The sequence below is a fragment of the Punica granatum genome, chromosome 1 (assembly GCF_007655135.1).
Source record: "Punica granatum isolate Tunisia-2019 chromosome 1, ASM765513v2, whole genome shotgun sequence".
Classification (NCBI taxonomy): Eukaryota; Viridiplantae; Streptophyta; class Magnoliopsida; order Myrtales; family Lythraceae; genus Punica; species Punica granatum.
Window position 1 is genome coordinate 7,174,127 of NC_045127.1, and position 277,579 is coordinate 7,451,705.

The 277,579-nt window shown below is 39.2% G+C and overlaps 38 protein-coding genes and 1 pseudogene across 55 annotated transcripts in view; 19 read left to right on the forward strand and 20 right to left on the reverse strand.

The window, feature by feature from the left end:
* The first annotated feature begins 17,422 nt into the window (after positions 1–17,422).
* On the forward strand, positions 17,423–23,169 carry LOC116192592 (auxin response factor 5). 2 transcript variants are annotated; one of them, XM_031521177.1, is made up of 14 exons: positions 17,431–18,194; positions 18,431–18,543; positions 19,062–19,160; positions 19,249–19,305; positions 19,393–19,545; positions 19,653–19,737; positions 20,131–20,221; positions 20,363–20,527; positions 20,631–20,753; positions 20,843–20,918; positions 21,000–21,123; positions 21,216–22,435; positions 22,520–22,710; positions 22,794–23,169. In XM_031521177.1, exons 1-14 carry the CDS (start codon positions 18,089–18,091, stop codon positions 22,909–22,911), a joined length of 2,721 nt encoding a protein of 906 aa, XP_031377037.1. In that variant the 5' UTR covers positions 17,431–18,088; the 3' UTR covers positions 22,912–23,169. The 2 variants fall into 2 exon arrangements, with proteins under 2 accessions (XP_031377035.1, XP_031377037.1); XM_031521175.1 differs by having other exon boundaries at positions 17,423–18,194; positions 19,249–19,545.
* A 46-nt stretch (positions 23,170–23,215) lies between these two features.
* LOC116192594 (cytochrome P450 71A9-like) lies at positions 23,216–26,068 on the forward strand. 4 transcript variants are annotated; one of them, XM_031521180.1, is made up of 4 exons: positions 23,216–23,349; positions 23,384–24,066; positions 24,320–25,140; positions 25,283–26,068. In XM_031521180.1, the coding sequence occupies exons 2-4, from the start codon at positions 24,018–24,020 to the stop codon at positions 25,919–25,921; spliced, it is 1,509 nt and encodes a 502-aa protein (XP_031377040.1). In that variant the 5' UTR covers positions 23,216–23,349; positions 23,384–24,017; the 3' UTR covers positions 25,922–26,068. The 4 variants fall into 4 exon arrangements, with proteins under 4 accessions (XP_031377040.1, XP_031377039.1, XP_031377041.1 ...); XM_031521181.1 differs by lacking the exons at positions 23,216–23,349; positions 23,384–24,066 and having other exon boundaries at positions 24,104–24,728; positions 24,801–25,140; XM_031521182.1 differs by lacking the exons at positions 23,216–23,349; positions 23,384–24,066 and having other exon boundaries at positions 24,104–24,728; positions 24,813–25,140.
* Positions 26,069–26,250: 182 nt separating this feature from the next.
* Positions 26,251–30,967, reverse strand: LOC116192593 (protein RCC2 homolog). Its single transcript, XM_031521178.1, is given in 17 exon segments — positions 26,251–26,707; positions 26,709–26,872; positions 27,135–27,168; positions 27,256–27,325; positions 27,412–27,465; positions 27,550–27,672; positions 27,876–27,957; positions 28,264–28,388; positions 28,537–28,560; positions 28,656–28,686; positions 28,775–28,892; positions 29,052–29,103; positions 29,202–29,307; positions 29,529–29,650; positions 29,927–29,994; positions 30,103–30,164; positions 30,457–30,967. Coding segments are annotated over 17 exon segments (1,599 nt in total). The 5' UTR covers positions 30,644–30,967; the 3' UTR covers positions 26,251–26,530.
* Positions 30,968–31,812: 845 nt separating this feature from the next.
* On the reverse strand, positions 31,813–34,832 carry LOC116213414 (protein BASIC PENTACYSTEINE6). Of its 4 annotated transcripts, none has more exons than XM_031548336.1 (4): positions 34,672–34,832; positions 33,923–34,160; positions 33,251–33,585; positions 31,813–33,143 (listed from the first exon to the last, which is right to left on the reverse strand). In XM_031548336.1, exons 3-4 carry the CDS (start codon positions 33,317–33,319, stop codon positions 32,220–32,222), a joined length of 993 nt encoding a protein of 330 aa, XP_031404196.1. In that variant the 5' UTR covers positions 33,320–33,585; positions 33,923–34,160; positions 34,672–34,832; the 3' UTR covers positions 31,813–32,219. The 4 variants fall into 4 exon arrangements, with proteins under 4 accessions (XP_031404196.1, XP_031404195.1, XP_031404194.1 ...); XM_031548335.1 differs by lacking the exon at positions 34,672–34,832 and adding an exon at positions 34,299–34,511; XM_031548334.1 differs by lacking the exon at positions 33,923–34,160.
* A 1,209-nt stretch (positions 34,833–36,041) lies between these two features.
* LOC116213430 lies at positions 36,042–38,430 on the reverse strand. The gene is made up of 3 exons (XM_031548356.1): positions 38,230–38,430; positions 37,363–37,533; positions 36,042–36,488 (listed from the first exon to the last, which is right to left on the reverse strand). The coding sequence occupies exons 1-3, from the start codon at positions 38,413–38,415 to the stop codon at positions 36,405–36,407; spliced, it is 441 nt and encodes a 146-aa protein (XP_031404216.1). The 5' UTR covers positions 38,416–38,430; the 3' UTR covers positions 36,042–36,404.
* An 8,651-nt stretch (positions 38,431–47,081) lies between these two features.
* LOC116192758 (aldehyde oxidase GLOX-like) lies at positions 47,082–50,325 on the reverse strand. Its single transcript, XM_031521394.1, has 3 exons — positions 49,748–50,325; positions 48,695–49,012; positions 47,082–48,261 (listed from the first exon to the last, which is right to left on the reverse strand). The coding sequence occupies exons 1-3, from the start codon at positions 50,255–50,257 to the stop codon at positions 47,434–47,436; spliced, it is 1,656 nt and encodes a 551-aa protein (XP_031377254.1). The 5' UTR covers positions 50,258–50,325; the 3' UTR covers positions 47,082–47,433.
* A 3,448-nt stretch (positions 50,326–53,773) lies between these two features.
* Positions 53,774–58,449, reverse strand: LOC116211275 (protein DECREASED SIZE EXCLUSION LIMIT 1). 2 transcript variants are annotated; one of them, XM_031545587.1, is made up of 13 exons: positions 58,170–58,322; positions 58,038–58,100; positions 57,741–57,812; positions 57,593–57,649; positions 56,989–57,188; positions 56,702–56,763; positions 56,513–56,606; positions 55,939–56,005; positions 55,676–55,758; positions 55,483–55,574; positions 54,668–54,774; positions 54,502–54,565; positions 53,774–54,390 (listed from the first exon to the last, which is right to left on the reverse strand). In XM_031545587.1, the coding sequence occupies exons 8-13, from the start codon at positions 56,001–56,003 to the stop codon at positions 54,292–54,294; spliced, it is 510 nt and encodes a 169-aa protein (XP_031401447.1). In that variant the 5' UTR covers positions 56,004–56,005; positions 56,513–56,606; positions 56,702–56,763; positions 56,989–57,188; positions 57,593–57,649; positions 57,741–57,812; positions 58,038–58,100; positions 58,170–58,322; the 3' UTR covers positions 53,774–54,291. The 2 variants fall into 2 exon arrangements, with proteins under 2 accessions (XP_031401447.1, XP_031401437.1); XM_031545577.1 differs by having other exon boundaries at positions 53,806–54,390; positions 58,195–58,449.
* An 84-nt stretch (positions 58,450–58,533) lies between these two features.
* Positions 58,534–62,230, forward strand: LOC116211285 (V-type proton ATPase 16 kDa proteolipid subunit-like). The gene is made up of 3 exons (XM_031545599.1): positions 58,534–58,739; positions 58,843–59,128; positions 61,860–62,230. Exons 1-3 carry the CDS (start codon positions 58,658–58,660, stop codon positions 61,990–61,992), a joined length of 501 nt encoding a protein of 166 aa, XP_031401459.1. The 5' UTR covers positions 58,534–58,657; the 3' UTR covers positions 61,993–62,230.
* A 2,313-nt stretch (positions 62,231–64,543) lies between these two features.
* Positions 64,544–68,395, reverse strand: LOC116196338 (probable LRR receptor-like serine/threonine-protein kinase At4g36180). Its single transcript, XM_031526046.1, has one exon. It carries the CDS (start codon positions 68,046–68,048, stop codon positions 64,650–64,652), a length of 3,399 nt encoding a protein of 1,132 aa, XP_031381906.1. The 5' UTR covers positions 68,049–68,395; the 3' UTR covers positions 64,544–64,649.
* Positions 68,396–71,414: 3,019 nt separating this feature from the next.
* LOC116195298 (kinesin-like protein KIN-7F) lies at positions 71,415–77,136 on the reverse strand. The gene is made up of 13 exons (XM_031524397.1): positions 76,906–77,136; positions 76,067–76,302; positions 75,873–75,962; positions 75,673–75,773; positions 75,460–75,573; positions 75,277–75,358; positions 75,105–75,172; positions 74,934–74,999; positions 74,730–74,854; positions 74,234–74,573; positions 72,974–73,897; positions 72,338–72,618; positions 71,415–72,149 (listed from the first exon to the last, which is right to left on the reverse strand). The coding sequence occupies exons 2-13, from the start codon at positions 76,275–76,277 to the stop codon at positions 71,810–71,812; spliced, it is 2,742 nt and encodes a 913-aa protein (XP_031380257.1). The 5' UTR covers positions 76,278–76,302; positions 76,906–77,136; the 3' UTR covers positions 71,415–71,809.
* A 2,986-nt stretch (positions 77,137–80,122) lies between these two features.
* Positions 80,123–83,092, forward strand: LOC116193955 (protein LTV1 homolog). Of its 2 annotated transcripts, none has more exons than XM_031522704.1 (5): positions 80,123–80,715; positions 81,100–81,507; positions 81,717–82,334; positions 82,484–82,615; positions 82,727–83,092. In XM_031522704.1, exons 1-4 carry the CDS (start codon positions 80,278–80,280, stop codon positions 82,613–82,615), a joined length of 1,596 nt encoding a protein of 531 aa, XP_031378564.1. In that variant the 5' UTR covers positions 80,123–80,277; the 3' UTR covers positions 82,727–83,092. The 2 variants fall into 2 exon arrangements, with proteins under 2 accessions (XP_031378564.1, XP_031378556.1); XM_031522696.1 differs by having other exon boundaries at positions 80,124–80,715; positions 82,730–83,092.
* A 1,523-nt stretch (positions 83,093–84,615) lies between these two features.
* Positions 84,616–85,706, forward strand: LOC116193988 (glycine-rich cell wall structural protein 2-like). Its single transcript, XM_031522732.1, has one exon. The coding sequence runs from the start codon at positions 84,710–84,712 to the stop codon at positions 85,361–85,363; it is 654 nt and encodes a 217-aa protein (XP_031378592.1). The 5' UTR covers positions 84,616–84,709; the 3' UTR covers positions 85,364–85,706.
* A 309-nt stretch (positions 85,707–86,015) lies between these two features.
* On the reverse strand, positions 86,016–87,798 carry LOC116193972 (B-box zinc finger protein 21-like). Of its 2 annotated transcripts, none has more exons than XM_031522720.1 (3): positions 87,399–87,798; positions 86,716–87,132; positions 86,016–86,459 (listed from the first exon to the last, which is right to left on the reverse strand). In XM_031522720.1, the coding sequence occupies exons 1-3, from the start codon at positions 87,600–87,602 to the stop codon at positions 86,427–86,429; spliced, it is 654 nt and encodes a 217-aa protein (XP_031378580.1). In that variant the 5' UTR covers positions 87,603–87,798; the 3' UTR covers positions 86,016–86,426. The 2 variants fall into 2 exon arrangements, with proteins under 2 accessions (XP_031378580.1, XP_031378574.1); XM_031522714.1 differs by having other exon boundaries at positions 86,016–86,431; positions 87,399–87,774.
* Positions 87,799–88,798: 1,000 nt separating this feature from the next.
* LOC116193946 lies at positions 88,799–94,074 on the reverse strand. The gene is made up of 7 exons (XM_031522687.1): positions 93,740–94,074; positions 90,538–92,394; positions 90,385–90,439; positions 90,118–90,266; positions 89,632–89,718; positions 89,373–89,504; positions 88,799–89,192 (listed from the first exon to the last, which is right to left on the reverse strand). The coding sequence occupies exons 1-7, from the start codon at positions 93,806–93,808 to the stop codon at positions 89,100–89,102; spliced, it is 2,442 nt and encodes an 813-aa protein (XP_031378547.1). The 5' UTR covers positions 93,809–94,074; the 3' UTR covers positions 88,799–89,099.
* A 2,415-nt stretch (positions 94,075–96,489) lies between these two features.
* Positions 96,490–99,432, reverse strand: LOC116192422 (agamous-like MADS-box protein AP3). Its single transcript, XM_031520976.1, has 7 exons — positions 99,016–99,432; positions 98,864–98,930; positions 98,395–98,456; positions 97,815–97,914; positions 97,233–97,274; positions 97,067–97,111; positions 96,490–96,949 (listed from the first exon to the last, which is right to left on the reverse strand). The coding sequence occupies exons 1-7, from the start codon at positions 99,201–99,203 to the stop codon at positions 96,779–96,781; spliced, it is 675 nt and encodes a 224-aa protein (XP_031376836.1). The 5' UTR covers positions 99,204–99,432; the 3' UTR covers positions 96,490–96,778.
* A 6,777-nt stretch (positions 99,433–106,209) lies between these two features.
* On the reverse strand, positions 106,210–108,596 carry LOC116196341 (S-type anion channel SLAH4-like). Its single transcript, XM_031526016.1, has 3 exons — positions 107,920–108,596; positions 107,447–107,771; positions 106,210–106,683 (listed from the first exon to the last, which is right to left on the reverse strand). Exons 1-3 carry the CDS (start codon positions 108,555–108,557, stop codon positions 106,405–106,407), a joined length of 1,242 nt encoding a protein of 413 aa, XP_031381876.1. The 5' UTR covers positions 108,558–108,596; the 3' UTR covers positions 106,210–106,404.
* Positions 108,597–119,581: 10,985 nt separating this feature from the next.
* Positions 119,582–121,834, forward strand: LOC116192259 (protein SHI RELATED SEQUENCE 1-like). Its single transcript, XM_031520753.1, has 2 exons — positions 119,582–120,678; positions 121,119–121,834. The coding sequence occupies exons 1-2, from the start codon at positions 120,051–120,053 to the stop codon at positions 121,490–121,492; spliced, it is 1,002 nt and encodes a 333-aa protein (XP_031376613.1). The 5' UTR covers positions 119,582–120,050; the 3' UTR covers positions 121,493–121,834.
* A 5,728-nt stretch (positions 121,835–127,562) lies between these two features.
* Positions 127,563–130,478, forward strand: LOC116192879 (transcription initiation factor IIF subunit beta). 2 transcript variants are annotated; one of them, XM_031521567.1, is made up of 6 exons: positions 127,563–127,927; positions 128,092–128,200; positions 129,182–129,312; positions 129,392–129,466; positions 129,861–130,013; positions 130,143–130,478. In XM_031521567.1, exons 1-6 carry the CDS (start codon positions 127,736–127,738, stop codon positions 130,260–130,262), a joined length of 780 nt encoding a protein of 259 aa, XP_031377427.1. In that variant the 5' UTR covers positions 127,563–127,735; the 3' UTR covers positions 130,263–130,478. The 2 variants fall into 2 exon arrangements, with proteins under 2 accessions (XP_031377427.1, XP_031377428.1); XM_031521568.1 differs by having other exon boundaries at positions 127,566–127,927; positions 129,864–130,013.
* Positions 130,479–141,039: 10,561 nt separating this feature from the next.
* LOC116196254 (protein WALLS ARE THIN 1-like) lies at positions 141,040–144,151 on the forward strand. The gene is made up of 6 exons (XM_031526272.1): positions 141,040–141,350; positions 141,461–141,523; positions 141,631–141,747; positions 142,328–142,739; positions 142,858–143,009; positions 143,646–144,151. Exons 1-6 carry the CDS (start codon positions 141,136–141,138, stop codon positions 143,836–143,838), a joined length of 1,152 nt encoding a protein of 383 aa, XP_031382132.1. The 5' UTR covers positions 141,040–141,135; the 3' UTR covers positions 143,839–144,151.
* Positions 144,152–144,365: 214 nt separating this feature from the next.
* Positions 144,366–147,082, reverse strand: LOC116199555 (protein NRT1/ PTR FAMILY 8.2-like). The gene is made up of 5 exons (XM_031529985.1): positions 146,832–147,082; positions 146,556–146,667; positions 146,189–146,406; positions 145,548–146,107; positions 144,366–145,411 (listed from the first exon to the last, which is right to left on the reverse strand). Exons 1-5 carry the CDS (start codon positions 146,910–146,912, stop codon positions 144,556–144,558), a joined length of 1,827 nt encoding a protein of 608 aa, XP_031385845.1. The 5' UTR covers positions 146,913–147,082; the 3' UTR covers positions 144,366–144,555.
* A 9,535-nt stretch (positions 147,083–156,617) lies between these two features.
* LOC116192971 (purple acid phosphatase 2-like) lies at positions 156,618–159,603 on the forward strand. Its single transcript, XM_031521687.1, has 9 exons — positions 156,618–156,775; positions 156,885–157,080; positions 157,164–157,364; positions 157,503–157,614; positions 158,002–158,231; positions 158,353–158,491; positions 158,582–158,802; positions 158,914–159,035; positions 159,121–159,603. Exons 2-9 carry the CDS (start codon positions 156,889–156,891, stop codon positions 159,356–159,358), a joined length of 1,455 nt encoding a protein of 484 aa, XP_031377547.1. The 5' UTR covers positions 156,618–156,775; positions 156,885–156,888; the 3' UTR covers positions 159,359–159,603.
* A 1,487-nt stretch (positions 159,604–161,090) lies between these two features.
* LOC116192613 (glucose-induced degradation protein 8-A homolog) lies at positions 161,091–165,108 on the reverse strand. The gene is made up of 7 exons (XM_031521209.1): positions 164,818–165,108; positions 164,023–164,164; positions 163,390–163,537; positions 163,239–163,314; positions 163,032–163,143; positions 162,802–162,893; positions 161,091–162,086 (listed from the first exon to the last, which is right to left on the reverse strand). Exons 1-7 carry the CDS (start codon positions 164,848–164,850, stop codon positions 162,042–162,044), a joined length of 648 nt encoding a protein of 215 aa, XP_031377069.1. The 5' UTR covers positions 164,851–165,108; the 3' UTR covers positions 161,091–162,041.
* A 5,909-nt stretch (positions 165,109–171,017) lies between these two features.
* Positions 171,018–175,026, forward strand: LOC116213354 (cysteine proteinase COT44). 2 transcript variants are annotated; one of them, XM_031548249.1, is made up of 6 exons: positions 171,018–171,606; positions 172,319–172,554; positions 172,817–172,957; positions 173,368–173,799; positions 174,189–174,291; positions 174,564–175,026. In XM_031548249.1, exons 1-5 carry the CDS (start codon positions 171,171–171,173, stop codon positions 174,288–174,290), a joined length of 1,347 nt encoding a protein of 448 aa, XP_031404109.1. In that variant the 5' UTR covers positions 171,018–171,170; the 3' UTR covers position 174,291; positions 174,564–175,026. The 2 variants fall into 2 exon arrangements, 1 of the variants encoding a protein (XP_031404109.1); XR_004158072.1 differs by having other exon boundaries at positions 171,019–171,606; positions 174,189–174,370.
* Positions 175,027–175,706: 680 nt separating this feature from the next.
* On the forward strand, positions 175,707–177,881 carry LOC116213367 (lon protease 2-like). Of its 3 annotated transcripts, none has more exons than XR_004158079.1 (2): positions 175,707–176,729; positions 177,496–177,881. XR_004158079.1 is itself a non-coding variant. In XM_031548257.1 (1 exon), the coding sequence occupies exon 1, from the start codon at positions 175,803–175,805 to the stop codon at positions 176,676–176,678; it is 876 nt and encodes a 291-aa protein (XP_031404117.1). In that variant the 5' UTR covers positions 175,707–175,802; the 3' UTR covers positions 176,679–176,904. The 3 variants fall into 3 exon arrangements, 1 of the variants encoding a protein (XP_031404117.1); XR_004158083.1 differs by having other exon boundaries at positions 177,553–177,881; XM_031548257.1 differs by lacking the exon at positions 177,496–177,881 and having other exon boundaries at positions 175,707–176,904.
* Positions 177,882–179,382: 1,501 nt separating this feature from the next.
* On the forward strand, positions 179,383–181,216 carry LOC116213382 (thioredoxin H1). The gene is made up of 3 exons (XM_031548274.1): positions 179,383–179,577; positions 180,463–180,585; positions 180,846–181,216. Exons 1-3 carry the CDS (start codon positions 179,491–179,493, stop codon positions 180,990–180,992), a joined length of 357 nt encoding a protein of 118 aa, XP_031404134.1. The 5' UTR covers positions 179,383–179,490; the 3' UTR covers positions 180,993–181,216.
* A 282-nt stretch (positions 181,217–181,498) lies between these two features.
* Positions 181,499–186,848, reverse strand: LOC116213344 (beta-galactosidase 5-like). The gene is made up of 19 exons (XM_031548235.1): positions 186,549–186,848; positions 186,335–186,430; positions 186,090–186,202; positions 185,887–185,953; positions 185,649–185,741; positions 185,383–185,526; positions 185,067–185,155; positions 184,878–184,983; positions 184,686–184,773; positions 184,333–184,451; positions 184,069–184,233; positions 183,586–183,764; positions 183,369–183,478; positions 183,168–183,277; positions 182,963–183,073; positions 182,752–182,865; positions 182,442–182,644; positions 181,989–182,337; positions 181,499–181,885 (listed from the first exon to the last, which is right to left on the reverse strand). The coding sequence occupies exons 1-19, from the start codon at positions 186,735–186,737 to the stop codon at positions 181,775–181,777; spliced, it is 2,556 nt and encodes an 851-aa protein (XP_031404095.1). The 5' UTR covers positions 186,738–186,848; the 3' UTR covers positions 181,499–181,774.
* Positions 186,849–194,339: 7,491 nt separating this feature from the next.
* On the forward strand, positions 194,340–197,513 carry LOC116187454 (pentatricopeptide repeat-containing protein At1g19720). The gene has a single exon (XM_031516153.1). It carries the CDS (start codon positions 194,504–194,506, stop codon positions 197,165–197,167), a length of 2,664 nt encoding a protein of 887 aa, XP_031372013.1. The 5' UTR covers positions 194,340–194,503; the 3' UTR covers positions 197,168–197,513.
* A 14,224-nt stretch (positions 197,514–211,737) lies between these two features.
* On the forward strand, positions 211,738–218,333 carry LOC116194602 (cytokinin dehydrogenase 5). Its single transcript, XM_031523453.1, has 5 exons — positions 211,738–212,597; positions 213,246–213,373; positions 214,055–214,318; positions 215,670–215,938; positions 217,461–218,333. Exons 1-5 carry the CDS (start codon positions 212,030–212,032, stop codon positions 217,798–217,800), a joined length of 1,569 nt encoding a protein of 522 aa, XP_031379313.1. The 5' UTR covers positions 211,738–212,029; the 3' UTR covers positions 217,801–218,333.
* A 168-nt stretch (positions 218,334–218,501) lies between these two features.
* On the reverse strand, positions 218,502–221,386 carry LOC116194613 (probable ubiquitin-conjugating enzyme E2 18). The gene is made up of 6 exons (XM_031523464.1): positions 221,228–221,386; positions 220,936–221,039; positions 220,728–220,830; positions 220,580–220,643; positions 219,040–219,128; positions 218,502–218,947 (listed from the first exon to the last, which is right to left on the reverse strand). The coding sequence occupies exons 1-6, from the start codon at positions 221,255–221,257 to the stop codon at positions 218,855–218,857; spliced, it is 483 nt and encodes a 160-aa protein (XP_031379324.1). The 5' UTR covers positions 221,258–221,386; the 3' UTR covers positions 218,502–218,854.
* A 1,030-nt stretch (positions 221,387–222,416) lies between these two features.
* Positions 222,417–227,015, forward strand: LOC116192324 (GTPase HflX). The gene is made up of 13 exons (XM_031520856.1): positions 222,417–222,880; positions 222,974–223,116; positions 223,488–223,604; positions 223,734–223,848; positions 224,215–224,352; positions 224,445–224,540; positions 224,625–224,738; positions 224,842–224,910; positions 225,060–225,130; positions 225,218–225,311; positions 225,836–225,964; positions 226,054–226,143; positions 226,648–227,015. Exons 1-13 carry the CDS (start codon positions 222,533–222,535, stop codon positions 226,738–226,740), a joined length of 1,617 nt encoding a protein of 538 aa, XP_031376716.1. The 5' UTR covers positions 222,417–222,532; the 3' UTR covers positions 226,741–227,015.
* A 4,832-nt stretch (positions 227,016–231,847) lies between these two features.
* Positions 231,848–234,167, forward strand: LOC116190141 (TLC domain-containing protein 5-like). 3 transcript variants are annotated; one of them, XM_031519895.1, is made up of 6 exons: positions 231,848–232,425; positions 232,635–232,695; positions 232,779–232,919; positions 233,276–233,395; positions 233,504–233,599; positions 233,794–234,167. In XM_031519895.1, the coding sequence occupies exons 1-6, from the start codon at positions 232,207–232,209 to the stop codon at positions 233,847–233,849; spliced, it is 693 nt and encodes a 230-aa protein (XP_031375755.1). In that variant the 5' UTR covers positions 231,848–232,206; the 3' UTR covers positions 233,850–234,167. The 3 variants fall into 3 exon arrangements, with proteins under 3 accessions (XP_031375755.1, XP_031375692.1, XP_031375833.1); XM_031519832.1 differs by lacking the exon at positions 232,635–232,695 and having other exon boundaries at positions 231,858–232,425; XM_031519973.1 differs by lacking the exon at positions 231,848–232,425.
* A 1,432-nt stretch (positions 234,168–235,599) lies between these two features.
* On the reverse strand, positions 235,600–239,479 carry LOC116209889 (26S proteasome regulatory subunit S10B homolog B). Its single transcript, XM_031543639.1, has 10 exons — positions 239,241–239,479; positions 238,685–238,804; positions 238,196–238,332; positions 237,866–238,027; positions 237,440–237,526; positions 237,225–237,311; positions 237,003–237,140; positions 236,429–236,620; positions 236,244–236,342; positions 235,600–236,098 (listed from the first exon to the last, which is right to left on the reverse strand). The coding sequence occupies exons 1-10, from the start codon at positions 239,338–239,340 to the stop codon at positions 236,024–236,026; spliced, it is 1,197 nt and encodes a 398-aa protein (XP_031399499.1). The 5' UTR covers positions 239,341–239,479; the 3' UTR covers positions 235,600–236,023.
* Positions 239,480–244,263: 4,784 nt separating this feature from the next.
* Positions 244,264–247,121, reverse strand: LOC116209898 (peroxidase 9). The gene is made up of 4 exons (XM_031543651.1): positions 245,963–247,121; positions 245,690–245,881; positions 245,405–245,570; positions 244,264–244,844 (listed from the first exon to the last, which is right to left on the reverse strand). The coding sequence occupies exons 1-4, from the start codon at positions 246,245–246,247 to the stop codon at positions 244,432–244,434; spliced, it is 1,056 nt and encodes a 351-aa protein (XP_031399511.1). The 5' UTR covers positions 246,248–247,121; the 3' UTR covers positions 244,264–244,431.
* A 48-nt stretch (positions 247,122–247,169) lies between these two features.
* Positions 247,170–251,433, reverse strand: LOC116209907 (annotated as a pseudogene).
* A 1,438-nt stretch (positions 251,434–252,871) lies between these two features.
* Positions 252,872–256,375, forward strand: LOC116211704 (protein YeeZ). 2 transcript variants are annotated; one of them, XM_031546189.1, is made up of 8 exons: positions 252,872–253,229; positions 253,316–253,408; positions 253,898–253,976; positions 254,100–254,178; positions 255,086–255,125; positions 255,200–255,334; positions 255,474–255,611; positions 255,977–256,375. In XM_031546189.1, exons 1-8 carry the CDS (start codon positions 252,985–252,987, stop codon positions 256,248–256,250), a joined length of 1,083 nt encoding a protein of 360 aa, XP_031402049.1. In that variant the 5' UTR covers positions 252,872–252,984; the 3' UTR covers positions 256,251–256,375. The 2 variants fall into 2 exon arrangements, with proteins under 2 accessions (XP_031402049.1, XP_031402057.1); XM_031546197.1 differs by having other exon boundaries at positions 255,980–256,375.
* An 18-nt stretch (positions 256,376–256,393) lies between these two features.
* On the reverse strand, positions 256,394–259,652 carry LOC116211695. Its single transcript, XM_031546176.1, has 5 exons — positions 259,462–259,652; positions 258,122–258,542; positions 257,851–257,882; positions 256,858–257,752; positions 256,394–256,733 (listed from the first exon to the last, which is right to left on the reverse strand). Exons 2-4 carry the CDS (start codon positions 258,462–258,464, stop codon positions 256,871–256,873), a joined length of 1,257 nt encoding a protein of 418 aa, XP_031402036.1. The 5' UTR covers positions 258,465–258,542; positions 259,462–259,652; the 3' UTR covers positions 256,394–256,733; positions 256,858–256,870.
* A 1,460-nt stretch (positions 259,653–261,112) lies between these two features.
* LOC116192782 (protein TIC 20-I, chloroplastic-like) lies at positions 261,113–263,604 on the forward strand. The gene is made up of 3 exons (XM_031521424.1): positions 261,113–261,268; positions 262,153–262,343; positions 262,803–263,604. The coding sequence occupies exons 2-3, from the start codon at positions 262,163–262,165 to the stop codon at positions 263,438–263,440; spliced, it is 819 nt and encodes a 272-aa protein (XP_031377284.1). The 5' UTR covers positions 261,113–261,268; positions 262,153–262,162; the 3' UTR covers positions 263,441–263,604.
* Positions 263,605–265,877: 2,273 nt separating this feature from the next.
* Positions 265,878–267,267, reverse strand: LOC116208632 (bZIP transcription factor 44-like). The gene has a single exon (XM_031542166.1). It carries the CDS (start codon positions 266,700–266,702, stop codon positions 266,232–266,234), a length of 471 nt encoding a protein of 156 aa, XP_031398026.1. The 5' UTR covers positions 266,703–267,267; the 3' UTR covers positions 265,878–266,231.
* An 8,454-nt stretch (positions 267,268–275,721) lies between these two features.
* Positions 275,722–277,579, forward strand: part of LOC116193081 (fatty alcohol:caffeoyl-CoA acyltransferase-like) — a 2,987-nt gene continuing 1,129 nt past the window's right edge. The window contains exons 1-2 of the mRNA XM_031521833.1: positions 275,722–276,283; positions 277,416–277,579. The exon at positions 277,416–277,579 is cut by the window's right edge and continues 1,129 nt beyond it. Coding sequence (XP_031377693.1) covers positions 275,831–276,283; positions 277,416–277,579 — 617 coding nt within the window. The 5' untranslated portion in view covers positions 275,722–275,830. The remainder of the gene's footprint in view (positions 276,284–277,415) is intronic.

Sequence of the window (277,579 nt, forward strand, 5' to 3'; positions counted from 1 at the left end):
CTCGTCCGAGGTATCATCAGTGTTGGGTAGCTTTGAGGAGCAGCTGGCCGTGCCTATGGCTTTCTTCAATTGAGATACATGGAACACTGGATGCACCTGCGCCGAACTTGGTAAGTTGAGTTTGTATGCCACCTTTCCAACTTTGTCCATAATCCGATAAGGCCCATAGTATCTGGGAGATAGTTTCTCGGAACTTTTAGCAATGACTGATCCCTGTCTATAAGGTTGCAGTTTTAGGAAAACCATGTCCCCTATAGAGAATTCCTTGTCAGACCTCTTTTTATCTGCTTGAAATTTCATCCTGTCTTGAGCTCTCTGAAGATGATGTTTGATGACCTTGATCATGCCTTCTCTATCCCTCTTATACGTGTCTACTGCTGCTACTGCAGAATCATGGGGAAAATATGGCATATTGAAGGGAGGCTGGAACCCGTACAAGCCTTCAAAAGGAGTCACCCTTGTGGAACTATGATATGTGGTATTATACCACCATTCTGCCATAGAGAGCCATTTGGCCCATGCAGCAGGTTTGTCTCCAGTCATGCATCTCAAGTAAGTCTCTAAGCCTTTATTTACTATTTCTGTCTGTTCATCTGTTTATGGATGATAAGCAGAGGAAGCCAAGAGATCCACTCCTTGTAACTTGAACAGATCCTGCCAGAACCTGCTTAGGAATATAGGATCTCTATCGCTTACAATTGATTCAGGCATTCCATGTAACTTAAAAACATTGTTCATAAAGACTTGAGCCACAGTAGTAGCCGAGTAGGGATGAGAAAGAGCCATAAAATGAGCATACTTTGTGCATCTGTCCACTACCACAAAGATTACCTCTTTTCCCAATGATTTGGGAAGTCCTTCAATGAAATCCATGTTGATATCAGTGAAAACAGCTCTAGGCATAGGTAAAGGTTGAAGAAGACCCGGATAAGCCAATGTTCTGCCTTGTTCCTTTGACATATTTGGCACTCTCTTACAAACTGTCTTACTTGTCTCCACATTCCCTTCCAATATAATAAGCTAGCAATCCTTTTAGTTGTAGCTTGATTTCCCAAGTGTCCCCCTACTGAGCTGGAGTGATACACTGAGATGATTTCCCTCTGCAGTGCAACATCATTACCCACTACTAATTTCCCATTCTTCCTCAGTTGTTCCCCTTGCCAATTATGCTTAGGGTGAATTGATGGATCGGTCTTCAAGTCATTGATGAGTTGTTGTACCTTAGGATCATTTTTCCAACTTTCCTGAATCTTCTCCAAGAAGGTAGTCGAGAGTACAGATACAGCCATGAGTAAGAGTTCCTGACTAGTCACTCGAGAAAGGGCATCAACCACTGCATTCTCTTTTCCCTTTCTGTAGTTGATTTCGCAGTCATACCCCAATAACTTGGCCAGCCATGTGTTTTGCAAGGATGTATTTAGCCTTTGTTCCAACAGATACTTCAGACTTTAGTGGTCTATCTTGATGATGAAGTGTTTTCCCATGAGATAATGACCCCACTTCTTGACTGCATACAATATAGCAAAAAGCTCTCGTTCATAAACTGACAGGGCTTGGTGCTTAGGAGCCAAGACTTTACTTACATAGGCTATTGGGTGTCCTTCCTGCATCAATACTGCTCCAATACCTACCCCTGATGCATCAGTTTCCACCACAAACTCCTTGGAGAAGTCTAGAAGTGCTAGGACAGGAGTAATGGTCATGGCTTCCTTCAATCTGTCAAATGCTTCTTGTGCTACTTCAGTCCACTGAAAAGCATCTTTTTTTAGGAGGTCAGTGAGAGGCCTGCTAATGCTGCCATAATTCTTTACAAATCTTCTATAGTACCCCGTGAGGCCCAAGAATCCTCTAAGCTGCTTAAGAGTTCAGTGGGCAGGCCACTCTTGTACTGTCTGCAACTTCTTAATATCAGTGGATACTCCAGCTGCTGATACATAATGCCCTAGATACTCCACCTTCTCCTCTCCGAAACTACATTTAGATCCCTTAGCAAATAAGGAGTGTTTCCTCAAAGTGGTGAAAACTCTTATCAAGTATAACATGTGTTGCTGCCAATTCTGACTATAGATCATGATATCATCAAAAAAGACCAACACGAACTTCCTGAGATATGGTTTGAATACTTCAGTCATCAATCCTTGAAAAGTTGATGGTGCATTGGTGAGTCCGAAGGGCATCACCAAGAACTCATAATGGCCTTCGTGAGTTCTAAAAGCTATCTTATACACATCGGGTTCATACATCCTGATCTAGTGATATCCAGATCTCAAGTCGACCTTCGAAAAAACTGAGGACCCATATAGCTCTTCTAACAACTCCTCTACCAAAGGAATAGGGAAGTTATCCTTAACAATTAGACTGTTGAGTTCTCTATAGTCCACACATCCTACAAGAGTTGGCTTTCTTCTTCACTAACACCACTGGAGACGAAAAGGGAGTACGGCTAGGTTGAATGATCCATGCTCCATCATCTCTATTGTCATCTTTTCAATGATATTCTTCTATAGAACTGGATACCTGTAAGGTCTAATGTTGACAGGTTGAAACCCTTCCTTCAAGGGAATTTTGTGATCTTGAGCTCTTTTGGGAGGTAGGCATTTTCGTTCCTCGAAAATATCCTCAAATTCCTTTAGTAATGTTGCCAGTTCTGGATCTAAGCTTCTTCCTCCACTGCTAGGGATAGGTACCTTGCATGAGTTAGCTAACTGTAAGCTACACAGTTGGATTGCAGCTAACTGGTCCTTCCTCAGCAATAGTTTCTCCATTTGCTCTCTATCAATAGTCTTCAATTCTTCCATATCACTTCCTTTCAGTAGACTATCTTCCCCCCTTAGCTTAAACCTCATCTGAAGTTCCTTGAAATTCCACAAAATGTCCCCCAAGGTGGATAGCCACTGCACCCCAAATACTATGTCATAGTTGTCCAATGCCAGTAGTAGCATGTCAATCGTGTATTCATTCCCCTGCATCTTCCACCTGAACTTCCTCCATACTTGTTCGCATGATAATTCATTCCCATTAGCTACACACACCTTAACAGCGGGTACCCTTTCAGTGTTACATCCTAATTTCCTTCATGTGTCTGCATTCAAGAAATTGTGGGTACTACCCGAATCTACTAAAATATGTAGCAGCTTCTTGCCTACTGTGCCTACCACTCGCATAGTTTGAAAGCTGCGAGTTCCTAGTAAGGCATTTAAGGATATCTGTGGTGTATTTATCTCATGTACTTCTTCCTCCTCCTGCCCCTTATCACCCTCCTCTTCTACAACCTCTGCTTCAATGAAAAATGCTTGCCTTCGAGAACATTTATGTCCTGGTATGAACTTTTCATCGCACCAAAAACACAATTTCTTTTCCCTTTTCTCATCCATTTCCTTGTGAGTGAGGGTTCTGTGGGATCTGTTTAGGGAAAGATTTGTGGTTCTTTATTGTGGAAAATTGGGTAATGGCAGTATACCATTGCCTACGATTTTAGAAGGTGGAGCTGTAGTAAATTTGGGCACAACTGGGGAGTGTATTATTGTTGGTGTGGTTGTCATAGTTAGGTGATTGATTGAACTGGAAGAAGGAGATAGATTATGTAATTATGGGGAAGGAAGTCTAGGTTTGTGAAGAGCTCCATAAGTCAGTTCTTGGAGCTTAGCTAGTGAATATGCTTGGGCCAAGGAAGTGGGCTGGAACACTCGGACGGGTAATTGAATCTCAGTTTTCAATTCCCCAAGGAAATGGCTGAGAGCATCTATTTCATTAATAACTACCTTGTTGCTTAGTATGTCAAACTCATCCATGTACTCTCTCAGTGACCCTAACTGCCTCAAATTCTTAAGGTCAGCCATGGGATCTTCAAACCCCGTCTCCCCAAAACGGGCTACTACTGCAGCTACATATTCCTCCCACTTCACCTCCTTATTCTCCGCAGCCAGTGATCTCATATATGACTGATGCCACTGCAAAGCCTTCCCTTCCAGGTGGATCACTACAAGCTTCAATTTCAGCTCATCAGCAGTCTTATCTACTTCAAAGAATTGCTCACACCTGTACAACAAATCCTTCACTCCTTCTCTTTCAAACCTCGGAAATTCCAGTTTGCCAATTCTAGTGGTAGCTGAATAATACCCAACATCAGATCCACTAGGTAGATGTGAAGTAGATTTTGACTCACCAACTTGCAGTTGTTGCATCAGTCGACTCTGTTGCAATGTGAGTCCACTGATCATTTCCGCCAGTTGATCGATCTTGTTGTTCGTGTTGCTCATGTTGCTCTGGAGCTCGATGATCGCTTTATCTTGCTCCTCTAAGGTTGCGGCCATCTTGCTAACTTCTTGCGCACGAGTTTCCGTTGCCATAGGTGCCAGGAGTGGCTCTGATACCAATTGTAATAGACTGAACTGACTGGAAATTGAAGAACATATAGCAGGAGTACTGAAGAGGGGAAAAGAAGAAGAACTCAGTAGAATAGGCACAGAAGATAGAAATGAAACTAAAGAGAGTGAGACAATTTTCTGTATTTTTCATAGATGATCACAGCATTCTTACATCAGTAGCTTATATACTTGTAGTCTACTGACAATCACGCTCATAATCCCTTAGTAACTAACTGACCAGACAATTGCCAGTATACCCCCCCCCATATATTTCTATTTTCTATTTCCACCCACAACTTCATTTTATTACAATTTGGTCCTTATACTTATTGACCCATGACACACTTCACTCGTGCAAAACCTTGGTGACCACAGAGGCAGGCAGATTATGCAGCGTTGCAGAGCGGCAATCGCCGACGGAGTAGTAAACAAGCCAGCTGAGGTCCGCGCGAGAGAAGGAGAAATTAGGGTTCGCTTTTGATTTGCGGCACAAAAGAAACCTTTTCTTTTTCTTTTCCTTTTCCTTTTTTTTTTGTTATTAGTTAATTCAGTTAAAGTATCCATGAATTGTTCACACAATTAATGGGCTGGGCCCTGACAATGTTAACGTGGATGAGAATTGAAACAGGCCCATGGAAATCTATATGGGCTTTTAATTAGATGACCAGCCCAACCTTCATGCCAGTATTGCAAGATTCGGGCCAATTCAGCCGATATCGAAAAATTAACGGGGACAGATGGTGATTCTTAGCTCTGGATATTAATAGATATACTTAAATAGATTAGCCTGACATTACCGACTGGATCGACATTGTAAAATGATGGCCGAATCTAGCTGGGTACATAAAAGCGGTGGTTGGTTTCGTGAATTCGGACCCGAAAGATGGTTTCATAATAGGAGCTCTTTGATTGAGAACACCGATGATGGATGAAGTGAGGACTTGCCCTTATGTTTCACCTAATTAGTTGGATTATTGAAAAGATGAAATTACTACGTTTTCCCATAATTCATTTTGTTTTCTCTTTTTGTCTCTCTAGTATTAATGTACATTATATGTTGCAATAAATGCCAAGTGAATGATGGGATAAAGACTTTAATCAACCATCTAATATGATTACCTTCTTTCCATAGCATGCTTATGAGAAGCACTTGCCCACGCAATCCATTACGAAACATCCAAAAGCTGTAAAGTTTCTTTCTTCTATCTTTCCAACATTTTGGTGATGATTTCACTCTCCCTTTTACCCCTTTTGGTTCTCTTTTTGGAGCTTTTAGAGCTTTCCTGCGGGTCATTCCCTTAGATTGACCGGCGAGGTCCGGTGGCACCGTGATGACGACTTGGTTGGGTTGTTTAAGACATCATAAATCCGAGTTTTCTCTTATTTCGCTTCTCCTTCCAAATGCATAAGTTTTATGTGAGGTGCGTCTTATACTTAGTGAGGGAGGCCATGCTTAACTCGGGAAAGTCACATACCCCGTATATGTACCATTGGCGCACCGCCCCGGAAGGGGGTTGCTCATCGTGAAGGTAGCTGTGTCGATTAAAATCTGTCGAGGCCTAAACCCCTTACTTTTAGCGCCAAAAATTAAATAAATTAACGGCGAAAAAGAAAGATGGGCCTCTTCTGTTGCTTTTTGGATCTTTCTTCGTTCATTTCATATCTTAAAAGCCATGGGAGAATTGAAGCGTGCCCTTCACCATCGGCCCACGCAAGGGAACGCCCCGAGCTGTCAATAAAAGTTTTATTGCGTTTATAAAAGAGACATCATTCCTCTCGAACTTTATGTGCAACAAACAAAAACAGAAACAACAATGAAAACAAAATTTGGAATCCAGGAATCTCAGTTTGTAGCTAGTAATGGATCGATATCGACAAATGCTGGGCGCTGGTTCCAGAAAAAAGGGTGTGGGAATGCGATTGCACTAACGAGTTCAAGAGTAATCTTGCATTGTGGTTTCTGTTGATGTTTAACTCGAGCTATTTGTAATAGTGATTTTTGAATAGTTAGCATCGCATTAAGAGCGAGGTCTTGCATCGATAGTTTGATTGTCATTTTATTGAATCCTTTGCAGACTCGCAAGTTCATCGGCGAATTTTCATCTAAGATGCGAGTCATCATTCCCACTAATGAGGAAAAACATGTAATCAATTCAATAGGGTAGGTAAGTTCAAAAGAGAGCTATGACCACTTCACTATTTCATCCTCCGTGTATGTACAAGAAAAAAGACATGCACATATCAATAAGCTGATCATAACTGAGTTTAACTGCACATTTCAAATGAGATTAATCCACAAAAGAATTACACTTAAAACGAGATTCGTCATTGCAAATTCTTATACGTAGATGCACCGAAAGACGAGTTCGAACGGTGGATGCGGGCAAATCTAGCCAGTCAAAGCATATATAGGACAGTTTTGGATCCAACGAGCAGGCTCAATCACCGTCCGAACCGTATGTTTTATTCTCTTATTCTTCTTTTGGAATTTATGTGTGTGTCCTGTCGATCGTATGTGTGTCTGGAGGAGGACAAAGTGGGGAGTTGCAAAGCTAATTAGGGCAGAGGATACGCAGAAGCAAATTGTCCCCTCTCATCCCAACACGTAACACTGTTCCATGTTCCCCCTCATACCCACGCCTACGCTCTCGTCCTCTTTGGTTCTCTCGCTTTCAAGCCTTCCTCCCACCCGTGGGCCCCACATCCCTGCGGTTTTTTTTTGGTTGTATATCTTGATATTTGAAAATTTAATGAATTATCGAGTTGAGTCGATCTACGATAGAGTAAAACTCTTATAATTAAATATTTTCTCCATTCATAAAAATCGAAACTAAAATCTTATTTATCGAAAATAAATGTCGAACTGTTTGAACCAATGATGATCCGTCCAAACCACTCGCAATTGCCACTGCCATTGGTGGTCCTCCAGTCCGTATACACAAAATTCTTCCAAATCAGTCTCAGCCCAAGATTACAATGAATGCCTTTGTCTTTATGTAATTAATTAATTAATTAATTAATCAGTTAATAATTAATAGGGAATAAAGAAAATGGGGTGATGATCTCCATAATAATAATAATCTTAATCATTTGCTTGCTCTCTAAAGCCCATACAGCCCCACCTGACAACCCCACACACATCCATCACTAATGCATCACCATATAGGGAAGGATGTGTTCAAGTGGACTCTTTGACCCCTCTCCTCCCTTACGATGACTATCATTTTTTGGTAGAAATTCTTGCACCCAACCTCACTCTCCTTCTTTTGCGATCAAGATCTATGATGCATGCAATGTTATGAATTTGAGGATTATTGACGATTGCACCTATGTTTACTTAAACGACTAATTCCAATACTAGCTATATCATGATTATTGAGGATACCGTTACCGTGACAGAGACCGTTCTCGAACTCTGAGTATGAGATGCATTTTGACGGGCACCCTTTCAATTGGAGTACGTTTTGCTTGCGCAGCACAGATCAAACAAAGGAAGTTGGAACATAGTCATTATTCCCATTCTTATATAGCTCGTTGAAAGAAAATAGATAGATTTTAGCCTATGAATGTCAGGAGATGACATTTTAGTCGCTCCCCAATTGCGATAATAGGTTCAACTATCTATTGATGGACTGTCTTCATTTTAGGTGCACTAATATACTTTATTATAGGTACATACTCTGAGTGTTTTTGTCCTTTTGTACTAGCTTGTTAATGCTCAAGTGGGTTAGTCTGGGGAAACTCAATATCGAGAACTTAATGGTGTGTTTGATTTTATAATTGAGTAGAGTTAATTTTTTATTTTAATTGATTTGTAATGATTGTGTTATTAAATTATAAGAAAATGTGTGAAACAATAATGAATAATTGAGAGAAAGTAACGATTGTGTTGTTGAATTGTGAAAAAAAGTAATAAATAGTTAAAAGAATTTAGTATTAAAAATTGAATTGAATGGCTAAAAAAATTGAAAAAAAATAAGAAAAGTAATAATTATATTGTTGATTTTTATTGTGTAGTGATTAGAGTTAAAGTTACAGTTAAAATTTTAAAAACATAACTCATAAACCAAATATAGTGTAAGGCGCCCATAGGGATTCCAAACTCCGAGCCCACGACACATATGCATGTCCTAAATACACGAGGTTCATCTATCTCTGCCGTTTGGGCTAGTTGTACTTGAATCGTCGTAGTTACATGCAAAAGTGCAACTACCCTTTAGCTAAAAAAATGAAAGAGGGTTTATCAACAATGCAATACCAGTATATATATATATATATATATATATATATATATATATATAGTAGTTCACATTGGTTTATAATACAAAACTGAGATTTATCCCAGGTTTAAGCCGATGTTTAAGTAGGAATCTGTGTCAATCAATAAGTTGGATACACCGTACCTCATAATTTTACCGGAAAACAAAAAACAAAAATGAGAGACAGGACAAATTAACCCAGTGTCTAATGTCATTGTGCTGCAGGGTAGTTAGAGGTTACATGTCCTCTGATTATTATTGCAAAATCTAGGGGAGTCCAATTAGTCCACGGGACAGCATAATAATTTTACAAAGTTGCAAAGCCCACGCCGAGCAATGATGGGATATTCCCAAGCATGGCTTTACTGTACAACTGAAACACACACACACACACACACACATTCATCCCTCCACTTTGAATTAAAGTTGTGTACGAATAATTGCCCTTTGTCCTACCTTCATTATGATCATATATAACAATAAAAATAATATGGCTCGAGCATATGATCGACTCAGTCCCATATGGGCCTCTTCCAGTCGCAAGACTCGTCGAAAATCCGACAAAGACATAAGCTCCAGTAATTTCTTGCCACTTTTCCTTTGATATGAAGTTTACAACATATAAGGTCAGAAAGTACGTGTAACACCAATATGCATATCTATACATCAATCGGGATAACTGAAATATAATGGTAAGCATGCTATATGTTACCAATTTGAACAAGTACATTGTTTTTATTATTTTTTTTTCATTTTTTAAAAAGAGTGGGCATCAAAAGGGGAAGTAGGTAGGATAGGTGGGACCAAGAAGATAAGATGCGTGATTATGCATGCTAATCTGATGGATGGCAGTTTTAATCCAGACCCACAAGAGATAACGATGAATGTAAATTAAAATGCGTCGAGGTGGTTGAGTCGAGCTGTAGAGCTCATCCAGTTTAATAATTATCGAGTCAATTAAAGAAAAAGCTTTACGGTCCTGATAAACGGGGTTCAATTCAGTAGTATTGTGCATCGATATGAAGCTAAAAAGTTTTATATTTAATTATTATTAATGGGAGACTTCTCGTACCTATTTATTTTTTCTTCTCTATATCTCTTACTAGACTTGCAAGTCCACCTCAAAACCGAAAAGACTTAAAAGTTTTGGGACCTTAATAGATCTATGTAAATTCAGTAAATACCTTTCCTTCCAACTTTTCTCCCTTAAAATCGCCCTTGCTTTCCATATAATCGTAGAACTAGTTGCGCCGGGTTTGCGTTTATAAATTTTAATGAGTATTTTGTAAAATACATTTCAAAAATATTACGGAATGATGATGGTTTGTAATATATTTAATTGATTTTTCATAAATTACATTCAAGAATTTATTACGATTAATTTTGCGTTTTTGGGATTTCTATTTTTATCAATTGGATTTTACAAATTTTATAGTAACTATAGAGTTCATCAAATATATAATAATACTAGATGATAATTTTAAATACTTATTATATATCAAATAGTAACTTATCAAAGACATATATCAAGTAGTGCGTTGATGATGAAAACATTTACGGATGGAATATAGAATAAAATATTTTGCAACCAAATTTTAAAGGATGAGGGAATATTTCAAAATGGAACTTGAAAAAGAATATGAAAAACAAATGATGAAATATAACATTATTAAAATCTAATCTGTTTACTTTTATATTTTCTGATTGCATTAATATACGCTATTTATTGCAGCAATTTGCCTAATAGATTCTTCTTTGTCCGCGATATTTTGGGTGAATAATAATCTCTTTGTATATTAATATAACTATTATAGATTCGGATCAAATAATAAGAAGTAAATAGATCAATGTAATTTAACGACAGCATGGAATCAAAAAGTTGATTAAATAGTATTATATCAATATGTAATACTTAACTCTCTTATAAAAATATTAATACGTAAAAAGAAAAATACTTAACTTCAACTCATAAAGTGTGCCTACTAATATAATAAAAGAAAATTTGGCCAGAAAAATAAATGACATATACAATATTATCTCATTAATGTTTTTTGAATCATCAAGTTGAACTTTTTTTTCCTAATTATCAAGTTGAGTTTTGTGCCACACATATAATAATTAATAATTTTTACAATAATCCATATTTTGAAAATTGTTTGAGTATTTATATAAATCAAAGCAAATATTAATATAGGGAACATGAAAGATCAATCACGAACTGAAGACTTACCCAAAATACCTATATAGAAGGGGAGACTCTCATTGGAGTAATCCGAATTACTTATATATATATATATATAGGTATAAAAATAAAAATAAATATAAATTAGCGTAACAGGCTTTAGAAAGATTGCAGGGATTCCTTTTGAATACTTTTTAAATTACAGCAAACATTCAGAAGAGTTTCATTTCACAAAGCAATGAAAAATGCTATTGAATTAACCGAACAGGCAGAGTCTCATTCAGACATTGCCGAATTGGATGTTGTAGAAACACTCTCTTCAATTGTGTAATAAAAATGATCAATTCTTAGGGGAAAAAAATATCAGTTCTCCTAAAAATTGTGCTTAAAAAGTACAAACTCTTTATGTAATTCAAAGCTAACAAAAATTCTCTCATTAAATCCTATTTTCTGTGAAATTGTTGTGTATACTCCGCATATCGACTAAAGATAATCATTGTTCAGGCACCAAATTGACTCTGACAACAAAAGTATTTTCAGTAAATTTATAATTCGTACATTTTTTGTTTTTGTTTGAAAGGCAATGAGGATCCATTTCATGACAAAAGACTGGTACAAGAGGGAAAATATTCAAGAAAAGCATTACAAGAACATAAAGAAATACGGCGGATTCTCCAAAATAATTTGCAAAGGAAAATACATGTGTTAAATACATCTGATGAGAACAATTCAATTGTGGTGCTCCATCCTAGTGAAAACGAGGAAGGGGATCCTCGGTTCAAGCAAAAATCTATATCAAATTCTACTTCATTGTGGTATTCGGAGGAAACTACAAAGGAGTAGTGCAGTAAATGGTCGTGGGTTGGTAACCGGGCGCAAGAGCCAATCACAAATCACAGAGCCATCCGAACCATAGCTTGTGGTTTATATATAAGCTCAATTTAGTAATTAACCACACCTTGTGGTTTCTATTATAATTATAAATTAGAAGTGTAATAAGCATTATTATTTATTAATGTGAAATGACACATATAATGGGGAAAAGGAGATGAGATGGTGTGTTGCGAATGGGGCCTCAGGCCGAGATTGAAAGTCAATAATAGAGGGCGGGGATTAGGCCGAGAATACGGCAGTTTAAGTTCCGAAGAAGAATCATGGAAGAATGTGCCGTTGTATAATCCTACTCCCTACTCCGCGTGCCACTCGATCTTGGCGCCCAACCAACCACCACCGTCCGATCGCGTACCGCATCCCACACAAGGGCATGCGGTCAGGCCGAGGGCACGTTCCCCCGTGACGCTATCACGTGCGATCTTGGGATTTCCCAGGATAAATATATTATTAAGAACCTTAGGCAAATAATAATCAATCAATTTATATTCATTTAAAAGGCAAACAAAAACAATACAATAATTTTTTTTTTGCTTGAAAATGTGATATAATAAATAAATTATAGACGGAAGCGGTAAATATATATAATAATTTTTTTCTTGTAAGCCTGGTAAATATATAATACAATAGTTAAACCGGTGTTACTCGTTAATTAAAATATAATTTTGATTCTAAAATTATACCTGTACAACAGGTGCAATCTTTACTAAAGTTCTTTTTTTGTATTATGTGCTTATACATTTTAATATATTAATTTATATTACAAAAACACAACTTTGCAATTTTTCTTAAGTATAACACGACCTTTAGAAAATAGCACAGAAATGCAATACTTTTGCATTTTTTCCAAAATATAGCACAACTTTTGGATAGTAACATAGTAAGGTACGACATTTGTATTATTTCTTAAATATAGCACGATCTTTAAAAAATAACATAGAAAAACACCACCTTCATGTTTGACTGAGATTCTACCACGTTGAAAAAAAAGATCATGTTTGAAAATTTATGGTACCTTTTTAAAAGTCGTGTTATATTAAAGAAAAAATATAAAGATTGTACATTTCTATACTATTCTTCAAACGTCGTGCTATATTTAAAAAAAAATATAAAGGTTGTACTTTTTTATGCTATTTTTCACGGATCGTATTATATTTAAAAAAAGTGCAAAGATCATATTTTTTTAAGTGATCAACCCTTTATTATTTAACGTAATATATACCCGTTACATGTAAAATATAGGCTTGGAAATATATACATATGTAGACGTTTTATTTTATTAGAAAGGAGATTCGTCCGTCTAATCGGTAAAGTAGTATAATTGGGGGGGGGGGGGGGGGGGGGGGGGGGGGGGGGTGGGTGTTGGGGGGGAATAGTAACGGGAAGTTGCCCTCATTATAATTGAATCAATACTCTCGGGTTCGTGGGAGTGAATCTCACAATATTGAACCCTTGGTTTTTTAATCCGACCACTTATCAGTGCTGTCTAACTCCCAGCCTAGCTCATCCTCGGGGAACTATGAATTGGTTCTCTAATGGCGATGAAATGTCAATGTTTTCAAGAAGAAAATATAGAGGACATTATCGCGTCATATAAAATCTAGGAAAATTTACAAAAACTTCTCATGTGGTTTGAGCTTGAGATAAATTGAATCGTGTGATTTTTCGAGGGACAAATAACACTCTGTGATCCACTTCTTGAAATATAATGAACCTTACTGTTAATTTTTTGATCACTTTTGCTCCTCAAACTTTATTTTTTATCATTATTACCTTCAAACTTTCAACTTTTTTGCAATTTGATATTAAAATTCAAAAATAAAATAAAATGAAGGGGCTTGGGCTGCCGGTTGGCGACCCTGACCTCACCATCAAGGTTGCCGACGTCCACAGAGGATGCCATAAACCTCAAGGGTGGGGTTGGGTCGTCGATTGGTGGCCTCAACCCTCCGAATCAACTGGGATCTCAAACTTGAGATCTTGGTGGATTCAAGGGCGGAAGCCACCAATCTGCGGCCCCGACCCCACCTCCATGATCGCTGGCATCATTTGTGGGTGCATGCGACTTAGGTGGTGGGGTTGGGGTTGCCAACCGGCGATCTCAGTCCCTTCCCCCTTTTTTCCCTTAATTTTTGGATCAAATTGAATAAAAAAAGTAAAAAGTTTGAGAATAATAATGACAAAAAGAAAAGTTTGAGGAGCAAAAGTGATAACAAAAAAATTAACGGGAATGTTCATTATGCCTCACGAAGTGACCCACATGGTATTATTTGTCTCTCAAAAAATCATATGGTCCAATTTATCTCAAGATCAAACCATATAGGGATTTTTATACTTTTCCCTAATATCTATCGATATGTTGATTTCCGTTGGATGGACTTGGCATCATTTACTTGTGGCCAAGGTATATTATTGTGATATATGTTGTCTATTTATTCAAATGCATGTAGATATGTACAGTAGTTTTTTAAGTTCGTGTCACAACTTTAAAATAAAATTTTAATAGCTAATATAAAGGTATGAGTAGTTCCACTAAGAATTGAATCCAGAATTTCTTGGTTAGCAGGAGATGACGTACGTCATTGCGCTACATCTCCTTTTGATTCAAATTTACTTACTTTCACTTAAAATTTCTCAATGAAAACGCTTGATAAATTTATAGTAGTTATATACGTAAAGAGAAAACTAATCTATTAGTTAGCATACATGAGAATACTCATGGAGAAGATTAAAAGACGTTGGCATGCATAACATCAGCGAGCCCTTCTATGCTAACTCTCCGACGCAAAGTTGATACGGGATAAGGGGCGGACGCGATGATCCGGCTATCGGGGTTACCTTTAGTGCAAAAAATTACCTCAAAAATGTCACCACAAAAGGCATTATATTAAATGGCTTGCGTGACGGTTCTGATAATTTAATGGCACACAATTTCAACCCATGCAACAGTGACCTATGGACATTACATAGGCTTATTAATACAACAGATTATTAAATATATTATATAGTATTACCAACATGAGTTGATTCGAGCAGTTCGAAACTTGTTTGAGTAAGGTCTCGAGTTAGACTGTTTTTTAATGCAGAAAATCTACGATGTGAGAGCTTTACCCTTTAGTAAACTGATCCGATTCGATTGGATTAGTCGGAGTCCAATTAAACTTTTGGATACTAGAATTCACACCGAAAAAAATATATTATATATTATTACCATTATTATTCATGAAAAAAGTATGAGCCTTCCTAACTGGGAAAAGCCCACCTCTTCTTTCCTTCCTCCCCAGTGCCATCTTTTCCTCTCTCTATTTTGGCCCCTCATCTTCAGAAAATCTTTCCATTTCCTGCCATGATATATTATCTCATGAATTCCTAGCTTCCCCCGTAGGCCAATTTGCAAAATTTAACCAATCAAATCTTCTTAATCACAAAAAGCATATCAGTCCGTTTACCTAAAACCAAGATGATATGGAGAAAATCATCGTATACGCGGCGTGTCGATTGCTTGTGCATAAATGAACCAATTCGAATATGAATTGGATATATCATTTATTTTTTCTTAGTACCGTTGTTATAAACTTACGACGTGTTAATGTTTTTATGGAGTGTTCATTTTCATGCCGATCTTTTCATAATCATTCTGCATGCCGATTGCGCTTTGCAAGTTGATGATGCTTTGTTAATTGCGTTACCATAAGTGAAGCTTAGGGCTCTAATTACATTTGTAACTCATTTGAATGGACTTGAATTCGCATTAAAGCATAGTTTAAAGTCAACTTCTCCTTTGTTTTGTCTTTATTTCCTCCGATTTACATTTTCAGCATCGCAAATGAATAAACGGAATGCATCGGCTAAATAAAACTTTTACCTGAAACAATATGGATGAGAATATAAAACATTCTCGACTTATTACCAGAGAACAATTTCAACTCTACTGTTTAATTTGACTTTGATGGAAATGTGCTTGTAGCCAATTTTTGACCCCTTACATTGTAAATAGGTCCATTCATGGAGATACCGAACTTATCAACTGTATATATCTTATTCGCCGACCACAAATTAGGGCAAGTTGAAGCAAAGCAAGTGGAGCTGGAGGGGACGTGGAACCGAGGGAACGGCGCTGAGATGAACTAGGCTGACACGTGGCGCCTACGGTATCGAGCACAACCTCCGATCTGCATTTTTGTCGTGTAGCTCAAGCGTGACAATAAGGTCAAAAATATCAGAAGCAAACGCACAAAAAGAAGTCTTTCCTTTTCCTTTAACACTTTCTATTCTATAGAACAAAAATAATATTATTATTAAAAGAACAATTAATTAATCAAAAAAATTAAAGGAGTTGCCATAAATGATCAGGTGAAAGCGGAAATTCGAAGAAAGCTGGAAGATTATCACCGAAAAATATAAAAGTAATTTAAAGGCTACATTATTTATATTTGATTTTAGCCAAAGAAAAAGAAAGATACATTATCTTTTAAAATAAAATAATTCAAACAGTTTGACACTTATTATTTTTAAATAAGGTTTTGACTCGAGTCTTGTAAATGGAGAAAATCATTAACTGAGAGAGTTTTATAGTTGACCGAATTTGAACTGAATTAATTGAGACATGTTGACCTCGTAATATTTTTAAGCCAAAGAAAAAAGAGAGCCATTACCATTACCATTGATTCAACTCTTCATAATATAAAAGAACCAACGGAAAAATGAAAAAAAACTCTTCATAATTGAGGTAATGTTTTAAGTTTAACCTTTATTTTCATTTTAATTCGCACACTGTAGAAGAGAAGAACCAATGGGGAAAATTGATGCAATTTGTTTTTCTTATTGGGATTATTAAAAGAACGAGTAAAAACAATAATTATATATTAGACCAACGTATACACCTTAAATGTTCAAAAGTTATCAGGCTGACATACAATGCGTTGAACGATCCTTTGGACGTTTTCGCTTCAACAAATTTTGTTTTTTCATGCAGTTGATTCAGTAAGAATTGTGCCACTTACACCCGAAAGAACACAACTAGGAAACGTGCTTCATGTGTGTTTCTTTCCGCGAAAGTGATCTATAATTTCAATTTTTCAATTGAGTACGAATAATATTTCACGATACATCACTAATTTGTGCCTATCAAAAATATAAACATCGGGCAATTTTGTTTTTGATTTTTTTTTTCACCGCGTCAAATCACATAGATTTGCATTTCGATGACTCCGAACAGATTTTTCCACCGCATTAGTGCGCATTAATTCGAGTAAGGTCTCCGGTCTTTTCTCGACTCTTAGTCAAGATTATAAGATCGCGTATCGAACTTTTTTTCATAAATGTAATAGATTATTGTCTCTTCCTAAAAATTCGTAGTCTATCAAGAAAATCTTTTTGGCCGAAAAGCACGAATATATAAACCACGTGCTAAATTCCGACACCCTTGGCATTACCTTTCTTCCTCAAAAAAATGGTTTTGTATTGCAAGACACTGTCCCACTCCCATCGCTTTATTTGAAAAATCTCTTCCTCCCTTACCCCATTGATCTCTTTTTCCATCCCCTTTTCTCTCCATCTCTGTTTCCTTCTCTACTTTGGTATTTATCATAAAGTAAAGAAAAGGAAAAAGAAAAGAAAAGGGAGAAACTCCTCTGTTTCTTTCTCTGTACTGCGGGGGGGGGGAGAGCTTTCGTGTTCTGATGGCATTGCTCTGAATTTTCCCACTTTATAATACGCATTTATTTTTATTTTTTTAAAGTTTTTTCTCTTTTTTGTTTTTGGGTATTTTTCTCCCATCATCACAGTCCAAAGCTGCAACGGAATCGCCATAGATGGCAGCGGGATAAGAGAGCATGCACCTCCCACTCCTTCCCAGTTTCAAGCAAAACTGTGACAGGGGAGAGAGAGAGAGAGAGAGAGAGAGAGGGATCAATGATGATGATGAGTGTTTATGTGGGGGTTCGTTCTTTCATCGAAAGGTCGGTTTCTTTCCATGAAAATGCATGGAGATAAAACCAAGCAACCTTAGATCATAGCAATACATATCCATCGCTCGATCAAAAAAAAAAAAAGCTTTGGGCCGCGTGCTTGGTTTCTTCTCCCTCAGCCCCACACTAGATAGCCAAGGAGGAACTCCTCTCCCTCTCTCCCTCTTTTTGCAGGCTTTGTTCCCCTTTGATTGATTCTTCTTATGCCCCCTCCTCGTCCCGCTCTCTTCCCCACCTCTGCTCCAATGTCTCGTCTTTACTCAGCTGTAAGCTGAGATCCCATGAACGTGAAATGTTATTATTCTCCACCACCACCACCTCCTCCTCCTCCTCCTCTTCGTCCTCTGTTTTTGGTGGATGGTGAAGAAGTAAGGGACTAGTTCCGAGAGGAGCTCGTTCTTGGGGCTTTGTCCAGCTCCAATGATGGGTACCACCGTCGAGGGGAAGATCAAAACTCTTCAGCCGCAGCAGCCCTCTACTCTGCTTGAAGAAATGAAGCTGCTGAAGGAAATGCAGGAGCAATCTGGTACTCTTCTTCCTTGCTCTGTTTCTGCAGATTGAACTTGCAAACAGCACCAGAGCTTCATTGTTGAGCTCATTTGAAGGACCCTTCTTGAATATTCAGCAAAAAAAGAAGGACCCTTCTTGAAATTTTGGATTTTTATCAATCTCAACCGCCAGCGTTAGGGGAAGAACTTTTGATAATCAACATGATCGTGTTTCCAAATCTTATTAAAAAAAAAGAACAACTCTTTTTTTCAGGGTCAAGGAAGTCTATTAACTCGGAGTTATGGCACGCATGCGCCGGTCCTCTTGTGAGCTTGCCTCAGCTGGGCAGTCTAGTCTATTACTTCCCCCAGGGCCATAGCGAACAGGTTTGTCTTTATTGCTCTCTTCCCACTCCGTCAGGACGACTGGTTAATTGTCTGGCATTCTCTTTGTTGTCCGTATGAGGAGGGTTTATGTTTCATGGCCATTCTTGTGTAGAGAAACAGAATAATGAAGCCGTACCGCTGGGGAAAGGAAGGTTGTGTTCAGTTTGGAATGGAAAATGTTGATGTTCATTTAATCAAGAGCATGGGCCGTGTTGCGTTCTCCAATGAAGCTGTCGTAAATGAAAAAGGCTGGAACTTTTCTTTGCATTCTGAAAAACATTAAAAAAGAGACTTCAGATGCAATTTTAAGTAGGAATGCACATGTCTATTATTTTTGTTCAATCCTGATTAGATCTACCTAAATGTATCATTGGGTAATGTTCGAGTTCTGCAGAGAGATATTGCTGTATGATAACTCAAAACAAATTTTATGGATAGGACAGACTATTTTTTTGTGGTTTGGCTCAGTTCTCTCTTTCGCTGTTGGGATTTTTGAGATATAACGTAAGTTCGTGCAGGTTGCAGTTTCGACGAGAAGATCTGCTACCTCACAGATTCCCAATTATCCGAATCTCCCATCTCAGTTGATGTGCCAAGTTCACAATGTGACACTCCATGTACATCCCTTCTCCTATTACTGCTGCTTCCATCTCATGGAAAATTATTATTTGTTGGAGTTTACTGAAGGTGTTCTCTGTTTTGCAGGCAGACAAAGAGACCGATGAAATCTACGCCCAGATGAGCCTTCAACCCGTGACTTCAGTAAGTGAAAATCCCCTGTCTTGCTCTCAAGTCTCAGCAAATGCAAGAGCAATGAAAGATTTGAGTTTGTTTCCATTTTTGCGTCAGGAAAAGGATGTATTTCCTGTTCCCGACTTTGGACTAAAGCCCAGCAAACACCCGAGTGAGTTCTTCTGCAAGACCCTGACTGCAAGTGACACTAGCACACATGGTGGCTTCTCAGTGCCCCGAAGGGCAGCAGAGAAGCTCTTCCCTCCATTGGTGAGTGCGATGCTTCCGTGCTTTCAGAAGCTGCATCTTGTTGTATTACGAAGATGAAAGAAGCTCTATAGGTATGTTTATTTACTTCTTATCTGCATCTATTTCAGGACTACACAATGCAGCCACCAACTCAAGAACTTGTTGTGCGAGACTTGCATGACAATACCTGGACTTTTCGACATATCTACCGTGGTGAGAATCATTTCTTTGCTAGTGTAGATTATATCTTTTTTGAGCTTTTGGTTAACAGGCTGTGACAAATAGGGGGTATATTCTCTCATGGATCTGTTAGCTATGTTGTATTCAGCAAGAAAAACACTTCCTTTTGTTGATTTGTACATGATTGAACATTCTTGGTGCTTTATAATGATTTTCTCTTTTTACATATCCCCGAAAAAAGAAGGTCGCAATTTATGTTGGCCCCCTTATTTCTCGATTTTGAGAAATAGAAAGCTGGCTGATTTACTTGGTTCTTCATCTGCAATATATCTTCCTTTGGAGTCTTTCATTTTACCTTAAAGTCGCTTTTTGCATCGAAAACATTGGTTCTGCTGTATTGAAATTATCCTGTTACTGTCTTCACAGGGCAGCCAAAACGACACCTTCTTACGACTGGCTGGAGTTTGTTTGTTGGTGCAAAACGGCTCAAAGCAGGCGATTCTGTTCTGTTTATTAGGTACAGATCTGCTCTGTCAATGTTCACCTTTCACCTTTTACTCATCTGATATAAGCAAATAGTCTTCTGAACACGAGAGACTTGATAGTGGTGAATTAATGTCTTTTACTGGAATCACATTGCATCTAATCCTTCCATTAGGGACGAAAAGTCACAATTACTAGTAGGTGTGAGGCGAGCAAATCGGCAGCAAGCAACATTACCTTCATCAGTTTTATCTGCTGATAGCATGCACATTGGGATCCTTGCTGCTGCCGCACATGCTGCTGCAAATCGAAGCTCGTTCACCATTTTCTACAATCCAAGGTTTGTCCTTACTTGGATATTTTTTTCTTCTTTTTATGTCCCTTTTTTTTTTAACAAATAAAGATCGTGCTTGATTTTGCTTTTTCTTTTCTGCTTTCTTCAGGGCATGCCCTTCAGAGTTTGTTGTTCCATTGGCCAAGTACCGAAAAGCCATATATGGGACCAGGATTTCAGTTGGCATGAGGTTTGGAATGATGTTCGAGACTGAAGAGTCAGGAAAGCGCCGGTAATCTAATTCTATGAAGGATTTCAACCTCTCTTACATGTTTGATTACTACTCTGACATCCCTTTGTGCTCTTTAAAATCTTCTTTAGATACATGGGTACGATCATTGGTATCAGTGACTTGGACCCGCTAAGGTGGCCAGGGTCTAAGTGGCGTAATCTTCAGGTATGATATCTTGCAGTTATATATGATGAATATTCCTTTACTTGTTTAGTGATTAATGGATTCGCTTGAACAATCAAACAGGTAGAATGGGATGAACCAGGGTGTGTTGACAAGCAGAATCGAGTCAGTCCATGGGAAATAGAGACACCTGAGAGTCTCTTCATCTTTCCTTCTCTGACTTCGGGTCTCAAACGGCCATTCTTGGGTACATTTGTTTCCCTTGACTGTATATGGCCCTTTATTTTTGTGATTATTTCACTTCATTGAAAAAAGCTTAAATCACTTCCATGATTTCAGCTGCAGAAACTGAATGGGGGAATCTGATAAAGAGACCTCTAATGCAGTTTCCTGAGAATGGAAGCGGGACGGTACTTCCGTATCCTTCAGTCTCAAACCTATGTTCGGAACAGCTGATGAAAATGATGATGAAACCTCCTCAGATGGCTTGTTTCCCTCCTATTCCTCGAGATGCTGATTCAAAGATAGTAGTCCCTCTACAAGAGTTAAATAACACCAGATCGGAGACAGTAAATCAGAAACAAGACCAATCTAGAGCAATAAGCTCATCCCCAGAAGTAGATGCAACGGTAAAGGCCGAATCTCTGGCCAAAGCTGAAAACCAAGCATCAGAGGCTGAGAAGTCCAAGTTGGATCCTGACAACAAGATCGGCCCGGCCCCATTGAACCAGGCGCCTCCAGTGGGAGAGAGTAATGAGGGGAATGTACCGACAGGCCTCTGCAATCAGCACAACAACCATATAAGCCCGTTGAATATCCCTAATCAGAACCAAGCTCCGGTCGTGTTACAACCAACTTCATCGCCTGCACTGCAACCAATTGATGCACTGCATACTGATCCAAATGGCCTGCAGGGATCATCTGCGCTGATAACTGCAGATGAATGGATTTTAAACCCTGCCATGGCCCAATCCTTAGCTGGACTTATGAGACCGCAGGGCACATTACCTGTCCTCGGTATGCAAGATCCATCATCAAGCTTTATGGACCCCATTTCGCAGATCCTACCTTCTATGGGTCCTGAGATGTGGGACCCAAGTGGCAACTTTCGGTACTTATCCCAGGTGGACCAGCTGACTCCACTTCCAGAACAAGATCCAGCAAACCTCTGCTGCATATCTAATTCTGTCAGTGTCAGGGATTTATCGGATGAGAGCAATAATCAGAGTGGGATCTATAGTTGTTTCAATGGAGGTAGCTCTGTGGTTGATCCCTCTGTGTCAAGTGCCATTCTGGATGAGTTTTGCGGTATGAAGGATGCCAGGTTCCAGAATCCTTCAGATTGCATGATCGGAACGTTTAGTTCCAGTCAGGATGTTCAGTCCCAGATCACCTCCGCAAGTCTTGTGGATACTAAGCCAATTTCTCGGCATGACTTCCCAGATAATTCCGGAGTCACGTCCTCGAGCAATGTGGACTTTGACGATAGCAATATTCTGAAGAACAGTTGCTCGTGGCAGCAAGTTGCTCCTCCTCCACCTATGCGCACTTACACCAAGGTGCATGTTGAAATTTAGGACAATCACCCAGGTGAAAGTATTGCCAGCAATATATGTCTTACTGATTACAACTTTATTGAGCAGGTTCAGAAGGCGGGATCAGTTGGAAGGTCGATCGATGTCACAAACTTCAAGAACTATGAGGAGCTGTTATCTGCAATAGAGTGCATGTTTGGGCTCGAGGGGCTGCTGAATGATCCAAGGGGATCGGGGTGGAAGCTGGTCTATGTCGACTACGAAAATGATGTTCTTCTTGTCGGAGATGACCCTTGGGAGTGAGTTCCTGCCTCTGAAATATTATATTTGATTCCTCTTCTTGAGGTTCTGATGAAGATTCATGCCATTTTTGCTCGTACAGGGAGTTTGTGGGCTGCGTCCGCTGCATCCGGATTCTCTCCCCTGCAGAAGTACAGCAGATGAGCGAAGAGGGGATGAAGCTTCTTAACAGCGCTACGGCACATGGAATTAATATTTAATATTGCCACATGAAATAGTATATGAGATTGAAAACGAGGCCGAACATGGTATTGAAGATTCTCAACCTCTAGTGACTGTCTTCACGTTAAGTCGCAATGATCAAGGGGCAAGACAGGATCAGGGAAGGCACATTGGCTTGGGTACAGCAGAAGAATTGTGGTCCCATGTAATCCGTATGAATGTTGTAGATTCATTTCTGCAGGTTGTGAAACTTAGCAAATGAATGAAAGTAGTTATCGATTGGATGATTCTCAATATATGGTTAGCTCAAAATTTCTCAAGTGTTGCCTTACTTTGCTCGATGTAGATTGTTCCATATCTCGATGTAATTCGAAAATATGAGATGAGAACATGGATTTTACCACTGCAGATGGAATACAATTCACTTCCAAAAGCAGTTGCCCGTCCCGTAACCCGACTTCATGAAATTGGAAGAGGTTTGCATTACCCGACTTCATGAAATTGGAAGAGGTTTGCATTAAGGCTCGAGCTTCCACGGGCTTTTTTATCGGCAGAGTAAGCTCATCAGTTTCTTCTCTTCTGCAATCATGGGCCTGAGTCGATTTTCGCCTTTCGGTCAGCAACTCTCTGAGGGCATTCGATGAACCGTAACCGGCATAATACGGGCTAATGGAATGTCTAGGCCGGATTGATCTATGTGCTTAATAGAAGGTTTTATTCAGTTCTTTAACAGGGATGCTGTTGAGGAATTCCCGAGAATCCTCGAAGAGTTGCCCAGAATTTGAGAACACCCTTAGCCTGTGCAACGACGACTTTCTCGAACTAGACCGTAGGTTTTTGAGTTCATTTCTCAGCAGATAAAACCTTCAACCGCAATTCAGCTCCCCTCCCCGCTCTGGGCCATGCCTATCCTGTACTACTGCAGACAGACCACACCTGGAAAATTGGCTCCCTTGTCTTTCTCTTGCTTGGAAAATCTCCTTGATGTACGCGGCGAGAATGAACGCATGACAGATGAAGTTTGTTCCAGATTACGATGATCATAAGCGTCAAGTCCCGTTTCGCCTTGATATTGAAGCGCTATGGATAGTTATGCTTTTATGGTGATCGAACTATCAGAGCCCTCCTAGAGACCGACTTTAACATGAAGATATGTGCATTCAGTATTATATTCTTATCCTGCACGCCGCTTGGTAAGTCGTCTAGCCTATTTTAAAAATCCTGAAAAACCATACCTTGCTATAAATAGCTGCGAAACTTCGCTCAATAATTCACTCGATAACATATCTGATTCATCTGAAGTCTCTCCGAATTCGACAGAGCATAAGATACAGAGCTAGTTCGAAACTCCAGGACCTCCTTGAGAAGTAGAGATCATGTGGCTCCTTTCACTCCTTGTATTCTTCTTTCTGTTACTTCTCTTTATCTTCCTTCTGAAACCCATAGGCCAAGCCAAGGATTTGCCGCCAGGCCCGCCCTGCCTTCCGGTGATCGGGAACCTCCACCAGCTCGACTGCTCCGCAGTGCACCGTTCCCTATGGAAGCTCTCCAAGACTTATGGACCCCTCATGTCGTTGAAGATCGGGAGCATCCCATTCCAAGTGGTTTCATCGGCAAGAATGGCAAGGGAGATTATAAAAAACCACGACCCTGAATTCTCCGCTCGTCCCCAGCCCAGAGTGATGCAAAAACTGTCTTATAACGGCCTTGATGTGGCCTTCACGAGCTATCCCGACAAATACTGGAGGGAAATGAGGAGGCTCTATGTCCTTCACGTCTTCAGCCCCAAAAGGGTCCAATCATCTCAGTCCATTCGAGAGGACGAGGTTTCAAAGATGATTATGGACATCTCGAGGTACGCGTCATCCTCGAAAGCAATAAACTTGAGCAAAAGTTTTCTCTCCCTGACAAGCACGATCATCTCTAGGATCGCGTTCAGAAAAGACTACACCTCGAGAAAGTTCACGAATGCCGATTTCTATTGGCTCCTCCATGAGGCCCTAGCCCTCCTTGCTAGCCTCTCTTTTGAAGACTATTTCCCTGTGGTTGGCGGTATGATCGATCACTTCACAGGACTTCCCTCTCGCATACAGAGAGTTTTTGGGGAGTTGGATTCATTCTACGAGACGATAATCAAAGAGCACCTCACTCGGGACAGGGCCGGTTCCGAGGAACAAGACATAATCGACTTCTTACTGCAACTGAGACAGGACAATAAGTCATCCTCGCTTGATATCACCACTGATCGCATCAAAGCAATCATCATGGTACGCACACTATCTGACTACGTTTTCTCACAGAGCATCAGTAGCTGAAAGTATAACCAGAATTAAGTCGAACTGATAAATAAAATATCGAGGTTTGTAACGTATAATAATCAAAACGTCCTCTTCTTTCTTTGTTATTCAGAACATATTCATAGGGGGAACAGACACAAATGCAGCAACCTTGGAATGGGCGATGACAGCATTAAGGAATCATCCTGGAGTTATGACCAGACTCCAAGAGGAAACAAGGGCCCTTTTCGGGCACAAGGATTTCATATCCGAGGACGACCTCCCGAGCCTCCCTTACCTCACTGCAGTGGTCAAGGAGACCCTGAGACTGTATCCTCCTGTTCCGCTGCTACTTCCACGGCAGACAGCCAGTCACTGCACTATCGACTGTTACAACATCAAACCCAAGTCCCGGGTTCTCTTCAACGCGTTTGCGATTGGAATGGACCCCGAGTACTGGGGGTCGGACCCGGAAGCGTTCTTTCCGGAGAGGTTCATGGACAGCTCCGTGGACTTCAAGGGACAGGACTTTGGGCTGATCCCATTTGGGAGTGGAAGAAGAGGCTGCCCTGGTGTGCTCTTAGCAAGCCATGTAGTGGAATTAGCACTTGCTAACTTGGCGAACTCCTTCGACTGGGAACTTCCCCAAGGAATGGAGGGAGAGGCAGTGGATACAGAAGCTGCTCCTGGGACTACTACCCACAGGAAGACTGATCTATGCCTCCTGCCAAAGATGAAAGCTCATTACTCGATCGAACAGGAGCCATCGTAGTGAACAGCATCATCCCCATGATGTGATTTTGTTGACAGGAACTTTGGCTTTGCATTAGCAGAAGTTGTCATGCTCGGTTAATGCTGCTTGATGATTCTAGACGGGTCCGCAACACTTTTGAGATTTGATTGAATGGTCATTCCCTAAGTCCCTATGCATGTCAATAGGTAGTTATCTTAGCAATTAGACCGCTCGTAACTCTTCTCCAGCATAATACGAGAACAAAATCCACACCTCCTGCAAGCATTGCTAAGTTTCTGATCAGCAAAGTTCAACATGATGTACAAAGGATGAAATGTAAACGTTTGTTCCTTAACGAAGAACTGATCTGATGTATAACATTAGTCTCCTTCATTGCAATTAGGTACACCAAGAAGCAGCCAACCAGCCTTCAAGCTCAATCGGCCACACTAGCCCTCAGAATCATTAAAATTGTTCATCGTCAAATAACATCCTCAAATCAAAGTGACGAAAGATCCTGAAGATAATGACATAAAAGACGTAAAATAACACGATTCAATGTTCCAAAAGAATAGTACACACCTCTCTCTTTGAGAGAGAGCCAAAATTCCCAGCTTGCACCAGAGTGGGGATATAACTCCGTCAGAGTTAAGATTTGCGAGGCCTTCCTCTCTTTCCCCGACCACTGCCTCCTCTTCCGGCACTGGCCGTTGCTTTTGCACCCCTTCCTCGGCCTCTGCCAGCAGCTTTCCGACCTCGTTGAGATTTTTTGCCAACCTTGCCGTTGACTTGTTCACTATCATCGGACTCAACATCGCTCTCCTCCCTCTTCCTCTTCCTCTTCCTCTTCCTCATCCTCATCCTCATCCTCATCTTCAGAGGATAATGCTTTTGCTTTCTTCTTCCTTTTGTTGTCAGAGGCTTTTTTGGTAGCCGCCCTCTTAGGAGTTTGCTTAGTAGATGGAGCTTTGCTCTCAGGTTCCTCACTTCCTACAAAGAACCAAGCAACTTGAATTTAACTAACCGCTACAAAAATTGCCCTTCATAGTTCGATATCACAAATTTCCCCTCCAACAAATTCAAATCTCAGAATATTCTGAAGATATAAATAGCTTCAGGCTTCAGTGCAAGAGACATCTATCAGAACCCATCTGGGGACACCAATCAGATGTAAACACCATCGATCATGCTCCCTAGTTGGAGAGAACACAGACAACAATTCTGTAATAAAGAAATATGAAAATTGGTGTACCTTCAAGGGAAGATTTGCCATCATAAACATCAAACTGCCAAGGGAAAGGTCAGAGCTTCAATACATGTTCTTGTACTGCATCAAAAGCTAGATTTAGCAAATAATAGAAACATCCAGATACCTGATCGAGACGCTCACCAACATTTGTTCTATCAATGACAACCAGCGAATGGCCCATGCCACATGCAACTCTACAAATGGAACAGAAGGGAAGCCGCTATCTTCAGATTATGAGTGCAAGTTTTTGCAGAGAGAAACAATAAAAACAACTACCTACCCAATCACATGCATGCCCTCGAGAATATCAACCTTTTTAGGTACTGCAGAAGACCTAAAGAACCAAAGCTCTCTCAGTCAAAAGCAAGGAAAATCACAAAAAGAAAATGGTGTTGTAATTGAAAGTATATAAAGGTACTTTTGTCCTAGGGGACCGTATCCCAGCTCTCCATATTGAGCATGTCCCCAACTGATGCAGGATGAGTCGGCACCGACAAAGTGGTGCATGCTTCCAGAATCCATGCAGCGGATATTCCACCCACTGTGCAAATGAGACGAAATTACTCACTGTGCAATAATACTGTCGCTTAAAGAAGGATAGTGACAACTGAAGTGATGCATGCAAAAGAAATTCAATTTGATCCATATTGGTAAACCTGAGGAGTTAAAACCTCAAACTCAATTAGAAACACCGAATTTAGGCAAAACAAATGTATACATTACTAATATCAGAGAGAGAGAGACCTTAAATCCATGAGTGGCTTAGGATACATCCAGTCGTCACCAGTATTCTTAATCTTTCCCCACATATACAGCTGCCCTCCACCTAGAAAGAAAGCGAGAGACTAATTTAGTTGTACAATCAACTTATGCATGCGGTCAACAAGGTTTTGCCATTAGTTGTTTGAACCATCTAAAAGTTGTAATTTTATGGGATTCCAGGTTATCGAAACTTCCACTTTCTAACAACAAAAATTTAAATGGCATCAAACTTCCTCGTCTTTTGCACCATCGGGATGACAAGAAATTACTTTTAGTAATAAAGTAACTCAGTTTCTTTCCAATGACAAAACCACCTAAGAAAATCAGTATTTTTAAGGCTGTGACTTCAGTGGCCAATCCAATGGAATACCTGCAGTACATGCAGAGTTCACAGAACCAGCTGAAACCACGGCATCGGGTGGTAAAACATTATTGCGCTGAAAGATATCAACACGACGAGGGGCCCACTCATCCTTTTGCTCCCTGTGACCGAGTCTGTAAACCAACAGATACAAGTCATAACGAAATCAAAACAAGACAAGGGCATCATACACTTGATCACATAACCTTCAATGATAGGATCCAGTGCCTAGAACCATCTGATATTTCAATAGAATATAACACGAAGATGGGAGGTACCCACCTCCCATAACCACCAAAGCCCCACCTATCAATTTAAAACCAGAAACTATGATCAGCAGCATAAATATATCAAGTCATAAAAGCAAGGTATGCAGAGAAAGGATCTGAGGAGATTCATACGTGTAAACATAGCCATTTGAGTCTACAGCCACTGAAAGCACATATGGAACAGTTAAGAGATTTGGTAAGTACAGAGAAGACATAAATTGGTTAAGTGAGAGGAGAATATTGTTAAAAACCTGTATGGTTAGCTCCACAAGCAACTTTGACAATAGTCTCCCCTGAAAGAGATGCTATTGCTTTTGGGCGTGGTTGGGCTTCATAAGCTAATCTCACAGAGCTATCTTTAGTATTGTACTATAACGCAGAACCAACATACAGTCAAAATTCAGATTGAAGCATCTCATTTCAAGAGGCACAGGAAGAAGCCTAAAGAAGACTACATTTCAAGTGCAAATTAAAGGCCAACTGCCGTCAACTCCATCTATCTGAATACATGCACATCTTTCAGCATACCTCATTGTCAGTTCCATGTCCAAGTTGACCGTATTGTGGAAGCCCTGCAGTACTAAGATCCAAAGAAAAACATCTCCAATTAAGGCCAACTTATACTATTTTTTCCATAAGGCTGTCCCTTATACAAGTAAAGAATTCAGAAAGACCTACAGTATTGAAGCTCCTTCAACAGAAGTTAGCCAGACAGTGAAGTCAGCCCCACAGGCAGTGGTTTTCACTTCAGATACAAGACAGCGGACGGGGGATGCCTCAATTTCTGCAGTTACGTATAGAAAGAGAAGATCGGTTGTTAGCATTATTTCAACTTGATTTCCAAAACCTTGAAGCTTAATATGGAAAGAACTGTGGTACAGGTCGTGGGCTTTCTGGATATTACATTGCCAAAAACAAATGGATCAATTTAACATTTTCCTTTGAAAAACTCCACATGGATCTGAAGACTAGCAGCGCTCTCAAACATCATGGAGACATGCCTACCATTTCGTACTGAACCTGATCCCAGCTGCCCATGCTTATTCCAGCCAAAGGCGAGTGAGTTTCCATCCTCAGTTACAACCACAGTATGATTCCTCCCTGAACCGGCTTTGACAATTTTATACCTTCACCACAAGCATGGATGACATTTAATACTATGTTTAAAGACAAGGGGAGGTCATTTAACACTATCTTCAAAGACCACAGACTGTACAAAGAACTTCCAGGAGCAAATTTTTATTCCTTCCTTTAGATTGAACACAATAGAGAGACCCTAACAGGTTTTATGGACAAACTAATTACGAATGTAATGCGAAATAACATAAAAAAACCAAGGTCCATCTGATAGCACACTAAATTAGTATGAAATAGACCGACACTAGAAGCAGAACGTTGCCCACTTTTTAAGTTCAGAAACAACTGTGGGTCGATCACGCTGAATGGTATCTCCATGTCCCAGCTGCCCCTTCTGCATAATAGAGCTCACGGTTGAGAAAGACAATCAAGCAATACCACCAGGTATAACACCGAGCACTAAAACTAACAAGAAGAGTCACAGCATTAAGTCCATTCATGCCTCATTACGCCCCCATGTGTAGCATCGCCCCTCAACATCCAACGCCACACAGTGACAAGATGCTATATAAAAAAAAACTCATGTCAGATTTCTTACTCAAACACAGTGTTAACATATAACTATGCTGTGCTACTCACTGGCAGCTTGAGTTTACTAGATAATGCCATTTTGTGGGGGGGGGTGTTGTTGGTCAAGGAAATAACATGGAGCTAGAAGGACCATAGGAAGAAAAGGAAAAGCAACTATTTTTCTTGGGCGAATAAAAAGCTGCCATTTTGAAAACTACAGAGCACCCATATCTGATGCGAAAGCTCAATAGACCCACTAATGTCGTGATGTGATAGCGGAACTCACAGCAACCGGAGGCAACGAAGCGGATGTCGACTCCGACAAGTGGCCGAAGCCGGGTGGGGGAGACCAAGTTCGTGTCCCCAGTGGACCTCTTGCGGCCAACGATGTCCCAACACGTGGCCCCGCAGAAGAGCAGCTCGCCCGCCTTCTCCTCCGCCTCGACCTTCTTCTCTGCCTCCTCTGTCGACATCTCTTTTCCCGCTAAACAGTGTCCGCGGATACCCGGTGGGGGTGGGGGTGGGGGTAGATCTAACGGCTAGTATACAAAAACAGCCGCAATCTACGGCTGGGGGGAGGGTGAAAATGGCGGGAAGGGAGGGGCAACGGCTACTCGGGAGATCGGGCGACTGAGATTACAAAGGACTGTGACGGGGAAGAGGAGAATGAGAAACCCTAATTCAAAACGCCGAAAGTTCAGTTGAAAGAAAAAAGAACAGAAGGAAAGAGCATAAGGAAGGAAGAGAAGAGGAAGAGTGGGATAAAAGCGATCGTTTTTTATTTTTGGGATTTCCTAGAATTGGGGCCTTCCCCTCCCCAGTTTGTAATATTTATTAAGGAAATAAATTTAGTGAGAGAAAATAGATCATTTATTTATTTATTTGTTTATTTATTTCTTTTCTTTTTTTCCTCCTCCCCAACCCCCCCCTCCCCCCCATTAACTTTTCACTTTCTACTCGCTGGCTTCCTTCTTTAGCTTTTTTTCACTTTTACAGTCGTTGTCTTCGGATTTTCTCCTTTCCTCTGTCAATTTATCCAACATTTGATCTTGACGGTTCGCATAATGAAGAAGTGCATATACTTTCATCCACTTCCATCGTAATCACATAATTAAGGAGTGTATATACTTACAGTTACACCTTCACCAGCGATCCTACGACAATAAAAGTTCACTTGTTTTGAAAAGCATTCGTGTCGTATGATAGTGAGACATCATCAAACAGTTGCAACTCACAAGATACTTGACATATCATAAGTCGAAGCCTGTCAATTCCTGGACCGCGGAACTTGTCTCACTGACGAACCTATGCCCGTCTGCATGGTCCGCACGGCGTTCAGAATTCGGATGCAAATTTGACTCAATCCATCGTAATGGAGAAGTATGTGAAATCGTGAATTCCCTGACAGCATTCAAGACTAGTCATATGTTTGGTCTGACTTGCCTGCCTGAGTGAGGCAGAGGTGAGCTCGATGGACCCGGTCTGAGTTTGAGTGACTTGGGGCCTGGCCCGATAGGCCCACTCAAACCCCCACAAAGCCTCAATCTCCTTTCTAGGAATGGCAATTTTGACCCAACCCGAGCGTACCCGCCTTGGCCCGACCTGTTTGTAAGGATATAACGTCTTCTCAGAGAAAAAGAGGTTAGCATAGGAAGGGAAGCTGTGACATTCCGTGATTAGATCAACACGGCTACTCATTACAAAATACAACAGGAACCATACCTCATAACCCCTTTACAATTACAACAATTAGACAGCAATTCCCAACTGAACCGACCAACTAGTGACCGTTGCCGTCAACGACAACTTACCCTGATTCCTATCCCGGAAAAGCAGGTCAAAACAGCCCCTTCCCGTATAACTGCTTTCCATCCCCTAGCCCAACTGCCCGTCATTAACCTACTACGGTTTAACTAACCTCTGAGGCTACATCTTAAGAACGTTTAGCAACTGCACCTGTTCTCATTTCCCGATCTTCCCTTGTCCCCTTGCTCGTGTTTTTTTCTTCCTCCTCACAAAGTCAAGATTCTTCTGGTTCTTCCTTCCACCTCACTTGATCGTGATGTACCGATTGGTCCCATGCTTGGCCCAATGGTCCTTGAGGTCCACCGGGCTCGAGAGGTCATGGCCCTCAGCTGCGAGACGGCTGAGAAGCTTGCCAAAAGCCCCACCGCTCATCTTCCGTCCTCCTACCCGTGCATGCCTCTTGTTTGGCACAGCTGGCAGCGGGTACATAGACATTGTGGTGGTGCAGCAGGAAGATTGCCACCCTCCGCTCCCCCACTTATAGCACTGCCTTGGAACTCCAGTACATGAGCAGACAGGTGGGGGCATTGTGGTCTCATCGAATGCAACCTGATTCAGCCCCAGGTCCTGGGCCTTCCAATCAGATTTTGACATGTCACCACCTCCATTCATCATCTTATTCAGATCCTCATTCTCTCTTTTCACCTTCTTGGACGAGGGCCTTGAGGCCTTCTTTGGGGTTGTGGGCATTGCCTTGGGCTCTCTCGAACGCTTATTACCCTGCCGAGGCTTTGCACCCTCAGACGTAACTGGGGACATTGTTGGGAGGGAATCGCTCGGGTGGGTCCCATAAGGGTTCTCAGCCATATGATGAGATATGTGATTGTGGTGATGCACCTGCTGCTGCTGCTGCTGCTGCTGCGGATGGTGCATGTGCTTCACGCCACGAGAGATTTGGCACCCCGGTGGGCACGAGGTGGGCATGGGGTTGCCACCACTTGATAAGGGGTTCTCACGGTACTGGAGAGTTGCGATCGCATTGTCCCGTTCCAATATCGCATTGTTCCTTTCAGCAATCGCAATATCCCTCTGATGGTATGCGATGTCTCGCTCTGCAATTGCTGCTTTCTTCTCAGAGAGTGCTAAGTTTCTTTCTTGTATGGCTGCATCTCTCTCAGCCATCAGGCCCATTATTTGCTTCATTGATGGCTGAGGCTGCATCAACCACTACAGCAACAAAAGAGAGTTTCAATTAGAAGCAGCACTCTGCAAGACGAATGTTTCACTTCTGCCAATAAATGGAAGTAAGAAAGAAGGGAGATGCTTCGTGGTACCTGACCCTGCGAAGGCTTATACTGATCTGGTTTATGTCTTCCATTTTCCCGATGCCCACTATCATCCATTTTCAGGCTCCTCAATTCAACAACCGAAAGAATTGTTTTCAGTCCAGCAAGGAACTCTGCTGATCAAGGTTGGGCTAAACAGATCTTTGTACTAAGATTCCCAAAATTCAGCACAGCAAGAGACACTGATTATATGTTCACTCGGGTGCATTCTATTAAGATGGTGGCAACCAATCCCTCCATTGAAGAAGCAACTGTTGAGACACGTTCCCAGGGAACAAGATCAGTCATAAGAAGGTGCTATCAGTTGTTTGTTACATCCGAACCTGTAAGGAAAAGGATAAAAGATTAAGACAAGCATGACTAAAGAGGAATTCCCATTTTGTATTATCGTTGACAATCTATCATCATGCTTCTGGCAATCAGTGTACATGCAACCTCTATTTGGCAATACAATTTCAATGGTAAACTTGCAAAATCTCTTTGAAGGTACAAATGTTGATTGGTTTGCAGCAAAACAGCATCTATATCTCAGCAAAACAAGAGTGTAAAGCTTACTCAATCGTGTAAAGGAATAGCCCGTTAGAATGAAATTCAATCAATGAAGACTCTAAATCCTTGCAAATACTCATGAATGCTGCATAAAAGAGACACGACTCAGACCTCAGAGCAATGTTGCGTATTCTCCAAATCCAACCCGCCCCAGTGGACATATGAGGAGAGCAATAGGCACTAATGCACCGACTCAAGACCCGGGAACAACAGACTTGAAATCAAACAAAGCATGCACCAGTCCAAAGAATCAGTCCATGCAATAACAGTAACAGCAAGAGCCCTCCATCCGCTCCAATCACCGGTTGGAGCGGGGCATTTCAGACCACATCATTCGCTGAACTAACACCTGAAAGCAATATGGTCCCATAAATGAGATGAAAAAATTCATTTTGATTTCACAGGGTGAATCCAAAGCTTTATCATAAATTATTTCCCCATCCTGTGACTATTGAATAAGTAGAGAATCAGACTCAGACAGCTATACCATAAATAACACCTCCAAACGAAGAACAATCCTGTCCCAGCCACGCAACTAAACCATCAGGGATCCGTCTCCAAGCAGCTCAACGGAGCCGGTGGTAGTTTGACCACGGAGACTAACAGTCACTTCCCCTGGGACAAGTCAAAATTGCATACAACCACAGACCTAGGAGCCAAACCCCCGACGCGGCTACACCAAAGCGAGCTCCATTCTCGCAAAACCAAACCGATCACCAACCAAAATTAAGCTGCGGGCTCACTTCAAAAAAGCGCAGTAAATGCAGAGATTCCGAGAGACGGGGACAAAATTAAAGGGGCGAAAAGGGCAGAAAGAGCAGCTAGCGAGCAAGGCGAGGGAGAGGGAGTCAAAAGCTTACCCCGGTGAGAAGTCAGCGGGGGGGATGGAGGTGCAGGAACCCTAATCATGGGGGAGATGAGGAAGAGCGTGTGCGTGAGACGAGACGAGAAAGCGGAGGAGGAAGAGGAAGAAGAGTTGTCCAGCCCACTTCCTTTTACCAGTCTCTGTCGTCTCTCTCTCTCTCTCTCTCTCTCTCTCTCAATTTATCGTACTGTATACTGTAGACTATGGACTATACGTTCTTCTATCTACTATTCTTCCTCTTCGTGTAATTTTATATTCTTTTTTTTTTCTTTTTCTGTCATCGTGTAAAATTGTTGCACCGCGACAAAATATCAAATGATCACTCTTTATCATGATATTATGGTAAGAAAAAATTAATAAAATTTTAGCTTTAAGTAAAATCATGGCTCACTTCCCGTGCGCTGAACGTCGTCATCTTTCATATATATATATATATATATATAGCATGCAAGTTCACCCAACAAATTTTCATATCCAATACAGCTTTTATCACGTCCTATGTATGAGATCGGGCCTCTCGCTTGTTATACGGGGATAATGGGCCTCGAGTTTCCTATGTCCTCCTTCGTTTTGCTCGACCTAGGAAATCTCCCCGGCTTGAATTTGATGTTTTCGGGTCGAATCAATCTCGGTCTCCTTTGATTTCTCTTTCTAATGGAAATGGATCAAAAACTAGATGAATTATAAAAACGGGCCAAAACAGATTCATGACTTGTCGACCGAACCAGGTAGGTGACACGGAGAGCCGATGTGCCGAACGAATATACTTTTTGTGGTTTTCCATTTGATCGAATCTTTTCAGAGCCATCTTTTTCCGCACTTTTCCCTTCTTCCCTTTCTGCGGGACTCAGCTCGGATGGGCTCAGAGTTCCAACTTTAGGAAAATACCGGAACAGTTCCTTTTTGTACAGTTGGACTTCGGAGTAGTGTTGACCATTTGAATTTGACCTTTGACTAATACATCCATCCATAGCTACTCCTATTTTCAAATTGATGTTGACGATGAGCCGCTTTGGTTGAAGCCTATCCGTCTCCCCTAATTCCAAGGTCAACAGCTACATGTATACTCATACTAACGAGTCGAGAACACAACATGAATACGAGAATTCCATTCCAGACCGAGCCAACCGCGATTTCTTTCTTTTTGGTAGGTAAGCCGATTGCAATTTCTTTCGAGTATGGGTTTGCAGCAAAGGCCCTATAAACGCTGGATGCTTTTAAGAAGATGCTCATGCTTTTTCTGGTGAAAAGCATATGGCCACCTTCACCCTATTATTTATGGCACATTTTGTCACGTGGATTGCCAATAAGCCCATGTCCTGTCACCTTCGCGGAATTAATGGCATACTTATGATCACCCTTACCTGCGTATGAGACTGAGTATTGTGCCTTTACCAGATTAAGCCAACTTCGTACGGCCGTACAGCTTCCGGATTAATTTTGATTGTCACAGGTAACTAACACCATGTCCAACAAATATCAGTAACAGTTCGGGCTTGCACCTCCAGAGTAATCCTAGTAGCAGACAGAGAGAGACCCAATAAAGCACCCGTAGATATAGACCTCCCCTGATAGCATGTCGACTTTTCGCTGCATTCACCAAGCGAAGATTAGTGTATGGAAGCTTTGCTCTAATGGAAGTACCACCGCTTTTTGTGCACCGTCGGATGGAGAAACAAGAACACCAAGAGGGCTGATGCAGAAATTATCAGTCGAGAGTTGACATTTTCATTCAGTCTTCGACTTACTCTCGATGCTAGACTTGCTTAGGACGACTACACCAATCACTATAAGCAATGCGCCTGCAAACCACTGCAAAGACGAGATGTATTTAAGAAAATATAACATATTATCTAACATAAACAATAGTTTTAATTTAGAATGCTTGCCCCAGAAAACCAGTCTATCTTCTCCCTGGCAAGCTGTATTTGACATATATTTACATTAGCTATCACGTGGTCTAGCTATTTTTCTTCTCATGTTTTTTGGATGCTGAGAAATAAGATTAGTGAATTCAATTATCTTCTTATTTCAGTTAGATAACAAGAAAGGGCAATTCATTTTTCACAATATAAGATTGGACGATAAGAAAACCTATTCCAAATCAAAGACATTCTTACTCATTTTTTATGTTCTGCGCATCTTTCACAATTTGCATAGACCTTTAATTATGGTTGACCCAATCCATATTGATGAAGCATAAGTATAACAAAAATGACTAAGCTGATACTATTGTCCTCAGTAGCTCAGGACATGGTTTGATGCACAGGGTTTGAAGTTAATGCAAGATAAATATTTCGGATCTAGTTTGAAATATCTGGGCATAGTATATCACTTATAGTCAAAGGACGCTACCATTCACCCTCGGGAAAATAGATAACTATAATAAGGTGAGAATCATTCTATCATTTTCCTTGTTTTTGAAATGTTTTAGCTCCTAAATTCAAAGAAGTCATGCAAAAAAGGAGGAGAAAATGTACAGCTTCAAATTAAACCAATTCTTCACAACTCGCAATATTCCAGTAGATTCCCATAATCTTCCTATCGTTGCCAGAGGAGAAGCAGGGAAAAGGATATAATAAACCCCAAGCCGTAGATCACCAACACCGGCATGGATCACAGACACATCAGGTTACTTACAGGGCAAACTGACATTTTGCCTGGGAAAAAGTAAAGTTTGACTTGCCTTTGGTGTTAACAATTCATCGAAAAGGAAGAACCCAGCTAATCCGGAAGTTAGGAAGTTTGTCGCAAAGTTTGTCACCGTAGCTTGGAGAGATGAGAGAGATTTGAGGCTATTGACATAACATCCCCACATTGTCACGTTGAAGAGTATGACGAGCCCATATCTGGTTACCTGTCCAAATAGAGAATGCTCCTCATCATTAAGAGGAAATGACGACGTAGATATATGATTCTAATCCATGTTTATGCTGCATCCTCATGAATTACACAGTTATCGGAACAAAAATGGAAAATAACAACGTAAACACATCCAAACCAAGCAGTTTGGACCACCAAGCTACATAGTTACAACTGAGTGCCCAGATTCAGAATTGCCCAATTCACACAAAATTAGCAATGAAATAAGAGCTTTGTACAAATTCGACCATGAACAAAATGAATACGACATAAGTATGATTCAAAACAACCATTCTAGATAAAATGTAAGCTATGAACAGCTAGTAGGATCTTTGCCTGAAATTCCTCGAGGAATAACTCAAGCTTCAGAAATTTCACCCCTGAGGTTTAGAATATTCTTCATTATTACCTGCCTCTGTTAGGATAATCCACAGAAAACCTAGGTTTAACAGTTGCAACTTCACTCCACCACAAATATGCTGACATCAGGAATCCAACTGAATCTACCATTCATGAATATAGTGCTAAACAGTGACATGGCCTTTATTTTTGATCTCATTCACCAGTGTCCTCAATGGCTTCGACATCAATGGCGGCGATCGGTAGAATAAGGAAAGCACACGAATCACTGAGAGGAACATGGTATAGCAGAAATGCTCAGGAATCATGTATTAAGCCTCGAAAGAGATACCTGAGAGGCGATGAGCTTGGCGGAAACGGCGGCCAGAGCGGCGTTTAGCCCGGCCCCGACGGCCCACGCGTAGCCTCTTCTCCCCGGGGTCTCCATCTCCGGCGTCGACTTCCGACCAGCAGTCTGTCTCTTTGGCAAAAAGCAGTCGAAGCTACCCGGGAGAATCCGCCAGTAATTGGGCCGCATTTGTTTAGCTACCCACAAGTTGGCCCAATTGAATTTCAGTCACGGGCTTTAAACGGCCCATAGGCCGGAGGCACTTTAGTTGTGCTTCTCTCACTCGCGCGCGCGTGCGGGTGTGAGTGTTTTTTTTTTCCCTTCTTTTGGCTCGACTCTCACTCATGTTTTTTGATAGTTATAGCCTCGTAAATAGGATAATGACGAAAGTAATATGAGCCTCCAGGTAGGGGTGATCCCGGTTCAAATTTTCCGGTTTTTGGATAAATTTCCGGGGCACTGATTTTATCGGTTTAAGAATTTCAAAATCCGTCTATGAGAACCAAAATTGAATTTATTTTAAAAAAAAAAAGAAAAACCTCATGGATATTGCTTTTCTCGGGTTGGTTCTTGGATTACCCGAGTGAACATCACAATTAAAAACTGAAATTAATGAGTAAGTTCGAAGAATATGTCAATACCAAAATTACCATTTTCCTTTTTATCAATAAATCAGAACCTCATGCACGCCTCCTCACTCCCTCTCCCTCTCAAATAAACTTCAAATCCTAGATTTCAATATTGTGGATTTACTTAATCAGTATATATTACATAGTTACACAAATTTGATTACACACTTTTTAACTATAAAATTTTATGATATCCTTATTTCAAATATTTAAGATTTATTTTTTATATTACAATAAGTTCATAAATTATGATAAAGAAATGATATGAGATATATAGGTTACTTTAAATTAGCTCCCTTAATTTTTTAGTAAATTATTATAATAATTTTATTTCATTAACGGGAAAGCATTTATTGTAATAGGAGTAAATTTTACTCATATATATACATATATATATATATATATATAATATTATCTCGGTAGGCATGGGTTAAATTGTTACCCCCTCACTATCGAAAAAAATTGTTGTCCCCTCAAATATACTTAATCTACAATTTAAATATCGATTATCATTGGCTAACATTAGACATTGTCGAGTTGAAAGTGACATCGGATACACATAATAAAACTGCTTGTTGTGCTCTTTATCTAATTAAACTGGTCATATGCTTGCGTGTCGCGTGGATTTTGATTGTGTAATTTTTAGCTTCTAGATTTACTATGCATATTAAGATAGCTCACACGTTAGTTTCATTTGGAATTATGACCTCAACTGTTTTTACTTTATTATATATCAATATTTATCAATCTTTGGTTAATTGATTAATCTATTAATTCTAATTAAGGAATTTGAGTTTTTCATTTTAAACTTTTATTACAAATTAATAGACGACTTATCATTATTTTAAAGAAATTAATGCATACTGAGCTTTTGAACTATTATAGGGAGCTGATGAATCCAAAATATGATAGTTCTAACCATTTAAATGAAAAATATATGGATTATCGAGCATGTTGATATGCAAATAAACTTTTCCAACCATAAAGGTAAATGAGAAAAGTGCATTACACGTGCAAAAGGCATTTATGTTTATAATCACATAGACATATTGGCAACAAAAGGCATGTTGTCTTTCTTTTCTTCTCTCTTCTTATACATGGAGATATGTAACAATTTAATTCATCATAGTAATGAATCCTATGTTATGCATATTTTTCTTTTGTTAAAACAGACATTTAATATATAATAATTGCATATTATTAATTAACTTTAACAATTATGAAAGCGCGGGGAGCTTCCATTTTACTGAATGGTGTACGTGGCAAAGTCTTCTTATGGTCTGAGAAATCAATATCATCAATATCATCAATATCAATCAATCAATCAATCATCAAATCAATATCAATATATATAGTAAAGTAGAATTGGCAAATTAAATGCGCATTAATATTAATCCTTATTTTATTATTAAATTAAATATAAAATGTGTATAATATTCTATATAAATAATGACTCATGTAACAATAAATGACCTAGCATTAATGAAATAAAATTATAAAAATAATTTAGTAAAAAGATTAAGAGAGTTGATTTAATCATGCTAATATCATTTTATGAAAAATTAATATCTTGTCGACTTATTAGAAAAAGCACGACTTCAAAAAATAAGTGACAAATAAGTACATTAACAATAGATATTTATTTGAATGTTGACCCAATTTCTATTATAAAATTGTTATTATAATGTATTAAATTACAAACAACAAAACTTAAATACTACTTGAAATCTCAATGTAACAAAACTTTCTATTAAGAAAATGTATCATCAAGTTTGTGCGAGTATTTACAAAAATCTATATAATACAAGCAATTAAATAAGTATATATAATGCATATTAATTGAGACCATTGCGAAATATTCATTGATCTTATTTAGAATTAGTCTAATTTTATTAATTAATATTGTATAAAAATTAAAATTAATCTTTGAAAATATTTAATTTTGTCAAGAGTCAAATATATGCTCCGAAAATTAGAATAATTGCTATAAGAAATGATCTCACTACATTGGGAAAAGTGCCGGAGAATTTCAATCACTTGAGTGCCATGGATTTGAACACTACATTCGTCCCAAACTTTAAGTGAGTGAAGATCATGGAGTGTAATAGGGCCATCGGAGCACATTAGTATATTCGGATCTTTAAAGTGTGCAAGAGGTTGTACTTGACTCGATATTGTGTTTGTTGTGTGCAAATAGTAAAGGTTCATAAGTAAACATAGAATCGGTTATTGGAATCGTTGCTTTCATGGAACAAGGGGAAAAAAAAAAACTTGAAACTTTTAGAAGTCACTATACTACAAAGTGGCTAAAGAGTTCTCTTATGAGATGAAAGATGTGGCCAACTCACTCGGGGGAAGAGGGGGAGAGGGCACCATCAATCAACCTCCTTTCCAGGGAGATCGTCAGAAGCCACAAGCCGCTGGTGTCTCAGGCGACCAACCATTGTGGGAGATAGTCGCGCGGGGGGTGGGGGGTGGCGCCTTCGGTCGACCTTCCTCTCTCCTTGTGCATTATTTTTTTAAAAAAAGTTTTTTAAATTTTTTTTTAGAAATTTAATTGATGTTGTTAAGCAAATTTTAACGGTTCTCTAACAGAGGACCAACTTTTCCAATGGAATGAACATCGCAGGACCATTTTGATGGTAAAATTTTTTGAAAATGTAATTTGTTGATTTTTATTTTTTTGAGGACCAAATCGATAGATTTCTTAAACGAAAAAAAGTATTATAATGACAAATTGCACGATTTTTTTAGACAAATTCTACAATGAAACCTCAAATTATGTTAAAATATATAAATAATGAACGGATTAAATCAAAAGTTAAAAGGATCTAATGGCTGTAATTATTGTTCCATCATGGAACACAAATTAATGACCCGTTGCATAATCTTTTTTTCTTTTTTTTTTAGATAAGAACAAAAACAAACGTCAGTCGTAAAGACAAAATGCAGGATGAGTATAATATATAGAGATGAAAATAACAATATTTTTTTTTTGAATATACAATAAGTGTCAATCATAAATTTTGTTATATAACTTGGTATTTTCTGCTTATATTTGCTCTCTTTTGGCAATAATGGTTTAGCAATAGTCACGAAATACTTCCTGGGTATCATATATTTGACCTCTTTGAATTTTAAAGTTTTTTCTGGGCCGAATTTAGAAGATATTTTTGGGAATTGTTTCTTCCTCATCTCAACGCTGTCTTCCCCCTTGATCTTGTATTTTCTTTCTATCTTCCATTTATACGGTCTTAGGTCAAAATGGAGTCCAGAGGCATGAATGATAATTAACGATCTATTCCATAACACTTTTGTACCTGATTTGTCGCATAACACTGCGAAGCCGCCAATCCATCGCCGGTATCATTTGAATCGCCGCCACCACCACACAGCTCCATTGCCCTGACCTTTTGCCCTCCGTCATTGCACCTGCCAGTCTGGACTAATAGTTCCATGGCGTGACCGAGCCAGAAGAGCACCATGTGTCTGTCGGCACCATAAGCGGACGGAATGTGTTGGTCACCACGTCGTACACACTGAGTGGGCAGGGCAATCGACCTTCAGGGCCTGCTCGTTCGGGTCCCGCCTGCACTTGCCACTGGGCAAGGACGGGCCGGACTTCTCGAAGTAAAACAGTGGTGCTTCAGAAAAATAAGTGAAGATTGTACTATACAGTGTAATTTTTCGTAAAAATATTATATGAGTAATACATAACTGAGTGGTTGTGTAAAAGTCCACCCTCGAATGACACAGGTAGAGTAAGAAAGAGAGAATTATATAATAGAACACTTGTAATTCAGAAGTGAAGTTTTACGCAATCATTTAGTTGTGTATTACTCATTCAATATTTTTTTTTCTTAATTTTTCAATAATTTGATCTGATGGACGCCGTCTAATACTAGACTCAACCTATATAAGAAAGAATTTCATTGTATGATATACATGTTCCAATTCCTTCAAGTTCAGCTCATTTTATCGGCCGAGAACAACTAATATGTAATTATACATATACATAATTATATTCCTTAATCTACAATTATTAATTAATACCGATTATTGCTTGCTAACCACCAGACATGTCGAGTTGAAAGTGACATCGTATATACATGCATAAAATTGCTGCCTGTTGTTCCTTATCTAATTAAATTATGTCTTTAATAATTCCGTAATACTTGCACCAAGCTAGGATAATAAGTGGAACACGGCCAATGAAAGCTGCAATCTTATATAGATTCGTTTAATAGCTTCATATATAGTTTGCCATAAGTAGTGTTGCAAAATATGGAGGTCCGAAGCAATAACTTTGATGCAGCCAACATCGAATTATTTGCAAGAAGTCACGGGAAAGCGACGTGCGAGAGAATCCCAATCGGGTAAGGAAGTGATCGACCCCTCTCGACTTTTATACAATTGCGTGAAATTCATGGACATACAACTGTATGACTTTGTTGGTCTTAAATCGAAATCGGGAAAAAAAAAAGTCGGCACTTTGCTGTGTGCGCATGCAAAATACAGTACGTAAACAATTACTGCATTTCGTGCAAGGCGTAGGGATAAGAATCATGAGATTATTGAATCATTGAGGGAATTAGAGATCACATCTCCAAACATATCACTATCACCTGAGCTGTCCTTTTGGAAAAATAATTCCAGATATATTTAATTAATAATGCAGGAGATTATAGTGAGAAAATAATGATTAATAATTCATTTTATATATGGAGATGAGAGAAGAAAGATGCATGATATGTGATGACGAAATCTCATCATCTATCCAGAGGAAGATAGGCTAAATATTCCAATAGATGAATTTTCATTTCATGAATTGAATTATATCGAGAATAAAGAGATATAAGATAGAAAATAAATATAGGATTTTGTGAAATCTTATCATTTCGAATTAAATTCAAAACGATTTCCTAATAATAAGATGTGTCACTGTATTGCATCTTTTATTCTTTATTAATTTCGATCCTTGATCACTCCAAATATATTTCTTTTTCTCTCCTTCGAGTCATGTCACTCCAAAGAGGATCGCTTCAAGTAACCTTATTAAACTATACATATGATATATATATATATATATAAAAGATTTAGTGATAGAGACAAAAATAATAATCGGTGTTACGAAGAACTTTCGACTAATTGAAAATTGACGAGTATTCGAATTAATTCAAGACTTTAAATTCAATGTCCACATGGAACTTTTTTTTTTGTCCTTTTTCTTTATTATTTATTTTGTTTTAAATCATGCTATCCAAAAGTTCAGATGAATCTCGACTAATCCAGTCAAGCGGGGTCGACCTGTTAAGGAATAAAGCTTTTTCGGTGCAAATTTTCTGCATTTTTTCAAATACTCGAACCTAAAATCTTGTTTAAGCAGAATAAGCACAAAATCGTTTAAGTGAACCTACGTTTGTTACTTTTCTTTATTATTTGGTCCTGAAAGATGGCATATCTTTGTATTAGTCTAAAACTTCATTAATTAAATCATGCAATAATTAAATGTATGTTGAACTTTCTTTTTCTCGTGTCCTAACGGAACCAATACGTAATGTAGTGATCAAATTGCACGCCGGGTCGTTTTATCAAAACCGTTTTGATTCCTTTTTATGTGCTCAGATCAAATTTCATAATCATAATGTGCATTGCAATAGGAAGAATTTATCTATATATAACTATATATATATATAAGCCCTTTGTTTTGCAGTTTCGAGAGATTATTTAATTTATATAATTTTAAATATATTTTTAGAGAAATTATAATATTTCTCGTGATGGAGAAAACCTTTCATTTTGAAAATTTTAACTTTTATTTGTAATTTTATGTAATGTTCAATATCATAACTTTGTTAAGAATTAAATAAATAAAAAAATAAAATTTATCAAAATCAAGCTCCCACATCCATTCGTTTTTCTAATATTTTTCATTTTTTACATGGGTGTAAAATAGAAAATAAGCGTAAGTAATATACGAATGAAATATTTAATTGCAACATTTGAATCATGCAAATAATGGTATTATAGAATAGGATTAATAAAAAAAAACACAAGTTTTTAATGTTTTAACAATTCTAGCACGAACATTTTTCACCAGTGTTATCAGAACTGGACCGGATGATGAACCGGAAGGGGTATGAGTTCATGGGTTTATGGGTCCAACCGAGGGTTCGATGGGTCGGACCGCACGTTTAATTAAAATAAAATAAATATTCATATTATTAAAAAAATTATGATAATTAACATAGAAGTATGATGATTTCAAAGATATATGAGAATAGTGTAAGAAAATATAAATATATTTAATATTTCTTATTTCAAAATAAATATTGAATTTTAATAAGTACTTAAAAGTAGAGTTAAAAGAATAAGAAAGTAATGGTTATTTGGTTAATAGTATACTAGTATAGGAAGTAAGAAGTCATGAGTTCAAATCCTTACACAACCAAATAATTTTTACAATAAATAGTAAACCTATAAAACCCATAGAACCGGCCGGTTCAATGGAATTTTGCTCAAAACCGGCCGATTCTATGGGTCCGGCGGTTCAAATGCACATTTTGGGTTTTCAGGCGAACCGGACCGGATATGATGCCGGTTCTCGCTCCGATCAGTCGAACCGACTGGTCCGATCTGATTCTGATAACAATGTTTTTCACTTAACCTAAAAATGCACAAACTTTCAATTTGATAACAATTCTAGCATGTCGTCAAATTTTTTATTAATTTGGATGGAATCAAGGCTATAGAGAGCGCCGGCGACCCCAATCGAGGAGAGGATGCCAGAAACCTCAATCGAGGGGAAGGGCACCGGCGACCTTACCGAGGGGTTGTAAACATATCATAAATAGAGAAGCAATGGGCCTTGTCGAGCCTTCAGTGGCCACGAACGACCTTACCGAGGAGGTCGTGACTCTTGACCACCATGAAATTATTAAAAAAGTTAATCCAAATACTCCATGAAATATTCTAAAAGTATTACTGGATCTTGATCAAGGGGTGGACTTCCGGCTCTTGCCTCGTCGATGACAACCATCCCCTCACGACGAACATGCCTTATCTTCTATATATTGTTTATTTTTATTTTATATTTATAAAATTTTTTGCAATTGTTAAAAAGAATAACTAGAATATTTCAAGAATATTTTAAATTTGGTCGGTGCTCTTTGAGGGCTCGCCAACCGTAACCCCCTACTTGAAGATCTTATTATTTCTATTATTTGATTTTTTAAAAAATTGTAATAGTCAGAAAAGTTAAAGAAATATTCTACGGAACTTATTAGTTATTACCATTGTTAGTCCACATAGCTAGTTAAATGGGAGAGTGCCAATTTTTCTTGAGAATGGTTTAAGTATCATTTAAGAAAATCTCTAGGGATGAGAATATAATTTACCCAAAAAAATATTAATTAATATCACTTTCGCCGTACATACGAAATGGAAAATTCTACAATACATACACTTGAAATGCATGTATCGCACACACATTTATTTACTTGAAAATTTTTAAGTAATTTATTTATAACTCAAATAAATTGTGTAAAAAACAAGTGAATTACTTGAGATCAAATAATTTGCGGAAAAAATACAAATAATTTATTTACATATACCACACGTACATCTCAAACCCTATGTGTAGTAGACCAACTCGCACGAAACTGGTTTTGCTTGTTTCAAACCCTATGCATGGATATTCTTGGTTAGGCCGAAAATTTGAACGTAACGTATTACCAGGTTATTAGCTTGGTCGATCAAGGGATTCAAAGTTACTGCAATTATTTTCACCCCAAAAACAAAAAATTACATATATTATTTATTTGTCTTTGGATCCATTTATGAACTGGGAAAAGGGGAAAAAAGAAAATAAAAGAATCATTTCATTTGCAGCATGAATTTGAGTCATAATGACACAGTTAGGTGGTATTTGATAAATTAAGTCCTTAAAAATTAAACATTTAATTAATTAAAGAATGAATGTATAGGAGATTGGGAGAAATTATAAGAATGAGAAAAGTTTTGTAAGGAGCAAAGAACACCAATAAGTGAAAAATGAATCAAAATTTTTTACTTATTTCAGTAAGTGCTTTTGTACTTAATGATTAAGTAATTTAGACCATCATCTCTCATCTTTCTATATTTCTTCCATCAACTTTTCATTATAACTAACTTGTAACTAATTTTTAAATACTTAATTAATTAAATTAAAACAAACACACTCTAGTATATCAGTTCATGCATTTATACTGATATATACAGACATTACATCTCCTGATTCACATTTGACAATTACACATCAACATCTTACAATTGTTCTGTAATTTAATTCGAGAACAATTATTCATAGTATAAAATTAATATAGGAGATTCAAACCATCCATCATTCTTACTGGATGGTCTATTCCCTCATAATCTTCCGTATCTTACGGTTACCCTTCTGCCTGAACATAGTTGCTTTTTTATTTTTCTTTTTACACTGACAAATAAAAGGTAACATTTTGACAAGACATCAATGTGATTGGGAAACAACGAATTTAGAAACTTTTTTTTTTTTTTGGGTGAATATGATTAGACCTTTTCAGTCAATCTTTATCCAAATGCCCTCGCTGGGAACCATCTGATGAACCACGAACAGAAGGTAATAACCCGAGGGGGCTAGAGTGGCCGAGGCCGGTGCAACTGCCTCTACGGAGAATGTGTTCTTCCCGGCAGCCGCCGCCACTTTCTTCCCGCCGATCACCAGCAGCCTCTGGTTCATGGAGTATGCGTGTGTCGTGAAAGGTGGCGCAACTATCGTCACCGACACTGCATTCTGTGCCAGCGATCCTGCAACCGTGAACACTACTGCAAACTTCTGCCCATACTTGAGCTGAGCCTGCGAGGCTGGGGCCTGGATCTTAGGGCGGAGGTCAGAGTTCCCTGGGTCCAAGTACGATGGCGAGAACGCCTCCAGGCTAAGCTCCGTCGGGAAGAGAACACCAGAGAAGCTGTAGCCCACGTGCGGGTTGCTCCCGCCCACCAGGACCCTACCGTCTCGGAGGAGAATCGCTGTGGAGTGGTACATTCTCGGTATCGTCGTTGGGTTTTGGAGCTCAAACCGTTTACCTTCTGGCCCTGCCGGGTGATAGACCACCGGATTCAGGACAGGACCCCGGCCAAACTCCCAGCCAGCAGTACCGGCCCCAGCACCATTGATGAGGAGAACGTCGCCGTTGGGGAGCAGCATCATGTCGCCCATGACCCGGCGCTTCGGCATCGTCTCTATGGCCCAGTTAGGGTTTGGGTCGTTTATCTTGATCCGCCCGCAGGTTCCCAGTGCTCCGACAAAGTTGCCTTTGCTTGCAGCTACGTAGGATCCCTTCGGGGCCCCACCACATACCAGCACCTCGACTTCGACCTTTGCCATCTACATTAAACAACGTCACGTCTAGGATTTTAATAATACGAAAAGTTACGAATTTCCAGTGTAATAAAAATAAAAATTAGCAAAAGTAAGAAAAGTAAGAAAAGGATATAACATAATATCACGTCTTTACTCATTGATTAAGAGGTTGTATTTTCGATTTTTATCTTATGAATCATGTTCTTATGTTACTAGCAGTTAAAATTCTATTTCATATTATTGGATCCATATAGACCTCTTTTATAACTGGAAAAAGAATACAGAAAACTATGAAGAAGTTGACTAACATCTTTCTTATACTTTGTTTGGGTACGAAAAAAATGGAGGAATAGAGAGGGGAGGAGAGAGTAAAAGTTGTATGAAAATTTCAGAGATTCCCTTCCCTTTCCTCCATTTTCCCTCCATCCAAATGGATGACAAGCGTTTTGATTATTACCTGTAAGTCCAATGGAAGAAGTACGGATGAACCGCTACTGGGGTAGTTTCTGGGATCACCTCCAAGCGCGGGATAGGTCCGTACGACCTTGTTCCTAACGTAATCGAATAGAATCGCTCGGTTGTTGGCGAACATGAAGAGGTTTCCGTCAACATTGAGATGAACAAACGGGTAGAGGTTGTTCTCTAGGTTGGGGTCGGTGGTTTGGGCCAAGAAGGGCAGGGAATATGCTCCAGGAGCCTTCGTCGACTTTGGGTAGAACTCGTAGTTGAATTGCCTTCTCCCGCCGATCACAATCTGCCGTCCATCTGGTAAAAGCTGACATCAAGCAAATGGTATTAAGACTTTTGCTACTGTTTTTTTCTTTTTGTTTTTTAAACATAAATCTTAATTGGCGAAAAAAATAATCATAAATCTTAATTACAAAAGAACAACGTATGGAAGCAGTCATATTCTTAAGTACTTTTGTTGTAATTATCATACATATATACTGATCATCATGCTCTATATAAAAATGAAAAAAATCTGAAGTCCATGAGCAGTATATTTTTATTATAGCGACAAAATTTCTCTTTACTTGCCAAAAGAAAAGATATTATAACGACAAATTGCACGAATTTTTTTTTTATAGATAAAGACAAAAACAAATGTCAATCATAAAGACAGAAGGCACGATGAGTGCAATATATGGAGATGAATGTGTCAATCATTTTTTTTGCTGAATAGATAATAAATGTCAACCATAAACTTTCTCATATCACTTGGTATTTTCTGTACATATGACCTCTCTCTCTATTGGCAAGAACGGTTTAGCACTAGTCACAAAATATTTCCGTGTACCATACATATGACCTCTTTGAATTTAAGAGTTTTTCCGGAGAAAGATGGGCCGAATTTAAAAGATATTTTTAGGAATTGTTCTTCCTCATCTCAATTGCGTCTTCCCATTGATCTTGTATTTTATATTCCATCTTTCATTTAGACGGTCTTAGGTCATGGAGTATAGAGGTATAAATGATAATTTACAATATATTTCGTAACACTATTTTGTACCTGATTGGTCGCATACCACCGCGGAGCTGCCAATTCATCACCAATTTCATTCCAATCGCACCCACCACCACACGGCTCCATTACCCTCACCTTTTGTCCTCCGTCATTGAACCCGCCAGTCTGGACTAGCCGCCCATCTGGCATGACCGAGCCAGAGGAGCACCACGTGTCTGTCAGCACCATGAGCGGCCGGAACGTGTTGGTCGCCACATCGAACTCCACTGAGTGGGCGGTGCAGTCGACCTTCAGGGCCTGGTCGTTCGGGTCCCGCCTACACTTGCCACCGGGCAAGGACAGGTTGGACTTCCCAAAGTCGGTGCGGTCAAAGATGATGACGCGATCGTTATGGAGGAGCTGCATGTGCATGGCCGAAACACCGATGCTCCTCTGCAAGAGCTGCCATCCACCACCGTCAGCAGCCACCATGAAGGTGTGGCGCTGCGACAGAATTGCCACGGCGAGGAGGCGGAAGAGAAGGAAGGGAAGAGCATCGCGGCTCCAACTGATCATTTTGTGGATGTATATAGTTTAACGAAGTACTTATACTTTTGAGAGAGGAGAGAGCCTTTAATTATATGGAGAGTTTGTAGCTTTGAACTATATATATATACATGAGCAATGTGGACATAGTCTCTAAGGGCTTCCCCACATAAATAAATGAACTTCTCCCAAGTCAAACGATCGATTGAAATGCTAGGAATTATAACGATACACTCAACATGTGTCGTATGACATTGCACACGAGTTTAGAACGATAAGATAATGAACAATAAGCAGAAACACTGTACATGTACGAACTGTCATTTCTTGCTCAACTCACTGCAAGGCCAAACATCTATAGTCGAACTGATTGAATTAAATCGGAAAAAGTATCCACCTAATTAGTGTTCATTTGTTGTCTTAACTGATGCATAATCAATCCATAATTATGAAAATTTTAGATTGATAAAGTGGATCCAACACGCTCAGTATTTTCCTGTCAATGTAATTACTTACAACTATGGCTGGTTTAACTGCAACCTGATCATCAGCATCATATATCGATTACGACATATCATGTAGAGTCTTAGAATTCTGATTGATCTCCACCTTCACGTAATGTCGAATTAATTTGTTCTTTTTCCCCCAATGAACGAGCGTTGATTGGGACGTTTGCAACAGAAACTTTTTGCTAAAATAATTGGAAAAGATCATAACAAATGAACAACTGAATTGTGTCCAATGTCCATGTATCGTTCTTGATGACGAGTGTAAGTTTAGACAAAGGAATAGATATTGAGAAAATGATAGAAAATATTATTATAAGTCACATTCAAATTCTCCCAAAATAACTTATTCCTCTTGATAAAGTCCAGAGGTTAGAAACACGTGCAAGATAGCCAGCTTACGCGAATTTTGTCGAATTATTCATTCATCTTTTGCCCAATACAGGTCAAAGATGGAGATCGTTTCCCCCCCCAACTCTTTGTCTCTCCCTTTTTACCCTTTGTTTACTTCATTTTAATCTTTAACGTGTGCCGCCCGGCATATGTATGATAATTTTAGAAATTAATAGAGAAAATTAGGACTAGAATGTCTGAGCGAGGATAAGTTTCAACCAACAGGTTGGGAATACATCATGTTGCGTTTAGTTTTAGAGTTAAAATAACTTTGATTTTGATTGTGGAAAATGACAAATGATTTGTAGTGTGTTGAGTTAAAGTTAAAGTAAAAAAAAATTTGACCTAGAAAATGTGTATTTTTGTTATGTAATGTGTTGAGTTAAAGTTAAAGTTAAAAATTGTGTGATTTTAACTGCGAAACCAAACGGAGCATCATAATTCACTAAATATTATATGTATATGATTTCACGGGACCATTTTCAGCATGCCCAATTTGTTATTTCAGATACGTTTATTTCCGTCATCTGTCGGAGTCATTGTCGATATAATCCATGGTTGCTCGGGATTATGAGCTCTATGTCAAGATAATCGGCACACAGAAATATATATTCACCCTAGCTCTATAAACTAGGAGGAAAGAGTAAAGAAAGAGGAAAGAAGCGATGTCAGCTCTTTCATCATCGATTGTGAAATTAAAGCTAGCTAATAAAGCACTCTATAGCTACGCTCTCTTTACCTTAGAAATTGGCTGATGACCCAAAGCTGACGGCAAAGATGTATAAGTTTGCTCAGCCAAAACTTATGTGTTTGAAACTATTTCGTACGTCTTGTGCTTACAACTGAATGAAAAGCTCAGTTAGAGAAATTGCGCGACAAATGTATCCATCAAACCCAGGATCCATCTCGAGTTGCCCGATACAAGTGATATGGCTCATAACCAAGTTGAGTCGTTCTATTAATTCCGAGGATCTGTACATATATACACGAGCGCACGGCTGGCCGGTTGATGAGCTGCCCATATTCTGATATTCTTAAACTAGTGAAAAGCAATTTCGAATTGATTTGGATTCAATAGGCGGCTCAAATCTGCATGTACCTATCACAAGGGGTTTAATGAAAGATCGATTGGACGGAGACTGGATAAATTAGTTAGACATATGACATTTCTATCGCAGTTAAATAGGACTAGAAGGTCTAAGGTTAGACGTTGATGAAGAGCTCAAGATAAAAACTGTGACAAAAAATGTCATATTCTTTGCCTCACAGGCCTGTCTTGTTTGAACGTATATGCTTCCTCTCCCTCTCACATCCTCAACGTACATTCCTCCAATATGTCACCTCTTGAGTAAAGCGGCTTCCAATGTCAATTATTGAATCCGCGACATGCTCGATCTGGCTTCCGGTTTTATTAAGAAAGTCTCGATTCTTCACCTTCACGGTACGAATGTGTGTCTCTGCCAATCTCGGTATCCAAAAATTTCATAAAGTGCGTAACGGTTTTGTTTATTTTATTTTATTTTATTTTATTGAGTGCAATCTATGAGCATACATTTTCTTTTCATTTTTTAAGAAAAATTGAAAAAAAGAATTCCTGCTTTCTTTCATAAACAACCCAAGTTATAATTCAGTTGCCAGATTTCATCAACTCGAGAAACTCTACTTTTCTTCCAAATCTTTTAGCAAAACCTTCAAATTTATGATTAGGAGAGTTTAATTCCTTTATGAACCAATACGTTTCGAATTTAAATTAGATGAGACCACTAAATTTTCAAATATGAGGTGATGCGGATCAGAAAAATATTTCTGATAGAGCAACTACTTATCCTTCTCGGTTCTTCTTTATGGGCCTACTAACTCCACAATCTGACAAATGTTCCTCGATTACAATTTACAACTTTCCAGCAACGTAAAAGGGAGATATGGAGCGGTTGGCAAATTCGTCATTTGCGTGTGAATTTTATTTACAGCGTGTGAATTTAAAACTTATTAAGAACAATTTATATTCAAGGATGAATGGATATTCGAACAAAATACAACTAATAAATTAATATTATCTCGTGATCTCATCAGGAAAAAAAAATCCCAACAAACCTTTTTCAGCGGCAGCTTGCTTGTCAACATTGAATGATGTTCAAGTTGTACTTAACCCGATAAGCTTTAATTGACCCGTGTTTGCAATGGGACAATTCAAAGCTTTGAAGCTATAATTACCATGACTTTGTCATGGCTAACCAATCCCAGAATCAAAGCCCGTAAGTATGACAAATTAGGCAAAGCCTGGAAAAATAATCATTCCTCCTAATTCATCAATAGAATTTACCAAAACCGCGTGCCGGAGGTCTGCAGAACTACACAATGCAAAGATTGTTTACAGATTACTCCTGCAGTTATCATAAGATCTAAGACTAGCAACTGGTAATCAATCAATCAATCTCTGGCTCAATTTGATCAATCAATCTCCGGGAAACAGGTCGCACAATGGTGCGTGATAGGTAGAAATCAATACGTAAACCGAAAGACCCGGAAGTCTCTCTTCTTGTGACTTTCTTACACCTTTGTATAGACTTCCCTAGAGGAAAAACATTGGAGCGATGCTTCGAACAGAACTACATTACTGTTCAAAACTAGATGCGATCCACATATCTTGTCGAACTCGGACCCCATTGCACATTCACAGTTACAAGGCAATGCTGTTGTTACATTTGAGTTCAGACCATACAATTCCCAGAGTCGGATCAGGCCCGAGGCCAACGTTAGTGAATTGATGAACACAGGGCAGCAATATGGGTTGAAATAGCCGACAAAAATAGGCCCTTTTCTCTCTTGAACCTCAAACGTAAGACTAATTCTCTCTCTACCTTAAGGGACCGTATTAGAAGCCTGGCATCCATGACAATAGGGCTTATAGGTGATTTGAAATGATAGAGACGGTCGTATTTCATTGCATTGGACTCGGGACGATGATAATCCACATCCAACTACAATACCAAATGGCAACTTCACGATCTCATGGAAGACGCTAGTGAAAAATCTGAAACTTCTGATCTATCATCAGGAACCAAGAGAGTCAAACTGGGTACCAGTAAGCCCATCCAGGAAGTCGTTGACAACAACTTTGCTCATAATACCAAGATTTCATTCCATGAATTGGTGCCAAGAGTTTCATGTTCGAGGAGGATACAGTTCCCACAGTGCAATGGTTTTGTCCTCTGATGCGGAGGCCATTTGCTTACAGTCAGTCGAGAATGACACAGCATTACACTACAAAAGGCATATTGTAATTCACGTTAGCTATGGAAGCTATTGAATCGAGAATAGCATGGAACTATGTTTTGCAAACTGACTCGCTAGTAATTGAGGCCAAACAGTTACCGTAGTATGGTGATACTTCAATATTGCCAGTGGACTTCCTTTGCGATAATTATATACCCGCACCCTGTAATGAAATTTTGATGCAGAGCATTTCGCAATTCTTCTAGACAGAAAGTGAAGAGAAAGAGAAGGGAAGAAAGAAAGTGTGGTAATTTTCCATTAGAACCTGTGATCCCATCCAGCTGTGGCAGCAATTTTGTTATCAGGTCTTATTGATGTACTCGCTATACCTGGACGTTCCAAACTAATTTCCTTCTTCACCAAACATGAGCCCTGCTCAAATCACCAAAAATTACATATAGATGATATTCCACCGTAGAGTGATGAAAGACATGCTATATATATATATATATATATATATATATACACATACACAATTTCATCTGCCATACTTAAAACTCAGCAGAAATATCTACTTTAAATAAAATGCTGATTTGCAAGTCATTTGTAACCAATCGGATAAAGAAAAAGTATGCAATTCAGTTGTAGACCCAGTTATATTGAAAAACACTGCATTGAACAGACAAAAGATAACACTAATTAGCTCACTGGTTTATCGCTCACTCAAGTAATTAGAACTACTTTAAAAAAAAAGAAAAAAAAACTAGAATTGCCAGTTGTGTCATTTGATTAAGTGGCTTTACGATAGAAAATGTTAAATAGCTGAAACTGCAGTCATTTCGGCCTTAGGAGAGACGATATATCAACAGAATGTAATGATCATATATCAGCAAGAGATAAAATAATTAAAAAACACATATCATCCCCAAACAGTAAAAATGATCACTCACATAATGAACTCTACTTCTACACAATCTCACAGCGCTCCATTTTATCTTAATAATATAAGCACTTGATGATCCACACAAATGGTCGTGAACGTGATAAGAAACAGCATAAAGATGCATCTCCACATAGGCCTTATTATCATATTTGCATTGACTGTAACAGAGGTTAACTAAATCAACAAGTATTAGTTACCAGAGAATGATCCAAACTGTATATAAAAATTTTGTCATCTGCACCTCCTGAGATACCTCCATTGCATTGGCCATCTATGCATAAGCTCAGCACTGCATCCAAATTGTCAACCATTTCATGTTAATTCTCCATATCAATTGTATGGATGAGAAATAAGGAGAATAGCTACCCAAAACATATGCAGTGACCTGACCTGGCTCTGAATGAAACTTGACAGAGGCTACAGGAAGCCCTGGATTACGTATGTCCCACCAAAGCATCGAACCATCCTCATAACTGCCATAGAAGTATCAGAGGAGTGTGAAAAGTGTGAGAAAAAAGTAGCAGAAATCTTGAAGAACATGACCACCGAAACAGAACTAGTGTGCATCAGCGTGCATGCCTGCAACCCCACATGCAAGTATACGAGTGAGATATATATACACAGAGAGAGAGAGAGGGAACAGTAGTAGTCACCCAGCCACAATGTTCAGGAACCCCTGAGATGCAGATGGTGAAAAGGCTTGAACTGCCATGCACATGCCTGTCAAGGAATAACAGCATACATGCCATAAAGCAAAATGTTTTACCAACAATTACTTTGGAAAATGATAACTTAGGAAAAGTAAATAGGCGTGAGAATGTGCTATTATACAACAGTTCATTTTTGTATCATGGGTTCATGATAAAACAGCATATTGGAAGTACAAGAGTGGCAATTTTTTTTTTTTAATATGAGTGGCATTTCTTACATTATACAGGCATCAATCTACAGTAACAAATTACTAGCAGCAGGTTAAACCCCAGCCTCACACCCAACAAGAAAGGACCTCAAGAGTGATAAAGCACCCAGTAGCGCATTAGGGTCAAAGAAGACAAATTAAATCACACAAGAAGACTCACACAACATCTCATTGAAAAACATGTGCCATAGTATACAGGCTAGTTAGAAATTATACAGATAAATATACACTAAAACTGGTAATACTGATATGCCTGGAGGGAATTTTGATGTGAATCTAGTTAATAGAATACAATATCAGCAGCATACCTCTTTCTTTGGTAGAGCTACATTGGGAGCCTCCAAGGTTGTTTTGAGGGAATCTTACAGATCTCTCAGTATTTCTCAGATCCCATATCTCAACCTTCTCAATAAACATGAAAATAATAATAATAATAAGTTGAGAGCAAAGAATGTAGAAATAGGTACAATTAGGAAAGAACAAAAAAAAATAACAACCTCAGAGGATGTTTCCCCTGCTATAGCTATGTATTTCAGTCCCTCAGCTGGTGAATCCTCCTCTAACAACAAACAAGGCATCAAAAAGATTAATATGTCAATTTTCTCAACTGCAGCATTTTTATGCTGACCACAAATGTGAATAGTCAAATTGTGATTAATATTCGTGATATCCATGATCAAGCCAATGAAAATCTAAGCCACTATTTATCTTAATAAATACTCAATTGTCATATCTTAAACTGGTAATTTGTGCTTCAATAAATGGTCCAAGTACACCCATGAACCTTCAGAGTTGCGGGAGTCCGCTGTCAGACTCCCCTGAACTTCTCCTTTATCAGTTGATATTTCCACAGCATCTTTTCTAACTTCCACCTCATGGGAAGGCTCAGAGACTTCATTTTGTCTTCCATGGGCAGAAGGTAATTTGACCAAAGAAAGCTTGCAAAAGTGATACGAGTTTGTCTCAATCGTGAGCAAAGGATTTCTGTCAAAGGAAGAAATAGCAGTTCACAATCATATAAATGTGGAGCACGAGAAAATGGAAACAGCAGCCTTATCGGTGGAATAAGTTACATGAAGAGATATAGGCTGCAAAAGCTATAAGCGAGCTTTTCACTGCTAATACTTTCAGCATCTTCACTCTTCACACTACTTAGTGAAACCGCTTCTCATACAAGCCGAAAAGTTACAATACTAGTTCACTCTAATATTTGACAATGACTCCGCTGTTGATATCAATTGTATCAAATGCAATGACATAAGTGAGCTCGAATTATGGCAAAAATCTCACATAAAGGAGAGGGAGAGAAAAATAGAAAACTGAACTTCAAAGGCACTAACAAGGTGTTGGAGCAGAGTTGTCTCAATGTGAACTATACAGGAGAATACCTCAGAAGACCGCCATTCTCAATGTCCCAGCACTTGACAGTTCCGTCCCTTCCCTGGCTACGGCGACATAATAATCGGCAATCAGATGCTCCCATCAACATATACTAAACTATCTTCACAACGGGCATGATAAGACTAAAGAATGCACCTGAGAATTTTGTTGGCTCCAATGACAGGACTACTAGCTACAGAAATAATCCCGTGAGCTGCACTATGAACCCTGCAGAAATAATAAAAAAGCTTTCATTCTGGAAATCATAAATGCTCCAAACTTCCGATGTTCTAAAGGCCCGACTTTTCCATGAAAGATTCAAAATTTTTAACTAGTAATGATTCTAATGAAAAAGCAATAGAGCTCTTATCAGTTGGAGGAGGCCATGGCTGGTTACGTTCAGAATCACGAAGTAAAAGCACAAATGTGACAGAACAGAGTAGGAGCTACTACCATGCTGATGCTACAGTTCGGCGCTGTACTGTGTCCCAAATCCTCAGCTCACCGTCAGCGGCACTGCAGCGACAATGTTGAAGCCATTAAACATACGAAGTGAGAGGGCAAAAATAAGAAAAGGAGACTGACGTTGTGGAAGGAAGCGAATTGGCACCCAGTGAAAAGAACAGGCCGGGAGAAGTGGAAGCAGGCGTCGGTGACGGAAGCGCGATGGCCGCGGAGCACCGCCGCGGGATCAGGCGGCGGCGTTTTGGCCATCTTAGCCTTGGAAGTTTACGAGAAGCTTAATAAGTTGAAGGCAGTGAGAGAGAAGAGTTGGCCGTATCAAATGGAGCAGTAGATTGCGGCCATGGAAGGGAGCTTCTAGCTCGGCTATGGAAGCAGAATCAGCTGCCAAAGCTAATTTCCCAATTTTTTTTCTTTTTTTTTTTTAAAAAAAATCAATGATACATAGATGATAGAACAATATAAAATAAAAATAAAATAAAATATATAAAATACAACAAAGACATAGCGCGAACTCTCTGCGAAGAGGGAGATTAAAGAAAACGCGGGACCGGAGAAATCCTCCGATCGGATCAACTCCCTCTGCAGATTCAAATCAAGGACCGGGAAGGATGTCGTCCTCGACCTTCAGCGGCGATGAAACCGCTCCATTCTTCGGCTTCCTCGGCGCTGCAGCTGCCCTGGTCTTCTCCTGTAACCGCTCCTCCGATCACCTCTCCCATCATCCTGATCTACGGCTTTCCTGTTGTCGCGATCTAATACTATGATTGGGCGATTCGATTGGTTTTGTTCTCAGGTATGGGAGCTGCGTACGGGACTGCAAAGAGCGGCGTCGGCGTGGCGTCTATGGGCGTGATGAGGCCCGAGCTGGTGATGAAGTCGATCGTCCCGGTGGTTATGGCTGGTGTTTTGGGGATTTACGGATTGATTATTGCTGTGATCATCAGTACCGGGATTAACCCCAAAGCCAAGTCTTACTACCTCTTCGACGGATACGCTCATCTCTCATCTGGTCTTGCTTGTGGTCTCGCTGGGCTCTCTGCTGGAATGGCTATTGGAATCGTCGGTGATGCCGGCGTTAGGTAAATTATTCCTCTCCATTATCTCTTTGCAATTCTTTACTTATACCATTTCTGTCGTTTAATCAAAGCAACTATGAAACTGAAGGGAGCCGGTTACTTTCTTAAGCTATATGGATGCAGTTAGATATCGATGCATTGCTGCTTCATGATATAAATATAATTGGCTGATATTGATAACACCTTACTATTTCTTGCGTTCACTTTGCTTTGTGCCACCAGTGGCTAGTTGGAAAATTGCATCATTAAACAACCTCAGTATTGCATGTTGACAAGTGCTTCGGCAAATTAGGATTTTGCAACATGAATAACAGCGACTGATTGAGCATATGCTGCATGTTTATTTGCCGGAAGTGCCTGATAAGTTGCACCCTTGAATGGGAGTCCAGTGAACTCACTGCTAGACATGCATGGTTAGTGTATGTGTACTAGTATGGATTGTTGCTTCTCCAAGTCGCTACAACGTTTTAATGTCAAGTTTGATTGAATATGCTTCTTGTTGGATTCTTGGGCTCGGTTTGTTGTAGTTTAAAAAGTCAAATTCTAGATGACTGAGTTTGTACTGCTTTTTGGATGGCATTTTCAGCTTTATTCTCCTGCATATACAGCTCAACATTGTAAATTTTCCTACGGGAGCAGTTGAACTTTCTTATTATTGCGTTGAAAAATTTCAACTGTATAAGTTGGGAAGCATCGACTTAAGTGTTAGATTTATTTCCCCAAGATGGCCGACTGAATTGCTTGTTGGTTGTTGGAGTCACACATCCTTTTCTGCTTGAATATGTACATCGAAATGTATACATAATAGTTAAAAGTAAATTTAGTTTTGCTTAGGTATCCTAGATATATTGTATTTCTAATTTTTTTATGCCTTCAAAGATTAATTTGAAATATGACATGCCGTAAAGTCTACTTTTAGAATCTTGTCTTGTCTTGGCCATCAAATTATTGATGTACTGTTTGCATCTTAGTGGTAGAGTTGGTGGATGTCTCCTTAGTTTGAGTCATAAGCTCGATTTGATCAACTCATACAGATTACCAAACCACAACTAGACAAGAATTGTATTGTTTTATGAAAATATCGCCTAAAACATGTGCTTAGTGCTTAGGTAGAGTAGTTTCATGAGCTCATGAGTTTGTGGATCAAATCACGTGTTCATGAGCTCATTGATTTATTGTATTATATTATGTTTGCTTTGGAATTTAAAGAGGAAAGAAAAAAACAGAATGTTCGGAAGAAAAAGGACATTTATTTTAGGATTTGAGATAGATATACAAAAGCAAAGAAACAACTACTACTAATTAAAGAATAAGCATGGTTGAGCGTGATCTAAAAGAGAAGAGAACAGAATTCAGAAAAGAGAAGTGAACAATTCTGCCTCCCCTCTTTTATTCCTCATTGGAGAGATTTAGAATGGTCGGATGGGAACTCTATCATAAAAGGAAAATACTTTTTCCTCCTAGTCGGAGGATGCCGAATACCTCATGAATATACATTGCCCATCTTTTGCTGGGAAATTACAGACATGCCATTGTGTCTTGTAGCACTGATTTTCAGCAGATTTAGTCGGCACAAATAGCAGTGCTCATTATAAAATCGTCAAATGTACGTGTGCACCAGTTATCTTTCATTTTCAATTGAGTTGCCCGGCCTGTCATTTATTGGTTATGGCTTTGCATTTAAAGATTTGGACTGGGCCATGTACACGTTTCTCTGAGGAACTGGGTTTTAGTGATTGTATTGGGTTGAGATCAAGTTCAGCCCAACTCCGGAGAGCTGGGAGTAAAAGGAGTGCACTCGCGAGTGAAGAGGTTGTACTGGTTTACCATGACTTACCGGTTTACGAGTCAGGGCTATTTCTCTCAGTTCCAATGAGTCAAGTCATTGCTAGAATGGGGTCACAGCTTGATTGACGAATTCAATAATCTTGGTTTGCATCTCTTCGCTGTTTTCTTAATAGTTCACATTATGCAACGACTGAGCTGATGACCCAGCTAAGATTTCATCCAAGGGGTGAATTCTGTGTATCTGTGTAAAAGTGTGTCGTTCTTTCTTGCTGAACTCAATTTTTGATAACACGAGAATTGATGAAAGCTATATTAGAAAGTTTTTTTCTTTTTGGATAAGTTATATTAGAAAGATAATTGGAATCGTTGTGCTGTTATTTCTCAAAAATGGATTTGTGGGTTCAAACTGCATCATGATCCTTGGTTGAAATGTCTTGGTCTGTCACGGCTGTATCTGAAAGTAATGTGAAGTTGTAGTGACCCTATTTGTCTCTTACTAAGGATCTACTTTCGGAGTGTCTTATTGCAATTAGGATTGCCTGGTGCAGATTGCATCTAGACTACGTGCATTCTTATATCAGGTGGATTTACACTTAAAAAAGGCCACTCATCTTTATTTTGCACTCCGGAATCCGGTCTCAAGGACAACCATTTATTAAACATAGGACAGCATGCAATTGTGCCAGCTATCTATCCAGCATTTATTAAGATACGCATGTCCCATGGCTTGATGGATGGCAGCTGCCTTGAATACTCTTAAGAGCTATGCAGGCTATGCAGGCTTGAACATTAACATTTAAACTGGACTACATATCCTTTTCTTTTTCAGTGTCAGACACTCCATTTTAATAGCAGATGCTGCTTTTAAGCTTAACATCGTCACATGCATGCGTCCTCTTACTTGATCTCTTGGTTCCACTTACATTTTATATGTCCGATTTTGCAGGGCCAATGCACAACAACCAAAGCTCTTTGTTGGTATGATCCTCATCCTCATCTTCGCAGAAGCTCTCGCCCTGTATGGCCTTATTGTTGGCATCATCCTTTCATCCCGAGCTGGCCAGTCCAGAGCAGAGTAATACCGGATGGTGGTTCTGTGGTTCGTCCCGCGTTCTATTTATTTTCCTTTGGCTAGTCCTTTTCTTTACTTACTGGTGATGGGGCTTTGGAAATTAAATTTGATCTCTGGCTGCAATATCGTCGCAGCTAATTCCTTATTATTCTTATTATTCCATATCCTTCATATGCGTAACTCTTGAACTATGGTCTTTGCTGTTTCGCTGAACTACTATGTAATGCGTTGTCCGTTTAGCTCGATCTGCAAGTATCTCATCTACCTAACCAATTTGAGCTCGAAGTTACTGTTTTGTCAATTTTGTGCACGTACTTCATCAACAAGAAATTGAAATCCAAGTAAATTTGGGACAAGTAGTTTGTTGGTCGCAGTAAATAAGGTTTAACTGTTCCAATATATGAATAAACGGAAGGCCTGGCTGCAGTTGCAGAGCTCCCACATGACACTGTCAACATCGCCTGCAAAGCAAAACAGAGGGCTGAGGCAGGGAGTACTGTAAGCCTTTTTTTTTTTTTGGATTGAATGGTAAAATACTGGAAGCATAATTCAGAGCGACCTCTATGACCAAATTTCATATAGATCTCCGGGAAAAATATAAAAACTCCCCTTGTAGTTTAAGGTCGGGATAAATTACATATTGCGTTTTTGTTAGGGATAATTAGTCCTATTGTGGTGTATTTCGTTGGGTTACGACGTTAGTTTTTTTTTTTTTCATTTTGAGACTTCAATCTTTAATTTTTTAATCATTTTGGTTCTAAATTTTTTTTCTTTTAACATTCCTATCCTCAACTTTTCATTTTTTTATTTTAGTCCTAGAAAGAAAATTGAAAGGCGCCGAGGTCGTCGCCGTCCTCCGAGGACACCGGCGACCTCGGTGGGGGGGTTGGGGTGGCCAATTGACGGCCCCAACCCCCGCATTGATTGGGGACTCCGAGTCGGAGTAATGGATTCATAGACTGGGTTTGCCAATCGATAACCTCAGCCCTTGCACAGAGGTCGTTGGTACCCACGGAGGATGCCGGCGACCTCGATGGAGGGGTCAGGCTCGTCGATTGGCCATCCCAGTTCGCGAATCGATCAGGCATTCTGACTCGGAATCCGCGATGATTCGGGGTTGGAGCTGCCAATCGGCGACCCTTACCCCTCCACCGAGGTCGTCGGTACCCACGGAGGATGCCAGCAACCTCAATGGAGGGGTCGTTGATTGGCCACCCCAACCCCTCCGTCCATGTCGATCTTCTTTTTAGGAAATGAAAAAAATAAAAACTCGAGTATATGAATGATAAAAGAAAAAAAGAGTTAGAGTCGAAATGATTAAAAGACTAAAGATTGAAGATTAAAAATGGTAAAAAAAACTAAAGTTGTAACTACTATGGTTAGCGGAGTACACCACGGGAAGATTAATTACCCCTAACAAAGACACGGGATGTAATTTGTTCCGATCGCAAATCATAAAAGGATTTTTTTTGTACTTTTTTCTAGATGTTATCATCTACGGTGAATAGGATGCTTGACGATGAATAGCTCAAGATATTTTGAACGAAGAACGATTAGGGACGAAAACTCTCAAGATGCACAATCATTTACAATACTGAGGTAAGATCATCCCCGTGCTTTAATTATCAGCACTACTGTGCAGTCGACCAGCTTGCGCCGCCTGGGGCCTAAACCTTATATGGAACTGGCCCGATGCAAACGGCTCGAAGTCCTCCCAATGAAGTGAAAGCAACAAGTCATTCTACACGTACTTTGCGCGACATGGGGGCCTTCTTGTTTAGTTAACAAATGACACAGAGAGAGAGTGTAATCGTTTTCTTGAATGAATGGATTTAACCAAGCGGACGGCTCCACGGATTGAATGTTGGAGAAAGTTGATTTAAATGAACCCAATCATGAGTACGTAATTAACCTGAGGCTCATGCTGGGCCCACAAATACTGTGCTCGTAAAGTTGCTGGGGCGGAGAGTGGCCCAGGCCCATTAATCTACAGTCCAAAACCCTCATCGAGGCTCATTGTGAGGCCAGCACCGGTTGCCACGTGGCACACAGTCAGGGCCCCCCCCCCCCCGGGGGAAGAGAATCTCCCGTCGCTTTTCTCCGGGAGCCCCCCCCCACGCCGGTCAGAGGCCCCTTCTGACACCATTCACGGATCCTAAAAGCCTCTCATATTTTATTTTCGTCCGTCTTTTTCGATAAAGACACCCCAGGTTCATCCAGTCAGATTAACGGCTACTTCTCCCCCCACCCCCCCCCCCTCGGGAAAAGACGAAAAGGCCCCTCCCTTGCCCCTCAGGAGCTCCTTTTGGCGGGAGTTCTGGGATGGGGGGCCCACGCCCAAGAAGACACGGACCCGGTTTTGACTCTACCGGCGGGTCCCCTCCCTCTTTGTCCGTCAACGCCGTAAGACCGGCGCCGGTGGGGTCAAAGACACGTCATCTCACCGAGCAAATCAGGGAGGGATTAATGAAATATGATCAACAGGATGACCCATTGGCTCGAAAGTTCGGAGAACTCGTGAAAGCATTTCCGTAAGAATCAATTTCAGCTCGAGATCGGAAGCTTAATCACGGAATTCAAATTTCCTACTTCATGCTGACAAAATCATGAATGAAACAACAATATACATTGAATTGAATGTTACACACATGCAATAAATTTCCTTCAGGCTGGGGAAGGCAACGAGGTGGGATCGGCTGATGAAGGGATGTCCGGCCCAACCCTACACCCCTCGAGCATGAACACGACGTCCGCCATCGCAGGCCTGTCGCCGGGATCGGTTGTCGTGCAGAGCAGCCCCACTTTTACACCCAACAGGAACTCCTCCCACTCCGATGACTCCGGATCTAGCTCGAGCAATCCCGGCTCTATGAGTTCCGATATCTGTCCCCTCTGGAGTTGCCTCTTCACCCACTTGACAATGTCTTCGTCTTGGTTGAACATTACTGGCTTCTTCCCAGTGAGAATCTCCAGCAGCACGATCCCGAAGCTGTACACGTCGGACTCCTTGGTGGCCTGTCCAGTCAGAGCAGCTTCGGGTGAGACGTAGCCCAATGTCCCAACTGGTGCAGTGGATGACGAGGGAGCTTCTTGTGGGGTTGGCCTCACGAGCCGATCGAGGCCAAATTCGGACAGATGGGACTCAAAATCTGCATCGAAGAAGACGTTCTGAGGCTTCACGTCCCCATGGATCACTGGAATTGAATGCAAGAAAGATAGCCCTCGGGCGATTCCAAGGGCAATGAGATGACGCATTGGCCAGTTCAGCATGTGCCCATCTCGGTGTGAAGCTTCTTGCAGCAGAGTGGCCAGGTTCCCGTTCGGCATGTAATCGTAAACTAAGAGACGAACATCTGGCGGACCTGCATAATATCCTCGTAGAACGGTCAAGTTCCTGTGCTTAATCTTTCCCAAGTCTTCAGCTTCTCTGCGGAATGTGGCTTCATCAATAGACCCATTGGGGACTCGCAGAATCGCGAGAACCATCCCATCTTGGAATGAGGCCTTGAAGACTAAACCATATCTTCCTCGGCTCAAAACATTCTCCTCATCGAACTGTCGGGTTGCTTCCAACGTTTCTGCATATGTAATCCTGTTACTGAACATTACAAGCTTCGGCCCTCCTTCATCTCCGCTCCCACGGCCTCTCTCTCCTCCTGAGCTAGTACGTGGGCTCCGTTTCTTTTCCCCATTAGCTCCTCGGAGCCTCCTTCGCCACCGTAAGAGGCTGAAGACATAACCGCAGCAACACATAGCCAGGAAGAAAGCTCCTGCCGCGATAAGAGCAATCAGTATAATCAGCCTCTTCCTCTTCCTGTTTTTCACATTAGGGCATTCTCTTCCCAAAGGCATCCCACATAATTTCCCGTTCATAGCGAATACAGCAGGGTCATTGAACCGAGAGCCCAGTGCTCCAGGAATCTCACCCTCGAGGTTGTTTCTCGAAAGGTTCAGGTACTTCAACTCATGAAGATCGGAAAGATTTGCCGGAATTCTTCCGCTCAAATTGTTCGATGAGAGATTCAGTACAGTCAGATATGATAATCTTGACAGAGATCCAGGTACGCTGCCCGAAAGTTTATTTGAGTCCAGTGACAGCGAAGTCAGAGAGAGGCATTTCGATACCTCCACTGGGATTTCACCTGTCAGATCATTTCCACCCAAATCGAGCTCCGTCAGGCGAGAAAGGCGAGATATGCTGCCCGGAATGTGACCCCTCAAATGATTCGAGCGAAGCTCAATTGCTTCAAGACTTGAGCAGTTACCGAGCTCTGCAGGAATTGGACCAGAGATCTGATTTCTTGACATTGAAAGAACAGATAACGATTGAAGAAACCCGTAAGTCACTGGAATATTCCCAGAAAAAGAATTCGAGCTGAGATTCAGATGGTTCAGAGAAACCAAGCTGCTGAACCCTTCAGGCACATCACCAGAAAATGAGTTCTCTTCAAGCGAGACAACTTGCAAACCCGGTAACCCGAAAAACTCAATCGGCAGCTTCCCAGAGAGATTCTGCTTGCTTAAATCGAAACTTGTCAGTCTCATCAAATTCCCAATACTCGAAGGAACCTCCCCCGAAAAACTGCAACTGCTCAAGTTCAGAACTTGTAAGCTCTTTAAGTTCCCGACATTATAAGGAACTTCGCCGGACAAATTATTGTAGCTCAGATTGAGAGTACTCAAATTTCTCAGCTGCATGATCTCTTCGGGGACATTGCCAGTCAGATTATTACTGCTCAGATTCAACATCTCGAGCCCGGAAAGGTTTCCCAACTCCTGAGGAATCGGTCCCGAGAACAGATTTCTCCCCAGAGAAATCATCCTCAAGCTCCTCAGCTCACTCAAGAAAACCGGAACCTGACCTGAAAACCGATTGCCCTCCAGATCAAGAACCTGCAACAAGCTACAGTTGACGATTTCGCCCGGAAGCTGGCCAGACATCGAATTATTTCCCATCCTCAGCTCCTCTAACTTGTACAGATCGCGAATTTTAACCGGCAGTGTACCGGAAAAGTCATTTCCTGAGAGATCTATTACCCGCAATGTGGAAATGTTGGTCAACCAATTCGGGAACACGCCCTGTATGTTGTTCTCGTGAAGGTCTACTACCTCCAGAGAACTAATGCAGCTCTCCAATGGCGGCTCAGATATCCCCGTGAAGGCATTAAAGCTCAAGTGGATATTTTTCATGGAATTGAAACTCGAAAGCGAAAGGTTACAGAAGAGAGAAGGCGGGACAGAGCCCGCGAGCTCGTTCCGAGAAAGGGAGAGGGCTTCGAGCGTCTGAATGGACCCAATAGTCCCCGGGATTAAACCTCTGAGAGAGTTGTCCTCGGCGCTCAAATGCCGGAGAGAAGAGCAGTTAGATAGAGCCGAAGGGAGAGTTCCGTACAGACGGTTGGAATCGAGCCACAGGTACTCAAGCTGTTGGAGAGCGCCGATGGTGGAAGGTATTTGCCCGAGGAAGCGGTTGAAGGAGAGGTTGATGAGCTGGAGCTGGGATTTCGCCGAGAAGTTGCCAGGAATCTCGCCGGAGAAGGAGTTGGAGGAGAGGTCGAGGTACCGCAAGCTCGGGGAGAGGTCGGCGGGGACATTGCCGGAGAGGAGGTTGTGGGCTGCGTTGAGGACCTGGAGGTTGGTGAGGTTGAGGACGGCGTGGGGAAGGCCGCCGGTGAGGGAGTTGTCCTGGAGGTAGACGGCGCGGAGGAGGGAGCACTGGGAGAGAGAGGAGGGGATGGAGCCATTGAGGCTGTTGGAGTGGAGGCTGAGTTTGCGGAGCTGGAGGAGGCCGCCGAGGTCCTGGGAGAGTGGGCCGGAGAGCTGGAGGCGCGGGAGGCGGAGCTCGCGGACGCGGCCGGAGTAGCAGAGAATGCCGCGCCAGTCGCAGGGGGCGGAGGGGGTGGAGGGGGACCAGCCGTCGAGGGAGCCGAGGGGGTCCCGGAGGCCGCCCCGGAAGGAGAGGAGGGCGGCGATCTCGGAGGAAGAAGTGGCCTGCTGCTGCGAGTGAGTGAGGATGGCGGCAAGCAGAAGGGAGAAGAAGAGAGAAAGAGCCGTTGCAGCCATGGGAGAGAGGGGGAGATGCAATGTGGGTCTGAGGGGGTGGGGGAGAGGGAGAGGTTTAATGGAGTTTTGTGGGTTGTGGGGTTCGAGATCGAGAAGGGGGGAAGGCGTTGGGAGTGGCGGAGGAGGAGGGAGGAGACAGTGGAGAGGGGGAGGGAGCGTCCCTGTTGCTATACAAACTGTTAGCAACAGCAGCAGCAGCAGCCGATGATTGGGACTTGGGAGCAGCAGAAAGTGGGAAGAGAGAGAGAGAGAGAGAGAGAGGAGAGACACAAGGCCACATATATAAGTGCGAGCCCAAGTGCTGTGTCTGCGTGCTTTGTTTTCTGTCGTCTAAAATTCAGGTAGACACATACGAGAAACGGATTCAGTAGAGCAACCGTCGCGATCGAATTTTGAAATTCGAGACATAAACCAATAGATTTCAAGTTCGATATTCGTACACTTCATGCATTCGTATGTTTTCACTTCTCATATCCCTTATAAAGCTCGTGAACCTCTATTGTAATTATAATAAAATCAATGAAATACAACTTACCGAATAAAATTAATAGATATGTTTCATGTTGGAGCCAAAAGTGATTGCATGTATTTTTAGTTATATATACATAGTATTTATTCATTAAAAAGCGTCAGGCCGACATTATTGATCCTGTGAACACATCTCAATGATCCTTATAGTGTGCTACGTTAGTTGTTTTGCATGCCAAATAATATTTCCTCTTTTTCCATGACAGTTCCCTTGAGAGTCCCTAGCTAGGCTCACATGATTGGGATGTACGCATCGATCACATTTTCTTTTTTCTCTACACTTCCTGACATATGAAAGTCTAGTAGGCCTCAATTGATCGATTGAGGTTTAAGCCTAAATCGGTTCATTAAAGGACAAATTTCTCTCAACCGTGAATTTTCATCGATACATGACTTGAATCCTAGAGTTTACATTAGGAGAAGTCAACTCACTCGAATCATCTTACTTAGAAGAAGCTATATCCGGATATCATGGAACTTCATTTCACATATAACTGTATGCTATACCTCATGAGTCATGAGTGCAACGCTAGGGTTAAGCAAAAGTAGCATCCATGTTAAGATTTAAAAACAAAACATGCATAAAGGGAAGTTTTTTTTTCCCTCAAATTAGACTTCTTTTTAAAATTTATGCCCAAACTAGACTTGGTTTGAAAATAATTCACAATCTAGACTTCTTTGTGTGAAATCATTTCAATTCAATCTCTATTCTTTAAACTCTTTTAAAAACACCCTAAAAAAGTATAACCAGATAACCATTATAAAATTATTAGCCGTTTTACAAATTCGGTTAACTAGTTAATCGAGTTTTTTTTAAAATGATGAATTCTATATAGAAATTAACCGGTTCGATTATTCTGGACAAAATTCTTAGGAGTCAAGCATGAATTGAAGCTAATTTCCATACCCCTAAAGATATTCCTATGCTTTATTTACTATACCAGTTTTCATGATTCATTTAACCGAAAATTAGATAAAAATTAATTGATTTCGGCTATGTTGGATGCAATTTTTAAGAGTCAAACGTAAATTGAAGTTAATTTTTGTAGATCTTTTAGTTTTGTTAATTTAGTTTTCAATTATTTTTACTATTTAAATTATTTTAGTTATTTTACTGAATTTTATTTAGTCATTTTAGTATTTTATATTTTTAAAACTATTTATGATTAAATATCAGTGAACTGTCGGTAAACAGATTATAGTAAGTAACTAATCAAATTGGTTGTCGACTACACACTGAATTGAAGTAAAATTAATCCTCAACCTACGTCCTCGTTTTTTTTTTTACTGAACATACCCACCCTTGGGAATTTGTGGATGAGCAAACATTTAAGGATTTACTTAAGGATGAATGATAATGGTGTTTTTATTTTTCACCTATCCTCTATTGGGTTAAGGACTTAAATCAAACAAACTAAATTTTTATTGGGAATATACATTAAAAGAAGAATAATGTTACTTATTTTTTATTGGGCCAAAGAGTTAAATCAAACAAATCAAATGTCTTGGGGGAATGTAAATAAATAAATAAAATAATGTAAGTCTATTATGGAATTAATTTGCAAAAATGTTTATTGTGAAAAACATTTTGGAAAAGAGATTGGACAAAAACTCCATAAAAGGGTGAAAAAGGAGTTCCCTAATCCCATATATATGGCTTTGTTCTTTGAATTCATTTTGGGTTCCAAAAAGGGGTCCAAGTAAGCAAAAAGTTCCTTACGTGGAATTGTGCCCTTCATCCCAAGGGGAGGGAGGGAATGGCAATGGCCCTTTTGCTTTATGGAGTTGGGAGGTGATGGTGATTGATTGGCGATGGGGGGGTTAGAATCATTAACTCTTGTGAATTCTTATCAGCTCTCACGCTTTTGGCTTTACATGCAATAGATGCTTGACAGATGTGTTCCTCTCAATATATACACACACATATATATGTATATATAAATCGTGGAAGGGAGGGGTGGACTGGCTGCTGAGCAGCAGTGATCATGAGTGGATGCACTGCGTGATTAAATTTAAAGTTGGGAGAGGGAACACAAATATATATTTTCCCGCTGGATTCTCATGCATGGCCACACCATGCATATCAATAGATCCTTTGCGTTGGGGGGACTGGACCAGGACCACACAACAGCGTACTATATTAATTAGTGGAATCTAAAATATAAATGTCGTGGGAAAGTTCGTACGCACATCATCGAGTCTGTGATGGAATTAGCTCGGATAGCATGCCTATATCGTCTATCGTTGACCCAGGATGAGTTTTCATGTTATGTTTTTTTGGGCCTGAAAGAGCAGCTTAAAAACAGCACGATCTCTGCCCACTTTAGCTCACAATGCTATCGTAAATGTATGTCTTTCTGTTCCAGCACAATGTTGCGGTCGTGGAAGAGAATTTGTCTTGGAAGGATTATCGGGGTTGTCATGTCCCGCCAATGTGATCTCGACTTGGACAGAAGCTCATCTTCTTGTCAATAGATTCATTTTGAGGAAAAAGTACATCATCTCCTCTTTGGTTGAGCAAAATGGAAACAAAAACTCGATGTTCAAATGGATCCTAGACGTTTGCATCCTAGCCATGTTGCCGCTGCTGCTACCGGTGGCATCTCCGAAATACGGGTCCCACTCGATTGGGCTAGCGAAGATTTATTTCGATATGCCGTCTCTTCCTCCGGTCAATTATGCAAGAAATCTTAGGAATATCTGGCCTCTTGCTGAATCACATCCAGTAAGACCAAATCATCAGGTCGTGAATGAAAGTCATCCTTATCATGCGGTCCATCAGCTGATAATGTTCCCATAAAATCACTGTGGAGGTTTTTTATAATGCTAACGTCAATCTACATGAAGGGTCCCAATTATGTCGGGTTAATCATTCACGGCAATTCACATTAAATCACATTGTCTTCTCAAGGCTCGCATTATTCTCTTATGGATGCGCTACGCTTTTAGCCCTGAGAAAATACGAATTAACTGAGACGAAGATCAATGGAACAATGCATTAGCACTATACTTAGAGTGGAGCTAGGAAGCTCTGTATGTGTCAGATCCTTCTTGACTGGCAATTTCCAAGAACAATTTGAACAGTTTGTGAAGCTCTCAGCCAAATCTGCAGCACACCGAAGATGCCGACCCGGGATGTGGAACTCACGCAGGTTAAGGCTGGGATCAATTCAGTTGTAGAATGTTCCACTTAGAACCGGTCCATGTCAGAATATCCTGATCGATGTCTCCTTTTATACTAGGGATGATGCTGATGACAGGGAGGACATGCTGGACCTCCAGCCAAAGGATCTCCTGCCCAGGGGCTGGGGAGAGAAGCTGAGCCCAAACATCTCCTTCGGTATCCGACCTGTCTCGGACCAGTCAACTAACCTCGCGACTAACCTGGCGCTATCCTCAATGTGGGCCATGTCCCTCGTGTCTGTCCAAAGCCTTCGCGCTAGCTGCTGGCTCCTCTGTTTCGTGTTCAGCCCAATATTCCATGTCTTGTAGAGGCTCTCCCTCTCCCTCTTCCGGAACTTCTTCAGTATTCGTTTCCCCAGCATTTCCCTTTCCTTGTTCAGCGCCTTTTTGCTGTTCACAGAATAGGAAGAGGAGATCAGGATTGTCTAGCTTGAGGATGAATTGTTTAATAACTTTCTTTGTGTTTAGGGAGCGACGATAAATTGTCACTGTGGGTCCAAACCAAACGATCGAGACGCGTTAAGGCCTTCATAATCAAGTTTTCCCAGAATTTTAGAGATGGAGAAGAAGCTCAATACCTGGAAGCTTGTTCGTGACTCGAGCCCTTAAGGAAGGACAATCGGCGGAGCTCAACCTCCAAGTAGACTGCGTCCGAGGGGTCGCCCTTGAAGAGCAAGTAAAAGTAAGTGCGGTGGAGTAGCGGCACATTACATGCCTGCCATAGTTCGACGATCTTTCCCCGCCTGACTTTGAACTCCATCCCCCAATCGGAAGGCTCGGGTTTGGAAAAGGCTCCCAGTGTCTCTGGGCATGCCGCTTGTTGCTTAGAGCTCTTCTCGTCGGCCTTCTGCATTGACCCCTGAAGAACACATTTTATACAGAAATAACAATCCTTAGCTCTTCCGTCTTATGTTCTTTTGCATTCCTTGAAGAGCAAGAATAATGAGATGACAAGTCTTGGATCGGTTTGGCATTCCGGAAATTGTGTTTTTTACCCAATAAAGTATGATAAGTTAATCTCTTGTTCTCTGAATGAATTTGGAGAATAGGATTTCTAATGCATTCCTCAAGCCAGAAAATCGAAAACTCGAACTGTTCTCTGGAGCAAACATATAAAAGCTTGGATGCAAAAGATAATACATCAGACTGTACGTTTTTCCGGATCTGAAAGTATTCACAGAGATTTTCCATATCGAAAACAATGAGTTTCTCACCGTATCATCGACTTGCTTCAACTGGACATTGTCTTCCTCCTTTTTATTTTCCTCAGCTACAAATTTTTTGTTCTCAAGCCGGCTGAGCTCCGTCAAGTCTGGACTTGTCCTTGCGGAAGTCAAGGATTCTTTCCTCCCTGTATTATCAAAATCACAGGAAATGTTCCCCGGGAATCGCTCCAGATTACCCGAGAATCCTGCCTCTGATCCCTCGGAGGTCGAGTAGGGAGGAGCTCCAATTAACAGACTTTTGCAGCTTCTGCTCCGAGTAACCTTCGAGCTTACTGTGCTTGCAGTGTCCATATCTGACGAGGATGAGGGAGAAGATCGCTCTGCGGGGTACAAACTGACCAAACAGTTTATCGTCTTCTGCATGTCCTGAATCTTCTTCTGCAAACTATCATAAGTTACATTGGGATTACTATCTCCAACTTCACCCTCTGTCTTCTTCAGGGAAGTTAGTGGTTCTTCTTTAGTGTGCTTGTTCTCATTTTCTTCGACTTTTCTTTCTGTCTCTTCCTTTTGGTCAATAATGTTCGGTCTTGACTCATCTTCTTCGATGCAGCAAACTTCTTTGCAGGTGACTTCTCTGTCATCGTTGTAACCATTGATACTATTGGGTTCCGGAATTTTAGGAGCGTCGACCTCCCACTCAGAAAGCTGATCAGGTCCCACAAATTTGGGTGACATGCCCATAGAAAGCCTTGGAGATGTCCCATCCAGCAAGAAGTTATCTTCAACATTATCAGCGAAGTCGAGGTTGCTGTTACTGGAGTTCAGCCTCTCATAGTGTTTACCATGATTCGGTTCCTCAACATTTCCCAATTTTGAACCTTGTCTATCTGAGGTCGACCGTAGTAAGTCTTGGATCCGAGATTGGGCAATGTCACGCTGTTGAGTCAGTTCTTTAATCTCCTTATCCATCTGCACGAAAAGCAAAGAGAATCCCAAAACCATTCAAATATGAAGAACATATTGTATGCATAGCTTCCTACTTATTCGAGTACTACTATTGACTGAGGAAAAGATACTATGCGTCTCGGTGTTTGCTGCAGATTCCATGCAGTTTACAGTTAATACTGGGTGATCTTTCATGAAACTTGAAAAATTTAAGCCGTTGTCGACAACAGACACGGCCATATATTGTAAACAACAGGTTTTATTCTAACTTAAAATATATCTTATTTTCGATCTCAACAGAATTCAGAATGCAGGCATGCATGAAAGCCCGGGTTTTTTAGATTCATTTCATCCCATTACCTTTTCAATCTGAAGTTCCTTCTCTTTCAGCAGTGCGCTCGAATCACTATGGACCAAAGAGGAGGAGCTGAAGCTCCTCAACTCGCTCTCCATCCTTGCCAGCTCCCTCTGCAACTGCTTCACCAGTGCCTTGTCGGACATCACCGCATTGACCTGTGCATTAGTTGTGACTTCCTTTGCACAGCTCGCGAACAATAGCGTGTTCCTAGACTGTTCCACGTGATTACGAGCAGGGCTCATTGTGCAAATCATTGCAGTTCGGGCATTGCCTCCCAAGGAATTCTGCAGTATTCGGGTCAACTTCGAGTCTCTGTAAGGTATATGCCCACTTCTTCCTTTGCTGCATCATATTATAACAGCGGGGTCAGTCGAGTCACTCAATTCTACTCCAGTATTTCATACATATAACAAAAGCATGAGAATCTAAGACAAATTCTCCAGTTTCCGTTATGAGAAACCTAGAAAACAGAGAGCAGTTTTTGAAATGAAAACTGACCTTAGCTTGCGAATTACAGTTCCCAGGGTAAGCAAACTTCGATTTATGTGGCACCCTTCTTTGAGTCTCGTCCCTGCCGATAATGTCTGTGAAGCTCGTTCACTCCCAGCAAGATCAACAAAATTCTGTCCAGAAATAAGGAACATTTTTAATTCCTCTACGAGACTCCACAAATATAGAAGGAGAGTGCATTAAGCTCCATACCACACAAGCCGTGAGAGTGCTTGAATTATCGGGGCCTAAGTACTCGCGTGCTGAACTTTCGATTGTCTGCAAGAATTCAATCCGTTATAAAATCGAACTCGTCAAAACTTCTAGAGATTATTTGTTAAAAATAATTTTTAAAAAAAAAAGAAAAAGAAAAAAGATCCGTACAAGTCTAAGTATTTGGTGCGATCTCGAGCTCATTTCATTCAAGGATGTCTCACCAATGTGCCTTTGAGCTGCAACAAAGCATCAGAGAGGACGTAGATTAAAATGTTAACATAACAATGGGAAATGAAATGGCATAAAAAGCTATTTGTAGGAACATTTGGAGTTCTATTACCTTCACAAACAGCAAGGAGCTCCAGGAAGTGATCCCAATCCCGTAATGATTCCTCGGTAAGTCTCTCCACGACCGTTCCTCTCTGCACATTAATGTATATTCTCGTTTAAGAACTTCAGGAACGCTCATAAAATTCACACATAAATACACCAGAAATCAAATAACAAAGTCCTGATATTTCACCTCTGGATCATCAAGGAGCCGCAGTGGAGTAGAGTCTGAGCTTAGGAGGTCCCGAACTGCTTCATTGTAAATCTCCATGGCCGAGAATTTCAACACAAACTCTCTTTCTGGGTGCTATTGAAGTTTACAAAAATATGCAAGTTAATCATAAGTGCTACGATCAATTGACAATCATATTCTGATTGACAGGCCTAGAACGAGTCTCCTTCTCACCTTCTCTATGTAGTCATATATATCTGACACTGCATACTCAGTAATTCCACTCATCGTGAATGTTTTCCCGCTGCTCGTTTGCCCATACGCAAAGATGCTTGCTGAATAAACAGGAGAGTTGTGACTTGTGAGAAACTATGGGGTATGATAAAAGAAATTTGGCAGGGAGTTTTCAATGCCAACAAATCGAAAATTCTCACAGTTAATGCCGCTGACTACGGCAAGCGCGACTTCTTTGGCTCCTTCCTCATAGACCTGCTCCGTTGAGCTTTCGCAACCAAAGACCCGATCTGTCCTCGACATTGAAATCAAAAGAAGATAAGCAAATCCCACAGGGGCACTCAGACTACATTTGCACACGCATGAGAAAAGTCGAGGTTCGGGATTCAATTACCAAATGTGTAGGCGGAAGGGAACATGGCACGTTCCGGGATGCTGCTCCTGAAAATGATGGTGGAGTTGTTGATGCATTCCCAATCTGAGACATCGTTTCTCGATCTCTCCTTGTCATTGAGAGGCCTCAGCCGAACAGAGACTAATATCTTCTCCTTCTGGCCGCCAAAGCTACTCACACTGACTGTATCAAAGTCCTGGGAACCTCCCATTGCCCCAATCTCCTCAAAACTCCCCCTGCAAATTTAAATAATAAAACTATTTACGAATTTCACGAAACTTTCTCACTTACATCACGGGATTTCTGGGAGAACTCCTGACGGAGTTGAGTTATCCACAACCATATTCTATTCTATACTATGAAAAGAACAAAAAAATCCATTTACCAATCATTGACCTGCCCAGTAAAATCAACAGCTATGTATCAGCTGTTTGGTTTTATTGAACCGAAGAAAAAGTTTTCCCTCTCTGTTTTTCTTCTGGAAATAAGAAACACGTTGCTTTATATACTTTGAGAAGACACTTCCGAGTTGGTTCGATCCCGACATGTCTGTCTGCAGTTTTGCACTGAGATTTACCCGTGCAGACATGACCAGTAATTACGCGTAGGAAAAAGAAAATTGCGACGAATGGAAAAACAGGAACCGAGCTGACCGAGGCTTAGGAAGAACCAAAACCATAATCAAAACAAGCGCATAAGCACATCTAAACAACGACATTGCTTAACAGAATGAAAAGGGTTCAGAAAATCGGCTCGAAATGTGGGTTCTGCATCTGCCGGGATCACAAGCGTTGAAGAAAACAAAACAAATGAAGCTGTGACGATGATGTCTCTCTCACCTTGAGGCAGCCTCTTCAATGGCTGGGGAGGGGCAGCTCTGAGAAAAGCTCTTCTTCTTCTTCTTCTTCTTCTTCTTCTTCTTCTTCAATGTGACTGAATGGACATTCTTTCAATGGGAAGATTGAGACTGAGAAAACAGGGAGAATTGGCCAAAGAAATGGAGATTTCTTACCCTTCTGGAGTTAGTTTTTGTCACGAGGGCGTTAGCAGTTTCTCCCGACAGAGAGGAAAAATGGAGGCAACAGCAAATCGTCTCCCCTGCCGTGTCGCCTTCCGGCTGAGTTGGACTCCTTCCAACCGTTGAAATCCAACCGCCTGACCCAACTAAATTAAGAAAATTTTCCTACCCAAATTTAACCATAAAATATCCAAAAACATATATATATATATATATTGACCAAGAGAAAATTATAACAAAATTTAACATTTATTACCTTTAAAAAAGATATCGAATTTGAGTATCGTGAATGAAAAAAAATTATATTTGAAAATCCCTTAATAGTCCGAGTCGATTCGAACTGAATTCATAGAACCCTGTTGGACCTTCAGATATCACGGTAAAAAAAAAATTGATGCTAATTTCTTTAAAGGATTAATTACTAGAAAATTTATTTATACATTTCCAACTAGGGCCGCAACAAGAATTAGTAACAACAGTTCATCGGCATTTCTATGAACGAATTGCCACAATATATTTGCTGGGTCGGCAAAAATCCAAATTATTATTCCGGCTCGAATCGTTGAATATCAGTGAATTCATTCTGTGATTGTCATAGCAGACATGCACTGATTAAAACATTTATACAAAGATCGCTTGAAATAACTAAGCTTGCTTGTTAAGCCTTGTTACTCAGAGAAGTTGCATATGATTATGCGAACCGTTGTCATTGATGTTATAGAATTCGAACTTGTGATAGGAAAAGAAGATGTGATGCATATGTGTTGAACTAAAAGTACATATAAATAATTTATTATTAAAAAATTAATTATAATAATGATTAGAAAAAAAGTATGCGTATGAATTTATTATTAAATTGAAATAGAGTTGAGTGGAATTCGATTCCAAAACCAAATGCTTAGATATTACGTCCCGACTTCAGCCAAGAAAGGAGAATAATTTTGCCCGAAGACGTAGGGCACGGACGGTGGCGTCGGCAACGTGATGGGTTGTCACTGTTTGGCGGAGCCTATAAAGTCAACCGACCGCCGGCGACAGACATGCTGTCTTCTTTTGTTATTCCTTAAGATTACCCGAAAATTCATGTACCATAGCATCCTTTCTCATCCAACAGATTTTATTAATTTGTTTCGTGGGAAATAATTTTGGAATACCACGCGGGAAATGGGGTTCTGGGGCATCTGCAATTTAGTCACACAATCATATAGCATGCATACTTAAAAAAGTGAATGTCTAGTCAAATTAAGATCAATTAAAAGCTTGGTATACATATTTAGTTGGTAGTTTTGTTTTCTCCTTAGTCGGTCAAAAAAAGGTTTTCTTTTCATCTTTTTAATTCGTGGTCAGGTGACGTTCAAATCAGTTTGCGCGCACCTTACTAATTCACTTATTTAGATAAGTCAAAAGCATGTCGTCCACAATCAGTTTGCAGATTCACGAGATTATTTCTAGAGCTTAATGGTTTGTTTGGTTTGTAAATGTGATTTTAAAATCATAACTTTAATTTAATTCTACTCAAGACAAAACAAAATAACTCATATAAAATTAAAGAGTGGGTCCCATTTATATTACTTTTTTCACTACAAAACAAAATAACTCATATAAAGTTAAATGGTGTGATTCATTTATACCACTCATTTTCAAAATCAAAATTTAATTTTAAAATTCTACTTTGAAACCAAACGCAGTATAAGTTTTGATTGGTGTGTAAAAGACCACATCAACAGCCACCGAGCCAAATATATCTTGACATTATTTGGTAGTGTTGACTCTTTGAAATGCCAAGGGCAAAATTGCAGTAGTCATATAATTCAACGAACAATTAACGGCTTTCTTTTCTTTCCTAATAATGGGCCGATTCCAGCCCATTAATACGGTCCATCTCCAAAACTAAAAGAGGAAAAAGAACAAAAGGAACAAAAAAAAAAATTTATAAAAAGAAGAAGAAGAGAAAACATTCAATTTAATCATCAAAAAGATTATTTATCAACAATTTCGTCTCTCAATGAATTTTACTAATAATTTGATTCTCGAAAGATCAGTTGGACAACACTTTGATCCTTGAAAAATTAATTTTGCTGACAATTGGTCCCTCAGTGAATTAATATTTTGGTAGATTAATTGGTCAACAATTTGGTCCTCGAAAGATTAATTTTGCGAACAATTTGGTCCCTCAATATTTTGTCAATAATTTGGTCCTCGAAAGATTAGTTGGTCAATAATTTAGTCCTCAAAATACCGTTCCGCTAGACAATTTGGTCCTGATGTTAACTGACCGTCGACACCGTTGCGATAATCAGACTTGGAAGCTAATGTGACACATCTTTAACTAGTGGCAATTGAAGAATTATTTTTTAATCCCGAAACCTGATATGATATCATTTTGGTCGTCTGTCCCTCCTCTAAAAAAAATAAAACCACAATCCCACTGAAACTGAACGATGTTATTCCATCCCCCACCATATCAAAAAACATTGTTCACATTTTCACTCCCTCAGCTCTATAAATCCCACATTCCTCCTCCCCATTTCAATTCTAACTTCGAAAATCTCTCTGCAAAGTGTGAAGATACAATGAATGAGTAGCGAAATCAACAACTCCATCACGTGTTTCGTGCAGATTGAATCACCTTGGTTGATTTTAGGTTAGTTGAGATTCTCATTTCCGTTCGTAGAAGTGGAGTGTGAAACGACTAAAACGACGTCATAAAGGGTTTTAAGATTGAAAAATCAAATTTTCAATTGCCATTAATTAAAAATGTGCCATATCAACTTTCGGATTAGATTATCGTCACGATGTTGACGGTCAATTAACGTTGGGACTAAATTGTCCGATGAAATGGCCTTTCGAGGATCAAATTGTTAACCAACTAATCTTTTGAAGACCAAATTGTTGGCCAACTAATTTTATGAGGATCAAATTATTGGTAAAATTCATTAGAAAACCAAATTTTTGAAGAACTAAATTATTGACAAAATTCATTGAGGGACTAAATTATTGGCAACTGATCTTTTGACGACCAAATTGAATGTTTTCTCAAAAACAAAAAACCCTCCATTAGGTCGTCTTCTCGGCAGTCCTCGCGGTCGCTCTGCTTTCGTTCGGTGCTGCTCCTCTTCTTCTTCTTCTTCTTCTTCTTCTTCGTGCTATTTCACTGTTCTTCTGCTAAATCCTTCATTGAAGTCGTCTCACTATGGGCCGCAAGACGAAGAAGTTCATCGACAAGAAGAAGGCCGCGACCTTCCAGCTGCTCTCCCGCGACTCCACGGACCCCAACTTCGCCGCCGACGCTCCGGGAGGTGACCGCATCTTCGTCCGCGTCGACAACAGTCCGTACTCCGTAGAAACTCTTGACGGCAACGACGATGGAGACGATGATCCGAACTCGAGATTTGCCGACGCGCCGGAGGACGTCGAGGAAGCTGGGGCCTTCCGGAGCTTGGCCGGGGCATCGAACGGGAAGAAGCAGCAGCTGCCGGAGCACGTTAGAAGGGAGATTCTGGAGCTGGGGTTTCCTGATGATGGGTACAATTACTTGTTGCATCTGAGGGACATTAGGAACACTGGCGGCGGATCAGCTTTCTATCAGAACCCCAAAGCGAGGCTTGACTTGGTCCCGAAAGATGTGAAGGTTGGTCTTTTGTCCAGTTCTAGGCTTAATCTGAGCTCATTGCTTTAATTTATGTGAAAAAATATCACGCAGTTGCACTTGAAAGCTATTACACCGACCTATGCTTTGGTTGGCATTGTTGCTTCCAATGGTTGATTTACAGGTTATCCAATCTGCAGCTTGGAATTAATTAGAGGGTTAATTTTTCGGTCTGTCTCGAGATTTTGGTTGCCGAGTGTATTCTGGGATTGTAGATTAAAGTTTTGCAAGGGTCAGAGTCTTCTTTTTGTGATTGCCTTTACATACATATTCGTGCGACTAGACGAATCAGAGGTTGTAGAGTCCAATATATTTGTTTTAATACCATTCTCTTTTCTGACTGATTTAATTGGTTCTGTCTGCCAGGCATATGATGCATCGAGAGTCATGGTCGGAGGAGTGAATGATGAACCCAATGATGGCTCCATCTACAATGTAGCCTCTCAGTCAGTTAATGTGAAGGTTCAGAAAGTGTTTGATCCTGAAGTTGCTGCCCTGCTCGATGATAATGATCTGTCACGGTTTGGTTCAGATATCGAAGATTTGGAAGAAGATTTTGTGGTTCAGGCCAACTGTCCTGAATCAGGGGGGAATGTTATGGATCAAAAATTGAATTTGTTGAGGATATCGGAGGCTGCTAAAGGAGTTACTGACAATCTAAATACTTCAGTTCATCTAGAGAAACAAACAACTGATGTTTATGAGGATGGGAATAGTGAGTACGTCACGGAGAAACCAAGGGTTCGTCGGCTTCTTGATGAACAATTCGATCTGGTAGGCTCTCAGTGGTATTTTCTTGTCAGAAATTTATACTCTATTCAAGATATATTTCAACAATTTAGATTCATCGGGAAGAAGTTATGCATGTAACCTGCACATAGAAAACTCTGGTGTAATAAACACGATTTTGTTTTCAGCAGTAGCATGCATCACATAATGTCAAATTTCATTCTATGTCTAACGTTTCACTGGATTTTTTGAAGCTTGAACGACAAGAATATGGATCTGATTACGAGGATGAAGATGATTACTACCCGGTCTATGGCGATGAAGAGGAGGAATGCCTTGCTGATAAGCTTAAACATTCTCTAAATGACAAAGTTATGGATGAGCTAGAAATCGAAGGCGATTATAAAGCTCCAGCTGACTTGTTGCGTGAGAAGGATCAATTAAAAAGCAAAAAGCTAGAGGATTCTGCTGCAGATTTGATTGACCGCTGCAGGGAATATGCAGAGAAGTATCAAAAAGAGAATGAAGATGATAGAGAAGTAATGATCGTAGAAGAAAGTAGCGATGAATCGGAGATGTGGGATTGTGAAACAATAGTCTCTACATACTCGAACCTTGATAATCACCCTCAGAAAATCGAAGCACCCGAAGTAGCTCGTAGGAGATTGTTGTCTGCAACTGTTCCTGGAGCTTTAGCTGCAAACAATAAGGTGATCAGCCTTAAAGGGAAAGAAAAACTTCCTGTGGATTTTCTGCCTCGTGGCAGAAAACCTGCTACGGAGAAAGTCAAGGGTGGGAATACCGTGAGACTGGAGCAGCAGAAGGGAAGACAACACGGCCAAGAGTCCAAAGAGGAGAAGAAAGAGCGGAAGGTAGACTTTTGATACTGCTTTAAGATTATTCTCTGTGATTTAGATCTGAATATGGGCATTAAGTAGCCATTTGATCTCAGTTATAATCAACGGAAAATATAAGCACTCTTTTTATCAGATGAATATGATGCTGACTTTCTATAATACAGTCTGTGGTGAAGGAGGAAAGGCGGGAAGCTAGACGCATGAAAAAGGAAACGAAGGGGCTTTACAGGTGTGAAGCACAACGTGCTCAGAGAGTTGCTGCTATTACAGGCCCATCTTCGATTCCTCTCGTGTAGGTAAGTCACAATCTTTTTTCACAGGAGGAGCTATCTATCCTTATATGGATCATTTAATTCTTAGCCTTTTCTGATATTAGCTAGTAGTTAAGCCTGTAACGGTTCTTGAAGCAGGTGAAGTTCTAAATACTTCCACATACTGCGAGAAAAAATTACAAGAGCCTCTCTCGTTTCATCAACTTCACGAGGCTGGAAAATATTGCTGCTAGAGATATATCAAGGAGAGTTGGGCTGTTTATTTTTTCAATGGATCTTTTCTTTCTCTGCAAGAGGTTTGGCTTTGCAGCTTTTCATCGAAGTCATCATGTGTCTTGATGTTGCTCCGTAGAGTGCATTACATGGAGCCTGTGACAAAAACGGTTTTGATGGCATAATACATTCAAAAACATGAGGTGTTGTGTTGAAGGAAAGTTCTTTGTTGATATCATAATTTTGTTGCGAGAAATAAATACTTGCCCTAAATTTTTTCTGCTTGGATATATATTCAATGCCCGACATGGGATTGCTATCTTCAATTATATTGCGTAGAACTCGGTGGGAGACAACACTGCATGATCTTGACTAGAATCAGCAGGAGCATTATGACTTCTTTGACGTGCTGTGAAGTTAAGATGAGATTGTCGGACTCTCGATGTTACCATGCGATATCAGAATCAACTTATGTCTGGTAATCTACTGGTACCCTGAATCAAAACATGTTCAAGAGAGGAAGTCATAGTGAGATGAGAAGTCCATTGCTCATCCTTGGCTTTTGGAAATGGTACCGAAAGTGAGCGCATGAATGTTTCTTTAGCACGTGTATTAGTCCAAATCGAAGATAACATGCCTCCGTCAATGATTTCCCCAGAAAAGATTAGATCGAACATAAATTCTCTTTTTCAAACTCTTAATTGATTTAACAAAAGGTGCTGTCTTTTGTCTGCTTGAACTTTTATCTTCTGATAGTGCTACTCACAGTTTGTTGGGTCAGCTTCTTGGTGAAGTTTTTTTTCATGGACTTGATTGCTCATGATGGTTGTATCGACAGTTCACCTTCCTTCTTGTACTGTGCTATGACTCCAAATGGATTCCGTGAAGTCGAGAATTTTATGAACCTAATATCATCCTTCCATTGCAGTACACATGCAATCACGTGGCAACTCCTCCCTCCTTTCGAACGTTTGATTAGTGTATATATCACAAGCTCGGTTGCGTTTCGATGAACAAAGTTCTACTGACAAATATATCTTCTTTAAACTGTGTGTATATATTAAGTATATGTATTCTGGTGGCGAGTATGATGGATGATTTGGTGAACACAAATGTAATGGGTATATTATATATTTCCGCCCACTTGCAGGAAACATCAGCAGCAACCCAACCTTACTCTCTCCCTCATCTTGAAAGCAATGTATTTGTTGAAGGTTTCATATATTTTCTATTCCTCACATCAATTCAATTTTGCAAAAACTTCACTGCCAAGCTACAAGTACATGTATAACAACAGTCGTGTGGCATGACGATTCTGCGGATGGTGTTATATCACAGTGTGGTATCAATGAATCAAATCATTCATCTCTCTCGGCAAAAAGACATCAATTACATTGGCTTATATCGGATAAATCTCTTCTATCTCTTTTGAAAGAGAGAATAATATCTCAAAATCCGCGTTAGTTACACAATACATTTTTTCATATGCATGTCATCTGAAGTTCTTTTAGAGATAGCAAAACTCTGTCAGCTAGGTTATGCATGCCAAATCGATATTTTATCACGATCTCCTCGCCAAATACGGGATCCGTCCCATGCCTGTTGTATGAACATGACGGACTAACCGATCAACATTATCTTTCTCACCAAAAGAATGATACTGAAGGCCTACGATGGATGTGGGAGCATGCAAGCATTGTCTCAAAGAAACCGTTGGTGGGGACAAAGAGTGTGGCCTAAGTCACCGTCTCCTAGCGGTTTCTTAGAGATGTGGACATATAGCTGTTCCACTCAGTTCAGTGTTGAACACACAATTTTCCCCCCAAACTCCCAACCGGAACTATAAATACAAAACTGGAAATTTTCGATTCCTATTCATCTTCCAGGGTTCAATTAAACTCGAAAATGGCAGCATCGAGCAGTCTCCTATTGGCAGTTTTGATGCTAATCATCTGTCACATGTCAGTTCCTATGCAGGGGAGTGGCAATGAAATCCCAACTAAGGACTCCCTGGGCAATGCCACTTCTTCAGATGTCACGAACATCGTGGATACCAGCAAGAATACTAATGTCGGGTATTACCGAGGTGGTGGTGGAGGCGGAGGCGGAGGAGGAGGAGGAGGAGGAGCAGGTGGTAGCGGTGGTGGAGGTGGAGGTGGAGGTGGAGGCGGAGGCTACTCATGGGGATGGGGTGGTGGAGGTGGTGGTGGTGGTGGTGGTGGAGGAGGAGGAGGAGGAGGTGGTGGCGGCGCGGGTGGGGGCAACGGATGGGGATGGGGAGGTGGAGGAGGGGGAGGTGGGTGGTGGAAGTGGGCATGCGGCAGGCAGCCAAAATCCAGCTCGGAGAGGGCTAGTCGTGATCGTGAGAGGAGGAGGTGGAGGGATAACAAAGGGAATGAGTACGCAATGGGAGAGTATGCGCAGTGCATGGCGAAGAATCGGTGCAGAGGCATGAGACTGAACTGCCCGCTTCACTGCGGCGGCCCTTGCTTCTACGACTGCGTTCACATGTGCAAGGCTCACTGTCTTCATCGTCCTCCTCCCAGACCCCGGAATTGACATGGACCGCCACCCTGAAAACGATTCAAATGGAAATCATTGAGTCGGGATCATATGATTCATTCTTTTACTGTGATTGTTTTTCCAGCACTTGCTGACCAGTATGTGTCTTGGATTTCTAGTTTTGAGTCATTCAACCCAAAATTTCTTGTCACAATAGGATCGATACATTATGGATATCAGTTTTGTGATCACTGCTAATTCTATGTGTTGCTGATTGAGTGTTCCGGTCTCCTGAATCGTCTGATCAACTTTCACTGAGCACTGGCGCCTCCCTTCGACATATAGTCAACAATTATATTTCAATAGGTGTCTGGTATTGTGTGTCAGTAATTTTTCCTTTTGCTAGCTCCTCAAGTCCCACTTCTCTTTTCAGATAATGACCGAGCCCCACCCTAAGGTTCAAATGGGCTCTCTCACCGATTTTTATCTTAGCCTGACTCTCGATTCTTGGTCAGTTCATACTGTTGATAATTACAGATGTCAGATACTTATCCTCTAATAAGTTGGACCAAGAAATGGTTGAACTCAACACTAACTGCAAGCTCCTATTCGATATATAAAAGGAGATTGAACTCGACACTAACTGCAAGCTCCACCTGATATATTTATACAAGCAATCTGCAAAAGAGAGAGAGGAGAGACATGAAAAACTGTGAAAGATCATAACAGGAATTCTTTAGTTTCTATTGAGTGGCAAAGGCTCCTCTGCAGTTTAATTTGGTGCAGTTGGTGCGGTCGTTTCTCATTCCATGTTTGTCAACACTAGATGTGGACCGCAGAGCAGCTAAATCCGTATTTATTAGTTAGTCGTTACAAGAAGGTTGGATCCTGACAAAAAGGGCTAATAACAAGAGGAACTGTGAAACCATCGCCCTTCTTCTGGTTAGGACTCGTCTCCTTGAATGGAACAGCTTGTGTGCCGAGTGGTAGAGAAAGCTGAGTAGGATACTGGAGTTCAAAAGCTGGTGCATCAGGGGCCCGCATTCTCATACTTTCCGGGAAAGGTGGATGCATAGGATGATTTTCAAGCTCGGTATCAGGAGACAGTGTGAAGCCATCATCATTCTGCAAATTGAACCTCAGCAAAAGTAATCTACATAATAAGTTAAAAGTTGATTGGAAGAGAATTCCAATCCGTCTTCGCCCTCACTCCACAGTTGTTCAGTGCAGTAGAACAATGTTATTTGAATGGAAAAGCTAGAAAGCTTTGCAGGACATTACGTCCTTACATCATGAGCATCGGGGCCCATCTCGTACTGAAAACATTGAGGTCGAACAACAGACGGTGGCTTTCACCTATCTGATAGAAAAGAAATGGATAATCTGTAAACATCAATCAGAATGCACACCTTGGTGAAGCTGAAGGATGCAACAGATTCTGAGCAGGAATCAACCATGTCCTCGAAATGCCATGCCCCATGCAGCATCTCCATTGTTAAGACCCCCCTTAATAAGCTACCACTGCCCAGACTCGAACCTCCTCCTCCACCTCTTTCCCCCGCCCAGTGATCACAGTTCACACCGTCCATGTTCGAGCTCATTGGGCTAGATATTGCCTCAGAGATGGGGGCAGGTTTTGGAATCATGTCCTCGGGCTTGAGATGATCAGTAAATAGAAGAGGAGGTGCCGAAGTGGAGAGCTTCACTCTGGTGAGCAAGTACCGGGAGTGGTTCTGGGTGTGATCGTTGGATGTGTGTATCGGAACATCGCAGTCTTTGCAGAGGACTGCTCTGTCCTGTTGGCAGAACAAGACTGCTCTGCGCTCCTACAGACACGCAACCACACACACGGCAGCACACAATAAGACATCGAATGCTGAGGTCTGCCTTTGCTGTATTTCGGATTTCCATATGTTGCGTTTTTTGATTTTTGGACTTCCATAACTACGTTTTCTATTTTTTCAGTTTCCATCCCTACCGTTTCTGCATCATTTCTCATAAACATAGTAAAATGCAGCTAGATTTCCGACAGTTCTCCAGGAACACAAGTAAAACGGCTTCCTAGAAAACATTCCTGATGGCGAGAAGGAACCTGACAAATGTCACAAACTGGGGCATGGGGAGCTTGCTCGGAGCAGTTTGCAGGAGGTTCGAGGAGTGAAAGGCGAGGGTGCCTGAAGGCAAGCTTATTGGCGTGGTGGACGTGGTGATCACAGCCGCTGCAGAGGGCAGCCTCGTCCGCAGCACAGAACACCACCGCAGCTTTTTTGCTGCACACATCGCACTGGATCTTCATCGTCTTGGGGGTCCCTTGACAGGAGCTCAGATGCTCTTGAGATTGAGACAGAGGAAAAAAAAAAGGCAGAAGACTGAGGTTTTTAAGGAGATGGAAACTGGAAATGTTGGTTTTCACTTCCTCTGTCAAAAGCAAAACTTGCAGAGTTTACATATAACGGTCCACGTGAACGTCCTATAAATTCATAAAGGACAGGTAAACCGGCCACAGGCCATGCGGGTGGCCCTGGGGATCCTCGTTGCAATTGAGATTAATGATTAATCATGGTCGATTAGCTTAATATGGGACAATGATTGAGGGGATCTGCAGTAAATCCAACAGTCCAATTAAATTAGAGACTTGCGAGCTAACAATATCCAGATATGGCTCTGGCATTATTTTCCCTTCCAATTACTTCTTCCGGTTCAGGCATATCATTCGACGAATATCATGGTGAATTATACACGAATATGAATGTAGAATATGCCTTAACAATGCCCTCACGATATTTCCAAAATCCATGAACCACTGAGACTTGGTTGTACTGTATACAAATGTATCATTTGAATTTGTCGTGATGGCTGGGCCTGCCTAACACAAGTGAACTTACACTACGAGCAACATTAAATCCGATATCTACAGAACCCCGACGCAATGGGCACTAAGTTTGTCCTTATTAAGGAACAGTATGATCTTTTCCTCTGAACACGGATCCTAGAATTCATATGGACCACACTGCCGACTTGGAAAAGAAGGCAATAGAAGATCCTGGAGACCCCCTTTAATGAGACAACATGGGGCTCCAAAGCTCAACATTATTGGCCTGCTCTGTTTCCATATTTGGCGACCTTATCCCCTCCATAAAACCTCACCTGTCGGGTCGAAGGTCGAATTCAAGATTATATCGTGTTCTGCGTTTCTCCCTCAATAATTCCGTATGTCGAGTTCAACCGATGAAGCATTGTCTGCTCGTTATCAGATCCTGACAGTGACTGGTTTTTTTTTTTTTTTAATCTGACTAGACATCGCAAGAAGAGCCTTACTACCTCTATGTGCTCCAATAATTTGAAGTGATCTAGAAAACTGATGGGGCATAGATACCGAAATGGCAGATAAAGGGTACTTTTATCTACTTGAGCTCCCTAAACAGATAATGCATCATCCACCCAATATCCTTCTCTGGCTCACTTTTCAGCAAAATCTCCAGCACTGATCAGTAAGAGATCAATAACCATTTCTACTCGATTCCCGATTCCGTGTAATTCTCATGCTACAGGTGTTCTGTGCAGTCGTAAGAGTATGCAGGATGGCAAAGAAGGGGAAATTACAAGCATCGACTGTAAAAACTTGTTGCATATGAAAGAAAACCTATCCTCATCATATTGGCAGAAAGACGGGAAGATTGCGCTGACAATAAAGAAATGCAGAACACGCCATAAAAATTGGCGCTTCTCTGGAAATTTTGAGACTTATCACCGAGACCTTTACAACTGGATTATGAAGGACATGATTATACCTCTAGGATTGCTCTTGCTGATTCCCTGAGGTGCTCCCAAGGAATTGCTTCACACAACTCGGGTTTACATCAAATATGAAAGGCGTTCCTCTGATCTGGAGGGAAAAGATAATTGCAACCCATCAGCTTTTGATCTCTAACATGGATAATGGTCTTGATTTCGACTTGAAAATTATGATATGGTGGGAGGTTTGGAGTCAAAGATCCATCAAAGATGTTGAAGATAATAATTGCAGGAAATTTGGAAAACTAGAAACAAGCTATCGCAATGTTACCTCAATCAGACAATTGGGAGTCAGTGTTAGACTCAGCCCAGGCGCCACTGGCTTGTTATTGACAAAGATAGAGAATTTGTTCCCAAGATTCCTCAGAAGGCAAGACCCATTTTTCTCCAACTTTATTGTCGCCTACGAAGTTCAGGGAAGCAAACCACTTACAATCATTTTAAAGCAGATTTGGCAGTGGGGCAGGTACCCTAAAGTAAACTGATAATGAAACAGCGGTTTGGCAGATATCGAAAACTCAAAATCTTACCTGTCGCCTTGAAATTTTGTTAGATCGTCCTTCTGTCCCCAAGTCAATGTCAACTTTAAAACCTTCAGTCCCTCTCCCAAGTAAGACCTTCAAAAATATATGATGTTTCACTAAGCCCAATTCAATGGTAATTTTATATTGATAAGAAACTTTAGAACTTCCATGCCAGAAGCTGATTGAAAGCCAGGGTTTATTTGTTCCTTTGATATATACTGCATTTGCAATATAATGCTAACTGTTTCACATGAAAAATTCAAACCAATTGACAAAATAGAGGCGCATTTTAGACCAAAGAAATGAGTATGAAAAGCTGTTGGTAAAAAAATTTCATTTTTGATGAAAAACCCTTTGACACGGAAACAATTTTCCAGGAAACCAAGAAAGCTGGAAATACCAATAGTATGGGATGAATTGAAATTTCTCATTTGTATAGCTAACAGAACCTGTAGTTCAAACTTCAATCAGAACTCCATCAAACTAATATACCTCTTGTTTTCTTATATAGTGCTTCGAATAGTGACCGTATAGAACAGCAAACGCTTTATGAGATGCGATGGCTCTTTGCATATAAGAATGAGCTCCTTGCTCTAGCCTCACTATTGTCCTCCTCGCCGCCTCATTATTATACCGCGAGACTGCACAAAGAAACAGCCAAAATCATTCACACTATGACGGGATTTACAGACCAAATCATTTATTCATGCATGTTAAATTTGCTTTTCGCATGGACTCCTGATTTATAATAAGTATTACCTTCTTCATTAGAAAAAAAATCCTGGTCATCTGGGTCCAAGTCCATGTCGAGGATCTGTATAAACAACGAAGTTATTGGTAAAAACTTCTTGTGCAGAACAATTCAAAACTTCCAGCGAGTATAACAAGCTATTAGATGATCATAAGCTTTACCATTGCCTCAATATCGGAAAATGAAGCCAGATCATCATCACTTTCAATTTGTTCTGGTGCTGAAGAACAAGGACCCGTTCCTGTCTCCAGGCCAGCAGGATCTATTGTCCCAAGTTCAGAATCTAGAGGGTCTCGAACCTCCGGAGGGGCATCTTGTTGTTGGAACTGAAATTTGTCAGAATCATTAAGGGGCTTCTCCAGAGCACAATCAGTTGAATTACTGGCTAGATGTTTGACCCCTGAAGTTTCCGCCTGCTCCTCCTTCAGTGTCAAAGTTGGCATATTCTCCAACCTAACAGTCAATCGATCACTTATGTCGGCCAAATTGGCATCGACATTGCTATTGGAGACCTCGCATTTAGTCCCGCGAGCAGACCCAACAGTTGGGTTAGCAGAATTCTTTACTGAAACCAGTGGGCCAATTGATTGTGAGAGACCATGATACTGGCCCTGGGAAATCCCTGGGCCCCTTTCAACAGTTCTTGGATTTGCTGACAAATCCTTCCCCAAAGCGGAAGGAATACAATTTTTACTTTCTTGGAACCTGCTCTTCGCCTTCACGAAAGCCGAGGAAGTGCCAAACATCTTTGGAAACACAACATCATCATTGCATGGAATGTCCGGGTCCTCTGTGTTCAATGCACATAACATAAACCCATCGCATGTCTCAGAAAATTGCAGGCCTGAACCCGACACGCTTGATGCCATGCACTCTTCTGATTTGCAGATATCATCAGGAACCAAGTTGGTTTTAGAAGCCACTGCTGCAGAAATAGCTTGGGGCACATCAGTTAAGTCTCCTTCTTGATTAGCATCAATTGGAGAATTCAGAAGGAGTGAGCTCAGGCCATCATAGTAAGACTTATCAAAGGGGTCCTTCGCATCAACATCCATGAAAAGGAGCTCTTCCTCATTTGTGAAGTTCAGCAGAGACTCCGAGAGTTCTGCCAAGTAACCTTTAGTACTATCACCTGAGTGACCCACATTCTTATTTTCATCATCATTGGTTATAGTTAAAGCTTCTTCAATGCAAAGATCCTTCTCTCCTAGGCCGAGATCATCTGGTGTTGACATGCCTTCCACAGCTTTCCAAATAGGCATATCTGGAAGTGGAGACGAACAGTCCAACCCATGAAAGGAGGCACCACAGTCCAAAATTGGGGAGTTGAATACATGGGTTTGTTCCATTTCCTGGCAAGTGTTTTCGCCATTGTGATTTGAAGGAGCAAAAGCAGGCGAAGATTTTGCACCTATATTGTTGGTTTCGAACAACTCCATATGACCAGCATCCCTTTTAAGAGGACTAGGCATTGCTCTACTCAGATCATCTTGCTCCACAGGAAAGCCTTCAGTTGGTTTCTCCACGTCTTTAGCAAAGGCATTATTTGTACTAATCACACCATCCATCAGAAGATTAGGAAAAGCATGCTGCACAATCTCGAGATCAGATTCTTGAAGCTCAAAATGGCTCGAGTTAGGGTCCCCAAGCATGTAATCCCCTGTTAGCGTACCATCTACAGTTCGAATTCCATTACTGGGGCCCACAAGGTAGTCAAAATCCTCAGAGTTAAACGGCTCATTGCATATTCTTTTGCGAAGAGCATAGTAGCAGCTGCGAACGCTCTGGGTTTTTCTCTTTCCAGAGGAATACTTGTTTCCCTTCAAGTCTCCAAACTTAGTGAACTTTGATGTGAGGGTTGGAGCAAGTTGCTCAAATTCAATCATGTGGACTGAAGCTTCAGCGGAAATAACGGGGTCGTAGAGGAGGGAGTACCACCGTTCCTGAATTTCTCGGACAGTGTACCTTCGAGAAAATCGCACTGCACCTTTCGCAAGAGATTCCAAGGAAGCACCAGTCTGGACAAATAATGAAAACATGAAGAGAAAGTCAAAATATAGTTTAAGAAGTTCAACTATTTTGGAAGAATCCATCACAGGAATAAAAGACCATTTCCACTTCATCATCTTTGTATCACAACTCTAGGCTTCATGATCAATAGAATGACAAGGGATGAAAAGCAATTGCCGCGGAAATGGTCCATTGCTGTATTAGTCATTCTGTCCCCGAACAATGGCATTTGAAATCAAAGGCAAACTGATGCTAAGAATAAGATCCAAAAATAAATGAGAGAGCAGATACACCGACATTTGTAGTTTCTCACATTCGTAAATATAAGTTCTGAAAACCACAAAAGCAGAATCCCCCGATAATATAATTACAGATACTTATATGCTTTCAATGCAATCTAATCCTTAATATATACAATATATATATGTGTGTGTGTGTGTGTGTGTGTGTGTGTGTTTCCAATGCGATCCAATCCTTAAAAGAAATTCTGTATCCAAGAAAGCTCAATATCATTCTGGTAACATTGAAAATGACAACCTAGGGAACTCAGACCCGATTTATTACCGTAAACACCATGATGAGAATTTGCCTCCAGCCTCACTGCATATATGGCAGATTAAAAGAAACGAATACCTGACATTGCCAACACCTTCCCAATAGCATAGAGCACATCAATTACTCAGGCAACAATATGAAGACCTTTGCCTCAGTTTAGAGGTTAATCAGCTTGTCAACATTAATAGCCATTGAATTCTTAGACCCGAACAAAGTAACCATCAGTTCTCATTGAAGTGAGATCGGCACACTGCCAAGTCTTTTTGGTGCAAAATTAAAGGTGAGGACCACCGATTGTCCAACAAAGCTCACTATTCAAGAATCCCCAAAGAGACCCAAACGAGCATTCAAGTACGAAAAGCCATAGTAAAACGGCACCTCACTGAGCAATTAGCACACATTGCTAACAGTCAAGAACACGAAGCATCCATTGGCTATAAAGGTGGACGTGCAAGATAGCTGCGAAAACACACTAAAAAAAAATACCACACACCTAACCACTGCCTAGTATGCTCAACATTTCAGACCGAAATATTACACATCATGAACCGGTTGCTTCGATAGATTCGGACAAAGAATCAGAAGCTCGCAATCTATCTCGTCACAGCAATCAAAGAAGTTCCACAGCAAGAACCAAAGCTCAAAGCTACAGGGCTCCCCCACACACATTCATGACTTAGAAAAATTTACCAAACAGCAATTTAATCAGTAGAAAAAAACAAAAACAAAAACAAAAAGGCCCAAATACTAAAAGGGTGTTCAAAACGTAGCCAAATTGTTCAAGAAAAGGGAAGAGACCTCAACGGCGTGTTTCAGCAGGAAATCGTCCTCCGGAATCCAAGGGGCGGCGGGGGCCAGAGCTCCCATCACCGAAAGCTCCTAGCACAACGGAAAAAAATGCTTCCTTTGCGCGTGTTCCTCTCTCCGTACTGACCAGAGCGGTTCTGGGTGAGGTGTTGAAGGTCGGTGGCCGAAGAGCAATGGAGGGGCTTACGGGGCTGAAAGGCTTTGTCGCTCTGATTAACAGTGCCAGTGCTCTGCCTTGAGGGGGCTGAGAAGAGACGGAAGGGAAGGAGGACTAGAAGCAGAATAGAAGGAAGGAGAAAACTCAGAAAAAGGGTTTTTGAAACGGTGCGAAGACTCGAGCGCCGCGGTTGCACAAAAACTCCGTAAATCCGATCCCAGAGATCTCCCGCGCACGACACGTGTCCTCTGTTCGTTGTCGTAATCTTTTTTTTACCCCCAATAATCCTTTTCATCGGTCGTATTTTAATTTTTTCAACTAATTTGATAGAGAAAAATGGTATAATTCATGGTTTTTTAGACTCATTTATTTTTTTTAACTTCGTGTATCTTATATACTCGGTTAACTTCATTTTTTATTCATCCAGAAAAACAATTCATCTTTTACCTTTTTTAACTTCATATATATTTTCATTGAAAATAAATTTGCATATAGAGAGCTCAATATCAATTAATTACCCGTTTATGAGCATTATTTATCGAACAAAACTTTCTTAAGATAAACGCTGATATATTTAAGATATCGTCTAAAAATATGCCATGTAAATAATACAAAAAATATATTTTAATAGGAAATTAGATATTGAAATTATATCATTAGAAATTCCTAAAATATTTTAAAAAAAAATATAAGATGCTGATATGGCGGAACGAGAGGGTTTAGAATTTTGATGACATGATAGCGTAAGAGAAGGCAATTTTAATTTTGATGAGATGCGACATAATATACCGACTCAAGAATTTATTATTTATTATTATTGTTGTTGTTATTGTTATTGTTATTGAGATAATTAAAATTTATTCGCGAATAGAGAAATGTGTTACTTAAATTACACTCATCCATTTAATTTATCAAGAGAATTTATATTTTCCAAGATTTAGAAGTTATTTAATTTTTATCCGGAGAAAGTGGAGAGTTTCTTTAGTTTTGTGATCTAATCTATGGTCAACCTTATGCAATTTAAATGGCTATTACAATATGAGGTAAACTTTTATAATAGATAAGATATATATAAATACATAGTAATTAATTTCCTGACTGTATATATATATATATAAGATATGAATTGGAGAATGTTCGTGGAAAACAACTGGAGAGTTGAATTTGTCCACGGAGCAGCCACCAAAAACTGTCTCTTTTGCTTTGATATAAATTCCTTATAGGAAAAAGGCCAAAAGGGAAAGTAAATTATTATTTAAATTCCCGTTTCGACTGCTCCGACAATTTATTGTCTCCTCAATCTCAATTTTTAAATCAGAAAGAGACACAAATGTTGACTAATAGCACAGGCAATGGTCTTGTTTGTTTGAACAACAGACAATTATTTTGGGTGGCCCCATACGAAATGAAAACAGTTCACTTTCTTTGGATAACATCTTATGAAAGATAATTGAGCGATGGGATGGGGTTAATTAGGGAGGGATTCTTTAATTTCCCATAACTTATATTTGGATAAACTTCATTAAATTATAGGATGGGATGGTGTGATAATTTAAAAAAGATCCTAACTTTTAATTTTTTTGTATAATGTTATTTCTTCATATTCCTCCATAACACTCCAAATTGGTGATATTAAAATATAAAGGTTATGAAGGGTTATGATGGGATTAGTTATCTCCCTTAACCCTCCCTCTCTTAAAAATTTAAAACCAAACATGGATTATTATATCAATCCATGCATAACTCATTCTTTCGTAACCATTCATAACATTCAAATCCCAATAAGTACGTAATGTGCTTCCTGCCATGAGTTAGATTTCTTTCCTTCTTTTTTGTGGCAGAAAGATTTCTTTTCTCTTATATGGAAAATGCACAATAAAATAGTATCTTAATTATAAATAATCTAATGCAAGAAATTTAAGAAAATCATGTGTTAATTACTTATTTTTTCAGTTATACGAAGAGGCCAATGAGTCTAGACGCCTAGTGTCCGCTAATCGTTTATTAGTATAATGAGGTTTGCTCTCAATTCAAAATTAAAAGATTTTGAATTCAATTCTCATTGATAGAATTTCGACATTTCTTTATTTTTCCTTCCTAAGCCGAACACATGATCTCGTTTACAATTAAAAACAAAAACAAGAGAGATAATTTTCAAGTCCCCATGCTAACAATCGATCTCGTCCAGCACTATGGGAGCACCGATAACATTAAATAGCCTGGACCATGCTAATCTACGTTCACGCATGCTTAATGTAGTGTTCTCGAGGCACAACGACTATCCTATATATAGCTAGTCCACTGCTATTATCGGTGTAAGACTATACCGAACTATCCTAACAAAGAGCACGCGATAAACGATATTATGTTGGAATAATTATGCATATTGATCTTTGTGAACTCATGCGCCATGTTGATACTACCGCAAGCTCAACGTTAGAGTAGTACCACTACAAACGGGTTCGACAATAAATAGGGGCCTTCTCTCTCCGTGCATTCGCTCCCAGGTCTCCAACTAGACTTGGACCCGTAATCTAGATCTTGGAATATCAGCGTTACCAATTGAGCTATCGCCTCATTGATAGGTGAGAAAAGAAAAACCATCCTGATCTCTTTACTTTGGTAAGAAATGATATAAGTCTTTTAAGCAATGGCATTGCATCATACCATACTACATATTCTATATAGAGTCATGAGGTACGTACACACTTCTACTGGTGTCAAGCGCATACCATGACACAGAAGTACTGATGTGTTCTAGCACACGAAATCAAGCTACATAATTCATCAGTCCCAAATTTCATGAGATTTATGATATACATCGCAGCATTTGTATGATCTGCCATATGATGTCAGTCGCATAGACTGATTTATTAATCAAGCAGTGGGTAGGTTGTGATGCAGGACCCGCCATCTTGGAGATTAGGCTGGTTCGGTTGCAGGCGAAGAGCAAATAAACGGGAACCTTCATTGAAGTAGCCAATTATGGGATCATCAGTGATATTCCCGCATAACTCGTAACTCAGATCATCCTCTTCTGCATCCTGGTTGACACGAAACAGAAGAGAAAATTAACTATCTAGAAACAAAGGAGAATGTGCATGTATATGTATTGGGGTCGGGGCAATCATCAATTGATCGTGTAAATATTAATTGCTTACAATAGCATGGAGGAGATTCTTGTTGACTTGTATGGAGTTCCTATGCTGCAAACATCAAGTGGCGAAAAGTTTTAAGTTCAAACCTTAAGTTTCGGCAATGGTGAGTTTAGTATTCATCAACAATATGTAAATGCGATTCATGAGTTGTCGAATAACTAAAACTTGCCTTTCTCTTGGTGGTCTCGGTCTGATTGGAGATTGTCTTGTACTGTTTAATGAGAGGATAAAATCAATTATAGGTCAAGCTCGTAATTATAATTTTTCAAACTTAATTATAAGAAGAAATGAAGATATATAATATATATGCGTAGTTTATACACCCTTGCAAACATAATTAACTGAATATACAGTCGTATATTTCCATGCTATAAGCACTACATCGTACAAGACTGATCTGTTGAACCGTTGGATTTCCTTAAAGATAGGTGACAATCAAAATAAAAGGGTATACTCAATTATCTCTAGACTGAGATAATGATCTAGTGGGTGCACTGCCTTTTGTAAGGCGAGAAGCTTGCCAACATCGACATTAACGACGCAAGATATCGATTTCCAATTTACATTTAAAAAGCAAAGGACGTCGCCTATGAAGCATCTCACTCTACATGTTTTGTAACAAATGTCGGAACAATACGCATGCATCCCACCAAACAGCAAGATGAAGTACAGGGAACTTATGAATAAAAATTCATAGCCTAGCTATGAGTGAATTGATAAAACAAGGAAATGACTATAAGTATATATATACCTTGCGTTCACGAATGACATGGGCAGCTGATTCCATTTCTTGCTCAAGACCGCACAATTCCCCGTAGGTCATGTTGTTCAAGCTCTGGCCATGACGCCTCCTATTAATTTTTATCACATTTTCACTCCCAAAGAGTAGGTGGGGAAAAAAAAAAGAAAGAAAGAAAGAACATGCGATATATAAAAACCAATCCTAATTATCTTTAACAATTATATTCAGAATATGAAAAACTAATCCTAATGCAGTATGTTGCTTAGTCAGATTGTTGATCTGGTATGATTTCGAGTCGCATCTCTTCTTAATTTTGCTTTGACAGTTTTGAGCTGCCCTCTTTTATGGTTCGTAATTGGCCTTTGAACTCTTGTACAATAGCTTCTTAATAGCATTTGCAATTATTAGAGGAAGGAAAAAAAAAAAGAGAGAGACAGAGACAGAGCAAACAAATATATATCAGTGACCATCCAAAGCTAAACTTTTTCTCTTTTGATGAAATATGGAGACGAATCCCAAAGAGTAAAAACTTATAAAGAACTTCTAACAATAGATATATGTGTGTCGGGCTTCCCCCTAATATAATTACCTGATCTCCAGACGAATTTTCCTATTTACCTCCTTCAGTTTGTTCAAGGTTTCTTGCATTTTCTGCCCAAAAATATATGCACCCCATTAGACATAAAAAGGATTGATATTGTAAATACGACATAATTTGTAAAAAAGAAATTGGTAATTATAATTTCTTGGATTTAGTAGAGGGACAGATGTCCGATATTTCGTACATATATATATTGTGCATCGTTTTGAAATTAGGAACAGAACAAGAACTTGATTCATTCATTAATAACCAAAGTTTGACAGGAAACATGGATCGATCTACGAGTATATTGAAATTTATATACGAGTCAAGGCATATCTCTATTATCTATTTTTTTTTTTTTTTAATCCGGTGGAAGTCAGCTGAATTCTATTTATGTATATATAAAAAAAAAGAGATTAATTATAGATATATTCCCTAACAATTAATAAATTAAATTACTTAGTGGAAAAAGTACCTCATAGTGAGAGCTCCAAACATCGGTGCCTGATTTTGTCTGATACAGATCGAGCAGCTGTTTTGTTCTATACCCCAATCCAAATAAAAAACAATTAATTAAAAAGAAAAAAAATGTCGGGAAACCTAGGGTTTTGAAACAAGTAAACGTACGAGGAGGAAGGGCTGACGTAGTCGTAGAGCTTCTCAGTGCCGGAGATGATGATGATGGAGACCTTGGCGTCGCAGAGGACGGAGAGCTCGTGAGCCTTCTTGAAGAGGCCGTTGCGCCTCTTCGAGAAGGTCACCTGCCGGTTCGTCGTGTTCTCAATCTTCTTGATCTCGATCTTCCCTCTAGCCATACTAGTCTATAGTTATTGTGTATCTTCTTCTTCTCCTCTCCTCACCTCCTCCTCCTCTTCTTTTTCTTATGCTTGTTTTGTTGTCTTCCCTCTCTAGTTGGTATTATAAGTAGACACAAGGGGGAGGAGATAGATGGAATTTAATTAATAATAATGTGAAGAAGAAGAAGAAGAAAAGGAAAGTGGAAGGGAAGAGGGGACGTGTCGCCGGAAACGGAAAGGGGTTAGGCCTCGAGGTGGAAAGGTGTTGGAGTCAGTAACCCACACAAACACATATATATGGCAACCTCCTTTTTTTTTTGGGATATGTACCCCGATATCTGAGAGTCTAATGGATCTCGACTAATTTAGTTCGAACTGGGTCGACTATTGAATGGGTAAAACTTTCCATGTATAGATTTTCTCAATTCACAATACTAGAATTCAAGACCATGCTCTAGGGAAATAAGCATTGTACTGCTTTAACTAACTTGTATTAGTTTGCAACCTCTTGTTTCATTACTATATGAGGTGCTCTTATGTCCCTATCGGTGGTGACGGAACTCGGATTCTGAAAATCCATTAATAATGACTTCCATCCAAATTGAGCTATGGGTTAAAATGTATAATTAGGAAAGTACACTTGAAGTGTTTTAGTTAGGAAAAAAAAGAAGAAAGAGATGAACAAATAACAAGCTAAGAACATCAAAATAAATGGAGAAAAATTTAGATTAGACCTTATTATAAGTACGTATCCATCATAAGTTATACATGGAATGGGGGGATATATATTATGAACGGTCCTCCTCGCTCATTCCCACCCTCCTCCTTCACATATATATCGAGAGGATGCAATGCACCAATAATGTTATATGCTTTGAGGGTTAGTTTTTCTTCTCTCTTTCTTTTTTTTTTTTTTAATTGGGGAGGAGGGTTTTAGGGTTAGTCAAATCAAGGATGTTCTTACCAATAGAAAGGTACTGAAATAAAATTATTGAAAAATAACTTCTGTTTTTGCAAGAATTTTAGAGTGTTTGGAAAAATTGGTATATAGTAACTAAAATTAAAGGACGGAGTCGACGCGGTATGATATGCATAAGCAGGAGTAGTTTCATAATTGATAGTTGTTAACCTATAGGAGAATATCACATTTGTGTAAAATAAAAATAAAAATAAAAAGTAAAGGATTATCTCTTGGTTTTTTTGAAAGTAGTTACTATACATTGATTTCACTTAAATATACTGATAAATAGAAAAGGCAGCTATAGAGTTTCTCATTTCACTCGCAAGCATAATCGAAGAATCAACATATATATACCACGAATTGATTTCGGCGCTTTTTCCCTTTAGATAAGGTCTCGACTTCGAGTTTTGTGAATGTAGAAAATCCACGTTGATATGATTTTATCTCTTAGTGGGTCGATCCGGCTTGACTGGATTAATCGGGGTCCAATTGGGGTTTCTGATATCAGGATCCACACCGAGAAAAAAGAGGCTTATATGCCTAACAAATTGATAAGGAAAAGAGAAATAAATTTCATGAACGATTCCACTGAAAAAAAAAAGGTTCGATGATGAGAGAATTGAATTTGAAAATAATAGGCTATATCTGAGACATCGAATGTAACTAGAAATTACATTTTGAATGGCGTTGATTTTGTTTTTGGTGGAAATGGTTGATTTTTAAATAAAGAAATTTGCGGTATCTTGATAGAAAACAGAAAATCGATTTTTGAGGCAGTAAAAAATTATACTTTTCTTCTCCAAATCAGGCCGATATTTCTAACAAGGGGAATTTGTACAGCATGGGGCGCGTAGTACTTCATTACTTGCGTTTGCAGGGAGCATTATTTTCCCTTGGGGCCCACCGTTTTGTGATTGATTGGCTTAGGGCTGTCGAGTCGTCTTTTTGTTATGAAGGAATGAATTGCAGAAATCAGGCCGGACGGGGGGAATTCCCCGGGATTTCCTCGACGTGACCCAATTCGAAGCTTGGAGGTCTACAATTTTGGACCCACGCCGAATTTGGGCTAAGTTTTGGACTTAATGGACAAGACGTTTGAAGGAAGAGCTCTAAATAGAGGTCCAGCTGAGAAAAATTTTGCCTTATCAAACGCGCACGAGATCACGGGGCTCTCGCGCATTATATCCCTGTTTGCCGGCAGATGAAGAAGCGCCAACCTGCATCATAAATCCAAACGGGAATCACTTCCGAAAAATGAAAACATATCGAGGCCGAAAAGCGAACAATCATAGTCATACATAGTACATGATATGAGAACGATAGAGATGATCCATCAAAGAAAGGAGAAGGGGAGACAAATCATTATGAGAACCTCAACAATGAGAATTGACCACAAAACCTCATAGTTTTGAATTAAGAATGTTTGTTACCATATCAAACTGTCTTTATAAAAGTTTAGGGGCTGTTTGGATTCAGAGTTAAAGTTACTTTGATTTTGATTTTGATTTTGATTATGGAAAAGGACAAATGAGATGTAATTATAAATTTGACTTGGGAAATGTGTATTTTTGTTATGTAGTGTGTTGAGTTAAAGATAAAGTTAAAGTTAAAATCAAATTTCTTGCAATCCAAACAGGGCCTTAATGTTAACGTTTTGATCTTAATCACAAGATACTTTATGTGAATTTTAAATCTTGTATTACCAGTAAAATTTGCTCACTGTTGATGAAATTTGGCTGCACCACATCTAATTTTTTGTCCTAAATTTCAGAGCCTATGTCTTTGGAGCTTCTTTATTATTATTTTGTTTTTATTTTTTCTCCCCTCCCTCTTGAGAGTAGACGAGGCAAGTTGCAAGAAGTTGGGAGAATTACTGGATCCGAAGGTCATATGGTGGCAGTCATAGGTGTGCCCCAGGGAAGCCCAAATAAATAAATAAATAAATATATATATATACGTATAGATGGGCCTGAGGGTGTATAGCATATGTAGGTCAAGGGCCCTATTTCCTAAGCTCTCAGGCTTCGGCGCCGGCCCCGTACGAGGAGAGAACATTTAAACGTTGTTGGACTAGAAGTCACATCCGTTCACCTCCATCCATCCATCCATCCATCCATCCATCACGAGCTAATCGAGACCTTGAGGATGAACTAGATCCTCAAATTTTGGGGAAGTTCACAGAAGATCTAATGGTCCCCTTCATCATAATTAAAATCCACGAGGATGATTGGTTCGGCATGGAATCCGGTGATCCGGTGATCACCGAGGAGCGCATGAACGATCCGTGAATTGAATTGTATTGAATTTTCGTAATTCGATAGGGTAGAATATGAGTATATTCATATAATCGTTAAAGAGTACAGGACATGCTATCGACTTCTTAGAGTCCTTATTCTTCTTTCATCTTTTTATGCTGGATTGGATAGCATGCCATTCCTAAGCGTCGATTAGTATATCGAGCCGATGCGAATTCGAAAATTAGGCAAGAAAAGTGAGTGAATACATGTCATGAATATCGAATCTCGAAATTGCTAATATCTCATGAATTACGTACACACATGGGGTATTATATGTTTTCATATCAAGAATTGTGGCGCCTATATCTCGAGTAAATATTAATATATATACCGGTCAATTTTGTCTTTGATATGTTTTTGTTGTAGCAGACAACCTTTTTCCGTGACATATTGTCCCAATATTTCTAAGAAGTCCACGGAACGATTTTGACATGGATTCTTATTAAGATTACAGCGATTTCTTAAAAGTTCTGTTCCAGCCCTATCAAGCAACAGGAGAAAAAGCCCTTTTTTTTTTTAACATTTTACGTAACGAGATATTTTATTTTATTTCTTATTTGTTGGCTTTATCAGTAATATCTCCAATTAATATGGACATTAGTGGAATAAAATAGAAGTCCCAAACCTAAATTATCTTCCATAGTCAAAGGCGCCAGCTACACCGAGAAATTAAGAAAATTTCATTGACAAGACATTTCTTCATTTTCTTTTTTTGCGGACACATATAAATTATCAATTAATATTCAATCTCATAATTATTTTAATTTCTGACAGCTAAAGGATCGATTAAAATGTCACCATTCGATGACAGTTCATAGCTAGTTTAACTAGAATCCAAAACTATGATAGTAATTTAAATACGGCCGATCATTCTTTAATCGACGAGGAAAATATCCGACGTACATGCCCATGGCAGGGCCGGTAGGAACTAATTAAAGTCTAAAAGTACATCATATTAATAAAATGACTGTAATATGATTCTTAATTAATGGACGAGAGGGACTTACCCACAGTATACGTGCACATGGGCAGGCTCCCCGTGGGTTTGGAATTTTATATATGGACTGTGTTGAAATTGTACGCCGTGCATGGAGTGCAATGCAATTTTTCCTTAATTGGCAGGATAGTTATAACCAATTACTTAATTCTTACGATTATGAGAAAAACCCATAAGTTTGATATAAGGAAATTAAAAACCTAATTGAAACCGTACAAGTAATACCATCATGAAATTGAACTTGAAATCTTTATGTTATCGAAGAAAAATATGTGTTACCGCACTACACCTAGTTCTCTAATCAATTGCTCATTAAAGGGAAAACTATACATTTGGTCATTTAGATTTCGATACTTCTCTATTTTAGTTCCATTTCTATTTTTTTTATCGTTTAGATCCTATACTTTTGAATGGTTTTCTATTTCAGTCCTTTTCTTTTTTCTTAGTTCATTTTTATCAAATACCTTTGATTACTTTTTTATTTTCGTCATTTAGTCAAATTTTATATTAGAGAAGATTTTAACTTCGGTCTTCCATTTTTTAAAGTTATTTTTTATCCTAATTCTTTTTTATTTAATTTATCTTAATAGTAAACGTTTTGTTTCTTATACTTCGACCCATCAAATTCTCATAAAAATGCCCACACAATATTTTTTTACATTAAAAAGATTATTATTTTAATTTCAAAAGTAAAACAAAATATTCCAAATAATATACAAAAAAATGGTGAACTTATTCGAGAGAATGAGGAGGAGTGAGCCTTTCGGCGGCAGGCAATTTTTGCAATTTGCATTGAGAAACTTCGTACTCAAATGTGCAAGTAAAATAATGTAAAAATCTTATCAAGGGCAATAGATTTGGTAAACACTCGCCCTTACTTGTTATCTTGAGTAGGTTCATCAATTTTCTTTTATTATTTTGATGAATTTTTTTTAAAATTAAAATAATAATTTTTTAATTTTGAAAATGCCATGTGGGCATTTCTATGGGAATTTGAGGGTAGAAGTATAAGAAGCAAAACGTTTAACATTAAAAAAATTGAAAAAAAAGAATTAGAATAATAATAACTTTAAAAGGTTAAGAACAAAAATTAAAATCTTCTCTAATGAAAAATTTGATAAAAAGACGAAAATGAAAATGTAATTAAAGGTAGTTGATGAAAATAAACTGAAAAAAAAAAAGAAAAATGATTAAAACAGAAAATTATTTAAATGTATAAAATTTAAATGATAATTTTTTTTATAAAAAATTATTCAAATAAAAAATTATTCAAATTTAAAAGACCAAATATATAGTTTTGCCCTCTGGTTGATAGGTCTTCCTTCTTAAATGGCATATTGATCTCCGGAGCTTTGTTTTGTCTTATTTCCCTTGAAGTTAGAACACTGGTACGGATATGGTTCTGTCAGATCAATAAGCAAACATCAAGAGATTGTGACGTTTATAATTATAAAAGTTCATGGAAAGTTCGTGGTAGATATGCTCAATATGTAGCTTGATATAATCTGCCCAGCAAAAAAATATATATATACATATATAGCTTGACCTAAACAATTTGAATTCCTCTTCAATTTTTTTTGGAACATATTAACCCGTTTGATTTTATGGTCAATTTTTAAAATTTTTAAAATTTTAACTTTAACTTTAACTCTACTCACTACACAATAATTTAACTCTACTCACTACATAATAAAAGTCAACAACACAATTATTATTTTTTTTATTTTTCTTCAATTTTTTTAATCATTCAATTCAATTTTTAATACTAAATTTTCTCAACTATTTATTATTTTTTTACATTTTTTTTATAATTCAACAACACAATTATTACAACCCAATTAAAATCAAAACTCAACTCTAAAACTAAACACACTATTAATACATCCATAGCTTTCATCGCTTGCTTTTTTTTTTCAATTAATTTAGTTAATTGCATAAAAAAAAAGATCACCGGAAAAATATATGTTTAAAAATTATATCTCAAATTCATCGTAATGAGACATTTCAAGTACTAAATATTATTTGGTCAGAGTTAGTCAAAGTTATATATATATATATATATATATATATACTCGCGATACGACTCTAATTATAATGTGGCCTTCTCATGTTAATCTACGTGATCTTTATTAATGGCCCGCAAAGTGGCTTCTTGATATTAAGTCATTAATTTGAATTCAAGCTTAAAGTGTTAGATGAATATGTGAAATTATGTATACTCGCACACTTTTTACCGTGCAATTTACTTCAATTATCAATCTATGTGAAAGTAATTCTTAGGAAATTACCTGAATATATGTGAATTCAAGCTTAAAGACTCGTCAAAATCCGTGCAACTTATTTCAAATATAAGTAATTTACTAAGAGTTTAAGTAATTTATCCCAATTGATTTCTCAAAATGCGCACAATAATTATTTGCTTGAAATACGTCTAAATTACTTAATATTGAATTACTTTACTACAATTTTATATAATTTACTCGTCTCCATGTACAATCTTTTACGTCGATTGTAAAAGGATTACAGCTTCTCTAGAAGAGGTTGCACTACACAAAGAAAAGGCCGTATGGTAATCCAGCCTTAATTAATGATATAATAAATTATTATTTTTTCCTGAAAGGCAATTCATGATATATATTCTACACATACATAAATATTCTTAATGGATTATGTTAAAAATGAAAAAAATAAAGAGGGTGTAACGCAGTGACGCACGCCCTCGCCTGTTAACCTAGAGGTCGCAGGTTCGATACCTAGTGGGACTACCCGTACCCCTTTATTAGTTATTTAGAATTTCTCTTTTACTGAACTAGGTCATGTGCCTCTTTTGTAACATAAAAAAATAATAAAATAAAATAAAAGGAAGAAGAGCACTTGCGCCGTACTTTCCATAATTTTCATGGCGGCAATTACTAATGTATTAGTTTCGGTATTAACTGTGTAGACGATCACTCAAGAATTCCGTTATCTTGTTGATGGTAGACGCTGTTCCATTTCCGCCAAGACAGGATCATCACTTGGTAGGAGCATTTTGGTGTTGAGCAAAGTGAGAATAGTCAAGATTATCGAGACCAAGACGGAGAGAGTCGAAAGGATGAACATTAGGGCTCGGGGAATGTGGCCTTTAACCTCTCGTGCATACTCTATCGAAGCTAAAGCTAGAAATGTGAGTGTGAAAGAGTAAGCCCACCATGCCACATTGAATTTCCTCATTGATCTCTTGAACAACATTGGCCTGCATAACTGAATAAAAGTACCAAAAAGAAATTTGCATTAGTATGTCAAATTATCCACGAATACACATAGAACTACAACTCAATATAGGATAGCATCACTAGGTCCAATTGCATTATGGCGGCCGAGTCGTCAATTTAGACCGATAAACTAAACCATAGAAATTGATCACTTTGTGTCCATTGAGACTTTATGGATTACGATGTCCCTCAACCTAATTAGCTAGGTCTGAATCAATGTCCCATCGCAAAAAGAAAAAAAAATCAACTTCCCTCTGATTACGAGCATGCATGGGACCCAAGCATGAAGAAAAATGCCGCAAAATCCATGGCCATGAGGAAGCTACCATTTGCCACCGGGCCAAATTGGCCGAAACCGATGTTTACCCAACAAGAGTGGAATTATTCCGTACGTTCGATGGGAGAAGTACATATACATATATAATAGTAATATTACCGTACAAGTTGTCATGACAGCTTGTATGGACCTATTTTATTAATCCATATATTACGGTGGGACTAAATAAAAAAATAAATATAGTATTGCTGCATGAAATCAAACATATGAATTGAATACTTAGAAAACCCGAAGAATTTGAGTCAAAACTCTCTACTTCATTTCCAATTTCCATGCACTTTTTTTGGGTCAACATTTCCATGCACTTGAAGATGTCATTTTCTCCCACCCCAAAAGGAAGAAAAATAAAAAACTAAAAGAAAAAAAGGTCATCTTTTTTACTTCGATTGTGAAAGAAATAGGATCACAGCCGTACCAGAGACGCGAAGAGGAAGAGAGACAGGAAATAGAGCATCTTCGAACCGGTATCGAATTCACTTGCTATGGACTCCCAGGCCAAGCTCGCCATGCTTGGGGCTGCAAACAACAGAAAGAAAGTCGGCCTCAGCATCGGGGGGAGGAATTCGCCGCCCGATAACCGCTGGTAAAGGGTTACGAAGAGCACCAAGTAATGCACCATCCCTAGCGAAAATAGGCACAGTGCGCTTTCCGCCCAGGCCAACCGTGCCGCTGCCCAAGCTGCCACTAGGTTTCCAATCACCGACAGCTGACTCGTCGGATTCGCCACCGTAGACAAAAACCTTTTCACATTCATTGGTATTTTTGCCCAGTTTATGACGAGGGAAATATATCAGTTCGATCACACATACGTATATCTATATTAATTATTACGTGGAAATCGAATCATAAAAATATAAAAAGAATGTAGACGACTAAAGATTGACCAACCTCTTTCCTTTAATGAACCACTGGCCGTAGATCTTCACATCGAGCGCTACGACCGGGGCCACAAAGACCCACCACAGGATGTGGCAGGGCACTGTTCCCGGCTTTACAAACGGGGCAGATTGGAGCAGTAGGAGCCACGAGATCCACGGTGTGAAGAGATAGTTGACCCCTACACGGTTCAAGAACTCCGCCTTCACCAACTCGAACCGAAACACGCAGCGCAAGAAGTAAATAAGAGAGAGAGATGTTAGGGTTGCGAGAGTGAGAGACCAGAGCATGAGGAGGAAAATGGTCGGGTGGACCCTGACGAGGAGGCGGTGCAGAGGATATTCTGCGCCTTTGCCGGTTCCATCGTCGATGGTGGTTTGTGGTTCTGGATGGTCAATCATAGTCTTCAAGAGGAGAGATTGCGCAGCTAGGGATAGGGTTATTCGGAAATAGCCGGCATGAAACCTAGCTAGGACAGAGTTTATGTAGGTCGTCACTGATGACCGGGCCAGTAGGACGATTGAGAGGGGGTGGCTCTGGCGGCTGTGGGTCAAGTAACTCTGGGTGGTGGCTGCGGTGGCAGCAACTACGAGGACAAGTTCAAGATGGGAGTTAGGGACTTGGACTTGAGCCATTTGGACTTGAGCCATCAATGTCTTTGGGGGAGGCTTAATAGTTTGATCTCATACGCAACGGGATTCTAATGACACATGAATACGGATGGTATAATATATATACACATAGGAAACTACTTAATTCACGTGTGATCACGTGAGCATGTACACATTGTGAACTATTAGAATTTATTTATTACTTATTAGTATTAATTTTACTTACTTATAAAAAAATATTATTAATTTCATTAAGACTACTAATATGCCGTGCTGCGAGACATTGTGCAATAAATATATTAGCACTTAGTATAAGGTAATTACTTCAGATAATTATCAAAATTCTATACTTCCATACAACATGGTGTCCTTTTATTTTTATTTATTTTCCCTGATGGTAGAGAATGGCTTGCATTCTTTGGTCTTGGAGTTCAATTTTTTTTATTCTACTCCACTTACCTTTAATTCAACAACACAATTATTACTTTTTTTTTATTTTTCTTCAATTTTTTTTTATTTTAACTACCATTTAATTTAATTTTTAATATTAAATTCTCTCAATTATTCATTACTTTTTTCACTATTTAATAATGCAATAATTACTTTCTCTTAACTATTTATTACTCGCTTTTTTTCACTTTTTTCCATAATTTAACAATACAATCATTACTTTTTTATTCTATCTTTCACTTTATTATTACAATCCTAATTAAATATATATATATACATAGTTGGAATGGAATAGAGTTAGCTCAACTCCATTTCCAGACAACCCCAACTCCAAGGGAAATAACAATTCTTATTTTAGTCGGCAAGCACTAATAGAAGAGTGGACATCTAGAAGGCAATTCGTAACTAACTAATCAGCGTACGAATTCCTTTCGTGATAAAATATGTATTGATATGGAAAAAATCAACCAGGAACTTGAGTTGATATTCTTTTGAATTACGAGCTGCTGAATCTTCTTCTCCGGATATTAATAAGGGACTTGCTGTGGATGATTCTTGGGTTTCAATGTCAGGTTGGACGTGTTGGGCCGATCATGTGGGCCCGGCCAGGCCGAGGATACCGAATAGGAAATCCAGGCCCAAAGTAGCCCACAGATTTTTGGTTGGGCTTGTGCTTATCCATTAGGTAGGCCCATCTTGGGAGACCTTTGGGCCGGGAGATTTGGCCTTTTTGGGTTCATCATTGGAGCACGGTCCTACTCGAATATTATTTAGGGTTTTAGGGTTTTGGCCTTTATTAGTTATATTATTTATTAGGATTTTTATTTTATTGTATTAACTCCATGAACAACTCTTATAATTGAGAGAGAGAAAAAAAAAAAATCCATCCCTACTAATTCTAAAGCTCCCCGTCCCCAAAAACTAATCTCTAGAACATTCCTCTTGATCTATTTTTAGTAATAATATATATAGTCGATGAAGGCCTAGCTAGCTGTACCTTACAAAATAGCACTGCACGAGCCCGCACTTTCTGAGGTTGATTTTTTTTGGGTGAATCCTGAGCACGTACCTTAGAAGGTATAAATTGATTCTCGGGTTTCGTTTCTAATTTAAATAAAATGATTAAATGTAACATAAAATTAAATCAGCTTCTTTCCTTCCTTCCTTTCAAATAAAAGATATAGGATGGGATGAAAAGAGACCAATTTTATTCTCTTCACCCAAAAAAAAAAATCAAGTTTTCTCCTTCCACTTATTTCATTATATAGTTGCATATGTAAAAATTGAAATAGTTGAAATGATCATTCGTGGAATGACAATTTGTCTTCAACATGATGGAATCAGCATTCCTTTTAAAAAATTAAAAGGAATGCTCATTCCGCGAATGAAGATGCATGTTTTTTTATTTAAAATACTATTTTGTTAAATAGGTATATGATTTTAATTATATTCTATCGTGTATACCATATCGATCCTAAATTTATCAATTTTCTTCCATATATATTATATTTCATCATATAAAACTCATTCAATTCCGTTCAACCGTAACAAGTAAGGCGTAAAAGCATATAAACTTTCTGAGCATTATGAGGGAGAGTGCAAAAGCTTTTCATCCTCTTGCAACTTTTTTACTTTTATGTTATTGTAATAACTTAATTTACTATATTTATATATTTTATTTAAACTTTTATTAGATCTGAAAAAGAAAGAAAATTTATTTGTATACATTATGTTGTTAAAGGCAACTCAAAAAAAAAAAAAACAGATTCTTTAGTTCATAAAAGAAGAAACTATCGGTCCCCACCTTATTTTTTTACTCGAGCCCTTCATTACCTTGCTCATCAATATACAAAAATATAAAAAAATGATGAGTACGTCTATTATTTAAGAAAAACTTCCTTTTAGTTAATTTTAATATTATTTTTCATCATCGATTTTGTGGTTGATATTCTAAATCAACTTTATGCTTTATTTTTTATAAAATTATTCTTCGTCCGCCATATTCAATCTACTAAACACATTTTCACAGTAATAACAAATATTTTTCTAGAACTTTTTTTTATTATTATTCTAGCAAACTTAGTTACTAAAATAGCGAGAAAAAAATTGAAAGGATGACCTCTGCAACTTAACTAATAAAATAGCGAGATATATAGGTGGTATAGAAACATTAATTCTGAAGTAGCCCAATACTGAAGGCCCGTCGAGAGTTCGAGATTGAAGTTGAACCAGCTTCTTCTCTCATTGACGGCCCAATAGAAAATATTTACATTGTTGGGCAACTCGGGTTCAGTGTATGAACAGCCCAGCCCATCACAACATTTGCACATGTTATAGAAACACGTACCATTTTCATTTGACAACACCCTTACTACGTACTTCAACCCAAAGAACACGATCTTTGTCTTTATGTTCTGAGTACTGGGATTTCCTCCATGGTTAAATGGGTAAAACTTCGTCCGTGAAACCTATAGTTAAATTTTTTTTGGTACGCCTTGAGACTTAGGATTGCAAGAATTGAGCAACCATGCATTTGATGAGCGCAAGAAAACTATCGTCATGATAACCAGGGATGGACCGAGGAGGAATTAGGAGAGAGCAGTTGCTCTCCCTAAAATTTTGACGTTGTAAAGAAAATTATAATTTAAATTTAGATTTTTTTTTTATAAAATACCTATATTCGCTCCATAAGAACTCGCCCCTTCTCGACCAAAATCCTGCAACTGTCTCTAATGGTAACAGACAAAGGTTGCCTTTACTTTGTTGTTTTCAAGGAAGACAAAATTACCCAGCTATTGGTTGAACTTGAACCACTTCGATGACCCAGTTCAAAGTGGATTCCTTACCATATATGTGCCATATATATCCATCACATAAATGTACCTTTGTTTTTTTGGGGGTATATGCCTGCATATATCTTAGATTTGGCGTAGTTTTCGACACGATCAGGTCCATTATACATAAAAAAAAAAAAAAAACATCGACTCAATCAAACAAATTAGTGGTACTACATCAATTGAAGAACAGGATCAACTCTTGGCTAGGGCAGATCGAAGAAAGAATCCATGCAAAGGTGATGACGCAGAGAGGGAGGGAGGGAGGGAGAGGGAGACAGCTCCAAAGCAGGATGGCTCGATCCTCATTTAAAGAGATTCATGTTTTTCTTATTAATTAATTCAAGAGTAAACTAGCTATTTGGTCCCTGAAATAGTCAAATTGTATCAATCGGATCTCTTAAACGAAATCTGCATTATGTTAGTTCCTACTAACATCAATTGGTCCCTTATAACATCAAATTAGTCCCATGTAACATTAAATTGGTCCTCGTAATATCAAATTAGTCCCTTATAACATCAATTTGATTCCTCATAATTCTAACAACGCTTGATGGAGGGGCCAAAATGAAAAAAGTAAGGGATCCAATTGATATTACGAATGTTCGAATTGAAGTTGCAAAAAGACTAAATTAATGCTCGGACACTAATTTGACGTTATAAGGGACCAATTTGATGTTAGTAATCATTAGCATGCTGTAGATATCATCCAAGGACTCTGATTGATGTAATTTGATTATCTCACAGACCAAATTGCTAGTTTAGTCTTTTGAAAAAGGTCAAAATAACAAAATAATAATAATTGCAGCGATGGAAAAAGGTCGCCGCTTTTGGTCTGGTCAATTGTTGTTTTTATTTATGGGGATGGGGGGAGGGGAAGCGCAAGGCTCGAGACCGGTTATTTTTACAGCGACATAATGATTGGGCCTTCCTATCCTCTTCCCCCAGTAATTCTTAGCCCAATAACCATTATTTGCATATCTCACTCTCCCCTATAAACTCATAATCATAACGTTTCTATCATTTCGATGCAATTTTTTCATAATTATTTTTGCAATGACACGGTGAATCACTTTGTTATGGAGCTTAAACTTTTCCTTTCAAGGAGATTTGTATGCGAGCGCTAGAGATATCGTGTTGAAAGCTACTGTTATATCAGTCCACTTTTAAAAATAATTCGTCGAGTTGAATATAATTTTATAAGACGCTTCGAGAATAATTGGGGCATGAGGTAATTTTAGAGCGCATTGTGATTCCATCCATAATATTGGAATTTCATCTTTTATTATTGTTGAACTGTGCGAAGTTTACTCAGGTCTTCGAATTGGCTGTTTTATTGGTTTTAGGAGCGCTGCGGTTGAGGGTGATTATGAGGTGGTTTGAAAAATGCTTGTAGGAAGTGGCCTTGCAAGGAACATTCACAATCTCCTAAGTCGAGATTGGGATGTACGTGAAGATGCATCATATAATTTTTGAGAGGGACAACTTATGTGTTGACTGGTTTGCTATGCATTTTCTTAAGCTTTCTTTAGGTTTTTCTTTTCTTGATTCTATTTCCAACAGGTTGGACACAGCTATTAATAGAACTCCATACCCCATCTTTATATATTGTTCAATTTTGATAGGTTATGCCCGATTACCGCCAAAAAGGAGCTTAAATGACTTCAACAAGACTTAGTAAATACTCAAATCTACATGTAAATAATCTGTTACATATATCTCACTGGATTCTCGATCAGAATTAATGTTATGTCGGGATGAGACTCCAATCATTATTTCAGAACAGTAATTGCATGTATAAAGTCGATAATAGTCCAAATACTTTACAGTGGTCATATTACTTAGTTTTGGAATAACAAAAAAAAGTGAAAACTCTTTTATTGAGATAATAAAAGGTCGTATTAGACTAATTAATGAATGATATCCAAGAGGTTGGATTTTAATGATTGCTCACACTCAATTTGAGGCTTCTCGATCTCACCATTCCCTAGATTAAATTGTTAAATTGGATTTTGGCTTTTGTCTCGTGTCTAGGAGGATCTTGTAGGAGAGTATACTATGAATTCATCAACCCAGACAATAATGTTGATTTTGTCTTCGGATTAAAACCATGTGATCATTGTAATTGTTGTACCCCACTATCTTTTAATTTATAATATATATATATATATATATATATATATATATACTATAACCTTTATGTAAAAACAAAAGGCAAAAGAAAAAAAAGAAGAGGACGACGAAAAGAGAAAGGAGAACATGAATGAAATTTTCAAAGCAATTTCCCAATACGGAAAAAACAAAAAGAATAGATTTGAAAAGAAAAAGAATAATTCGTTACTCGAAGAAAATGAAAAATTATAGTGGGTTAAATTGGGCTTTATCATAGTCAAGGCTCGATCCAAATCACGACGCCCTAATCGGCCCATAATTTGTCCGAATGGTATGTACCCAGTTGTAGCCTAACGGCCCGTCAGGGTTGTGGTCTAATTTCACGTTGGCCGTTGCCCACGTTACGTTTCTAATCTGCGACCAAGGGGTTCCCGGGTCAGCTTGCTCACACTTCAACTAGTTCACCTTCAAGGCGAGTCAAAAGAATGATTGCTGTGATGTTATGCATTACCGCATTAAACCCCTTTAAAATAATAGAATACTAGTAGGATATCGTTGTAATGCAATGAGATACATGACAAAACATGATAAAAACGTCGTTCAATCTTTCACAATACAAAATGAAGCATAATTATCCAATTCCTCGAAAAGAATACATTAATTAAATTAAATTACACTGACAAATAGCAGTGAATTTCAACAACATTGTAAGCATAATCTCGGGCCTCAAAATGTATATGCAATTTTAATGCCCGAGGGGAACTTGTGTTGGCACAAAATTAGGGGTGAAAATGTCAACGAGAGCAATAAGAAAACTCCCTTGACAGTGATATAATATTCCATGCGAGGGAAGGGACCACACGCTTATAAGCGGCTGAGTAATTAATTAATTAATATGATTTTAATTCAACCAGGACATGCAATGCAGCTCGAGCAATTATTCTTTTTAATTAATTATTTTTATACAAAGAAGGCCTTTTAAGTCTAGTAAAAAAAAAATTGAGTTAAATAAAGGGTCATATAATCTCTATAAATAATATTTTGATTATCAAGTGAGATCGTGTATTACTGCATTATGACTGATTTCTCTTATTAACACGTAATACCACTAACGTGAACTAAACTTATAAGTAATTTATTGATTATCTTGCGGAAGTGTGTGGCGCTGCCATATATATATCTCATTTCTCGTATATTTATTTATTCATTAATATTAAATATTCAATTAATAACCATTTGCCGTGTGCTATGGTCTAGGTAGGGAATGACTTTTTGCCTCGGGCCCCTAATAACGCCTTCCTTTTGATTTATAAATAATATAAATAAATCACCAAAAGAATATTGAATTATCTACTTTTCAACACACACAGACGCTCTCATTTGGTCAGTCAGTCTTTCTAATTATTATCATATTATGTGACATAAGCATGTGATTAGGTGTTAATTAATTGTAATTAGATTTTGACCGGTGCATGCATAAAAAGATTAATAACAATAATTGGATTTGTTGTTTACAAGTGACGAGGGGCTTTTGTGTACGGCGAATTGAGGTGGCTGTGCCCCCAAAATCCGTCCCCTTCTCCCGAGACATTATATGGAAATCCAATTATGATTCTCCCCCCCTTTAATGATATAAACTTTGATCTTATTTATAGATCCTTTCCTTCGCCCAAAATAAATAAAGGAAATAGCTCAAATATTTAACGGTAATGACCTCGAAATAAAGGTCACATAATAACTGAAAACTGAAATTGTCCAAATATGAGAGAAGTCCATATATACCACGATACAATAATCAACTTTCATTTTTTTCATTCTATTTTCTTTTCTATTGATTTAATATTAGAAATTGAATTTTATTAATGAATATTATCATAATTAGGTGAATCGCTACTAGCGTGGTTTCTTTTAAGATGAATCGCTACGGGGTTTCCTAATCCAAAAGGTTTTCCTTTTTCCCTGACTACAAGACCTCACAAGTTTCTTAATTTAAAAGGTTTCCTTTTTTTCTTTTCATAAGAGCTCTCGAATTAATCTTCGTATGTCCAAAATTGTACATAATATGTGAGAAAACATATGTTAGCTTGCTCATAAAGTATGTTCATCCTCGTGGTATAGTATTTATGAGAAAATAAATAAAATGGTATAGTATATATGAGTTAAGATAAATGTATATATATCTTCGTGGTCAGGTCAAGACGATGCCTGAATATAATCAGTCTCAATCAATAGACCGAGAGTAGATGTGTTTGCACAAAAAACATATATTTATGCATATATGTCGAGATAATTTGACAAATTTCGAGATAATATGTACAAATTCTAATAATTTATGCATATTTTTTCTTTTTTATTTTATGCCGAATAATTGATGCTCGCCAATGTTACTTAGACATAAAGAGCATGGAGTCATACTAATATATATATATATATATATATATATATAGGATACATAATACATTAAAAGCTCTCACAAATTCGGCTAATTAAATTGTTTACATGATGTTTTTCCCCCTGAGAATTGGGGGGTGGATAATTTTTTAGAGGTCAATTGGCAAGAAAATACAGTATATTGTTCAATAAATTATTATGCTTCATTATTTTGATGTTGGCCTTACATAGTGATGGAAAAATGATGACTAAGAGTCTTTTCCTTTTATAGGAATAATCATGAAACGAGCTAAGGGACTAAAGGATGAGGAAGAATTATCCCATCAGAAAAGAATTGCAATATATATATATATATATATATATATATTATATAAATTACATATTGTAACTGTTGTGAATGTGGCATAGAGGCAATCTTGTCGAGTCAAACGTGTATCTTTCGCTTTAGATATGAGGATTTATCACGTGGAAATTGAATAAAACACGATAAATCTCAGACGGGAAGAGATTACTGATTTAATTTAAATGCTGTCTCCGTTTTAGATTTCAACAACTAGGACCACACCGCTATAGCTAGATATTGACATATCGACTGGAGCTTATTACGTGAAATTGAGGTAAATGATGAGATGGGAAAGAAAATGCGACATGTCTCCAGGGGAAGATAGATTATACTTTTGACGCGAAATTGTACTACACATCACGTAACGTATTTCCCGGCTCTTGGACCCGATACAACAGTTGGTCAATATGATTGCGTGTAGCTTAGATTCAATGAGATTACTAAATAGCAAAAACAAAAATAAATCTAATTGATCATAAGGAAAACATGTTGTACTTTAATTTAACGAAGTGTGGCGCTCTTTTATTTAAATAAGGTTAATAACGTAGCCCTCAAAATTAATTAGATCTGCCGTCGGATTGCTTGCAACAACAATTAAATTATTACTTGAAATCGTACGTACGTACACCTCAGCAAGCTAGGTTTTTTTTTTAACCTTTTACGTGGGAGATGATTAATTCAATTTGTTAATAACCCTAATTCTTGATGCTTCAGATTAGTTTACGTGTGGAGCGATTTTTTTTTTTTTAATTCAGAGGTGTTGACCTATAAATACATACAAACAACACACATATATATATTGAGACAATGACTGTCACGAAGGGATTCATAATCAGCGGAATGGATTCACGGAACAAAACCGTGACTTGGGTCAACTAGAAAATCGATTACAATAAAGAATTCGAGAGACGGGAAAAGATAACAATTTTCTTGGTTGGAACCCTAATTGTCCAGCACGGGGATGTTCCATCATGTTTCAATATCATGATCTCTTTCATTTTTTTCTTTTTCTTCCACAAAATAAGACAAAAAAACGAGGGAAGCCAATGGAAAGCAGAGAGAGATGCCAGGAGTTTTTACTCCCATCGCGTCGCATCGCACTACGAAAACTATAATAAGACGTTCGTGTTTTCGTATCTATCAATATTCATAATAATTTACCATTCTTTTCATGCAACATCAACTCATTTTCTGACTAGCTAGCTAGACAACAGCTTCGCAATCTATATTCCAAACGGGACAAACATATGTGACAATATAAGAAACGATTATCCCGGTAAAATTTGTTGTTCAAATGCCGAGTGGTTAACTAATTAAGGTTACGGTACGATATTACAGACATATAGATGATACAATCTCGTCTCTCTTGCACTTTCCAAAACCGAAAATCGAAGCCTCTCTTTATCGATTTTGGGTTGGTCACAGTTGGCTTTCGAAGGTCATGTTCTGTATATTAATGCATATGGGTTGAAATATCAAACTTCCTTTTTCTTTTCACTATGGTCGGAAGATGGTAAAAGCGGGGGGAGGAACCCTTAATTGTTTCCAAGGGGGGACGGTCAGAAAAGTATGCGCGGGTTTTCCGGTGCAAGGACGAATATGGATAAAGAACAGACGATGCCCTGACACGTGGCACTCCTCCCACCTTTGGATCAGACTGGAGCCACAACCCGGCTCATGTTCTTAAAATTACCCGGGCACGCTAGCTAGCTAGCTAGCTACCTTGCTTGGATGTGTAATGTAATTGATAAATTGTGTCTCATGTGAAAAAATGGACTAAAAAGTTATTTCCATTATTGAAGTATCGAGATTGAGTCTTGTTGGACCGATTCGACTCGATCCTAGCTAGATTAGTCTGGGCCAATAGAACTTTTGGCTTACTAGGCGATGCAGAAGGGAAAAAAAAATATTCATCTACTTATATAGAATTCTATCAAATATTTATATTTTTTTCGATATTTATCTTGATACCTGAAAATTTAACAGATGCCAACTAATTCAATTCGAGTCGATTCAACCAGCTAAATGAGTAAAACTCTCATAGTATATGAATTTTCTCCCTTCACAAATATTTATATTTTTAGGTATAACTAATTGGCACTTACAAGTATTCACTTAATTCTTTTTATTATTAATAAGTGGTTAAAGATCCCCCAAGTTTTTTTTTAATTAATAATGCATAATGATCTCCTAAGTTGTAGGTATCATTTTCATGATTTATGCATAATAAATCTTTTGATCTTCTGGCTTAATGGGAATCGACAACTTTGAGCTACGATATTTCGCAAACTATAACACCCGGTTGGCGGCAATGGCGTAATATATATGCAAACTCTATCGTAGCATCACTGATAGTCCAAAGCCAACTGCAAGATAACTATTAAGGACCGGTTCAAACAATTTGATGCCTATTCGCATAAAATGAGAGGTCTTGAATTCTGATTTTATAAATGAAAAAAAATTATCGTGAGAATTTTATAAGATCCGACTCGACTCGAACTGGATGATAAAGGACCCGTTAAATTCCCAGATATCAATGCACACATCGAAAAACCAACTCGAGATATATATAGTTTTAATTATATATGTCTTAAGCTCGAGAAGTTATTGAGTGATCGTATATCGCCATGTGACGTGAGAAAACACCAATCAAATTACATGAAACTATGGACTTGATACTAATCACTCAAATAATTATCATAATTATTATTTATTAAAGAATTCTTATTGATTCTTTCTCATCACGTTATTTGATGTATGATCATCTAAAATTTTCCCTTAACCTCACCCGTAGTTAAATTTGTCCCCCTCTGTTCTCTCTCAAGGGTACACAACCAGAGCAAACAAAGTCTTAGTTTTTTTTTTTAAACGTAACAAAAAAAGTCCGAGTTTTTTTATAGAGATAGAAAGAGAGAGAGAGAGAGTTGTTTGTCTTAAATGAGGGAGTCTAGCAGAGAGAGAGAGAGAGAGAAGGTTTATGGCGCAGTGCCCATGGCGGCGTCGCAGGGAGCTCTAATTCCGTGCCATTATTGCATCGAACTCCGATAGAAAGATAAAAACTGCAGCTCAACCCCTCTCACCCCCAACCCGCACCCCCCCCCCCCCGGAAAAAAAAAAAAAAAGAAGATAGTACCTTTCTCTCTCTCTCTCTCTCTCTCACATTCTCTCGTACTACTTTAACTACAGTCAGTCTCTCTCTCTCTCTCTCTCTCTCTCTCTACTCTCACTCTTCTCAATCTCCATCACTAGACCAGACCCTGTTCCTCTTAACCCTAACGCCCATAAAAGAGAAGAGAATCGAGCTGATCCATATCGGCTAGCTGTTGTTGGGACGTTGGGGTGGATCCAGCTTGACATGGATTTGCACCCGAGATCGGGGGGGCTGAGGTGGAGTAGCTGCAAATGGCTGGCTGGTTCTATCTAGGCAGCGCCAGGGACCACCTTAGTAAAGCCGAGGAAGAAGCTGCCGAGGAGCAGGGAGGAGGAGGAGATCATCGAGCCGCGATCTACGGCGCAAACACGACCGGCAACAAGGGTTTCGAGCTATGGCCCCAGTTCTTCCCCTCGTTTGGGGTGGGTCTTAACATTAACGGTGGTGGCGGTGGAAATAACAGCCATAATAATAGTAACAATAGTGGTAGTAGTGCCAGCGGCGTGAGGAGGGCCGCCACCGGGTTGATCGATTTCTCGGATGAGTGTTGGAGATCGTCCACGACGTCGGGTGGGATGAGGCAGGGGGGGCTCGGCGGCGGCGGCATAAACTGCCAGGACTGCGGCAACCAGGCCAAGAAAGACTGCACCCACATGAGGTGCCGGACTTGCTGCAAGAACCGAGGGTTTCAGTGCCAAACCCACGTCAAGAGCACCTGGGTCCCCGCCGCTAAGCGTCGCGAGCGCCAGCAGCAGCTCGCAGCTGCTATGCAGCAGCAGCAGCAACCGCAGCAGTTCCGGCTCATCGAGCACCCGAAGAGGCAGAGGGAGGATCCTAACCATCATCAGACGCAGCAGCTCGCCACTCGACCGTCTTCAGGTAGTGTTGTCGTGTTCTCGTTGTCGATCGCCAGTTGTCTCAAACCTGTTTCTGCTTCCAAAGGCAACGAGCAGAGGAAGTATCGTATATGTATATGTACAAGAAGATTTTTAAAGGAAGAGAGTGTGAAGAAGTCCACTTCCACAGTCATCTTCTCTACCTAACCCTCCATCCCTTTTTCCCTCTCTACCTCAGTCTTTTCTTCTTTGCCAATTAGCTTTTCGTGTCTCTGCCGGCCACTGTTTGCTAGTAAACTGACCAGGAAAAAGGTTTCAGACGCACACATTTGCCAGTTGCCACACTCATTTAAGAAAAAAGCCCTTGCTTTAGCGTCCTTTTACATTTGTTGCCTCTGATTTACTTGGTCTGTGTGTGTGTCTTTCACTTCTTCTTCCCTTGCTCCTCTCTCATGATGAGTGGTCTTGTGAATTTCTCATTAGGGTTGGAGGTCAGACAACAGTTCCCGCCCGAGGTGAGCTCTCCAGCGCTCTTCCGGTGCATGCGGGTGAGCGGGATGGAGGACGCCGACGAGGAGTTCGCGTACCAGACCTCGGTCAACATTGCGGGGCACGTCTTCAAGGGAATTCTCTACGACCACGGTCCGGAGAGCCGGTACACTGGTGTGGGGGGTGGTGAGGGGTCCTCGGGAGGGGGAGGAGCCCAACAGTATCTAATGGCTGGATCTACTGCAGCCACTACCTCGGCAGCAGCTGCCACTGGCAGCAACCCTACCATGATCGACCCTTCACTGTATCCGGCTCCACCCTATGCGCTTATGGCCGGTACGCAATTCTTCCAACCACCGAGGTCCTAAAATTGACAGGATCATCATCGATTCATGGAATTAATTGCCACCTAGCTCGCTAGCTCTTGACCGCATTTGCTCGTAGTTAGCTACTTCCTTAATATTGTCCTTCTAGGGCTCGTAAAGTGAACATCATTTTCTTTCGTTAACACATCGATCAAACTAGCGGGGCAGATTGTTCCTTTTTGTGTCACTGTTGTACGTTGATGTTCTAATTAATTTGGTTTAGCGCATAGGAATTAAGTCGACGACAGACAATCATCTTGAGAGAGGAAGAGGGAATGGGAATTGGTTATCAATTACTATGTGGATGTTTGTCCTTTCTAATTTATGAGAATTTTCTTTCAAGAATTCATGGCTACATATATAATGTATATATATATATATATTTTTCTTTTTGGTTAATTCCATGGCTATATTTTGAAAATCTTGGCTTGGAAGCTGACAAAATCCATATTATTAATATTGCATCTCTCCTCAATTATACCAATCTGCAGGAATTTCAATCTTGCCATCTCACTTATTCTATTATCATCGTCTAATCAATTTGCAATATCTCACGGCTCATTAATTAGGGTAATAACAAAATTATCTATCAAAAAATGGATAATAACGAAATTAATCTTCTTCTTCTTCTTCTTTCTTTCTCCTTTTCTTTAATTGCAGTATGAGTATACTAAATTTATTTTTATCAAGATTAAATTGGAGAAATTGTTTTTCATACTACTAATTAATTAACTCAGAACTTTAAAATCCTTTATAAAAGTGTCGAAGACCTCTCACACACATTCCATGTGGCATATGCATAATTCCTTCTGGATTATTTCTGTTTATTCCATGTTGGTTTTTGTCATATATGTGCAAGCATAAGCGGGCATTGTTCTTCTTCCATTGAGAAACAATATAATGAATTTCCCTTTTGGTTTTATGGAGACGGAATAAGTTCGGTTTATTCTTAGTTGGAGGATGATAATAAGTACACTTTCTGGTTGGTGTAGAACTCGAAGCTGCCTTTTTCCCATTTATCCGTTTGCTTGCCGGTCGAATGAAAATTAAAATGGGAATGTAGCAGGTTTCGTGTTTGGCTATGCAAAGAATTTAAAGCCTACATAAATAATTTTTATTCAATCTCTCTCCCTCTTTCTCTCTCACTGTTCCTTACTTTTCTGATTTCCTTTTTTTCAAATTTGAACTTGCTTGCATGGATTTGCAAGTGACAAACTGATGTTCCCAGCATCGAAGCAACAACTCATAATAATCCAAAATCAATTTATTTCTCTGGGTCTTTCTTTCTTCCCTGTGAAATGCAAATATAAGCCACCGTGTGTAACAAATACATAATTTTCGGATACCCGGATACACGCCAAAAAATATTACTAATGTGTGTACTATTACATATATCTAAATAAGTTTTTCTCTTTTCCTTCAAATACAATAGTTGTTGTAACAAAAATGAAAAATTCTCCAAGCCAACCACTTTTTATATATTTTTCATGGTTCTCAATGATTTTATGATGACAGACAAAGTGGTCATTTCACTACTGTGGCACAGTCTTTGCTATATATCAATAGGATGTGTTTTAAAGTTTTATGTTTGTATATTATTGCTCATGATAACATACTATAGCACTGATAGTTTTCTTCTTGTTTCTGTGATATCGAACATCATTAGTATTCTGTTGGTGACCTAAGAAATGTTCATCCAGCTTTAAAAAGTGATATTTTAATACTATGATATGTCTGCCTTAGTATATATAGCTACATTTGTTCTTGGGTGAAACTTATAGCTCTATATTTCAATTATCACCATTTGTCTTCGGTCACATTCATTTCCTTTTCTTTTTTTGGAATAATACTGGGCACAAGAAAAAAATAAACACCCATTTATTTTGTTTCACATAGCAAAAGAAAATTCCTGTATTTATCAAAAATGAAAAAAAAAATTAACAAAATGTTGGTTGAGTGAGAAGTAGTTTTAACTCTCATAATGAAGAGAATAGAAGTTCGAGTTTTGGGAAGCGTACTTGTTGGGATGGAGAATAACCTTTATTGTTCGATTTCTTGGAATTGCTATAATAATGTTTCTTATAATTTTATAAAAAAAGAACAAAAAAAGGTCTCAACAGTTGCATGTATCAGTAATGAGCTTGTGCATGTAAAAATGGTGATTTTTTCGAAAAAAGGATTTCTTTGTATTAAACAGTTTTTTAATTAATTTTATTATCAAACATTGATCCAGAGATCAAAGAGCTAAAACCATTGTCCTACCATCTCATCTTTATCTTTTCTCACACCATTTAATGGAGATAAATTCTTAAGATTAATACTTTTCATGGGAGCTATGAAATCTATGAATTACAGTGATCTGACTTTGCCCATACTTGCGCATAAATGGTTAAGTATAATTGGCATTTATACCAACTACAACCTGCAAAGCAACAACGTTTAGCAGCCGGAATAGACATATAAAGATGTGACATGCATGCTGCATAATTAATTTATGTATGCATGTATATATATGTATGTGTGTATTTTTGTGTGCGATGTGAGATGTGCATTCATTATATTCAGCTGATAATTGTTAAATGCTCCTGCAAGTATGTGCATGTGATTGCATGTAATGCTATACATATGTCTGTATACCTTGTATGTAAAGACTAGAGAAACTAGTGCGCATATGTAGGCTAATTAGGGGGAGTACGTACGTATGCGATGATAGAAGTTAATGTGGGTTTCCATAGATTGCCTGATTTGGTACTCATGAAAGGAACATAAAAGTCTGTGAAAATTTTCCTTAACTTTGTAATACTGAACCAATACATGTGATCTCGTCTTCCAAATGACTGCGACAAGTCTTTCTCTATATATAATTTATAAACCAATTTTCTAACTTTTTCTGCAATTCTTTTTTTCCCCCCTCCACCGATGGACTGCATGGGAGTTCTATTTATATACTTATATATATATATATATATAGTTTTTTTATAACTTAAATGCTTAATTTTGTATATACTTGAATATTTTTTGTGTTTTTGATGCCTTTGAGGTTGCTTTCCAAAAACCTAAAAGAGATTTCATGGCTGGAAGAAGTCTTGAACCACGTGAGCTATAATGTATGATACAGATAAATTAGGGAGTGATGCAGGCCATAAATTCTGGGAAATTAATTATTAATTTATAAATAAGAGAAAAAGTCACTACCCTTTTCCTTTTGTGGCGAAATATACATATATATCTCTCTCGATGTCTGCTGTCAATCAACATATGCAGCTTTCAGAGCCATGTTGTTTGCTGATTCAGCCAGAAGAAAAAAAGGATAGATTTAAAAAAGAGAGCCATGCTGCAGTTTGATTATATGAAGGAGGAGTTTTTTTTTTTAATTCCCGTTATTGGATTGGATTGGATAGCCTGTGTAATAGTCACTCTCAACACTTTCTAAAAAATCAAAATCTCCTTTTTAAGGTAGTCGGACTTAGTGGACGTTCAAATAAAAATTAACCTTTATTAATAAATTGAGAACATCTCGTGATCTCATTATAAAAGGTCACATTTTTAAGAGAAATATTTATCCAAAATAATTTTGAAGAAGCAGTTGAAGAAAAAGATATTTGGGCAAGCAAGTAAATCATACTGCCCGATGCTTCTGCATGAAACATTCACAATATGTATTATATAATATATGCATGGCAGATGGTTTTTGTTCTTTGAATATCAAATGAAAAGCAAGTTGGTTCAGAATATATGAATTTTAAAAGCTTTTCTGCATGAATTTTTGGAGATCTCCCAAATCATACGTACCAGCAAATCCCTTCATTTCCTCTTCTCTGTCAGTAGAGAGAGATGTCAATGCCTCGAGTGCAGTAAGTAACACAAATTCAGTAATGTACCAAATATTACTCGACTCTTCTCTGCTTGTGTTTCCATGGAAGTTTGATATTGGTTTCTTTGTATAATATCCAATCCACCCGTTACATCAATATTCGTAGACGACCGATATTGATTATAAAGCAAGGGGGCTAAGTTGCATTATCATTGTTTCAGTATTATTTCATAGACAGGATCTGTGAATACGAGAAATACGTACAGTACATGTATATATATATTCATATATAACTTCAAGACCTACTTGTTAGCACGATTCATCAATCACGAGGTGAATTTATTGGTGGGAAGAATAATGTAACATATATGTCGATCGACAAGATCATTTTCTGCATCATTTGTAATAACTTATGGCCAATAAAATAGTTAAATTATGTCCGACTGAAAAAAAAAAGTTAAATAGCTTGCCGATAAGACGTAGATGTATGCAGTTTATTACCTATATAACTCGTCCATAATATATAATTTGATGAAATAACATTTTTTTTTTGTGAGGGTACCACCCATCTTTGACAGCTTGATGAAATAACATATGTATGTATATAGTTCATATATAAAGAAAAATAATGTCAGCTGTATGATTGGGCACTGATCAAATTACACATCGCTATAATTAGCGTGTCCTGGTTCTTCGTTTGAGTATTTGTAAAAGATTCATGATACAAATGAAGAGGAAGTGATGATGCTGCAAATACCAGACATGGACTGCAGGGTATTGCTGTAGAACATTGATGTCTTCATGAAGAGATTAGATGAATCTGATTCTGCATATTACATAGTATATGCAGCACATCAACAACAGAATATATCCGTTTAACTTAAACTCATTGATATCGTCAAGTGGCTCAAGGAGTGAAGGTGATCGTTCAATCCGTAGGGATCAGAGATTCTTCTCCGCACTCTGATCCGTCGAAGGATGCCTGATCATGGAGATTGGAGAGCATGCTTACGCATGCCTAGAGCAGCAGAAAAATATTGATATGAACTCATGGACTTTGGCAACATCCAAGTAAAGTGCATTTGGCTCCAGATGGGTCCCTTTGTTAAATAAACACAAAAGACTTGGCACTCGAATAGGATATATAATGTCAGGAAATGTACTCTGATGCCAATATAGCAACCAATATTTGATTGCCGGAAAGTTACACGCATGATATATTATGGCTAGTGGATTATGATACCTGGACCCAGAGTCCACTGTAGTTCTAATAGGCAGACAGTGTTGTGACTTGTGAGTGCTGAGGAGTGATCGACTAATGTCCAGAGCAGTTAATCTATCGGCTCTTCTTCTGGTGCAAGCAGTTCAAAATTTGCATCCCAGTGCAGTGATGCATGAAGGTAAGACTGAGTGACCGAAAACAGAAATTTTAAGCAGACCAATGCTGCGACATGTACGGAAATAGAAGAAATAGTAGTAGTTATGGAGATCGTTAAAACTTAATGGTCGTACAAAAAAGATTCTAGGCAATAAAAAGGTATCTTGCTGAGTTATTGGTGTGCTTTAGATTGACCGACTCATATTCACCAATGTCATGAAGTTCTTCAAAGGATAATAGAACTGCCCTTGTGATCTGACCTTTGAGTCTACCTACACGGGGCATTGCTCTATCGAGCTTTTGCCTGGTCCGGAAAATTCACCATTGATGTTGCGGGCCACATCTTACTCCCATGCATATGGTGGCCAACCATCTCTTTTTTTTTTTTTTTATTACCCCAACGGCAGATCATCGCCATCATAAGCCAATTGTGTTGCCGACCAGCTAACTGGATTCGAGCCAATCCCCGGGCAAAAAAAGAACTATATATTCTGCCGTTAAGGAGTTGCATCGAAGCAACTCAATGAGGAACCATTCTCAAAATTTTCAATTTTCTTACATTATCAAAAAAAAAAACAATTTTGTAGAGAGTCGTAGAAGGCCCACTAGCCAAAATCTAACGGGACCCAGATGGGCCTCAATTTTAGCTTTAAAATAAAAATCGGCCCAACTATCAAACCCAATAACGAGGCCCATCATGTCCTAGTTCAGGCCCAATAAGTAGAACCCCGTTTAACTCTTCTGGGAAAAAACACGTAGTAAAGGTAAGATCCGTTATAACGGCTCCACTGCGAAGACCAGGAGCATCCGTCTATACACCCGGCGTAGTAGTGACCGGAGTAAGCTCAGCTTGGGCTCTGGTGCACCCGGCCCGCGGTTCTATCGCATTCTCCCGGGGTTCTGTAGTCCTGTTGTCGTCCTCTCTCGTTGATTCTAACGGCGGCTCAGTCTCCCAGCTAAGACCGAACAGAGCAGCTCCTATCGTCAGAGGCGATTCAGCGGAGACCGACGGGAGAAGGAAGGAACCGAGATCACACGCCGCGAGAGATAGAAGATGGATGACGACGAAGGGAGCAGCAGCAGGGTGGAGACCGCGAAGGCGGACAGATCGGTGTGGCTGATGAAGTGCCCGGTGGTTGTGGCCAAGTCGTGGCAGTCCCACCCGCCCTCCGACCCCACCCCCGTCGCCAAGGTCGTCCTCTCCCTCGACCCCCTCCGCCCCCCCGACGACCCGTCCGCTCTCCAGGTAACCCTTTATTCCCTTCGCTTACTTCCCCCCTTCTTGGATTGCTAAAAGTTAGGGGATAGGGCTTATTTGAGCTGTCCCTGTCCGATCGTCAAGCTACGGATCGTTCAGCTGTACAGTCCGCAGCATCCCTGTCTGACTGCTCTTGTTGGGTTCTTTACCAGTTTACGATGGAGATGGCGGGGGCAGAGCCCGGGCATGTTCCGAATAGTTATTCATTGAACATGTCGAAAGACTTCGTTCCGATGTGTATTTTCTCGGAGACGAGCCAAGGTCAGTGCTTTGTACGGTATATTTGCTATTTGAATGGGAAGTGCTTTCCTTTTACCTTAAAATTGATGTTAGATGTCGTGTTCCTTGCCCTCTTCCTTCCATGAATTCATTATCTATTGGTCTGTAACTGCAAGTTGCCCTTACATTGATTAGTAAGCAATCCGAGTTTAGATGGGATGACCAAAGGGTTTCTGCATTTAGTTTCAAGGCTGTATATCTAGCCAGAGACACGTCCTGAAGGTAGAAGAGTTTGATTTCAATGCCATAATCACACCTCTTCTCATAAGTTCATGAGGATGAAAAGGAACCCGGGTGACAAGGATGGATCTGATAAACCGTACAAATATGATTGAGAGGTCTCATCGCGGGCTGGTTTACAGTTTGAATGGTTACGCTGGCATTAAGGTTGGGTGGAGTCCTGTTATGAGTCTTATGACCATACGTGGCAGATGTGGGCAAGATACTAAGAGGCCGTGTTTACTGTTTATCCACGTGTTTGAATGGGGATATGGTCAATTATTTCAACTTGAATGAATATAATTTCAAGCAGGAGAATACTTGATGTAAATGCTAAGAGCAGCGATCTCTTCAATTCCCCGAGTTTTTGACCTATGCCCGCAATTTAATAGGAGATGTTTGGGATAGAGTGCTTCCTGAACAGCTTTTTTGGCATAGTTCTTTGATATACATAGGATGTTCTTGATTCTAACAAGAATATTATGTTTCATCGTGACTCGCCTCAAACAACTAGATTATGTTTTAATAACTTGTATCTTCAGTAATAAGCATCTGTAGCATCTTTCTGGCAGAGTTTCCATGGTAAGAATGTTGCTCTGCACTATAACAACTTAGGATCATACTTGCTCTTCCTTCTCATACAAATAAATGCTTCATGAAAATCTCCTTTTATTAAAGTTGCCGATTATCTTCTGAAAGTCTTGCACTTCTTAAATTATCGATTACTATGGTCATATAATATAGGTAAGGTTGCAGCGGAGGGGAAGGTGGAGCATAAATTTGATATGAAGCCTCACAGTGATAACATCGAGGAGTATGGCAGATTGTGCCGTGAAAGAACTAGCAAATCAATGGTTAAGAATCGACAGATACAGGTAGAAATTTGGACAATTTTGTTGTCATATTTTTGTTTCGCTTCACATGAAAGCTTATCCTTCTTTTTCTATATAACAGGTAATTGATAATGACCGAGGAGTGCACATGAGACCCATGCCTGGAATGCTGGGTATAATATCATCAACTACTAAGGTAATCCACCCCTTTTAGTCCTTTTATTTCTCTGGCTTCAGGATAAAACTAACTTCAGAATCCTTTCTCTGATTGACCCCTTTTGGGAAAACAATGAGTTGCTTTCGATTTTAAATGACCTCATTTGTCATTTCCTCCGAAGAGGTGGCAAAAGTATTGTTTCTAATGGTGACACCACATGGCATTCAGCACCATGATATCATCAATCACTGAATGTATGTGAATCGCTCCCAGTAGCGACTGCTACACATGGGAATACTTATCTATTGGTTGGTGACACACATGGGTCTGCTGCCGCGTGGTGTCACCAGTGCACACAAATGCCTCCTTGGAGCGGTGATAATTTCTTGTTCTTCTGCTCTGATGATGCTAAACGTTGGAATGAATCATGAAGCAGGACAAGAAGAAAACACAGCCTGTGAAGCAATCAGACATGAAACGTACCAGAAGAGACAGAGGGGAATTAGAGGATATAATGTTCAAGCTCTTCGAGAGACAACCTAATTGGGCCTTAAAGCAGCTTGTTCAGGAGACTGATCAGCCTGCGGTATGCTTCCTGTTTCATCATATGCCCGAGAAACGGCCTAATCGGTTTCAACTTTTGATTTCAATGTTCGTTATGCTGCTGCCTTTTTAATGGTTAAAGATACTAAACAATCACTGTTTGGCCCTGCAGCAATTCGTGAAGGAGATACTGAATGACCTCTGCGTGTACAATAAGAGGGGAGCGAACCAAGGAACCTACGAGCTTAAGCCCGAGTATAAGAAGTCCGTCGAGGATACTGGTGCTGAATAGTGTTGGGGGAGCATACTCATTTGTTGGTCAAATGAAGAAAAATCCTAATACCCCTTCTTCAGCGTTTGTATCATTAATATTAGGAAGTGCAAACTTACCTGGAGAGTTACCTTGGGGAGCCATTATGCTTTTGCATTTATGAATTTTACATACACAGTTGAGTGGAAAATCATAATTTGCCGAGCTTCCTTCCCATTTTCAAGGTTGCCTTGAGTACACTTGACAAGCATATGCTTGGAGTTAAAACCGGATGCAGATGATTGGTCGAATTCTTTGTCGACATAATGGAATCCTTCCTCGACTAAACAGAGAAGTTGCTTGACGCTTGTACATGTTAATATCATGAGTATGGTTTTGAGGGTCAAATCAAACTCGACGCTTGTACATGTTAATATCGTAAGGATCGCTTTGAGGGTCGAATCAATATCCGATGTTCTGGACGGCTGAACAACTCAGTGCTAAGCGTGATTTGAACAACTCAGTTCAAAGTGCCGTTAGGACGGCTGTCCACAACAGGAACAGGAATATGCCTAGGAATCTAAAGGAATAATAATGCAACCTTGGATACACGTATCCCCATAATACGAAGTGCCCGTATACTTCTCCAACATCATTACATGCATGTCGTGAACATGTAATAGCTGCTTCGACAGTGACGGTCACTAACCTTACATTTCTATCATATTGTTAGTCCTGCGTACCATATATAATTATATATATTCTTATCACATTCTCATTGGGTCAATATTCCTTTTCAAAATCAATTTAACGGTGAAGATGAAGTTGTTTCCCTTCCGGTGCTTGCCCTAGAAACGAGGAAGGTCTAGTGCAGTTCCTTAAAATGGGGGAATCTTACGAAGTTGTTACCACCTTTTCCCTAACGGTGGACGATGCATGACTCCAAGTCCTAGATAGAGATGCGGGAGGAATAATGAATCTTTCAAGGTCTGTACAAATATTTTCCTTTTTCTGGTTATATGGAAGGTTGGCTGATAGGCTTGATATAAAGAAATAGAAAGCTTAGTTAATAATGAATCGACTATAAAATCTCTTAATTATTAAGTAATGGTGTTTGCCACTGCACTCTTCTTATAAAATATTAAGGAAAAGTACAAAAACCTCTCTTGTAGTTTGGGATCGCGACAAATTGCATCATGTGATTTTGTTATGAATAATTAGTCCCCGTGTAGTGTACTCCGTTAGCCATAAGGAGTTACGATATTAGTTTTTTTTTCTATTTTTAATCCTCAATCTTTAGCTTGTTAATTATTTTGATTCTAAATCTTTTTTTCTTTTATCATTTCTATCATCAACATTTCATTTTTTATTTTAGTCCTAAAAAGAAAATTGAAAGGGAATGAGGGGTCAGGGCTACCAATAGGCGACCTCGACCCCTCCACCAAGGTGCTGGTATCCACAAATGACGTCGGCAACCTCGGTGGAGGGGTCGGAGCCCCCGATTAACGGCCAACCCACGAATCGATCGGGAACTCCAACTCGGAGTCCTCAGTCGATTCGGGGGTAGGAGCCGCCAATCGGCACCTCGACCCCTCTACCGAGGTCGCCGGTACCCACGGAGGACGCCAGCAACCTCGGTGGAGGGGTTGGGATCGCCGATTGGTAGTCCCGACCCCTCCTTCCCTTTCAATTTTCTTTTAGGAGTAAAAAAGAAAAGAAAAGTTGAGGATAGAAATGATAGAAAAAAAAAGATTTAGAATCAAAATGATTAAAATGCTAAAAATTGATGACTAAAAATAGAAAAAAAATTAATGTCGTAACACTCTATAGTTAACGAAGTACACCACGGGAGACTAATTGTCCATAATAAAAGTACAAGATGTAATTTTTTCCGACTCCCAGTCACAGGAGCGTTTTTGTACTTTTCTCTTAATGTTAATGTTGCCAAAGGCATGTTATTTTTCTCCCGGATCTGTTAACCTGCAATTGGTTGACTTGGTCTTCTTGTAATATATAGCTGGATGGATATGCTCTCACACACCCACGTATATATATGTGTGTGTGTGTGTCTTTATGTTTGTATAAGGACAAAAGAAAAAGAATCCTAAAAATCATCAATTCACATTAAAAAGGCATTAATTTGCATTTAAAGCAAAAGAAAAAAAAAATGCATTAGTTCCATCAATTGGTGCCTAGTGGTTCCTTGAATAATGCAAGTTCTTTCATAATCAACTAGTCGTCGTTTCGACGATTGGTCCTTGAATCGTTACTAGCTCCAGTATTGCATCGGGAGTGATGGGGACGTTTCGAGAGTACTCCTAAAATCCCCCTTTTGGGAGGGTGAAATTGACCTTGATTAGGATTCTCTCTTGTTTAATTTCTCATTGGCCGTGAAAAAGATACTTTGAGAACATCGAAGGACAAAGAGGATATATATACATCATATGAACTCGCTTGACCCCAAAAATGGCTTTAGAGAAGTTAAAAAACCGGGTACAATCCTCTATTATCCTCTCTAACTCGCGATCCAAACAAGTCCAAGTTGATATAGGATATAATTGGAATGAAATAAAAACTGAGGAACGGATCACAAGTAGTGTATCTTCCTCAAAGATTACACCGTATATATTGAAAATCAGAAATTATGATTGATCGTATGCGTTTGCTTTTGCGCTTTAATAAAAAGCTTTTTTTTTTTTCTGATAGTAGAAGCTACTAAAGCACTTGGGCTTAGTATATATTTGCACAAACCCATGCAAATCTGGAACTTAGTCAACTTTTTCTGGCCCTTAATGGCACTATAATCCTCTAGTTGAACATTTAATAATGATGGCTCTATCCTTCCGTTCTTTTTGTATCTGAAAATAACATAAACCTATCTCTTGATGATCTTGATCTTATCTTGTCGGGCCTTGCTTTTGCCTAAAACAGGAAAAAGGGCTCTTTCCCTATGAACGGATTATTATACAACCGTTCAACCTAAAGAATATAATGAATTCTAAAAAAAAAAAAGGAACAAATCTATTTATATTTAATGATTTGGAACAGCATATTTGATTCGAATATCGTTTTTAGTCCGCTTTTGAAGAATGGTCGATACTATCATGTTATAGAGGCTGTATATATATTTATATATTGGATCCTTTCTCGTGCCACTAACAAAAATCAATTGTTGATCAGCATCAAAGACAACCTATATATTTTATAAACATATGTGAAATGGAGTTGATATCAACCCCAAATGATGTAAGAGCATGTAGCAAATTGCAATCGTACTTCAAAAAAAAAGAAGGAAAATATTTATTAGTGAGAATTAACTGTACTGAGCTAGTTGATTGGTAGGCAATTGGGATACCACTTAGCCCCACGAAGATTATTTCATGGACAAGCATCGAGGACTCATGATTGGGCATGCTATAGAGAGCTCTCTATGCTTCTATTTCTCGCGGCATGCAAAAACTTATAAAGTTGGAAGATTTTTTGGAAACGGGATCAATATTGACCTTTTCGAAAATGCAAGACATTTATATTTATTCACATAATTTGTGTTTTCAAAAATATATATACATATACTACGATTCTCAAAATAAAACTGTTGCGCACCACGTAATTGTCAAAAGAAACCGGCTAAATAATATTGGCTGAGGAAAGGAAAAATTACGAGGAGAAGAAGAAGAAGAAGAAGAATATATATAGAAGTATAGAATCAATTTACATCCTATAGGGCAAAATATTGTATAATTCCTACCCAAAATTTTTTGTATAATTAGTAACCCAAAAAATAAATATTGTATCGTAAGATTAGGCACTACTCGGAAAAAAATAATAAGTTATACATTGAGAGATAACCCAAGAAGAAAAAAAAATACCAGCAGTGGTGGTTGAGTAGCAGACAGTTTCAATCCCAGTGAGAAGGAGAATGTAAGTTTAAACCTTGAAAAATACATTTGTTGGGGGGAAAAATAACCTTTTATGCTAGATTTCTCATAGTTGCGAGAACAATATCTTTCATTATTTTATTAAGAAAATGAAAAAAAAAAAGATTGCAGGGGATTCCATGTTGGATCCCTTAATTCAACTCGGTGGTGCTCTATATGTGAGATGTTACATTCAACTTCATTAAAGGCAGTAACTCATTTTTCTTCTACAAAAATATAATTTGAAATTGTTGTGGTCATCCTCCAGTCTTCATTAGTTACACGAGTCAATTCTACGATATAATATATATACATATATATATATATAGTATATTATATGCCTATCAAAAATATATATAGTATACATATATATATTTATCGTCCCATGCTGATTAATTACATGTACAAACATTAACTTCAAGAGCACAAAACACATTTTTGGGGTCATAATATTAGAGTGTATAATCAAATGTGCGTGAGTGAATTCGAAGCCTATAAATCACGAGTTCCGTATATCAGTTTTCGACTCAATGGCGGTGACCCATCATGATCAACCATTAACACAGCAGCAAATGTGCTGTCCAACGTTAATCGAAGAGATTTTCCCATGAAAGATTAAAGGCATTGCACGTTTTCCTGAAAGTCGGACATTTTTGTATGAGGCGTGAGGGAACCGAATTTGATTTGTTCCATGTGTTAAGGACCATGATTAACCTTAATCTTTCATAATTACTTTGATTATTGTCTGTGATTTGTTGGATTTTGTCAAGATATTCAAAGGGTCAACTCTCGGATCTGTGAGACATCAATGCTAGGTGGGGTTAATTAAATTAAATAAAAGTGTGTACTAGGATATCATCACTTCGGAACATCCAGCAATTAATCAGTTGGGAAATAAATTGCAACAACCGACATAGAAGATAAAGCAACGAAGACTATAACGGAGTATTGTTTTCTGATCTTTTGATAATTGATATGTGAAAATCTTTTGTCATGATAGGTTACAATATGTGATGGGATATGTCATATGTATAATTTAAAAAAAATTAATGCACTTAAAAATCAAGATGAAACCGTCGAATAATACAGTAGGCGTATAACATAATATAACTCGTGCCGAATTTCAATAGCCAATGTCAAAAGTTTGATTTTGGAAATTCATCTGATCGATGTTTATAATAAAGGTTTGTGTCGTGCTAGAACTTCTCATTAGTTTGTTTGATTTAGCTTATTATTATTTTTTTATCACATATCTGATGATATGAGATGCTTTCATTGAGTAATTCTATATGATAAATTCGAACTGCTCGATTGCTTCGACTGCAAAGTGGCTTGGATTTGTTTATATATATATGTTGATGACATACAGAAAAAGAACTAGACAACTACATATGATAGCGTAGTCAATTGGACCACTATCTAGCCTGTAATTGCCTTTGCGATCCTATGGCAGATCGATGTAATGTTGGTGTCACAATGTGTACGTAAAAGTTGAAACATAAGTATATGCCATTGTATATTATATACAATTAATACGTATATTCATAATTATACGCGCAGTAGTCGAATCAAGTGTACATCCCTCGACATTCCACCGCAGGAATCATATGGATGTGTGTGCTCTGCTCTGTGTTTCTTCTCTTGTTGGGACACCTTGTTGGGACAACTTTTTTTTTTTTTCCCTTCTTTTGAATTTGTATAGAAAAGCAGTGAATCAATGAATCATCATATATTATTCTGTTTATAATGGAAGTCCACTTAAGAGTCCCCTTTTTGCCCCACCATTCTGATTTCCAGGGACCTCCATCTCTCTTTGATCATCTGCTCCAACTTATGTATACAATATGCATTTTCTCGGCGAGATTATAGGATATTCTGATTCAAGCATGCATATTAGCAAAAATTAAATTCAATACAGGTGTCAACTTATCCTTATAATTAACGAAGTGCTTTCAATAAATTTTGAATGAAATTCTTTCAATGAACATTCCCATGTTTATATATTGTCTATTTTTAATCGCAATGCAGCCAAAAGGACAAAGAAAGAAAAAGACCTACGAAACCTTTTTAGAAGAAAAGAGAGAAATTCCCATGTTTCTGTTTCCGGTTACGCTTTCTGCAATAAAATAACATCACCATAGTTATCATCTGACTGAACATTCTTTCTTCGAGGCAAACAAGGAGCATACCAATGTTTCGTCTTCTTTATGTCTCTTATCATAGCTTTTGTCGATGTTATTACCATGCATAACATTATGCGGTTCCATTGATGTCAGGCTACTTTCATATTGACGTGATGATGCTAAGCTATACGGAACTCGAATTGCTATACCTACGACTCATAACAATTACATCGATCATCCATAATGTTCCCCGTAATTTTAATACGATGTGTTTCTCACTTATAAAGGTATTGTCTTAGGCATTTTGTTGAACAGTGAAAGGTCGCGCATGTATTCACAAAGATTGAGAAGTGGCTCAAAATCATTATATATTCTCAGGGCCCCCATCCACAAAATTATTTCATCACGTAAATATATATGCACCTCATTTCTTAAATATTTATGCAGTGTTATATCCTCGTAGCATATACATGGATAAAGTAAAGCCCATTCTTACTCTCTAATCACGAATCAACCATTCAACCAAAAAAAGTTCACGAATCAACCACGCTGACTCATTCAAACACTTCCACATATAAGTTTCTTAATTTGCAATTCCAGATCCCATGCATCCAAGCGAACTAGTTTGTCTTAATTACGAAAGTCTCGATTAATTAGAACAGAAGAATTCGGTCCTTACAAGAGCCAAATAGGGATCAGTACAGCTTTTGATACGATTTTCTGGAGCTAGATCAAATCTACTTACTTATATAGCCGTCAGAGATGTACGTAGTAACAACAGTGAAGCCTACCTAGAACCAAATGCATGCAATGCAATTCTGGTCCGAGTAGTGCCCAACCGGTTCATGCAGGCCGGGTCAGAACCCCCACCCCGGCTTTCTATATCCATCTACCCAATCAAATTATACGAATTTTACTTTAACACATACAATATTTTTAAAAATAAATAAATAGCAAGGCTGTCAGATATGGAAGAGAAGAAACACCTTTTCTCAATGAATATCATAAACTGAAGGGGGAAAAAACATTTGATCTCTTATCTTGTCTACTTTTTCACTTTTTCTCCGAATTTCGGAATGATGGTGGTCTCAATTGATGGGGGGCAGACTGTTCCATAAAGCCGGGGAATTAATATCAGCACACCACCACCGCCCGCCATTATATGTAATTTTTGGGTTTTTTTTTTTTCAATATACACCTCGTAAGATATTCTTAACATATTAGTTAAAATTAATTCTTGCTCAAATATGAACTTCTCTTTTCCATGAAATGCTTATAGTAGATTTGGAGTACATTACACCTTACATGTAAAGTTTGTTCACTGATAGCGCAGTTTGCCAGTTAACGCCCTACTCGTCATCATTGGTTATTTTCGGATTAAAGGGAAGGAACAAGAGGGGGAAAAATATCTAGATTAATGGGAAGAAGCCTTTTTTATGTAGCTAATTCCTTATTAATCAAAGAGGAGGGAAAAGTATCAATGTGACAAAAGTTGATTAATTAGTGAATAACTTTAATTTTGATTTGATTAGTATGGGAGGAAGAAGTTAAACAAAAGGGGCCAGCCGGGGGAGGCCTCGGCCGGAAGGTATTAGACTCTCTTCATTATTTCATGCCACTTTCATCCTCCACTAAGGGTTTGAGTATACATCGCATATTATTGTCTCGTGGAATAATGTCTAAGGACACAATAATTTCTTAAATTTTTAATTAATTTTTCGGGAGCTGAATTTATATTATGTATTATATTATACAAAGCTCCAACTTCATTTACTAAATTTTGGGTTGACAAAGCTTTATTAAAGAAAATAAAAAAAGAGATTAATCATAGTATATAAAGAGCAACCTAGGTGTAGGTAGCCGAACGGGCGATAACTACTCATGACAGAAGTATGTGTGTATCTATTTTTATATATAATCTATAGTACAATTTTTTGTTTAATGTACTTAAAAATTGTTTTTTAGTAAATTAAATACATGGATGGACCAGTCAAAAATATATGTTTTACTTAATTAATGAGCAAAAGGACGGGGGGACTTTGTTTATTGGTGGGTGCTTAATGGGGACTCGATTGGGGGACATGACCATACGCATGGAGGGGAACCCCACCTTTCCTTCCTTCCCTTTCCCACTCGTGCGCCCAATCAATGGCGGCTTTACCCTCTCCCTCTCCCTCTCTCTCTCTCCCCCCAACCCCCTCTTCCCTCATTTATCATCATGAATGGCATGCTGCCAAACCAGAGCCTTCTCTAGGTTGGCAAAGCATTTTCGAACACCCGAAATACATGAAAAGAGAAATTCTTAAACAATACTGTCTCAAAATAATATAGTAAAAGAAGTTAATGGCATTTTTGTAATTAGTAATGATTATGGTAATTTTCCATATATTGAGTTGATTCTTTCTCACGTCACATGACGAGATAGAATCGCCGAAAAAATTCTCATGTGAAACAGTTGACAAACTGCTATGTAATTGAATCCTCCTCTAATGTAAGGACTGATAGCTCACTGAGATACTTCGTGATCAACACAAGCTAATGCCTCAGCTAGACTCGATCTCAACTAATAAATAAGACTGGCTTGTAAATCTTTTTTTCTTGAAAAATAAAAAAGAAGAGATATCTTTGAAAGTGTGGTCAATTTTTTTTTTTGGTTTACATCACTTGGTATTCAAAAGTTCTATGGGACTAGACTAATTCAAGTTTGAGCAAAATCAGTCTACTAAAGGATGAAACTCTCCAAATCGTGGATATCTTGCTTATGAGAATAATTGTTGAACCACCTTAACTAATTCCCAAGGGTGGAAAGTGTAATCAAACTTAGCTACTTTCCCCCTCCCCCCTTCTATTCTTATAGAAAACGAAATTGGTTGATGCTTAAGTAATGTGCACTAAAGCGTGCTGATGAGTTTGAGACCTGACATAATATGTTCTGCCTTCATTTATCGCAATGTAGCCAGGATATCCATCTAATGTAATATTTCAAGATTTATGGAATTTTAGAGGCATTTGACATGGTCGCTAAGTCGATCAAAATAGTTCTCATTCCTCAAAAGGCGCTTCAACAAATAAATTATTTGTTAAAGTTTCTATACACAAGGAAAAAAGAGAGAGAGAGAGAGAAATAGCTTAATCACACCCTCACTATGGTTTGGTAATTAAGCAATTACTTAGGTATCACTGGGATCATGGTTAAGAGTTAATTGCAGTTGTCACTACAATATTCTGTAATGGATCATTTGCAGCAACTTTTGGCTTAAGCGAAAGTTTGTTACGTGATTTAACAAAAAATGAGTCACTAAGGGTGACGTGGCGCGTGAGAACCATAATACGAGGAAATTTCGGGGAGTTTAGAAAGGTAAGTTGTTCAGATTTATCAAGTCTAATTAGTGACGAACTCACATTTTATACCTTCTCTACCAAATATAACCATATATTCTTTTTCTTCCATGAATATATAACCATATATTCAACCAAGGTCAATGAATTTCTCCCTAAAATTTAGGAAAGTTACAGAAAGAATTACCAAAAGTGTGACTGTTCCCCGAAAACGTTTTGGAGGAAGCCGATAATTAATACACTGACATATTTGGATTTGAATACATCCAAGATATCAGCGAAGGCTAATACGTATGACATAGATGTGGCATAGTTGGCAAATGATTATCGTTATGTGAACTTTTATCTGCATTGTAGTGAAATAAAAAATCTACTAATAGCACTTTGTGGTTAGACTAAGCTAACGTATGAGGGATTAGTATTAAATAATTATAAAATAATGAAATTTCGTGGCCTAGTTGAAATTTAAAAAGAAAATTAGACTGGTAAATTCTATAATGCAACATCAAATTATGTTTCATAGTGGAACGCCAATTTTTTCTAATTCTTTTAATATTAAAGATAATATTTTAGCCCATAGATCTTTCAATGACATTACAAATACATTCGATATAAAGTACAATAAAATTGAAGGGTCACTTACGTGTCGATAGCATGTCATTGACGTGTATATAAATTAAAACCCGCTTACATGTCGACGACGTGTAGCTTACGCGTCCGGCTTATATTAGACCGATTTTATTTAAAAATCGAATTTTATGGTCCGATTCGATGACGTGGCGATGATGGGTGACGTGGCAGAATATGATTGGTACATGTAGCGAGAAGATTCGAGAACAGTGGTATCGTATTATAAGCGAAAATTATGAAATGAAAATATAAACAATTAGAAATACCATGGTAAAATATATAAATAATGGACAGATGAAATCAAAAGTTAATAGGATCTAATGATGAAATTAATATTCTATCATGAAACATAAATTGGGATTTCATTGTAAAATCTACTAATATTTATATTGGTGAAACAAGGCGAAGTCCATACATATGAACTTATTTTATCGTATTTATATATACACTTCACTCGAGAAAATTGTTAATAAGACTACTTTCAGTGTGGGATATTGAAATCTAACGGAAGCACTTAGTGACTAAGGCAAGTGGCGTCAAATTGTGACGAGTCTCAATCAATGAGCTGAGAGCACTCTGTAATTTTACCAAATTAATTATTTAAAATAAAAAGAACATATTATTATGATCAAAATTGCGTAGCTTTTTATATTCTTGACTTACCGAAAAATATTTAGTAATTTTTCCCGATAAAGAGGTTGACATAATAGGCTTGTCCTAATATGGTCCTATCCTTGCTTACCCTTTATCTCTCCTTCATTCCCCCCCAACACGCAGTTAAGCTCTACTTCTTATTTATACCCCCACTCCCCCGAGCCCTAGCTCTCCATCACTTTCTCACCATCCCTCCTCACCTTTCTCCTCTGTCTCTGCTTTCTCTCTCGGTCCATCCATTAGTATCAAGAGATGGCTGATTCGGGTCCAAGGTCGAGAATGTGGTGCTCAGTACCGGAGCGGGTGCAGCTGCACGTGGCCATGCTGGCCCTGCAGTTCGGGTACGCGGGGTTCCATGTCGTGTCACGGGCTGCCCTCAACATGGGCATGAGCAAGATCGTGTTCATCGTCTACCGCAATATCATCGCCTTCCTCCTCCTCCTCCCCTTCGCTTATTTCCTCGAAAAGTAGGACCTCCGTAATCCTACGTCTTCATTCTTATACATTCGTTCTACGTACCGTCCATTATATACTGAATTATAATTTTTCTTATGATTGATCCATCCCTTTTGTGCAGGAAGGAGAGGCCGCCGATCAACCTGAATTTTATAGTCCAGTTCTTCCTGCTGGCCCTTGTTGGGTAAATTAATAAACAAATACATATGTTTTGCATAAAGCTATATATGATTAGTCAATATTATTTTCTATGTGCCAAAAAAAATGAAAAATCTTTTTTTTTTTGGACAGGATAACGGCAAATCAGGGATTCTACATTTTGGGACTGGACAATACGTCGCCCACCTTCGCGTCGGCAATCCAAAACTCCGTCCCGGCAATTACCTTCCTCATGGCGGCAATCCTCAGGTCATACAGGAATTATATTCCAAACGTTCTGAAAGAATTTCCCAAAAAAAAAAACTTTTAAATGATGGTTAAATGTGTGAATTATTATATATACGGGTGATGTGATAATTATAACCTTGTTAAACGCTTTCTGAAAACTAATATGTGAATTTCTGATCTGAACGTCATGACATATATATAGTTCAGACTTACTTAAGTGAGCTTCTGACACCATTTTATTTGGTTTCATTCTATACGTCTCAGATATGGGTCACGCTAGATGAATTTGTAAAATCTATTTCCACCCAAATTTTTTTACAAAACCTATACCTGAAATTTGAGTAGAGATGATTTAAAATTTATGAAAAAGTGTCATCTATGTGGGATGTTGTCATTTATATAGAGAGAAAAAAAAAAGATGAATAACTTTATTTATTTAATTTTTTCAGTTAATAATTATATACGTAAACATAAGTATATCCCGTGAAACCATTTAATAGAAGTTCATTAGCTTTATCAATGTAAGTATGAGATTCTTAATTTAAGGAAAAGGGGACCAATAATTGGAACTGGCTAACGTAGTCAATTCTATGATTTTCAGAATAGAGCAAGTCCGGCTGAACCGGAAAGACGGAATAGCAAAGGTGGTGGGGACGATCCTTTGCGTGGCGGGTGCCTCAGTGATCACCCTCTACAAGGGCCCCACCATCTATAGCCCTGCACCGCCCCTGCACCGACCGATCAACCATCTGATCCTGGCCAGTCTTGGGGATGCGAAGGGCAAGAACTGGACCCTAGGCTGCATTTACCTAATTGGCCACTGCCTTTCATGGTCCGGATGGCTCGTCCTCCAGGCCCCCATCCTCAAGAAGTACCCAGCTCGGCTGTCTGTCACTTCATACACCTGCTTCTTCGGGCTGATCCAGTTCTTGATCATTGCCGCCTTCGTCGAGAGGGTCCCCGAGGCTTGGCACGTTCGCACAGGCGCTGAAGTCTTCAGCGTCTTCTATGCGGTCAGTTGACGTATTCTATACATTAACTAAAATTAATTTTAGCCACCAGACGAATGAAAATGATGTACTTATGATGCATTCTGATAAATTCCTTTCATTCCAAAACGGGATAATTCAGGGAGTGGTGGCCTCCGGAATCGCATTTGCAGTTCAGATATGGTGCATTGCCAAAGGGGGCCCGGTGTTCGTCGCAGTCTACCAACCCGTCCAGACACTCGTGGTCGCTATCATGGCCTCCATTGCCCTGGGAGAGGAGTTCTACTTGGGCGGGTGCGTATCATACACATGCTCTTGTTCTTGTTCTGTTCTCTTGCTTGGTTCTACCGTCGGCCTCATAACTCACTCATCGACCATTTCCTGTCTAACTTACTCGAATCAATCATGGCCCCTCTTGAGGCCTCACATGTGCCATATACACTAGTATTTGCCTAACATATATATGGGTCTACAATGTCCGGTCTTGTCCAAGTTAATCGGGAACAGTGCATTTGTTATGGCGGAAATTTTGAACCCAACAATCCGTGGTCATCTACATGTCATGTGGTTCCGTTCAATCCCAATAGTTTTAATCCCGGACCTATTGAGGTTGTTTGACACTTAATTGCTTGGGTCATAATGTATGATCCTATATTGATGTTTCATTAGTTTCTTGGGTCATAATGTATGATCCTATATTGATGTTTCATCTAATTGAGACCGAACGTGTCCAAAGGAATGCCTCCAATTTCAAAGGGGCTTGTCTAGTTACAAGCCAAAAGCCTAACAGGACACTGTCACGAGCATTGGTGGGGTTGATATTTGTTGACCATTGAAATTTGATCCCCCCAACCTCAACTGATTAAAGCCTCGCTATTAATTTCAATGAACAAGAAATTCTAATGTGAATTTTCGTGGCACGACATACAGGATCATCGGGGCTGTGCTGATCGTTGGGGGATTGTACTTCGTCCTCTGGGGCAAGAGCGAGGAAGCCAAGTTCGCTAAGCTGCAGAAGGTTGCAGTCCAGTCTGCTCCGGACCATGGTGTGGCTACACACTCCTCGAAGACGGTATCGTCCCTCGCTCAGCCTCTCCTCCCTCCATCGTCGGAGAGTGTTTGAGCGGCAAAGGCCCAACTTTTGACCGAGGCGGAGGTGAAAGAAGGGAGAAAGGTCGATTGCATCTGTCCTTCACCAGTTATCCGAAGAAGAAGAAGGCTTTAGCTAGCTTGTTGGGTGTGGATGTGATTTCTTTTTTTTTTACTTTTATGGCCTTTTTGAATTAAAGGGGGGGCAAAAAGAAGGAATTCAGTGTCTTTTTTACTTAGCAAAGGATCTGGAAAGGAAAGATTTTGAGGGGGATGAATATGATGATAGTCACCTATGTGGACCATGCATGATGCTTGGAAAGGTTATATATATATTTATCCCTATATTTGCTTTTTCTTCATTCTTAATTAATTAATCAATTAATTTATTTATAGTTCTTGGGAGAAGATATAAAATAATTAATGATTAAGATCTCACTATGTCGGAGACATTTATCTATGAACCTACTTTTTATACAGACAGATTAATTGGTAAAAAGCAGGCTAAAAAATCACAAACCAAAAAAAAAAAAATTTAAAAAAAATTTATCCCATAATCACTATTTATAAGGTCCATTTTTCATTAAAAAAAATTGCTAACTCTAGTAAACAACATATATTGTTATCTCTAGTAATCAACATTCGATGTGCTCAAATTTTCCATTAAATGGATTTTCAAATCCAATTACACACTCCAACATATTAAAATGTCAAAAAAAAAGAAGATACAAATAATAAATAATAAGGTCCCCTAATTACCATTCTGAACCCTTCCTTGGCTGCCCATTTCGACCAAACTCTCATCCGTTACGCCCGCGCCTGCTGCACTTTTGCCCTTGTACCTGCACGCAATCCATAGGTAAACAAAGAAATTGGCCGCGCTGATGCCGGTAAGGACCCAGTAATAGTAGTCGAGTCGACTGCTGTTAAGATCGTTCCTTAGCCAGCCCTTTTGCTCCCCTCCTGTCGTGCCTCCCACGATTTTGATCAATGCAGTGTTGAGCCAGCTCCCGATCCCAAACTCGCAAAGGAACATTGCGCTGCTGATGCTCCGGGTCCCGTCAGTCGCCTCGTCATAAAAGAACTCCAGCTGCCCGACGTATGTGAACACTTCAGCCATGCCCATTAGGAAAATCTGGGGAAACAGCCAGAACACGCTTACGGCCCTCGGGTTTGGATCGTTTCGCCGGTTTCTCTCCACTAGGGCCCCCGAGGCCATAGCAATGACGGAGATTATGAGGCCGAGGCCCATCCTCTGGAGGGATGAAATACCCCGGCGGTGGCCCGTGCGCCAGCGGAGGAACGGGACGATCCATTTCTCATAGATTGGGACAAGCACGAGGGCGTTTATGGCGCCGAAGACGGGCACGGACCCGGCAGGGATTTTGAAGTGGGGGCCGATGCTCCGGTCCATGATCGCGGCTTGGCTCACGAAGAAGGTGGAGTTCTGGGAGAAGGAGATGGCAAGGGCTATTGTGGAGGCCCAAATTGGGAGGACTCTTATGAAGGATTTAAGCTCTTCCACTTGTGTCACTGTGCATAGTCTCCATGGGCTTCCTGTGTTCGCGTTCTCCGGATCCGTTAGAGCGGCCGCTTTGTCGAGAAACCTGAAACGAAGAAGCCCGGGTTTAGAAGACGGTCCGTCTGCAATTCTAATTAGAGTCAAAGCCACGTTATTCACGATCGACATTCGGAATTCAAGATACACACAATAGGAAAAGCTTACTTTGATGTTCAACTGACCTGTATTGCTTTGTGTGGGCGAGCTTCCGAGCTCCCTTAATGCTAGACTCCCGGGTCCGGACCTCATAGAGCACTGTCCCGTTCCCAACCTTGACCCCTCCGAAGTGGTTCCTCGTTGCCGCCACGATTACCTGAAAGAACCTCGTAAACGGGCTTCCCATGGGCTTCTGGTACCGGTAGTACCGGGCCCCAGCAATTAAGATCACTACGGAGAACATCATAGTTGCGGTAGGGACCGCGAAGCCCCAGACCCAGCCTTTCTCGTCCTGGAGGTAGACGAGGACAGTGATGCCGAAGAGGGCCCCCATGTTGATGGCGAAGAAGAACCAGTTGAAGAAGGCGTACTTGTTGTGCGCCTCTCGGGGGTCGGACTCGTCGAACTGGTCCGCTCCAAAGGAGGAGACGCAGGGCTTTATGCCGCCTGTCCCAAGGGCTATCAGGGCGAGAGCGGCGTAGAGGAAGGCTGTCTGACCGGAAGTTGCTTTGGGGCACGGCCTGGCCGTGCAGGGTGCAGGGCGGAGGCCGTCGATGGAGGCCGAGAGTGTGAGCAGCACCATCCCCTGATGAGAGGTATACATTTATAGCAATCAATCACTGTTCTAATTGTGTAAACTAATCATAGCCAACGAGATTATCAATACCACAGCGTAGATGCAAGAGAATGAGATTATGGTCCTGAAGCGGCCCAAGTAGGAGTCGGCCAAGAATGCGCCGAGCAAGGTGAGAATGTAGGCCGCCCCAATCCAGTCCGAGACGTGAGTCACTGCTGTCGGGAGGGACTGCCTCATCTCTATCACCAAGTACGCCACCATGTTCACCGCTATGGCGAAAAATGCCAGCCTCTCCGCCACTTCGTTCACTGTCAAGGTAATAATAAAAATCAAATCGTGGATCGATTGGCATTCTCCGGCGCCTTAGCGAAGAGTTCATTCTTTATCCAATGCACACCAAGAGCACAGCTTAATCTAACAAATGAAGCCAAAGTGACTGAAATATCAAGCTACGGACCTATGATAAACGGAGACGCCTTCCATCCTCCAGTTGTCTGCTTGTCAGCGATCCTCCCCCAGATATCGATACATCCGTTGGTCACCAAATTCGACGGGACAGCCCCGCATTCCTGAAAACAATATTCATTTGATGAGAAAGATTATCGTCTAATCTAACCTATAAGATCATCACATTACTGCTGACTCAAAAAGCTTTATAAAATATACGCCACACGAGGATTAAGAGTTTCATACAGCTCCAAGATCAGTTGAGAGATGTATTCATTCACTTCACCTTATGTTCGTATTTCTGCCCGGGTTGGTTCGCCGTTGTCATCGAGGACTGGACGGGGAAAATCACGGATGGTTCGTCCATTCTACTCCCTAATGAACTCTCTCTCTCTCTCTCTCTCTCAGTTGCGCTGAGTTAGGCCTCAAAGAGCCTGGAGCTCTTTGTGTTTTTGGGTGAATGATTGAAATTCAATTGGAAGCATTTCCTCTGCAGAGGTTACAGCGTAACTGACAATGCCACCAGCCAGCGGCATTCCTAACATTAAATAGGAATTTCGTCTTACCTAGGAGGGATGGAAATGTATTTCCTAGTGACGCGCTTTCACAGCGAGGGGGGGGGAGGGGGGAAGGAGGAAATAATGAAAGAATTAATTATTTCCTTGCATTTTCCCCATATAATTATGGAATACTTTTGGATAATTCTCTTTCGATAAAAGATATTAGTAAACTTAACGGGAAACCTGAAGAAAAATAAGTTAATTGGTACGAAAAGCCACACGATAAGAACTAAACTCGAACTCTCTTCATTCTAGGTTAACAGTTAGTGCTTCTTCACTGAATCCATATCATCCTTCTTTTTACCTAAAGGACCACAATCTCTTTTCTTTTTCGATAATTTTCTAGAATTGAATATATAATTATAGGTATCAAAGAGGATGTGATGCACGCTTTTATTTGGTATCAAAAGGTTCTATATTCAATACTCATTGTGGATTATTTATGCCCATTTATTAACTATTAAAATTTTTATTTTATTGTATTAAATTCGTGTACATCCTTGTAAATATATATATATATATATATGCTTACGAAATATTATAGGCTTGATCCCGTCGTTGGGGGTGTTGACTCGAGAGGTGCTGCAAATCAATGTGTTTAGTGTGATAAATGAATTAAGGACTCATCACGTGACATGTTTTAGCAATTCACTATTTTTTTATAAATCATATCAGTGCCTGTCCAGAGTCCAAAGTCCAATAGTTCAGCTATGATCATTATGGCCACAACTGAATTTTTTTTTTTAAGGTAAAAGAGGGGCCAAAGTCCAAATGCATTAAAATAAAATGAGCCTAAGCAATACGAAGACGGGGTATAGCCCCTAAAAATGTCACCAAACAAAAGAAGATTAAGACCTCGAGGGCAGCTAGTAAGTCTATGAATTGCAAGAGAAAGCGTAATCGCATAATTCGCTAGCCAATCGGCATACATATTCCACTCCTAATATATATGCTCCGTCACAATCATCCAGTCTCTGTGGCACAAAGACCTAATGTCATTAATCAGCGCCTCATTGCCACCTACCTGATCACGATTGGAACCTAGGAGATGACAGACGACCTCCGAGTCCACCTCAAGTATTATCTTCGTGATTTCCAAATCCCAGGTCAATTCAAGACCTATTTTAAACGCCCATAACTCTTCGGACGTAGACGTCGTGATCACTATGGCCACAACTGACTTTTCCGTGGACGATCGATCGCAATCTTTTCACTCAAATGGAAAAGATGCTAGAATGGGGCCACATATATGGGATTAATCTCTCGCATACATGTAGAACTCCATATAACATATCTAAATGTATAAAAATGGACTAATTAATTTATTTGTTAATTTATTTATTAATTTCTCAAAAAAAACTCCAAAAAATTACTTATTCCTATCCTATCGTATTTCTTTTAAAATAAAATTATGAGATATTACTCTCATAATTTTAGAGATGAAATTACTCCTTTTTTTTCCAACAAGAGCGCTTCCGGATTTAGATTTGTATTCTCTTCAACCAGCTAGCTTAGTTATTGGTCCGTCCTATCGTTTTTGACTTCTTGTATTTCCCTATTTTGGTGTCTTTTTTTTCCATTTCGTTTCCAAATGTTTTATGACTGATGGATGGTTGGGTGCCGGCAATCAGTGCCATGAATATCATATGTATACATACTTACTGCACAACATCTAAAAATATATCACACTAATATTATATATATATATATATATATTGAGCATTCAATTCGATTGGGTCTAGTGGCAAAATTCAGTTGCACACACAGAAGGCAGCCTGAAATAGTGTTGGGTATTCCTCCAATTTGGAGGAAGTTGGGCTCAAATTGTATTGGACTTTTATCGGGCTTTAATAGGCCCAAGAACCCACTTTTGTTAGGGTTAATTTTCAGCTAAATTAGCTGGGTAAGAGGCGGCAGAATTGAGACAGCAGAATAGTACAGAGAAGCAGTAGAATACAGAGAACAGAGAGCTGTTTTTCTGTGCGACCAGAGCTAGATCAACCCTCGATCGGGACGTCAAACGAACTCCGATTGGGACGAAATTTTGACAGCAGCTTCATAACACGTGGGGCTAAGTTCTGAACGGTCAGAATTCCTATTAGAGCTATGTAGGTGCTGTTTCAGCTGACTTTGTGAACCACTCGGTGTGGGTGACGAATTTAGTGTTTGGGTGATCTAAGAGAGTGTTTCTCTTGAGTTTGGTGATCCAAGGGTTTACCCTTGATGAAAGACATTGTATAACCTTCATTTATAGTGGATCGTTGATTCGGAGTTGGTCCCGTGGTTTTTCTCCACATCGGGGTTTTCCACGTAAAATTATTGGTGTTCTTTTACTTTACTGCTTGTTGGTTGATTTGATTAGTTCCTATCTCGATTACACTAGTAGGGGAGGAAGATTAATCGCTGCGTTATTGTTTGGTTGAGTACATCCCTTCCCAACAAGTGGTATCAGAGCCTCGGGTTAGAGAAGTTTGAGTTTTTTCGGTGTTTTTCGAGATGGAGGAGTCTACAGGATCTATGTTCAAGTTGAATGCAACCAACTACTCTATATGGAAGTCTCGGATGGAGGATCTTCTATTTTGCAGGGATTTGTACGATCCCATTGAAGGGGATTCCGCGAAACCCAAAGATAAGGATGACAAGGCTTGGGAACGCACAAATCGGAAGACTATTGGTTTGATTTGACAGTGGATAGACAATAGTATTTATCATCATGTTGCTCAGGAGACAAATGCGAAAGCTTTGTGGGATAAATTGACAAATCTCTATGCGAGGAAGACACCGCAAAATAAGGCATTCCTCGTGAAGAAGCTGGTTCATCTTCGTTACCATGATGGAGGTGATATGGCTGTGCACATGAGTAATTTCCAGGATATTATTAACCAGTTGACGAACCTGGAGATAATATTACCCGATGAGTTGCAGGCTTGTCTACTTTTAGGGACTCTACCGGATAATTGGGACACACTTGTGGTTGCATTAAGCAATTCTGCGCCAAACGGGAAGCTATCTCTGGCTACGGTGACAGACAGTTTATTTAATGAGGAGACTAGAAGGAAAGGCTCGGGGATTTCCATTCAGTCTGAAGCTTTGGTTACTGAACAACTGGGGAGAAGTCAAAGCAGAAATTTCTCTTCCAAGCATAGTAACTCATGTGGCAAATCGAGGGGTAGATCAAAGTCGAAGACGAGGAAAGTGGTCACTTGCTATCACTGTGGAAAAGAGGGACATTACAAAAGGGAGTGTAGAGCTTTGAAGAAAAATCAGAATGGCAACGGTGAGAGCAAGAAGGAAGAAGGCACTACAGCAGTGGCATCTGATGGAGAGACTTACATCATTTGTGATGAAGCCTATGTGAATTTCACTTGTCAGGACTCTACCTGGGTTGCAGATACAGGTGCCTCATTTCATGTCACTCCTCATCGGGATTTCTTCTTATCTTACACTACCGGGGATTATGGTTATGTGAGAATGGGGAATGGACAGTCATGCAAGATTGTCGGTATTGGTGATGTCTGTCTAGAGACCGAGCTTGGCTGCAAGTTGCTTCTAAAAAAGGTGAGGCATGTTCCAGAAATTCGCCTTAACCTAATCTCGACGGGTCAGCTTGATGATGAAGGCTACAGTAACGAATTTAGCAATGGGAGATGGAAGCTCTCCAAGGGTTCGTTGATTGTGGCACGGGGTCAGAAGACCGACACTCTCTACAGGTTGCGTGCCAGACACAACTCCGGTCAAATTAATGTTGTTGAGGATTATCTATCGAGCTATGGCACAGGAGACTTGGGCATATCAGCGAGAAAGGTATTCAAATTCTTGCTAGAAAGCAGTCTTTGCCCGTTAAAGGTATGCACTTGAGCACTTGTGATCACTGTTTAGCTGGTAAGCATAGGAGAGTTTCTTTTGTTAGAAGTCGTCCCTCTAGATGCGATCATATACTTGATCTTGTGCATACTGATGTTTGTTTCATGTCGGATAGATCTCTTGGTGGTGCTCTCTATTTTGTGACTTTTATAGATGATCATTCCAGGAAGGTTTGGGCTTACCCTATGAGAACTAAAGATCAAGTGACTGAGATTTTCAAGAACTTCCATATAGCAGTGGAAAGAGAAACGGGCATGAAGCTGAAATGTGTCAGAGCTGATAATGATGGTGAGTATAGGGGTCCTTTCGAGAACTATTGCAGGACTCACGGTATCAAACTTGAGAAGACGGTACCGAAGACACCACAACAGAACGGGCTTGCAGAGAGGATGAACCGCACAATTGTTGAGAGAGTTCGTTGTATGCTTTCTCAGGCGAAACTGTCTAAGTCTTTTTGGGGCGAGGCAATGAGGTCAGCGGTTGATCTTATTAATCTTACACCGTCAGTTGCACTTGATGGAGATGTACCCCAGCAGGTGTGGACCGGCAAGAAAGTATCGTACAAGCATCTCAGAGTCTTCGGGTGCAGGGCATCTGTTCACATTCCTCGAGATGAAAGATCAAAACTCGATGCCAAGGCAAAACAGTGCATCTTCTTGGGTTATGCACATGAAGAGTTCGGGTATAGGTTTTGGGACCCTAATAGCAAGAAGATCATCAGGAGCAAGGATGTTGTGTTCTTTGAGGACCAAACAATCGAGGATTTGCAAAAGTTAGATAAGGCCAGAGTAGGCAATCCTCACGAGATCTCTATTCCTGTATCGGTTGATGTAGAGCATCCAATGGAAGAGGTACCTGGTGAGTATGAAGAAACCACGACTAGGGGTGAGATTCCTCAGGTAGATGATGATGTGACTACGGATGATACAGGCTCGCAGTTACAGTTAGAGCCTGCAGATCTACCTAGACGATCTGATAGAATAAGACGACCATCTACAAAATATCCGCATCATGAGTATGTGCTACTGATTGACTGGGGAGAACCTGAGTGCTATGGTGAAGCTGTGGCACATGAGCACAAGGAGCACTGGTTGAAGGCGATGAATGAGGAGATGAACTCCTTGTCTGAAAATCACACGTATGACCTAGTGAAGCTACCGCAAGGTAAGAGAGCATTGAAGAACAAATGGGTCTACAGGTTGAAGACAGAGAACTCGCGACCTCGATACAAAGCTCGACTGGTAGTGAAAGGTTTCAACCAGAAGAAAGGAGTTGACTTCGAGGAGATCTTCTCGCCCGTTGTCAAGATGTCATCGATCCGAGTTGTTCTCGCACTGGCAGCTAGTCTGAATTTGGAGATCGAGCAGCTCGATGTAAAAACAGCTTTCCTGCATGGTGACTTGGAGGAAGAAATATATATGGAGCAGCCTGAAGGATTCCAAGTTAAAGGTAAGGAGCATTTGGTGTGCAAGCTGAGGAAGAGCTTGTATGGGCTTAAGCAAGCACCTCGGCAGTGGTACAAAAAGTTTGACTCTTTCATGTTGAGCCATTGCTACACACGGACAACTGCAGATCATTGTGTGTTCGTGAAACAATTCTCGGATGGTGATTTTATCATTTTACTGTTATATGTGGATGATATGTTACTTGTTGGTCATGATATGAGCAAGATTGCAGAGTTGAAGAAAGAGCTCAGTAAGTCCTTTGCCATGAAGGATTTGGGACCGGCAAAGCAGATTCTTGGGATGCATATTTCTCGTGACAGATCAAGTGGAAAAATTTGGCTTTCTCAAGAGAAGTATATCGAGAAGATTTTGGATTGGTTCAACATGGGTAATGCTAAACCAGTTTCATGACCACTTGCTTCTCATTTCAAGCTTAGCTCGAAACAATGTCCTACAAGTGAGAAGGAGAAAGAAGAGATGAAGAAAGTCCCTTACTCATCAGCTGTAGGGAGTTTGATGTATGCCATGGTCTGTACAAGACCAGATATCGCTCATTCTGTTGGTGTGGTTAGGCGTTTTCTTTCCAATCCGGGGAAAGAGCATTGGAATGCAGTTAAGTGGATTCTGAGGTATCTCAGAGGAACATCCAAGGTGTGTTTACACTTTGGCACTGGTAAGCCGGAGTTAGTGAGCTACACGGATGCGGATATGGCAGGAGATATCGATTCCTGGAAATCCACTTCGGGATACTTGATAACTTTTGCAGGGGGAGCTATCTCATGGCAATCAAGGCTTCAAAAGTGCATCGCTTTGTCTACAACGGAAGCCGAATACATTGCGGTGACCGAATGTTGCAAGGAGATGTTGTGGTTGCAAAAGTTTTTGCAGGAGTTGAGCTTGAAGCAAGAAAGGTATGTTCTACACTGTGATAGTCAAAGCGCCATTCATCTTTGCAAGAATCCCACTTTCCATTCGAGGTCGAAGCATATCGATATTAAGTTTCATTGGATTAGAGATGTATTGGAGTCTAAGTTGGTGAAACTAGACAAAGTGCATACTGATGAGAATGGAGCTGATATGATGACAAAACCTCTTGCTAGGGAGAAACTTCATGTTTGCCGAAGTATAGCCGGTATGCTCGAAGCCTCCAAATAGTCGGAAGGGGGAGTTTGTTGGGTATTTCTCCAATTTGGAGGAAGTTGAGCTCAAATTGTATTGAGCTTTTATCGGGCTTTAATTGGCCCAAGAACCCACTTTTGTTAGGGTTAATTTTCAGCTAAATTAGCTGGGTAAGAGGCGGCAGAATTGAGACAGCAGAATAGTACAGAGAAGCAGTAGAATACAGAGAACAGAGAGCTGTTTTTCTGTGCGACCAGAGCTAGATCAACCCTCGATCGGGACGCAAACGAACTCCGATTGGGACGAAATTTTGACAGCAGCTTCACAACACGTGGGGCTAAGTTCTGAACGGTCAGAATTCCTATTAGAGCTATGTAGGTGCTGTTTCAGCTGACTTTGTGAACCACCCGGTGTGGGTGACGAATTTAGTGTTTGGGTGATCCAAGAGAGTGTTTCCCTTGAGTTTGGTGATCCAAGGGTTTACCCTTGATGAAAGACATTGTATAACCTTCATTTATAGTGGATCGTTGATTCGGAGTTGGTCCCGTGGTTTTTCCCCACATCGGGATTTTCCACGTAAAATTATTGGTGTTCTTTTACTTTCTGCTTATTGGTTGATTTGATTAGTTCCTATCTCGATTACACTAGTAGGGGAGGAAGATTAATCGCTGCGTTATTGTTTGGTTGAGTACATCCCTTCCCAACAAATAGTAGCTAGAAACGCTTAATCAATTTCTCTCCGAATTCAATGCCTCTTACTTTCTCCAACTGTTAGCCTTTGTGCAAAAGTGCTGTTGAGACTCTTCGAGAAATTTATGGCGATATCCATTTTTTCCGTTAGAAAAAAAAGGGCTTTTCTTTTAAGAGATGGATCGCGGAGAAATGGCTAATAAATATGCACGGAGAGGTTTACTAGCGAAAGCTTAATCCGGACCTATTGGTCTTCAGAAAAAAGACGCGCGTCACTATCCTATTGCCTTGTATCTTCTTTCTCTATGTTAAGTTTAAGGAGCAAAATAATTGCCATGCATCCTAATGAAGAATATTTCAAAGGCACAGGTGATTTAATGGTGACATCGAGCGGGGTCAGTCTAAAGAGGCCTAGAGCGCCCCCGTCGACATCGTCCTGTGTCTAGCTAGAGAGTTAATGATTTATGTCCGCGTGTTTAGTTGGAGTTTATTCCAGAATTGGGCATGGACGACCGGGACATATAATAAGTTGGGAGATGAAGGCAAAGGCTGGAGATAGCTTCGATGTCCATGGATTCATTCAATTTTGTTTGGTGTGTGGAATGAATCCATGGCTAACATATGCTGCAAGGACAAAGGAAGTGATCGTACTGCCGCCCCCCAACCAATACTGCCGGATTTGTGGTTGAGGCTGTGCGGTCGGACTATATTCGATCAACGAGTTGACATCAATCCTCATGGAATCCAGCTGACAGAATCTTCATTTAGTTTATTTTCAATGAGGGCCCCTCCATCGTATTTTATTATTACTATATGGTCTTCGAGTAGATTAATAAGCTCTTTTTCGTAGTTAATTCATTTCATAAATAAATATTCGAAACCTGACTGCATTGTAAGTTTTCATCTAAGAAATATATTGATGACACTAAATTGAATAAATTCATCCAAAAAAAAAAGAAAAAGAAAAAGACACTATATTGAATAAGGTTTAGCAATCTGAATAATATCTTCCCTGGCCTGTCGTCCCCTTTTAAAATGCCCTGTTCACCCCCAATGAGTTGGTTGGTCCATCACTCATCCAAAAAAAAAAAAAAAAAAAAGAAACAAGAACAAGGGTTGGTCCATCCACAAAGGCATAGAGAGTCTTGACTCCCGTATGCGTTGCAAATTCTCTAATGCCGTGCTGACTGACCTTTCGGCTCATCCCTTCCATCTCTTTCGGTCCATACATTCTTCACATTGAGTTGGGCCAAGGATGTTGGGCTTTGAATGCTAATTCTGCCCGGTTCTTTTAGCTCTATTTTATTTGATAAATCCGAATTATATTTGATAGCTAAGCTTGCATTTGGTTTTCGAGTTGGACAGTAATTCAACTCAACTTAATTTTGTGAAATAATTGCAAGTGTCGATAAATATATTGATGCGTGAGAATAGATATATATGTGTGTGTAGATATGAAAGTATATGAAAAATTTATTATTAAAAAATTGATTGTAAAAAATGTTATGAAAAAGTATGAATGAGAAATTATTATTAAATAGAAAAAAGGTAAAATAATAATGATTATGTTGTTAAATTTGGAAAATACTTAGAGTTGAATTCGGTAGAATTAGATTATTATTTAAAAATCAAATGAGCATTATATATAGAAAACAGGCCGTAGGTTGATTTCCAAAATATAGGGACGCTTCACATATCGAATGTTGGGCTTAAGTTTTAACTTTGCAAAGTACTTTGTGCCTGGATGTTGGGCCATGCCAGAGTGCCCTAGGCCTTGACTGCAGTGTTCACCAATCGGAATCGCGGCCACCCTCAAAACGAAGAAGGACCCGGCGAGCAACGCCGACTAATTGTAATCCGACGTATTAGGATTTACTCTGCATACCCAAGACCGAGCACGAGATACAACCGCTCTAGATGTACAGATATCCATCAAATTTAGTCACATCGAACGATGGACCCATCAAACAACTCCCGTCTAAATTTGCTTCCAAACCGCACCAATAATGCAATCCCATGATTGACTTACATCTTCTTCTTTATTTTTTTCCTTCCCGTGTTTACCATCTACTAGTTTCCCAAACTGAAATGGATCTCGACTAATTCATATTCGAACAGCATCAATCTGCTAAAGAATAAAATCTCTCCCAGTTGTAAAATTTTTCGATTCATATAATTTGAATTCAAAATCTTTATTTATTCATTATTAAAAGCATACTCCGAAACGAAACCCGCAAAAGAGTCCACGTTGAATGATCAAAACCACATGGATAATGCTCTGCCCTCTGCCCCATCCAATTGAGCCGAGGACACGTGACAGAAGCCCAGCTCGTTTGACTGGCAGCTTTGCTGTCTCACTCGGCCCCACTCTCACGAGCTTCATCCAGAAAGGATCACACTCCAAGTTTCTGTATCATCTTCATCTCCCAACAAGATCCCCATTTATTTCTCAATTCTGTGGGGCAATGGCAATGCCTTCTCATGTCCGAATTCCGTGACAGTGAAATGGAATAGCTGCTTGAAATTGGCATCAACTAAACGAATATTCCACCGTAAGTACACTTCGTTTTTTTTTTTTTTTTAAATTAAGCAGAGTACACTTCGTGTTGAGTAAGTCCAACTGCGGGAAAGATTATTCCAAATTTTATTGGTCGTATTTAGAGAAATGAGACTCGACAAGCACGAGGATGCTCGCCGTGCCCTGGTTCTTGCTTTCTTGGCGTTCTCGAGCTTGGCTTCGGAGCCCGTCGATGGCGGGACTACGAGCGCCTTCGTTAGGAGCGCTAACCTGTCATTGGATATGCCGCTGTGGAGCGACGTGTTCCGGGTCCCTCCGGGCTATAATGCACCTCAGCAGGTCTGATCTCCTCTTTCGTTTCACTTGGAATGCTCTTATCACTGGTTAGTTGTTGTTGTGATATGCTTCCCTTGATGGTACAGGTCCATATAACACAAGGAGATTATGTGGGAAAAGGCGTGATCGTGTCTTGGATTACTCCTGATGAACCGGGATCGAACACGGTCCTCTACTGGGCCGAGAACAGCACGGCCAAGAGCCAAGCCGAAGGCATCGTCGTGACCTACAAGTACTACAACTACACCTCGGGTTACATCCATCATTGCACCATCGATAACTTGGAGGTAACAACACATCATGAGCGCACATGTATACCCGTCTTGATTATATTTCGATGCGTCGCCAATGTTTAATCTGATTTGCTGTAGTCTTTATTAGTGAAGTTTGATGGTTATTATTGATTGCCACTGGATTAAAAGCAGTATGACACCAAGTACTACTATGAGGTCGGTATCGGGAACACGACACGGACATTCTGGTTCATAACTCCTCCAGGGATCGGCCCCGATATTCCCTACAAGTTTGGCTTGATAGGTACATCTGAATGTTCTTTCGTCACTCCAGCTGGCTTGAGTACTGAATCATCAGGAGCCTTTTCCAATGGTTAGATTAGATGGGGAGAATTCCAATTTCCAACTAATCGATTAGAAGTCTAATGAAGGGAGTCCGGTAGGAACCATTTGAATGTCCGGTTGATTCCGGGAAGCCTCATATATCATTTCCATGCCGTCCTTTAAAGGAAAAACGATGAAAAACTGGAATTTCTGGCTATATTGTAGCAGAAATTAGCAATCTATACTGTCAAGAACACAATCATTAAGTATAAAGGTCGCATGTACATCCTCCGTTTGGTGGTAGGCAATCTCAATTCGACATTCTTACTGTAAACTTAAAGGTTTGTATTATGACCATTTTGAGCAGGGGATCTCGGTCAAACTTACGATTCGAACAGAACGCTCACCCATTACGAATTGAACCCTGCAAAAGGACAGACAATGTTGTTCGTAGGAGACTTGTCCTATGCAGATGATTACCCGTTCCATGACAATGTCAGATGGGACACCTGGGGGAGGTTCATCGAGAGGAATGCAGCTTACCAACCTTGGATTTGGACTGCTGGGAATCACGAAATCGACTTTGATCCAGAAATTGTACGTCCACCTTGATTTTCTCTCTTCAAGCAGAGCATTAATCAGTGCTTAGGCTTGCTCTCAATGTAAATGATGGATGAGGCTTCATGGTTCGATTCGAAATAACGAACATTTATTGCAGGGGGAAGACAAACCGTTCAAACCTTACACCCACAGATTTCACGTGCCATATAAAGCATCCTGGAGCACAGCGCCCTTCTGGTATTCCATCAAGAGGGCTTCGGCGCATATCATCGTTATGGCTTCTTACTCTGCATTTGGTAATGATCTTTGTTAGCAAATATGGTTCTCTAAGAAGTCTTACGATCGTCATAGCGCTAATGTTTTCAGGAGTCTCTGGTCATGTGCAGGGAAGTACACGCCTCAGTACAAGTGGCTGGAAGCAGAGCTGGCGAGGGTGAACCGGACCGAGACGCCATGGCTCATAGTGCTCATGCACTCCCCGATGTACAACAGCTATGTGAAACATTACATGGAGGGCGAGACGATGAGGGTGATGTACGAGTCATGGTTCGTGGAGTACAAGGTCGATGTTGTCTTTGCTGGTCATGTTCACGCCTACGAACGATCTGTAAGTTCTTGGTTTGACTTTCCTCAACATACCAGATCAGACGGTCATATCTCCTATTGTAAGTTTCGGACTCCAATATCAGCAGTACCAAAAGTTTCTCATATATTTCAGGAACGAGTGTCAAACATTGCCTACAACATCACCAACGGCAGGTGCACACCTATAAGGGATGAATCAGCCCCCATTTACGTAACCATTGGAGATGGAGGAAATTGCGAAGGATTGGCAACAGAGTGAGCATCCTCAACCTGTCATTTTAGATAGCAAAACTTGAGAATTACACTGCTAAAGTCGGTCACTTCCCGGGGAAATTTGCAGGTTTACAGAGCCACAACCCAGCTACTCAGCCTTCAGAGAGCCGAGCTTCGGGCACGGGATGCTGGAAATAAAGAACAGGACTCATGCCTTCTTCAGTTGGCACCGGAACGAGGATGGGTACGCTGTGGAAGCCGATTCAGTATGGTTGTACAACAGATACTGGAACTCCCTGAAAGAGCCATTCCGATATAAGGATTGCCTCACACTTGACCTCAAAAATATTTTTCCCGACTCATAATATTCTTTCCCAAGTCATTTTCTCCTTGTATATCAATATCTCACTTCCAAATTTTTTGGAAGAAAGAAAAACGGCTTCGAACAAGCAGCAGCAGCAGCAGCAGAAGAAGAAGAAGAAAGTCGACGACGAGAAAACAATTACCATATTGAGAAATCAAATATTTTCCTCAACAGATAACGTAATTTGCAGCTGTATTACGCATGATATCGTACTTAGATTTATATATTGTTGATGATTTGGCAGGCTCCTCTTTCCACCGCCAATGATACAAGGTCAGAAAGCAAGGATCTTGCCTTCGAATCAATACGAAATCTAGAACAAAGACATTATATCGAACTTCAGGTTCTTGGTTCCATATGATTTCTCCCACCAACTAAGAAGAAAACAGATTCGCTCGAATCGACGTTCTTACTGTGAACTGAAAATACATGTTATGGCCATTTCGAGCAGGGGATCTTGGTCAGACTTATGATTCCTGTACAACAGAAATTATAAAAATCTCAGCCAAACAAGAAATCAATACGCACAAAGAACAATCGCTAATTCTCAAAATTTCACCTAAAACGCGCGTGATGGTTACATCCGCCTTATGATCTAGCAGGTCACATAATCAATCATCCTTGCCAGGGGCTAAAATTTGCAATTGGTAAGGGGTAGTCTAATTGAACAATGAGCTTGGTCTCAAGTATAATTTTTTCTTCCCTACATATAACCTCAGTAAAATAATTTAAGGGGAAAAAAAAGAAGCATTGAACAATGATCATTATAAAATAATACTCCTGACCATTGCCTTCGCACAGAGCATTTAAAACATCAACGCAGAAAAGATCATTGCTAAGCATGAGGCGGCAGCAGAAAATTTTGTCTACAGAACAATGAGCTCATGAACTCGAAGAGAAAATAATGGCTGTTCGGAGTAAGGAATACGGTCATGAGCTTATGAAATTCAAAAAAAGCATCAACAGATATTGAATATTTGCATAAGGTACGTCATGAATATACCGTTTCGGATTTGTTTCTCATTAGTTAGATTTCGGATTCGAATTTTTAAATAAAAAAAAACTCATTAAATTTTACACTTTAATGAATCAACGCGGATAGTACACCCCCACAAAATTTAACTATAAAGGCATATTAGAAATGATTGGCAAAAAAGTCGGAGTTCGTCAACAAGTCAATAGTTGGCTTAAAATAACAATTTATACTCCATCTTTACATATGATATGGGTATCAAGTATTAATTACTTAAAAAGCATCATTTTTGTTATTTTTTTATTTTAATACGATTTTCCAAAAATAATAGAAAAATATACCATCTTTCAATTTAATTGCGTGTCTAACGAGACATCATTTCTCTCATCTATTATAATGGTAACGATTGACGTAGACTTAATCATGTCACGTAACATAATATGATTAAATAATAAATCCCACAAATTTTTTAATAAAAAATATTCTAGGAGTAAAAAATTAAAGAAAAGGACAAATTTTAAAAAAGAGAGAGAGAGAGAGAGAACAGTGGATCGCGCGGCCACCACGCCCGCCCCTCTCCCTTTCCTCAGATTCAGGGGATAAAAATATTCTTTTTTATTATTTTTAAAATATTTTAGGTTAACAGGTGGATGCAATAATCATTTGGATGAACTCGATTTGCGGAGAAAACTTTTATACTCTAACCATACGGGTAATTGTATGAATACAAACCATTGGAAAGGATTGGCAAAGGAGCGAGTACTTGAAGCCTGTCGGTTTTCATAGAAAAATCTGAAAATTACAAAGATTGAAATCGCACTTCATGGAGAACTTGTTTTCGACAATCCCGATATCCGAAAGTCCAATTAAACCTCGAACTCGATGCTTCCTTCGAAACTTTGCAGGTTTACATAGCCTTCCCCAACTATTCAGCCTTCCGAGAGGCGAGCATTGGGCATGGGATGCTGGAAATAAAGGACAGCACTCATGTCTTCTTCAGTTGGCATCGGAACGAGGACGGGTATGCTGTAGAAGCCGATTCAGAATGGTTGTACAGCTGATACTGGAACTCCCAGAAAGATCCATTCTGATACAAGGACTGGCTCAACTTGACCTCAAAAATCTTTTTCCAACACGTAATATTCTTTCCCAATAAGATGAAGAAGAAGAAGAATAAAAAGAATCAAGTTTTTCCAGAACAAATAACGTAATTTGCAACCATACCACCCATAAAAATGTAATATGTATCTTATTGGTAATTTGGCAGGTCTCCTCTAATCTTACTCTCTGCTTCCCCACCAATACTGGATGATCAGAAAAGAAGAAAAAAATGGGAAAAGAAAGCTAGGATCTTGCCTTCAAATAAATAGGAAATCTAAAACAGAGACATCACGCGTCGCTGTACTATGTCAAACTTCAGTGTTCTTTCTTCCATCTGATTTCTACCACCAACTAAGAGAATGGCCGATTTGCTTCCAGTTGGATTGAATTGAAAGCTTTTCTATATAGCTAGCCAAGTAAAAGGAGCAGCAACTCACAAACGTAGGGAAAAAACCGACCCCCTCTGTAGGATTGCTAGCTTTGCCCCTTCCTCAGTCGAGTTGGCGACAGGAATTGCTTCTGTGTAGTACTTTACACCCGAACCGTATGTTGAAACACGCACACAAAATCAATTGCCCTCACTAGCAAGCGCCCAAACAACAACTCCAGCTTAGCTTTTCAGAAAATCTTTCAGTGAAAATGACGAAAAGGCATCCTAAGGAGATCCATGAGAGAAGAAATTAGACGTCTGAGAATAATACGGATCATTTGGCCAAAAAAGAAACAAGGATAATACCAATCATTTCATCAATTACATTCTATGTCAGAACTTATTTAAATGGAACATTAGTCCAATCAGAATTAGTAACTCGAAGTCTCCAAATTTTAGATGACCATCTTCAATATATGTTTCTTGACAAACACACCTCATAAATGTCCACAAATTTGAATCAAAGAATTCTAACTTGACGGGATGGGTTTCACCATATCTGAAGCATAGCCAGTTCTACCATCCTATACTTTAGCAGCAAATTTACTTCTCGAGCAGTTTATCAATTCAAGATGTTTGATGTTTCAGATATATCCAGAACAAAAGTAATTCAGTTCTGCTCTATACTATCTACAAACACCACAGAAACTGTTCATGGAGACGCTACATTTATTTTTACACATATACCACCTATCGACAAACTGTACAAATACGCATCAGGACAGTGAAATCATAATTCGATGGTGTCACAATTCATTTGGCATCTATGAGTGAGCACTTCTCAAACAAGAAGATTAGCTTAGCAAACAAAATCTGCCTCATCTAACTAAGGGCACATTTAGTTAGGACAAGTATCATATTGGGAAGAAAATAAAATTATTTCAGCACATTTGGACAACTTTCTGGAAAACTTAGCAACAAATTATCAACATTCCATTACCTTGCCTTGTTCTTGGCTTAAACATTGTCGGACAACAGTTGCCTGTTGTATAAGCCTTTCCATTGCAGAATAACTTGGCAGATTTGCATTTTCTGGCATCGACACCAAACCTTAAGTAAGTTGATCCGAGTAAACAAAGAGTTGGGGAAGCCATAATGAAATTAAGTAGAAGATATATGCGGGCTGCAATTTGCTGGATCAAATGCATTTTCATTATAACAGAAGCAAACCTAGGATTGCGTGATTCAAACTATCTGTAACATGCTGCCGGTATTCCAAACTAAGCAGATGAAACATTGGGGATTTTTCTGGCTCCTCATAAGCAAGCAAAGCCATAAAGTCCTACAGGAATTTTAAAATTGCACATTAGCCAGAAGCTAGAAGAAAGCAGTTAAACTAAAGATAACCAAGTGGAATCGCCTAAAGATTGAACGTACTTCAAGCTTTGCCACATACTTTTGCACCTTCCCGAAAGGAGCCAGTTTAGACTGAGCAAATTCAAGAGCTTCTGTGCTGCCATAGAAGGGATATCTGAGTAATGGGAAAATAATAAGTAGTGGTCTGAAAATTCATAGTTGGTATCCTCACCATTTTCTAGAGCAGATAAGCTCAACAAAGTGAAGACTCAGAAGATCAAAGTGCAAATCGGGGTTCTTCTCCAGCAGATCTTGAGCCAGCTCTTGAGTCAATTCAATAGCTTTAAGAGCATTCCCCTCCAGAGCAAAACGAAAGATCCCTAAAGAGGATACACAACCCACAAATATCCGAAATAAGTAAAATGATAGAACAACTAGTGTGAATAAACTCACTAGCGGTAGCCTCAGATGAACAAAGTGTAAGTGGATAAGATGTTATTTGCCCTCACTATATAGCATGAGAAGAAAGCCTAAAACTAATAGCAATGATGAGCCTTCCCAACCATAACATAGCTTGCTGCATTACTGTTTCTTTTCATATTTTCAGGAACACAAATACAAATCATTTTCTATTAAGCAGGGAGAGAAAGCCAAAGTAACTCAACACTGATCACTTGTTAACACTAAAGCTCAAAGGCATCAAGTCCTCTTTGCTAATCAATGTCACTATAGCGTGAGAATTGAGAAAATGATTCAGAGAGTCCATCATACTATCAAACAATTAAGTTTCAAGCAAGCTGTTGAAAAGAAGAGGGGAATCCAAAAATTTATTTTTGATTTAAACACAGAAAAAGTTTCTGTGTACTTTTTCTTTTCTCCATGTCCTCGAGGCAATCGGCAGGCCGCTTCATCTCAGTACAAGAAGTGAAAGACTCCACAGTTTCTTTGTAGCAATTGTGGACGAGGTATGATAGGACAACGCTGTGGAGGTCATCATCATTTACGACCTGGGAAACAAATTAATACATAAGGAAGTCAAATAGGAGGTAAAATCAAAATGAAAGCACAACTCAAGCTTAGCACAAAGCCCAACACATGGGAAACAATAATAATAATAAAAAAAAAAGCTTTGAATCACTACAATATCCTTTATGAAGCTACTACTACCAGATAACCAAAATAAGAATTAGAATGAATCCCAGCGGGGAACATCAGGAGATGCTACACAATCCACTTTCTTCCTGTGCTCAAGCCCTCAAATAACCTATGCTCAACCAATGAGCACGGCACACGACCATGATTCGGCCAAAAATCTGTATGTAACAGCAACATAACAGCAATTTTTCAGTCAATGTGCCAGGTCTAATATCTAGAGGATGCCAAAATCCCAAAAATCCTAACAAGCATTATCAAAGCAACTACCCTTGTGCAACAGAATAGAACCTGATGCTTCAGATTGGAATAGAATCAGCGCTATGCGGATTGGGAACAGTGACTGCGTCAACAATCGAGAGACAAACGGCAATCACAAGCGAAAGCAAATTATCATCTCGATCCAGCAAAAAACGATGGCCCGTTCTAGGGGTTACGATTCGCAGGCCATGATTCGACAGTGAGGGAGGAGGGGACCGGAATAAATAAGCAGGGGATGAAAACTCACGACTTGATCGAATTGTCGAGGATCGACGTCCATGGTTCGGAGTATTCCTTGTAGCAGAGAGACAAGAAGAGAGGCCTCGAGGGACGGTGCCGCGGCCTGAGGAGAAAGTCACGGTGGTGGCGGACACGGAGCTGTCTGATGCTGAGGGCGAAGGCACAAGACTGTTTCTTCTATTGGGTGATCGAGAGAGAGAGAGAGGATGCTGTCTGCGTGCTTCTCGGACACGTGACGTGGCGACTGTCTTACTCCTCGTCCTAGAAGGGGCATGGGGAGAAAGAAGGTGAAGTCGCGGCCGGAATTATCTTTCCATATCTATATCTATCTGTAGTATATCACTAGACGTAAACTCGCCCCACGCGCGATATTGCGTGCAAAATATTAAGATAAAATTTATTTTCTATTGTTGTAATTACATTTTTATAAAATTATTTGCAAAGAGTACGGATGATGTTATTTCTATGTAATATATTCGGAAAAGATTTATATTGATGTTTTTGGTAGATATATTGATACATTTCTAATATTAAAATGTTAAATAATAAAATATAAAAATTAAGAAATTACTATCAGGGAGAAAAGGAAAAGATAATGTAGGTGAAGTCTTCGGGAGCTTATCCGATCCCGGAGAACCAATCCAATTGATCATAGTCGACTGCAAAATAAACATAATCGATTTCATGTGCTTCGATTAATAAAAACCATAAAATTAAGACTAAAATAGTAATATATATATATCACTATATATTATTATTATTATTATTATTATATACATAACAGCAATGTCTCGAGCTAAATTATCACGCCATCACATTATTAAAAATATAAAACGGAACTCTCTCGTGTTGACAGATCATTATTTATCATTTATATATAAAGAAATATTTATATTTTTTATTAAAGAAATACAAGCAACTTTTATATTGGCAACTCTATATATACAATGATATAATGAAATATATAATGGGATATGAAACTCAATATAGTGGACGTTATAGATGCCGTGAAAATTCAATATGAAATTCACTATATAGTGGATATTGAAAGCATTTTCGAAGAGGATACACATGAAAGGTACACTTAAAGTACCAAATGACATCTATATTATCGCATATAATATATAATAGTAGAATATACATAAGTATAAATGGAGAAACAAATTTAATTTCCTAGTTATGCTTTCTTTTTTGAGAAGTGGAATCATTTAAATAGAGAAAATAAGTTAGAAAAAGGGAAAAGAGAAGAAAGGAACTGTGCAATATTTTATTATAGTCCCAAATATTATATATATATATTTATTTATTTATTTATTTATATCATTATTTCTTGAATTACAATACTACACTATAATTTTTTTCGAAACAACTATATATGTTGTTGTATAAAATATTACTTCGACTTATTAGTCCAAAATATATAGATACTTGAGATCATCGATAAATTTAATGAAATTAACTAATTTTATGAAATTACTTTTTTTAGGATTAATTAGTGCATACGTTATAAATTTAGTACTCATGATATTATAAAAATATATATATAGAGAGAAGGATCTCATGATAATAAATTTTGCTAAAGAAAAAATAGAAGAAAGAATTGCAATATTAGTTAGAGCCTGAGATGTCATAATTGAAAACATTCTCCATTAAATTTATGTAAACAAAATTTATGCAAGATATCATTTGGGGAAAATAAATATGTATGTGAGTATCGAAATGGTGTTATATTCTACTTTGACATGATGTGATATGTTTAATTAAATTTCTATGTAGTTGAAATTTTTGGAGGTTGTGAGAAGAAATCAAAAGAAGAGGCAAGGAAGAAAACATTCAAAAGTTTATTAAGAAAATGTTTAAAATGGGAAAAGAAAAGGGGTAAAATTAGAAAAAAGAAAAATAAGGGATGTGCCTCTCATCTCCTTTTCCTTTTTTTATTGAAAACGGTCATTAGGATCCTTCATATATCTACTGCAAAAATGGATATGGGGAAAAAATGCCCAACCAAATATTACAAGATCGGGACATAACAGTTTATCCGCTGGGCAATCTATAAAGGAAAATTGTGAAAAAAAAATCACATCAAAATAAACACGAGTACAACTGGAGATTGCTATCTTGAAACCGTCAATCTTAATCATAACCCGTCTGTTGCATTTCACCATGGACCCCAGTGTACACCGAGAGGGGGATACTCAGTCTTGTCCATAATCTATAGAGAAATTCCACTTTCATGAAAAAAGGTGGAACAAATAAGGTGTGTGTGGTTGGTATCTGAGCGCATTGATCTCGCCACATATCACAATTCGAGACAATCAAACTTAAGGAGCTAGAGCAGTTAAGTAGCCAAGTAGTTGGAGCACTTAAATCGGTTCAAACCAGCGATCATCAATCGATCTGAATCAACATAACCCTAATAGCCTAAACCCAATATAGTCAAATCTAAGGCTTTGGAGCAGCAAGGCGGCTAGAACTCTCTTGATTGGTTCAAACTAGCGACCATCAATGGGGGAGCCAAACCTACTCAAATCAACAACAAAAAAGGAAGCCACAAAAATAATTGATTTGAACTAGTAGGAGGAAGATCGGACTGACGAGAGTCGCGATCCTATTGTGGTAGGCAGGGGATGATATCGTCGTGATAGGCGACGGAGTTGCCGAAGACGAGAAAGCCACCATCGAGGGGGAAAGAGGCTGGACCGAAATGGCGCAATGTCAAAAGGCCCATCCACAGTGCTGTCGGAGAAAGCCGCCATCAATATTGCACTAAGTTGCCACCAACGGAGACAATTAGAGCGACCCACACTCGCCAGAATTTGAGTTGTCTCATTTTCTTGAAATGCAAGGAACAACAGACTTAGTATATTTCTAAAGAAAGATGCTCTCCGACACAATCCTCAATCTTCCGTGACGTTTCTTTTAAGCAAGGAAGACCCAGGTCCCTTTTATTACGCGGGAGAGAAATGAAAAGAGTTCTATAGAATGAAACATAACTTGTGTTGGAACCCGCATTTCGCGGCGGTCTAATTTATTAACGTGTTATGTACTTTAGTAAGCATGATATTAGAAATATAATATTCTAATTCCATAGATAAGCTACTGAGAAACAGTGTTGGCATTAAGAATAAGATTTAAAAAATTGAGGATTTATGAACTAATCAAGTATGAAAAATTTTAGTTAAGAATTAAGAGACAATACATATTTTCTAAAATGAGGCCTTATAATAGGTAAAATTGATAAGAAAATAAAATATAGTTGCAAAGGAAAGAAAAGAATTAAATTATATATCGCTATGATAGTTGAAAGGGAAAAAAAGGAAGGTTTTAAAACTCTATCAAATATAACACATGGTAAGTTAAAGGGAGGTTTTAAAACTCTCCTTTAGATTATAATTAAAGTACAAAAATTCATATTGTGATTTTAGTTTGAGACAAATTGCACCATGTGGTTTTTCTAGGGATAAATAACACCGTGTAATTCAATTTGCGAGACATAATGGACCTTACCATTAATTTTTTCATCACTTTTGGTCCTCAAAATTTTATTTTTTTATTATTACCATCAAACGTTCAATTTTTTTACAATTTGGTCCTAAAATTCTGAAGAAGAAGAAGAAGAAGAAGAAGAAGAAGAAGAAGAAGAAGAAGAATAAGAAGAGAGAAAGGGCTTGAGCCACCGGTTCGCGACCTTGACCCCACCACCGAGGTTGCCGACAACCACAGAGGATGTCGAAAACCTCGATGACGGAGTCGGGGTCGCCGATTTGTGGCCCTAGTCCCCAAATCGACCGGGATCTTGAGTTCAAAATCCCCGTCGATTTGGGGGCGGGGGCTGTCAATCTGCGGCCTTGACCTCGCCTCCATAGTCGCCAACATCCTCTGTTTGAGATACTCATCGATTCGAGGGTGGGGGTCGCCAATTTGCAGCCCCGACCCCACCTCCATGGTCTCCAACATTCTTTGTGGGTGCATGCGACCTCGGTAATGGGGTCGAGGTTGCCAACCGAAGGCCCTGGTCGCTTCCCTTTTATTTTTTTATTTTTATTTTTTCGAATTTTAGGACCAAATTGAAAAAAAATTGAAAGTTTGAGAGTAATAATGGAAAAAATAAAAGTTTGAGGACCAAAGTGACAAAAAAATAATGGTGATGTCCATTATGTCACACTAAGTGAGCCACATGGTGTTATTTGTCCATGGAAAAATCACAGGGTCCAATTCGTTTTAAACTCAAACTACAATGAGGTTTTTATGCTCCGTTTAGTTTTGCAGTTAAAATCACAAAAATTTTAATTTTAACTTTAACTCAACACACTACACAATCATTTGTCATTTTCCACAATCAAAATCAAAATTACTTTAACTCTAAAACCAAACGCACCATTATACTTTTCCCTAAATAAAAATGTATATCAAATACCCACTAACTCCTATTTCCACTCGCTCTCTCTTTTCTTATTTTATTCTCTTTATTCTCTCCCCCTTCCCACCCAAGAACTGGAATCAAAGTTTACTAAGAGCATTTTTTTTGGTTCGTTCTATGCAAATATATCATGAGCAACTTACAGGAGAAAATTGTATAATGAGCAATACTAACGATTTTTTTCTAATAATAGCTTTGGTTTTCGCAAAAATAATTAAAGATGGCCAAGATCACATATGTTGTCACTTGGTTAAGTGTTTTAGGCATTATATATTATATATTGATTCTTAATACTTTTTTTTGTGTGAACCATATTACAGAAGCTCAATGGACATCGACTAATCCAATCGAATTAGGCGGTCCACTAAGAGATAAAGCTCTTGCAGCGTGAAATTTTTCCTCTTAATACATATTTTTTTATTAATATAATGTTGTAATTCTACCAATTCGAATTGGTAAAAATCCGTGTAATGTTTTTTTTATTTAGATTATAGATTTTTCCTAATGTGACGATATAATTCTACACAGATTATTAATACAATATTTTTATTTAATTGGTGTAGTTTTCAAAAATAATATGTATTTTATTATTAATTTTTTCTTTTTGAAATAGTAATAATGTAATTAAGAAACATTACATGGTGACATGCTGCGAAAATCACATGGGAACTTGCATATGCGACGACATATGGCGGAAATCAAAGAGGCCAAAGATCACACGTGTCATCACTTGATTAAGTGTTCAATGCATTATATATTATATATTGATTTGAATTAATGAAATTTGTGTAATGTTTTTTTATATAAATTATAGACATTTACTAATACGATGATATAATTCTATATAGATTACTAATACATCTTTTTTTATTTAATTGGTGTAGTATTAAAAAACAATATGTTATTATTATTATTTTACTTTTTTGAAATAGTAATTTGTAATTAAGAAACATTACATGGCGACACGTGGCAAAAATCGCATGGAAACTTGCATACAGGACGGTGTGGGGCGGAAGCTAAAGAGACCAAAGATCACACGTGTCATCACACTGTTATATTATGTCATTAAGAAACACTATATATTGATTCTTAATACATATTTTTGTGTGATTGCCAGATTGATATAGAAGTCCAATGGGTTCCGACTAATCCAGTCAAGCTGTGCGGACCCACTAAGAGGTAAAGCTCTCTCAGCGTACATTTTTTTCTTTTAATACATATATTTTTTTATTTATATGACGCTGTAATTCTATCAATTCAAACGGTTAAAAATTAATGTAATATTTTTTTATTTAAGTTATAGATTTTTACTGATAGGACGATATAATTATATATAGATTATTAATATAAATTTTTTTATTTAACTGGTGTAGTAAAAGCATATGTTTTTTATTATTAATTTTTTCTTTTTGAAATAGTAATTTTGTAATTAAAAAACATTACATGGCAACCCATGACAAAAATCACATGATACATCACATGATGACACATGACCGAAATTAAGAGGTCAAAGATTACGTATTATTATATTATTAATGTTGCGTTCGGTTTCAAAGTAAAATTTTAAAATCAGATTTTGATTTTGAAAAGAGTGATATAAATGGTTATGTATGAAATTCACTATTTGACATTGTATGAGTTATTTTGTTTTATTATGGATAGAATTAAGTTAAAGTGTAATTAAATTATATTTTGAAACCAAACAAGTTATAAGTGTTTCGGGCATTATATATTGTACATTGATTGATTTTATTTATTGATGAACGTCCAATTTGAGAGCTGAGCAATAATGAACCAGCACGCCGCCCACATTTCTTCTCAGTCAGCAGATAAAGCAGACAAACAATCCTCCGACGAGAGCTTCTCGGACGAAACCTGTTTGGTCTCTTTCTATCTCCGTCTCTCTCTCTCTTTCACAGCGTTCTCGGAGGATCAGCCCAATGAAATACCGAGAAGATTACCGACACCATCTCTGTCGCCTCTCTCTCCTCGTCCTCTCCCTCCTCTCCCTCTCTTCTTCTTCCGCCTCGTCGGACGTCTCCGACGTCTTCGAATCCTGGTGCCGGCACCATGCCAAGAGCTACTCCTCCGACCAGGAGAGGCTCCATCGCTTCAGGGTCTTCCAGGACAACTACGAATACATCGTCCAGCACAACGCGGCCGGGAATTCCTCCTGCTCCCTCGGCCTCAACGCCTTCGCCGATCTGACCCACCACGAGTTCCGATCCTACTACCTTGGTCTGTCCGGGAGTTCTGATCTCGGGCGGCGCGGGGTTGGGGTGGGACGGGACGGTGCCGTCATCGGCGAGGTTCCGGCTTCGGTTGATTGGAGGAAGAAGGGGGCAGTGACGGGCGTGAAGGATCAAGGAAGTTGTGGTATGCGGGAGAATCATTTGCTTAGCTTTTTCCTTAATCCTGCCGGTTTTGCTTTCCGACCGCCATGTTCTGTTGCAAACGCTGAGTTACTGTTCTGTCTGTTGCTGTCGGAATATTATCTCTGTTTTTGATTGAACGTCCCATCTGCTAGAGTTCGGTCACTTCGAGAAGAAGACCTCATAGAGAAAAAAGTTGCGGGGATTCCTGTGTCTTAAGCAGTACTAGTAAAGTTTGCTCTGTGACTACCAGCTGCTCTATTTTGAGCTACACGAGATCGAAACAGATAATCACGAAGGATGAATCCGAGTTCTGTGCCTAAGGGTCTCATCGCAGATATTCCAATGTGGTACTGCGTCTTATTGCCTGCCTGGTATAGTAGAGTGGCATGGGAACTAAACGGAATAACATTCCAATCGTATGATCATGAAATAAAGTTCAGTTTCCCTCTACCAGTCCAGAGGGGCCAACTGTGTTAGATATAGGTATTAGGAACTGAATCTGAAATAAGTGTTCAGCTACCTACTTGATCTGCAAGTTAACTCTGGTTTATGTTGGTGATGAAAGATGAGGAAATGAAGGACAACTTTTGATCCTTGCATTGTAGGAAGCATGGGATAAATAAGTGGATGCAGTTTATTCTCTACGACTTCATACAAATTGTTTGTTTTCGGGACCATAACTTGTCAGGAAATCTGACTAAAGCACTGTTCAGGTGCTTGTTGGGCGTTCTCAGCTACCGGTGCAATCGAAGGCATCAACAAGATTGTCACAGGATCTCTCGTCAGCCTCTCAGAACAAGAGCTAATCGACTGTGACAGAACCTTCAATGCAGGTTGTGGTGGTGGGCTCATGGATTATGCATATAAGTTCGTGATGGACAATGGCGGGATTGACACAGAAAAAGACTATCCTTTCGTAGCTCGGGAAAAGACCTGCAATAAGGAAAAGGTAACAATTAACCCTCTTCGCCATTCCTCTCACTGGGAGACCATTGCCTAGCCAATGTGTTAAAGGGTTTATATACACAGATCAGTCGCAACTGTTCCCATCATAATTATGACCATCCATACAGTTTTTTCCACACATGGACTATGCAAGAAGTTTGGCTTCCAATTATCTGAAAGGGTTATGAGTTCAGCTTCGCTTCCGCCAGTTGTATGTATGGCGCTGATATCTACTTCTTGTTTTGTCTGTGTTCCAAGCATTGCAGTTGAGGAGACATGTTGTGACAATCGATGGATATGTAGATGTGCCAGCAAATGATGAGAAGCGGCTGCTAGGGGCTGTGGCCTCTCAGCCTGTGAGTGTTGGTATTTCTGGTGGTGAGAGAGCATTTCAGTTGTACTCCGAGGTAGGTAAAAGGGGTGGATTCTCAGAATATATATATATATATATATATCTGTGTGTGTGTGTGTATAAGCTAACCCACATGATGGAAATTCGCATCTAGTGCACATTTGAGTTGTTTCTCCATCATTCTTGTCTTGAACAGCAAGAAAGTATGTTTGCGGTGTTGTGAGAAATAATTCGATGCATCCTCTAAATTAATTTCGACTCGTTTTTTCCAATAATTTTCACATCTTTTAGGACGCTCGACATGGAAAGGTGTACATTTTTTCCCAGTTTTCCTGAATCAAACCGACCAGTGTGTAAATTAACTTTGAAAGCAGAAAATCATGATTGGAAGCCTTCAGATCACCATGTCAATGGTTCCTGATGGTCATTGATTGCTCTGTAATACCTTGTTTTTGTGCTTTGTAGGGGATCTTCACTGGCCCCTGTTCAACTGACTTAGATCATGCCGTGCTGATCGTGGGTTACGGGTCGAAGGATGGCGTGGACTACTGGATTGTGAAGAATTCTTGGGGCCCAAGCTGGGGGATGGATGGATACGTGTACATGCTCCGGAACAGTGGGAACTCCGAGGGACTCTGTGGCATCAATACACTAGCCTCATACCCAACCAAAACCAAGCCCAATCCACCTCCCCCGCCACCACCAGGGCCCACAAAGTGCGACCTGTTCAACTACTGTCCTCGGGGCCAAACGTGTTGTTGTGCTTCACGTTTCATAGGAATCTGCCTCTCCTGGAAATGTTGCGGGCTTGATTCAGCAGTGTGTTGCAAGGATCATACCCATTGTTGCCCGCGCGATTATCCTGTTTGTGACACAAAAAGGAAACAATGCCTCAAGGTACCAATTTCATTCAAATCTTTATCGAACAAACTATTTCTTAGAATTTTATATTCGACATTTCTGCCTGTTTCACCCCTGCAAAAACTTGGGAAAATCTGCGGTTTCCTCCTTTTATTTTAAGAGATGATACACATACAGGAAGAAAAAACAATTATTCCACTTTATAAGATGTGTTAGTTTAGCAAACATTCTGTGTGAAGTGCAAGCTTACACATTCTCTTTATCCGTTCGCTTCTTAAGATGAGTATAACGGAAAAAACTGGACAGTCTTTCCCAGCTTCTCAAAACCAAACGATATGAGGTTTATGGACACCATTTACCTATGCTTGAGCCGATGATCGTGTTTTTGGATGAATGCCCCTAATGAAACCTTTCTTTATTTTCAGTATTCTTGGAATGTTACGGAAGGGGAGGTGCTACCGAGCATGAGAGCTACTTTCGGGAAGCCAAGCAGTTGGCGCTCCTTCGTCGAGGCTTGGATTTTCTAGGGTATTCTTTATGAAAGTACATAGAGGAAACTATTTATCGGCACACAGTTGTGGAGATTACTTCGGCAGGACGAAGTTCTGTATGTAGCTCTTGCAGGATGTATCATTTTTTTTTTAAACCATGGCTTGGTTCTCCTTTTCCATGAGAAGAGTGATGCTTTCACAATCCAACGGTGATACATTGGAATGCTCTTGCTTATTCCTGTCGTGCTCAATCTGTTCGTTTGTTTTTCCCTCGGAAATCGTTCGCTGATTTTCTTTCCTCATATGCAGGATTTTCTATCAAGATTCTTGTAGACCGAGCTTTTAATTCCCGGCGTCGAGTTTTTCTTTCTCATTCCTGCCATTGACGAGACTGAAACGAACAAGAGAGTAAGTGACTCTATTTCGCTTCAACATATATAAGTGAGACGTTCTTTCCTTTCCTTTCAACTTAAACAGTTCCTAGAGAACCCGGGCACGGTATATCAATGACAGCGGGATACTGCATTCGAGATGCTAATTGCACAACATGGTGCAACTGCGACATTTCCTCGGACTATGCAACCGAATGCGCAGTTGTTTCTATGGTCAACATGATCTTTACATTCTCCTTCCTTGTAAAAACAAGTGGGCAATATTCAGCCAAAAAAAATAAAAATAAAATACAAGAGGGCAATGAATTTCTCAATCACAAAACCGTTGAGAAGGACGTTTGGTTTTATCATTATTTATGTACTTATTTATTTTTAAATTATTTTTTATGATCAAGTGAGAACTAAGAATGAGAAGATTTATTATTATTATTATTATGTAAGGGCTGGAAAATGATCAATGAAGGAAAGGGAGCCACCCATTGGATGATATAACTTGATGATATGGAAATCAGATCTCCTTTCCAGGGATAAGCACGCGCCACGTCATCCCACGTGGAATATTCAAAGCCACACCCCATTATTTTCAATTTTCCCCCCACTCTCCTTCTTCTTGCCCTATCTATCTCCTCCACAACCTCTGCCCCTCTCCGAAACCACCCGATTTTTTTTTTATTAAGCACAATCATAATCATCATAATATTTATTTAAATAAATTTTTCCATGTAAAAAAGAAAAAAATCTTTTACGATCGGGCAATCCCTCAATCACCTAATATGCACATCTCGATTAAGTTCGTAATTCTGCGTGAATCAAAAGTGCTAAGTCTCTACATTCACATGAATTAACTATTAATGTTACAGGTGTTATGCGGAAGTCGCTATGATTTATTTTGACAAAAATAAAATTTGTTACAGTTTTTTTTTTTTTTTTACCATCAAACGATTTTCCTTAATTAATTTTTTGAAAAAAAAATATGTATAATACGGTCGATGAAATTTATCCACAGGCAAAATCTCCAGAAGAAGAAAGCAAATCTTCATAACGGAAGGAAGACATGAATGCGGCAGCAACCTGCGCCAAGCCCTCACCTCTGCTGTCCGACTGAGCTCGAAACCCTCCTCACTGCTCTTCCGAGCTGCCCCCTCATTCCTCTCCAATGGCTTTCGCTCAGCTAATCTCTTCTCCTCCTTCCTCCCTCTCCCACAATAAGCCCTCCATTAACGCCACCGCCGCCACAGGGTCATTCTCCTCTTTCTTCTGCCCGAAATTCCTTCCCTCCGCCGCCGCCGCAGGGACGGTCCACCGGGGACGGCGGAGGCGGCGGCCCAATTCCCTCCGGTGCTCAGCCTCCTCTTTCTCGGAGAAGCACCACACCGGGTCTCCGTCCTCCGACGACGTCGTCGAGCTCCCGCTCTTCCCGCTGCCCCTGGTGCTCTTCCCCGGCGCCATCCTACCGCTGCAAATCTTCGAGTTCCGGTACCGGATGATGATGCACACGCTCCTCCAGACCGACCTCCGCTTCGGCGTCATCTACACGGACTCAGTCTCCGGGACGGCTGATGTTGGCTGCGTCGGGGAGATCGTCAAGCACGAGCGGCTCGTCGACGACCGGTTCTTCCTCATCTGCAAGGGCCAGGAGCGGTTCCGCGTCACCAGTATCGTACGCACCAAACCCTACCTTGTCGCGCAGGTCACCTGGCTGGAAGACCGGCCATCCGGGGACGACGGTGGCGACGACCTGGAGTCTCTCGCCGGCGAGGTTGAGACTTACATGAAGGACGTGATCCGACTATCGAACCGGCTGAGCGGAAAGCCGGAGAAGGAGGTGCAGGATCTGAGGAGGAACCTCTTCCCGACGCCATTCTCCTTCTTCGTGGGGAGCACATTCGAGGGCGCGCCAAGAGAACAGCAGGCCCTGCTCGAATTGGAAGACACCGCTACCCGATTGAAGCGGGAGAAGGAGACACTGAGGAACACTCTCAACTACTTGACTGCGGCGACCGCTGTGAAGGATGTTTTCCCATCTTCGTGACTGATCGAATTCAAATGGGCAAAATGCCGAACCATCCGAAGAAACACTTAGGTAATTTGATCATGTATGGAGGTGTAAATTTTGATTTTGTAAATGATCTTAGTTGCTTAGCAATTAGAGTGAATGAATGGTATTCAGATACATGAAAATTGGGGAGGAAATTGCTAATATTCCCTTTCTAATTATAGAAGAACAACAAGTAAAGAAACGAGTTTGGTTTATCGAATGATTTGCTCACCTTTCAGCTGCTTTGCTCTGATCTTTCCGCTGAAATCTCGAGCAATTTAAGGAAAAGACTCAGTTGAGAGTTTGCCTAGTTTTATTGCTGCCCAGAATTTGCAATAGCCACATTTGGAGAATACTGCGAAGAGGTTAAAGAGTGTTTGTGGATTGAAGGATTGAGGATAGTAATTGATTGTTTAGGCACCGCGTCTTGCAAACTTCGATAAAACTGCAAGTGTTCTGCGGTTTTATTGAACTATGGTTCGGGTGCTTGTCAGAATAAGGTTCTTGATCTGCAATATCATCATATGAATCACGGGTCTTTTCCAGTCTTCTGGTGCTTTGTTATGAGTATTGCTTCATTCTGACATAAGTTTGCGCTGTGGTAGAGATAGTCTAGAGCAGAATTAGCCGCTGATGCTTGCAATGCGATACCCATCTTTTGATTCCCTGCCCCCACATTGGAATCGTTTTAATACTGTTCCCTAGTCTTGAGAGGGACCTAGAACTATCTCGTTTCTCCTTGCGGAGGCATTCAATATCGTAGCCGGACTGAAATGTATACCTCCCCCTGTTTACTTCTTTGTTTGCCCAGATCTGCAGCCTTATCTCAAATACTCTTCCTTCCTTTCTGTGGTTCATGTTGACACGGCATAACATTCGTGAGGTTATATGTGGATTCTCTGCTCTTTGAATTGCGCAAGCAAGCGAAGAGCGCACGCCCATGGCACAGCTCTGGTTAAAGTTTTAATGGCGGTATCGGGTAAAGAAGACGAGACGAGTTTGAAGATGTCTTAACAAGTTGGCAAAGTTCATATTCTCTTTTGCTCGTGGGCGTGTACCACTGCCCTTTACACCCTGGTCGCAGAACAGCACCTTTGCTTTGTGCTTCTGGTTTCTTTTTCTTGAACTTTTTGTACCGTCGGTTTTGCGGGAGGAAGTTTGTGAAGGAATATAACGAATCGGGTTTGTCGTGGTTGATTTGCTCTTCACGGTTCATATTGTTCCGAGGGTGACGTTTCTGTCATGTATTCTTACTTAGACATCTCCCTGTACGGGGAGATGCTGGAAGAATAAACGAGGAATAACGTTACTGAACTATTGGCCAATGCAGTGGTCCGCCCTCTATATGCCTGAAATCCGGATATGTTCTGTTCATCGTTAGATCAACTTAATGAAGCATTTCTGGTGAAATTAAACAATGCAGAGGCGAGGTACGGAAATCCCCGGGCCGAGATATCGCCCAAACGGCAAATGAGCTAAGCAGTTAGATATCACAGAGTACATCCAACCAAACCTGCGATTAATGCCTTCCTAACAAGCTTAATTAGCCCTTCTGACCTCCTTGGAGTCGTCCGGCAGAAAAATTTGATTTCCATATCGGTAATACGACTGAAATTTATAATATTACGCATGTGAATAAACATTTACTAGTATATAGATACGAGAGATTTTTTGGTGATCATACCTTACAACATGACTTGAGAAAACATCAATTAAATTACAATAAATTAAATAATAAGTTGCCCCGGATATAACCTAAAAATGAAATTGGAAAATTAGTTCTTTCGTCCTTTAGGGTAGTTGAACTAGAAGAGCATGCATATCCTCGAATTCTTTCCCAAAGTAATCTAAGGGAAGGGGCTGACTTTCAGTTATCACTATCTTACATGCATTACCTATCCAAAAAAAAAAAAAAATCTTACCTGCATTGAAATAAATGAGTTATGACCCCACCTTGCAACGAATGCAGTTGAGAAAAAAAATTAATAAAATTATTACATTGTTTTTCGCTCGGCGATAATAATTATACGAGTTACTCGCATGATTTATGTTCATGCACTCTCCTATTCTGTGGCGAACTTAGGATCCCCGAAATGTTTCTCATATATATTTTCTTGGATGAGAACCAGATTGAGATTAATCCTCAATTGGAGATACTTTCTCGTGTATATTACGTTATTTGTCTGTCTCACGAGACCAGAACAATTCTCTTCGTCTGTCGATGTTGAAAACTCGAAACTTCGAAAGGTCAGATGACAGATCGAGGGAAAATCCATCGTTGAAACTCCGTTAGATGTAGCAATGATCATGACCATGACCTATATCTTCCGCGTTTAAGAGAAGGCAAAATGCTGAAGACGACCGAGTGGGATCTTACCCTGCACCAGGTTCACAAGAGCCCAAGGTCCGAGTGAAGGTGGGTCCCAACGAGAGACTGACATAAATGAACGTGGGCCTTCCTGCACCCGGTTTAGCCATATAGATTGAGTGCCCAGCAAGTGAGAGTGACGCACACGAATGCGTCATGTACCGAAGTGCGTGCGCTTTCGACAAACTGGGCCGACAAGACAAACACCCATAGACACGGCGGTGGCATTTCCGTAATTGAACCCCCCAACCGTCCCTATAATCGTCATCCCGTCCTCGTCTGCCTTCCCTCCCTCTTCTCCCTCTCACCTCCTTCTGCCTATATAAAGCTGTCGAACATGGGCCGTAGATATCATCGTCCATTCAAATCGTGTCCTGCGACGAGACGAAGAATTGAGAAAAAATCCCGAGCTTGAAGTCAACCTCCTGCTTGTCTGAAATGGCGGAAGAGGGACAGGTGATCGGCGTCCACACCGTGGAGGCCTGGAACGAGCAGCTCCAGAACGGCAACGTTTCCAAGAAGCTGGTAAAATTCCTCCCCCCGGCTAAATTTCCCTCTCGCTTGCCGCTGTTTGCCCTTTCTTTGGCGTGTCTTCGCGATTGATCGTGGACCCAGTTGAAATGCGGTGATTGTCGCTGTCGGGTTGGCGGAGTTGATTCAGTTCTTTGGATTCTGCCGAGGGTTTTGGTCTTACTCGTGTGCCAAGTTCTGATCTTGCACATGGAAATGACGCCATTCGACATGAATTCCGTTTTAGGGGTTCCTCACGAATAGCTGTAGCACCCCCAATGGAAGCTGTGGGAGCCTGATAATATTACCAATTCTTGCTGACTATATGGATGTTGATTGGACCAATATCTCGTATTGGGTTTTACAGAACGTAGGGTTTGAGAAATCTTGTGATTTCTCAGCTGATCTATAGTTAAGAAAAAGGCGCGAGTGAGGTTACCCTCTTATCAGATATTTGAAAGAATTTGGCGGAGCATGTTGTCTTTCTCTTCGGGTATAGCACGGTAACTTGAGCATATTGCAGTTGGGATTTAAAATTTCTATAGGAAGAGGTGTGTGAGAAAACCTCTAATTATTTGGGATTGGAGTCTGTGTTTGAGTTAAAGCAGAAAGTAGATTCTTCTTTGCGAAATGCTCAAGCATCTTGTTTATCGGCAAACCCTTTTCTTTCCCTATGAAAGAACTTCTCTTTTGGCAGTGGCAGAATGAAGACAGAATCCTAGGTTGAGCTTTCTTAGTTATACTAGAGTTCACGTTTTGATGCACCTGTTGTTATAAAGCTGTAATGCCGTAAATATGTGCCAAGCTGACTCTTTGGTGTTGTAATATGTTATGGTTGCAGTTGTTTTATCTTTTCTTAGACCAAGCACAGCTGACTAACTAAGGCGATTTTTGATGTAGATGGTCGTGGATTTCACTGCTTCCTGGTGTGGCCCATGCAGAATTATTGCCCCTGTCCTGGCGGACTTCGCCAGGAGGATGCCTAATGTCATATTCCTGAAAGTGGATGTTGATGAGCTGAGGGTAAGACGAGAGCAACCTCAAACTTCTTTCAATAGACTGAACTCAATAATGTGCTTGATAGATTGAATGCTTTAAATTCATAAGGAGTATTCTAAGAAAAACGTGAGGGGTGACTTGAGGAAACTGGAAATAGAGCTCTGGATTACTAACATGATTAAGTAGATTGAGACCTACCTAACGTATTAAGTGGTTCCCTTCAATTATATTTTGTGCATCCTTAGTTTTTCGTTGGACATTAAATTTTGGTTACTTTCCTGCAGAGTGTTGCCGAGGACTGGGCTGTGGAGGCGATGCCGACTTTCATGTTCCTGAAGGAAGGCAAGATCATTGACAAGGTCGTGGGCGCAAGGAAGGAGGAGCTCCAGATGAAAATAACAACGCACGCGACTGAAACTGCTGCTGCTTGACCACTCTTATGTGGACAACAAACTGCTCTGACTTGTCGAATTCTATCTGTTAAATAAGTTTGAGTCTGTCTATGGATCTTCTTTTCTCGTATAGTCTTCTCTTCTTCCCTGTTTACCGAGCTGATGTCGTCTCATTCACTATCGAGGTTTAGACCTCTCTCGGTGTTATCAGTAATCTGAGATATTCGGTGCTATGAGTAAGATGAGACGTTCGTTCACTGCCATTTTCTCCTTGTCTCTCGAAGACGGGATTGTTCTCTCAGATGAAACCCATACTATTCCTGATCTATATAGAGTTGTGATGTTCGAGTCCCAAGCTACCAAGCTAATTGTTACTTTCCTGAGCCAATCAAAGCTGCTTACGCACTCTGAATGAAGTTTCAGAAAGTGGACGTACTTGGGCACTCTTCTTTGAGTCTAGACACCGCCACAGTCCTCCGCAATTCCCAGTATCGGCCAGTCGAACTCTACATTTTATAGAATCTTCCTGTCTAGACACTGCAATGTACCAAACAGGGATGGAAGCATCTTTTGCACGAATCAAAGAGTCTTTGTACAACAATTCCAGGAACATAAATAATTTCACCCTTGGCTCGCCGCTGCAGCGGCGATTCAGCACTCTCTGGCCATAACCATTTCTTTCTTTCTACCCCGATCTATAGATACCAACACTATCTAAAAACACTTTTGTAGTTTGTAGGTTCTATTTGTTTCTACAACTTAGTATATAAATCTTCTCTACACTCCTGAGGCATTCTTTCTATTCTCGAATCAGTATCGAGCTAAGAACAAACAGCTTCCACTGATAATCGCTTCAACACTTTAGGGCAAGGATCAATTCCAAAGCTGCTATTTGATATGTTGACCGAACAACTCTCCTTTCCCACACATTCCTGTAGAAACCCAGAGAAAAAATTCATGAGAAATTATCATGGGAGATGCAGGAAACTAGTTGGGTAAAGTTGATGGGGGTCAAAATAATATCAATTCGATTACCTTCTCTACTATGACATGAGAATTAGAAGCATGACAACTTCCCGTCTGGAAACTACCACAAGTCCCTGTCGGAGTCCCCAAACTAGCAAACTTGACACTCGAAATGGTCTGGCCTGCGGCACAACTTAAGTGAATTTTGGCCCCACGATGCGCTTCCACTGCTTTGCTCCGATGGCTTTCCATAATGATGTTCTTCTTGAAGTAGGTAGGGTGATTTTCGTAAACATCAGCACAGACCCTCTTCGCGAACCTCTTCATGAGTGAGATCTTCGACACATCCCCACCCAGTTCCTCGAATACCACAATCAGGTTCCGTGTTGGCTTTAACCAAGACCGAGGGACATGGTACCTGATAATTCAAAACATAAATTAAACAAACTTTAGGTTGAAACTGTAGTCTTCAGCGAACATTCATAACTTAATCGATAAATGAGAACTTAGCACAAAAATTACCATCTTTGCGTTGGTTCACCACAACCAGATTGGCATTTCGTGGGCCGGAACGTTCCCAAGTAGCTACACTGATCGCAGTTTCCGTGGCCGTAGGCCAACCAGTATCTCCCGATGCTCTGCCCATTTACCCACACCTGCCCCTTCCCCATACTCCGCAAGTCCAGAGCCAATGGTTCATTACCCTTGGGTGCATCAAAGTAAGCCTATGGTAATCCCAATTAAGCATATCGTTAAATGACCAGTTTTAGTGAAGCAGGTGCACTAGTATTGTTTATAAGGTTGAACAAGTTTGTCTAGTGTTTTTACAAACCTTGTGCCATCTCAGAGGTTGCTGGGTATGGGTAGCGAGAGATACACGGTTCCAGTCAACAGACGAAACACCATCAGGAGAAATTAGGTTCATTGCCTCCCCTTTTAGTCCAACCTGAATTTAAGAGCATGGTTTGTGCTAGTAACAATTTTCAGATATCACCTTCAATTTTTTGGAATTATATTGGGGGACCAGAACAGTATCAAGTTACCTGATAGGACCATTTCTGCCATGTCAAGTCTCTGTTTCCATGGTCCAGGCCGCTGATTGAAACCGGACCAAGAATCCCAGTTTTCCATGTCTCAAAGTGCAACCCAACATTCTTCAGTAAGAAAAAATGCACTTATCAACTCATAGGTTACAGAAGAAAGACCTGATGGTTTAATCAACGGAACAACCAAGAGATATTGACAGACCGGTAATCCAACCGCAATGCTGAGCAGTGCTATCTTATTCGTCCCAGCATGGAGACTGATTGGTCCATTGAATGTGAATCCCCTGTTCTCCCTCGATCCAAAGGCTGACCCTGCAATTATAGACTAAATAGTGTCATTGAACTTCATTCTGTCGTGGCAAGGATAAGAGAAACAAGCTTTGCTTCCTTATCCTGAAATTACCTGAGAATTGTCCGTTGATGAAGACATGAAGAGCATGGCCGGTTGACTGAACAAAGAGATTCGGCTTCTTCCCTTCCCGCAGGAATGACTCAGATGGACTTACGTCAACCCTTAAAAGTGATAAAAATGTATTAAGTGGAACTGATGTTGATTTCTTGAAAATAATGAAGGTTGAACAGATACCCAAAAGAAAAATGGAAGGATGAGATGGGCTTACCTGGTTATGTACCAAAGGTAATCACTACTATCTCGAGTGACATTTATTTGCTCCAACAATCCAACAGAAGTAAAACTTGATTTTTCCTCGAGGGAAGAAATATCTTCATCATAAGTCCCCCATGAGAGAGACCATGATATAGTTGGCAACATTTCCATTTGCAGAGTTTGCACTCCAACCTTGGAGTAGACAGGAAAAAATTGTCAGTTTGTGCAGACAGGAGAGAATGAAGCTCTGTCTTGTATTGGATAATGGTTTCAGTTTTATTTTTTCAGAAAAATATAATCCATTTAAATTCTGCCCTTTATCAATGTTTGCCGCTACTGAAATGCCCTCACTGCATAAAACTTGGTTGAAATTTGATACATATTATTTACCAGGGGAAAGAATATTATATTACCTTGCTTTGGCATTCAAATTGTTATCAGCGTGAAAAGCACAGGACGAGTGGGAAAGGGAACAATTCCATGAAGTTTTGCGTACCTTAGCAGTGTTAAATACTTCATTCCTGCAGTCAGGGAGTATGCTAATGGACCAAGGAGGCAAATTGTAGTGCATGTTATTAAAAGTGACTCGAGCAGAAGATTTCATGTGGTAGTTTGCGAGGAAGGCAGAGCAAACTCCATTCTTTGGAGAAAACACATGAGCCTGGCAAAGCAACATTAATAAAATTCAAGAAAATCAATGGCCATACAAATTAAAAGATTCTCTTACAGTGAGGTAAACACTAAAATGATGTAATGTGACCTGTTGATAGGTTCCAAGTGAAGTAACTTTTGGATCTGAAGAAACAAGAGCAGGTTCACATTGTTTGATTGCCTTGTGAAGCTCCTTCAAATGGCCGTATTTTGGCTGTCTGAGCAGACCTGCAAGGTTTTTTGTGGCAGTATTAAGAGCAGAAATTATGTAACATCTTGAAAATTTTAGACTTGACCAATTGGCAGCTAAAACACAGCAACTTTCAATTCGGAGGATTTCAAATGTCACCGATTGCAAGGACACAAAATATGCGCGAATATAGTATTATTGCTGAAACTTCCCCAATCACATCTTTATAAGAATATGCCTTTTAAAAATCGAGAATATAATATCTTGTGTACCATATTCATCTATTGGAGCATCATAGTCATAGCTGGTAGCAATGAATGGGCCACCGGCTGTGCGTCCAAAGTTGGTTCCTCCATGGTACTGCCATTGTAGTATATTTAATATTCAGAATATAATGCTATCTTAAATTTGAAGGAATCAAACTGTTTAGGATCTTGAATAGAGCAATGAAAGCCAACACAAACCATATAGTAGTTAACAAACGAGCCGCCCTTCTGTATGAACCGGGCAACAGCGAAGGCCAAATCTTCAACCGGACGTTGATGTATTGGCCCACCAAACTCCATGAACCTTTCCATTGAGACGAATCAGAACTACTCAGTAATGGCAGAATGAATATTGGAGATATTCGAGTGTCTGCGAAGAGACTGTACCAGCCACTCCAAGCTTCAGTCCACAGTGTTGGCTTGTAGGGCCTATTGGGTGAGAAGGCATCACAGTAGAAACCATTACATGCATTTATCTGCCATCAAGAATCAAAGAGAAAAATCTCAAGACTTCATGGTGAAGCTAGAGGGCTGAAAACCCCGAGAAGCAAGGATGGCAAATAGTCTTGCATAGCTTCTGCAATCTATATCACTGAAAGGCGTGATACAAAGCACATCAACCAAAGATATTGATGTATGATAGTAAAATTTCAGGCTGTTATGGTAATATTATAACAGAGAAGAACCGAGGAAGATACATTACCACAGGGTCAGGGGCATCATCTTCCTTGCACATAACCCATGGGACTCCTGTGTTTAATCCAACTGCCATCTTCGCAGCCCAATTTACATAAGAGCGACCTTCATGCCCGAGCTCCTTGCTCTGTGGCCCATATTCATTTTCGATCTGCCAAATGAAATTCAAACAATAAATGCATACTGAGATTTGTCAAAAACAATATCGAAGCAATTTTACTGACTACTTCCACCACAGTCCTAAACATAAGCAGGTTGAAATAGGAAATTTACCTGGGAGAGTATGATGGGACCACCTTGTGAAGCAAACAGCTTTTCGTTTTTCATCATCTGGACAACCTTCTGAGTGAACCCATGCATTGCAGCCTTCAGAACCCCAAGAAGATAGAGATAGATACATCAGTACTACAAACTGAAAACTTCCCCAGAGTTCTGCTAAGATAGAAACGGTACATATATTCGGTATTCTCTTCCATAAGAGAGATTCGAAGAGTAGAAGATGAGCTTGAACCTTGAAAGGTCCATTGTCGGTTCTGAAGCTGATTCCAGGCACAAACTTCAACCAAACAGGAAATCCCCTGGCCCCAGAATGAAATTCAGAATAACCATCTAATTTGAGAAACTGAGCAATAAATGCTACGAGAAATTACAGATAGCCCCAAAAAAAAAAAACAATATCAACGTCAATGACATAGAGAAGGAGAGGAAAGATACCCAAAATTCCACTCTGCACAGACATAGGGTCCAATGCGGAGGTGAGCATAAAGCCCCACCTTCTGCACTGTCTTGATGAACCGTACAAGATCGTTTCTCCCCTCAAAATCGTACTACAAATACACAATTTACCATAACAATAGCAGATAAACACAGGAGAAAGAGACAACACGATCCTTAACAAAACAAAACTGAAAATGCCACTGAAGAAGATTCCACAAGGCGAGGGTGCAGAGCTCGCATACCTTGCCGGGAGAGGGCTCATGAACATTCCAAAAGACATAGGTGTCGATAACATCCAACCCACCATCCTTAGCCTTCTGTATGAGATCTTCCCACATCTAGCAAAACATGCACACCACAAAACAAGAAGGACCCCATTTGCACAAAATCACCAAGAGAACTAAGCATTGAGAAAAATGGGGAAAAGAGCTAGAGCTGGGAAAAGCAGCAGATTACGTCGGGGGTGCTTCTTGGGTAGTGAATGGAGCCGGAGATGAGGATTCTCCTATGGCCATTGATGATGAGGGACTTCCTGTCGTAGGTCACGCTGCCCTGGATCAGCTCCAACACACCAACAATGAGGAGGAAGATGCAGAAGAAGAAGAAGAAAGGTGAGAGCTTTCTGGGAACTGAGGAGGTTCCCATTGTCTCTGTTCTGAGAATGGAATGGAGTAGAGGGGGCAGAGTGTTTTTTAAACTCTTCCGGAGCTGAGAACAAAAGAAAATCTACAGCTCTGCTACCGACGCCATTGGCAAGCTTCGAGCTTTCATGATATATTTAAAGCTGTGTTTGGTTTCATAATAAAATTTTAAAATTAAATTTTAATTTTAAAAAATAATAATATAAATAAAATTTATATTTTTGATCTTGTATAAATTATTTTATTTTATAATTAATAAAATAAAATTTTAATTTAACCGAGTGGTGCTGCTTACTTGCTCTGCCTATAATCAGTGATGCGGTGTCAGTCAGCTTTTGGTTTTGAAATTAAAAAATGGCCTTTTTCTGGGACTCGGAGAAATGGAAACAAAAATTTGATTTTGTCTGCATTCGTTTGATGCTTCGTTAAATTACTCGCTCACTGGTTCCGACTTCTTCTTATAATTGTTAGATCATACTTTCGTCACGTGAGCTTCACAAGAAAAAGTTAATTCGGCAGCGTCACAAGATGTTGGAAGATCGGTACGACGACGCGATGGGCATTCATGTCCCGTAAATAACACGTTCACGAGGATTACTTTCTAATAAACCAGCCCGCAATAATGCCATGGGAGTTCCCATCCTTTGGTCCGCTCTTGTTGGGCACGTTGGGAGTTTATTTGCAAGTACTTACCGTTGGGAAGATACATTTGTGAAATTTTGTTTTCTTAATTTGGACTCGGATATTTATGAAATTTGAAACAGGTCCTACACGTTGCAATTACTATTCTTTCTTTCTTTGTTTCTTTTTTAAAAATAAAAATAGAGCAATTACACTTGCATAGAATGCATGAGCTTAAAGGCATCAATCACCCGATTGAGGGGGCATTATGTTATGAATCAAAAAGTTTGAGATTTGATTAATTAGTTTTACTTGTGTTCCTTTATTTTTTTTTTGAGTGTATACCATAATATTCGGAAGTCCGACGGACCCCGATTAATTCAGTTCGAACTGAATTGACCCAAAATTCTTTTAATCAAGGATTTTATCAATTCACGATATTTAAACTTGGAATATTATATAAAACAAACGTTAAATCACTTGAATAAATTTTTATTAGTTACTTGAGTCCGTTTATTTATGCCCCGTTTGGTTTCACAATTAGATTTTAAAATTTTAATTTTAACTTTAACTCTACTCACTACATAACAAAAATCAACTATTCAAAGTAAAAAATATGGACCCCATACATAAACCCACATACAACTACATTATACTCAATTCAATTTTTAATATTAAATTCTCTCAACTATTCATTACTTTTTGGATTAATTACACTGGTGGTCCAAAAAGTTTTACTAATATATCAAGTTGGTCCAAAAAGTTTTTTTTACTACTTGATGGTACAAAATGTTTTAAAAGTGTAACATGATAATACAAACTGTCAAATCGCAACTGACGTCGTCAAGCGACGCTGACGTGGCGCAAACGTGTCAGGTACGTGGCTGAAACAGTAACCCCCCTCTCTCTCTCCCTCCTTTCTCTTCTTCTTCTTCTTCTTCTTCTTCTTCTTCTTCTTCGATTCTTCCATTTCTTCTTCTTCGATTGTTCTTGTTCTTCTTCTTCGGGAACGGGGTGAGGGAAGGGAGGAGCGGGAGGAGCAGGACGAGAAGAAGAAGATTAGAAGAAGAAGAAGAAGAAAGAGGAGAGAGAGAGAGAGAGAAAGAAAGAGAGAGGTTACTGTTTCGTCCACGTCAGCGTCATTTGACGGCTTCAACGACGAGATGACGGTTTGTACTATCATGTTACACTTTTAAAACATTTTGTACCATCAAGTAGCAAAAAAAACTTTTTAAACCAACTTGATATGTTATGAAAACTTTTTGAATCACCAGTGTAATTTACCATTACTTTTTCATATATTTTCTCATAATTCAACAATACAATCATTACAACCCAATTAAAATCAAAACTCAACTCAACTCAACTCAACTCTAAAACCAAACACATTATTACAGCCTGTTTGGATTCCCAAACACTAAGTTTTAACTCTAATTTTAACTTTAACTTAACACACTACACAACAAAAACACACATTTTTTAAGTCAAAAATTTTAACTTTAACTTTAACTCAACACACTACACAATAAAAATAAACGTTTCCTAAGTCAAATTTATAATCACATCTCATTTGTCCATTTCCACAATCAAAATCAAAATCAAAATCAAAATTACTTTAACTCTGAATCCAAACGCACCCTGATTTCTGTTTACTAGCTAATTTGAGACTCCTATGTAATCGAAAAAGTATCAATCACCTCACCTGCTAATAAATTTGTTTAAATAAATTTGTTTAAATAAATCAATCACTATGCATCGACATCTAGTTATCTATCGTATGTATGAAATCACCCCTCCGTTCAATATATACACGATCGGAGCATCACAGAAATTATATAAGCTTTGAAACAATGATAATCGAACTAGGAAAAGAAAGAATTTTTATACAAAATATGATAATAATGTGAGCCCCATGACGTTTCGGGGTTTTTTTTTTAAATATGTATTTCGTATTCGAAAGTTTAATGGGTCCCGATTAATTCAGTTCTAATCAGATCAACTTATTAAAAAATAAAGTTTTCTCAATGTGAATTTTCTCAATTCACATAATTCAAATGTAAAATTTTATTTAAGAAAAATAAATACAAAAGATATAGCGCAGTGGCGCACCTCTCGTCCGGTGATCAAAAGATTTCAGATTCGATATTCAGTTTATGTCTCTTTTTTAGATATTTATGAATTCTATTTGAATATACTAGATTTATACACTTTTTTTTTTACTGAAAAAAGAAAAATAAATACGGAGTTTTCTTTTATCACTGTCACTGTGCAATAGTCAAGATTCTCTTTCTATCTTTGTCGGCAAAATAATATTTGTGTTCTCATTCATTTTGGTAGACATTGATTTATTTTAGCCTTAGGTTTTGAGCAAGAAAAGGGAATATATGACATGTATTACGTTCTTTTGAGCTGGGAAGCATCTTTCCCTTATGGGTCGTCCCGGAGGTTGCTGATCAATTTCACTACCTAGCTTGCTAGCACAAGAAATTATATATTCGGTCGGAATGTTAGTTGTCAATTATCACTTGTTCGGCAACACAGTTTAGGAAAATCCGTGTCATGTTTGCATAGCGAAACTTGTTGAATAGACCATGTTCGGTATATACTTACATACACTGGAGGCAGGGACCTTATCGTTCACAGTGAATGTGAATGATCCAATATGATAACGACCTTTTTTTTTGTGATCAAAAGAGAATTCTAAAATCAAAATCTTCTGAAATTTGATCCGACTAATTTTAATTAGGACATGCCCGGAAATATATTCCAGAAATAACGTTCTTTGTTGCCTAACTTTTCTAATTATAGGAACTGAACCATTATGGCAAGGAAAGGTTTGATTCAGAGGGAGAAGAAGAGAACACATACTATCGTAATTAAGTGGGTTAAGAATTGTTTTCCGAAAAAATAACTCATATATTGTACATCAAATTTATCCAATTACATTAACACCCCCGATTATATACAGGTTGTCAGCCACCATACATGTGTATCACGTGCACTAGTAGCCCTGCATCGACAGCTATATGTCAAAAACATGTTACGGTTCATACCATGTGTTAAAATACTATTTAAAAGTACTACGTATATTAACACTTTCCTTTTTCAATTCAGCAAAAAAAAAAGTGTTAAAATACAAAATACAATTGCAAAGTACTATTCTTAATAGAAACTAACAAGCTAACTACGATGTCGTTGTTGTGCCTTAATAAAAACACGACTCTGCTATAGTCAACCTTGAAACATAAGTTTCAAAAACAGATGGTTGTTGTTGTTATTATTATTACTATTACTATTACTATTATTACTACTACTTACTACTATTACTATTATTATTATTATTATTATGTAGTTTTTATAATAATTAATACGAGTGTTTGCACTTCTTCTAGCTAATCTCGCGGTCCAGAATTTACGTTTACATCCTTTAAACTCATAAAATAGTGCAGTTCGCATTATAATCGTGCAGGTAATTCAATAAGAATTATTTTCATGTACGATTTTAAGGGTGACTTGAATTTAATACTTTCTGGATAAAGTAGCATCGTCTTATTATGAGACCAATCCTATTGGATTTTCTGTAGTAAAAAATTAAAGGGCCCCACGCACTTCATGGTCGGCCCAATCGTGGACCTTAAATAATATTGGGATCCCATTCTTAAGATATATCCATTTTTTTATTTTACAAATCTCTCTGATGAGTGCAAAAAATTGAGAGAGAATGAGTATATATATATATATATATATATAGACATACAAAATGGATTAGTTTCAGATGGTGACAAAGTTCCTGTGAATCTTTTGATCTTTTATTCCTACCCAAGTGAGTTGCATTATGTATGGATGAAGGGCAGAGACCCGCGTGATATATGTCCCCGTAAAAAATGTACGTCTAATTTCTTGCTGACCCCTAGCTAGATCAATAATTTAGGATAATTGATTGTTTATCCTTGCAATCTCTTAGAAAATGCGAGAGAGTTGGCGGTATAATTTCATTTAATTTTCCATTCCGAAAGGAACAAAAGGGCGACCTATATATATGTATATGTACCATACATATACATATACATATACATATACATATACATATACATAGGCATATATATATATATATATATATTTATATATATATATATATTAGAAGCTAGGAAAACCCACGAGCAATATACATGATCATTTTTTTTTTGGTAGTATATGATCCATCGTGAGGAGTCTTAACAATAAGTAGGACTTTTCTCTCCAAATCGAATCGTGAGAAAAGTTCTAACCCCTACCCACAAGAATAGGAAGTTGGAAATTTTTGTGCATTCTAGCTAGCCACCACCTTTACATGATGCTACTAATTGAACATGTAGTTAGTTGTAATATTAGGATTTTATATATATGCATAATCAATTTCTTACATTGGAAGGCTTGTCAATATATATATATATATATATATGCGCATATATTGCAATGATGAAGGTTTTTTCGGCTAAAATTCAACCTAATATCATCCCGAGTTCCAAATAAGCCATTTATGTCAAACTTATAAACGCATTTTGAAAATTAGTTCTCCGATCTCCAAACAAAATTTGAATTTTTTAAATTAATTTTTGAAGTATGTTTAAATCTCGAGACACATTTTTAGCAATCAAACATTCATCAATTATATACCAAGGAAAATAAAATCTGTATATGTATGTGCCCTTTAGAAAAATGGGTCTAATTGAGCACGGAGCTTTATTATTGAAGACAGACAGACAGACAATAGCCATCTGCGTACGGGGCAGGGATATGCTTTTCTGCCTTTTGTTTCTTTTAGTTTCGTGGTTTTGCCTTCGTCTCAAAGGATCACTTGCTTTCTGTCACAGCAATATCAATATATAATATAAACATCCATGATAATTAATTATTCCATGTACAAATGAAAACAAAATCGTCTCATATAGATCAATTAGCCTTTCCCATTCAAGAAAAATCATGATTGAAACTTTGAGTAATCTTAACATCTTATAATTGATAATCATAATGAGTAATGCAATTTGCTAGACTGAGTTTTATGTGAACGGACTAATTATCTAAACAATAACATGAATTTACTTTCATCGCGAGGCGAGAGATTTAAAATTTTTAAGAACACGGCAACATTCATTTTTTTTCCTATGAAATTGATTTAGTGTGAATTTCTCTTTGTTCTTTCTCTGGATATCTGTGACTGTTCTTCTTCTTCTTCGATTATGCACGCCTGATCATAATGAACTAATGTCCTTGTTATTGATGTCATAATGACACGAGGAATTACTTTTTAAGAAAAAGAGACATCGATAATTTAATTAAACTTCTAAATTCAATCATAGCAATTAAAGAATCGAACTCATGACCCATATCAGCCTTTTTCGCTTTGGGTTGATATACAAGGAATTGATGGAAATGAAATATTCACACGCAAATTTCTAACTAATCGAATTGCACCCCTAATTTTCTCTAAGCATTGAACACGAATTCAAAGAGTGGAAAATGTTAGATGCATGTATGCGTCGTCCATATATGTACGTGTGTATGGTTCGATCTTTATTTGTAGACCAATTTTAGGAGGCATTGAAGACCCCGCGAAGTCCACCGATGCACCTACTCCGACAACACGATAATATATATGTATGTCAAGAACACGTACGCACCCAACTGAAAACATAAAAAGATTCAACAATGACAACAATTGTACGCGTAGATCGTTTACTCATTGACAAACTCTGGGAGTCCGGTGTGTTACCGACCACACAGTTGTGTCATTGCGTGTAGACGAATGAACTCGAAGAACTGCAAATTAAATCCGAAACGATTGTGACATATATAATTGTGGATAAAGGACACATTATATCGTCACCGATCAATCATAGATCATCACAATCATTATCCTTCATGCAAAAGCTTCGACTTTTGTATTTGTATGATTGTATCAACGTGGCAAAGATGAAATGGAAGAGCTTCAATAAGATCCCCCCACATATGCAATCCTCCTTTCAATAATAATGAATCGTACATTAGCCGAGTGGAACCAAGAAACAACCCCGAAAACGACGGGTCACGGTTTCATCGTATCCTGTCGGTCACGATTTTCTCATCGTTGGAAGAATCACATATATGCAAATTTAGTATTCGAGTTGTTTTATGTATGTATTTTGTTGTTAGAAAGGCATATTCAAATGATGCTATCGGATCAGATTTTAATAACCTCGACTGGTCCGGAAGTTCTTCGAACTTGACGGTGTTCGTCCATTAAATTAAACCTTTTATCCTTTGACCTGAAAGATGCAAAATTCTTTTTTAATACCAAACAAAAAGGAAAATAAGAAAAATAAATAAATAAATACAAGAATGGGAAACGGAGCCATAGATCTCCGTTCCGTTTACGTCGGTGCGAGTGGTTCTAAGTTGTGTCGCTACTCGCTGGAATGGGACGTGAGAGTCCAATGTGGGTGGGACCCACCACTCTGAATTAAGAATGATGATGATTGTGTTTTGCTTGCTTGTAAAGAAGTCCAATATCCAAATAGAAGAGCTCTTTGTCTGCATTGGGGTCACGTGGAACTTGGATTGATTGATATTATATTGTTCCTAATGCGTCGGTGGCTTATGCAAATCATGCAATGACCTAAGTTGAATGCGAGTATTTATTTACGCACTTTTAGCCCGGCACGTGGCTCATGTGGTTTTGAGTCTGGTAAAAACACCCCCATGTCGACTCGCATTAGACGACAGGGCGAGGGATCGGGCAATTACTTCTCCTTTCTATATTTCCTTTGATTGGATAAGTTGGTGAAATTGGAATTTGGAAGCCATTGATGGGATATAATATGAGATAGGGTAGTTGAATTGGGCTTAATCATGACTTAATGGGCCCGATCAAGATTCTCAGTGGAGGCCCATTTTACAGAGAGTACTGGGCCTGACGGGGAGATAGGGCCCGTAGTGGATAACCCAACCAGCCGGTGGGGAGGAACGAATCCGTGCGTACGGAGCGGAATCTCCCCAGCCGTTCTGTCAGCTTACCGTCTGAGCTAAAGGCTAAGGCTAATAGGCCGACGAGTTCTGAGAAGTGAGGAAGTGGCTGCTCCTCCTTCCATCTGCTTCTTCCTCGGCCACTTCTGCTAAGCCGCCGATGAGAACATGGAGAACCTCATCATCCCCAGCAAGTCGAAGCCCCCGGCCGTGTCCCTCCAGCACCGGCAAGACCGCCCCCCGGAATTCACGTCCAGGACCGCCGTCTCCCTCCCCAGAAAGGCCAACCCCCTCCGCACCCGCCTGGCTTCCCTCTCCCATAAGGGCCGCCTCGTGGAAGCCGTTGAAGCCCTCGACTTCCTAGCCAGGACCGGGCTCAAGATAAACCCCGACACGTACACGGACCTGCTCGACCGTTGTATCGACGAGAATTCTCTCCACCTTGGCCGGAGGCTGCATTCGTTGATCCACCTCGTGGAGGTCCCTGCCCCTTTCGTGGAGACCAAGCTCGTGAGCATGTACGCGAAATGCGGGTCCTTGGAGGAGGCCCGGAAGGTGTTCAATGGAATGCGCGAGAGGAACCTGTTCACTTGGTCCGCGATGATTGGTGCTTTCTCGAGGGATGGGCGGTGGAGGGAAGTTGTCGGGATGTTTTATTCGATGATGGTGGAGGATGGTGTCTTACCTGATGATTTCCTATTCCCGAAGATATTGCAGGCTTGCGGGAACTGTGAGGACTTTGAGACTGGGAAATTAATTCATTCGCTGGTGATTCGAGGCGGGAACTGTAGGTCGGCTCGGGTCATTAATTCGGTCTTGGCAGTCTATGCAAAGTGCGGGAAATTGAGCTTGGCGAGGAGAGTTTTCGAGAACATGGAAGAGAGGGATGTGGTGAGTTGGAACTCCTTGATTTCAGGGTATTCTCAGAATGGTCAGAACAGTGAAGCCCATAGGCTTTTCAAGGCCATGGTAGCAGAGGGAACCGAACCAAGTCTGGTCACTTGGAATGCTCTCATTGCGGGGCACTGCCAGTCAGGGAACTGCGATGTAGCCATGGAACTGATGAAGGAAATGGACAGTGCCAAAGTATTCCCCGACGTGTTCACTTGGACTTCAGTTATATCGGGATTTGCCCAGAACGGGAGGCAGATTCAGGCACTAGATCTATTTGGAGAGATGGTTCTGGTTGGAGTTGAACCAAATGGAATCACCTTAGCAAGTGCTATCTCGGCTTGTGCTTCCCTGCAAGCCCTGGACAAGGGCAAAGAAATCCACTCAGTGGCTCTTAAGTTAGGTCTCGGGGATAATGTACTTGTTGGGAATTCCCTCATCGACATGTACTCAAAGTGTGGGGAACCTGAATCTGCTCAGAGGGTCTTTGATTCCGTCCATGAGAAAGACATCTACACATGGAACTCTATGATTGGAGGCTACTTTCAAGCGGGTTATTGCGGGAAGGCCCATGAAATCTTCCTGAAAATGCAGGAGTCAGATGTGCTGCCGAACATAATTACTTGGAATGTAATGATTTCTGGATATATGCAAAATGGGGATGAGGACCAAGCAATCAATCTTTTCCATAAGATGGAAAAGGAAGGTAAAATTCGTAGGAACACTGCCTCATGGAACTCTATTGTAGCAGGTTACGCCCAAAATGGGCAGAAGGACAGGGCATTTGGTGTTCTCCGCCAGATGCAATCCGTTGGTTTTTTCCCTAACTGGGTCACAATCTTGAGCATCTTACCTTCTTGTGCAAATTTAATATCCGCCAAGAAGGTGAAGGAAATTCATGCTTTTGCCGTCCGCCATGGTTTATTATCTATCCTCCCCGTTGCAAATTCACTTATCAATACTTATGCAAAGTCTGGTGATATAGAATATTCAAGAAGAGTATTTGATGGGATTTCTCGTAGAGATATTATCTCTTGGAACTCATTGTTCAGTGGATATGTCTTACATGGTTGCTCCCACCTTGTGATCGATCTATTCAACCAGATGAGAGCTTTGGGATTTAAGCCGAACAGAGGCACATTTGTTAGTCTCCTCAATGCTTATAGCCGAGTGGGTGCAGCAGAGGAAGGGATAGAAGTTTTCTCTAGTATCACCAAAGAGTATCTCATAGTACCAGCTTTGGAACATTACTCAGCTGTGGTGGATTTGTATGGCCGTGCGGGAAGGCTCGAAGAAGCCGTGGAGTTTATTGAGCAAATGCCAGTAGAACCCGACTCTTCTGCCTGGCTTGCTCTTTTCACTGCTTGCAGAATTCATGGAAATGCTGATTTGGCCCTACTTGCCGCGGAGCGCTTGCTTGAACTTGAACCTGGAAACGATTCTTTTCAGCCAATGATATTGAACGCCTTTGCCCTGCATGGAAAACCAGAGCATGTGCTGAAGCTAAAGAAGCTTGAAAAGGATGGCATATCAAGACATACAGTTGGACAGAGTTGGACCGAAATAAGGAACACTGTCCATACATTTATTTCAACTCCAACAGCGGAGTCGCACTCCAAGCAGCTACTTTCGTGGGTGAGAGATGTAAAGCAAAAGGCTGAGGCTCTCAAGTCTTGTGATGGAGGGCTCTGCATCGAGGAAGAACACAAGGAAGAGATTGGCGGGATCCACAGCGAGAAACTAGCGATTGGTTTTTCTCTACTAAGCAGTCCCCATCCACCTCGAAGGGTAAGGGTCATGAAGAACACAAGAATGTGCGAGGATTGCCATAGGAATGCAAAGTATGTATCGAGTACATTCGACTGCGAGATATACTTGAGCGACACCCAGTGCTTGCACCATTTCAAAGGTGGGAATTGCTCCTGTAGGGACTACTGGTGATATATAGAAACAAATGAAACTTGGAAAGTTTGCCTGTAGCAATTTTGTCAAAGAGGTGTAATATTATTAGTATCCTTGGCTCATCATTTCTAAGAAACGGGAGAGGACTGGATCATGCCACCGGAAAGACCAATGAGACAATGACGGGCCGTCGAGAACATCGAGGAGGTTAGAGGGGCAGTTCATCAGGTTTTGTATATTACATGGGCAAGCTGGAGTTAACTTATGTTGTAATTTTTCTGTATAGATTTTGACACAGCGAGGATTGAAGAAACAAAGCCTAAATCTTCATTTAGACTGCAAAACAAGCACGCGATAAATGAGAACGCTCAAAATTAAGGCAAAAGTAATCTGACTTCTCATTCATGTCCAACGCTCTTTATTTATTCAATTACATAGAAAACTCTGTTATTAGTGTCACCATATGTGGCAACTTGTAAATCAATATCTAGTGGGTTGAAAAACGGGAAACTGCTGAACCAAGAATATAACCCCTACCTAATTCCGAATTTTACTTATTTCCTGATTTATTTCTTCACTGCTTGCCCATTTCATATCAGTCATCATCAATGGGCCTTATGGATTGGACCTCCACGAATAAACTTGAGTTCGGTCCTCAAACCTTCACAAGAACCTACAGGGCCGGACTGAAACATCATCAACACGGATGCATCCTGGAACATCAACAGCTCATGCTTTTCTGGAGTCCTACTGCACCCTAACGGCCCTCCAGCACTTTCACGGTTCCAAATCTCGCATGAAGAGAAGTCACTACAAGCAGAGGCCCGAGTTGCACTCCTCGCCTTAACTATTGCCGCAGAAAGAGAATTCAACAAGATTTGGTTACGTTGTGACGCCTTACTTATAGTAGATGTCATTTTGCACCCACATAGCTCTCCGTGGGAGATTAGGAGCATAGTATCGGATATTTGCTTTACTCTTAGTCGTTTTTCGGATTGGGTTTGTTCTTGGATTCCTAGATCGGACAACTCCCTAGCGCATGACCTGGGCCAATACGGCTCAAGGTCAAATTTTGCCTCATTATGTATTTTCCAGGGGTATCCGATCCTAACTACTATTGTAGACGCTACTTCTAATTAATAATACTCTTTATTCATCAAAAAAAAAATTTGAGTTCGGTCTTCTTCTTATTGGACTTCACCCGATCATCCTTCTCCATGTAAGTAGCTGAGATGGCCTCCGCATCAGTCAATTGCTCAAAGAGGTAATTGATTCTTTTTGAGGCTTTCCAGCTTGTCCTCTATTCATTTCAGAATAAATCCGTATCTCGATATCGAATGCAACTGCAGATAGTGTAAAAGGTATGAGACAATGAGAAGCGTCTGTTATTAATGTGCTATTCATGAACACCATATGCCCTTAACAACAATTGTCTGAGTCTGAATCGCCGAACAGTTATTTTGGGACGATTATCCTTTTCCTTTGACTAGATGATGTGCGTTTTAAGCTGATCCCAGATGCAGCTGCAACATATACGGTATGGAAAACTTGTAGATTTAGCAAAAGCTGAAATTATTATTTGGATGTTAATTTTTTGGCCATCATTTTGATGTTACTTATAATGATGACCCTTTTTTTTTTTTTGGGTTGGGGGGGGGGGGGGATAACATTTTATAGACATCATATTTTAGTGGAAGCTTGGGCCCACAAAGGCGTTACAAGTTAGGGGTGTGCACGGGTACCGGGTATACCCGGAACCGGTTGGAACCTACCCTAAAGGATAGGGTCTGGGTATCTCGTATTGAAAATATGGTAGGTTCCGGATATTAAAATTAGGAACCTGTGAAAATCGGTTTCGGTTTCGGTTCCTGGGTACTCGGAACCGGTTATTTATTTAAAAAAAGAGAGGAAAGAGTAAAGTTATTATCTCCTCTAATGAATCAGAACATAGGCACTTTGTTGTGTGAGATCGTATTATGGATGTTCAATTTTGTCGATGGGTTGATGAGACATATTATTATTTCATTGTTGTGGATTAATCTAAATTTTGTTGATAATCTATTTGACATGATTACTGATTATGTATGAGATATTTTCAATTTTATTTAGCGAGAGGAAAAAATTTATAGGTTCCAACAGGGTACCCGGAACCTGTGGTATAATACAAGTTCTGGGTAGGTTCCGGTTCCATGATTCAACATGGTAGGGTCCGGTTCCAAAATCTTAGAACATATCCCTTACAGGGTAGGGCCCGGGTATTATGAAAAATACAGGGTATCCGGAACCGATCACTCCTATTACAAGTTACACCCTTCGAAGGGAAAGGAAACTTTCTGGCTCAAAATACCCACATTGCCAAAACCTATATCCAATATGAATCTATTTAAGGAGTTTTTCAGTGAGATTATGGATATCCTTAGCCTATTTGATCTAAGTAATTCCATTAGAATATCGACTTGGCTTTGGCAAGTGCACAAGAACTTACTATATTAAATGGTCAATGTGTTGATTTCATTACTAATAAGTACACGACTCTTGATAAGTACATGACTTGACTCCTAAGAATTTGATATCCGAGATGTACCTTAATTGACCATGCGAAGTTTCACATCTGATGAATTATGTGGAAAACCTTGTAATATAAACACACACACACACACACACACATATATATATATATTTCTTTGGATATACCTATTGATTTTTGGAACATCACACATCTTAGATTCGAAATTGACTCGATCATAAACCCCCTAGAACAACTCGGGCGACCGTGACCGATCAACCGCACAATACGAGATATGTTTCTCCATTTGATTAGCTGAGGAGCACATTAGCTTACAAAAGGAAGAAAAGCCTAGAAGTAGAGGAAGATAAAACAAAGGAGCCAACAAGAGTACACCTTATAGAGTGGTTGAACGTTGAACAACATTTTGGTCTTTTCATCTGATTAGTGATTTCCACAGCACCATATAACATATCCAACCACATGACAGAGAAGCTAGGCCCCGTTTGAAATTTGAAACTTATTTTAGAATCGTAATTTTGATTTTGACTCTACCCACTAAACAATAAAAACACACGTTTCCCAAGTCAAATTTATAATACCATCTCATTTATCTTTTTTCACAATCAAAATCAAAATCAAAATCAAAATCAAAATTACTTTAATTCTGAAATCAAACGCCCCCTAAGAGTAATTATATGAAACAACAGAAATTTTATGGTGCGTTTGATTTTAGAGTTAAAATAAGTTTGATTTTGATTTTGATTTTGATTGTGGAAAAGGACAAATGAGATGAGATTATAAATTTGAGTTGGGAAACGTGTATTTTTGTTGTGTAGTGTGTTGAGTTAAAATCAAAATCATGATTCTAAAATCAAATTTACAAATCAAACGGGGCCAAATATGATGTTGAGTTACGGAGGCATTTTTTACTTTCAATTTAAATGTGTAATACTTTAATATTCAAGTGTTTAGTATTTTATACTCTTTCAACCATTTAAATCGAAAGTATCAAATGTGATCATAATTTAAATTAACCGTAGAGAGACCGATGAAACAGAAGGGCAACATAACGGACAAAATACACTTTATAAATTGTCAAGATAGAGTTGTTGTGTTGTCGTACGACATCAATTATTCCAACTGGAAAAAAAAAAAAACGTTTTTAGTCGTTTATTGGTGAAGGACGAGAAAAGTGGGAAAATGCGAAAAATAGTGAGACGGTATCATGTCACAGGTAGAAAAGGGAGTCACAAAGTCCACCAGTGTCTTGTTGATTATGCCCGTGTCGAGTTAATCGCGGACATTACATGCTCCTTGATCTACCCCATTTTTCCTAGGGACCATTAGCGCACTAATCCAAGCTCGAAAGACCATCACTTGACTAGACCCATATCGTCCCCATTAGTCGGATCGATGGTGCTTGTCCCTTGTGAATCTTGTCTTCTTATAAATTTTGTCGTTTACGTCTGAAAAGATCTCAGTAGATGAGACAACGTATTCAACGTTTCTGGCTCACGTAACTTTATTAAACTTCAAATTCACAAAAAGATATCAATAGATAATAAGCACGATTATATATATTATACAAGTACATATGTAGGTAATGTGATTATGTACAGCATGATTTTTGCCTAGGTGATCATGGTGCATGCTTCTTAATTAGGGCAAAAACAACTTAGCTAGCTATAGCCGTCTGATCTTTGAGGAAAAAACAAAGTGATGCCACTCTATATTTGACTGTGGGCCCATCCCATCATCTTCAACCTCATTTGAGGTGGGGAACTCATTAGTATTTGATGATTTCTGCCCTAGCTAGTGGGTACTATTTATGCTCAAACCTCGTGGACGGACTCGGATTTGGTGTTAGATTTTATTCTTTCAGGGCCCACCATTTTAATTTGCATGCTTATAGAAGAACACACCACGTTTCAGATATACTAGTTAATGACCTATGCGTCACGATTTGTTTTCTCTTCGGAGTCTTAATTTCTCGTCATGGATGTCTTGATTGATTTAAAGAATGATAAAATATTTATTTGGCCTAGAAATGGTTGTACTCATCTTCAATATTAAACTAATAAGTTATGATATCCAATCTTTTATAAATTCATATTTTTCTAATATGTTTTTCGATGTGGAACAACAAACTCTCTACACTTGCTCTTACATGACAATGTGTGATTTTGACTCTTCATCTAACACGCACCACATGGACTTAAAGAAAGAACGAGACAATTAGCTCATAAAATGTTAGGTGAATGGCAAATGTGTATGTATGCCATAGGGAGCTATTTGCTCGGTGATTTTTTCAATCGGCCATTGCTTAATTTACTTTGCTATCGCAGAATCTTCTTCCTCATGAAGGCAACACATAGAAATAACCAAAATCAAAGCATCGCAATAATAATATGGATCATTACATATATTATCCACAACTTGAATTGAACTATATATATGTATATATATAAGTGGGTGTGTACGTTCGTGAAAAGAATGAAAAGCCAGCCTTGAAAGGTGTCGTAATATTCCATGCAATCCCCTCTCTTTAGTAAAGCGCCCAATATGGAAACGCTTTCTGATAATTCCTGGAATATTATAAGGAAGATACGCAGTTGAGTATGATTTTATGCAAAAGTAAGTCGAAGCAAGCTACTAGCTAATATAAGCTCGAAATAATATTAAATTAATAAGCTGTCTTAAGTACGAGTTGGTTCAAATAGTTCGACTCATATTTCTCTTAAATAAGTTTTCGAGTTCTAGTCGTACAAATATAGAAAATTTATAGTTAATAGAATTTTACCCCTTAGTAGATGATCCGACTCGAATCGGATTATTGGGGACTCGTTACGTTTCCAAATACAAGGTAAAATAACAAAAAGGTGTAAATTTAATTAAGAAAATATAACAAAGGTAGATTAAAAAGGAGAAGAATATAATCTTGCTAATCCAAGAAATTAATTGGTCTCTCAACCTGGAAAAAACGAGGCAGATCATGTTCTTTAGTTTCCTTACACACAATCCCACATGACAAAAGCTAGGAGGTTAATGCACCTAATTAATTAACCTTTTATGCGTAAGCATCATTGCACATTCTTATATATATATATATATATAATATAAGAACAGTATATATATATATATATTTATATACATATATAATACATTAACAGCAATTGGATCTTTTTCTTTTAGCAAATTACAAGAAAAAAATCACCAAGTTTCACTCTCTCTCTCCCCTTTTTTTTAAGGTTAGTTACCAAGTTTTATTTTTGCTATGAAAAAAACATTTCATTTTTTTTCTCAAATTTATCACAGCATTAGGTGTCCGCGACGGTTTCTCAATTTTTTTTTTCTCGCACGTGCGGTGGTGGCCTCCTATGAGGCACCCTAGCCCCTAATTGTCCTCTCTCTTTCAAGAAGAGAAAGAAGCAAGAAAGCTAGGGGTTGTGGTGCCTTGTTGAAGGCCTCCACTGCCCAAGTGAGGTTGCAAGCAGCCAGAGATGCCTTCAACGACCTTGCAGAGGAACCGGGAGTGGTGAATCCAACGAGGCACACCTGCCCTTCATCTTCCTCTAATTTTTCTTTTCAATTTTTTTTTCCCATCACAATGGAGTGCCAGGCCAGCACTGTTAGCCTCCAAGTTTGCACTTGGACGGAAATCATTAAGGACATCCAACGGCGAGACTAATTTTACAAGAAAATGAAATGCGGTGATTTTTCTACAGCAATGAATGAAATTTACTGACAAATCAGGAAATGAAACTTGGTGATTCTCTATGTAATTTCGCCTTTTTTTTTTTTGAAACAAGTCGAGACATATTGATATAATTAAGAAGACTAATTATTAGAAGTTATATTATCATGATATTTATGTGGATCACCTTCACTTTCGGCACGCAGATAAAACAAAGCCCGATGTAATGTCTTGAAATGGCATTAGTGGGATTAGTTCAATGGCTTGAAATTTGAAAGAAAGATTTGTATGTATCTCTCTAGCTCGAACAATGTTTGTACCACAAACTGGTTTTTGCATGGACAAAAGTTGGTCTTGCACTTAATCAGTTAGAAAATCAATCTTGTCTACAAAGTTGGAGTTGGATAGGTCCATGGCATGTTCTCAAAAGTGAGATATGTATTATGTGTGTGTTTCTACGGCTTTTCATATATAAATATAAATATAAATATATATGAATAAATATGTGGGGTCTCTCGGATTGGGAGGAAAAAGCTAGACAGTGGAATCAATTATATATGTATGTACACGAAAAGACGACTAATTAATTAAAGTGAATTCGTATCTACAGAGAGGCACTTAATCAATAATTAATTGAACAGATTAAAGGAATAACTTTGGTTTAACTTTTCTACCAAATGTAAAATAATATAGTGACGTTTGAGAGATTCCGCACCTAAATATATTTGCAACTATAAATTCAATCAGCATGTATGTGTTAAACGATTGGACAAGCTTCTCACATTATCATACTAATAATAATTTTTCTATAATTAATCTTGTATTAGAAAACTCAAAATGTGGTTGATGGGCTTTAATATTATCAAGGGAAATTATGTCAATAATCGGGGAAAACCGACACTTGACTAAGAATGATTAGCTGAGAACATCTCGTGAGCTCATAAAAAAAATATCAATTTGATCATCACTAATTTATTTAAATACTAATTTAGAGCCTCTGCACTTTCTTGATATTAAACGATCATAAAATCTAGTGGACGGGTGCTATCATATTCGCAAGCTTGCACGATCCATCTTATTAAAGAGAGACAGATTCGAATTTATACTTGAGCTTTGGAATTTGGATTTGAAGCTTCCTCTTCAATATTACCATTGTTTATTGCATCTGAACATACATGCTAAAATCAATATCAATCAATATATATAGTAAAATAGAATTGCCACATTGAATATGCATTAATATTAACCTTTTATTTTATTGTCAAATCAAATAAAAGTAAAAAATATCAAAAGTGTATAATATGCATATAGTATTTTAAGTATCTACACTCAATAAATCATGAAACAAGGAATTTATGGCCCTAATAATATATTCTTTATAAATTGATTAATTAAAAAAGTTAATGTAGTCACTTATATGATTAAAGTTCGGAATATCCAAAGCATTTGACTGTAAAATGTATGCAATATTTACAATAGGATATATTTAAATAACTACATCGATAAATCATAACAATTACAATTTATGGCCTCAAAAGTATAATTTCGACAAATTAATTTATTAGAACAACAAAATATTATTGCTAACTGATTTAAAATAGAAATACTCAAGCACTTGACCTAAAAATATTCAATATGCTAATTTTATAATTTTTATGATTTATTATATGCATGTATATGTATATCAATTATATTTATAAAGTGGGTGGTATAGGTAAAATAAGTGTACAATATATAAATATATGTTTATGTTAGATTTATATCAAGTGAACTACGTTGGAAGAGTTTCTTTTTATATGTTTAAAATATATTAGTAAGGGAATAATCCAAAATAAAAAGAAAAAAACTTTGTAATAATTGAGACTAAAAACTTTCTCTATTTTATTATTTTTATAGTTAAAAAATATTACTAAGGTAGTCATCCAAAAATAAAAAGAAAAAACTTTGTAATAATTAAGACCAAAACTTTTCTCTATTTTATTATATTTATAGTTATAAATGAAGTCAAGTTCATTATACATTGAGAGGATAAAAAAAGCTGAGATAGAAATTAAAAAATGTCCAAAAAATTAGAGAAAACTCAAGAGAATACCAATCCTATTAAAATCTTGTGCAAAACATTAGCTTCATTGCTAATATATAAAGAAAGTGATGCTAAAAATGGGTAAATAGAATTATAAGACATATAATCAAGTATAGAAATCTTTTTTTATTTTTGGTTATAAGGGAGGGCCATTTGCATAGTACATAAAATCAAGCATATAAATTAAGTATTGATATTATAAGTACAATCAATTTTACTAATTTTGATTAAGGGAAAAAGACAAAAACCTTCCTAGTGATTTGGGGTCGGGACAAATCGCACATTATTTTTTTGTTTAGGACAATTAGCCCCCCTATGATTATTTTTTTCCATTTTCAGTCATCAATCTTTAGCCTTATAATTATTTTGGTTCTAAATCCTTTTCTTTTATAATTCATATCCTAAACTTTTCATTTTGTTTCATTTTAGTCCTGAAAGAAAATGAAAGGGAAGGAGGAGTTGGGGCCTCCAATCGGCGACCTCAACCCTCCACCGAGGTCGCCGGCGTTCTTCGTGGGTACCGGCGACCTCGGTGAAGGGATCGGGGTCGCCGATTGGCTATCTTGACCCCGAATCGACCGGGGACCTCCGACTTAGAATCCCCGGTCGATTTGGGGTCGAGATCGCCGATTGGCGGCCCCGACCCCGAATCGACCGGGGACCTCCGACTCAGAATCTCTGGTTGATTCGGGGTCAAGGTCTTCAATGGGCGACCCCGACCCCTCCATCGAGGTCGTCAGTATCCACGGAGGACGCCAGCGACCTTGGTGGAGGGTTCGGGGTTGCCGATTGGCAACCCTCACCCCAAATTGACCAGGGACACCGAATCGGAGGTCCCTTGTCGATTCGGGATCGAGGCTGCCAATTGGCGACCCCGAACCCTCCACCGAGGTAGCTGGCACCCACGGAGGACGTCGGCGACCTCGGTGGAGGGGTCAAGGTCGCCGATTGGTGGCCCCGACCCCTCGTTCTCTTTTAATTTTCTTTCAAGACTAAAATGAAACAAAATGAAAAGTTTAGGATATGAATGATAAAAGAAAAAAGATTTAGAATCAAAATGATTAAAATGTTAAAGATTGGGGGACTGAAAATGGAAAAAAAATTAACGTCGTAACCCCTTATGTCTAATAGAGCAAATCATAGGGGGGCTAATTGTCCCAAATAAAAGAACATGGTACGATTTGTCCTGACTCCAAACCAGAATGGATTTTTTGTCTTTTTCCTATGATTAATAATTTATGTAAAAAATCTTGCGCAACGCCTGGTTAAACACTAGTAAATATCTATTCCAATATATTGGATGAATTAATTAATCAAAATTTATAATACTTCGTGTAAAGCAGAATTTGTATATTAATTACGTATTAAATGTATTAATATAATTGATTTTATTTTCTAGGAAAAGTTAATCAATTTAAATTTTGTTCCCTAGGAAATGATTCATAATTAAAGAAAAAGCTGAAATTTTCATGCACCAAATAAAAAAAGTTTTTGTTCTAGAAGTTCAAACCCTAAAATATTTGAAACAGATGCTATATTTAGTTTTTTTTTGTTCTTATTAATATTGCAGCAAGTTCAAAATATATATTTATATATAGATTTTGCATTGGTAACATAATAATTAAGAAATTTGTATATATTATGATTTCTTTAATTTTGTTCATATAGTTTATTATAGAAGTTTAACATAGTAATAATTTTTTGAGTTGCAAATTTACCAATGAAAGGTTATTTAAATATCAACTATAATTTATATAATAATTTTTGGTGGGCACCTCTAAATTTGTAAAATGATATATCTATAAATATTATTGCAATGTAAACGTTAATTGAATAGACTAATTATAAAAAAAGTTTATTATGTATATTTATTTATTTACTATGATATTTGCATAAAAATTAATTAAATAATTTATATAATAATTGGATTTGTTATGCAAATATGTCCAATTTTTATTCAGAAAAAAGACTTAGTAAAAGAATTAAAAGTAAATTGTTCATAATTGTATTCTCCACACATTTATTTGTGATCTTTAATTATGCATAAATTTTTTAATTTATGACCGCAATTTCATTAAATTTATTGGAATGCGAAACTATCAAAAAGCAAAAGCTCCAATCATAACATTCATCTTTTAGAAAAAAAATTTGTATATATTTTAATAGAATAAATATATCAATAAATCCGTAAATTGCACGGGTAATAGACTAGTTCAATGTATGTTAAAATTTGTATGAAGATTTCAACGAGAATATATCATGATGTAAGCTACCTATCACAAAGTGAAGGCATTAAATACTATCATGTGTACTAGCATTTCCTTGTTCCTTGACAATTCGAGAAAGATGGCGTAGTGAAGTAGTACATGCCCTCATTTGGTAACTTAAAGATTTCACATTCGGTTCTCATGTTGAGACTACTTATACCCCTCTATTACATTTTTAATTTCCTCATCATAAACACATTATAATACGAAAAAGGAAAAAAAATCTCGACTATTCATTTAACTGGTGGTGATGAAAGTAATAGCAGTTTAACCATCCCCTTTTTTATAATTTATTCAATTATTACTTTTGGAGATATTTAGAATATTATGAATTTTCTCCCAATACTATAGACATGATGATAAACTATCCGCAAATATAGATGGCTCTTTTTAATTTCGAGTGACAATATAAATCATACAAAGTTAAGGGATCTAATTAAAGATGAAAAAGCATAATATCGACGTGGAAAACCTCAAAGAAAACCGAAAGGAAGATAGATTTTGAGCATTTACTATGCACCATAGTTCTGATAAACAGACCATTTGTGGAAATACAAATTGGGTTGCTTGCTATACCTTGTAGTCAATGTTGGCGTATAAATAATGAGTTCTGACTTAATAAAAAAAATTTATTAAGAATTGAGCTTTAGGTATACCCATAATTATTGGGACCATGTCAAGCATTCACATCTAAAATATGTTTCGGACCTCGATATATTAATGTCCTCCCTATGCTGCAAGCAAGCATTACTGACGTCTGAGAGCGAAGGCTAGCTGTAGCATCCTCGAACGGTCCATCGAAATATTTGACGTCCATCGGATCCAAGCCTCATTGATATGCTCTAGTTTTTAATTTATGTAACCAAACACTTGCAAGATAATATATTGAACGCCGTATGTAGTCACGCTGCCTTTCGCCGAGGAAAGTATATATCACGTGAAATAAGAGAACAACCTAATTTTGAAAACCACGAGCATGCACTGCAAAATTAAGATCTAAATGTCATAGTTACCATATATAATGATATTTTTTAATTGAGTTGGTCATACCCACTGTTTGATGCCCACAGATTAATATAAAGTAGTCATACCCACTTTTTGACGCCAAGCCAAAATAAAACGGAAATAATTATATTAGATGGTCGTCTTTAATTTGTTCTATTTAATTTCAAGCAAAAAATATAAAAAATAAAATAATAAGTTAAATAAAAGTTAGCTTTGTTTTGTGACGCGATAGAGTTCAACGCTTTAACGTCAATAGATTATTGACTTTCAGGGTCAATGTGAAATGAAACTGTAAAGTCTCCTTATAATTGGTCTAATTTTTTCCAGATAATCATTCCGCTGAAGGAAAAAGCTTCTTTATTTGTTTAAAATTTATTTAGTGCCCTTTTTTTTATTCAAATAACCGGTCGGCATTGGAAGAAAAAAAAAACTGTTCTGTTCACTTCCCTGAGGCATGGGGAAAGACACTCGGCACGCCCGACACAAGCAAAATGGAACAATATTATAAACGTGTGATAAAAATACATAATTACAAATTACTACGTGTCAATCCATCGTATGTCGATCCATCATTTGCGAACTAACACGTTTTGAAAATTATTATCGACGGAGAGGATGCAGTGTCTAGAACGCATTAACTGAACTGCTGACATGATCATAAATGTATAGAGGATCAATCGCAACAACTTTCGGTCCTATGTATTAATACCCGGTCGATGTACGGGTAAAATTTCTGTTGTCCTTTAGGATTTTAATAAGTCATTAGCACTTCAAATTTAACAAAAGAAATAAAAGAATAATATAACTTAATATGTTATTATAAAGTTTATGGATTAACCATAAAATAATGTCACCAAACATCCAACTTGGCAATTTGACATCATATATGGCAACATATATATAACAACTATCTTTTCGGCTAAGATCAAACCGAGATCACCCAACAACCATATATATAATATTCCAAATTCCTCCGTAAAACCATATGAACAATATATACATGTGTATATATGTGTGTTTAATTATCATATTATTCAAATAAGTCTTACATGACGTAAGTAGATACCCGTTAAATTATTATTCATTCAGCTGCATGATGCTGTTTATCGTACAATAAGAAAATGCATGTAATCTAGGGATAGATCTTCTGAGGTTTGTCAGGAGTTTTCAAAACTGATGGCCCCGAAACCAAATAATTAATTTTATTTTCTGAGATAATGACCTTGTGATTGATAATATCAGTTTCCACCGTCAGCATCACTTATTATATAGTCATTGTAGATTGCTAATTGTATACGACATGTTAAAAAGAAATATAAATGGATGTGATGCATCACAATTTTAAAACTTAAGGTCGTGCTTTGATAATCAAGAGACGGCTTACTATTTTTGGACAGCTTACTTACTATTTCTGGACACAATGGAGAGAAAGAAAGTGTATAGCACGCAGTTGTACTCACTATCGCTTGAATTTAATCGCCTGAATTTAAAAGACGATGAATCTATCGAAAAAAGTTGATGAATTAATTCGCTTAATACTAATATAACTTATTGTGGTTTTTATCTCTTTATTTCTCTTTTTTCTTTGCTAGATCCATCATCAAAATAATTAAAGAAAGCATATATTACCCGCATTTTAGAAGTTCGAAAATCACCAAAAACACTTCTTCGTTAGGGCCACCCGACATCCGGATAATTACTTGTCTTAGCTAATAAATTATACATGCCCCGTATTATTACCTAAAAAATTGGACAAATGAAAAAAAAAAATATCGCCAAGAAAAGATCCTCGCGAGAGCTTTGGTGTGATTCGCGCTTTTGCTGTCCTTAGCGAACTGAACATTGCGAATTAAATCGATGCAACAAATGTATCACCTAATGTAAATTAGAATTTTTTTTATTGGATTAAGCAATTTCAAATGACGATTTGGTGCTAAATAAATTGACGATCTCATCAGATGGATATGTCATATAGTTTTCAAAATGCGATCCTTAAGTGTTATAAATCAGTTAACTAACTAAAATTACCCCTCACTTGATAATCGATTTAATAGCATTGACTATGAGATACTTTAAGTACACGATTTTTCGATCAATATTTGATTATTATTAATTTTTCCGTCACAGTTAATTGTTGAGCCGAAAGGTGGACGGGGAGGAGAGAGAGAATCTTCACCGGGCTGCAGAAGCTTTGGAACATCGTCCGGCTGTCTCTCTCGGACTGTCCGCGGCCCACGTGAACAAAACCCTCTCCCCCGGCCCCACAAAGATCCTCCGTATCCAATCCCCCGGGCCCCACCCTCCCTCGGCAATTCATAAACTCGCGGGTCCCACCCCCTCCATGAGGACCCAAACAATATGTAGCCGTAAGCGTAACCCTCCCCCACATGTGATCGCATTTGCATGAAACGTGCTACACATTTATTAAACTCGGACAACAATATCGTGTGTATGGGTGTGCCTGCTTGCCCTGCCACAGCTTCCCATTATTTATCTTATTGTGAATATGCATTCGAGAAAATTCATGCAAAAGCCAAAAAACATGAGTTTTTTTTTATATGTTAGATGGTATTTGCTTGGTCATAATCTCGTGGAGCCGTGACGTGCCCTGATCGGGACTTGTTATTATTGGCGCATATATATTGTACTATATATGATACAAACGTGTCACCCCACATGTCCCACGTGAATTCCACGTGCTCACCATTCCCCTCTGCTCTCCTCTCAAATATCGTCTTTCTCTGGTCTCTCTCCTCTGTCCTATGAACGGAAGGCCTGCGTCAGATATCCTCGACACATAAGAGAAGAAAAACCAGTCAGAGACAGCAGCTTACTATTCAGTAGCTCTCTCTGTCTTTTTCTTTTTCTTCTTTTCCTCCCTTTTCTTTAAAAAAAACCCTTTTCCGAAAATCATTAAAAAAAAATAAAAAGACTTTTTTTATAATAACGTGAAGAAAAAGTAAAAAGTAAAAAGTAAAAAGTAAAACCCGGAGAGATTCTGTATCTGTGCACTGTTGCCTACAAAATCTTTAAAGTGTAATCCTCCCCGGGAATTTCACGTTAGCCCTCTCTCATCCCTTCACCACCTTTGGGTTTCATTCCCTATAAATACCCCTCTCCCATAGTTCATAAATCTTCGAGATCAATATCGGGGTTCGAAGTCGAGATCAAGTCATCGTTCTTCATTTCCCGATTCAATCTCGTTTTCTGTGGATACCGTTCTCTCTTGTTGTGTCGTTCTCCCGGAGTCAAGATATATATAATCTGTAGGTAGTATTTAGCTGTTCTTGTCGGTGTCGGAGTGGCGATTAGTAGAAGTAGGGTTCTTTCTTATGTGCTAAACATGGTGGCGAGACTTCTCCTGACGTTCGCGATATGTAGGCTCATAGTGACCGTAGGGTTGAACGTCGAACCAGCCGAGCTCCTGAGGCTTGGGTTCGGCGGGGGCCATGTCAGCACGGAGCGGCACGACCTCGAGGCGGCATCCCTCGACTTTGGTCTGATGGCGCGGGCCGAGGCGTCCCCGCTCGTCGTCTTCCACCCTTCCTTGGCCGAGGACGTGGCGCGTGCTGTCAGGGCAGCTTATTCTGGGGGGTTCGTGGTCTCTGCCCGGGGACACGGGCACTCGATCAACGGGCAGGCTCGTGCAGCCGGAGGAGTGGTGGTGAAGATGACGTCAGGAGGCGGCGGTGGGAGGGTGGCAGCAGAGGAGGGGTACGTGGACGCGTGGGGCGGGGAGTTGTGGATCGATGTGCTGAGGAGGACGTTGGAGTACGGAATGGCGCCGAGGTCGTGGACGGATTATCTGTATCTGACGGTGGGAGGGACGTTGTCGAACGCCGGCATCAGTGGGCAGGCGTTCCATCACGGGCCGCAGATTAGCAATGTCCACGAGCTTGACGTCGTTACTGGTACATATATCCACTTATCATGACGTCCTTTTCCTTTGCATGTGAAACTCTTATTTCTTTATAATTAATTCCCCCTATTTTTTGAAAATTTTCTGAATTTCTACATACCGCTATTTTTAAATATTAATCAGGGTTCTTCTCATATAGATGTCAACGAGCTATATCTTTACTATAAGACTGCTACATAGTTAGATTTGTACCAGCCTTTAATTTTAATTAAAAGGTTTCCATCGGAAGTTTCAGAGTGATGAGAATGATTACTGCTGCAGCAGAAAAACCGCTATCTCGACTACAATGGCTTATTAAGTTAGTTTTCTATTTTGGTTAATTATTAAGACAAGGACATTCGAAGTTCATATAGCTCCATATAAAGGGTATATTCTCACATGGGTTTCGCCAATTACTCATGAGTTAGGGATTGGGATAAGGGACGCAAACGACATGGCAATACAATATTTTATCGTTTTACAATTATTCCCATGCAATCATGGGCTACTCAAATTCTTAATAGAGTTCGACCATTCTGTTTTTGGTTCGCCTCCCCCCTTCTGATTTTTAGCCATGTTCTTTCATAATTTGCGATGTCCTCTTGTCCCAGATAAAATTCCGTGCACATGCTGATCCCTAATTAATTATGCCAAAAAACAGGAAAGGGTGAAATATTGACATGCTCGGAGGGACAAAACCCGGAGCTGTTCCATGCCGCACTTGGCGGTTTAGGCCAGTTCGGGATCATCACTAGGGCTCGAATAGCCCTCGAACCGGCCCCTCAAAGGGTATGTACTTACGTGTTGTTCTGCACATTGTCTTATCGAACTTGAATATGAAGACCCATGATATATGGATATACGGACGTCATGATTTGGCCATTACATGTTCAATTATTATATATCCTAGATAGAATTTGAAACTTTCTCGTAGAATTGTGTCGATTATATGTGAGAATTGAAGTGGGGTTATGGTTGGGTGTGAGGTGGATTACATATTGCTTTTTTGATGACAAAAACCTAAGAAAAGCGAGAGGGGGCTCTCCTAGTCCTAGATTATAAGTTAGCTAAATGGCCTAATCAAAGACAAAATAGAGTTGGGGTTGGGTCCATATGAGCTTTATAACACCATATTGATTCAATTCATTTCATTCAAACGGCTGTGTTAAAGCTGGCATGTTATTGACGTGTCTTTACTTTGCCTCTAACGTGCGTCCCTTTCACTCCTTTTCGCGGGGCACACTTTTGGCAGTTCTTTCTCCTCGAAAAGATGATCTACGTTGTACAACATATCTATACATACATATATATATATATATATGTACAATCATTTATAGACGATAAATGCATTTTCCAAATCAAGTCCACGCGTCTAAATTTAATATGATACAGCTATCCGTCACATTTCAGATATGATTATATGGTATCGGGTTAGTTTAACAACGTTCCACTCTTTTCATAATGGTGCAGGTGAGATGGATCCGAGTACTCTATTCTGATTTCTCCACATTCACGGCAGATCAGGAATATCTCATATCACTGCATGATCGAAAGTTCGACTATGTGGAGGGATTCGTCATAGTGGATGAGGGCCTAATTAACAATTGGAGGTCCTCCTTCTTCTCCCCTCGCAACCCTGTCAAGATCTCCTCCCTCGGCACCAATGGAGGTGTCTTGTATTGCTTGGAGGTCACCAAGAACTATGGCGAATCGAACGCTGACTCAATCGATGAGGTACTTAATTAATTATTTATCCCGCACTTCAACTATTTCAATATATGCTATATATTGCGGTTCATGCTAGCTAGCTAACGTATAGATACTCAAATGTCGTACGTGACATTTGGCCCACATGTAACATTAAAGGGGGACTTAATATATAATTAATTGTCCATTATATAATGATGCTTAAAAAGCCTTAAACATCGCTTTGAATATGGGTCTTTTTAGGCGGCTTGCTGTCTTCTACTTAATTAGTTAACTACATCGTTGGCATTATTTGTTAGGTAATTCCACCTTTGTGTCCAAAATAGTATCATTACGTGTCCACATGTAATTCTCCTCAATCCGATGAATTAAGAAAGACTCGAGGGGAAAGAAGTTACGTCTTGGGCATGGTCACAACTTATTTAGTAAAAGAAGATCATGTAAAATCATCCCGCTCGGCCATACATATCATCACAAACTTAGGAAAAAGACAGTAAAAATACTATTCCAACCCGCTTATTATTATAATTTGAGTGCTTTTACATCGAGTGTTGGATCTTTGTCACTTTAATAAATTAATCGTCAATTCGAGGCCAATTATATGTACTTAAAAGTAGAAAAACGGTGTCGACGAAAACGACTTGCCAATGTGAATGCCGGTCATTGTTTCTCTTTGATGGTTCTTTTAAATTAGGTAACCCTCTCACTTTCTATACAAAACCAAATTAATAAGAATATTCCACTAATGTCACCATTCCTTCTGCTATACATCAGTAATTCATTCCAAAACAAATAGAAGGGCGAAGGATGATGGTAATTAAACTTTAATTTCTCCTTTGAGGGTGACTGACTAATGGAGATTAGTTGTTAAACTAATGATGTCGATTCGTCTTGAGGTATGTTAATTAAATTAAACGGGTATACGATAATACGGAAACAAATTTTCACTAGAAAACATGGAAAATCTAATGTGATCTATCGTCCCACCATCTGATTCCAACAGTGATCACGCCCTTTATATTTTCTTTTAACCCTTCAGATTATTTAATTCAACTACATGCCACTAAATTTTATATATATATATATATATATATGTATGTATGTATGTATAAGCCGTCCAATTACTCCAAACCACCAAGAATAATTATTCGGGTTAGTTAAATTTCTTTTTTTTTTCCCAAAAAAATTGGTTGGAATCGAACCTATCCTGACAAAAGCAACACGGTTTGGTAGCAGCCTTTTCTTTCTTGTACTTTCATGTCATTATTTTAACACCTTCTCTTCACTAATTGATGACTGCATGCATGGATTGATTATATTAGTCCGCATCCATGTGGTCTTTAATTAATTAGTCAATGTTTAAAAATATTTTCCACAGGAGGTTGAGGCCTTGATGAAGAACCTGAATTTTATACCGTCTTCGGTGTTCTCAACCGACCTTCTGTACGTGGATTTCCTGGACCGGGTCCACAAGGCCGAGCTCAAGCTGCGGTCTAAGAACCTGTGGGAAGTGCCTCACCCGTGGCTCAACCTCTTCGTGCCCAAGTCGAGGATAGCCGACTTCGACAGAGGTGTGTTCAAGGGCATCCTGGGGAACAAGAACAAGACCAGTGGGCCCATCCTCATCTACCCGATGAACAAAGACAAGTGAGTACAAATAGATTTCATTTACATGATGTTTTTACTGGCAAAGTTGGATTGCATGGTAGGAACATATATAATAAGCCAACAGTAGATTCATAAATACGCGTCGTGCCTCTTAATTACAAATGGTAGTAAACCTATATTTTTCTAATTAATAATGTTCGTGTAAATTCGAGCCTACGTACAAATAATCCATAGGTGCCTTAATGATCTTAAATAGCCCAATAATTTAGTGGGAAGAGGGAATGTCCTGCAAGACAACAGACTTTGAGCTGGCCATATAGACACCATCCTACGTTGGGGAATTATGGGATATAAATATTTGGCAAAGAGACAAAAGTTGTTACCAAAGTTCATTATATCTTTTTGTCATTTTAGAATCCAGCTGGGAATGATTAGAGGCATTATTTTTTCTCTAGAAAAAAAGTTTAAACAAGAATAAAATAAAAAAAGGGAATTCGGGTAACGAACATAGAAACTAAGGTGGATATTGATGCGATAGGGTAATCAACGATATTAGATTGAGAAATTTTATCATGAAACGGATCGAGCCTAGAATGAAGAATATGAAGGATCCAATGATCTGTACCGAAATACGGATACGGTGACATGATAATAGTATAGAAAGAACATACATGTAAAAAAGGATCCAGGTTTGGTTGGGTACTTCAATGAAAATGGACATGAAATATAACAGAAGAAATCAAGAAAGACAGCTCGACGCAATGGTACGAATTTTCATCCGTAATTAAGAAATTTTAAATTTAATTTTTATTAGCAGAACACGACAATAGAAGCCGAAGCATCAGTATAGGAAATTAATGATGATCAATGGGGGGGGGGGGGGGGGGGGGGGGGGGGGGGGGGGGGGGGGGAGGAGATCCTTTGTGTCAGAAGATCTTCTCAGCGGGGCCTACGGATGAGAATGCATGCCTGTCTTCTTCTTCTTCGTGCTTCCTAACATTGTCAGAAAGGGGCTCCAGAAACATAGGTAAAAGGGCCCTTCTTCCCTGGCGTTTAGTTATGACAGATAATGTCTATAACGACCGCGTCACCGCCGATGGAGAGGTATGTGTGTGCGGGACCCTTGATATGATCAGAACCATCAAATCCCAACTACCGCCCGATTCCATCAGCCACATCATGAAAGAAATTATTGCGCTCCTTCTCGGACAGTCTTTGGCCACCTCTAGATTGTCTCATTAGTTCGGACCTTTAATACTAAGATGATTGCTCCTATGACTCGGGAGATTGTTCGACGACGATAGGAAGGACAGTAGAATTTTCCTTCGGCAGTAAATTCCCTTTTTTTTTTTTTAATTATTTTCGTGGATCTCTATACCAGTTCAAAATATAAGCATTGGTGTTTGAGGGGAACCAAATTATAAAGAGGTCCATCTCGACGGTGCTCCATTTCAATACAGCAGTTCGGGTTGTTTGTTCTATGCGCATTCGTTATCACACATTACCATATGGCGCGTCAATTTCATATGACTAATCTTTACAATTCAATGTTCGGATGAAGGTGGGATGAAAGGACCTCCGTGGTGACGCCGGATGAGGACATCTTCTACTTGGTGGCATTGCTAAGATCGGCTTTGGACAATGGGGAAGAGACCCAGAGCTTGGAGTATCTGACGGATCAGAACCATAGAATCCTCGAGTTCTGCGTCCAAGAAGGGATTGATATCAAGCAGTACCTGCCTCACTACACGTCGGAGGCAGAGTGGGCCGGTCACTTCGGGGCTAAGTGGGACAAGTTTCGCCGAAACAAGATGCAGTTCGACCCAAAGCACATATTGGCAACTGGGCAGGGGATATTTAAGCCAGGCCTCATCCCTCAGCCCCGCGCGGCCGCTTGGTGATCGCACACATCGGACATGAACCTGGGAGACAGCGGAATGAATCTAGGGATATTTGTACATAAATATAATTATTAGGGGGGGAGAAGGGCAAATAGTGAGGAGACACGTGGATATTTTTATTTTTATTTTTATTTTTTGGTCATGATTGATTAAATAATGATCAAGCCAATTATTCGAAGCTCGAAAAGGGGGTTTTTTCACGGTGTGGTGGGGGACAGGACGGCGTTGGGCATCTGTTCGGGTGAGACCGGTAACCCGACGGCTGATGCGAGCTTGCATCTTCGACTGGGTCCCGCGCAGGTACATGACCTGTCGTCCGGCTATGCTTAGCTGGCCCATGATTTTCCGACCGCCGTAGACCTGTCCCAAGCACAGAATATACCGGGGAGACATTCTCTGCGCCTCTTTTCTTTCTTTTTTCTTTTTGGGGTCTTTGCAGCCTCTGGAGGAGGGCCGAGCTGACATTACTGTTTTACCCTTCCAGTTTCTTCTTGTTTCACTTTATCTATTTAATGAATCATTTTCATGGGTAATACGTGCTCAGGGTTTATTAGACTCCCTTTGTTAGTTGTCTGCGTTTTCTATTTTTGACGAGTAATGTATGATGGTAGAAGATGCGCATCCCTCATATCGAACACAAAGACACATCAGTTTATTTGATCTCGTAGAATCAGTCAGTCGCAACAGTCACAACTCACGACTTTTAAGGAGAAACTCTATGGATATAACATGAGTTTCATAGAAATGTCACAAGCAGGTATACGAGCAAACTATGTAATGTTTACTATCTTGGTACTTCCAGTAAGTAACAGACACTGCCCCACCAAATTGCAGCCCCTGAAACTACTGAGTACCAAAATCTACCGAGATTCGAGAAACACAAAGTTTATTTTCCAGTTCTTCTATTTCTCCAAGTCTCATTCCCTATGATCTTGCTGCTTTTTTTTTCTAAAAGGATGGAAACTGCAATTGTACAATCTATGCACATACAATCTCCATTTTCTCATGGATTAAGCCGCTCCTGATACAAATCCCAGAGGCAAAGTAACTGTGGCTATACTGTATCGTCGTGGAACCACCATCTAGTCTCCTTGGGAGATCGGCCTCTGCAGTTCTTCACATAGCGATCGTTATCTGCAGGGAGTTGCTGCAGAAAAGGAAAAGTGACAAATGAACCTCGGCAATGATGCTTTCCCACCAGTTCGAAGTTGAGCAATCGTATAAAGTCAAAGAACGTACCTTTACAGTTGAGCTCGATAACATGGACAGGATGCTGATACAGATAGAACTGACGGTCATTGCTGGGGACCATGAATCATACAAAATATCTGCAATGATAAATGGATATGTTTAGAGGTGAACGTGGATCTATCATCTATACCAAGTAAATAAGAGATTAAGATAACTGAGAGGGACAAAAGAGAGTTCAGCTCTTTGTTTCTGTCTTGATAGATTGGCTTGTTCTTTTGAGATTCTTCCTTTCTCAGCCAAACAGATTCCTGCTCCCTAGAAACCTAGATGCCTTTGGGATTTAGACTGCCCTACAAACAATAAAGTCCATATGCCAAGCTTTATGTAGTTCTTCCTTCTCGGTCTCAGTAGCATCTTTTCAAAATTAAACCGACATTCCCAACTTTTTTTGACCTTCTCTTTTGTTCCATAATAACTCTAGGAACTCTGGTGCACAGCTTTATCTAAATTGTTATAAAGGCCAAACCATACATTTACTAAATTCACAAATCATCCTCCTCAAACGAAGACATCGAATGACCACTGTTTTAACCCATGTTAACATGTAGCTCAAGTTGAAGAGCGGTCCAACCTTAGATTCATACATCTCGGGACAGAAATATGACAGATTAACACCACTCATGAAAGTCATCCTCGATAATCCAAAACCTAAGCGCTGTTCCAGGCAATTAATTAGCTTGTAGGCAATGCCCAGTAGAGCTCCATAAATTTGAACATGCTCCCAGTTCGTGATGAGGATATTATCAGCAGAAGTGGTTTTCTTACTTATTCAAATGGACCTAAATTGAGGAACAGAGCAGGTGACTAAGCTGAGCGACTTCATTTAGCCAGAAAGGAAGAATGCAAGAAAGAAGAACAGCGTCTACCAACTGTGAAGTACTATAATGGAAGCATCTTGAGGCAGTTCTAGAGCAAGAAAAAAGACGTATTTGTGTTTCTCTATGTGTTAGAGAGATGCACTCACGCAGAAGGTGGGATGGAGCAGTGGGGGGAGAAAGAGGACAGCTATAACTTAAGCTATCATGAAATTTTAGAACGAAGAGGCGAGCTCGTTCTGCTTGCTTCCACAAAAGAGTAGGCAAGAGTAAAGAACGGTCACAAAGACAAAAAGGCCAACATTCCAAGGAAAATCTCTGCAAATGCCAAAGACTACATTCCTAACGGTTGCTAATGCACAGCATTACGAGATAAGGAATTGCAGAAACCTCATCTCTTCTATTCATAACCTTCAAGCATTGAGCTAAACACAAGTCTCCACCATGTCGTTGAATGCACAGGAGACCAAACAATTTGGCTTCGATTTAAATTCAAGGAGACAGATTATAGTCATAAGTCATTCTAGACAGGGAGAGCAGACGCATTCTTAAATTAAATTCCAAAAAAAGGGGATCATGTAAGCATCTAAATCATTTTCTTTCTCACTCCACGTCACGAGTTCATGATTTTATAGAGAGCTCATTCAGTTAATCCTTTCAATGAAGCACAGATAGTAGAATTTCTACTAAAAATCGAAGGTTTTGTGCATTACCTAAACAGATGTGCCCGTTGCTGTATATATGAGGATGCAATGGAGCCGGTGGAATGAAAATCACCTGCCAATCAAAAGGAAGCAGTAAGCTACGACTGAATTGCGTAATCGTTCATGCACAGGTTCTCTAATTAGAACGGATAGTTACCTGCGGCGCCTCCATGGGGTAGTGCTCGGGGAAATCCACCTGAAGCTGGTAGGATTCGTCGGCGTACAGAGTTCCCGGAGCTCCGTTCACCTCGATCACCCATCTACGGGCACAAAATCACAACACGAAACAGCAAGGATCAGTCGCTCGATCGAGCTATAGGTTTCGAGCAGAAAATGAACTCTGACAGGGATCAGGACAGCGAAACCTCTGGAGATTATCGGTGAGTTTGAGCTTGAACCCGGAGGGAGGGTTCACCTGCCACTCGACGAGCTCCTTCTGCAGCCTGTTGCATGCGATCTTGCTTAGAGCCTACGCAATCAGACCCAGAGATTCCCCGTCAGCCGCCATTGATTGATTATTTAAATCATCAAAATCGTCAGACGTGAGAGACCAGAGAGAGCCGTGTCGAATCAATATACACCAAACGCAAACTCAATTCCGTACAAAAGCAAGCGAAAGCAACTTGAACAGAGAGAGAGAGAGAGAGGGACATGGACCTTGCGTGAAGCTGGAGAAGAGCTGGTCATGGCTTCCTTCCTTGCTTCCTCAGCGACTCTGCTGTTGAGAGAGAGAGAGAGAGAATCAGAGACGTTTTATATGATCTTATGATTGGTCGGAGGAGGGACAATCGAACGATCTGGACATGGCCCGATAGATTTTCTCACTGTCCGGGCTCGGGACAGGGGGAGAGTGGCATTCGTGCGCCCGGTGCACGGTGATCCCGAGGATTGGGGAATATTTGATTTTTGCACCCTGAATATTGTGCCTAATCTATTTGGCACCCTGAAGTTTGCACCATCCCCGATGCTCCTTTTTGTCTAGATTTATTTCCCACTTTGCAGTTCTCGCATGGGAGGTGTGTTGAGTGCCGTTAAGTGCACTGTAAGAGGATATATTTGATTTGGAGGAGTTAATGTAAAGCTGATCCCCGTGATCCCATCGACTTTTAGCATCTTGCTTACTGATAAGTTACTACTTGTGAGAACAATCATGTCAGTCGAAATTGTCGATCTGAAAATATGTTTAAACACTAATTCAAGTCTTCTATTTTTTTCATCATGAAGAAATCGCACGAGGCCCTTTCACTTAATTAAATATTTAATAAAATCATATAGAAATCCCCTTGATTCATCAACGTTTAATTTCTTTCATGGTAAAATATATGCCTTCAAGCCTCTTCAAAGTTCTTCACTAGCGTGGAAATCCAAAAAAAGAAAAAGTTAAAATTTTGGGATTTAGAAGGGTTCAAGCAGGACCGCTATTACGAATCATTGACCGTGCCCCATTTTAATGTCAGCAGTAGAAGTTTATAATAGGGCCTTTTTACCTATTACGTAAAAGTTCCAATTTGTTGAGAAATTGGATTGAAACTATAAACTTCAATAATGTATATATATAAATATATATATTGGGACGGTACAATTCAGTTTAAAGAATAAATTTATGATTGAATTCTAATTATTGAGGACAAACCTTAACACCAATAATTTAAATTGTTAATCGGTCAAATATTGAGTTTTAACGCACTAATGACAAAGACAATTAAATGATGGAAAAATAATATAATGTCTAATGGGCCTTTAGACCATCTGCAGCCGGGGGGCCATCTCGAGTGCCCCCGCACACGTGGCGTCTGGAGGGCCCCGACCCCTGACCTCTCTCGCTCGCGCGTTGTTTTTTTTTTTGGATAAGTAATTTTATTCTTTTTATTCGTTAATGCCATCTGATCCCATCGGAGAGCTGAACGGAGAATCATCGCTCGTCGGAGAAGAGCAGAGGGGAAAGCAGCAACCTTTTTCTGTATGATGAGCATATGTTCGTCTCTGGTCGGTAGATTCTCACCGCTAGTACCTCAACCCTCTAACCTCCCATGGACCACCCGCCCTTCGAGCCGTCCATTTCTCCTTAAATCTCTGCCCACCAACTTTCCCGGAGCGCTCCAGAAGGAGCAGCAGCTCAGTAATCTTGCTGTCGAGAGCCCGGTAATCGAGACCCAAGAAGAGGAGGGAGGTGATGCCCACGAAGCTCTGAGTGAAGTTCCGACTACCCAATTGGAAGAATACCCTGCAAGTCCGCCGAGCAGCCGGAAGAAGGGGGAGGAAGTCGATGACAACTTCGAGGACAGGTTCAAGCTTAGGAATGGACGAGAGGTCGGTCCTTTCGCTTTTCTTAGGATTTTATTTTTCTCGCATGCAAACTCTCTCTTTAGCACTGTGTCGCTGGATTGGGATATTTTCGTTCAGGTGTTCGAGGAAAAAACTTATCTTGTTGGGGTGGAGCGTAAGGGTGACACTGAGGACTCCTTTGGCATAGAGGAGTCGCTCAAGGAGTTGGCCCAGCTTGCTGATACCGCGGGACTTACAGTCGTCGGTTCTTCTAAGCAAAAGTGAGTAGTTTTGTATGCATCAGATTTCAAAATAGGCTCAATAAGGCTATTGCAGTAGTTCGATAACATTTGACATAAATTGATTGCTATGTCTTCTCAAACGGATAGATTAGGTGTTAACATTTTCAATTTTCTCATGGCTGTGATCCTAGCGACTAGGATTTAGAACGGTGCCCCTCAGGGAGATATAGCAGTTTGTATCGATGATATCTTTGATATCAATCACTGTATCTCATTGCCTTAGCATGCAGATATCTGAGTGTTAATCAAAGAGACACTAAGCCAGTTCATTATTATCACTACAATGTCCTATGTGAACAATAATTTTAAACTCTGCCCACGTGCTCCTTGATGCGCATGGCTTAATGCAGGCTATCTTCTCCAAACCCGAGGACATATATTGGGTCAGGCAAGGTTGCAGAAATCAAGACTGCAATTCATGCTTTGGATGTTGAGACTGTTATATTTGATGATGAGCTTTTGCCCGGGTAAAAATACTCGTTCTTCCTCAGATATTCTCCCTGTAGTATTCGCAAGTAAACTTCCACTCTTCCTTGTTTTCTTCTTTCTCTGTATTTTTTGCTGCTTAAGAATATTCTGTGTTGAACTTTCCTTAGGCAGTTGCGCAATTTGGAGAAGTCTTTTGGTGGAGATGTTAGAGTTTGTGATCGCACTGCCCTTATCTTGGACATATTTAACCAGAGGGCAGCAACACATGAAGCAGCACTACAGGCAACTTCTTTCCCCCTTTAATAAGTTCGTTCTTTACATTCAAATTCTATTTCTCTTTTTTCTGTGGACTTTCTATCTGTGGACCACCATAAGATATGGTTCACTCAAGATTTTAGAGGTAGTTGATACCAGTGAGGGAGATTAATTAAGATTCTAGAAAAGTATCAGATGGGAAGAATGAAAATTGGAATTTCAATGTAGCACATGAATTAGCCCTATCAACCTCCAGTGCATTGCTGTTGACAGAACTATGGTACATTCTGATAGCACGTAGCCAAAGTGTCAGTCTAATACATCCAATAGAGACGTCTTGATATTCGTAATATCCTTTTTTAACTTCCTCTTTGTGAATGCACTTCGGGTTAGGTTGCACTGGCGCAAATGGAGTACCAGTTACCACGATTAACCAAAATGTGGTCTCACCTGGAACGACAAGCTGGAGGCAAAGTAAAGGGTATGGGTGAAAAACAAATTGAAGTGGACAAGCGTATATTACGTACACAAGTAATATACAGTTTCTAAAGCTCCATCTGTTTGTTGATTGTGGACCCACCAAAAAACTAATGTTATTTGCCATAATGGTTCTTTATGAATAGATTGGGGTTCTCAAGAAGGAGCTGGAATCTGTTAGAAAACACAGAAAGCAGTATCGTAATCGACGGACCTCTGTACCAGTGCCTGTTGTATCTCTAGTAAGTTTTTGGAAGTAATAAAAATCTGGACTGGTTGTGTCCTTCTTGGAAGTTTAAACCTGAGTTGCAGTTAAAAATTTCTAGGTTGGTTATACCAATGCTGGAAAGAGTACATTGTTGAATCACTTGACCGGGGCGGATGTTCTTGCAGAAGATAAGCTGTTTGCAACCCTTGACCCAACTACGAGAAGGGTACAGGTCAGTCTTCTATTTAAGGAAGCATCTCAAAGTTCGGGTTATTTGTGAGAGTTTATTTAAATATATGGTAATTACATGTGCTTGTGTTGTGCATGTGATCTAGATGAAAAATGGGAGGGAATTTCTTCTAACAGATACAGTCGGTTTCATCCAAAAGTTACCGACTATGCTGGTGGGTTCCTTAAGTTCTTCGACTTGAGTCAATCCTTATGCCTATTGTGATGGCTTTGTGAAGCTTTCTTCTAGGCTAGTGATTCATTAAGTTTAAATCTGAATGATTTCACTTGACAAATTTTCCTTCTGGATGATCTCATCCTACAGGTTGCTGCCTTTAGAGCAACTTTGGAGGAGATATCGGAGTCATCGCTTTTGGTCCATGTTGTGGACATCAGGTATATCCTCATTTAACTTTGCTAGAGTGAAAATCATGTCTAGTGGTCAATCATGCAATCTAATTAGCCTTTGCTGTATAAATTCAGCCATCCTCTAGCAGAGCAGCAGATTGATGCAGTGGACAAAGTTCTATCTGAGCTTGATGTATCTTCAATCCCAAAGCTGAAGGTCTGGAACAAGGTATTTGGAATACTTTCAACAATTATTAGGGTCCATCTGTAAAACTGAAATTTTATAGTGGTTCTCCGGTTGTTCATCTTGCATTCTTCCATATAGAGGAATATATAGAATAAAAGCACGCTGCACTGCCCTTTACCAAAGGTGTTAAATACAATGTATTGTGAAATACAATCTGTCATATCTTTCCTATTCTGAATTTTTTTTCCTTTTTCCAGAAGATGGAAAATTGGTTGCTTAAAAATTAGAATGTTCTTTCAGAAGAAAGCGCCTCTAGTTTTCGATTTCAACAAACTGCATTACGAGTTGATAATCTACTTCTTCAAGCCACTCATAGCGTCCTCCTTTTATGGGCAGTGATGTAATTATTGATGTTAGAAATTGTAGCTTTTAGTTCTCGCTAGCTTTGTTTGCAGATTTTCTTGAAGAATTTTAGTAGCGTTGTTATATTATTGAGGCCCAGTGCGCATTATATATGCTAACTGGATCTTGTCTAAGCAAGACTTTGTTTGAGCCTCTTGTTACAGGTCGATAGAGCTAATAATCCTCAAGAAATTAGGAATGAAGCAAAAAAGAGGGAAGATGTGGTTTGCATATCTGCTTTAACTGGCGAGGGTTTACAAGAATTTTGTGAGGCCGTTCAGGAAAAACTGAAGGTATGAAGTGACTGCTACGGCGTACATATATGATTTATTTAATGCACTTTATGGGGTGAAGTTCGTAAGAGACAAATGTGCTATCACAGGATTCAATGGTCTGGGTAGAAGCCCTGGTTCCGTTCGACAAAGGAGAGCTACTGAGCACTATTCATCAGGTCGGTATGGTAGAGAAAATGGTGAGTTTGCAGCTCCTTCTCACTTATTTCTTTTTCTGCACCATCCATACATTTTTGGTGGCCATTCTCACAGAAAGGTTCTTGACCCTTTCATACTACTTTTAGTGAGTCCTCAGGATGCACTTCTCCTTTTGTTCTTCATAGAACGATTGAGATGCATCAAAGCTGCCTTAAAAGCTCCCTCTTGAAATCACGTGTTTCTATGCTTCTGCTGGGTTTACTTACCTTAACGGGGCACTTTGTGAAGCATGTTAACGAAATATTGTGTTTCTTCCCTCTGACGGGAATCCACTACGTCGATCCTCTTCGGGCCATGTTGCTCAATCATGAACTTCGCCCTTACGAGAATATGGATCTATTCACAACCTCTGAATATGAACTATTTTGTCTTATGTTTTTGTTGATGCTTCATACAAGTTAGATCGAAGTACAACTAGTCTGCCAGCTTAGCTTCTTATAAGTATGCTATCATGAGATTCTCATTCTATTCTCTTCATTCTGCAGGAATATACAGAAAATGGGACATTAGTCGAGGCACATGTTCCTCTAAAGTTTGCAAGACTTCTTACACCCATGAGGCATCTATGCACATCGTAGCTCTTCCAATGACTGTAATTGTCTCCTGATTCTCTTGCCGAAGAGTTTGTTGCATTTTTAGAGAGAGGGAGATCGAGTTCCATATTGAGTGGTTGAAGACTTGTACAGTATTAATTAGGTATTTGACTCAAGCTGGAGTCCCTTCGACACTTCGGACAGAAGGAATATATATGTATATATATGAGTTACCTCTAGAGTACATCTGGTGTAGTTCTTCTCTTGAATGGAAATTACCATGTAAATGGAACGCGGTCGTGTGATGACTACTTGTCTTCTGCTGCTACTTGTTAAATTTTTTTTATTCGTAATCAGCGCTCTTTATTAGACTTAAACGACGATGCATCACCAAAACTGAGCTTAATAGCTAAGTATGCTCCACAAAACAACCAGGCTTCAGTCCATCATATACGAAGTCACAAAATCTATTCACTCATCAAGAATTAGCACGCAGGTCAATGTAAAAGGCTTGCGGTGCAGGCCATATTCCTATAAGCCCAGTTGGTGTAACAAATCAAAGTAAAGCCTAAAGCCAGGCTTCAAGGCTTGAATACAGAACAAGGAAAAAAAACCTACTGAAGGAATCCTCAGTTTTCGATCATTGGCGACCTGTTGCGCTGACTTTTCCTTGATAAAGTCTTCGTTCCCATCACCCTGCTTCTTACAACATTTTTAATACCAGCCAAGAGAACCTTACCCGAAGGAGCAATGTCCATAAATAGCTTCTCATTTCAAGCTATCCACAGGTACTAGATGAAGGCATGCCAAGCAATATTACCAATTACAACCCTTAAAAGACTTGACTCGAAGATTCTTAACAGCCCTATCCAGTTCAAATTGCTAGTCCCCAACTCCTCTTCTAACATCATTTAGCTGCAGAATTTTTTGCCAAATCTGCTTCGAGAAAGAACAGCATAAAAATAGATGGTTCCTATCCTCTTCCTCTATCTCACAAAGCACACAAGTGATCTTGCTTCCTGGCTTCCACTTCATTACTCCATCCATGGTAGCTAACCTATTTCTTATAGCTAGCCATGAAATAAAACAGTGACGCAGCATAAACCACACAAACTCAGACCAACAAACTCTACTTCCTTTCATCCTTATACTATTCCAGGCACTTGAAACAATGAACCTTCCTGTTGCATCAACTGACCAAATGATCCTATCAGCTCTATTTTCATCAGGAAACATACCTTAAGGGCCTTCCTGGATAGTATTCATGATGGGGATTCTATAATTCCTCCAAAACCAGTCATTGCCATGTATAATGATAGCAACTTTGTCTTGCAAGGAAATTCCAGTACTAGCGGGTTCCCTCCCTTGAAGCATACGCGGCAGCAGGCTCCTTTCATGCTAGTTTTCAAATCAAAAGCTAGTCCCTTTGCCATCTCCTATACTGCTCTTAATCAGAGGATAAGCAACACTTCTAAGCTTCAAAATTTTCCTCCAATTGTAGGAACTGTTAGTAGTAGGTGTGATAGGCCAGATACTTAATGATATATTCCATTAGCCAAGCAATCCACTAAGAACCTGACTTGCTTATTATAAGCCAAATGAACCTCACTATGCTGGCCTTGTTCCATGTTACAAGTTCCTTAATCCCTAATCCACCCTCGGCTTTGGGAAGACGAACATTGTCCCATCTCACCTTTGTTTCCTTAGTATCATCTTCCTTTCCCTTCCATAGGAATGCTCTTCTTACCTTTTTTGGCAGGATAAAGGCTCGACACCAAAAATTAAGCATCGAATGAAGCACAGACTGTATCAGTTGCAACCTCCCTGCATAAGATACTTTTTTAACAGCCCAACCATTCAACCTTCGAACAATTCTTCAATCAATGGCTCGTACTCCTTGTCAGACAACCTTCATGGGATCAAGAGAACACCAAGATATCGAACAGGAAGCGTTCCATGCTTGAAACCACTAGCATTAATAATCTTGCTTTCCTCATGATCAACTCCAGCTGTGTATATCTCAGTCTTGGATGGATTTAGTTTAAGATCAGACATGATATAGAACTCATGAAAAACTTCAAGAAGAGTGTCAACTGACTTCTTTTCTCCCTTTAGAAAAATCAGTAAATCATCGGCAAACCCTAGATGGGTAAGCTTCACTCTTGAGCTAAAAGGATGGTAGCCCATTCTCCCACTCTCAACTGCAGCATTTAAAAGCTGAGACAACACCTCAATAGCAATAACAAAAAGATATGGTGATAATGGGTCTCCTTGTCTCACCCCTTTCTGTTCCTTAAAGTAACCCTCAAGACTGCCATTGATAGTCACTGAGTACCTGGCCCCCGAAATGCAAGCTTCTATCCAGGTAATAAAGGGTTGAGGAGTCTCAATAACTTTTAAGATATTCAATAAGAATCTCCAGCTTACGGAATAAAAAGCTTCCATGATATCTTCCTTGCCCATGCATCTAGGACTAACACCCTTCCTATTATAACCCTTGACTAGTTCATGAGCTAGCTGGATATTGTCCCCAACGTCTCTACCTTCCACAAATGCACATTGATTAGGAGAGATGAATTTAGGAAAGAAAGATTTCAGTCTGTCAGCTAGTATCTTAGTGACACACTTATAGACCACCTTGCAACATGAGATGGGCCTAAAATCAACCATTTTAGTAGGATTGGGAATTTTAGGGACCAAAGTGATACATGTTCTGTTCACTTCTGCCATGATCTGAGAGCTAGAAAAGAAGCTTAGAACAGCATCAGAGAAATCCTTACCAACAAAGGTCCAAGCAGACTTGTAGAAGTGTGCGGCATAGCCATCTGGGCCGGGGGCTTTATCTCCATCCATACCCCAACAAGGCTTTATCCAAAGCATTTGACTGAGAAATACATCCAATATTTATAATGGGTTATATTTGAATAACTAAATTGAAGAATCATGAAGATTACAATACATGACCTCAAAAGTATTTGACAAATTAATTTGTTAGAATAACAAAATATTATTGCTAACTAACTTAAAATAGAATCGTTCAAGCACTTGACCTTGAAAATATTAATATGCTAATTACTTCTAATAGTTTATATGATTTATTATATGCATGTATATGTATATCATTTGTATTTGTAAAGTGGATGGTCTAGGTAAAATACGTACACAATATATAAATATACATTTATGTTATATTTATGTCAAGTGGTGAATCACGTTAGAAGAGTCTCTTTTTTATATGTTTAAAAAAATATTTCTAAGGTAATTATCCAAAAATAAAAAGAATAAATTTTGTAATAATTAAGACTCAAACTTTTCTCTATTATCATATTTATATAGTTATAAATGAAGTCAATACATTGGGAGGTTAAAAAAACTGAGATATAAATTAAAGTATGTCCAAAAAGTTAGGAAAAACTCAAGAGAATACCACTCCTATTAAATCGCGAAACATTTGCTTAAGTTTAAAAAATAAGCAACGGTGCACTTATATTACATAATTAATGTGACACATTTGATTATGTTAAAAGTATTATAATATATAAACATGATGTATTTTTATCCGAAAAATATTTGTATTAAACCATGTATGTCTCTTCATTGCTAATATATAAAGAAAATGATGCTAAAAAAGGTATAAATAGAATTATGAGACATATAATCAAGTATAGAAATTTTCTTTCTCTTTTTGGATATAAGAGAGGCTCATGGATATAATACATGAAAGCATAGAAATTACATATTAATATTATAAGTATAATTAGTTTTAGCAATTTTGATTAATAACTTTTGTAAATATCTCATGCAATGCACGGGTAAACATTAGTTAAGGAAGTAAGGTCAAATTCAACTAAGGGATAAAGAATATTGCCGGACTAGTATTTATAATCCATTTCATTTACTTGTCATTATTATCTTTTATTCTTCCCAGCTGCTATATATCCAGGAGCTCTTGACCGAAGAATTTCCTGACATATCCCACGCGGAGAATGAACATCCTGTTCTGAGTCATTGGCTCTACCGGAATGGTAGCGGAGCTCGAGCTCGTTGCTGCTGGTGCCCTGAAACAGCGCAGAAACCGAGCCAGGTAAGCGACAAAGTTGCTCGACTGTGGCTGGGCCTTGTCGGAATTTCAGGTGACCTCACCGACCAATGACAAGCCCCCGTGGCCGGAGCTGAATGTGCTATTGTCCGTCCGTCCGTCTCTTGCAGTAGTTCAACGGTGATATTAGCTCCAACAAGGTTACAGAACTTCTTTCAGTCATCTCAGACCGAGTGAAATGGTTCTGAACTGAAGCCAACCGGTTTTAGAAATGGTTCTGAACCCAACTGGTTCAACCGGTTTGAGAAACAAAGTAACTAGAAAGTAAATCTCTTCCGACATGATTTTTTTTTATTTACAAGACTTCAATACGAGGCTTTGACCCATATAATATTTTTCATAGCTTAAACTCCTAATTTAAAAATCATCCAATTCAGTAATGAGATTTTTCTATACATATTAATTTTCTTTCGCCCATCTTTTTTATAAGTCTCATAAACCTCCCAAACATTTTAGACATATTCTTAATTTCCTCTAATATATTGTTCTTTTGCTTGAGATTAGTAATTTCAGGGAAAAAACAGTATTATCATAATGCTTTCTCAATCACATAATTAGTCTTGCCCACGAAACTGCTAGCTCTCTATCGTCTCGCTGTCACAATTGCTTGTGTATCCAAATTTGGCCTTTTAATTACTTGCTTGATGCATCCCTACCATTAAATTATTGAAATAAAACTATTATTAAAAAGAAACCGAAATTAGATATGCCCCAGAGATGATTGTACGTGCAAATGATTAGATATTATCAATTCTTGTTTATTTATTTATTTATTTATATATTGCAACGATACACACGAGCATATATAAGTGAACATATCAAATAAATTAAAAAGAAAAAAAAAAGTCCCATTGGTTTCTGGGAGCCTGTCAATAACTTGAATTATTTTGGGTGGTCAAATAAAGAAAACCTTCAATAATGTCGGTGGTGTTAGGCGAACTGTAATGAATGTATGAAGGGAAGTAACCAAACTCCCACCTAGCTATATTGATTAACGTCGACCCGACCTCTTCCCTACCTCATGATGAAATTTCAATTAATACCATGTAGTTGAAGGTTGTCTACCTATACGCATGGGTCGAGCAGCCACGATGTCGCATATGTACCTCACATGGATACTCTCGGACGCTAGGCAACAACGATTTGATCCTGTGAATTCCCCGGCTGAATGAACAGTCTATCTTTCGCTAGTCTAGGAGAGATGGATTAGTTGAGATGTGCGCATGTTACCCGAGTTTGAACAAAGTAAGAAAAATGAAAACAAAATTATGGTCATTTCGTTGCTTAATTTGTTACACAAGTAAGCCATAGCGCTGCAACACTCTCTTTATGTCTTCCATGGAACACTGCCCATTCTCTTCCTCAACCTAAAGATACTCCGTATTACCTTTCAATCCTCTGGAGATCTTGAAATGGAAGGCCCGGTTCCGAATCTGGTGTTCTATGGAGTGGTCTCATGGTCGACAGCCTTCGTGCTGATCCGAAAGAGTCTTCCCAACTTCTCGTTCAATTTCTGCAACCGCGTGGTCTCGACTGTTCACGCAGTTGTTGCTGTCAGCTTGGCTTCAATGTCCGTTGAAGATTGGAGGTCTCCAATCTCTCCCCTGGCCTCGAAGCCGTCTCCTCGCCAGGTATTGCTTTGCTAGTTCCAATATTTAGAAGCTGCATCTCCAGAATAGAAGCTTTCTCCGGTTCACGAATTTCAGCAACCTTTGGAAAATTCAGACACTTCCATAACGTTTTCCTAGAAAACTAGGAAACAAGGATCTCCTTGTAATATACCTCAGCCTTTGTATTATAGTATACCTTATAACAAAAAATAGCAGCTGTCCTGGAGCAGGTCTTTGCAAACGGTAATATTACAACTCTCAACCTGAGTCACGGAACATCGAATGTCTATGGTTAGATTCTACTGCAACTGAGCCGGGGCCTGTCATCATCGGTTTTATTTATTTATTTATTTCTGTATATATATTGTGAGCAGGAGGTAGCTCTCGCTGCGAGCCTTTCGTATCTGATCTACGATCTGTTCTGCTGCCTATTCGACAAGCGAGTCAGTGTGGACAATGCGGTTCACCATCTGGTGAGCATTATAGGAATTGGAGCTGGCCTTATCTACGGAAAGGTAAGACTTATTAATTGGGTCTTCGGTGGAGTTTTCTTGCTGCAGGTTTGTTGGGAGGAGACTCCTAAAATGGGAACTGATCCAAAATGAGAACTTGAGCCTTGAATCAGATGGGAAAACTGTTTCTGGCAAAACCTTTTCCGTTTTCTTGGACCATAAATTCAGCAATACTACTTCTGAGATGTACTAAGGATATGGAAACCATGTAGGCACTCGGGTTTTTCCATCAGCAGGAATCTAATCTTAATGAAAACGGGTTGTAGTCCCGTATACATTCCATAACAAACTGGAAAAACACGAGGAGTATCTCATTCCGGGCTTTGTATGTTTTATGTTTACATTTCGGGGAAGCTCAGTGCGGGTCGGAGCTGGTGGCAGCATTGTGGATAACAGAGATGTCGAGCCCATTCCTGCACCTGCGAGAGCTTCTCAAGGAGATAGGCTACAGGGACACCGACCTCAATTTCGCAGCCGATGTAAAGAATAAGTCCTTTCCAGTTCCTGTTTTCCTTCCAATTCATCCCCATTGTTTTTCGAATTGTTGAACTCTTGCCCACATCAATCTTGTTTTCAAAATGAAACAGGCTGCATTTGCAGCAATATTTTCATTAGCAAGGATGGTGGGTGGGCCTTACTTAACCTACAGGACTCTCTCCGCAGACAATCCTCTAATCATCAAGGTTCAGTTCTTTCCTATACATTCATCTACCGCTTATTTCGGGTTTTAATGCCTTCACTGCAATGTTCTGACTCAGGGCAAAACCGAATCGTATTCTAACCCTCCATGACCAACCATTTAAGTCGAGTCGGACTTATCCATCATCCATATGATCTTTCTTTTTTCTTTTCTTTTTTTGCCCTCTGCTTTTGTCAGGTGATGGCGGTAGGGTTGCAGCTGGTGAGCGCTTTCTGGTTCTACAAGATTGCTAGGATGGTCAAGTACAAGCTCTCCAAGAGATCCTCTCCCTCTTACAGGAGAAAACTTTCCTGACTGGCATCCCTTCCCAATCTTAGACCCCCTAATCGAATTATTATTTTTAAGGGAAAAAAAATTAGGACAAAGTTTAACGATTCCCTGTTGCATTGATTGGTCGGACAATACTGCCTCTCATTTGTAACTTTAATACGGGAAGATTGGTTACTTGATTCTGCTCTTGTACCATAATAATCGAGAAAATCTTCAATAATCTTACCACAATGATGTGGTTAAAATATATATATATATATATATATATATATATGGAAAAATGACACTATTAGTCCTATTTGTTTGCCAATTTTGACATCGGGTCCTAAATGTGTCAGTTTGGAAAAACAAGTCCTAAAAGGTTTGAAAAAGTGTCACTTTTGGTCCTTAATCTAACTGACCGTTACCGTCCGCTTACGTGGACCTAACGCTGTTAAGTTGGCCGTTACTGTGATGACATGACACGTTCCTATTAGATCGATTTGGTTCGGGTCCGGATGTCGGGTCTCTGTTTGGTTCGGATTTGAATGTCTTCTTCTTCACCAGACCAGCTCTGTTCTCTCCTTCCTTTCTCCCTCTCTCTCTCTCCTTCCTTTCAAGCAGATTGGGGCACCTATATGTATATATTTGTATTTTTTTATTTATTTATGATCAATGAGCCCGGTCAATCGAGCACCTTCGGCGCATAACTTAATCTCCGTGGAAGTAATATAATGCAGAGGCTCCTAGAGTTTGGGTTCAAGAGAAGCATTGATCGCTTTTGATCCAAACACACAGAGCACTATAAGTTCTCCTCAATGGTTACAGTGGGCATCGCTTCAACGAAGATGAACAGTAGTTTGGGGAGCTTGATATGCAGGGTTGAGCCCATAGAAGACGATGAACAGTGGTTTTTTTTTAAAAAATTTTTTTTCCTTTTTTTATTATCGTTTGGGTCCATTTCCCGCAAGAGTTTTCGGGTTTTCCTTCCATATTATCTTCCAGTCCATTTCCTGCAAGAGTTTTCGGAGGCGACCTTAACACCAAGCTTCCAGATCGTCTCTTCCAGTCCAACGAAGGAATGTTAATGTAAGTGGCAACAAGAAATAATCCCTTAGCTGAACATAATTCCCAGATCCCGATGTCACAAACCCAGATCAAAGAAATGAAGCAAACTCATATCCCGATTTGGAACGAAACATTGAGAACAAAGCAAACAACACTTTCATCGAACAACACTTCCAATCGATTTCAGGAAAGGGGAGAGTTTCAATCGAAGAGCTCGATTTCGGATTTTAGGGTTCCTGGTAGGGGAGAGTTTCAATCGAAGAGAAGAAGATTATATGAAAGGATGGAAGTCGGGTCGGGTTGAAACGATATTAATGGCAGCAAGTCGGGTCGGATTAAAGCAAGGCAGGTTGAAATCGCGGATTTCAAATTGATCCAATAGAAACGTGCCACAACACCACAGTAACGGCCAACTTGACAGTGTTAGGTCCACGCGACAATAACGGTCAGCTAGATTTAAAACCAACAGTGACACTTTTCTAAATTTTTTAGGATTTATTTTTCCAAATTGAAACATTTAGAACTCGATGTCAAAAATTGACAAACAAATAGGACCAATAGTGGCATTTTCATATATATATATATATATATATATATGATCATGTAACTATCAACTGTAACTAAAAACAACAATGATAATTATCCAAGTAATTGACACTCAATTCCTCGTTCAAATTGATATTTTTTCACAACACAAGAAGATAGGACCATCAAAAAATTCTTATAACCTTATAGGAGAGTGGCACACAACATATGGAAAGGAGTTTTCATCATCTCTTCCCAGCGTTGCAAGATCCAAGTACATCATAAACTAAACAAATTTGACATCTTTAATCAGAACTCGAGTGCCAATGTTCAAAAATTAAACAAGAGAGCAATCCTCCTAGGCCCGAGCCATTTCTTTTGCCACGAGGTTCAACGCGAAAACATCATCGTTATAACGAAAACATGCAAAAGCAGGTACCCCATTGGATTCTCCAACTCCAACTTTCATTATCTGCAAGGGAATAAACCCACTTGACTTGATGTCATCGGCATTTGAGATTTCACATCTTGAGCCAGCCATACATGGGTCTCTGGAAGCCACTTTCTAATCCTTTCCGAAGTCAGCACTGTAGTGCGCACTTGACTCGAGCTTCTTCGCTTCATTCAGTTTCCTAACAGCCTGCAATATTACCACACAATTGTAAAACTTTCATTTACTTAACATTCAATGTTTCAAGGCCCGGAACAGTTTACATATGGAAAATGATCTCACAACAATTCAGTGGCCAAATTCTCAACAAGCTGTATATGGCGCCTAACATTACCTTCATGAAATCTTCTTGAATAACATAATCACGCTCGGCACGAATTGCAAACATTCCAGCCTCAGTACAGATATTACGAAGATCAGCACCATTAAAGCCCTGAAGTAAAATATAGAATGGAGCATATGTGAGGTTTCAGCCCATTGATGGAATAATAAAATACTCAACTTCTCACTCCACAATACCTCTGCGAGCTTTACAACAGCCTCATAGTCGATGTCTCCATGCTTTGCAATCCCGGCAGCGTGGATCTTAAGGATTTCCATCCTCGACTGCTCATTTGGCAAAGGAATCTCTATTTTCCTATCGAGCCGGCCGGGACGAAGAAGTGCAGGGTCAAGAACGTCTGGCCTGTTAGTTGCCATTATCATTTTCACCTGAAAGCAGATATTCCAAAATCACCATCACTAACCCAATATATTCCAAGATCTACATCTGAGCTGGCACAAAGATGGGATTTTGCAGCTACCATGTATGAGAGCAAATAATTAAAAGGTCATTAATTTTTTTCCACCCTAGTGTGTACATATCGGTTAACAGAGACACACAATGCAGTTCCACAGAAAAGACTATTGAAGAGAAAATTAATGCCTAAACAGGAACTAACACTACCATAACTAATCGACCACTATAAACTCCATAAAGGAAGGCTCTCTGGTGAGATCTAAGACCACTCTAAGACAATCTGTTGCAAACACATCAGGGATACTCAAAAGCTTTTTAGGGACAATCTAGGAGTTCCTAGAGACAAAATTCTACCTTTCCAAGCTGATCAAATCCATCAAGCTGATTGAGTAACTCCATCAATGTTCTTTGGATTTCACGATCAGCACTTGTCCCCTCACTAAAACGGCGACCACCAATGGCATCAATCTCATCCATAAAGATGATGCAAGGCTGGAGAGAAGATACAAGTCAAATTGTTGGGATGAAATTACATGAAGAAAGAGAGAATTTCTAAAGACTGAATATGGGACATACTTGGTGATCACGAGCATATCCAAACATTTCACGGATCAACCGAGCACTTTCGCCTATGTACTTGTCAATTATGGCACTAGAAACAACCTAAAATGGAGACAAAAGTTTAATAAGAAGAATTAATTAAAAAAGAAAACAAAAAAAAAATATATATATATATATATATATATATATATTAAGTATCAGAAGATTTAATATAAGACATGATTGCTAACCTTCAAGAAGTTTGCATCTATATTGCTGGCTATTGCTCTTGCCAACAATGTCTTGCCAGTGCCAGGAGGCCCATACAGAAGAACACCCTAAGAGAGATGCAGAGCAAGAAATGGCCATAACCACATCTCATCATTGAAACAGTATGTAAAAACTATTACATCTCATCATTGAAACAGTATGTAAAAACTATTCCATACATAGTGTGAGCCAGTGAAGAGCAAAGCATGCTTTTGTTTAGTCTCAGGAGAAAAATTACACATTCAGAGTCAGAACCTCTATAGCACTTCAAGAAATATAAAGGGTCCTCTAGATACTCTATTGTAACTTGTTTAGAACTGACCAGTGACTTTGCAATAACAACCTCAAAATTCTAGGTCCACGGCCACCTTTCAGTTTCACCAAACAAAGAGGAGACGAGCAATCACCTTTGGCGGCTTAATCCCAACTCTGAGAAAGAGTTCTGGATTCATTAGAGGTAGCTCAATCGATTCTCTTAATTCTCTGATTTGGTCAGACAATCCACCCACAGCAGAGTAGCTGACGTTTCCAGGATCCTCGTGCAGCATGTTATAAACAACTGGATCAACCTGCCAATACATGCCACATGACAGTAACCGAAAATTCACAAGTCAGATCACAGTTAAAAGAACTACGAGCAAGTCAAAGAGCCAACACTGTGATGAACAAGCTATTGAACTTGATATCTCAATCCAGTTTCCATAAAAACAAAAAGAAGGGCAACATGAAGAACGTACTTCGCGTGGAAGAGCTCGCATGATTGTCAGGGTTGTCATGTCAAGGACCACTCTGGTTCCAGCAACCAATTTCTCTTTATCCACTTTGCTTCGGCAACCAACAACATATCTAGGGCCGCTACTTGCCTTCACAATCACTGGTGAGACAGATGTAAAAATGAACTTTTAAGATGTTGAGCTGGAGTTTCTTCTCTAGTAACAGATGGGGAAAAATAGAACCTTGCTGCTTGCATAACCACTGAACCCGTTGTAATCAACAGGATAGTTCTTTATATTAAGGCATAACCAAAATAACTCTACTTCTAGCTCAGCTTGCAAAAGGTCCAACATCCAAACAGAATCTCATAACTACAAATATTTCACGATTCAGGAACAACATCAAAATAAATGCAATAGGGGGATAAGCCACAAATGCAGAAAAACGGAAAAGCCAACACATAATATTTAAGCTCGCAGCAAACCAAGTAACAAGCTTGAAAGATCACTAACAGCGTTCATTGTCAAGAGGCCTGAGAACTTCTCCAATGATTTGACCAACACTTTGAAGGGACTTAAGATCATCTTCTGTCTTGTTGAACTCCTTCTTAGCCCCTCGCAGGTTGTCCCTCACTGCATATTGACAACGCCAACAAAGTCTCAAGACCATTATCGAAACTAACAATTACAGTCCATTCAAACATTGTACAGATTAATTGACCACAACTGCAGTACCAGGAGTGTAAATTCAATAACTAAAGCGAAATTACCGAAACCTAAAGATACCCCGCCTTACATGCAGCTTCAACTAGCAAAATTCAAACGATTCAAGCAAGAATCCAAATTACCAGTTGATGACTATGAAGGAGAACATCTATATGAACACCAAGCATTACAATCCAGACAAGATTCACCCAATCAAAACCCTAACTTTACAGCATCCGCCACATGACCCGGTACAGCGAGAGAGTAAGACATGAAAGAAAGAAATTTGTTTTGGGGGGGAGGGGGGGAGGGAATCTCAGACGGAGAAAGATGATTTAGGGTTCGGGAAGCAACGAATAATTACCAGATCGAACTCGGGCCTCCAGTTCCTTGTGCTGGAGGAGCTTCTTGCGGTAGTCGCTGACGGCATTCCGGCGTCGGACGGCGTCTTCTCCGTCGTTCATGGCGGCGATTTACCGGTGGAGAGATCGACCAAAGTAGGGGACTTGGAGAGGGGTTCAGCTACTGGCTTGCTGGACAAGTACCTCAAAGCCTAAACGGAGAGTGGATGCTCCTCTCTCTCTCTCTCTCTCTCTCTCTACCCTCTCTCTATCGGACTTTTATAGGCTCAGTTTCCTTTTCTTTTTCTTTTTTTTCCCCCAAAGAAATGCGAGAGAGTGTAATGACTAAATTGACCTCACAAGAGGTGGTAAATGTCGGTCAACCCCATCATGTATTTTTATTTTTGGTGAATTTTTTGAGTGAATCATCACGTATTTATCGTGTAAAAAAATGGTTTCTTTTTCTTATTTACAAGGAAATTCATCAACCTATCAAAGAGATATAAAATAAAGAGTTCGCTTTCTTGCTGTCAATCCAAATCAGAGTGCCTCTACATAATTATGTAATGGTTGATGTGATACAAAAAAATATCTGATTAAAATTGAATTATCGAGACAATTTATATCTATCGAGAAAAGAACTTGTCAATTGATTGATTGGCGTTGAACTTCAAGTATCGTGCATTTATCCTAGGAAACTCATTTCTACCAGTTTCTGTTTATTGGATTAGAAGCTATTAAGTAATATCGTTAAGGCTTTCCTACCTTTTTTTTTGTCTTTCTTAATTTCCTTTTTTTTCCCCTTCATTTCTTATGTTGTTAAGGAGTTTCATATCCTCTAATAATAAATAAATAAATAATGGTAACAATTCTAAAGGGATAAATAAATAAATAAATTTCATGTACTCTTTATTCTATCCTTCCATCACCATAGGTGCAAAATTTGTTGTGAAAATTTTTGAGATATAGAGAATACAAATAAATTAAGAAAAATGGATTTTTCTTTAAATATTATAATGTTAAGAAATTGAAATTATAGGAAATAAACTTGGTTAACATATCAACACAAGAGATAGAATTTAAGGAAAAATACAAATAATTGAAAACGATTAGTGAGTAAGGCGTTTCGAGGAAATTTTATTAAGGATAGATAATTCCCCGCAAAATTACAGCGCGGCTTCAATGGAATTATCAAACCCCGGATACAATGCCCACAAAGAGTAGTCATGGTTGTAAACACGACACTGTCTAACTAGAACCCAACCTATAAAAGTTTATAGAAAATAGAGTTGCACATATGGCAATGTTGCTTCTGCTACAATACAAATTCTTATGTAATCTCGGTTTGTATAGCAAAAAATTTGCAAGGAACACTAACGTTCAATTAAAGACAATTCGAGAGGCCTATTTGACCAAATAATGATCAAATTTCAATTGATAATAGTGTTATTGTTATTAGTAGTTAATATTGCTAATTACTATCACAAAGGTCAACATTGAATCGAATAATGTCATTCTTTCAAAGCTTCCATATTTAATTTTGTTTTAAATAATCATTTTATTTTAATTAATTATTATTAGTAAATACTTTTATAATTTATTATACAACAATCCCTCACCTAATTACTAATAATAATAGTATAAACACAAAAATAAATAAATAAATATAAATATAAAGAAAATAAAATAGTCGGGTTATTGTACAGTGCATAGCCTTACGGTGGCCTATGACTTGAACCGCAGGTTAGAACATAAATTCGAAGAACTCAGTTCACACTATACATGGGTTCTAGTTCAATATGGTAGCGCCAATTTCGTACAGCCTTGCGCTATTTCGGTCTCACGAGTACTCCAGGATTTACCGGAGAAATTCGTAAGAAGCGGCCTCTCACTTCCATACTTGCATAGACAGTCTCGTCAAGAGTGTTCACAACTGCTCTAGCACTCCACTATAAAAGCTATGAGACTATTAATTTTCTCGTTGTGAAAATTCGGTGCATTAAACCAGATACGAGACTTTTGAAATTACCCTCACTATTTCTCACAATTCATAATAATGCATCGGAAAATGTAAACACGTATTACATTTCATGTATAGTCAATAGCGAAAAGCCTTTGAACCCTCAAAACTCGATTTTCGTTCAAGGATTCAATTATCCCTTTTAATGGCATCGATGTAAAGATGGTATGATTCACTCAGACTATTTCTATAATTTGGTAATAATCTCGTATCTCTCATGATTTTATAATTCTTCTCCTTATATGAGGATTAACAAGCATATATCGTGGGGTACTATATATATTCTTTATCTCATCTCAATATGCTTGTCTCACTAGACTCATTTTTAGTTTCAATAATTTAATTTGTACGTATCTCTTTATAGCGTACTTTTCCACACGCACATTTTCACAATATGAAAATTCTTGTAGAGGCTCCAATCCTCTATTGATCGCAATCTTTCTCATTCACTTACTCTCCTTACGACTTTTCGAGTCGTTCATTGTAGCACTTGATCTCCAGGAAAATACTTGTATGGTCAATCACATGCACCAACAAAAATTATAATATTATTTATGTCAAGATATTAAATTTCATGACTAACTGACTTTATCAATAGAAACAATTCATGCTTGAAGTTCGTAGAATAAAATTCATATATAGAATTTCATCCCGTAAAAAGATAACTCCCACATGTCATGGATCACGGAATTGGTCATCTTAAAATTTTTCAAACCAAATAAGTCATCTCTTTACACTTTTTCACAGTAAGTGAATCCTCAATAGAGCACACTTTGTTTATCGTTGTAAGTCCATCATCATGCATCACATAAATGGATGACTCAGTCGACAACCAATGATATGCCCATTAAAAGTTCCATGCGTTTCATATATCAATCCAATTTTAGTTCATAGCGAAGATTATGGTTTTTCTTTTAACCAGAATTAATGCAAAAACAATAGCAAATTTATTCAGATCGGTCTAAAACAAATAGAGACAATCACCAGAGGTGTTTATGGCAGGACTATACATACAACGTATGAAGCAGCACGTCTTTATATAAATGAATAAATAATCAAGACTTAATTGACACGATAAAAGGCATCTCCATTGCACCAGATTTAAACGAACATCATCATCAGATTCAATGCATAAAAATTTAGGGTGTGTTTGTTTTTTAAAAAAATTTCAATTCAACTCAACTCAACTTATTTTCAATTCAACAACACAATTATTACTTTTTTAATTTTTTAATTTTTTTTAATCATTCAATTTAATTTTTAATATTAAAATTTTTCAACTATTCATTACTTTTTCACAATTCAACAACACAATCATTACTTAATTATTAATTTTTCTCAGCTATTCATTACTTTTTCACATTTTTTTTTCATAATTCAACAATATAATCATTATAAATCAATTAAAATCAAAACTCAACTCCACTCAACTCTAAATCCAAACGCACTCACAAATACCCCCACACATACAGAGATATATATAATAGGACTTTTCAAACTTTAATTTCATCTGACGGTAGCACATTACACAATACTGTTTACGAAATAGTTAATTTAACACATCTCTAAATATATACAGATGCTTGAAATTATTATCCTTTTGTTGCTGGTCATGTGTACGTCCAGTGAAATCCGATTGCCTCGATTCTTTTAACTTTATAATTTTCAGAGTTCAAAATCATACGGAGAATATTATCGAAGTAAAACAATCGCATGGAAGAGAGCAATACCTCAACTAAGTTGAGATCTTCTCATTACACACCCCTCATCCAAAAAATAGCCAAAATTACATGAAGCAAACTAATCAGGAAATTGCATGGCCTTACAGGACATTGCCACTGTTGCATAATTACTCACCTGACTTATAGGGTCTTGTTCCAAATCACATGGAATTGAGTTTGTTCAAAGTATTAGAAATATACCTCAACGATATCTTTTTCCATTCGTGGGTTAACAGTATCCATGCAGGTCTCATCGAACTTACAATATGCTTCCCTCCTTTATTTCAAATTTTTACTTGCTTGAAGAATCTTCGCCATGGAACCTTTGCGGATCATCTTCCTTGAGCTCACGGAGAAACTGTCTAAGAGGCCCTTCTCTGTGTGCTCTCATCCAGTTCTCCATATCTCAAACAAAGAAAACAAATGACAAGGAGAACGCAAATAATTGAAAATGATTAATGGACAAGGCATTTCGAGGAAACTTTTTTAAGGATAGATAATTCCCCGCAAAATTACAGCACGGCTTCAACGAAATTATCTAATCTCGGATACAATGCCCACAAAGAGTAGTCATGGATGTAAACACAACACTCTCTAACTAGAACCCAACCCGTAAAAGTATATAGAAAATAGAGTTGCACATATGTCAATGTTGCTTCTGGTACAATACAAATTCTTATGTAATCTCAGTTTGTATAGCAAAAAATTTGCAAGGAACACTAACGTTCAATTTAAAGACAATTCGAGAGGCCTATTTGACCAAATAATGATCAACTTTCAATTGATAATAGTATTATTGTTATTAGTAGTTAATATTGCAAATAATTATCACAACGGTCAACAATGAACCAAATGATGTCATTCTTCCAAAGCTTCCATATTCTTACCGTTCGTATTAATTTTGTTTTAAATAATCATTTTTATTTTAATTAATTATTAGTAGTAAATACTTTTATAATTTATTATTCAACAAAATTATCCCGAGTAAACTCTCCAATTAATTCATTGATATGCAAAAATACAAACTATGGACTAACTATCATCGAGCATTCACGGTGGAAACTACACCTTTAATTTATTTTTTTACGCAGCGTGTCGTATTCATACTTGCGGATAGTTCATATTTTATATGTTTAGTCTTTCAGCCTAAACTTCTGTTTTGATACTAAAACTTTATAATTTTCATCTCACCAATACCCCATTTTCCGAATTTTTCTCCAAATATTAGTTTTATTATTTTTCGAGAACATAATAAATTACAGTGCTAAGTAATTTGAGAACATAATAAATTGCAGTGCTAAGTAATTAGAACGTAAATAAATATATATATCTGCACCACTTTCAGTGAACAACAAGCTGAACAAGAAAAGAACACACGAACACACTTAGCAGCCTCGAAACCCAGACATTCACATGGTCCTTAATTCACCTACGTAAGAGAAAACCTTTTATTCTTCTAAATCAAGTTTTTATTTAATTAACCCTTCGGCAGTTCTTCCGCACTTCTCCGTTTGATCCGGTGAGGGGCCCGAGATTTCCCATCTTCACCATTGACTTGGCAAACTGTTCGAAGAACAGGGCTTCGTCATCTGCGTATGCCTTCACGAGCTCCATCGTCTTCCGAACTCTGCCCGTCAAGAGGACCTCGTCGGAGGTGAGGAGGCCCTTGCCCCACAGGATGAGCTTGAAGTAGGCGTTGTCGAACCTTGCCGGAGAGGCAAGATCGAGAGGGGTGATGTTGTTGTCACCACCAGAGGGGGGGCACATGGACCGGAGCTCGTTGGAGTATGTCCTCTCCAGGGTTTCATCAGGTTGGTTGTTCCCGTTTTGGTTGTACAGCCTCTGCTTGAATGTGAAGCAGCGGGCGACCCCGATCGTGTGGCCACCTGATTAAAAACCGTTTGATAGGAAGTTTACAAAGTTAGAAGTGGAAGTTAATCAGTGGCCTGTTGATGAGACCCCAAGGACATCATATTTATTGTCTGTTATCCAAGTTAAGCGAAATGCTATCTAATGTGTCATACTTCGATCCTACAACATCGTTTAGCTTAATGAATTTGAAAGCACAAGAAGAATATCGAAGTAAAATATTACATTATTATATGGAGACTCATCAAATTGTAACTTCAAGATCAAACGCAACAGAGCAGAAACTGAAAACTGTTGAGGAAAGAAGCGTCATATACAAATTAAAATACAATTACTTCTTGTCCAAGAAACGAAGAAGAGGAGATCCATTGATCGAATGACTGAATGGAAATGGAGTAAAAAAGAACGACTTTTATACAGCGTAATAAAGATCGAGGAACATGAATTGGGATCTTGATGTCACCTGCGCTCTATCCACTAAAACTATCTAAATCTCCGAAGTCCTAATGTCGGTTGAATGGATCATGGAATGTACGATGTCAAAGATAAGATTAAGGTTTGATCAAGAATTATAAACCTGAGAGGGCAACGAGGTCGACTTCATTGAGGCCCTGGCGTTGGAAAAGTGTGATGAGGTTTTGGATGGTTGAGTTTGGTGGGGGAATGTTGTTGTTGGAGAGGCTGACGCTTGCTGTCTTGGAATCCCTCCTTCCGAGAGGAAGCTCCCAGTTCGGTCCACCACTCTGTCATTTGACGCCCGAAAATTGTCAGCGACAACCCGAAAGAATGAACAAACAAGAATTACTATGTCGGTGGTCAAGAAGCTAGCAGTGACAATTTGATATGAGCTTTTCTTGCTTACTAGCATGACAGATCCACGGGCAGCGAGCGCAACAACGTCCGCACAGGACACGACCCCAGGACATGCTTCCTCCAACTTCTCCTTTATTTCATCAATCACTTCAAAACCTCGGAGAGAGTTTATGTTGGGGAATGACCTCTTCTCACTCACTATGCTGGCGCCGTTATCCAGTAGCACGGATGCATCGCATCCCTGCGAAAATTTAAGCTCGTTAGTCATAAGAAATCAGCATTCCTGAGAACTTATAATTTATTTCTGCTTCTAAATTCGAACCTGTGCAAAACAGTCATGGAAGTGAAGCCTGAGCAAGGAGGCGGCCATCCTCGGGTTCCTGGCAATTGTAGGCTCCAGCACCGACAGGATGATCTCATCGACCTGGGGGCATGTGAACTGATAGAACTGAGGGAAGAGACTGGAATATCCTCCTCCTCCTCCAGTGCTTCCACCAGACCCACCTCCCCAACCAAAGCCGAACCCAAACCCAGGGTGAGCGAAGCACAGGGTCGAGGAAAGGAGAGCTATTGCCCCAAGGCAAAGAGTAAACTTGGAAAGAGCCATTGATTCTACCTTCTTCTACAATGGAGTGAATGTGCAGAGAACAAGAAGCCGTTGAGTTTGAACAGCAAAGAAGGGATTCATTTGTTATATATAGGAAAGCTTAAGGGGCAGAATCAACCACTCTCTATCTCACCAAAACCTCTGATCATTGCCTAAATTGGATAATTCAGAACATGGCCAAGTTGTAACACGCTTCATCACATGAGAGGGGTTGGACCTAAGACAGTGTTTCTGGTATCATTTACCTGCTCCAGCGAACTACTTCTGTCGGGTCCTTCCTCTTTGAAATATCGAGCTTCAGTCTGCTCCTTATTTCGTACTATCTTCTCTGATCACTATTCTGAAAATGGTTTCTATAAGTCCACTGCGCGTACAGGAGCAGCTTCCTCGAAATCAATTCAACATGTATAGCTACTTATGTAAGAGCAAGTAGTAGCAGAAGACAAGTCGTCATCACATAACCGCGTTCCATTTACGCGGTAATTTCCATTTTAAGAGAAGAACTACACTAGATGTTGCATTCTCAAGATAACTCATGTAGATATATATTCCTTCTGTCCCAAGTGTTGAAGGGGCTCCAGCTTGAGTTGCTCTTACATGTACAACTGCTGATGTAAAATCAACTAGTAGCAGAAGACACGTTGTCAACACATAGCCGCGTTCCATTTACACGGTAGTTTCCAATTTAAGAGAAGAACTACAATAGTGTCGCATTCTCGGGACAACTCATATATACATATATATTCCTTCTGTCCCAAGTGTTTGAAGGGGCTCTAGCTTGAGTTGAATATGAACAAGTCTTCAACAACTCAAATGGAACAAGATATCTCTCTCTCTCGCGCCCCCATGCAACCCATCCCCTCCCCCAGGTAACAAATTCATAGGTAAGAGAATGAGAAGACAATTACAGTTGAAAGAAAAGCTACGATGTGCAGAAATGCCTCATGGGTGTACGAAGTCTCGCAAACCACAGAGGAAAATGTGCCTTGACTAATGTCCCATTTTCTGTATATTCCTGCAGAATGAAGAGAATAGAATGAGAATCTCATGATAGCATACTTATGTACACACTAGACAGAGTTAAATATAAGAAACTAAGCCGGCAGACTAGTTGAACTTCAATCTAACTAGTCTGAATCATTAACAAGAATATGGACAATGTAATCCACACATCTAGAGGTTGTGAATAGACGAATAGTAAGGGCAAAATTCATGATTGAGCATCACGTCCCCGTGGATCCCAGTTAGGGGGAAGAAACACAATATTTCATTAACATGCTTCCCAAAGAGTCCCATTTAATAGAAGCATAGGAACACATGATTTCAAGTATGACCTTTTTGAGCCAGCTCTGATCCATCTCCATTGTTCTACGAAGAACAAAAGGAGGAGAAGAGCAATCTGAGGACTCATTACAAGCACAAATAAAGGGATAAGAACCTTTATGAATGGTCACTGTGGGTGTTGGATGGCGCCGAGAAAAAAATGAACGAGAAGGATCTGCATACTCACCGTTTTCTCTACCATCCCGACCCGACGTATAGTGCTGAGGAGCTTTCCTTTGTTGAACGGAACCAGGGCTTCTACCCAGACCATCGGATCCTGTGATAGCACATTTGTCTCTTACAAACTTCACCACATAAAGTGCATTAAATAAATCATATACGTACACCCTAGCAGTCACTTCATACCTTCAGCTTTTCCTGAACGGCACCACAAAATTATTGTAAACCCTCACCAGTTAAAGCAGATATGCAAACCACATCTTCCCTCTTTTTTGCTTCATTCCTAATTTCTTGAGGATTATTAGCTCTATCGACCTGTAACAAGAGGCTCAAACAAAAGCGTTGCTTAGGCAAGATCCAGTTAGCAAATATAATATGCACTGGGCATCAATAGAATAACAAAGCTACACAAATTTTGCAACAATATCTGGGAATAAGGCAAGCGAGAACTTAAAAGCTACATTTTTTAACATCAATAATTACATCACTGCCCATAAAGGGGGTGAGTGGCTGCTAATGAAGAAGTAGATTATCAACTCAGAAAGGTAGTTTGCCGGAATAAAAAGCTAGAGACGTTTTCTTCTGAAAGATCATTCTAATTTTTCAGTTAATCAATTTTCTGTCTTCTGGAAAAAGAAAAGGAAAATTTGGAATAAGAAAGATATGGCAGATTGCATCTGACAATACATTGTGTTCAACACATCCAGTAGACGACAGCCCAATGTGCTTTTATCCTATATTTCTCTATTCAGATGAACAGCTAAAGAGCCTCTACAAAATTTCAATTCTTCAGATGGACCATCGTCGAAGATATTCCAAATACCTTGTTCCAAGCCATTAACTTTGGGATTGAAGACACATCAAGCTCAGATAGAACTTTGTCCACTGCATCAATCTGCTGCTCTGCTAGAGGATGGCTGAATTTATACAGCAAAGACTAATTAGATTGCATGATTGACCACTAGACACGATCTTCACTCTAGCAAAGTTACATGAGGATATACCTGATGTCCACAACATGGATCAAGAGCGATGACTCTGATATCTCCTCTAAAGTTGCTCTAAAGGCAGCAACCTGTAGGATGAGATCATTCAGAAGGAAAATTTGCGAAGTGAAATCATTCAAATTTAAACTTCACGAGTTACTAGCCTAGAAGAAAGTTTCACAAGGCCGTGACAAAGGCATAAGGATTGACTGAAGTCGAAGAACTTAAGGAACTCACCAGCATAGTTGGTAATTTTTGGATGAAACCGACTGTATCTGTTAGAAGAAACTCCCTCCCATTCTTCATCTAGATCACATGCACAACACAAGCACATGTAATTTTACTATATCTACTAAATAAACTCTCAAAAATAACCTGACGTTTGAGATTTCCTTAAACATTAAGACCAACCTGTATCCTTCTTGTAGTTCGGTCAAGGGTTGCAAACAACAGATCTTCTGCAAGAACATCTGCCCCGGTCAAGCAATTCAACAATGTAATCTTCCCACCATAGATACACCCAACCTAGAAAATTTTAAATGCAACTTAGGTTTAAACAACCAAGGAGGACACAACTATTCCAGATCTATTTCAATTCCAAACACTTACTAGAGATGCAACAGGCACAGGTACAGAGTGTCCGCCAATTATGATACTTGCTGTCTGTGTTTTCTAACAGATTCCAGCTCCTTCTTGAGAACCCCAATCTATTCATAACGAGCCATTATGGTAAATAACATCAGTATTTCAGTGAGGTCTACAATCAACAAACAGATGGAGCTTTAGAAATTGTATATTACTTGGGTACGTAATATACGCTTGTCCACTTCAATTTGCTTTTCACCCATACCCTTTACTTTGCCTCCAGCTTGTCGTTCGAGGTGAGTCCACATTATGGTTAATCGTGGTAATTGGTACTCCATTTGCGCCAGTGCAATCTAACCCGAAGTGCATTCACGAAGAGGAAGTTAAAAAAGGATATTATGAATATCAAGATGTCTCTGTTGGATGTATGAGATTTGACACTTTGGCCATGTGCTAACAGAAAGTACCAAAGTTCTGTCAACAGCAATGCACTGGAGGTTGACAGGGGTAATTTATGTGTTGTCGTGAAATTCTCATTTTCATTTTTTGCGTCTAATTCTTTTCTAGAATCTTATTTCCTCTCCCTAATTGGTATTAACTACATCTAGATCTTGAGTAAACCATTCCTTATGGTGGCCCGTCTACAAAGTCCACAGAGAAAAAGACAAAAGGCATTTGCATCTAAGGAACAAACTTATTCAGAGGGGGACAGGAGTTGCCTGTAATGCTCCACCAAAAGACTTCTCCAAATTGCGCAACTGCCTCAGGAAAGTTCAACACAGGATATTCTTAAGCAGCAGAAATTACAGCGACAGGAAGAAAACAAGAAAGAGTGGAAGGTTTACTTGTGAATACTAAAGGGAGAAAATCTGAGGAAGACTGAGCGTGTTAAGTCTACCCGGGCTAAAGCTCATCATCAAATATAACAGTCTCGACATCTAAATCATGAATTGCAGTCTTGATTTCTGCAACCTTCCCCGACCCAATATATGTCCACGGGTTTGGAGAAGATAGCCTGAAGTAAGCCATGCGCATCAAGGAGCATGTGGGCAACAGTTTAAATTATTGTTCACATAGGACACTGTAGTGGTAGATAATAATGAACTGGATTAGTGTCCGTTTGAGTAAACTATCAAGTATCCGCATACTAAGGCAACAAGACACAGGGATTGAGATCACAATTATCATCAATACAAACTGCCATATCTCCCTAAGGGGCACTGTCCTGAATCCTAAATAGTAAGATCACACACCCATGACAATATTGAAAATGATAGCATGTAATCTAATTGTCCGAGAAGACGTAGCAATCAACTTACGTCAGATATTACTTTGAACTACTGCCATAGCCATAATGTGCCTACTTTGACAAGTGATGCATGCGAAAATACTCACTTTTGATAAGTAGAACCGACGACCCTAAGTCCTGCAGTATCCGGAAGCTGGCCTAACTCCTTGAGTGACTCCTCTACTCCAAAAGAGTCCTCGGTATCACTCTCGCTCCACCCCAACAAGATAAGCTCTTTCCTCAAACACCTGAACGAAAATGTCGCAATCCAGCGACATAATAGTTACTAAACAGAGAGTTTGCATACGATAAGAATAAATAAAATCCTAAGAAAAGCGAAAGGACCGACCTCTCGTCCATTCCGAAGCTTGAACCTGTCCTCCAAGCTGTCATGATCGACTTCCTCCCTTGGTGGACTAGCAGGGTATTCTTCCAATTGGGTAGTCGGAACTTCACTCGGAGCCTCGTGGGCATCAGCTCCCTCCTCTTCTTGGGTCTGCTGTCGACGGCAAGATAACTGAGCTGCTGCTCCAGCTGGAGCGCTCTGGGGAAGTTGGTGGGCTGAGATTTGAGAAGAAACTAGAGGTGAGAATCTGCCGATGAGAGACGAACATAAGCTCATTATCCAGAAAATGTTGCTGCTTTCCCCGCTGCTCTTCTCCGATGAGAGATGATTCTCTCCGTTCAGTTCTCCGATGGTGGCCTACTAACTCGATTACTTTAGGTTCAAACGGGATCAATCCACTAAAAAAAGCTCTCCCTAATTAGAAACACCACTAAAAATCAAGCACGTAAATTTAAAAAGTTTATTTCCCACGTAGGGATTCCAGAGTTTTTTTAAAAAAATTTTATTTGCATATTTATATATTATTTTAAATAAGTATACAAACTTTTTTTTTAGCAACATCACCTAATATTCGAATGTCGAACAAATCAAATTAAAATAATTTCGTGTAGTATCAGTTCATTAAGTTATAAATCTTTTTCTTTCTCAATCCCAAGCACCAAATTACCTACATGTAGGTAAATGGCGCATTTCAATTTATCATCAATTTAAATAGTATCTTTTTTTATTTTTTTTTATCCATAATATCTTTTTATTTATGACCTTAGAAGTATCCATTTGACGATTAATACATATTTGAGATAGTTTATTGACAGAGATTAATTCTCGTTTGGTTGGCTTGATTCTTTCATTGACTATTGGACCCATATTATCAGTAAAATTTATCCATTTAAAATTAGTGAACTACTTAAGACTTATTATATTGTGGTCATAGTTTTCTAATTAGATTATTAAAATTGGTGAGGAAATCTATCAAATTTTACACCAATAAAATATTAATTAGTATAATCTTTTAATAATCTAGCTCACCTACTATCAACCGAGAGTTCATAATTTCCATTAAGTAGTTTTATTATTAATTTTAACTACGGAAAATACTATGATAAACCAAAAAAGAAGAAACTCTATGTTATACTAGTTTTTCTGTCATGTACGTTACACGGGTTCTTGTTCATATATCTCTGTATCATTTTTATCGTAATTATTTATATTTTAAAACATGAATTATCTTATATAAAATAATAATAATTTTCAACTTTTACTTTTAATATAAAGAATAATCTTCAATAATTTTTTAATAAAACTTATTATAATAATTTCTATACAATTAATATGCATCACATTTTTAAATTAACCGTTACTATAAATTTATCACATATATTAATTTTTGTAAATAGAATATAAATTTGTATTTTTAAAACATTGTTTATAACATCCTCACCTTTATATTTTATTTTTATTTTTTATTAGTTAATAGCATTACGTTATAAATTTGTTCTTTTGTGGGATCATGATAATTTTAGAAATTCTATATATCATCAATTATTTTGTAGTATTTATATCATTTGGTGTTTTATACATCTATATATTCATTTTTAACACGTATATACCCTTTCTTATAATAATATTTTGATTTTTAAAACATATATTTGCTATTTAACATAATAAGTTAAAAGTTAATTTGAAGTTTCATTCTCATAATTTTTAATATATTATTTACAATAATTTTTTTATTAATGAGAGAGCATTTGTTAAATGGGATACAATATTACAATTATACTATATATATATATATATATATATATATATAGATAGAGGATATGGATATGGATTCTTTAATTTATTGATTTCTAAAACCGGTTGAACCGGTTTCAGAACCATTTTGGTGTTCATTTTTGCCTTCGGTTTCGTTGAACCGTTCTAATCGGTCGGAGAAGACAGAAAGCAAAGAGCCTCTGTAACGCGCTTTGTCTCCGTTGAACTCCTGCGAGATACCGACAAACAAACTGTAGCAGATTCAACTCCGGCCATGGAAACTTGTCGCTGGTCGGCGAGGTCACCTGAAATTCCGACAAGACCCAGCCCCAGTCGAGCAACTCCTGCGCTTCCGAGAGCACACTTGGTTCGGCTTCTCCGCCGTTTCAGAGCATCAGCAGCAACGGGCTCGAGCTCCGCTGCCGTTCCGGTAGAACCAATAACTAAGAACCGGATGTTCATTCTCGGCGTGGGATATGTCGGGAAATTCTTTGGCAAAGAGCTCCTAGATAGCGGCTGGTCGGTTTCTTCATGGGTCAAATGTAAGCCGGAGTTGAAGTAAACGGGTCGGTGAAGCACTTCGGATTGACAGTTTTGGATTGCAGGGTTGTTTCAGGGACCTGCAAGAGTGCGGAGAAGAGAAAGGAGCTTGAAGATGAAGGATTCGACATGTACATTTTGGATGCCAATGAGCCAAAGTGAGTTTTATTCCTCTCATCAGTCCATATGGTTGTAGTCCATTATTGCTGAATTGATTTTGAATATGAAGAACTTTTCCATGGAATGGACACATCCCGCTGAGGCCTCCGTATGTTGAGGACTAGTCGGAAAGCCGAAATCCGACAATGAATATGAACAGGAAAGTGGAAACTTTACGAGGCCCTCTTTGTTAATGATCTTCAACCATTATCAGCTGAGCTCCTTGATCTAGTGCAATTGGCATGTGCTGTTGGTTGCTCATCTTCGTACCCTCATGAGTTCTGATGGCTCAGGTATTCAAATGGCCTAGCTAGAAAAGAAATGTAATCAAGTGGGAATTTAGAAGGAATGGAAATAAGTGGAACTGATCTGGATTGTTTCCCTTCTTGCCGTTCTTTGGTTAAATACTTCTCTTTTGCCTCAGTGCTATTTGCGTGCAATTCTTTTGTATGACTTATCAGACTAAAAAAAAGTTTTTGATGGAACAGGATGAGTGTCCTGAGTAGTATGAAAGAATACACGCACCTTCTTGTGTCCATACCTCCTATGGCGGGCATCGGTGACCTGGTACGTTAGGAATAAGTAATCATTCATGTTCTACATCTTTCATCATTTCTGTTACTTGTTATTCACATCAAGGCTCGGTAATCACCCGGAATTGGCTGGCTCGGTTCTTGGCTAATGTTGTAGCTGCTGCAACAAGAGCACCTCCTAAGGAATATGCTGAAGGGCGGGAATATACAATGGCTGTGCTACCTGTCATCCACTAGTACGTCTTTATCCTGATTTACGTTTATTGCATATTGAGCAGTTGTTAGTGTCATGTTTCCCTTACGATTATGAAGGAAGGATGTCTTCATCCTTGTGGATTAAGCATAAACTATTCCATTTTAGTCCTTTTCCACTTTGATGATCAACTAATGCTAATAGTGTCCACGTCAAGCAGTTATGAACATGGTCTTAATTTCTAGAATCCTTCATAGGGATGGCAATGGCACTGGTTTAGGATGTCTAGTTCCTCCCATTCCCATACCATAAGGGAAACTCATTTCCCAAATTCAGCCCGACTCACCAGATATATAGAAGAATATCCAAACAATCCAACCATATGTTAACAAATATCCTCTTGCCACCCCTTCCCAGTCTGTTGTAACAGCAATGCGTGTTCACCTTAATTTTTACTCCATAGAATTCCCTCCTACCTCAACGAGTTTACCTCTTTAGCCTTCCTTCTGTTCGTTTTCATTATGGAAGCTTTTATCAGTTCAAATACATTATGTCATGAAAAATGGTTCTTGAACACACAGGACCTCTTTGAAGTAGTTAAAATTGGAGTCAATAAACTGGCTCAATTCCTAGGCACGACAATTAATCAATCTAGGCTAGATACTGTCAGCAGAACTTTGCAAATTGGCTGGAAACTGGCATCTCTGATAATATGAACAGAACTCTACATGTAATAAGAAATTTAGCACAAAAAGGTGAATTCATTAACCTTTTGGAAGGGGAAATATGTATGAAACTCTGTCCATTTACCTAATTTGTTCTCACCAGTCCATAGTGGTCTCATTATATTTGCCACATAAAATGAGCTGCATTTTCAGTATTTCTTCGTCTGATGTGCTCCTGATTAATTGTCTCCTATTATGGAATAACTTTGGTTGAGGTCGTTTCAGGTGTATACGGGGATTCCGGTGGTGACTGGGTGGACGAGGAGTGAGTAATTGAATTTGTGAGTCGATTTGCCGTTTGAACTTCTCTGCTATGAGTTAAAGAACAAACTGTTGCAGTTATCCTGCGAGCCCTTCAAATCACATGGCTAAACTGAGGTTAGATGCTGAGAAAGGCTGGTTAGATCTGGGTGGATCTCTTGGAATTTCAGCACTAGTGTTTCGTCTCGGAGGAATATATGGCCCTGGAAGAAGGTTATGGCCATATTTATTCGTCTTTTCTTCCCTTTTTTCTGAATTCTTTCGGTGATTCAACTAATTTATTAATCGTTTTCACTGGGAAGCTTGCACGGAAACCCGGTTTTTGCTGACTATGATCTGTTTTTTCTCCCAGTGCTATTGACACCATCATCAGGAAGAAACCTTTGACACAAGGTCAAAAGATGAGATCATCGAGGCAGTACACAGCGAGAGTTCATATTGAGGACATTGGCCAAGCGCTTAAGGCTAGCATTTCAGTTCCACCTTCCAGGTAGTTCCTCGAATTTTAACTATTGACGTGACTATTTCTTTTGTTGGATCTAAACTGACCATCAGAAAAACCATACAGCTGCAAGCTGGCTTTACGGATATTTCGCCAGAATAAGTACTCGCAAGATTGTGAAACACTGGTTTGAAACATATTGTAGAGGAGCAATGTGAATATTCTTGTTCTGTATAGTAGTGTCCAATTAAGGCCTTTAGCTAAATAAGGCCTTTAGCGTATGACTATGTCAGACGTTATGTCGTTGGAATATAACATTTTTCTCGGAATTCACGTTACGGATGATGCTTAGCCTCCAGTCTCTGCAGATAATGTTTAGCTACCTTAACCTCTCTTCCATTTTCTTGTTCCAGTAGGATCTACAACATTGTGGATGATGATCCAGCCCCAAGGGAAGAGGTGTTTGAGTTTGCTCATATGCTGGTCGAGAAAAAGTGGCCTGGCCATTTCAAAGATGACCCATCACCTGAAACAACTGGATCAATTGCCATTGGAGCAAGCACGAGGGGTGAGAAGCGGGTTTCAAATGCACGCATGAAGGGAGAGCTCGGAGTGAGGCTGATCCACCCAAGTTATAAGTCCGGGTTTCACAGCATTGTTGAGAAGACAAAAATTCATTCTCTGTAGTCTCCATTTTTTTTCCCCCCCGTTTATCATGTTACTTTGCTGATATTGCCGAGTACAAGATTACTGACGGTGATCACATTTAATTTGCGAATTTCAATTTGATCTCTAGACATAATTTCAAATCCTGGGTGAACATGTTTTAGCTCTCTCTCCAAAAGCTCAATGTGATATTCAGCTAACTAATTACATTAGATCATTAGGGACGGACCATAGGAGGCTGCCCGAACCAAGTGGAGTCCTACTGGCCGGAAGAGAATAAGAACTCCCAGTAGAGTAGGCAGATTAGTGAATGACTGTTTTATTACAATAGCCGCACTACAAGTTACGGAAAACATGCAACCAGAGAAAGGCCAAAACTACCCTCAGCCTGAGTTAGGATGACGGGGTGTAGTTGGAGTTACTGCAACCCAAGGTGATACAGGTGAAGCCGCTACATCGGGGCTCCAAGTTGGATGCCCATCCAGCCTCCTTTGTGCTCGTTCACTGCAATAAATCCACAGTAATGGAAATGATGTATTTGGCTAAAAAGATCTATTGTCAAGAGAAAATTATCATAACAAAGAGAGACGTAATGCTGCAGTTATTAAAATCAATTTAAGATGCCAACCTGTGAATACTCCTTAATTCTTGCGATATCTGGACCAGAAACTCTTCTTTCTGTTAGTGTCATTTTCCGACAAGGACCTGCCCCACTTTGACCCGAGCGAGAAGTGTCGAGTTAAAAACGGCTTCCTCGAACTGGAACTCGCTCCTAACTTAGGAACTTTCGCTTCATGGTGATCGGAAAAATCTAACTCTCCGCTGAAACAGCTATCCACGACACGATTTTTCAGCGTCTTGAGCCTCCTTGCCTCAGCTTTTGAAGCTTTCTTTGACATCTTTAAAGCTCGCTTTTCTCCAAATGTACAGATGGGGCAAACCGGGTCATACTTATCTGCTTCCTTAGTCATTCGGTCCAAGCACTCAGCGTGGAAGAAATGTCCACAGACTAGAACAGCAACTATCGAGTAACAATCGCTCCGATCTATTTTCTCCTTCAAGAGCTTTCTGCAAACCTCACAGGTCCGCAAGTCGGAGGAAGGTGAACATGAAAGCCTATCACTGGACTGCTCACTTTCAAAGGACCACCTATGTCTCTGAGAGGAGACGAGCTCAGAGAAGGTCTGCATGGACCAACAATCAGAGAAGCTGCCCTGGGACCCTGCCATGAAGTCATGACTGCAAGTTGAGAGTGCAAAGGATGATGATCTTCCTTCAGAAACTGAGTTAGTACGAGGAGATTTCATTTTCAAAATTCTACTGTCAGAGATCTGCCTCAGCAATTGCCTTCCAGGTGAATCGCGGACCCGACGTGATGGTGTGGAATGAGGAGGTATTGCATGATTTTGAGGGGATAAATGGTCTGCGGTGGGCGTTGAGAATGACGAAGGCATTGTGGCAGAAAATGAAATCTTTGGGGTGAGGGACTCAACATTTCCAAGCGAATCCGCTGCATTTTTCACCTGAAAAGAGGAAAAATACGTTGGATATTAACTCAATGAAAAGGAGGACCTGAGCAACCGTATTCAATTATAGACTTTCTGAATCAATTTAGGCTTACCTCTACAGAGCAATTGCTTTCTGCGGATATGTCTGCACCAAACATGGAGATAAGACATCAGATATTAAATTAACAGAAAACTGTTCCCAACAGAGAACTGCTAAGAATACATAAAAGTGCTAAAAAATAGATCTATTTGCCAGAGACAGAATCCATTCGTATAAGATTTCAATGAGTACTAGCTTCTGTACCAACAACATTTTGAAATGGTAAAAGCTCTACAAGAGAGGAACTAAGGTCAAAGCATAAGTTCTTTTCATAGATTGGTTACCTGTGCATCTATCTGAGAATGGAGTCATAGAATTGGCATCAACTCCTTCATGAGCTGGGAAGGAGTGACTGGCTGGTGTACCCAAGTTCTCCACCTGGTCTCCCCTATCAGAAGTATTGCAACTCAGCGAACTAATGGGTTTCTTCACCTGCATATTGCTATAGCTACTAATTCCATGGGAGAACTCAGATGATATATTATCAATTTCACCAGCTACACGCCTTCGGTTTTCCCATCGGAAGCTCCAAGATGGTGAATATAAAACACTCCTTTGCAAAGCTTCAGTTGCAGTTCGGTTGGGAATGTTTCGATCTCTAGCGGCAACACAGCAAGCCGATCCCATGATGATTTCCTACTACTGCCTCAAATTATCTTCTCCTGCAGAAAAATAATGCTCAGGACCATAGGACTGCTATTTTTCCTGCCAAATTATGGGGGGGAAAAAAAAAGATGTTAGCAATTGCTAAAAACTCAACGAAAATGCCTCTGAATGGATATGCATGCATTAATAAATCTACTAGGACATTCAGCAGTTCAGGCACAACAAAGAATAACTACCCTGTATCAGGAAAGCAGAACAAATATCCTAAATTGCAGTCGATGTAATGATAATTAGAGCAGACAAGTGAATATTCGACGAGAAGCACGGTGACAGGAAAGATAGTTGCTGCAGGACCCAGAATGTTAAGATTCAAATACACTCTCACAACAGGTACAAGCACAAAACTTTTCGCCTCTATTGGCGAACAAGCAGCAAAGAAGACAGTGTGCTGAAATTCAGTTATGAAAAGAATAATGCTTCCATATCGACAATGGAGAATCATAGTATAGAAAACAGATAGAAAAATGAAGTTTGGACCTGAATAGCAAAATTTGGAAACTATTTTCCTAAAATGCAACTGAAATTACAACGAAAAATTATCTCTCAAATGGACAGCACGATACTATCGTCTAATCATTTGGGGGTATTCTTGGTTGCAGAAACAAATGGAGTAACTAATATCAAAATCGCAGCACAAGCAGATTAATCAACTGTATTCCTCGCAATTTCCAATAATAACGGAACACCCGAAACGAGCAATCTACACTCCAAGCCAGCGGTAGCTCATAATCTTCACAAGCAGAAGTTGCTACAATAGTATCAACACATGATCACTCAATCACTGCAGAAGTTAATCCAAAACCGAATCGGAATTGCGGCCGCATCTAAACGGAAAAGGGGAAGCATCGATATCATCAAGCGAATACAGAGGGTTTCGACAGCGTTCAACACCAGCAGAGATCCAAATCGAGGATAAGCGGAAGCAAACAGATGGGTGGAAGATGATATTCAAAGATACCGATTTCTGGGTTAGGGCTTCAGACGGAGAAATGCTCCCACAGAGAGGCAGTCGGAGTGATAGAGAGAGAGAGAGAGAGAGAGAGAGGCGAAATGGAAGGGCGGGGGGTGAGGGGTTCGGTTGAGTTCGCGGTAGCGACCGTTATGACGGAGTTAGAGAGCAAAAGGTGGCGACTGATATGTTGGAAATGCTTGACCCCTCCCCCCTCCCCCCTCCCCTCCCCTCCCCTCACCACAAACAATATTTAATCTTAAAAATTTAATAATTAGTTATCGATAAAGATTGTTTCACACTGTTCGACGCATACATGTACTCCTTAAATACGGTCTCTGTTTCAGATGTTATGAATGAAGAAAATCCTTCACATTGAGAGCTTTATCCCGACTCGAATTGAAATAGTCTAGCACGCACTAAAACACTAATAATAATTAATTAAAAAACAAAAATGAAAAAAGTGGAGGGAAAAAGGAGTTTGGGAAGGACGCCACGTACTCCCTGGAACCTTTTGACACTGAAAAAGTGGAAAAAAAGCCAAGAAAAGTGACCGCCGACAAATGGGCCCTGCCCGGCCCACCCCCTCCCTTTCCCATCCCCAACCAAAGCCCACGCTAGTTGCCTTCTTTGTGGACTTTAATTTACATCCTTTAAGGATTGCTCATTAAGATATCTATGTCTAGGTGTTGTTTTTTTTTTTGGGGTAAATAATAATGTATATGTATTTATTACATTTAATGTGTTGTTTATGGTACATCCCTAGAAATATGCAATGCTTAAAACTTATTACAAGTGGAGCATAGCGTTGGTCCATAACTAAAGCTTTATTTTGGAGGCCCATAGCCTACTAGGAATAAGGAAAATTAGAATAAATAGATACAAAACCTCTTCACAAAAATTAATTTTCAATATCTCTTGATTTCGAATTGAAAATGTATGACATTGTACTCCTAATTCTCTTTTCAACCATGTAAGATTATTATCAAAGCTTAGTTATCTTATCTCTACTAAATGCATGTGCCATCGACTTCTAACAAGGACCTTTCTCGGGGTATCGATTGCAAACAATAGTCAGAACGCAATCCAATCTGCCCTAGCTCACAATTGTAATGACGGCACCTTTGCACTTACTAGTCGCGTATATTTTGATAATGAGACCTACATCTACAAGTGTAACTTTCTATTGTATGCCTAGACTAGATTGTTGTTGACTCGCATCCGCCGAACTTGTTGGTGCTATATTATATTTGTTTCTCCAGTTGCTAGTGCATTATTCTCAGTTAGTAATTACTATAGGTACGCACTTTTATTGGTACGTATCTTAATATTCAGAAACTCAATAGACATAGATTTATTCGATTTGAACCGAATCGCTCCCTAAGCGGTAAAACTCTCACAACTTAAATTTTCCTCATTCACAATTTCAAAATCGAGACTTTATTTTAGGGGAATAAGTGTCGAATCACTTGAATTAACCCAATTTAATTTTTTCTGTGCACATTTTTTTATTATGAACCAATGAAAGTCTTTCTTTGATAAGTGAATTAATCAAATTCAATAAAAAAACACTTCCGGGTGTAAAAGCCAATAAACTTAGACTTCGGGGTGCAAATTTAAGTTTCCAAAAAGTGAAACCCTATCTTCTTCTTCTTCTTCGATCCCCTCTGCTCAGGGATTACTCTCTGCAGCTCCTTTCTGGTACTGAGCTGCCCATCGCGAGCCTTGACAGCTCCGCCTCTCTCTTTCACGGCGGTCCTTGCTATGCAGCGCCTCTGCAGCAGCTAAAGTTGGTGCCCGACTGAACACCAAAAAGGTGCTCCATCTTCTTTTTTTTTTTCTTTCCTTCCTCATGTCTTCGCTTTCGGTCAATTTGCTCATTTGCGGTCTAATTCGTGCCATTGATTTACCATTGTTGCACTTCATGGTCCAATCGATTCAATTTAGCGTGTGGACGTTGTGGGCAGCTCGAATTAGTCATTCCAAATTGGCCTCTAGGACTAAGATGGAGCTCCCAACTCTCTCTGTGGGAACAACCGCCCCCACTTTATCTCGATCCCTTATTATGCGAGTCCCATCGAGGTTCATTAAGCTGGTGGCGTCATGCTCCGTCCTCGAGCTGAGTGAGCTCGTGTTCGAAGTTCGGGTCCGGAATTGGTTCTCTAGGTTCTTGAACCCCCAAATTTGCTGTAATGAAATGTACTTCTTAAGGAGATGGTAGTCGCGTTATCGTAGGAGCTGTACTTCCTAGTAAGTGTTAAGTCTTGTTCGAACAATATGCGGCATAGGAAAATATCAAGAGCAGCATTTGATAAATGGTAATGAGAGTAGTGAATGGCACATTTTGCAGCTAAGAGCGTCAATTTGAGGCCTTTTCTCCTAGTAACTGCTTATTGATGGATGAGAAAACTGTTGTGTAGAAGAATGGCCACTTATCGAGTCTGCTCACATTTTTCGCAGTCCTTGCAGCTGATTCTGATGGAATTCCTTTTTGTTGTTTCAACTGTCAATTTTGTGCTTCATTCCATTGTTCTTGTTCATGGAATTTATCTCATGCTCAACTTCTTGCATTTAGCTAAGCTGCTCGGCTTAATTTTGTGTACTGGATGCCTTGAAAAGTAGGAGCTTGAGGACAGGATTAATGGGGACTACTTCTAGTGTATATTCTGATTTGGGTTTTGATTGTGCTTGGAAATGCAGGTCCTTTACTATGACATCTAATGGATGCCCAACACCCTCAAGGGTTGGGCTCATGAATTGTATATCGAAGCTAACTGTGCCCAGAAGCCCTATTCTTGCTTGCCTTTCTCTTGTGCCCAGTAGAGCTGCCTTATTGCCCATTAGGAGCTCATGGAGACCTCATCAGCCTTCCAGGTCTGAGTTGTTCGATGGTACGTGCAATTACCTAGTTTTGCTGATGAATACTTTGGCAGGCATTCATTTTCTTATGATTTTCTAACATCCGTGATTTGATTAACACTTTCTACCAAATCAGCAAAAGTAGATATTCAGTAAAGAATGTTGCTTCTTAATATTCATGTTCAAAGTGTTCGAATGCTTTTTTCAACTATGTATGTATGGTTCATCACGCTCCAGAAAATTGCCCCCAGTTTTCGACCTTACTCGTCTTCAAGATTAATAAAGTAACTAAGTAAGAAATACGTTGAAATTGCACTCCGTGGGATGGTTTATAATCCAATCCAATATCTTATAAAGCTTGATCCATCACATTTTTTCCTATATTTGCCCTGCTTTAAAAATGAAGGGAAGATGATGTTCCCTATTCTCTATAGATGATCAGAACCGGGGTTTCCTCCTGATCATTCACTCTCATAACCTTTCACTGGCAGGATTCTCGCACCCCATCTTCTCCGCTTCTTCGACCCCACTTCTTAAAGGGGAATACGCTGGACTCTCAGGCCTACTTCCGCTGATTCCCAGGAGGCAGAAAGCACGCATTTCCCCTCGAGCATCGAAGGATGTCCCATACAGTTACCGGTATCCTCCAATGACCAAAAAGCCTCGATGGTGGTGGAGGATGCTGGCCTGCCTCCCTTACTTGATGCCTCTCCACGAGACCTGGATGTACGCTGAGACCGCCTACCACCTCCACCCATTCCTGGAAGACTTTGAGTTCCTGACCTACCCGTTCCTCGGGGCCATTGGCAGGCTTCCTAGTTGGTTTCTTATGGCCTACTTCTTCATAGCATACTTGGGGGTTGTCCGGAGAAAGGAGTGGCCCCACTTCTTCCGATTTCATGTAGTGATGGGCATGCTTTTGGAAATTGCTCTACAAGTGATTGGTACTGTGAGTCGATGGATGCCCCTTGGAGTCTACTGGGGCAAGCTGGGGATGCACTTCTGGACCGCTGTGGCCTTCGCTTACCTCTTCACTGTTTTAGAGTGCATCAGGTGTGCCCTTGCAGGAATGTATGCGGATGTTCCTTTCGCCTGTGATGCGGCCTATATACAAATCCCATACGACTAAAGAGGTTATTGTGTTTTTACTTTCACTTAAATCTTTGTCAGAGAGGAAATGTGGGATTTTGGGCTCTAGTTAATTTCTCATGGACTTATGTCAATGAATGTGAGACTGATTTCCACCTTGATGAGAAATTTTTCGTGTCATTGAGACTGGTTTTGGCTTCGGAACTTGGCGACCTTTTGGATCGGGTCTTAGCCACTACTGTTTATAACAAAAATGTTAATAAATCGCAACCATACAATTATTATTATTCAATAGTACATGTTTGGTAGGGATGAATCGAGATGAAATTCCGCTCATCCGAACGTAACGAAGTTGAAAAATGAAAAAAGAAAATAAGGAATTGCAAATCTAATGGTCCACTTGTGGTCCAGTGAGGAAGAAAATTATGTTTCGTCATCGAGGGACACTGATTGCCTCTCAATTTTTGAGATGATGCAATCATCATCACATTTTAAATTTTTTTTTGCATGAATGATTCATGAACCCTCTTTTTGTTGCATTCAATTATTGGGAGTTTTTTTTTCTCCATACGTTTCTTGATGGGTGTGCCAATTTGATCTCCCATCACACTTCTTGGTCGCCTTCCAATTCCAAGCCACGGGAATGAATGCTCATGACGATGAGATGTGATAAAATAAATAAAAAAAAATTAAATTAAACTAGCTTCACAAAATCTACATAGCGTTTGATAACGAAATTAAATTTGAGGAGATAAAGACAAAAGAAGTTGGGAAAAATATGTGAGAGAATTTAGAAAAAAAAATTAAAAAAAAGTAAGGATTGTTGTGTTGAATTAAGAAAAAAGTGTTGAAATTGAAGAAAATTATTAAATACTTTAAAAAAATTAATATTCAAAAATTAATTGTAATAATAGATAAAAAATATTACGGAGAACTTGAAAAAAATATTTTTAAAAAAGTAATGAATGTGTTATTGAATTGAGGGAGAAGTAAAAATAATTTAGTGTGAACCATAGTATGTAAAAGTTAAAATTCAGTCGAGCCGAGTCAATCTACTAAGGGGTAAAGCTCTCTCAATATCAATTTTCTATATTCATAAGGATTCGAATTAAGACCTTATTTAAGCGGAATAAATATAGTCTTTTTTTGGGAAAGCTTACAAAATAAAAAATTTGAACCTTTTTATTTGAATTTTCTATTTATTTAGATTTTATGGTGTGCCTTCTTTTATTGAGATGTATGTTTCCTCAATTTAATTTTAAAACCCTTTTAAAAACATAGGTCTCACTTATAATCGAAAAAGAAAATCTTATATGAATGAGTGAATTGTGACCAAAAATAAGAATTAGTGAATTGACTTTCCATCCATCTCAACTTTGTAGCGCGCTCCTTTGATTTTTTTTACGATCTCGTAATTAAGGCCTTCGAAACCTACTATATATTTATCAACTTGGGAGGGATCATTCGACCCGCTTAGGGATCAACTTCACGGCTGATTCAATCTTGACGCTAGCCGAGAAGAATCTCCAATAAAACACATCCTACTTCCGGCCCTTTGGAAGCATTCTTAAAATATCTGTCGTCATCTAATCAGAAAGATTCACAAGAAACAGCAGTGAGCATGCGGCATAATTCAGGTGGACCCTCGGACGTGGATCCCACCTCGCAGTGGGTCTTCTCGATGTAAGCTAAAAGCCGACGGAAAATAAAGAAGAGAAAAGAAGAGAAAAATTGACATCGATTGTTGTTTTTTATTTCCAAAGACTCAGCACGCAAAGGTCCTTTTAGTAATTGGCCGGTGACACCCTTTCAGTCATCTTCTAAATGATAACAACAAACAATTTGCCTTCTGTGAGCAATCAGAAATTGGAAATGAGGACAGATGATTCCACAATGGCAGCTGCCTCTTTAATTCGAGATACTCTCTCTATTCTCATGACCCTTATGGCCTACCTAATTTCATCGATTTACTCGATCGGTGCTCTCATTGCTCGAATTCATTTTTCTTTCTTCTTTTTTGGGGATGAAAATTCGTACGTATTTGCTGTATTGGAATTTACCTTCGAGAAATTCAGAGGTAATGGCGAAAACAGAAAAAGCAATAGTGCACTTTCTTGCATAGTAGGTCAGTAGGAGGGCCTTTTTCTTCTTTTGGCGAGATTACGAGATATTATCAATATATGACTGAGATTAGTTTTCGTTCAAATAAATATTATCTTGATCATGAGATTCTTTCAATGAGTTTTCAACTCGGTGCTTATTTAGAAAGGAGGATGAATAATCAATAATATGCTATTATTCTTTGCATATTTTTTCTTCTTTTTCTCTGTTAGAGGCACGTAAAATTGTCTAATTAAGGGTTACAGTTTGATTTGAGTTAATTAAAATATTAATCCCATGTGCTGACAGCAAATTTTGTACGGTAATGCAGTGTCCCTTCGAAATTAGTAATAATGATGATGATGATGATGATGATGTTAGCAACATCAAATAATTATTATATTATAATTAGTACATAAAGACGAAACCCACACACACATATATATATATATATATATAATGGCCAGTGCAGCCTGAACCAGAAGACCTTCAAAATCACGCCACTATATATACATTTTTTTTTCCATAGGAATAATAATATTAATAATATCTAAGACCCAATTACACAAACCAAGCCGTCCAATAGTTAACTGACCTTGGTAATCACAATTTTTTTGCCCTTGCTAATGACTCCAAGAGGCATATTCCATCGCATCACTCTTGTTCCTCCCACCTAAACCAACAACCCCCCCATTTTTTCTCACGAGGATTTCATTTTAATCCGGGTTTTGTCAATATTGAAGCATAGCTTCGGCCGGGGCAGCCACAAGCGGGTGGCTCGCGTAAGCCGGACTGAATGGGTCGACATTATTGAACCCGTGATCGAACCCGAAACCCATGTCGAACCCCTCCGAATCAGGGACCCCGTTGGCCGTCGTGCAGCAAATGTAATTGAGAATCTCGTTCAGGGAGTCGAGCCGGTGGCTCAGCTCCGTCATCTGAGCCCTGAGGACCGAGTTCTCGGCCTCGACGTTCAGGAAGTGCTGGGTCGTGACGTTGATCCCGGTGAGGATCTGGTTGTTTTCTTTCCTCAGCTGGGCGGCCTGCGAGTTCAGGTCGTCGAGGTGCTTCTGGCGCCGCATACGCGACCTCCTGGCCGACTCCCGGTTCGATTCCATCCTCTTCCTCTTTCTCTGGTCCGTCACAACCACCGAGTCTCCTTCCGAGGACCCCGAGGAACATTTGGTGCTAGGCGATGCCATGTAGTAGTGATTGTGAATTCCCGCACCGAACAGCGAGAGCTATATATTATCTTGGCTTCCTACTTGTTAATCGATGAGACGATGGACTCGGCGGATCGTAAAGATTCTTATCCTTTATTTAGCAGATTGATTAAGGCTTATGATCTACGAGTAGAATATGTATATTATAGATCAAGAGGTGGAGGCGGGGGCAGATTATTTATGAGAAAACATAGAACCAGTAGAGGAACACGACGGAGAAAGATTGAACGAGGTGAGTCCGGCGTCTGAGGGAGGAGCTGACCGTAAAACCAGAGCGGAGGACTTCACTGAGAACCGTTAACATGATCGGAGAATGATAAAAGCTGAACCTCGAGCATCAGAGTTTCCGATGAGGGACCGGAGATCGACTGGATCGGCGGAAACAGGGGAAAGAACAGGGGAGAGGGGGCCTGAGAGGCAAAACCGGCAGAGTTTCGGTACTCGAAAAGAAAGAGGAAAGGACCAAAATGACAATAATAAGAAGATGCAAAGCAAGCAGGGGGAAGGAGAGGAGGAGGAGAAGAGGTTTCTGATTGAGTTGAAAGCTTAATTTATAGACCGATGGGGGTGAGATGAATGTGAAGGGTAGTGCAAGAAATGTGAAGGGACAAAAAAAAAATCCAATAATTCTTTATTAGGAAAAAAAAAATAATGAGAACCATTTATTCCTTTTATCTTATCCCAAGTGATCCCGTCACATCGCGTGATTAAGTGGCGCTTGATAAGTTTGCAATAGACGGATAAGTTCACGAATCTAATGATTTTTTTTTACTGCATTGTGAAATTTTAAGGTGTTATAATCTTTTTAATAAAAAAGTTAATCTTATTAGATATGGCGTGACTCAATTTTTTTTTTTTTGCAGTCAATACGCATTATTACGAGAGAGACCAATTTTTCATTTGCAAAATCCATACTAAATATTAATTGAGGCATACATATGCTATGCAAATGATGGACTGAAGGTAGACGGAAATGAAATGATGGAATGAAAGTGGGTGCAATAGCTAGCCTTATCTCTCTAACTCTCTCTACACAAACCCCTATGTCGCCGCCGGCGCGTTCAGTTAAGGCTGGGCACGTCCGACTGCCCCTCGCCCACCCCTCTCCCCCTTTCTCTTCCCCTCTCCTCTCCTCCTATCCACTAACGATGATCTCTACGTTCTCATCCTCCCCTCTCCTCCTTTCTGTCGTTGAAGAACTCGACGCTCCCCCACTATCCATCTATCGTCAGTATGAGCTGGTCTTCTCCAACTAGGAGTCGTCATCCTCGGCTAACTGAGCTCCGAGGTGCCACTGCATATTCTCGATCCCGTGCTCGATGGCCTTCTTCAGCTCTGATCCTCTTCTCCGGAGATTTTCTCGCCACGACCTCCCCTCAATCTCCAACCCGGCAATTGTTTTCGGGCAGATCAGGTTTGATCTGACTAGCTACAGTCGAACTCAGCTCATATTCAATTAGTATCGACTCAGATCAGACCAGTGGTAGCCAAATCTCGTTCGATATGTCTGGATCTGAGCATGCTCCGAAGATGGCTAATCGGCTTGAGCTCGATCTACTCGGAATCGATGCCCACGATCCGATCTACTGTGTTGGGTCGGAGAGTGCATGAACTGTTAAAGACAAAGACGGTGCTGACGGAGTCTCGATGGTCTTAGAGGCCCTCCCCCTCCTCTCCTCGGTCTTCAATGGGTAAGTGTGGTAGCGACTTCCCCTTCCCATTGGGGTCGCCCCTGATCATTCCGACAGTTCAGAATCAGGGCAGTGCAATCATTGCTCTGTCCGATATAGTGCCTTCCTTGACTAGCACTAATGTCAAAACAATGGAGGCGTCATCGTCCTTCACGGCATTCATGTCCAGCTTCCCTCTTCTCGGTAGCGGTAATCTATGGCTTTCTGCCTTCTCCTGGCGATAATATGCCCTTCACTTCAAGGATCAAAACACTAATATGATTTGTAGGATCACCGCCTGCAAAATCGACTTTTTGTTGCTAGCAGGTCTCGACTCACTCTGTGATAAACACTGGTTTGAACCAATCAAGTAACTTGGCTGATTTGATTTGATTATCTAGATTGATAATCGTTGGTTTGAATCGATCAAAGAAGCCTAGTTGCTTGGTTTAACTATCTCAGGATTGAATTTGTTTATGATTGGTTTGGCTGATTAGATCAAGAGTTGTTATTTGTGGGGGGTTTTCTGTACCGAGTACCGACCCATGACTCATTTTGACCCGACTTCTCTAATAGTAACCATCTCTATATGGATTACGTTATCATCTACTTCTCGATCTTTACTAGGGTTCGTATAAGGTTTAATCTCAAAAGGTTAAAAACGGACTACAGTAACTGGAGGGATTTCTGTAATTATACTTATATTTTTATTCGATGTGCTTAGTCATATGTATTTTTCTTTACAGTGATTCAATAGTATTTACTGTATTTTCTTTCTCTATAATATACCTTTTGGATATTTTCATATGTACTCATTTTTTATATCAACGAATATTCATTGATTACCGAGGAAAAAGAAATGAAATGATGGAACGAAACGTAATGGAATACGTTTTTGGTGCGTACCTTTTATGAATAAGGGGTGATTGATTAGGTGGAGGGAGAGGATTGGGCATGTGGGGTGGAGACGAAACTTCCAAAAGAGTCCAGTTCCAGCTGGTGAGCAGAGTACTTCCCCCCTTCCCCACTTTCATAATTGTTTAATATTTTTATTTTATTTTATTTTTAAGCGTGTATTATCGTATTCGAAGGTTCAACGGATCTCGACTAATCATGTTCGAATCGACCTACTAAGAGATAATACTCTTCATCGTAAATTTCTCTATTCACAATATTTAAACTCGATATCTAACAAGAATATTTCTTTCTGACTACAAGGGAAGTCCATAGGTTTAGTGCACTGAAATAAAAATCATAAATATCTAATAAAGAGACATGTGTAATCTCATTAGGTGTTGAACATAAGATCTCTTGATCATCAGGTGAGAAATGCGTTACTACGTTATATCCTATACCCTATCTTGATCAGAATAATTATTGAAATATTTAAATCAATCAATGTTGTTATTAGTGAATGAATTATAGTTGTTTTTTATTAGGAAAATAACAAAAGGACAAATCATTGCGATGCATGACCTCAAGCTTTTCATCCTCACTTTCACGGCTCGTGGTAGATTCCTCCGTAATGGTAACAACAATAAACAAACAGCCAAAACCTTAATAAACAAATCACCGACTTGTGTGCAGAAGTTGCCGCCCCCTGTCGGATTTTCAAATCTTCCAATACCATGGGATGCGGATCTCCTGGAATAATTTTACGGCACTCTGCCCACCCGTTCCCCGTTTGCAATGAGACTGGGATCGTTAGATAGGAAGACGATATTTGACTAGACGGAAATCCCTCCATTCAATGGATCCAAAGCTTCTCTAGAACGGGAAACCCGCGATCAGCTCGTTCCCACAAGCTAGCTAGAGAGCATTGACGTGTAGCTGCATCAAAAAGTAACTACTTTTGAATTGTTGACTCGTGGGCATGGATGGTGTACGGCTCGAACATATATGATTTTTGTGGGGGACGCGGAGTGAAGTAAATGACACATGTGGGATCAGTGAGGATGGGATGATGTGCAGTGCGTCCCCCATGTTTTGCTCTGACCATAGCCAATTAATGGATCTCACGTGCCGATGTTTTTTAAGATTCTGATTGTCTTCCATAAAATACTGCTTGATTCTCCAGCATGCCCTTTTCTGTGCCATGGAATCTGATCAGGGATGTGGCTGGCAGTGAAGGCTCGTGGAAGGGCACTTCTGTCTTTTGGCGTGACCTGCTCATAGCTAATAGCTGCTGAATACATTTTGTTCGATGGATCCATGTCCTGTTACTGTTATTGCTTAGGATTTGTTTACTGGACTACTTAAAATCTCGGATCGACTCATTATTCCGAAACTCTCCAGCATGATTCAATGTTCGAAAACACGAAAAATATGATAAAAATCTCGTACCATTTGAGCTAACCTTAATGATTAGAGGTAAAACCAACGGTAGGGAATGAAAAAGCGTCTCTTTCGCAGGCAACCGAGCCTTCATGGTGAAAATAGCAATTTGCTGTTAATAGGAAGGCTTTTCCAAAAGGGTGGTTTTATTATCAGCTATCAATTGTTGGTATATTGTAGCTAATTTCAGTTGTTGGTAGTGACAAGTGACTAGGTAGCAAGTATTGTGGCACGATCAAATTAATCTTTTTCATTCCTTTTTCCATTAGGTTCTTTTTTTTTCTTTTTGTCCTAGTAAGCCAGAATTAGGTAGTTGCGTGTCGTTGTTGGTAACCCTTGTGTCAGCGCCTAGGACGAATAATTACCAAAAAAAAAAACTCTTCCAATTTTATTAATTTTTATATATTTTTTTCATTGACATAAAAATATATAAATTATCTATTTGATATTAATATTAATGTGGCATTAACTTTTTCAATCGGTGAAGCTTCAACGGCAGCCACTGCCCTCCAATCGGAGTCGTCGCCGACACCACTCTTCATTCCTTTCTCAAATTTAGACAGTGAGGGCTTCATTGGAAGCCACCGCCGCCCCCGTAGGATCACTAGCAAACCACTAAGGTTGCTGGCTACCCTTTTCGGGGGTGGTGCCCAACAATTCCCGTTAAAATTAACTAAAAAGTTGACGCATTAATATTAATATTAAATTGATAGTTTGTGTAATTTTAGATTAAGAAAAAGTTTTGAGTTTCTTTAGAAAATTAAACCCTGTGCATGGCATATAATTTAGATCGGACGTAATTAGGTAATTGATCCTTCCCTGTAATTATTGTGTAGTTATACTTTGTGTGCGTAATTACCGTTGGCCTCATTTTTTGTTAGAAAGATTAATCGGCAAAGAAGGTGATTATCAGTCGCAACATCACCTTTGATGAAGAAGCAAGCTGAATGGAGGACCGAATGCGCCCCGTAGGCGGCCTGCCAATGAATCCATGATAGGGTTCTGCAAAACTATTGTAATATAACAGAGTATGGTTCATTAATCTGGTAAAAGTCACATCTCAAAAGGAAAAGAAACGCACACGTCAGACATAAATATAAGGGTTAATAATAAAAAAATATTTTTTTTTTCATATTTAATAATTTTAATATAATTTTTTTTCTTAACTTAAAAATACATAAATTTTCGATTTGATAATAATTTTAACACGACGCCAAAATTTTCATTAATTTGGATGTAATTGAGACCACAAAAGGCGTCAACGAACCTAGTATGGGAGAGAGGTGGTGGCCGAAATAGAGGCTCCACCCCCAATCCTTGGAATTGGGAGACTCTCAAATTAGGAATTCTCTCGATTTTGGCGGGTGGAGTCATAACCATGGCCATCATCCTTCCGTTTAGGTCGTCGGTGCCCTCTGTAGTATCAATTCCGTCCAAATTAATGGAAAATTTGACTCAATGCTAAGATTGTTATCAAATCGAAATTTTATATATTTTTAAGTTAAGGAGAAAAGTTCATATTAGAATTGTTAAAATATAAAAAATTTATATTTTTTAAAATTATTAACTTAAATATAATTATTTTATCTGTGCTCGCTAATTAATCTAGCTAGCTCTCTCTAGCTACTTCGTGGAAGAAGCGTAAGATTTTATCAGCTTTACGACTGGTTCTTGTCCAATCTAAAAAATTTGAATCACCTTTCACCAAAAAAAGTTTGAATTGATTAATATGTTGGTTTTAGTGCACACATATACATGAGTATGTAATCCATTTTGATATCATATAAAATTTTACTGATCTTATAAGATATTGCGTAAAAGTTCCAATTGGTAAATTAATACCCAATGTTTTTTTTTTATAAATTATTGATTATATACTTTTAATTTTTTTTCCTTTACTCTCAACAGGAACTCTATTCTTCTTTTTCATTAAGGAAAAGTCAAGCCAAAGGATGGCCCACCTGTTGCAAAGGTTTTGTCATTTCTAATGACTCCGGATTATTCCACCATCTGCACGTAGAAATTTCTATGACCCACAGAACTTTTTCTTCCATTAGATGATGGATTAATTTTTTTTTTTTAATCTTTTAGTTTTAGGGAAAAAGGGAGAAGTGGAGATCCACATATGCTAGTTTCTACTAGTTGGGGTGACAGTGTTGAGTCTGTTGACCTCCATCTGCAATTTTCAATTTGGAAAAACCTAATTAATTACCATTAAATTAACACAACACAACACAACACTACTAAGAAATGTAGATTAGGTGTTGGGAGATGCGATCATCAGCCATGAAAGTGACTGGTTAAGTTGAGAACTAAATATAAAATTAACACGAGTTCGCCGACTAATTGGAGGTTCAGTGAATATTTGTAATTGGAAACTTTACAAGTTTGTCCTGAAAGCTCCCAATTATCCGAGAGAGCCGAAAAGTTATGGATACGATTACCTCGGGAGGACATGCCTGCCCCTTAATTATATGTTTCTCATCCTATTAATATTAGGTAGATGGTCTTGTTCTTACCAGAAAAAAGAAAATAATTTAAGCCCATAGGAAAATGGGCTTTTCTTTGTTTAAGTGGGCTCCCGATGATCACTTGGGCCCAAAAGGGGCCTTCATTTAGGCTGAATACCGAATGGGGGCCTTCGTAGATCTTGAGCACACGCCTCAATTTTGGTGGCATTGCTAAAATTATGACCACATAGACTAATCGTATGACGTTTGTATTGGTCTCAGTACGTACTTTTAATTTTTGATTTCCAAATAGAGCACATGTATATTCTTTTACTTGAAATGATGTAGACGCTCGGTACATATTTGTGACTCAAGATCATGATTACGGGTAGATCAAGAGCATAATTGAATTAGCAGATCCATGGCTTCATAAAGTACATTATTCAGGCCCCTAGAATGATGCTTATAATTACACCCTTGAGGAAAAGAAAAAAAATTAGAAATATATTTGTTTGGTCTCATACACACACATATATATATATATATATATATATGTCAACTTTCAAAGGGATAAAGGGTCGCCGGGTGACTCAGTTCAAATCTAAATTAGTCCAAGCTATTGAGCTTGCGAATATCAGGTGCACGCCGAAAAAAGAGTTAACAGGTGACGCCATGTTTAAGTGTCAATCAGATTATTCCACAACCACTGGATGACTTTGTTTAAATGATGTTTTATACTTTTGTTTTTTTCAATTATAAATGAGGTTAATGAATTTAATACAATAAAATAAAAATTTTAATAGTTAATAAAATAATACAGATAATCTCATAATGAGTATTGAATCTAAAACGATTTGGTTAACATGCAAAGATATTCAACTATAATCTTTTGATTATTTTATACAATTAAACTACACGATCTTGCCTTCTGGTGAGCTGAAAGCACAAACACAATACAACACCCCCCCACCAAAACCAAAAGAAAAAGAAAACCTACTAAATAATTTCAGGATCCTCAAAAGGCACTTATGCTTTCTCCTTAATCACTACCAAAATCCATGCTTTAGTTAAAGATCAGTTGGTGTCCCGTGTCCACACCAAATTACGTACCACCTAGAGTAATCACCTCCTCGGACAAGTTAAAGGCAGCGCGCGTGTAGTTATGTATATGTGTGTGTGAAGTGTCCTATAGAATGCGTGCCATCATGACATATGCAGCGGCAGAGTAGAGGGTTTATGATGATCACTTCATTTGCATGCGACTTTGATTAGTTAATTAAATCAAGGGATCATCGTGATATAATTAATAAAGCGTAATTAACTTTGCTTAAAGAAAAGCAATATCCTCTCATTGAGTGATATACGCACAACCCTTGAGTTTGATTTGTCGTGGACGCTACATGAACAGCCAAAAGATACATATGTGATTTACTTGAGAGCACAAAAGTTCTGCAACTTGACGTGAGTTGTCCTCTTTCTGGGACTTATCAAAGGGCACTCTGATATAAATAGCATCAAATGTCTTTAAAAAATTTAAGCAACCGATCGATATATATATAGGTACGTAAACGGGTGCGCTCAGGGGTATAGAATCCGATATCTTTTAGAAAACATATCTCAATGGGCTGAGTGCCCTATAGTCGTAGATTATTTCTTCCTATAATCTCTTCCGGCTAGCTCTTCATTTACAGATCATGTGTCACCTTGGTCTGCTCCAGGTCCGAGGACGCGCAAACACCAGGAGCCGGGATTGGAAGGATCCCAAGATCCGCACCAGAGATGTGTGTATATATATGTGTGGACCAGCGGGAGTATGATATACATGCATGATTTCTAATCATAAAGCATGCTAATGGAAAAGAGAAGCATATCGGGCAGTTGCATGTTCTTCCCTTTATGAACTTTCTGGCACATTAAGCCTGCAAGAAGAAGAGAAAAAGCAACAAAAGACACATCATCAATTCCCACCTTCTTCTCCTTCTCCAAATGCTCTGATCCCTGACGATCAGATGGAAGGCCAAGTCGGGTAATGGGTCATCGATCAGTCACTGTTCACAGGTCACGATCGAACATAGCTCGGTAAGGCTTGGTTTGAGGGAAGTATATTTTAGCTAGCTAGGTCCAGTCAAATATTGTCGTGCGTTCGAGCGCAAAGTCAAAAGCCGGACCGGGCGCTTTCACTATACCCCGGTATTATTTTCCACCAAAGGCAATCAGTCTTTATTCTCCATTCAAGTGTGAATTATAAGATGAATACTATACCAGAAACCCGATGTACATCACTAGAGGTTAATGCCACATTGCTGTCGCAGCAAATCTATTGCCGTGTATCATTCTTGATCTGCGCTTTATAGATATATACTAATTATACTTTGGATACGAATGGTATGTACTAACCGATTGAGACTGATACAATAGTCTCATTCAATTATTATCGTGACTGTGCACCTTAAGGATGATGTTGCTGACTGTATAATAATATACATATATGGATGCCATCCCTACCTCAATTTTACAAGTGCAACTGCTAATGCTGACAGTGACACTGACCCAACTCCCCCCCTTCTTTGCCTACAAAACTCTCCCCCCTGTCTCCATCTCTCCCTCTCCCTCTCCTCTCACAACGCACAGACAGAACAAATCAATATTAACTATGTTGACGACGTCTCATCTAGAGCTCCCGGACTGCTCCTACCTCAGCGCGCCGACGTTGATCAAGCCACTGGCCCCAACCCCAAGCCACTCCCTCTACCTCTCCAAACTCGACGACCAACCCTTCCTCCGTTTTGCCATCAAGTACCTCTACCTCTTCCGCAGTCCGTCGCGCTCTTCCTCCGTCCCATCCCCTGGCAGTCTGAGGTCGTCGCTCTCCAAGGTTCTCGTCGACTACTACCCGCTGGCAGGGAGGCTGAGGCCCAGTCTTGAGGATGATGGGAAGCTGGAGGTCGACTGCAACGGGGAAGGCGCGGTGTTTGTTGAGGGAGCCATGGAGATCACCGCCGAGGATTTTCTCCGGGTCTCGAGTAAGCCAAACAGGTCCTGGAGGAAGCTGCTGCACAAGGTTGATGCCCGCAGCTTCTTGGATGTTCCCCCGCTCATTGTTCAGGTGAGGACCATTTCTGACGATTCTCTCATTTATCCTCCCTTTACTTATTACGGTTATCAAGGAACAAATTAATAAACTCCTATAACTCTCGAGTCATTTGACAAAGTCGGACCACGAGCTCAACGTAGTTTGTCGATTTTTCTATACAGTCTAGTAATTAATTATTTTTAGGGACCGTTTTAGATAAGCGATCAATGGCTTAACAACTGCGATTAGGATCCTCCCATCTTCCGCATTTTCTCAGCCCATAGCTAAGAAGCAAAGTAGCTCAGCACGACATGACATGCAACATAAATCTCGCCTAAACTCATCTTAAACATTTTACGAGCAATTGCATGGTAATAAACTCGAACTATATATTGGATTACAGAATAGAATCCAGCTTAGAGAAGTATTAATTCTAATAATTATCTGGTCATTATTATCTTCATTTCCTATTGTTTAATTGAATCCGTTGAAGCTAGCTACTGGGAGTAGGGGATTAATTCCACTATATGGTTTGGTGCTCCAATATCTTGTGACAACTACGGCCATAAAAGGATAACGTTATATATTAATTCCAATTTCCAAATTCCTGACAGTGATCTCTCCATCAAATTCCTCTCTTTTCTCCAAAGTGATTTTGCCAATGCTGCAACACTCACTGACGAGGCATCCAAATTCCACATCGGATAGAGATAAGGGCTAAGATAAGCTTAATAGAACAAAAGCCATGCACCCACTTCTGCTAAGAGTCACCTTTTAAGAACAAAAATCTGATGGGTAATTGCTCCAAGGTGAACAATTTCCATTTCCCTATTCTGGACGCACACTCTCGTCATTTATGAAGAAATGACGCTAGTCACTTCTATTGCGGCATCTTTATGCATATATTTTTTGATGAAATAAACTATAGAAGACATTACTCTCGCAATTTCGGGGGGAAACACTTTAAATTATTTTTTAGTGCGCGTGCTTCCTAATACTCGAACTGGTGTGATTCGAATAAAATATAATTATCTGGTAAAAAAAATGTCATATTATCAAACCCCCCACCCAAAAAATAAAAAATAAAAAATATATATATATAGTTGATTCCGTTCCTTGATTTTCCTGTGAAATCATCAACTCAGAAATATATTTCCGGTCGCAGGTGACGAAGCTCCGGTGCGGAGGAATGATCTTATGCACCGGTATCAACCACTGCCTTTGCGACGGCATTGGAACGTCGCAGTTCCTACACGCCTGGGCCCACATAACAGCCAATCGAAACATCGACCGACCTCCCACCCCTTTCCACTCCCGCCACGTGTTAAG

Excerpts from the sequence above, each read along its gene's own strand:
- LOC116192592 (XM_031521175.1), top strand. The coding sequence starts at position 18,089 with ATGATGGGTACCACCGTCGAGGGGAAGATCAAAACTCTTCAGCCGCAG. Across the intron at positions 18,195-18,430 it reads GGAAATGCAGGAGCAATCTG|GGTCAAGGAAGTCTATTAAC; the intron begins GTACTCTTCTTC and ends TCTTTTTTTCAG. Across the intron at positions 19,546-19,652 it reads AGAAGCTCTTCCCTCCATTG|GACTACACAATGCAGCCACC; the intron begins GTGAGTGCGATG and ends CATCTATTTCAG.
- LOC116192594 (XM_031521179.1), top strand. The coding sequence starts at position 24,250 with ATGTGGCTCCTTTCACTCCTTGTATTCTTCTTTCTGTTACTTCTCTTT. Across the intron at positions 25,141-25,282 it reads GCATCAAAGCAATCATCATG|AACATATTCATAGGGGGAAC; the intron begins GTACGCACACTA and ends TTTGTTATTCAG.
- LOC116213414 (XM_031548334.1), bottom strand. The coding sequence starts at position 33,319 with ATGGATGATAGTGGGCATCGGGAAAATGGAAGACATAAACCAGATCAG. Across the intron at positions 33,144-33,250 it reads ATAAGCCTTCGCAGGGTCAG|TGGTTGATGCAGCCTCAGCC; the intron begins GTACCACGAAGC and ends TTGTTGCTGTAG.
- LOC116213430 (XM_031548356.1), bottom strand. The coding sequence starts at position 38,415 with ATGCGGCCCAATTACTGGCGGATTCTCCCGGGTAGCTTCGACTGCTTT. Across the intron at positions 37,534-38,229 it reads CCAAGCTCATCGCCTCTCAG|GTAACCAGATATGGGCTCGT; the intron begins GTATCTCTTTCG and ends CTATTTGGACAG. Across the intron at positions 36,489-37,362 it reads ATGAATTGTTAACACCAAAG|TGGTTTGCAGGCGCATTGCT; the intron begins GCAAGTCAAACT and ends TCGTCTTTGCAG.
- LOC116192758 (XM_031521394.1), bottom strand. The coding sequence starts at position 50,257 with ATGATCAGTTGGAGCCGCGATGCTCTTCCCTTCCTTCTCTTCCGCCTC. Across the intron at positions 49,013-49,747 it reads GGTGGTATGCGACCAATCAG|CTTTTACCAGATGGACGGCA; the intron begins GTACAAAATAGT and ends GCTTGATGTCAG. Across the intron at positions 48,262-48,694 it reads TTCTTCCATTGGACTTACAG|ATGGCAAAGGTCGAAGTCGA; the intron begins GTAATAATCAAA and ends TGTTTAATGTAG.
- LOC116211275 (XM_031545577.1), bottom strand. The coding sequence starts at position 58,298 with ATGGCCAAAACGCCGCCGCCTGATCCCGCGGCGGTGCTCCGCGGCCAT. Across the intron at positions 57,189-57,592 it reads GAGAATGGCGGTCTTCTGAG|AAATCCTTTGCTCACGATTG; the intron begins GTATTCTCCTGT and ends TTCCTTTGACAG. Across the intron at positions 56,607-56,701 it reads CAGGGGAAACATCCTCTGAG|GTTGAGATATGGGATCTGAG; the intron begins GTTGTTATTTTT and ends TTTATTGAGAAG.
- LOC116211285 (XM_031545599.1), top strand. The coding sequence starts at position 58,658 with ATGTCGTCCTCGACCTTCAGCGGCGATGAAACCGCTCCATTCTTCGGC. Across the intron at positions 58,740-58,842 it reads AGCTGCCCTGGTCTTCTCCT|GTATGGGAGCTGCGTACGGG; the intron begins GTAACCGCTCCT and ends TTTTGTTCTCAG. Across the intron at positions 59,129-61,859 it reads GTCGGTGATGCCGGCGTTAG|GGCCAATGCACAACAACCAA; the intron begins GTAAATTATTCC and ends CCGATTTTGCAG.
- LOC116196338 (XM_031526046.1), bottom strand. The coding sequence starts at position 68,048 with ATGGCTGCAACGGCTCTTTCTCTCTTCTTCTCCCTTCTGCTTGCCGCC.
- LOC116195298 (XM_031524397.1), bottom strand. The coding sequence starts at position 76,277 with ATGGGAGGTTCCCAGGACTTTGATACAGTCAGTGTGAGTAGCTTTGGC. Across the intron at positions 73,898-74,233 it reads AGGAACTTCAGATTGAAAAG|ATGGATAAGGAGATTAAAGA; the intron begins GTAATGGGATGA and ends CTTTTCGTGCAG. Across the intron at positions 72,150-72,337 it reads AGTCACGAACAAGCTTCCAG|CAAAAAGGCGCTGAACAAGG; the intron begins GTATTGAGCTTC and ends TTCTGTGAACAG.
- LOC116193955 (XM_031522704.1), top strand. The coding sequence starts at position 80,278 with ATGGGCCGCAAGACGAAGAAGTTCATCGACAAGAAGAAGGCCGCGACC. Across the intron at positions 80,716-81,099 it reads TGGTCCCGAAAGATGTGAAG|GCATATGATGCATCGAGAGT; the intron begins GTTGGTCTTTTG and ends TCTGTCTGCCAG. Across the intron at positions 82,335-82,483 it reads AGGAGAAGAAAGAGCGGAAG|TCTGTGGTGAAGGAGGAAAG; the intron begins GTAGACTTTTGA and ends TCTATAATACAG.
- LOC116193988 (XM_031522732.1), top strand. The coding sequence starts at position 84,710 with ATGGCAGCATCGAGCAGTCTCCTATTGGCAGTTTTGATGCTAATCATC.
- LOC116193972 (XM_031522714.1), bottom strand. The coding sequence starts at position 87,602 with ATGAAGATCCAGTGCGATGTGTGCAGCAAAAAAGCTGCGGTGGTGTTC. Across the intron at positions 87,133-87,398 it reads CAGTTTGTGACATTTGTCAG|GAGCGCAGAGCAGTCTTGTT; the intron begins GTTCCTTCTCGC and ends GCGTGTCTGTAG. Across the intron at positions 86,432-86,715 it reads CATCCTTCAGCTTCACCAAG|AATGATGATGGCTTCACACT; the intron begins GTGTGCATTCTG and ends TTCAATTTGCAG.
- LOC116193946 (XM_031522687.1), bottom strand. The coding sequence starts at position 93,808 with ATGGGAGCTCTGGCCCCCGCCGCCCCTTGGATTCCGGAGGACGATTTC. Across the intron at positions 92,395-93,739 it reads TGCTGAAACACGCCGTTGAG|ACTGGTGCTTCCTTGGAATC; the intron begins GTCTCTTCCCTT and ends TTATTTGTCCAG. Across the intron at positions 90,440-90,537 it reads TTTCCGATATTGAGGCAATG|ATCCTCGACATGGACTTGGA; the intron begins GTAAAGCTTATG and ends TTGTTTATACAG.
- LOC116192422 (XM_031520976.1), bottom strand. The coding sequence starts at position 99,203 with ATGGCTAGAGGGAAGATCGAGATCAAGAAGATTGAGAACACGACGAAC. Across the intron at positions 98,931-99,015 it reads TACGTCAGCCCTTCCTCCTC|AACAAAACAGCTGCTCGATC; the intron begins GTACGTTTACTT and ends ATTGGGGTATAG. Across the intron at positions 97,915-98,394 it reads AAAATTCGTCTGGAGATCAG|GAGGCGTCATGGCCAGAGCT; the intron begins GTAATTATATTA and ends AAAAATTAATAG.
- LOC116196341 (XM_031526016.1), bottom strand. The coding sequence starts at position 108,557 with ATGGCTCAAGTCCAAATGGCTCAAGTCCAAGTCCCTAACTCCCATCTT. Across the intron at positions 107,772-107,919 it reads TGGTTCATTAAAGGAAAGAG|GTTTTTGTCTACGGTGGCGA; the intron begins GTTGGTCAATCT and ends GAATGTGAAAAG. Across the intron at positions 106,684-107,446 it reads TCTTCCTCTTCGCGTCTCTG|TTATGCAGGCCAATGTTGTT; the intron begins GTACGGCTGTGA and ends ACTTTTATTCAG.
- LOC116192259 (XM_031520753.1), top strand. The coding sequence starts at position 120,051 with ATGGCTGGCTGGTTCTATCTAGGCAGCGCCAGGGACCACCTTAGTAAA. Across the intron at positions 120,679-121,118 it reads CGCCACTCGACCGTCTTCAG|GGTTGGAGGTCAGACAACAG; the intron begins GTAGTGTTGTCG and ends ATTTCTCATTAG.
- LOC116192879 (XM_031521567.1), top strand. The coding sequence starts at position 127,736 with ATGGATGACGACGAAGGGAGCAGCAGCAGGGTGGAGACCGCGAAGGCG. Across the intron at positions 127,928-128,091 it reads ACGACCCGTCCGCTCTCCAG|TTTACGATGGAGATGGCGGG; the intron begins GTAACCCTTTAT and ends GTTCTTTACCAG. Across the intron at positions 130,014-130,142 it reads AGGAGACTGATCAGCCTGCG|CAATTCGTGAAGGAGATACT; the intron begins GTATGCTTCCTG and ends TTGGCCCTGCAG.
- LOC116196254 (XM_031526272.1), top strand. The coding sequence starts at position 141,136 with ATGGCTGATTCGGGTCCAAGGTCGAGAATGTGGTGCTCAGTACCGGAG. Across the intron at positions 141,748-142,327 it reads CTCATGGCGGCAATCCTCAG|AATAGAGCAAGTCCGGCTGA; the intron begins GTCATACAGGAA and ends TATGATTTTCAG. Across the intron at positions 143,010-143,645 it reads GAGGAGTTCTACTTGGGCGG|GATCATCGGGGCTGTGCTGA; the intron begins GTGCGTATCATA and ends CACGACATACAG.
- LOC116199555 (XM_031529985.1), bottom strand. The coding sequence starts at position 146,912 with ATGGACGAACCATCCGTGATTTTCCCCGTCCAGTCCTCGATGACAACG. Across the intron at positions 146,407-146,555 it reads GGCGTCTCCGTTTATCATAG|TGAACGAAGTGGCGGAGAGG; the intron begins GTCCGTAGCTTG and ends TTACCTTGACAG. Across the intron at positions 145,412-145,547 it reads GCCCACACAAAGCAATACAG|GTTTCTCGACAAAGCGGCCG; the intron begins GTCAGTTGAACA and ends TCTTCGTTTCAG.
- LOC116192971 (XM_031521687.1), top strand. The coding sequence starts at position 156,889 with ATGAGACTCGACAAGCACGAGGATGCTCGCCGTGCCCTGGTTCTTGCT. Across the intron at positions 157,081-157,163 it reads GCTATAATGCACCTCAGCAG|GTCCATATAACACAAGGAGA; the intron begins GTCTGATCTCCT and ends TTGATGGTACAG. Across the intron at positions 157,615-158,001 it reads CTACAAGTTTGGCTTGATAG|GGGATCTCGGTCAAACTTAC; the intron begins GTACATCTGAAT and ends CATTTTGAGCAG.
- LOC116192613 (XM_031521209.1), bottom strand. The coding sequence starts at position 164,850 with ATGGACGTCGATCCTCGACAATTCGATCAAGTC. Across the intron at positions 163,538-164,022 it reads GGACATGGAGAAAAGAAAAA|GGATCTTTCGTTTTGCTCTG; the intron begins GTACACAGAAAC and ends TATCCTCTTTAG. Across the intron at positions 162,087-162,801 it reads TAAGCCAAGAACAAGGCAAG|GATGCCTTTTCGTCATTTTC; the intron begins GTAATGGAATGT and ends GGATCTCCTTAG.
- LOC116213354 (XM_031548249.1), top strand. The coding sequence starts at position 171,171 with ATGAAATACCGAGAAGATTACCGACACCATCTCTGTCGCCTCTCTCTC. Across the intron at positions 171,607-172,318 it reads GAAGGATCAAGGAAGTTGTG|GTGCTTGTTGGGCGTTCTCA; the intron begins GTATGCGGGAGA and ends AGCACTGTTCAG. Across the intron at positions 172,555-172,816 it reads AGACCTGCAATAAGGAAAAG|TTGAGGAGACATGTTGTGAC; the intron begins GTAACAATTAAC and ends CAAGCATTGCAG.
- LOC116213367 (XM_031548257.1), top strand. The coding sequence starts at position 175,803 with ATGGCTTTCGCTCAGCTAATCTCTTCTCCTCCTTCCTCCCTCTCCCAC.
- LOC116213382 (XM_031548274.1), top strand. The coding sequence starts at position 179,491 with ATGGCGGAAGAGGGACAGGTGATCGGCGTCCACACCGTGGAGGCCTGG. Across the intron at positions 179,578-180,462 it reads GCAACGTTTCCAAGAAGCTG|ATGGTCGTGGATTTCACTGC; the intron begins GTAAAATTCCTC and ends TTTTTGATGTAG. Across the intron at positions 180,586-180,845 it reads TGGATGTTGATGAGCTGAGG|AGTGTTGCCGAGGACTGGGC; the intron begins GTAAGACGAGAG and ends ACTTTCCTGCAG.
- LOC116213344 (XM_031548235.1), bottom strand. The coding sequence starts at position 186,737 with ATGGGAACCTCCTCAGTTCCCAGAAAGCTCTCACCTTTCTTCTTCTTC. Across the intron at positions 186,203-186,334 it reads ATGAGCCCTCTCCCGGCAAG|TACGATTTTGAGGGGAGAAA; the intron begins GTATGCGAGCTC and ends GTGTATTTGTAG. Across the intron at positions 183,074-183,167 it reads GCATTGCGGTTGGATTACCG|AATGTTGGGTTGCACTTTGA; the intron begins GTCTGTCAATAT and ends TTCTTACTGAAG.
- LOC116187454 (XM_031516153.1), top strand. The coding sequence starts at position 194,504 with ATGGAGAACCTCATCATCCCCAGCAAGTCGAAGCCCCCGGCCGTGTCC.
- LOC116194602 (XM_031523453.1), top strand. The coding sequence starts at position 212,030 with ATGGTGGCGAGACTTCTCCTGACGTTCGCGATATGTAGGCTCATAGTG. Across the intron at positions 212,598-213,245 it reads CGAGCTTGACGTCGTTACTG|GAAAGGGTGAAATATTGACA; the intron begins GTACATATATCC and ends GCCAAAAAACAG. Across the intron at positions 213,374-214,054 it reads TCGAACCGGCCCCTCAAAGG|GTGAGATGGATCCGAGTACT; the intron begins GTATGTACTTAC and ends ATAATGGTGCAG.
- LOC116194613 (XM_031523464.1), bottom strand. The coding sequence starts at position 221,257 with ATGACCAGCTCTTCTCCAGCTTCACGCAAG. Across the intron at positions 220,831-220,935 it reads CTCACCGATAATCTCCAGAG|ATGGGTGATCGAGGTGAACG; the intron begins GTTTCGCTGTCC and ends TTGTGCCCGTAG. Across the intron at positions 218,948-219,039 it reads TATCGAGCTCAACTGTAAAG|CAACTCCCTGCAGATAACGA; the intron begins GTACGTTCTTTG and ends CCTTTTCTGCAG.
- LOC116192324 (XM_031520856.1), top strand. The coding sequence starts at position 222,533 with ATGATGAGCATATGTTCGTCTCTGGTCGGTAGATTCTCACCGCTAGTA. Across the intron at positions 225,131-225,217 it reads GTCCATGTTGTGGACATCAG|CCATCCTCTAGCAGAGCAGC; the intron begins GTATATCCTCAT and ends GTATAAATTCAG. Across the intron at positions 225,312-225,835 it reads AGCTGAAGGTCTGGAACAAG|GTCGATAGAGCTAATAATCC; the intron begins GTATTTGGAATA and ends CTCTTGTTACAG.
- LOC116190141 (XM_031519895.1), top strand. The coding sequence starts at position 232,207 with ATGGAAGGCCCGGTTCCGAATCTGGTGTTCTATGGAGTGGTCTCATGG. Across the intron at positions 232,426-232,634 it reads CGAAGCCGTCTCCTCGCCAG|GTCTTTGCAAACGGTAATAT; the intron begins GTATTGCTTTGC and ends GTCCTGGAGCAG. Across the intron at positions 233,600-233,793 it reads ACAATCCTCTAATCATCAAG|GTGATGGCGGTAGGGTTGCA; the intron begins GTTCAGTTCTTT and ends TGCTTTTGTCAG.
- LOC116209889 (XM_031543639.1), bottom strand. The coding sequence starts at position 239,340 with ATGAACGACGGAGAAGACGCCGTCCGACGCCGGAATGCCGTCAGCGAC. Across the intron at positions 237,312-237,439 it reads TAGATGCAAACTTCTTGAAG|GTTGTTTCTAGTGCCATAAT; the intron begins GTTAGCAATCAT and ends TCTCCATTTTAG. Across the intron at positions 237,141-237,224 it reads GATATGCTCGTGATCACCAA|CCTTGCATCATCTTTATGGA; the intron begins GTATGTCCCATA and ends TCTTCTCTCCAG.
- LOC116209898 (XM_031543651.1), bottom strand. The coding sequence starts at position 246,247 with ATGGCTCTTTCCAAGTTTACTCTTTGCCTTGGGGCAATAGCTCTCCTT. Across the intron at positions 245,571-245,689 it reads CCCGTGGATCTGTCATGCTA|AGTGGTGGACCGAACTGGGA; the intron begins GTAAGCAAGAAA and ends GTCAAATGACAG. Across the intron at positions 244,845-245,404 it reads CGACCTCGTTGCCCTCTCAG|GTGGCCACACGATCGGGGTC; the intron begins GTTTATAATTCT and ends GTTTTTAATCAG.
- LOC116211704 (XM_031546189.1), top strand. The coding sequence starts at position 252,985 with ATGGAAACTTGTCGCTGGTCGGCGAGGTCACCTGAAATTCCGACAAGA. Across the intron at positions 253,409-253,897 it reads TTGGATGCCAATGAGCCAAA|GATGAGTGTCCTGAGTAGTA; the intron begins GTGAGTTTTATT and ends TTGATGGAACAG. Across the intron at positions 254,179-255,085 it reads GTGCTACCTGTCATCCACTA|GTGTATACGGGGATTCCGGT; the intron begins GTACGTCTTTAT and ends AGGTCGTTTCAG.
- LOC116211695 (XM_031546176.1), bottom strand. The coding sequence starts at position 258,464 with ATGGGATCGGCTTGCTGTGTTGCCGCTAGAGATCGAAACATTCCCAAC. Across the intron at positions 257,883-258,121 it reads ATTCTCAGATAGATGCACAG|ACATATCCGCAGAAAGCAAT; the intron begins GTAACCAATCTA and ends TGTTTGGTGCAG. Across the intron at positions 257,753-257,850 it reads AAAGCAATTGCTCTGTAGAG|GTGAAAAATGCAGCGGATTC; the intron begins GTAAGCCTAAAT and ends TCCTCTTTTCAG.
- LOC116192782 (XM_031521424.1), top strand. The coding sequence starts at position 262,163 with ATGACATCTAATGGATGCCCAACACCCTCAAGGGTTGGGCTCATGAAT. Across the intron at positions 262,344-262,802 it reads CAGGTCTGAGTTGTTCGATG|GATTCTCGCACCCCATCTTC; the intron begins GTACGTGCAATT and ends TTTCACTGGCAG.
- LOC116208632 (XM_031542166.1), bottom strand. The coding sequence starts at position 266,702 with ATGGCATCGCCTAGCACCAAATGTTCCTCGGGGTCCTCGGAAGGAGAC.